Raw genomic sequence first — 288,358 nt, forward strand, 5'->3', positions numbered from 1 at the left:
GGGATCAGGGCGAATTAGGGCACCAAAGTTCAGGACCAAGAGTACTAAAACCAGGAGAACCAGGGAGAGGAGAAAAAGAAAGGTCAGGAATAGGCACATGAGGACAAGAATGATCACAGCCTTGAGGTCCAGGCTACAAGGCTAGGGACAGGATGGTAAGGATAATGATGAACAGGATGGCTAGGTCAAGGAGGACCAGAGAAAGGAGGACCATGATCAATTTGTGGAGAAGCATGAGGACAAGGATCAGGAAGACAAAGGTGAGGAAAAGTAGGAAAAGATTACAAGACTAGGAGCATGAGGATTATGGCCAAGAGGATGAGGGGATCAGAACAAGCAAGGAAGATGGGGTGGTCAGTACCAAGGATATCAGAAGGACAGCGGTCAGGAGGACCAGAGGAAACAGGATTAAAATGATCATTACCAAGTGGTCCTTGCCTGGGTGTGCTGGGGGACCATGACCAATGGACCAGGCCCAGAGTATCACATAGAGCAGCAAGACCATGACCTAGGGGTAGCAGGACCAAGTTGAAGGAGAGCAGGAGGAACACAAGCCGTGGCCGGGAAGAATAAGGGTCCAGACTATTCAATGTAGTATCAGAATGGCTTTGAGGGTAAAGCACATGACTAGAAGGACCAGGATGATCCATTCCAGGAAGAGAAGGCTTAAGAGTGCAAGTCCTAAAAAGACCACAACACAAGAGGTCACGTAGACCGAGGTAAGCAGTAGCACCAGGAACTGATGTACTAGGAGCAAGAGACAGAGGGTGGGCTGGATCAGAAGAACCAGATCAAGCAGATGAGGGGCTGGAGGACCAGCAAGAAAGAGGAAGAACAAGGAGAATGGTATATGGAGGGACCAAGATGGTCAGGACCAGACCCAAGAGGATTAGGTATACAAAGAACCAAAAAAGAAGACCAGAAACAAATGGATCAGGGCTAGTGAGCACTGTGGGGACCATAAATAGGAAGACCATTGCTAAGCAAACCAGACTGAAGGTGAGGAAGACTAGGAGAACATGACCTGGGGAAACAGGAGGAGAGTGCCAAAGACCCAGAGCCAGCAGGACAAGAGTCAAGAGGACCAAGTCAAGCATGATCAGTGGGACCACAATCAAGGTGAAAAGGAATTTCAAAACACATTGGCCCAGGAGCATCTGTATCCGGCATACCAGAACAAGGAGAATCAGGATGAGGAGGAAAATGAAGACCAGGACAAGGAGGGTCACGATGACCAAGTCAGGTGGCTAAGAACAGGATAACCTGACTAAGGAGGATCATGACTAATTGTTCAAGTTAATACAAAACAAGTATGGGAAAGAGCAGAAGGGACGGACTACAAGAATCATGGCACTCTGAAGGTCAAATTCAGGTGGACTATGGCCATTAGGACCAGGCACCAGATTGGGAGGATTAGGTGAACTAGAGGGATTAGAATGAGCAGGACCAGCAAAAGGGCTAGAATGACCAAAGGTGTTAGAAACCAGGGGACTGGGACATGAAGTACCATGCCGAGCAAGAGGACCAGGAACTGGGGTATGAGTACCAGGCTGGTGAGGATTAGGGAGACCATGATAACTATAGCCATAAGGACCAATGCAACGAGACGAGGGACAAAATGACCAGGCTCAGTCCAAGAAGACCTAATATGGAGAGAAAACCTGTTGATGCAGTACCAGGTGGACCATGAGGGCAGGAACTAGGGGAAGGAGAACAGGATGTCCTAAACTAGGAGGACTAGGAGTGCCAGACCTAAGAGAACCATGAGAATAGGGCTAGGTGAACACATACCCAGAAGACCATCAGGATAAGAATCAGTGGGACCAGGTTCAGGAGGCATTTGAAGGGCTCATACAAGGATGGGCCAGGAGTCGAGCCAGAAATACTAGGGTCAGGAAGTACTAGAACCAAGATAACCAGATTCAGGAAACCAGTACTAAGATGAGGACAGCTATTTGGACCAGGCCTGGGTGAGGATCAGTAGGACCACACCAACCCAACATAGGATGACTTGGAACAGAAGCATGACGTGGACTAACACCAGAATGAACAGAACGATGAAGACTATGAGTAGTAGGATATCTCCTTTGTAAAAGGTTTTTATTTATGCTTCTTATGCCTTCGACTCTTAGAACCCCCCACCTTTTTTAGCACACATATAGTACTGATAAGTGTTTGCTGACAAAACAGAGCAGGCAAAGTGAATAAAAACCCAGGACCCAATTCACAGAACTAACTTAAGACAAAATCCTAAACTTACTACCATTTTGGTATTCACAGAAGGCACTCACTCATTTTAGTATTCACAGAGGGCACTTACTCATCAATGAGTAAGTGCCTTTTGTGAATACCAAAATGAGTAAGTGCCTTCTGTGAATTCCACAATGAGTAAATTATTGTAAGTTTAGGATTTTGTCTTAAGTTAGTTCTGTGAATCGGGCCCCCTGAACTGAGGCACTCCAACCTCTTAGTGATAGCAAACGTTGGATGATACAGTGGTCTGAGAGTGGATCTGAGGGCAGAGGGATATGAACTAGGCAGTGGGGTCGAAAGGTGATTACTGAAAAGGAGTGTGGTCTGTGAAGGATGGTTGACATCAGCAAAAATGTTTAGTGGCTAACTAAGGGAGTCAAAGGGCTATGGAAATCAGAAAAGGGAGCTCAGGATCATAAGAAGGCTTCATGAGCAGAAGAGATTGTGAGGGAGGCTCCAGATAGATCATCTCAGAATGTTCAAAGAGAGATTCTGAGTAATAACAGACTCTGATTACCATATGTGATAGCACTGGAACCAAGGCCAACAGTGATAACTTTAGCACCCGATAAGTGGTCAGTGAAACTCTGTGGACTAGATGAAGAGTTATGGAGATACATATGTGGCAGAAATGTTTGAAAGTAGAGTGTGTGGTCACATGATCAAATGATGTTTTCATTTCACAGGCCCCTGATGAAGGGTTTTTCTGAACAAACCCGAAATGCATTGGGCATGATGTAACATTACGAAGTATTCATGAGTACAATGAATGACTAAACTTATTTATACAACAAAAAAGTATAAAGTTTCCAATTAATAAAGAAATTGTGGATTCAACAATCTATTAGAATCATCAATTTACGTGAATCAATCAATCCAAATCTTATAATGTAAGAAGAAACCACATTGGTTTCACGTTAAAGGAGCACGCCCTTTGTGATCATGTCACCACACACTCTACTTATATCGTAAGGCACTGAAAGACACAGTGTTACAAGGACAGCGCCACAACAAGAACTGTTCAAATTTTCAGCATAAACTTTAGGAGTGCACGGAGATAACAAATATAACTTCATAGAAATGTTTGAAAGGCCAGAAAAGAAGCAGTGAATGTCAAGAAAGGTAGAGAAGTAAGTGTGAATCCAAGACCTTTACGCTAACATTCCATGCATGTGCCTGTCCAGCAGATATGTAGCAAGTGTGTATTGACCAGCTTTAGAGACCTTTTCGCCTCAAAACCGCCAAACTACCTCCCTAGGGACACTCCGACTCTGATAACTCTGTCAGTGCAACAACAACATACAAGAACTGCCAAGCGTAAATTAAACAAGCTGCAAAGAACAACTGCCCACAACGAAAATGACCATAAACTTTTGAAGGAGGACGTCACGGCTGCGCAGAAAGCCTATAGGAAGGAACGCTTCACCCTAAAGAAATTGGAGGAAGACCAGCATTGGGTAACAGCCTTTGAGATTATAAAATCTAAAGACCAAAGAAAATTCTGGAATTGGGTCAATAAGGCCAGCAAAACCATCAAACCACCTACCGCAACTAACATCTCCCCCGCAGATTGGGAAACTTACGTTAAAATGCTCTACACAGCTCCACATGGCCAGATTACTAATAGCCCGGCCTTTCTTGATCAACCAGTCAACCAGGATGAAATCACCACCCTCGTCAATACACTAACGAACTACATAACCGGAATAATAAAGAAAATGCGCTCGGGTGGCGTCCCTGGACCCAACGGAATTCCGACCGAAGTTTTTAAAGCCTCTGCTTGAAAATGGGCCCGGATACTGACACCCCTCTTCGAGGTCTGAATACTGGGTGGCCCCATTCCGGGCGTCTTGGCAAGGATCGTTTCTTGTCGCCTTTCATAAGAAAGGATTGCGCTCTAACCCCGATAACTATCGGATGATAGCTCTATTAGACGTGGACGGGAAGGCATATGCCAGCATTCTTCTAACTGCACTTACTACGTGGGCGGAAACCAACAACCTAGTTACCTTCTCTCAAACCGGTTTCCAAAGAGGCTGCCACATTGAAGACAACTTGATATGCATTGCTCATCTGATGGAATCCACCTTAGCCGTAAAAGGTAAAACCTTATACCTTGGTTTTATCGATTTCCGAAAAGCCTTTGACAGTGTAAGTGGGCCAAAATTATGGGAAAAACTTGCAAGATGGGGCATTCCACAGTCGTTACTTAAAGCATTAATCGCTTTACATACTGACACCTGGGTCAAAGTGCGAGTTACATCGAGTTGGTCGACCTTCAGTAAAATCTATACCACCAGAGGTTTAAAACAAGGGTGTACCCTTGCACCAATGCTTTTCAATCTGTACCTCGCAGACCTTCCCGAATGGTTGTCACGCACTCGTGCTTTCCCTCCAGGAATAGAGTCAAGAAAGATCCAAACTCTTCAATATGCAGACGACACCATTCTGCTAGATCAAACCCAGGTTAGTCTCCAGAGACTGTTCGACTCCCTCGCCCAGTACTGCAATACGAACATGCTTGAGATAAACGTGACAAAAACCAAAGCAATGATAATATCTCCTGGTAAAACAAGAAAAAAACACATGGTTCTCGAAGGGAAAAGATTGGAAACTGTCACTGCCTATAAGTATTTGGGGGTGTGGATCGACCACAAAGGGAGACCCTCTGTGCATACAACCGAAATGCAGGCAGTTGCCCGTAGTCTGGAAGGGGCCTTTATAAGAACGAAAAGTGCTCTGCACTCTCAAAACCTAGTACCATTAATAAAACTGATTGCCGCAAAATTACTCCCCACTCTCTCATTTGGTGCAATATTATTCAAGGACAAAATGAATAATTGGATGGACAGAGCACAATCGTCTTGTTACCATAGGGTGTTTCGGCTGCCAAACTCAACTGCCCACGCCCAAATTCGGAAAGAATTTTCGTTGTCCTCCCAGAGGTGGATAATGAGTGCACGGTACATCAACTATTGTTTAAAAACAAAGCATGCTAGCCCCCACTCCTTAAAGAGCTGTCTATGGTTAGTCTTCAGCAACCACAAAACACAGTGGAACAAATATCTGACATCATGTTTAGAAACCCTCAAAGAAAAGGACATATGGTCATCCCCATTGCCCATTGCGGCAATAAAAAAAACTTCTAACCAAACAAGCAAAAATTCTATCAAGCGGCCACGATGAGCAACGGGTCGCCCAGCTCTTTCATGGCCCCTGGGCCTCTAAATTATACACCCAGAAAACTCTTCTGTTATATCTGGCAGCTCCTATGAAAGTATACATAAAACTTCAATTAATGTGATTCCGCTTTGGTTTAATCCCGCTGAAGGCATACAAATTTGGCCAGGGGTATAGGAAAGAGGCATCGCCTCAATGCCGCTTTAGCAAGCAGGAGGAGGAAAATCTTATCCACATACCGTGCATTTGCCAAAAACTCCGAGCCCAAAGAAACTTCTGGTTGTGTCCCATTTGGCTTCTTCTTAACATCAGGACCTGCCAGGAAGCACTCATCGCTTGCATGAGGGGAGACTCTCCGCAGTTGGCGGCTCGATTTGTTAAGTTTATTTTAGAAATTAATTCCCTTAATTCGTTTTCTGACCCAGCTTGAGTTTTTTCATCTCCCGTTGACATTATTGCACGTTTTTTTCATTAATTAATATTTTTTCTGTTTTTTAAGTGTTCAGTGAATTTTTTCACCCTCAATACGTAACGGTCATTCTAGAGTGTGTATATTGCAATAATTTTAATTAATTGCACAATAAAAACGTACTTACTTACTTACCAGCAAGTGTGTAGTAGTAAGTCTCCTTGCATGGTGAAAGTTTAAGTACATGCATCAGTGGGATGCTTTTTGCATGATGTGATGGAAAGTAGATACAGGTTTGCTGGATAATGGACGTCTATTACCTGTATCACTATGGATTGAGGGTGGAGACCCAGAACTGAAAAGAGGGACAATGGATCAAAGGCTGCCCACAGAACTTCTTTGAGGCCCTCATTCTTCCTGAGTGAAGACATAGGGTTGATGGTAGAACTGGGGGGTAATTCTGAGATTTCTCTTATTAAATATGACAATGTTTCTAAGCAGTGATTGCCTGGTGTCTGTGCCTGATAGGTTCCATGCTTTATTTTCCTTTTTTTTATATTCTTGCTTGGTGCCAGCACTATTGCCACTGCTGTGAGAGCCATAACCTTGCATCCAGGCTGTGTCTTAGCTAAAGCCAGAAAAAGACATTTAAAAGAGAACTACTCCAAAATAGTTCTGAAGACCTTCACAGTGAATCCATATCCCTTGTCTGGAAAAGTAGTATACAAGTGGAGCTGTGATCAGATTGAACTGTAGGTCACAAGAATGGAGGTAACAATGAATCTCTGTTATTCAAGGTCTTATTTCTTACAATATTTGTTAATAAGGTCAATGTATAAAATATTTCTGTGAGCTTCTTTTCTTGTGCGCCTTTGATGCCTATATGTCCTTCTCTGATTGACTGGGAAAATGAATTCATATTCCAATGACATCCGTTCAATTAATTATTGTCATATTCCTTTGCTCATGGCTACTCAACAGAGTACTTTCTCTGATGGACTCACAGAGTAGGGGCCCTTACAGGAAGGATTTTACACCATCCATCCTATTTTGGGTAAAACCTGCCCATAAGGGACATGAACAAAAATAATGACCCTAGCACCCTGGGAAAAAACTTCCAGTGTATAGTGGCCATTAGTTTTTTTTCTTTTCAAAAAACTAAAAAACTTCGACTTTGAGAAATTTTTTTTTAAAAACAAAACTCTTTTGAACAGTTTGCGGGCCAACCATCATGTCTGATGGCACAGTTCATCAAATCTTTCTCGCATTGACAGGACCCTTCATAAAAGCAGAGAGATGTCAACAGGGCCGGTGGACAACTTTGATTTTGGAGGGTCAAGATCCCTCAAGATTGCAAAGGTATTGACCTCCATCATACCAACGAAGTTAACACTGTCCCGCAAACTCTAAATCTGGCTCATAGTGTTTCAGCCTACTGTCATGAGATTTGACTGACGTTTCTAAATTGTACTGTGTTAGTGATTTGAAAAGGAGCTGTGTGCAATTGTTTCTACTTTGATTTACCATGCCTCTGACTTGAACGGCATTCAGGTAATTGTTATCAACTCAGAATTGAAAAATGTAAGCTTTATACTTTCCTCAATATTCAACCACACAATTTTACCATCTTGAAAAAGCTCCTACCTTCAATCCCTTACAAAGGACCAAAAACAGAGCCAAGTAGAATTCATATCATTACTTTGTTGGATGCTGATGGCAAGATATTTGCCAGGCACCTCTTATCATACCTGTTTAAAATAATTCCAATTAGTCAGACCAGTTTTTGACCTAATTGCTCCAAAGTGTAAAGTATGCTTGTATTAGGGTCCTGGCCACTCACTCACTAGAAATAAAAAGAAATAATCTGTCCATGTGCTTTGTGGACTTCCCACCAACTTTGACAATGTTATCAGACACAAGCTTTGGTCAAAACTCTGTCAATGGTGGTAGATTGTGAACTTTCACTTCTCTTAATAGAGCTTCATATGAATACCTGTAAACAAGGGGAATTAACTAAGGGTAAAGGTCTCATATCAAAATGTTTTACCTATAGCTGCCTTAAATAGGAATAAATCGTCACCTCTCTTCTGTCGACCACTATATTGCTGACTTAACCCCAATTGTTAACCAAGACAATGGTGACAACCCACATTTGGACAGCAAATGATTTCTCACTTAATTTATGCAGACAATCTTATTTAAAAATCTACCACTCAGAGTGATCTCTGACAAAGACAATTAAAACACCTATGAGAATATATCTGGGAAAAATCGTGGAAATTGATTATCAACTATAATATACAAAGAATAATGTCATTTTGAAATTCAAAATCCGGATAACTCTGCACATTGAACAAGGTAATAGAGATAGTTACAGAATACACCAACCTATGATTTACAGTGCTTTCAAATTAAATTGGTCTTCATATAAAGAACTGACAAAAAACAGGCTGATGACATCTCGATCAATTGCACACATTGCTGTCTTTATTTGAAGAGGAGGTAATTGGCCTTACACTCACTGTTTTGAGCATGAAAATCTTCCCTGTTCTTTAATAAGGAGCAATCGGTTTAAAATAATCAAATTATAGAGACTTTAATAGCCACTTTGGTTAAAATTGTTTGAAAAACCTTCGACATAAGCTCATCAATACCTCATGCCCCATCAGATTAGAATTGGGTCTTAATCATTTAGTTGTTTTTAATCAAATCAATGTAATTAGTTATGTGATTGTTATAAAGCTCCACTGACAAAATTGCAGTGTCTAATCAAAAAAGACTTTAATATATATCCTAGAATTAGGGTTGTAGTCACAGAACCAGAGCTAAAGTCCATACTAGAAAATTGCAGTTTGGCTCCAATATCTGCCCTAGGGTTGGTTCCAAAGCTGGTAAGAAAAGAACTATGAAATACATATTCTACAACACAGAAAAAAATAAAGGAATTTGTGTTACATGATTAACACAACAGAATGCAAGCCTAGCTACATTTCAATATATGTGTTTGGACTAAAAGGAATTTTAAAGTCTTAGGGAGTGATTTGGTAACATTTTGCGCTGTTTTTGAGTCTTAAAAGCAACGCAAGCCAGCACAATGTTTCTTTTATTATTGGCTTTCCAGTGTAAAACTTGTTTTGTTCTGGAAATTGACTAAAAGTAATGCAAAGTAGTAGAAGGCACTGCTTTGCATTACGTAGCGTCAAGGGGGTGTTACAAGGGCGTTCCCAATCAATCACCCATACTTTTTTACTCAAAACCTTACCCTATCTACCATAAATGTGAGACAGGATTTTTAATTAAAAAATAACACCTTTTGAAACCAGGCATTAAAAGGAGAAATGTATTAATTTCTCCTTTTTTCCGAATGCAATGTACAATACGAATGCAAAGTAGGAAAAGTTTTAAAAGTTGTCTAGGCATAGTATTTTGCACTGGATGCAAACCTTTACAGAACAAAACCTATGTTAGACTCTTGCACACACCCTTGCACTATGGAACAAGGGTGTGTGTGTGGTGCATGGCAGCAAAATTCTGCGCCGGTTCTAGTGAGAAGGGAGAAGAAAGCCATATCTCTGTTAAAATGGCACTCTCATGCTCCCTCCCTATCATGCAACACAGTGCAGCATTTTTTAATGCTGCACTGCATTGGGTGACAGTTTAGTAAATCTGCACCTTAGACTGCTAAACAATTTCCTTTTACAGTTAGTTGTTAGGAACCTGGTCAAATCTTCCAAATAAAAATAGGAATTGCCACTTTAGCAATCTCCTCTGAAAATAGCATTGGAAGAGTAAACAGCTTCAACTAGTCTTGTAAAGGTTCTAATCACACTTATCATTAGCCAACTCTGCAGTTAATCATAAAGGAACAAAAGCAGTTGTAGACCATGAGCTAGCTTAATAAAAGGCATTCCAAGTGCTGAATCTTGGCCCATGGTGTAATGGTGGGGGGGGGGGGGGGCATTCGGTGCTATGCATTTTCAAAATAACTTGGAAATGTTCAAAAATGTCGGATATTTAGTTAATGCTTGCATCTAAGCCTAGCACTAAGGGCCTCATTTTGCAAAATCACAGGGTTTGTGACCACAAAAGTGGTTATCATTATGTACAAAACCCCTTTTATGACTTGGAAAATTCATTCCACCTCCCCTTTCCAAATCCAGAAAGGACTTTTCTGATCATTTATGACTGCAATTGTTGTTGCAAACCATTGATGAGCAACCAACACCTGATTTGGGGTACCACTAATTTACAAAGGGAATGGGGGTCCCCTTAGGTACCTTTTCCCTTTAAGAATCATGTTGGTATCCTCATGGGGGAGAAGGTTTTTTTTTTACCACTGGTTCTTTTAAGGAACAGAAACTGCTCTGAAAGAAAAATCTTTTCCGGAATTCAGTAATAGGAATGATGCTGTGCAGTCCCTTGTAGGCCACCATCCCTTTGATTACAGCCATAGTGAGTCACAAATAGGCACCTGCCTAATGAATACTAACTGGGTACATTGTCCAGCAACCCCCTGCAATTGAGCATTTTGTGAACGGACCACAGAGTATATAGGTCGGTTTGCAAAATGCTATTCTATTCACAAGTGAACTAATAATACATCCTGTTAAAATCTGCCTAAGACATCTTGACACAAACTCTCAGCTGTTTAGACAAGAGCCAGGTAAATAGTGACATTCATCTGCTATTCACAGCTACTGGCCAAGTTGTGCATACTGTCTGCTATTTATCCAGCCACCAGGTGTATAATGAAGTTTCTTTTCTAGTACGTAATTTCTGCCTTTAGATACAAGCCAGGGAAATAATCAAATTGATTATCTACTTTCCAGGCTACCTGTTTAATAGTATTACATTTCTGTTATTTAACCAGCAGCCATGTGGAAATTGGGTTTATTTCCTATTTGCATGGCGGCTGGTCAAATTGGACATAATGTCTGCGGTATTGCCAGCACATGGGTAATGAGTGAAGTTTTTTGTTTGTTTGACTGCTGGCCAAATATTATATAACTTGTGCTATTCATTCAGTGGCCAGATAAATAGTGAAGCTTCCTTGTTATTTGCACAGCTGCATGCCACACAGTGCTGAATGTCTACTTTTTAGCTGGCTGCTGGGTAAAGAATAACGTTTTTCTGCTGTTTGCTATGTGGCCGGCCAAACAGCGCTGAATTATCATTATTTAGCCAGGGTCCAGGTAAATGGTGAAGTTTCTCTGATATTTTCAAGGCTCCCTATCAAATAGTAATTAATTTCCACTATCTAGCCAGCTACCAAGTAAATAACTAAGAAAACTCACTATTTATCTGGCGGCCGGCTAAATACCTGTCTGCATTTTTATTTATCTGTACTTTCTCAAACTGTTAATATTATCAAAATGTATAAAAAGTTGCGGCGATCCAAAGTAAGCTTCATGGAACCCAGGGGACTTGGACCCTATGGTAATAAACACTAATCTGCATGGGCTACATAATTTAACTTGGTTTACACAGTAAGTAAACAACTTACAGTTGGAGAGGAAATGCAAACATGGCAGAAGTGATGAGTAGAATGATGCTGGCTTGAGTCTCATTAAAGAATGAGTCCGCAAGGGGTGGATGGGGTTGGGATCCCCATTGCCTTGTAAATGGTGGAAGTCCTCTCTTCTGTGCCAACAGTTTCAAGTATGAGAAGCGCTGTGGATATAGAGAGTGAGGCACTGTTCTGTGGAATGAAGGGCTATGGGAAGGATGAGTCAACACTAGCCTTCTAACCAAGATTATATGATTGATTTGAAGAAGCAGCTTGGAACATCTGGCAATAAAAGAAAAAAACAACTCCTCACAGAGATTTTGTAGTTCTGTGTGATATTAATTGGAAACAGAAACGTATAGAGAGCTTAGGGTAGATGATTACTATGCAATGAAAAGAAAACAGCAGCGACAACTACAGTCTAACGAGACTTAAATACTCTCAGAAGAAACTTGATCTTATTTATAAAGAAATGAGTAGATTGGTCTGCAAAATAAAAAAACTTTAAATGGGTGGCACAGGGAAATTGGAGAAAGGATTGTGTAAATAAAGAAAGATATGGGGAGTAATGAAAGATCAAGGAACTCTCCAGGAATCCTCTCTTAAATCAAGGACCGACTGAAATTAACACTTACAAAACAGTCTTTGACAGAACAACTAGAAGGTTTTTAGCACTACAGAGGAGATCTTAGCCTCTTTACCGCCTGCCTTGATATTATGCTGTGGTATTTTTTATATGAATTTTACGGGGTTCATTGTTTTTCTTATAACAAATCAACCACTTGCACATAACTATTTGTACACAACTATTTATGTTTAGTTTATATGGGGAATGTCTTATTAAGGGCAGATGTGGTCACTAGAACACAGCCCTAGGGTCATCTAATATCATTAGGACATAACGTTTTTGTTTGTTGTGTTGTTACCATTACCACCATCGAGATGAAATAATACAAGGGCTGGGACACCAGTTCTGAAGTCACTTTCTTGTTTTTGTATGTGAGGTATGTTCAATGTACATGTGATATACTGGTACATTTAGTGTAATATGCAACATTAAAACATTTTTTTTTAAAGTACGTCTTTTTTGCAAAAAATATACATTTTTATCTTTAAAAATAAGACTACAGAGAAGAGGATCACAGTTAGAATGACATCCAGTGATGTAAAACTTTCCATTTAATGAAATGCCAAACAAACTTGATAACAATTTCTCTGCAGTTTTAAATGCAGGACTGCAAGTGGCTCAGCAGAATGACCACTTCTCCTATAATGTAACCCTGTTTCTGCTTGCAACAAGTGAATTAAATTTAGGATGACCCAATGTCAGAAAAGCGTGCCATTTAAGACTGACGGGTAGTGTTACTAGACCATTTTTGGTGTGCAGTAGAGTAATTTGAGAACTTCTCCTAATATTATCCCTACTTCCAGAGAGGTTTGAACAGATGTTTTTTATCATTTTATTGATAATTGTTTTATCCTGAAGCTGAGCTTTATTGCTTAGTAAGTGACTGGATGCTTATAAATATGTTCATTCATTTTTCACTCATACATTTAAATAGGCAGTAGATGGTGTTTATTTGGAGGAACATGCCAGACGTGATGATAATTAGGGATGATGTGGAGATACTGCACTAATCATCTGGGAAAAGCTGCAGATTCACTGGAGAAATGTGTGAACCTTGGACAGATGTAATATTAGGGCCGCTAATTTAATTGATTTGTTAATGAGTAGCAGTCATTTCATTATTAAATGCTTTTCTTCTGGTTCTTTCCTTTGGGAGGAAGCCACGCATTGTGATTACTTTGACTATCACAAGGACATGGTTTGTCCAAAAGTGGGATTGAGTGGCTTGGGAGGCTGTGTAGATCTGACACTGAGGAATGGAGACAACAATTGAAAAGGTATTGATTAGGAGGAGCATCGTAATTTTAGCGAGAGGATCACAAAAAAGGGGTTTTCTAGCAAGAGTGTGGGCAATAGGGTTAATGGGTGACAGGAGTAACGTTTCGACTGATGTTTCTTTGGATTAGTAATGGAAGATGGAAGCCTTTAACACTTTCACATGTGGTGTGAATAGTTTACTGAAGCATAAAAACAGGACAGGCATAGTACTATTTTTGCAAAGATATAATACAGACATTATTTGTCTAGGGGAAACATATTCCGTTAAGACTCAGCTGGAAAAATGTAACCAGTCTTGGATAACACTGGCTGCTAGAGGTGCCAGAGAAAATGAGAAATAATTTTGCACTGGCTGCTCATTATTGCCTAATTGTGTTGGTATTTATTCCTTATAGGAAGTGGAAATAGCCCTAGCTGAATTTTCAGCTGTGAGATAAGTTTATGTATGCATTTAAGCTTATATAGCGCTCAGCTACCCCCAACGGGGGTGTCCCGGCGCTTGCGGTTACAGTGGAAGGTGAGGGCAAGCTAGAGTTGTCGAGGCCTAGTTTGCTAAGGGAGGCTGAAGAGCCAAGTCTTCAAAGCCTTCCGGAAGATGAGTTCCGATTTGACTTTTCTGATGTGATCAGGCATGGAGTGGGTGGTGATAAAAATTAACAAGACTTTAACTGCTTTCCCACTTTGCCCACGTCCAGAGAGGTGGTTAGGGCTAATTTAATAGCACTTTGTCTCTAGTTTACTTAAGTGAAATACAAGAGAATGCTGGATAATATTTTTTATTAATCAATAAGACACAGGATCCGATTACGATGGCAGTCAGACAAGCATCAGACCGCCATAGTTCTGGGAACAGGACTGACCGACAGGTAATCGGTGGTCCCACCCACTAAATTAGGATCCAACCGCCAAGGAGTTGGTCAGAAACATTACTGCGGAAAAGGGCCGTAGTACAAGCTCCACTGCAAAGAGGCATGTTTACAAACATCCCTGCACCCTGTGTCAGGCACCATGCGCTGCCTGCCACACAATGCAGGGATGTACAGGGTGGACCTCAGGAGCCCCTTAGGGCCAATAGCAGAGGGCTACAGGGGACAGGGCCCTGCTACGGCCCCCCAAAAACCTTTCCTCCAGCCTTTTCATGTTGAAAGAACCGACGTGAAATGGCAGGTGGAAAGGTGGATCTTAATCCTCACGGAGGTGCCTAAAAAGGCACTGCCCCCATTGTGGGGAATGCAATCCTTCCGACTGTCCAACTGTCTGACAGCCTCCTTAAGCTCTCCTTGAGACCATCAGAAGATGTTGGTCAGTCCCTGGGGCAATGCGTCAGATTGACTGCATCGTAATGCAGCGATCTGTCTACAGTTAAAGATGTCAACAGGATTGACACCAAGGTACTGTCAGTGTCGGTCCCACTAACATCGTAATTGGCCCCTCAGTATTTTCTAAAACGGTTTACCAGCACTTCATGATGTAATTCCAGATGTAGAAACTGCACAGTGTGCAAAGTGTGGGACATTGGAAAGCAAGTTATCAAATGATCTGGAATAAGGTTACGTTATCCAGGGTTTGAGAAATGATTATAAAAAGGTAAATTAGAGTTTCAATGCTAAGAATACAGTAAGCTTTTGTTACAGATATTTTTAATTGAGTCCAAGGAGCTCAACACAAAATCTATTAGTTTCCTGCTGGTGTTCCACTGTCTTAAAGTGAAATATGAGGCACAGATAACACACTTTTTCTCATGTACGTCAGGTCAGAGGACATTTTTCGCTGCCATCAAAGCAGAGAACAGTGCATTGGGGAGAGGAGTTGGCCTAATGGCTAGGGCAGTCGACCTCCGAGCTGGGGAACCAGTTTCGAGTCTCGGCAGGGACGCACAACATCTTGTGATTCTGGGTAATTCACTTAATCTCCCCGTGTCTACCCAACATTTATGTGTCCTCATGTAACGCAACTGGTGCTCGTGTAAAGCGCTCTGATATCCAATACCTAAAACGCCATTAAAAAAATAAACAAATTATATCTTGAAAGACAATTTGACATGGATTACGTAGGTAAGCTTAGGCAGCCCTGACTGGATCAGATGGAAAACCAAAAAAAAGTCAGTCAACTAGCTACCATTAGCAGCTCTGTACAGGTTCACTGACACAACATCGATGTAAAAAATATTGATGTTAAAAATATCGACTAAAAAATATATACAACAAACATATCGACTCCTATAATTAAACAGGTCGAAGTCAATGTCAACAATCGATGTCAAAAATATTGACTCAAAAATGTTGATGTCAAAAATGTAGATGTATAAAATATCAACTTTTTATAAATGTAATATAAAATCGTATATATGAAATCAATTAAATATAATATTAACAAAATAAAATACATTTAATATACATTTTATTAAAATATAACAAAGAAATGTAATAAAAAAAGAAACACACACACATAATAATTTATATGTATATATGTACTTTAAACAAATATTAAACTATTATTTTTAGTTTATGTTAAAAGCTTAAAATAACATAAAAAATAAAAATATAAATTAATTATTTAAAATATAAAAAACTATAATCTATAATAAAACGTTTAACTATTGGAGAGAAAAAATGTACACTTACATTTCACAATACAATCCGTACAAAAGTAGGGTAAGTGTTGGATAGCAGAGGAATTAAACTTACTATGGATAGCAGAGAGGTAAACATTTGTATTCCCACTCCAGTGAGTGCAACAATAGGGAAAGTTCTGGATAGCAGAGGGCTCAAAATTACTAATCCCACTCCAGTGAGTGCAATAGTAGGGAAAGTGCAGTATAGCGGAGGGTTAGCATTACTATTCCAACTCCAGTGAGTGCAGCAATAGGGAAAGTGTTGGATAGCGGAGGGGTAAAATGTACTATCCCCACTTCAATGACCGCAACAGTAGGGAAAGTGTTGGATAGCGGAGGTGCAAAATGACTATTCCTACTCCAAAGAGTGCAACAGTAGGGATAGTGTTGGATAGCAAAGAGATAAAAACTACTATTCCCACTCCACCGAATGCAACAGTAGGAAAAGTATTGGATAGCGGAGGGATAAAAATGTTATTCCCACTCCAGTGAGTGCAACAGTAGGGAAAGAGTTGCATAGCGGAGGGGTAAAATAATAATACCACTCCAGTGAATGCAACAGTAGGGAAAGTGCTGGATAGCGGAGAGGTGAGAATTAGTTTTCCCACTCCAGTGAGCACAACATTAGGGAAAGTGTTGGATAGCGGAGAAACAAAAATTACTATTCACACTCAAACAGTTAATATATATATAAATATATATATATTACCTACTGGCGGTCGCCAGTAGGTATTTATAGTTAGGACTTTTTTCAATGCAAAATCTCAAAATTCTATTTGGAATAACTTTGGCGCCGGTTGACAAATCTGTCTCAAAATTTCCTCAAATTTGCTTTGTGGAGCTCCGGTCCTTCCTTGAAAGATTGGGGGGGATTCGTCAAGCGGGGTCTGAGATAAAAGGGGGGTCCCAAAACGTGTTTTCCCCATGTTAATTTCCATAGGGCGGTCGAACTCACTTTTAGCCCGAACGGCTGAATGGATTTCCACCAAACTTGGCAAAATTGTAGGGACTGGTAGCCCGATGTACCTTTGCTATGTCTCAAGATATGTGCTCCAGTGGATTTTGAGTAATTTAGGTTCAAAAAAATATATATATATCTATGGCCGCGTCCCGGTACGCGCACTGGGGAGCGCACCGGGCGCGCTAAGCGACTTGCACGCAGAAAGCTGATTGGCTCTCGGGTGTCTGTAAACATTCTAAACAGTCCGGAGCGGCCGCCATCTTGTGTCTTGGTAGGATCGAGACACATGAGGTGGCAAAAACAAAGGGGGAATTGACCATAAGGGGGCAGAGTAGACCCCCCCCTGACCCCCTAGGTTTGATGTGGGGGCTATTAAAGGGCCCCGCGGGGCAAAAAAGAAAATAATTTTTTTCGATTTTTGCGGGGGGAGCGCCCGGTACGCGCACCGGGGAGCGCACCAGGGAGCGTACCATGGGGAAAAAAGAATGACAGACTTTTCAAAAATTGTATGTTTATTAATTGTTCTTTTTTTATTTAAGTACCAACATGTAGGTACCAATGCAGAGTCTAAAATTTAATATACACCGTCTCCTTTGTAGATATCTTGCATATTGTTACAGAAGCTATTGTGGTATATGGAAATCATACAATAGTCTGTCAGGAAAGCAGAAACAACTTGGAGGCAGGAGATGATAAAGAGATGTTAAATACACATTGGAGATAATATAGTGGGAGAAAGGAAGTAACTATGAGCAAAATTACTATGTAGCATAAAAAAGTTGCACAGTATATTTTAAGTCTCACTTTATATTATATCTATTTTGGTACTATTTCATAATTTACATATAAAAAAGAATAATGTCTCAAACAATTTTTAATTTTTAAATAAAAATGTATTGCTGTGATTTTTCAAAATCTAAAAGTATTTCCAACATTAATTTGTCAGGTATGTCCTCATTTGGATTCCATGATTCAATTTCTTCTACACAATTAAGTGAGTCTTGGTCCAGAGACTGATCCAAAAATTCTGATTCATCAATGTCTTCCTTAGGATTGTTTTCCAAATCAATTTCAAATGAAATATTAATTTTATTGTGTTCTCCTTCCATTTTCTTGCTGTAAATTGCATAACAAATAAATATATCAGTAGAGATAGGGCACTGTTGGGTTTAAGTTCAGACAGGTACTTGTGAGTTTTTAACAGTGAAGTTATCTTTGGGCAGTGTATGGTATGAGGTAGGAAGTAGAAATATAAGAAAAGTGTATGTGTAGAAGCCTAATATAATTCATAATTATACCAGAGAAGCCTAATTCAATCTATAACTATAACAGAGAAGCCTATCTCAATCTGTAATTATAACAGAGGGACAGTAAATAACTGTCATTAAACATTTTTACAAATGAACTTAAAGTGCCCCTTCACAAATTTATAACTTTCCTTACAGAAAGGTGATGAAGATAAATGAGTAAATCTTTTAAAGATGTATCTCAGGTAGTTGTAGTCAAAATGGCTGTGTTTCCCTCTCATTTTTCATTTATATTCATGTACATAACCAATCAAATGTTGGGAAAAAAAAGTAGGAAATGAAAGTAACATTTTAATTGGTTGTAAATTCCAACACTTTCATATGTGTTTTTGTCATGTAATTTACCTCAGGATATTTAGACAGGGCTACAGCCCAAATGGCTGAATGGAATACTATCAAATGTGGGATAATGGTAGGGAGTGGTATATAGCAGGGTCTATGCTATATTTGGTGAAAGTCTGTCCAGTAGTTTTTATGTAATTTTGTTTCTCACATTTTTTTTCGGAGCGCTCACCGGTGCGCGCCCCGGTACGCGTACCGGGAGTGCTACGGGGGTCCGCCATTTTGTGTTTCGGTTGAATTGAGACACAAGATGGAGGACAAACAACGTTGGGAATGGGTAAAAAGGGGCACAGTAGACACCCCCTGACCCTCTAGGTTTTCTGAGGGGAGTTTAGGAGGGGCATATATGCCCAAAAAAAAATTGTACAATTTCGCGGGGGGAGCGCCCGGTACGCGCACCAGGAAGCGTACCGGGGAGCGTACTCTGGTAAAAAATTGTGAAAAAAGTTAGAGAAAGATAATCATTTTGAGTGATCAGAGGTAGGGTAGCTCTGAAAAGAGCGTTTGGGTTCTGTGGCTGATTTAGGTACCTACAAGTAGGTTCCAATGCACAGTCTTAAATTCAGGAGGAATATTCTATTCCCGTCATCTGAGAAGTGCACACCATCTGCTCTGTAGATATCTTGCATGTTGAAAAGCAAGTTATTGTTGTATATTGAACCCATTCCATAGTCTCTCATGTAAGCAGAAACAGATTTATTCACATGTTCTCGTGCTTTCTCAATTTGTGGACAAAATTGGTTGGACCAGTTCCATTTCTGTCTTTGGCATTTATTGGAATATACCAAGGCAGTTTGTGGAAAAAGTGGCATCAAATGATCAAAGGTGCCCTTTAAAAGCATTTCCAGACCAACCCCAGTCAAAGTGCCCAAGTCATTTCCACCACAGTGCACTCTTAGGAGGTCAGGGTTTGGCAGATGCAAAAAGGTTTTCACCAATGGTATCAATTGGTGACATCTCAATCCTCTCTGGCCAATCCACTTGATTTCCACATTTGATAAATCAAGGTTGTGAAAAATTCTGCTAGCTGCATACCTTTGAGCCCAGTGGATGTAGCTATGTCCAATAATCCACACAGAATACATGATGAAAGAAGGTTCTGGTGCAGTCAGATGAAGTGTGGGAATGAAATGGCAGTTGGAATAGTAGCAGTTTACAAAAAAATAATTGTGGAGTTTCACTGGTCTTGACTCACAAGCAATGATTGGTGGATTCAAATAGTTGAAAAGTAAAAGTTAGGGTGCATGGTTGTGTTTTGTGAAAGAAGCAATTTGAATGGTTAAGAAAAAGTCAATTAAAGAAACATTTCATTGGAAAAGCTGGTGTATTGAGAGGTCAAACATCCTTGCTTAGTTCATTTGAAACATTGTAGAATAAACATTTGAACCTGAGAGTTCAGTAAGGAGGGAGTTGCTATGGTAGCAGATAGAAAGGGCTGAGGGGTGAAGGGTGTTGGTTTGAAATTAGTGAGGGAAGAGTTTTGATTGGTTGAAATGAGGCATATCTGAGTAGAATTAGAGATTTTCTGTGGGCAATCATGATTGCAATGTCTGGAGTGCATACCTTTTGCTCTGCTAAAGAAAAATTGGTGTGTGTGTCTGACATTGTTCTCTATCTCCCAAAGCATTTGTAAAGGTAAGAAATTATTCATTTAATTTAGATAGAGACTTGTATGCTCTATGGAGAAGATTTGGAAGTAGATTGTTTTTTTTAATGTTGTTCTGTGTCATGTTTTGTGATAATGCTTGGTTAAAACATTTTAATGCCTAGAGGAATTGTATTTTTAGAAATAGTGAATTTTCAGTAGTGAAATTGAATGCTTGTACATAGGACCTGTGCTGTGTTTCTAAAATGTTATTTAAAAAACGATTTAGGGGTAAATGCATGCTTTTTATATTTTTGAGAATGACTTATTAGTGCTTGCCTCAATAAATAAATATATTTGAACCTTTTACGATGATGTCACCTGTACTACCTCAGATTAGGATGCAGATTGAGTTTCTTTCTGGTTGGTTTGTGTCATGTTTTTGGATAATGCTAGGTAAATAGGTTTTGCAGCATAGGGGAATTGCATTATGTATAATTGAGAAGTTTCTCTAGTGACATGGAATGCTTGTACATAGGACCTGTGCTGTGTTTCTAAAATGGTATTTTAAAAACGATTTTGGTGTAATTGAATGCCTTTTATCTTTTTGAGAAGGAATTGTTAGTGTTTGCCTCATTAAATAAATATATTTGAACCTTTTACAATGATATCATCTGCAATACCTCAGATGAGGATGCAGATTGAGTTTCTTTCTGGTTGGTTTGTGTCATGTTTTTGGATTATGCTTGGTAAATAGGTTTTGCAGCATAGGGGAATTGCATTATGTTAAATTGTGAAGTTTCTCTAGTGACATGGAATGCTTGTACATAGGACCTGAGCTATGTTTCTAAAATGTTATTCAAAAAACGATTTTGGGGGCAAATCAATGGTATTTACATTTGGGCCTTATTTATGATTGCCTTGTGCCACCGGTGCGTCACTTTTAACATGGGAAAAAAGTGACGCACCGGTGGCGCAAGGCCTTCATAAATAAGGCCCTGAGTTTCTTTGCTGTTGGTTTGTGTCTTGCTTTTTGATAATGCTTGCTATCAACATTTGCAAGATAGAGGATTTGTATTTTGTGAAACAGTGAGGTTTCAGTAGTGAAATTGAATGCTTGTACATAGGACCTGCGCTGTGTTTCTAAAATGTTATTCCAAAAACGATTTTAGGGGCAAATTAATGATATTTACATTTGGGCCTTATTTATGATCGCCTTGTGCCGCCGGAGCGTCACTTTTAACATGGGAAAAAAGTGACGCACCGGTGGCGCAAGGCCTTCATAAATAAGGCCCTGAGTTTCTTTGCTGTTGGTTTGTGTCTTGCTTTTTGATAATGCTTGCTATCAACATTTGCAAGATAGAGGATTTGTATTTTGTGAAACAGTGAGGTTTCAGTAGTGAAATTGAATGCTTGTACATAGGACCTGCGCTGTGTTTCTAAAATGTTATTTAAAAAACGATTTTGGGGGCAAATCAATGGTATTTACATTTGGGCCTTATTTATGATTTCTTTGTGCCGCCGGTGCATCAAGTTTAACATGGGAAAAAAGTGACGCACCAGTGGCGCAAGGCCTTCATAAATAAGGCCCTGAGTTTCTTTGCTGTTGGTTTGTGTCTTGCTTTTTGATAATGCTTGCTATCAACATTTGCAAGATAGAGGATTTGTATTTTGTGAAACAGTGAGGGTTCAGTAGTGAAATTGAATGCTTGTACATAGGACCTGCGCTGTGTTTCTAAAATGTTATTCAAAAAACGATTTTGGGGGCAAATCAATGGTATTTACATTTGGGCCTTATTTATGATTGCTTTGTGCCGCCGGTGCGTTACTTTTAACATGGGGAAAAAGTGACGCACCGGTGGTGCAAGGCCTTCATAAATAAGGCCCTGAGTTTCTTTGCTGTTGGTTTGTGTCTTGCTTTTTGATAATGCTTGCAATCAACATTTGCAAGATAGAGGATTTTTCAAACACAGCACAGGTCATATGTACAAGCATTCCAGGTCACTAGTAACACTTCTCAATTTTACATACTACAATTCCTCTATGCAGCAAAATCGTTTTACCAAGCATTATCAAAAAACATGACACAAACCAACAAGAAAGAAGCTCAATCTGTTTCCTAATCTGAGGTAATGCAGATTACATCATTCTAAAAGGTTCAAATATATTTATTTAATGAGGAAGACACTATTAATTCCTTATGAAAAATATAAAAGCCATTCAATTACCCCAAAGTCGTTTTTAAAATTACATTTTAGAAACACAGCACAGGTCCTACGTACAAACATTCAATTTCACTACTGAAAATTCACTATTTCACAAAATACAATATCTCTATGTAACAAAATGTTTAAACCAAGCATTATCCAAAAATATGACTAATCTGAGGAAACATAGATGACATGATTGTGAAATGTGCTAATATATTTTTTGAATCATGCAGATACTATCTAATCAACCTTTTTCTTTGTAATATTCTAGCCTTGAGTTACTCCCTATTATACCTTTTGTCTGTTTTATACCGTCTCTCTTTCTCTTTCTGACTTTTTTTTCTCTCTTCCTGTTACACCCTCTGTCTGACCTACTTCTTGTAACATCCTGTCTCTGATTTACTTCCTCTTAAACCCTCTCTGAAACTTACTCTCTGTCTCTTCCTTTGCAGGCTTTCTCAGTTTTAGTCTCTTTTACAACCTTTTCTCTTCTAACACCCTCTCTCTGTGTTACTTCCTGTTACACACTCTCTCTGTTTTACACCCTGTTACATCATTTTTCTGACTTACTCCCTTTTTTTACTTACTTCCTCTCCCTATTACATCCTTTTTCTGTCTTTCAACATATTATACACTCTCTTTGTCTTAGTCCTTTTGTATGTTTTACTCCCTCTACCTGTTTCTTTGTCTGAGTCTCTCTGTGTTTTTGTGTTACTCCCTCTGGCTGTTTTTCTTTGTCTTACTCCTAGTTATATAGTTGCTGTGGTATTAACTTAGATATCTTGCAAATTAGTGTTTATATCGTTTGCTTATTGTCATTGCTTTGTTGTTTGCTAATAGTGGTCTATAATGTGTTATTTTTTTCTTTACCACAGATTGAAATCAACATTTGAAAAGTAAGCAAAAATGCCGTCAAGGAAGAGGAGAAGAAAAAATACCATACGGAATACAACAAAATCAGCAACGGAATTAAAGGAATCCTCTACAACAAGTACTTAAAAAAACACCAAAAAAGCTCCTGGTAAGACAACTAAGTATTTTTTTCGCAACATATGTAGAATAAAAACAAATGTTAACGGTAATGTGAAGATCCAGAAGGAGAGAGCAAATTTGAAAAGGAAGGAGAGGCCCTCAAAAAATGTCTCTACTGGATCAGGAGAGAAGAGTATGGATAGCAATAGAAGGCAAAATGTATTTAGGGACATTCGTAGACGAATGTTTCGCAATAGGGTAGTTTTAAATTTGCTAAAAAATGAAAAGAAAGGTAAACAGAGAGCTGCTTTTTACAAGAAAAAGAAAAGTGTAGAGAAGATTGTTGATCAGGCTTTTGAAGTTAAGAAAATATTATTTATTTTTGTAATTAATAGAATTAGGATACTTAACAAGGCAATTGATGTTTTCAAATCGAACAGTAGATGGAAAAGAATAATTAATAGGACTAATTTTTGTGAAGTATTTTCTGGAGAATGGATGCATAGTTCAAGTTCTGAGCCATTTTTTAATGAGGAGAGTTACTTTCAGGAAAATGATTTGGTGCATGCAGTTGACACCAGTGGTCGAGCATATGAGGTGAAAGATGGTTGTCCGATGGAAAAAGAGAAACTTGTGTCTAGAGATGCAGTAGAGGTGTTAGCAGATGAAGTTTTAGGGAGACTTACTAAGGAACCAGTGTATACATGGAAGTGCAGTAGTATTTGTAGTGTGCGACAGGATTCAATCGATTTGCTTCGACATTTCTTACGTACATATGGTAAGAAAAGTGTAAAACAGAAAGTGAAGATCTTGCAAGAGTTAGATCCTTGCAGAGTGAGAAAAAACACAGGTTTGCATGGGCATTCACTGGCTTGTCTTTCTAGAAAAGTATGTCAGAGTGTTTTTCACCATTTTAGGATGTTAGCAGTGCATCATAATAAGGTGAGGAAATTAGTGAGGAGGTTGTATTATGCAAAAAGTCCAGCACTTAAGCTTACACAGTTAAACAGTGCTCTTTTGCATGGATCTGAAGTAGATGTGAAGACTATTTGTGAAGAAATTGAGTTTTGTTATTTTGGGAACAAAGAGGACAGTGTAGAAATGGATATAGTAATGGATGGTAATGTGGAAGACAATGTACAGATTTCAAGTATAGAAAAGTTTGACGAGGAAATTACCAAGTTTAAGGTGAAATCAAGTGGAAGGCCTAATTTAACTTGTGTGTGTTGTCGACGGACTCATTATAAGATTCAGACTAGGTTAGTTGATTTATATGCAAAATGTGAATTGGAAAATAATAGTGAATGGAAGGATTTTGTAAGTTATTTGTTGGTGCAGAATTCTTTTGATTTGAGTTTTGATCAACGTATTTGTACTTATTGTTTTAAAAAATTAAATGAAAATAGAATGCCAGCTAGAGCTGTTCATAATAATCTTCAGTTGATAGATATTCCTACTGAATTGATGGATTTAAATACTTATGAATCAATTTTGATTCAATGTGTCCATCCTTTTCAAGCTAGTGTTCGCATGGAGCCTAAGATAGGGAAATTACCTCCAACAGATTTAAAAAAAGGATTAAAGGGAAGAGTTGTTTATTTGCCTCTAGATGTCAAGAAAAATATTGATACAATTGGTGTAGAAAGAATAGAAGAGGATCCTCTGGTTATTCTAGTTAATGGGGTTCCAACAAAGAGCAAGATTTAGTGGATGTTAGGAAAGTCAAAAAGGCAACGTTGTATTTGGTCAAAGACAATGAGTACCATAAAGATGTAAGTGTTGGAGTAGAGGAAACAGCTACAGAAGAAGACAGTGATTGTTCAGTTGGCCAAATTGAAAAAGTTGATGTGTCTAGAAGTGAAGAAATATATGAACATTATACTGTTCATCCTTTGCATTCCAAAGAAGTAATGGGGAATGCAATTGATTTGTTTCAAATGAAAGCAGCAAAAGGAAGTCCTATTAGTGTATGGGAAGAAAGTTTGGAAGCTCGTTGTTTTCCACAGTTATTTCCAACAGGTCGAGGTAAACGATATGATGATCGACCAGTTCAAATTCCTGCAGCTGAATACCGGACTTTAAGATTATATGCTGAAGATCCAAGGTTTCGGCAATGCATTCCGTATTTGTTTCATCTACTGTATGAAAGTGATTTGTCTGGGCTTTCTTATGCAGTTAATCATATACTGAAAAGTGGAGCTCATCTGCAAAATGTTTCGGCGAGGGACTTTATGGAGAAAGTCAATCTGCAAGACAGTATTTTGGAATCTCAGCTAATCAATCTCATGGCATGTCAGCGTGGAACAAACGAATATTGGTTCCGTTGTCATGGGGAATTGAAATGTATGCTAAGAAACTTAGGAATTCCTACATGGTTCCTCACTCTTAGCTGTGCTGAGTATGCATGGGATGACTCACTTTAATTTCTACGAGAGGCAAATGGAAACATACAAAATATAGAATTGAAAACACCTGGAGAACTGTGTTCTTTGGATCCAGTGAATGTTTGCAGATATTTTAATCATAGATTTGAAGCTATGATGTCTTTTATTACCAACAAAAAAAATCCTCCCCTTGGTGAGGTTTTGGATTTCTTTTGGAGGAAGGAATATCAAGCGAGAGTTGCTCCTCACATACATATGTTGTTATGGATTAAAGATGCACCGAAATTTGGAACTGATTCGGATGATACAGTGATGAGTTTCATTGAAGAATGCTCAACATGTGCTGTTCCAAAAACTACTGAAGAAAACAGTTTAAGGCAACAAGTTTTACGTTTTCAATCTCATCATTGTGGAAAGTACTGTCGTGGAAAATTTAAAAACAAGAAGAAATTCTACACAAAATGTCGTTTCGCGTTTCCACGACCAGTGATTTCTAAAGGAAGAGTAAATAATTTGATGTCTTCTCTGCGATATACTGTGACAAGGAAATCACCAAAAAATACATACAATTTAAAAAGAAACGAAGAGTCCAAGTACATCAACGACTACAACCCAGTGATTTTATACTTGTGGAATGCTAACATGGATATTCAGTTCGTTGCTGACAACTCTATTGCTGTGGCTCGATATGTGCTGTCTTACATCACAAAAAAAGAAAAGACTGAACTGAAGGAAATGTGGGAAGAGATTTCACATGAAAAGAGTATAAGTAAAAAATTATAAAGTTTCATTCCGAAGATGTTGTCGCATCGAGTAATTGGAGCATATGAATGTTCTGATCGGTTATCATCAGCAAGCCTCTATGCCAAATCAAGAACAATCATTTGGGTGAATCTAGGTCTTGCTGCAACACGAAACCGAGTTTTGAAATCTGTACAAGAAATTGAATATTTGGCGGAAAAAGAACCAAACAGTACAGATATTTTGAAGACAAACATGTTGGATACATACTATCCAAATAGAAGTACTCACCTTGAGAACACTTGTTTGTATGAGGTTCTGCAAAACTACAGTTATAAGAGGAACATCACAGAAGATATCAATAATGGAAAATATGCTGTCATTGGGTATGAAGGATGCCTAGTGAAGCAGAGAAAAGGCCATTTGATTAATCATCGAAAATTGAGTTGCGAATCTCCAGACAAAAGAGAATTTTACTATTTAGCTCTTTTGCAACTCTTTAAGCCATGGCGTACAGAAGAGGAACTACTTGGAGTTTTTCTCTGTTATGAAGACTCTTTTAATGCAACCAAGGATACCATAGAATGTCCTGTTTTTCCAAATTATCTGCAAATGTTGAACGAAGAAATAGAGAAAGAAACCACAATTGCTGAAGAGATTGCTAGAGACAGTTCTCAAGACAGTCAGAGTTCTACTTCATTGAGTCAGGATCCACTAGGAGGACCAATTATTAAAAATGAAGCTGCAACTGCCATGGATGAGGTGGAAAGAGCTATGGAACAAGCTCAAGAGGATGTAGTTAACTTAGAAGATTTGGTAAAGCAACTAAACATTGAGCAGAAAATGATATATGACGAAGTCACAGAACAGATAGAACATGGATTCAGACATGACAAAAAAGAGTGCTCATGTACATCATTTAAGCCTGTCCGACTGTACGTAAGTGGAGAAACGGGAAAGGGAAAAAGTTTTCTGATTAAAGCCATTGCAACTTATTTGCAGAAAAGGACAAATCACCGCTGTCTTGTGTTGTAACCGCTCCAACTAGACTGGCAGCACATAACATTAAAGGGATTACTCTACATCGTTTACTGATGCTGCCAGTTGAGCATGATAATAAATTGCATTACAACAAGCTATCTGGAGATGCGTGTTCTGAAGTTTCCAGAGTCCTGAAGAAAATGAAACTTCTTATCATTGATGAAGTAAGCATGGTCTCAAATCTGATGCTTGCTTTTGTGCATTTGAGAATGCAAGAAATTCTTAGAACAGAGTATGATGTGTTATTTGGAGGAAAACACATTATTGTTTTTGGAGATCTACTGCAGTTGACTCCAGTAAAAGGACAACCAGTGTTTAAAATGCTCACGCATGAAGATACCAGGAAGTCGCTTGGAAGCATTGGAAACGTTAATATATGGTTACATTTTAAATATGCAGAACTGCTTCAAAATATGCGACAGGCAAAGGATGAAGATTATAAAAATATTCTACAAGATGTAAGAATAGGAAAAGTAAGTGAGCTTGGGAAAGAAGCTTTACTTGCTCGATTAATTTCAAATTTGTATCCAAATGAAAACATTCTTCCAGAGAATATTTTTTAAAAAATTACTGGGAAGAAATCTGTGATATGTTTGATGCCAACTCTGCAAGAATGTTCCATCTTCAACAACAAAATGTTAAAGTTAGAAAATGAAGAGATTGTGAAACTGGAAGCAATAGATAAAATAGAGCATAAGGGTGCAACAATTGTTTTGTCAGAAAATTTGAAAACAAAATTGGATTCATTAGAGAAGAGTATATCTAAAACAGCTGGTTTTGAAAAGACTCTCAATGTGTGTTTAAATTGTCGTATCATTTTGAGAAGGAATTTAAATGTTGAAAGAGGTCTGGTAAATGGAGCAATGGGTCATGTTGTTGAATTTGTGAATTATAGAAATAGAGATGGAATTGAATTTTTAAAAATTAAATTTGATGGCATTGAGCAAGTACAACAAATCAGTCGTTGTTCTGCTGGATTTTTGCTTGGAAAAGACTTATATGTTCGCCGAAAACAGTTTCCTGTTTGTTTGGCATATGCGGTGACAATTCATAAATCTTAAGGTTTAAGTGTAGATAGTGCTTTGGTGAACATTGGAAGTTCTGTGTTTAAAGAGGGTATGGCATATGTGGCATTATCACGAGTCAGAACTTTATCAGGATTGTACTTGATTGAGTGTGATGAGACAAAAATTTGTGCAGATCTAGATTGTGTTAAATAATACAATAGGTTAAGAAGAGAGTATGCTCCACATTTGCCTCAATATCCTCTGTTTGAAAAACGTGTGGTAGGCCGAAAAAGAAGAAATGAAAATAATTGCAGTGAGGTAGTAGCAAAAAGACAAAAAGTAGATGAAACTGTAATTGTAAGCAGAAAGAAAAAGCATTCTGTTCAAGATGTTGTTGGATTTCAATTTGAAAACAGTTCTGGTGTCAACTGCTATGCTAATGTAGTGGTTAATGTTGTTTTTTTTCTTAAAACTTTACAAGAACAGATTGTTGAAAATCGGGATCAAAGATTCTGCGGTTTATTGAATTCTGTGTTTCAGAAATGTAGTAGTGATAGAGCAAAAATAGAAAGTGTAACAGAAATTCGAAATATTTTAGACATGTGTTCTGGTCAAGATAAATTTTCACAGAACATTCAGCAGGATTGTCAGGAATTTTTTATGAATATGTTTGGTGTTTTGGAAGATGAAGGAGTAGATGTAGAAAATCTTTTTAGCCTTTCTTATCAATGGCAGCATGATTGCCACAATTGTAGTTTATCAAGTACTACTAGAATAGACACTGAAAGATTTATATATTTGACTTTACCAGACTGCAAATCAGTGTCATTTAATAATCTAGTAAAAGCAGCTGATCATAATATGGTGTGTACCCAATGTAAATGTCCAATGCTGTTCACATTATTTATACAAACTTATGGTCAGTATGTCATTTTAGTTTTCCAACGATGTAGACCTGATGGAACTAAATGGACAAATTGTATCAAAAATTGTGTGGCTTCTCAGTTATCAATTTCAGGAAGAACATTTAGAACTGTAGCTATTATTTATCATGACGGTCCTTCGACAACATCAGGACATTATACATGCTACTTAAAATGTCAAAAAGGTTGGAGTTACTGCAATGATTCTCATTTGACTTATAAACAACGTTTGCCTTTTGACTTAAAAAATTCTTACCTAGTGTTTTTAGAACCAAAGTTTTAGTAAAGGTAATTGGCCTTTAAAGATGGGAGCAGTTAATAAAAGGTAATTAGTTAATTAGTCTAATGTTTAAAATTATTTATCTCATATAGGTACTGTAAGTGGATCTCATAGTAAGTGATATCAGTTTTATAGGAAAAGTTGAACATGAGTGATCAAAAAAGAGAATATGAATTTTTAAACATTGTGAAAATGTCAAATGAGCTTTTCTTTGAAAACTTTGGGTAAACGGTAATTTCAGAGTTCAATTAGAGAAAATTCAAAATATACTCATATATCTGACACTATTTGTCCGTAAGGAAAGTTCAAGGTATGAGTAATAAGTCATAACTTAACACAAGGAGGAAAATGAAAACGTTGAGAATTATTTCAGATGTTCTTAGATCTTTTTTCATAGAAAGTCGATGAAATGGAAGTTTTAGAGAACAGCAGAGTATTTTCCTACGAAAAAGACCTTCACTATCTACTATTTGGCCTCAAGGAAAAGTAAGTGAATCAAAGATTGGTGTACATATATGATTTGTAAGTTTATATGGGCTTTTTTAAACACAATCTTTTAGATTGTGTTTTTTTTCCCGCTGTTATATGATGAAGAGTTTGAACTCACTGTTTTAAGTGAAATTCAATATGTTCTGAGAACAGCAAAAATAAACAATGTAACATATTGTATAAGTCATTCTATAGTTTGCATTGTGTAATTTATATTGTATTACCATTGTCTCACACTCATTTTCCTTTTTCCGCCCTTATTCAGCTCTCTTTACTCACTTACACTGTCTTTCTTTCACTTTGTTTCATCGCTGTTCCTTTACTCCACTTCTTTCACAACTCCTCAATCCAATTTCAACTGTCTGCATTTCCTCTCTCCCTTGCACCACTTTTCAGCTTTCTCACATTCTCTCAGTACCACTGCTTTAGTTCTCTTCCCCTCTCTTTCCTTCTTTTGCTCCTTTACTCTTTTTCTTTTCTTCACTCATTGTACTGCACTTTACTCAGTCCTTCTCTTTTTCTTTCTGTGTACTTACTTCCTTACTCATTTTTCCTCTATTGTTCTATATCAACCTCATTCCTTTCATCCCTTCACTCTGTGACTCCCCTTCACTCACTCTCAGTCATCTTCAATTCCTCTTTCTTGTAAATAGATACTCATTTAGACTCCTTTCCCTTTCACTCATTTTCCTTTTACTTACTTCTCTTTCCTGATTTCGTTTTGGTATGTCACATTCTTTTAGTATCTTACTTACCTTCAGTAATTTGTTCTCCTTCTATTTCTTTTTCCCTCTTTTTTGTCTTTCTACATTACTTTATTTACGTTTCTGTAACCTTCACTCTTGCTTTATTTCTTATTACACTTTTTTGATTTTTTACCTCTTGACCTGTTTCTTCTATTTTAAAATATATATTTTACTAATTATTATTTTTTTCTTTTGTCTTTCACAGATATAAAGTGTAGTTTAAACATGCAAGTAAGTTTTCATTAATTATATGGTAAGTGTGACTACAAAATGTAGTTAGTCTTCACCCTTTGCTTTAACCTCACTACTTTTCTCACACCCTACTTCACCTCTGTTTCCTTACTCTGCGTCCCTCACTTATTTTTATCCTCCATGTTTATTTCCCTTTTCCTTACTTTCCTAACACATTTAACTTCTTTCAGTCTTCCTGCTCACCCACACTCCCACACTTTCCTCTCTTTTCTGGTTCACTCAGTCCCTTTCTATCCTTCCTTCCTTTACCCTCTCTGTTCTTTCTCTCTGTCACTCCCCATATCTTACCCTTATTCACTTTTATCCACTCTCTTTCACTTCTCTTTACTTACACTCACTGCTCTTTTCTTTCCCTCCATTACCGCTGTTCCTTTTCTCTGGTTGCGTCACTACCCGTCATTCCCCATCCTTTACTTTCCTTCCTTTTACTTTCATCACCCGTTCACATTCTCCCAGAACCTCTGCCATAGTCTTCTTCTTCTTTCTTCTCTTCTTTTGCTCCTTTATTCATTTTCCTTTTCTCAGTTACTTCCACTTATACATTTTCTCTGTTTTACTATTTAATACACAGTCCCTCTGTGTTCTTCCTTCTAGCTCTCTTTCTCTTTACACCACTATCTCTGTCCCCTTTGCTCATGCTCACTCCTTCATTACTTTTTTTTTCTTTTTTTTTTGGGTACGCTCCCGGGACGCGCCCCGGTACGCGCACCGGGCCGCGCACCGGGAGCCCTCCAGGATGAAACATAAAAAAACATTAATATACTTTAAAAAAAGGTATTATATTAATATACATATATATTCACTGAAAAAACCATAGGTTTCACACCAGTTATAGTTAGGAATTAGCATTTAAAAAAACCTATTAAATTTGCTGAAAAAAACATAGGTTTCACACCAGTTATAGTTAGCTGGAAATTTTACTGACATAAAACCATTGAAATTCCACGTTATAGTTAGTTGGACTCACTATAACTTGCGCGTGTAATGCACTGCTGATGACGTCACATATTACATCACTCATGACATGGTCAGTGACATCACTCATGACATCACTGATGACACCATCCTTGTGACAGAGTGACAGACCTCCTTTCACTGTAACCCTTGAAACACATATTCAAAAATAGAAACTAAAATTTTCAAAAAAGTGGAGATACCCATACCAGTTACAACAACCAATTCAGTAATTCCACCATTTATATACACATCCACTAATTCACCAACAGTTCAATATAGTCACTCATACATATACTCACTCATCATATGTAGTGATACACCTATACATCCTGTAGCACACTGACAGTCATCCAAAAGTTACTCACACACATAATCACACATGCAAATAAACTATTGATCATCCATTTATTTGCATAAACAGCTATACACACACTACCACCTTACTTCTAAGGAAACTTACACATACTCACTCTCTTAAACAATCACTTATAGGAACACATACTTATTTAAACAAGAATTCTTTCAATCTCTCACTCTCACATGTACTCACTTATATACATCAATACTCACATATACTAGATTAAAACACATGTAGTTACTGATAAAGACACTAGTGAGAGTTATTCACTCACTAACACACATATATACACACTCATCCACCCATACAGTCCTGCACATTTGCTGTCTTCAAAACACATACAAACAGTGAGTCAGTCATTTATGCATCTATGTGCTAAGTAACACCCCCACCAAACCATACAGACACTCATACTGATACTAAAAAAAATCTAATAACCCATATACACACACATGTAGCTACTCACCAACCCATGCAGCCACTTATACACAAAGTGAAACACTGATACAAACATTTAAATATTTAAACAATACTCGCTAATATATGGATTCACTAAGATACACTTAATAAGCCAGTTAGCCAATCAATTTGTTTTTTAAAACATCCATCAAGACACTTATTTAAACATGTATTCTTCCATCGACCTTTACATATACATATATAAAACATATTTATTTTTCAGAAAGGCACACATGCACTGGATGGTGTCATCAGTGATGTCATGACATGGTCAGTGACATCACTCATGACATCACTGATGACACCATCCTTGTGACAGAGTGGCACACCTCCTTTCACTGTAACCCTTGAAACACATATTGAAAAATAAAAACTAACATTTTTAAAAAAGTGGACATGCCTATACCAGTTACAACAACCAATTCAGTAATTCCACCATTTATATACACATCCACTCATTCACCAACACTTCTATATAGTCACTCATACATATACTCCCTCATCATATGTAGTGAGACACCTATACATCCGTTAACACACCGACAGTCTTCCAAAAGTTGCTCACACACATACTCACACATGCAAATAAACTATTGAACATCCATTTATTTGCATATACAGCTATACATACACTACCACCTTACTTCTAAAGAAACTTACACATACTTACTCTCTTAAACAATCACTTATAGAAACACATACTTATTAAAAGTAAGTAGTAGAGTGATTAGTAAAGAGCAGTAGATAGTGAGTAGTAGAGAGTAGTAAAGAGTGAGTAGTAGAGAGTAGTAGAGAGTGAGTAGTAGAGAGTGAGTAGTAGAGAGTGAATAGCAGAGAGAGAGAATAGTAGAGAGTAGTAGAGAGTGAGTAGTAGAGTGAGTAGTAGAGACTAGTAGAGAGAGAGTAGTAGAGAGTGAGTAGTAGAGAGTAGTAGAGAGTGAGTAGTAGAGTGAGTAGTAGAGAGTGAGTAGTAGAGAGAGAGTAGTAGAGAGTGAGTAGTAGAGAGTAGTAGAGAGTGAGAAGTAGAGAGTGAGTAGTAGAGAGTAGTAGAGAGTGAATAGTAAAGAGTGAGTAGTAGAGAAAGAGTAGTAGAGAGTGAGTAGTAGAGAGTAGTAGATAGTGAGTAGTAGGAAGTGAGTAGTAGAGAGAGAATAGTAGAGAGTAGTAGAGTAGTAGAGAATGAGTAGTAGAGAGTGAGTATTTGAGAGTAGTGGAGTAGGAGAGAGTAAGTAGTAGAGAGTAGTGGAGAATATTCCAAAGTTTGGCACAGCACCACTTGCACAATAAGTCCAATCAAATCATATCACTTAGAGTCCTTATTGAAGCGCTGAATCTTGGTGTATATTCAAATGCTTTTATTTTCCTTAAGTTTATGTACCACAGCCAGCCGAAACGTTTTGTTCTGTACAACAGAACTTCTTCAGGGCGTTCTTATTTCCTTCAAGTTATGTCGGTATCCTGTTGTCATATAACTAGATATTTCTTTCAAATGTTAGACGAGACGTAAGTACATTCTTATTCAAAGTGATTAGGTATCAATTTTACCCACACAATTCGGGCAGACTTGAGTAATTTATAGCATCCTCAAAGTCAGTCTTTCAAAAATTCCAAAGTATAGGACATGATAATCCAAATTCAAATGTTTCTCAAGAAAAGTCATTTTCAATCGTTCGGAATATCGGTGTTTGGGCAGATATGACCCAGGGACCCCCAGTATGCAAGGGGAATTAGTCCCCCTCTGCAAACACGCCAGTGGCCTGCGTTGCAGAGAGGTGTAAAAAGGGGCATAGCCTCATTACACCTCTGTGCAATGCAGCCCCCTGGCGCATACTGGAGGTTCCAGGTGGGCTAGTTGGCCCCCAGGGACCCCTAGTATGAAAGGGGAATTAGTTCCCCCTCTTCAAACATGCATGGGGCTGCGTTGCAGAGAGGTATAAAAAAGGGTGTGGCCTCATTACACCTCTCTGCAGTGCAGCCCCCTGGCACATACTGGAGGCTCCTGGAGGGCTAGTTGGCCCCCAGGGACCTCCAGTATGCAAGGGGAATTAGTTCCCCCTCTGCAAACGCGGCAGGGGGCTGCGTTGCAGAGAGGTGTAACGAGGGGCATAGCCTCATTACACCTCTGCAATGCAGCCCCCTGGGGCATACTGGAGGTTCCAGGTGGGCTAGTTGGCCCCCAGGGGCCCCCAGTATGCAAGGGGAATTAGTTCCCCCTCTTCAAACATGCACGGGGGCTGCGTTGCAGAGAGGTGTAAAAAGGGGCGTGGCTTCATTACACCTCTCTGCAATGCAGTCCCCTGGCGCATACTGGAGATTCCTGGTGGGCTTTCAGGTCTGATATAGTTAGGAATTAGCAATAAAAAAAACTTTGAAATTCACTGAAAAAAACATAGGTTTCAGGCCTTATATAGTTAGGAATTAGCATTTAAAAAACCTATGAAATTTACTGAAAAAACTATAGGTTTCACACCAGTTATAGTTAGGAATTAGCATTTAAAAAACCTATTAAATTCACTGAAAAAACCATAGGTTTGACACCAGTTATAGTTAGCTGGAAATTTTACTGACATAAAACCATTGAAATTCCCATGTTATAGTTAGTTGGACTCACTATAACTTGCGCGCCTGCAATGCACTGCTGATGACGTCACAAATTACATCACTCATGACATGGTCAGTGGCATCACTCATGATATCACTGATGACACCATCCTTGTGACAGAGTGACAGACCTCCTTTCAGTGTAATGTAACCCTTGAAACACATATTCAAAAATAGAAACTAACATTTTCAAAAAAATAAAGATACCCATACCAGTTACAGCAACCAATTCAGTAATACCACCATCTAAATACACATCCACTCATTCACCAACAGTTCTATATAGTCACTCATACATATATTCACTCATCATATGTAGTGAAACACCTATACATCCTGTTACACACCGACAGTCATCCAAAAGTTACTCACACACATAATCACACATGCAAATATCTATTGAACATCCATTTATTTGCTTATACAGCTATACACACACTACCACCTTACTTCTAAGGAAACTTACACATACTTACTCTCTTAAACAATCACTTATAGAAACACATACTTATTTAAACAAGAACTCTTTCAATCTCTCACTCTCACATATACTCACTTATATACATCAATACTCACATATACTAGATTAAAACATATGTAGTTACTGATAAAGACACTAGTGAGACAGTCATTCACTCACTAACACACACATATACACACTCCTCCTCCCATACAGTCCTGCACATATGCTGTCTTCAAAACACATACAAACAGTGAGTCAGTCATTGATGCATCTATGTGCTAAGTAACACCCCCACCAAACCATACAGACACTCATAGTGATACAAAAAAATCTAATAACCCATATACACACACATGTAGCTACTCACCAATCCATGCAGCCACTTATACACAAAGTGAAACACTGATACAAACATTTAAATATTTAAACAATACTCGCTAATATATGTATTCACTAAGATACACTTAATAAGCCAGTTAACCAATCAATTTTTTTTTTAAAACATCCATTAAGACACTTATTTAAACATTTATTCTTCCATCGACCTTTACATATATATATATAAAATATATTTATTTTTCAGAAAAACACACATTCACTGGATGGTGTCATCAGTGATGTCATGAGTGATGTCACTGACTATGTCATGAGTGATGTAATATGTGACGTCATCAGCAGTGCATTGCACACTCATACAACGCCTCAGCAACGTCGGAATACAAGGAAAAGCTTTGGACTGGATCATCTCGCTCCTCGCCGGGAGAACCCAGAGAGTCCGCCTCCCCCCATTCATTTCAAAGGCACCGAAGTCATCTGCGGAGTACCACAAGGATCATCACTCAGTCCCACCCTCTTCAACGTCTACATGAGTCCCCTTGCATCCATCGCGCGACAACACAACCTCAACATCATCTCCTACGCAGACGACACCCAGCTGATCCTCTCCCTCACCAAAGACCCCAACACTGCCAAAACCAATCTACACGAAGGAATGAAAGAAGTAGCCGAATGGATGAAGAACAGCCGATTAAAACTAAACTCGGACAAAACGGAAGTCCTCATCCTAGGATCATCTCCCTCTGCCTGGGACAACTCGTGGTGGCCACCGGCCCTGGGTACAGCACCCAGACCTACAGACCACGCACGTAACCTGGGCTTCATCCTAGACTCCTCCCTCTCGATGACCAAATAAGTCAGCGCCGTCTCATCTTCATGCTTCAACGTCCTTCGCATGCTCAAAAAAATCTTCCGTTGGATCCCCACCGAAACAAGAAAGACTGTCACTCACGCACTGGTCACTAGCTGACTGGACTACGGAAACACCCTCTACGCCGGAACCACAGCCAAACTACAGAAAAAACTCCAACGCATCCAAAACGCCTCAGCCAGACTCATATTGGACATTCCCGCCAAGCTCACATAACCGGTCACCTGAAAGACCTCCACTGGCTCCCAGTCAACAAGAGAATAACGTTCCGTCTCCTCACCCACGCACACAAGGCCCTCTACGACTTAGGACCTGAATGCCTCAACACATGACTATCATTCTACACACCCACCCGCCAACTGCGATCATCCAAACAAGCACTCGCCGCAGTTCCGCGCATCCATAGATCCACCATGGGAGGGAGATCCTTCTCCTACTTAGCGGCCAAAACCTGGAATTCTCTCCCCACCCACCTCCGCCTTACACAGAACCACCTTTCCTTCAGAAAGCAACTAAAAACCTGGCTATTCGATAAGTAATACACACTCCTTCCCCCCAAGCGCCTTGAGACCCTCTGGGTGAGTAGTGCGCTATACAAATGTCAGAACTTGAACTTGAACTATAACGTGGGAATTTCAATGGTTTTATGTCAGTAAAATTTCCAGCTAACTATAACTGGTGTCAAACCTATGGTTTTTTCAGTGAATATATAAATATATATATATATATATATATATATATAAAAACACAAGATTGTCTATCAATTGATAGTTAACATCATAATAATTGTTTCCAACATTAACGAATATTGCTTTTATTTGTTTGTTGCAATTTTGTTTGAGTTTAATTTACCATTCTAAAATGGCGCTCATGATTTGCATTATGATCCGTTTTCTATGTTGATTATCATTGCCTTTATGAATTTCCGCCTTGCCGTCGCCAGCTGACACTGACGAAGGCAAGTGCTGAAACGCGTCTGTTTTTTATTTCTGTGCAATAAACCTTAGCGGGTTTTACCTACTACGAGTGCTGTTTCAGTCTTTTTGACTGCGGAGCTTTAATATATACATATATATATATTGATTCTCACCCAGCACAGCAGCCGCTGTGCGAATGCACTCCAATCCAGCCTCTCACAATATCTAAACAGAGAAGCGCGTGTGCTCAAATTAAACTTTTATTCATTTCGGTTCCAGCATTTTGTCAACGGAATCACGAAACCCCCAACGCGTTTCGGCAAAAACACTCGCCTTGTCGCCCGTGAGCAAGGCGAGTGTTTTCGCCGAAACGCGTTGGGTGTCTCGTGATTCCGTTGACAACATGCTGGAACCGAAGTGAATAAAAGTTTAATTTGAGCACACGCGCTTCTCTGTTTGGATATTGTGAGAGGCTGGATTGGAGTGCATTCGCACAGCGGCTGCTGTGCTGGGTGAGAATCAATACTTTCCAGGGCAACCTCTATACCTGGTTTTTGCACCGCAGTTTTGGGTCCCGGTGAAATGGAGGAAGGAACTTTGGATATATATATATATATATATATTTATATTTATATATATATATATATATATATATATATATATATATATATATATATATATATATATATATATATATATATATATATATATATATATATATATACTCCAACACTCCTCACCATCGACAGAAGAACAAAGGACACAGCAGGGATTTCAAAAGGCTGTTTATTTGGAGATTTCGTCTTTCGGCAGACCGGTTTCAGCAACAGCTTTCATCAGTGCCAGCAGTCCAAATAATGCGTTCTCTCACTCGAACTTCTTAAATTATGGCCCCACCTTCCCAGTGGAATGAGGCTCACCTGCGCTGGATTGTTTTATTTTTTTTTTATTTTTTTTTATTGCAGAATTAGAAACAAGACCTCATAATAGGCCAACTAGTACACTTACGGCATCACAAATGTTCGAGGTGACATAGGAATAGTACACAGCCATTCAGCCCACATCCCGGAGGCTGGGCGGTGCGCCAAGTCTTCCGTTTTCAAGAAGGTGCCTCAGTGTTCGCCCTTCCTGGGCGTCCGGTCAGCTTCACCATTTAGTATCTGCTTTTACCCCCTTAAAACCCACCCTCCATGCACCATCAAGCAGACACAGATTTCTCATGGGGACACCCTCAACAGCTCTTACCCGCACCAATGCAGTCCCACCCCTAGCATTCCAGAGATCTCCTCCTGGATCCCCCTAGTAGTACTTCCCGGGTGCCTGCCTGCGTTCGTCGGGAGCCCCTTTCGTCGTGGACCAGCCCTCAGTCCTATCTGTCAGTTCTCTTAAACTATGTCACAGTGCTTAACTACCTCTCTTGAAACGCCCCCCCCTCCCCTCGACCCCCCCTCAACTGCTGCTGATGCGGGCTCTCATACTCCGTACTAACGCTGGAGCACGCCACCTATCAGGAGTTACTTGCAATGACTTAACCTACATGGAGCCCTGCGCAATCATTGCTCTCCCTCTTCATCCTCTATCATGTAGTCACGTAACGCCTGTACCACCATCTCCTAGGCTCTCGCCATTTCCAAGCATTTCTCGTTGCCAGTCCTAGGAGTTTGTCGCATCCTGATAATACTTTCACAGCCTGACCATTTCAACAGCTCATTCATCCATCTCCTCACTGATGGGCCTTCTTTGGACTTCCAGTCCCAAGTTATCTCTCTCTGAGCCAACATGAGTCCCAGGTCAATAAATTTACTCGTGATTTTCGTCTTCTTAGTATGAGGGAACCAGAGCAGCAGACATGCCGCCATGTCGAAGTCCACTTCCCTGTCTGTTACCGCATTCAGCAGTTTCCCCACTTCCGGCCAGTACGCCCCTAGTTTCGGGCATCCCCACAACAGGTATCCAGATCAACCTCGGGCACCAAGCATCTCGGGCACATTGCGTCAAGCACTTGGAAGTACCGTTTTATCCTCTCCAGGGTCAGGTACGCCCTATGTATAATGAAGAAATGCACCTGCTGAAATCGTGCATTCCTCGTACCCTTCCACGTCCGTCGCAGCACATGGCTCCAGACAGTGTCCGGTATGGGCTTGCCTATGCTGTCCTCCCATCGCGACTTCAGTGTTAGCAGTGGTACCAATCCCTCATTCAACATTCTAGTGTGGAGGCAAGTCACCGCTTTAACAGTGCCCACGGCCATCACCACATATTGGCATGCCATGGTCACTTCCGGCTCGGCCAGCCCTCCCCTCCAATGCCTCTGTATCGCCGCCACCACTGCTGCGTGCAGTAGAAAAGTCCCGTCTGGTAGGCCAAATTGCTCCTGTAACGTCTGATAGGTGACCAACGTCCCATCGATGTACAGATCCCCCACCATCTGTAAGCCAAATTCCTCCCATTCCAATAGCTGGGATCAATCGCCCCCATGCGGCAGCGCGGTCAGCATCCCCAACGGTATCACCTGCGCTGGATTGTTCTCTGCGCTGCGCAAATGGCGAGGACTAGCAGTCCCACATGGCAGAATGTGGATGTCCAGTGCATGTGGGAGAACGCTGATTTTGACACTAGCCTTTTGTCCCCTTCTCTCGACCATAAACCTCACAAGCACCAGGGTTGGGGGCGCAGAAACCAGTGACAGCATCCCGTCAAGCGTTTTTGACCCACTGTGCCACAGCAGCTTCCTGGTGCTTTGTAGGTAAAATGGTGGGTCACAGGTAATCCGATACCTCAGTTAACTTCAATGATTGTTCCCATGTTCCTGTGACCGCTTCTCACTGAGAGGGTCCTTTGTGCGCACCACAGGCAGCGCGCATTAAATAAACTCCAACACTTCTCACCATCGGCAGAAGAACAAAGGACACAGCAGGGATTTCAAAAGGCTGTTTATTTGGAGATTTCGTCTTTCGGCAGACCGGTTTCAGCAGCAGCTTTCATCAGTGCCAGCAGTCCAAATAATGCGTTCTCTCACTCGAACTTCTTAAATTATGGCCCCACCTTCCCAGTGGAATGAGGCTCACCTGCGCTGGATTGTTTTATGTTTTTTTAATTTATTTTTATTGCAGAATTAGAAACAAGACCTCATAATAGGCCAACTAGTACACTTACGGCATCACAAATGTTCGAGGTGACATAGGAATAGTACACAGCCATTCAGCCCACATCCCGGAGGCTGGGCGGTGCGCCAAGTCTTCCGTTTTCAAGAAGGTGCCTCAGTGTTCGCCCTTCCTGGGCGTCAAGTCAGCTTCACCATTTAGTATCTGCTTTTACCCCCTTAAAACCCACCCTCCATGCACCATCAAGCAGACACAGATTTCTCATGGGGACACCGTCAACAGCTCTTACCCGCACCAATGCAGTCCCACCCCTAGCATTCCAGAGATCTCCTCCTGGATCCCCCTAGTAGTACTTCCCAGGTGCCTGCCTGCGTTCGTCGGGAGCCCCTTTCGTCGTGGACCAGCCCTCAGTCCTATCTGTCAGTTCTCTTAAACTATGTCACAGTGCTTAACTACCTCTCTTGAAACGCCCCCCCCTCCCCTCGACCCCCCCCTCAACTGCTGCTGATGCGGGCTCTCATACTCCGTACTAACGCTGGAGCACGCCACCTATCAGGAGTTACTTGCAATGACTTAACCTACATGGAGCCCTGCGCAATCATTGCTCTCCCTCTTCATCCTCTATCATGTAGTCACGTAACGCCTGTACCACCATTTCCCAGGCTCTCGCCATTTCCAAGCATTTCTCGTTGCCAGTCCTAGGAGTTTGTCGCATCCTGATAATACTTTCACGGCCTGACCATTTCTACAGCTCATTCATCCATCTCCTCACTGATGGGCCTTCTTTGGGCTTCCAGTGCCAAGTTATCTCTCTCTGGGCCAACATGAGTCCCAGGTCAATAAATTTACTCGTGATTTTCGTCTTCTTAGTATGAGGGAACCAGAGCAGCAGACATGCCGCCATGTCGAAGTCCACTTCCCTGTCTGTTACCGCATTCAGCAGTTCCCCCACTTCCGGCCAACACGCCCCTAGTTTCGGGCATCCCCACAACAGGTGATCCAGATCAACCTCGGGCACCAAGCATCTCGGGCACATTGCGTCAAGCACTTGGAAGTACCGTTTTATCCTCTCCGGGGTCAGGTACGCCCTATGTATAATGAAGAAATGCACCTGGTGAAATCGTGCATTCCTCGTACCCTTCCACGTCCGTCGCAGCACATGGCTCCAGAAAGTGTCCGGTATGGGCTTGCCTATGCTGTCCTCCCATCGCGACTTCAGTGTTAGCAGTGGTACCAATCCCTCATTCAGCATTCTAGTGTGGAGGCAAGTCACCGCTTTAACAGTGCCCACGGCCATCACCACATATTGGCATGCCATGGTCACTTCCGGCTCGGCCAGCCCTCCCCTCCAATGCCTCTGTATCGCCGCCACCACTGCTGCGTGCAGTAGAAAAGTCCCGTCTGGTAGGCCAAATTGCTCCTGTAACGTCTGATAGGTGACCAACGTCCCATCGATGTACAGATCCCCCACCATCTGTAAGCCCAATTCCTCCCATTCCAATAGCTGGGACCAATCGCCCCCATGCGGCAGCGCCGTCAGCATCCCCAACGGTATCACCTGCGCTGGATTGTTCTCTGCGCTGCGCAAATGGCGAGGACTACCAGTCCCGCAAGGCAGCATGTGGATGTCCAGTGCATGTGGGAGAACGCTGATTTTGACACTAGCCTTTTGTCCCCTTCTCTCGACCATAAACCTCACAAGCACCTGGGTTGGGGGCGCAGAAACCAGTGACAGCATCCCGCCAAGCGTTTTTGACCCACTGTGCCACAGCAGCTTCCTGGTGCTTTGTAGGTAAAATGGTGGGTCACAGGTAATCCGATACCTCGGTTAACTTCAATGATTGTTCCCATGTTCCTGTGACCGCTTCTCACTGAGAGGGTCCTTGGTGCGCACCACAGGCAGCGCGCATTAAATAAACTCCAACACTTCTCACCATCGGCAGAAGAACAAAGGACACAGCAGGGATTTCAAAAGGCTGTTTATTTGGAGATTTCGTCTTTCGGCAGACCGGTTTCAGCAACAGCTTTCATCAGTGCCAGCAGTCCAAATAATGCGTTCTCTCACTCGAACTTCTTAAATTATGGCCCCACCTTCCCAGTGGAATGAGGCTCACCTGCTCTGGATTGTTTTATGTTTTTTTAATTTATTTTTATTGCAGAATTAGAAACAAGACCTCATAATAGGCCAACTAGTACACTTACGGCATCACAAATGTTCGAGGTGACATAGGAATAGTACACAGCCATTCAGCCCACATCCCGGAGGCTGGGCGGTGCGCCAAGTCTTCCGTTTTCAAGAAGGTGCCTCAGTGTTCGCCCTTCCTGGGCGTCAAGTCAGCTTCACCATTTAGTATCTGCTTTTACCCCCTTAAAACCCACCCTCCATGCACCATCAAGCAGACACAGATTTCTCATGGGGACACCTTCAACAGCTCTTACCCGCACCAATGCAGTCCCACCCCTAGCATTCCAGAGATCTCCTCCTGGATCCCCCTAGTAGTACTTCCCGGGTGCCTGCCTGCGTTCGTCGGGAGCCCCTTTCGTCGTGGACCAGCCCTCAGTCCTATCTGTCAGTTCTCTTAAACTATGTCACAGTGCTTAACTACCTCTCTTGAAACGCCCCCCCCTCCCCTCGACCCCCCCCTCAACTGCTGCTGATGCGGACTCTCATACTCCGTACTAACGCTGGAGCACGCCACCTATCAGGAGTTACTTGCAATGACTTAACCTACATGGAGCCCTGCGCAATCATTGCTCTCCCTCTTCATCCTCTATCATGTAGTCACGTAACGCCTGTACCACCATCTCCCAGGCTCTCGCCATTTCCAAGCATTTCTCGTTGCCAGTCCTAGGAGTTTGTCGCATCCTGATAATACTTTCACGGCCTGACCATTTCAACAGCTCATTCATCCATCTCCTCACTGATGGGCCTTCTTTGGACTTCCAGTGCCAAGTTATCTCTCTCTGGGCCAACATGAGTCCCAGGTCAATAAATTTACTCGTGATTTTCGTCTTCTTAGTATGAGGGAACCAGAGCAGCAGACATGCCGCCATGTCGAAGTCCACTTCCCTGTCTGTTACCGCATTCAGCAGTTCCCCCACTTCCGGCCAACACGCCCCTAGTTTCGGGCATCCCCACAACAGGTGATCCAGATCAACCTCGGGCACCAAGCATCTCGGGCACATTGCGTCAAGCACTTGGAAGTACCGTTTTATCCTCTCCGGGGTCAGGTACGCCCTATGTATAATGAAGAAATGCACCTGGTGAAATCGTGCATTCCTCGTACCCTTCCACGTCCGTCGCAGCACATGGCTCCAGACAGTGTCCGGTATGGGCTTGCCTAAGCTGTCCTCCCATCGCGACTTCAGTGTTAGCAGTGGTACCAATCCCTCATTCAGCATTCTAGTGTGGAGGCAAGTCACCGCTTTAACAGTGCCCATGGCCATCACCACATATTGGCATGCCATGGTCACTTCCGGCTCGGCCAGCCCTCCCCTCCAATGCCTCTGTATCGCCGCCACCACTGCTGCGTGCAGTAGAAAAGTCCCGTCTGGTAGGCCAAATTGCTCCTGTAACGTCTGATAGGTGACCAACGTCCCATCGATGTACAGATCCCCCACCATCTGTAAGCCCAATTCCTCCCATTCCAATAGCTGGGACCAATCGCCCCCATGCGGCAGCGCGGTCAGCATCCCCAACGGTATCACCTGCGCTGGATTGTTCTCTGTGCTGCGCAAATGGCGAGGACTACCAGTCCCGCAAGGCAGCATGTGGATGTCCAGTGCATGTGGGAGAACGCTGATTTTGACACTAGCCTTTTGTCCCCTTCTCTCGACCATAAACCTCACAAGCACCTGGGTTGGGGGCGCAGAAACCAGTGACAGCATCCCGTCAAGCGTTTTTGACCCACTGTGCCACAGCAGCTTCCTGGTGCTTTGTAGGTAAAATGGTGGGTCACAGGTAATCCGATACCTCGGTTAACTTCAATGATTGTTCCCATGTTCCTGTGACCGCTTCTCACTGAGAGGGTCCTTTGTGCGCACCACAGGCAGCGCGCATTAAATAAACTCCAACACTTCTCACCATCGGCAGAAGAACAAAGGACACAGCAGAGATTTCAAAAGGCTGTTTATTTGGAGAGTTCGTCTTTCGGCAGACCAGTTTGAGCAACAACTTTCATCAGTGCCAGCTGTCCAAATAATGCGTTCTCTCACTCAAACTTCTTAAATTATGGCTCCACCTTCCCAGTGGAATGAGGCTCACCTGCGCTGGATATATGTTTAAAAAAATAAAAAATCATAATAATAAATAAACAATATTGATTGAGTCTGATGTGTGATGGACTCTCAGAACATACATCATATGTACGATTTCAGTACGTTTTTAAACAAACTGAGAGACTGTGAATGGCAAAATGATTATCTGTTAATAGCACTAGACGTCACATCATTATATACAAGCATTAGACATGTTGACGGCACCAGGGCATTGAAACATTATCTGTGAAACCAGACTGTGTCACAGCACAGTAAGATGGTGATAGAAATGGTTAAATATTGTTTAGCAAACAATGTGTTCATGTTCCTTAACCTGCAATATCAACAAATACGAGGAGTAGCCATGGGGGCCAGCATCTCCCCTAGGTATGCCTGCTTACACATGGGCTAGAGGGAGGAACTGGTACTCACAACTGAATATAGTGAATGCATACAAAACAACATCATATTTGGCTTTGTTTTATAGATGATCTGTTCGTTATTTGGAAAGGCACACACAGGGAAGCACAGGAGTTCATCAATTTAATCAATGAGAACACACTAAACGTACATTTTACTTCCACAATACGCGAAACCACAATCAATGTCTCAGATACCAAGGTGTGCATTCAAAATAACAGAATAGAGACTAAATTGTATCACAAAGAAACAGCAGGCAATTCAACTTTACATGCCAGCAGTGCCCACCCAAGACATTTAATAAACAGTATCCTCTATGGGGAAATGCTGAGATTGAGGAGGGTTAATAGCAACCAAGAATCTCTCAAAGAGGCACAAGAAGAAAGCAAAGTCAGATTCCTAGCAAGGGGATATTCACTCAAAACTATTAAAGGGTCCATAGCTAAATCGATGATTCCAGATAGATTAGAACTGTTTAATAGCAAACCAGTGAAACAAATGAATGAATGAATGAATGAATTGGGGATTTATATAGCGCAACTAAGCCCAAAGGCATCAAGGCTCTAGAAGATGGTGCAGAAGTTTGTGCTGAGGGAAGAGTGGATAGGCTATACGTAGGCTTTCAGGAAGAGCCAGGTCTTCAGTGCTTTGCGAAAGAGCGCAAGAGAGGCAAGTCCCTTGAGGTCATCTGGAAGCGAATTCCACAATTTGGGTGCAAGGGAGCAGAAAGCCCTTCCTCCCCATCTGGCCTTAGAGACTCGGGGGACGTCAAGCAGTTTTTTATTGGTGGAGCAGAGAGTCCTCCCAGGAGCATAGTAAGACACAAGGGACTGGATGTCTTCAGGTCCCGTTCCATGCAAGACACAGTGCGTGAGACAAAGGACCTTGAAGTTGATCCTGGCCTGCATGGGGAACCAATGCAGATCCTTCCTAATGTGGAGCCCGAGGAAAACTTAGGGGCATCTGCAACGAACCGGGCGGCTGCGTTCTGCACTACCTGCAAGCGCTGGATCAAACCTTTATTAGAGCCCAGATACAGCGCATTGCAGTAGTCCAGCCTCGATGATATAAGAGCCACCGCCACTTCTTTCCGGGCTTCGAAAGAAAGATAGTGGGTGATCTTTCTCAAGATCCTTAAGGCTCCACAGCAGGTTGACACCGTCCTGTTGACTTGTTTGTCAAAAGAGAGGGTCGTGTCCAGGATAACACCCAGGTTGCGGGCCGAGGATGAGGGCATGGGGCTGGCACCGAGAGCAGAGGGTCACCAGTCCAGTGACCAGATATCCTGCCTGCTTCCAAAGATAAGGACCTCAGATTTCTCCCCATTCAGCTTGAGGAAATTCCTAACCATCCAACCTGCGACAGCCTCCATACAGTTCCTAAAATTTTGGTCCGTAGCATCGACTGACTGTGAAAGGGAGACCATGTTCTGACTGTCGTCTGCATAGGAAAGAACTTCCAGCCCAAACGACCTCACAAGCCTGGCGAGTGGGGTCACGTAGATGTTAAAGAGCGTGGGGCTCAAGGAGGAGCCCTGGGGGACCCCACACTGCACAGGCTTGACAGAGGAGAGGAAGTCGCCAAGTTCGACCCTTTGCACCCGCTGATCGAGGAAAGATGTCAAGAGGCTGGACGCAGGTCCATCGACTCCCAGCTCACTGAGGCAGGTAGCCTGAATGGAGGGGGGACAGGGTGTCAGTTAGGTCGAGCAGTACCGGCAAGGTGGTCTGGCCACTGTCTACCTTAGTGCGGATGTTATTGACGACCACTGTGAGGGCCAACTCAGTACTATGCGCCCTCCGAAAACCATGCTGGGAGGGATCTAAAAAACTGGAGCTATCCAGGAAGATAATCAGATGGCAATTGAGGTGGGCCTCAAGCATCTTAGCCGGGGCAGGGAGAAGGGAAATGGGGCGGAAGTTCTTCAAAATCCCTGGATCTAAGGTTGCCTTCTTCAGAAGGGGCGAGATTATGGCCATTTTTCAGGATGAGGAGTAAACACCTTCGGAAATAACCAGATTCATAACCTCCAACAAAGGGGGCAGCATTACGTCCCTACATTCCTTGACGATTCTCAAAGGGCAGGGATCCAGAGGGGATCCGGATTTAAGCTTGTCAGGGAGCACATTGAGTTGATCCAGAGTGAGAAGGGGGAACTTGGATAGGATATTGCCGGATGTATGGGCCTGTACTTCCTGGAGATGAGTGACCGACGGGGGGGGGGACCTCTTGGTCAAGATTGAGGGCATCCAGAACTGTGTAGATGTCCATGATCTGGGTGTGAAAAAAGGTAGAAATCTGATCACACAGTTCTTGAGTAGCTACTATGGGATCGGGTGACTGGAGGAGGGATAGGGAGTCCACAATTTTAAACAATTCCCTAGGGGAGCTAAGTGAGGCAGTCAGCTTAGCGAAGTACGCTTTCTTTTCTGCCAACACCGCAGATTTATATCCCTTAAGCAAAGATTTATGTTTATCTTTCTCACTTGGGTCGTAATGTGATCTCCAGAGTCTTTATTGTTTCCTGCACCCCTGTCTGAGCAATCTAAGGGATCTGAGAACCAGGGGGCAGAGGGCCGTTTCCTGGCAGAATAGTATTGTTTGACCGGTGCAAGGATATCCACGGCGCTTGCAAAGGTGTTTGACAGGACAGTGGCAGCTGCTTCGGCATCCCTCCCAAGGCAGGGCTTAAGATTATACAACAGAGGGGCAAGAGTATCATTATTCATCCCCCGGAAGTTCCTCCTCGATTCTCATTTATTGTGATCCACCTCGGGTGTAACCTGGTGGAGAGGCACAAACTCAAGGGGGATGGCCAGATGGTCTGACCAGGACAGGGGGAAGGGAGAGCCTATTTCTAGTCTAGAGTCATTGGTGAAGACCCCATCCAGGGTATGTCCGGCTGAGTGGGTGGCACTCCCTACGCCCTGAAGCAATCCACAGGAGGCTAGGGAGTCTAGCAAATGGACGGTATCAGAGGAATTTGAGTTTTCCAGATGGAAGTTGAGGTCCCCAAGGCTAGTCATATTGGGTCTGTCAATATATGGTTCAAAGATTTTAAGGAGATCTTGGCTGAAGGCAGACCTAGGGCCCGGGGGTCTGTAGGCCAAAATCCGGGTGAAGGACAACGAGGGGGAATGGTTAAGTGCAAAATACATGGCCTGGAAAGAGTCCAGCATAGAGGGAAGGGGCTCGATCCAACATCTAATAGAGGTTTTGTGCAAAATGACCAGTCCTCCCCCCCTGCGGCCTATTCTGTCCATTCTTGCCAGGGCGTATACCTCTGGGATCGCGTTTATTAGATCAGGCCCTGTGGAGTCAGAGGCCCATGTCTCGGTAATGAAGGCCCATGAGGGCTTTCTATCCGAGATTAATTCCCTGAATGACAAATTATTTTTGACTAGTGAGTGTGCGTTAATAATAAACCTGGTGTCCTTAGTAAGGTGAGGAGTTCCTGCTTTATAGGGTGGAACCCGCTTGTTGGAGAGGCCAAAATGGTCTGATACCTCCCTCTCTCTGTGCAGCGGTACTCAGGGGCATAGATAAACTTTTCCGGGGCAGATGTGTGATGACAGGGCTGCCAGGTGGGTTTTAGGGACAGAAGGTCACATAACAAGTATAAGGGACTGGCAGGGGCTTGAAGAAGAGTAGGACCAGAGACAGTCCCACTGGCCCCTGGCACTTCCTCAGCGCTGATGGGCGCAGACGAGCTGGACTCTGGCGTGACTCCGGCGCAGATACGGCGCGTCCGCTGACAGCGTCCGCTGTGCGGAGGCATGGCCGTCTCCTAAAGTACTGTCCCTCTAATGCAGTGTGATGCCTCCCAACCCAAAATGATTCAGAAAAGGGGGTGGTGATGAACAGAGGGTCTGAATTAAGCAGACCACTCTTACCCAGTCCAAAGATCAGGGCTTGATCCATCACTGTTATGTATCTCACTGCACCATCCAGCTCAGAACCTGGCTATATGCAAATCAGTCTGTCCCTGGCCCAGTGCATCATGGGAACAGGGCAGACTAAACTATCAAGCGAATTCTTCACCAGAAAGGAGACAAGCTACCGGGGACCGGTTTCTGGCATTTCAGCCATCTTCGGCCCGGCTTGCTAGAAGCCTGATGGTGCAGTGAGAAAGGGACTCATGTCTGAGTGTACCCTGCCACACCTATAGTGGCCAAAAACGATTCAGAAAAGGGGGTGGTGATGAACAGAGTGTCTGAATTAAGCAGACCACTCTTACCCAGTCCAAAGATCAGGGCTTGATCCATCACCGTTATTTATCTCACTGCACCATCCCAGCTCAGAAACTGGCTATATGCAAATCAGTCTGTCCCTGGCCCAGTGCATCATGGGAACAGGGCTCCTTTCTGGTGAAGAATTGGCTTGGTAGTTTGGTTTGCCCTGTTCCCATCATGCACTGGGACAGGAACAGACTAATTTGCATATAGCCAGGTTCTGAACTGGGATGGTGCAGTGAGCTAAAAAACGGTGTTGGATCTAGCCCTGATCTCTTGACTGGGTGAGAGTATTCTGCTTATTTCAGAAACTCTGTCCATCACCACCCCTTGTTGTTATATATCCCAACCCAAAATGGCCGCTGCCGAAATTCACAGCCCGAGACCGAGGGACTCAGCACTGGACTCGGCTGAGTGCCGCCCGGAATGCGGGGAAAGTGAGTGGTTAGGTAAGTTAAAACTGCCAGAATAAAAGCAGAGTGCAAGGAAAGATTTTCACAGTGAGTTAAAAAAAAAGGAGGAAGCGCTGCGTTAAAATCCGTGACACAACCACAGCGTTAGCACACGTAAGTCTGGCAATTCACACAGCACAACAGCAGCCTCCCGGCTTCCGCCTCAGGAGGAGAACAAACAACTAAATCAGCGAGAATCAGCGAGAACAACAGGCATCACAGGTTACTCAAATTGAATCCAGAACTGATGATTTTAGGATAATCATGGAATATAGCAGACAACATGAAGAATTACAAAGTATTATCACACTTAATTGGCCATTGGTTTTGGGTGATCCAGTAATAGGAAATACGTTGTAACAAAAGGTTGCCATTACACCCAGAAGGACAACCTCTATGAGAGATAAACTGGTAAAAACTAGCCCTGACTTGACTGACTGGGGAAAACATGGCGGCCAGCTAGCGGGCGGGTCGCAGGAGTCCGGAACCCAGAGGAGCATACTTTTCGAATTTAGGTGAAACTATGCAACGTAATAGTAGAAAATAGGAGAGGGAAAAAAAGCAGATTATGGAGGAGTAATGTTAAACTGAGTTACACCCGGTGGGCTCTCCTAAGGTAAACACTTTTGAAGAGGTAACCGGCAGCTCAGGGCTATGATGATGGCGTCTGCCTGAGTTTCTTGCAACGCGCCGTGGAATCTGCCTTGCTGGTATAGTAGGTCGAATGTAGAGACAGTGCAGGGGACAACAAGGAGAAATATAGTGAGAAAAATATTAACTTTACCTGGTTGCCCTACGAGCAGCTTTCTTTCCCCCGGGCGGCATCTCTTTTCAAAGCGGCAGTACGGGGGGGGGGGGGTAAGCCATTGATGTGTGCTGCGCTGAGGATCCACAGAGGAAGATGCACCGCCTCCCGAATCTCCTTCCGGGGAGGGGGGTTGGAAACAGGCAGAGTAGCACCAGCACGAGTTCCCCAGAGTCTAGTCTTCGGATAGAAGACCAAACAGGGATAAAGAGAGCTGCAACTGCAAGTAAACCTGTTCTTACATCTCCTGCTCCTGCTCCCGCATTCATCATAAGTCAGAACAAACACGCTACACTTGTGAATAAGGTAGGGGTTTTGGGTTGTATCTCCCCTAGTGATTCCCCTCGCGCCATTCACCTTGATTTGAGTTGCATGAGTTCTAAATCTAATAGAGGAAGAAGAATTGGGTTGGTGAGTGCTTAGGAGGGTCCAGGTTTGCCAGGTACACGCTGAGGAGTGCTCAAGCGGCCAATCTTGAGGTAGTAGAAGCAGTGGTAGCCTCATGTAAAGCAGATTCCAGAACGGAAGTAGAAGGAGTACAGGGGATAAGAGGCAACCAAAAATCAGCTAAGACAACAAGGGAACGGGTGGTCAAGTGAACAGAGACAGGGACAACAGCACAGAATAAATCAATAAACAACAGATCAAGTGTTGAGCGTAAAATTTAGGTTACACCCTCATTAAGAACTTACTTTAAAATTCTACTGAAGACTATTATTCGAAGTGACAGCCTTCATCCAAGGATGGATCAGTGTCCACTTGAAAGTAGGGATAATTTGATATCTCAGCCCTCTGCCTCTTCCTCTCCCTCTGTCTCTACCTCTGCCCCTACTACTGTTTCCAATCAAGCCCCAAGTATGGGAGATTGGTCCAATGATGTTTCTCCAAATCGCTATCAGGTTTTGACCATAGAATCTGCTCCCGATGAGGATCTCCTAGGCTCGGGCCTGGCTAACTACCCTGTAACTCATGCTGAAGAGGATACAGCTATCAAGCCAACCAGTACAGAGCAGTGTTCCCCTCTAGAAACTCTTGCCAAAGATGATATGTCTATTGTTAATCTCCTCACAACTCTCACGACAGAAATAAAAAATGATTTCGAAATCTCAGAGGGTAACCAGAAAGACATCAGAGTTGTTTGTGACAATTTGGAGAAAAAATGTGATGACCTAAGTTCAAGATCTGTGATCCTGAAAGGGGAAGTAAAGATTCTTAAAGAAACAGTAGAGGGTAATGCAGCTGAACTAGAGGTCCTACAAAGAGAGACAGAGAACAACAGGAGAGGCTAGAAAGGTTAGAACATTTTCAGAGAAGAAATATTCTGAAGTTTTTGAAGATACCAGAAGGTAAATAATGGTATATTTCTCGACGTACTCCCTTAAGGAGAAGATTGTGTCTCGTGCCCTGTGAAAAAAGGAGATGGAAATAGATTGAGTTAAGTTTGAAATTAGATCTGATATCTCGAGCGAAACTTCTTTTTTTTTTTATTTATATATTTTTATTTACAGTTTTACATCCATTCCCTCCCCCCCCAATCCCCCAAACATACATGGTGGACAGGTAAACATATAAACATACGCACATTAACATCATGAGCATTGTTTTTCCTTTTTGTTTAACACAACAATACTTAAGCCAAACTAATAACAAAATGGTATATACATTGCAGCCTTGCGAGTATATTTTAAATTAACTTTGTGAGTCCCGCCATTGTGTAAAAGGGTTCCATATTTTCATACCTTTCCGTTTGTAAATGGCTATCTCAATATTATGCACCGCTAATAGCCTAGCTAGCCACTGTTGGAAAGAGGGTGCTAACATTTCGAGCCAAGCAGAGGCTAGGCATAGCCGAAAGACAGCCATTGCTACAAATATGAACTCGTGGCCAATTCCAAGGTTGTCAGGATCGTCTGCCCCAAGTACCATTGCCTCATTTGACAGAGTAACCTCTCTATGGAGAACAGCTGATAAGAACCTCTCTATGTCTTGTATTAAGGGAATTAACCCAGGGCGTGAGGCAAAGATATGTATGGAATTGGCTTCAGATAGGTTACATCTCGGGCAGCAGGTCCCTTTGCCGGTTCCCCATTTTGCAATCTTGTCAGGTGTGTAGTAGAGAAAGAAACAAGTTTTATAAAATTGTGCTTGAAGTTTAGTGGAAATAAGGATAGTCTGAGCTAACTGGCATGTATATAAAAAGCCTTCGTTTGAAATCCCAAGTTTGCTTTGCCATTTTAATGATGTTTTATCTAGGTCATCTGGGAATATGGCCAGCAATAGCGCGTAAACTCCTCCTATAGTGTGATTTTTAGAGTGTATGATCATCTCTACTAGGGTAGATTCTTCCCCCAGTGTCCTAGCCCCCGGCTTATGAGTTAAAAAATCCCTGATTTGGAGATATTTAAAGAAATCCCGCCAGTCTAAACTGTATTTATCCCTCAGAGCTTCAAAAGATTTAATCCCCTGTATTGTAAACATATCCCCTAATTGTGTTATTCCTAATCTGTGCCATTTATTTACACAACTATAATGAAGAACATTAGTGGAAGAATTGGATTATTCAATATTGGAGTGTACTGTGTAATTAGTCCTATTCCAAATTTTTTCCTTACGGCCTTCCATACTTTAAAACAACTATAGAGAGTTTTAAATTTGACCTTCTTATGATAGCTGTCATGCATATGCCTCTATAGATAGCCATAGCTAGAATTTCCCACAAGCAACTGGAAAATCGATACTGTATTTTCTTCTGTGTTATCCCCCTCTTGTAGTAATTCCTTACTATACAGTAATACACATGACCAGTAGTATCTTCTTAGATTAGGAAGAGCTAGCCCGCCTCTATTTTTAGGAAGGGTGAGATATTTATATGCCCGTCGAGGTTGTGCATACGCCCATATAAAGATTGAAAATGTACGTTCCATTGTGGTAAGCCACTGATTAGAAAATTCCAGGCAAATTGCCCTGAATAGAAAAAATATTTTTGGAAAAAAACACCATTTTATTGCGTTTTCCCTTCCAATGATGGATAGATGAAGATTATCTAGGCTTCGTAAATCCTTATGCATTGCGTTCAACATTGGCTTAACATTAATATCCACAACTTCCTCCAATTTTGATGAAATGGTGACCCCAGGTACGTTGCTCCCTTCACCACTCTAGGATCATTCATCACAATTTTTTGATTTAAAACAATTTGTGTCTTCCCCTGATTAAGTGCATAACCAGAGACTAGTCCAAATTCCGTTGCCTCTGCCTCAATGGTCAATATTGCACCTGCCGGATCTGGGGTAACTATAGCAATATCGTCAGCATATGCTAATGTTTTTGTAGCATGCCCCTGTAGTATAATAGGTGATATGTTGTCGTTTTTTCCCAGGTAACGAATAAACGAATCTATATATATTGCAAAGAGCAATGGTGAGCAAGGGCAGCCCTGGCGAGTTCCTCTGCATATGGGGATTTCCTTAGTTGATCTTCCATTAATGGACACTAGGGCCCTAGGATTAACATACATCTTTTGTGTAGCCTGTATAAACCCTGTTCGGAATCCAATCTTTGCCTTCGCTTTCCAGAGAAACTGCCAGGAGACCCTATCAAAAGCCTTCTCTGCATCCAGAAGAATTAGGGCCATAGGGTCTCCTGCAGTTTCTGTTCCATCAAAAAGCGCGATAACCCTCTGGATATGATCTACTGTTGACCTCCCGGGGACAAAACCATGTTGACTACTGGCAACTACTTTATGTATTATTGGTGCTACTCGGTTTGCCAAAATTTTAGAGTATATTTTGGAGTCGGCGTTTATAAGAGTTATGGGGCGGTATGACCCAAAGAGTTCAGGAGGCTTCCCTTTTTTGGTGAAGATCACGATTTTGGCCCTGGACCAGGAGCTAGGTGGTTCACCCCCAGAGAAAATATGGGTAATCAAGTCATTTAATATATGCTTGATTTGATCTAAAAATGTGCTATAAAACTCTGAGAGGATACTATCAAGTCCTGTTGCCTTCCCTTTCGGGAGGCTCTTAACCGCCGTTAGCATCTCCTCCACACTCGGAGTTTCCTCCAACGCCTGCTGCTCGTTATCCTCAAAGCTACCGCCTTCACAGTTCTTTAGATACCTTTCCATTTCTGCTATATCCCTACTGCCATCTTCCAAATATAGTTCTGTATAAAACCTCCAAAAGGCTTCCTTGATTGATTCTGGATCTTTTAATTGTCCTGCCACTGGATCTATAATCTCCCTAATTAGGTTAACATTAGTCTGTTGCCGCATTCGCACCGCCAGTTGGTGACCCACTAAATCACTAACTTCGTAAACTAATTCCTTTTGTGCAGTGGCTTTCCGTATTGCTTTATCTGTGAAAATATTAGTAATTTCTGCTTAGCAACTGCAACTTGGGCTAAGATGTCTGAGATATCCCCATTTAAGTCCCCCTTACTGGTGACGCTAACAAGACCTACTTCTGCTATCATGAGTGCATCCTGTACCCTCCGTATCTTCTCCTTCTCTTGCTTATTCGATCTAAGTAAAAAAAGCATGGTCTCACCCTGAATCCCAGCTTTTAAAGCGTCCCACACAATTTCTATTGAGGTGCTGTTAATGTTCTCTGCTATAAATTTGGGAATCCAATCTTTCATATGAAGACAATATTGGGAGTCATTCAGTAGTGCTTTTTCAAATGTCCAAAGTGTTGGTTCTTTTTTAACCAAACTAGTAGTTAGCGTACAGAAAAGGGGATTATGGTCAAATAGTACACGGGGCATTTTCTCGATTTGACATTCCTTAATAAGTGTGTTTGACAGAAAGATATAATCTATTCTGGTGTGTGTACGGTGTGAATTTGAGTAATAAGTGTAGCCTAAATCACTGCTATTAGTGTTGGAAGTCTGCCAGCTGTCCACAAGCCCATGTGCAAAACACAGATTCTTGAGAGCGCGAAATACCTTCGGTTTTCGTCCTTTGTAAACCCAATCATCCTTCAAAGACCAATCGGTCGGGAGATTTATGTTAAAATCTCCACAGACCAGGAGCGGAAGAGGCCAGTGTAAAAGTTCATTAGAAACCTCATTAATGACCCCAGGATCGTCTGAATTACTCCCGTATATAGCACCAATTGTCAATTTTTGGCCTGTTTGATAGTTGCATTCGGTGATAGCCCAGCGGCCAAACTTATCAGTTTTGGATTTACTTAAAACATACCCATTCCCTTTAGCCAAGATAGCAACCCCCCGTTTCTTAACCCCTTGGGAGGTAGCACACACCAATTTGTACCCCAGTGTATTTAATATCTGGTTCTATGAACCTTCGATATGCGTCTCTTGAATGCATACAATATTTGCTCCCCAATTTTGTAAGCCAATTGCAACTGTTTGTCTTTTTTAAGATTGTGCAGGCCACATATGTTTAAAGATAATATTTTTATCCCAGCCATACTGATAATGAGAGTATCAAGGCTGTTCACCCACTCCTTCAAATTTCATATGAACCCTGCGTGTGTTTCCCTATTCTTTTTTGGCATAGACTTTGGCCACCTGTCCGTCACCCCCATTCTCAACCCACCACCCCAGAGCCCAGAAACCCACCCCCAACCAATACCCCACCCCCCTTACCATCCAATGAGGCTTCCCGGGTACCTTAGTACCTAGGTGTAGGCGTCTGTGTGAACTGAGCGCCTCAGCAAACCCAGTGGCCTGGCCCTGTATGCATGAGTTGTGCGAGTAGTGTTAGTTATATGAATAAATATTTCAACATACTTTAATACATACTCTAATATTATATCAAGATGCGGATTGTTACTTTTGATATTCTCCCCCCATTTTATCCCTACTTATTATTCCATATATGTTCAAGCTGTTAGACTGCTAGGTTTGCTGCTAATTAGCATTATTTAATGCAATCAAGAGCGAAACTTCTAATAGGCAATGACAGCTAGGCAAGAGAATTGAACCTCTTAGGAAGCTTGGTACGCCTTTGCAGCTAAACTTTCCAGCAATGATAAAGATAATGCTTAACAACAAGATGCACTCTTTCTGTTTCGTTGAAGAAGTGGATAGGTTCTTGGAGGCTTTGCAGACAGGTTCCCTGTAAGGAGCATATTTCTTTAAAAAAAAATTAGTGACTCTTTGCATAGCTTCATTTTAACTCTGCTTTTCTTTCCTTCTCTTTTTTAGTTATAGTGTTTTGTTTGAATGTACATCTGTTGCAACTCTGGGGGAAGGGTTCCCATAGGGCTTCCTGTGTTGGAAAGTCAGGGCAGAGTTTTCCTGGGGGGTGGGAGGTCTTCGTGTAGTGGGGCACAGGGTGGGGAGCATCGGGGGAAAAAAATAAAAAAAATCCTCATTTGCCATATTAATATTTGAGTTTCAAGCCAGCATGAAATCTCCAGATTTTGTCCAAGAAAGTAGTTAATGAGATAAGAATAATTTCTTGGAATGTGTACGGGTTGTGGGTTAGGGCAAGACGAGAAAGAATACTGCAGTATTTGAGGGACTGTCGGGCACAAATTATTCTTTTGCAGGAGACCCACTTGACAGAGTCAAGACCTTTTTAAAGTAAAAAAATGGATCTCCAGTTCACTTGTAACAAAGCAAGTGGTGGTAACTAAGGGGGTTGCAATTTTGATAAAAAAGGGTTAGAGATTTACGGACATAAATATACTTTAGTCTGCTATTAAGGCCCAAATCAAGATGATGCAGGTCCCCTTGAAGATTTATATGCAGAGTTAAACTTTCCTGATCCGGTCATCATGGCAGAGGATTTTAATACTGTGATTGATCATAAGTTGGATAGATCATTAAACAGTAGAGCAGCAGCGAATCCAAAAATATCAGCACTGGTACACCATATGATTAAACAATTGGGCCTGTGTGATATTTGGCGACAGAGAGTGGGCCCCTGTAGAAATTATACATTCCATAATAAGAAATACAGGCATCATTCCAGGATCAATTATTTTCAAATTGATAATAGGTTAAAGGACCTGGTTTTAGATATCGAACATATAGGTGTACACCTTTCAGATCATTCAGCTATAGTGCTATGTATAAACCCGGGCCAGGAAAGACCTCAGTCTAGAAGGACATTGGATCGTTCTATCTTGCTTGACCCACAGTCTATTAGTATATTGAAATTAGAGACAGTGGAATTTTTTGATAATAATAGGGGCTCCTCTTCACGAGGAATAGCCTGGGACTACTACAAGGCCTTTCTGAGAGGCAGACTAGGCTCTCTGGCAGCAGAGGTAAGGGGGGTGGGGTATTGGTTGGGGGTGGGTTTCTGGGCTCTGGGGTGGTGGGTTGAGAATGGGGGTGACGGACAGGTGGCCAAAGTCTATGACAAAAAAGAATAGGGAAACACACGCAGGGTTCATATGAAATTTGAAGGAGTGGGTGAACAGCCTTGATACTCTCATTATCAGTATGGCTGGGATAAAAATATTATCTTTAAACATATGTGGCCTGCACAATCTTAAAAAAGACAAACAGTTGCAATTGGCTTACAAAATTGGGGAGCAAATATTGTATGCATCAATGGAGAAGACTAGCCATCTGAACGAAGAGATTAGCACAGGGGAACTACTGAAAGTAATAGGTGAGGGGAAGAAAGGAAAGGCCCCAGGACCTGATGGTCTCTCTCACAAAGTTTATAGGGCCCTGGCAGATACCCTGGTACCAATTCTGCTACACATGTTTAATGCCATCTTAATGTCTAGTGTGGGTTTACCGGATTCTTGGAAAGAGGCCACCATAGCTTTAATCTTGAAACCTTGAAATCCCCCAAAAATTGTGATTCATATAGGCCAGTGTCACTTTTGAATTGCAACTATAAGCTACTTGCAAAGATTATAGCAGAAAGGCTAAATTGCGTTATTCCCTTGGTTGTGCATGAAGATCAAAAGGGCTTTATCCAAGGGAGAAGGCTTAAAGAATTGACATTCAATCTTATTGGGGCAATAGATCTGGCCACCACATATAGTCTCCCTTTGGCGGTAATGGCACTGGATGTTGCCAAAGCTTTCGACCATGTTAATTGGGTCTTTTTAAAAACAGTAGTCAAGTCAAGTCAAGTCAAAAGATCTTTATTCGGAATAAAAACATCCATAAAAGTACATGCAATTGCAATTTCAAAACAATACAGTACAATAATGTGACAGCTGGCATAAGACATAAACCAGTCAATCAATTCCACAATAACACACAGAATGTCCCTCCTTGCTAAAAACAACATTGTATACAATTAAAAATATTTTTTAAAACAAATAAAAATGGATGAAAAAATAGCAGCAACATTAATGGGTCCACTTCAACAGTGTGCAAAAATGCAGAATGTGCAAAAAGAGTTATAAAGTGCATAAAAAAGTGCAATGTGCGAATGTTATACATCAATATGTAAAGTGGCTCGTGATCGAACAGCAGCTTTAAGAAAACAGCTCACTCTAAATATTACTTCATCTGAGCCCAGTAGTAAAAAGGTCCTCAGTGCTATTCTAAAATTAGTCAACTTACATTTTCTGCAATAAGGCATTAAGTAATGAGCGGAAAACAATTTATAGAAATCGCAGAAAAACAAAAAGTGCATAAGACTCTGTTTCATATTTGGATTACAAGGACAATACATAGTTTCCAGATGTTTGTTGTAACCCAGGGGGAAGTTTAAAAGATTTACTATACTCCCATCTCGAAAGCGAAACAGTAGGCTCCTGTTCCATCTGCCAAGGTGTAAACGTAAGTACCTGTGTGGAGGGCCTGGGTGGTTAATTTGGGGTTCAAAATAGCCCATGTATTTTGTAACGGTGCGCTTTGACAGGTTCTTCCTTTCCCGCTCCTCTCTATACAGATGGTATAATGCCCTATGAATAATAGTCTTATGTGAGCGATTTATTAAACTGGGTGAGATAAACAAATAACCATGTCCTACGCTATCAAGGCATTCTTTTACAGCTTTTAACCATGGTATACAGTGTGCCCTATCACATTTAAAACAGTCCAAGATTATATCACGGGTCAAAATGGCAGCCAGGTTAATCCATATCTTTAGCCCGAAGAGTGCTGGTCTAGATCTTACAATCTTCTATATATGAGATGTTTAATTCACTATGGCATATATAGTGTGGGGAACAAATAACCCCACCCAGCACCTTCCGACAGAACCTATTTTCTTCGGTCTGGATATGGATACAGTTTGTATAACCCCAAACCTCAGCGCCATAGGTACCAGTTGGGATGCATTGGGTTTGATAGATCTTTACTAGTGGTGTAATCACATCAGCGTGGTTGGGTTGTCGTAGAGAAGTGACACAGTTTATCGCTTTACCCAACTTGTTCCTTGCGTAGGAAACGTGTGGTTGCCATGAACCAGTATTAGAAAATAGCAACCCCAGATAGGGGAAAGTGCAAGTTCTTTTCAAAACATTTGACCCTGACTTAATCTCAACAATTTTATATTTTTTGGGGCCACAGCTCATAATGAGAGATTTTTTGAAATTAGTGGTCAAGCCTAGGTCTGCCATAAAACGGACAAAGCCTGAGATTAAAGTGCGAAGTGCCTTTGGTGTGTGGCCCATTAGGACCGCATCATCAGCGTAAAGGAGGGTGGGTATGGGGACCCCATTCACATGGGGTACATCTTTTGTTAAAGTACTCAGCGAGCAGCTCAAATCGTTAATATAAAGAATAAAAAGCAGGGGGGCCAGCACACACCCCTGTCTGACCCCCCTGCCAATGCTGATGTTGTCGGAAACTTCGCCAGATTGGTTAATGCGCACACGTGCCCTTAGATCACTATGTAAAAAAGCTAAAAAGTGGACCAAATAATCATCCAAACCATAATTAAGGAGGGTGGACCATAAACGAGAACGGTTAACAAAATCAAATGCAGAACTTAAGTCCATGAAACCAAAATATAGGGGGGATTTTTTAGCGATGTTATATTTTGCCATAATCAAACTCAAGTTCAAACATTGTTCCACCATGCCCACATTGCTGTGAAAACCAAGCTGGCTGGGATGTAAAATCTTGCTCTCATCTGCCCAGGTTCTAATCCTTTTAAAGATGACCCTGCCCAGGACTTTCAAGGTATTATCGATTAACGATATAGGGCGGTAGCACCCGGGATCCAGCCTGTCGCCTTTTTTAAAAATAGGCACGATAGTACTACAAGACCATGTTTCGGGGATGTATTCATTTGTTAGGTTATTGAAGACGTTACATAACAGTGGGGCCCAAAAGTTAAGTTCGCACTTTAATTGATCAATTGAGAGCCCATCGGGACCAGGCGCTTTGTTGCCTGCGCTTTCAGTAATGGCATCCTCGACCTCAGACACAGAGATGTTGAGGGGGCTTAAGGGGAGGGAGGTTACAGCGGGGTTGTCAGGTGTAGCGTAAATTTTAGCAAAGTGATCAACCCACGCAGATCCGGTGATATTACAATTGATTGCTGTTAAATTCGAACCTATGGATCTTAGGTTCTTTACCTCCCTCCAAAACCCAGTAGTATCTTTTAATTCGGCCATGCGTACAAGGGAATCCCAGTGGGTCTTAACCAATTCATTAGTTCTAATACGTAGGGTAGATTTATACTCTGCTCTGAGTAGCCTTATTTGAGGAATGTCCCTGGGTTCAGATTTTAGTGCAGCCCTTAGCTTTCTGTTTGCTCTAGAGCAAGAGGCATCGAACCATCTAGGTATTTCCTCAGATTTCCTCAAGGCAGGTCTAGAAATCTCAATTTTTATTGCGGAGCAGAGTCCACTAAATGATTTAATTACATTACCCCCACAGTCATCAATGGTGAGGCAATTGTCAATCAAAGCTGGATGTTTTTTAATAACCATTGCCAGGACTCCCCTGTTATCCACGCCCCTCCAAATTACCCTCAGTTTATCCGTTGAAACTTCCAAGTTTCTTGCACCTATTTCATTTTGTGAACACTTACCCCCCGGAAGTAGTAGTTGAATTATAATAGGATAATGATCACTATGTACTTTGCACACTACCTCAGCCTTAATTAAAACATTAGCAAAGGAAGGTGAAACAAATACATAATCAATCGTAGTACCGCTCCCATGACCAATAAAAGTGGGAAACCGGGCAGCACTCATTTCGGTGCCGGCATGCTCCATGCAATTTACGAGTTCTCTAGTTGCAAGGAGATTCGACAGTTCTGTACCTCTTCTACAGGGGGGGGTTCTAAAGTGTATATGTGCATTGAAATCCCCTCCTAGACAGATACCGTCAAATTTCCCGTATTTCTGTTGTCCTCTTAGTATATGTCAATGCCATAAAACTTGGGCAGTTAGTTTGAAGTGTATCGACTTTGGCTTCAGCAGATATTTTGACCCAAATAGAGAGACCCCCACTTGGACGGCCTAGAGGGGGGGACAAAACAGTCCTGTTATGACAGCTGTACCCCTCAAATAACAGGTCATCCGTGCACCAGGTTTCTTGAAACATTAACACATCATGACATTTAACCCAGTCCTTCCAAGGTTTGATTTCCATCTTTGCCTTCAGGCCGGCAATGTTCCAACTAAGGATTAACAAATTTTTATCGGGCCTCAAGCAAAGGTCCTGGTCAGTTCCTTGGGTGAATACTGTTGTTTTATTCACCTGTTGTTCACATGGTGTTTCAAACAGAAAGGTTTCGGGTAATAACGAGGGTGCCTCAGATGATGTTTCCACTGTATGGTCAAGGCCCGGGTACACAGAGACTGGTTCTTCAGCAGTGGATGGCAGTCAATCCAGAGTGCCCAGGTCACGAAGTATTGAGAACCTGTTTTGCAATGGGAATACAGGTGGTAGCTGCATCATTCTATGTGGGGGTCGATAAAAGTAACTTAGCGGTAAAGGGGTCACCACAGTAGATGGGCCATGTTGGACAAAGTTTTTGTTTAACAGAAATTTCACAGTGCCAGGGTTCCTGAAATCGACTATAATACAGTCCCCATTAATGTTTTTAAAAAGAGGACCAACCCAGGTTACTCGGCGTGTAGATATAATTTCTTTGGAAATGTCGTAACCGACCCCCTTATGCTTAGTTAGCCAGTCAATACATTTATTGTGCAGTTGAACCCACGATTCTCCTTGCCCTTCCCTAAGGGGTGGAATGCCTGCCAGAACCAAGACATAAGGACATGCCTCAGGTGGGAGATGTAAGGCAGGGCCTTGATGTTTGAAAGGCCTAGTGTCCTCATGTGGGGTCTTATTCTGGCGCTGGCTGGAGTTTGAGGAGGCCTTCTGCTTCGTCATGCCTATAGCAGAATTACATTTATGATTGTTCTAGGGACACTGGTGACAGTGGAGGGCAGGGAAGACAGAGGGGTGGATGATGTACTTGAGGAAACGGGGGGATTGCTTTCCCTTGTACTTGCGTCCGGCACAGATGTTATAGTCGTGGGCGGACTGATGGCAGCCTGTGATTCCTTAACCCCATTTGTTGTGGGCAAAATACAGTTTTTTGTATAGTCGCCACTAGTGAGGGCACGGGTGGTAGATTCCAGGTCTTTTAGCAGACGTTCACCTCTTATCTTGTCCAGGCACGCCGTGCCTTTTCTCTTGGCATCATCATTTTTGATTACATTTTCCAGTCTGTCAAGTCTCTTAAAAATATTATTAAATTGTCTGATCATTTGACCTTTGAGTTGTTTAAAAATTGTATCCGCAATGGTCTCAATAAGATTCCCTTTGATTTAGAGTGGGGACTATTTTCCTTGGGGAATTCTGTCTGAGTGGAAATAGTCGTTGAATTTAAACCATCATTTATAACAACGGCATCACCCAGATGAGGTTGGTCCGGCAGGGATACTGTATGTTGTTTTTGTTTCTTCCCCCTGGTCCACATACTTTGTGGTGTTGGTTGATTAGTGCTCCTGGGGGGCTGCTTCCTTTTGTTATGTGTAGATTTTACTGGGCCCCTTTTTCGCTTGGCTCCTGTATTCTCGGTGATCTCAGTGTACTCAGTGGTTGGCAATAATGAGGCAGGATCCGGAGCTGCGACTGGGACTGTATAAATGGTAGTGTTTCCGTATTCAAGGACAATGGGCAAACTGACAGCAGATTGTGGTTTTACCACAATAACTTCAGGAAATATATGCGTATTACCATTTGAACTACCTGTTGTACTTAGTTGGTTAGTGGTAAGCGAACCCATGGAAAGCCTCCTCTCAGTTTCGGCAATCTCATTGAAAGCAGTATCTATTAGTGTCTCAAAAGACGTTATAAGAGATGCAGAGGTTTCAGCGTCCTGGGTGACTAGATCTGTGGTGTTGCTTGTAACATTACGTTTGCCCATTTTTACAGCCAAAGAAAGCTCACCTTTAAAGGGGGACGTTAGATGGGTGGCCCGCCCGACCACTGATGACCTCTGAGGGCCTCAGAGGGCCCGCCCTTTGCCCGGGCTTTGCCCCGGGCGCTCCCGCGACGCGGGGGATGGCAGTGATTTTATTGCGCCTCCGGGCGCTCCGATGACGGCGTCAGGGTGCGCCGCCGCAGGTGGTGCTGGGAAGGCGAGTCCTCCGCTCGGCGGCCGCTCGAGTGGAAGAGCGGCGGCGGGAGGACTCGCGGTGCTGTGCACAGGGCGCTGGTCAGGGTGAAGCAGGAGCTGACGCTGTCACAGACCCCAGGGATGCCGGTTGCAGAAAGACCCCGCTTCCGCCGGTGATGGCAGTGATTTTATTGTGCCTCCGGGCGCTCCGATGACGGCGTCAGGGTGCGCCGCCGCAGGTGGTGCTGGGAAGGCGAGTCCTCCGCTCGGCGGCCGCTCGAGTGGAAGAGCAGCGGCGGGAGGACTTGCGGTGCTGTGCACAGGGCGCTGGTCAGGGTGAAGCAGGAGCTGACGCTGTCACAGACCCCAGGGATGCCGGTTGCAGAAAGAGTAGTCAAATCTCTTAACTTGGGCCCGAATATATGTAAAGTGCTGGAGGGTATATATGTTGCGCCTCTTACTAGGGTTTTAGTTAATGGAGCCCTGACAGAAACAGTTCAGATATCAAGAGGAACAAGACAGGGCTGTCCTTTGTCCCCCCTTTTATTCGATCTGTATATAGAGCCACTAGCCAGACAGTTAAGGGCACAGCTTTCCAAACATTTCATGTTGGTGACACACCTTTTTGTGAAAAAATGTTCAGGGACACGGTAACGCGAGCGAGCCCAAACCACCTAAGGAGAGTCGGGCCCCACACCCCACACTCTTACACCCCACACACACACACCCACAACCCCATACACACATACCACACACACCCCCACACACACACACAACCCCAAACATACCCACACAACCCCACACACACACACACAACCCCCCCCACACACACACAACCCCCCACACAAACAACCCCACACACACACACACAACCCCACACACACACACAACCCCACACACAAACCCCCCATACACACACACACACAACCCCCAACACACACACACACACACATACAACCCCCCCACACACACAACCCCACACACACAACCTCCCCACACACAACCCCACACAAACCCCCCCACACACACAACCCCACACACCCACCCCCACACACACCCACACACAACACCACACACAAAAAAATGAAAGTGTCCATCTGTAACACAACTGGTGCTCATGTAAAGCGCTCTGATACCTTTGGCTCTAGTTAGCTCAACAAAACAAGTTTGGCAAAAGCTGTGGTAAAGCGTAAAGGATGTTTTCTACCATTATTTATCAATGCAATTGCTTTCTTAGAATTACTCCACTTGGCTACACTGATGGTCGATTGGTCCCTAAACTACATTCACTTAAGAATCGCATGTTTGAGTACTTTGAAGCTCTGGAACAATGTGTGATTGGATATCTTTTTCTACTTTAACTACCTAAAATGCCTCCCTTGAAGAAAGCGTTAAGCTTCCACTACCTGGCTTCAATTTTACTATTTTCACAAATACCGCCCTCAGTGCAAGATCGTTAATATGGGCACACTTGTAAATATGTACTTCACTTCACCAAAAACAAAAGGGTCACAGTATGAAAGTGGAAATGGTGTCTCTGAAATGTACTGACGAACAGCAAAATGTAATGAAGGACATGGATCGAGTTAATTATGTATGAACTAGATGGCCAACGCAACGATAAAGAAACAAATATTTCCTCTACCTTAAAACATCGCTTCATTTGGTGGGATACAGGGGTGAACACTTACTATCCTTGTTATCTCAGTTAGTACCATCTTTGCTGTCCGTGGCCCGTTAAGCATAACTGCGTGTTTGTGTCTGTAAAGCATTAACAGGAAAACATTCTACAAAAAACTATATTTATGGAAGGTCACAAGATCCTTTCTGGACGGGAGTCGCATTTCCTGTTTTACATGCAGCATGCAAAACAGGAAGAGAGACCCCAGTCCAGACACCGACCTTCATGCAGGTGATCGCGCTGCCACTAAAAAACGAACATATGGATTTGGACTCGCCTGACTCCGAGTCTCACAGTGACACTGCCACTTACTTGAGAGGCTTGCAGTAGGCCGCGCGCTCAGGGCCATGAGCAGCGCTATAGCACTTCCGGGGGGTGGGGAGTGCTACAGCGTCATCGCGCGACACACCTACGTATGGGTCGCGACACAGTAACGTGTTGCGTCATAAATTTTGGAAAGCTGTGGTTTAGGGGTTATGCTGGATTTCGGCCTTTCAATTATAATGGTTGGAGCAAAAAGATTGGTCTATATGCAGACAATATCTTGGTCTTTACTAGTGAGATTCATAGTGCACTTGAGGCTGTTTTAACAACTACTACTGATTTTGTGAAAATCTCAGGGTATAAGATTAATAAAGAAAAAAACGAGATTATGACTTGGAATCTCACAGCAGATTGAATAAGATTCACTAAGGAGATGGGCTAACTAGGGGTTAGGATTACACAGGATATCGCTAAGCTCACGGAAGTACATTTTGAGAGAGTTAAGAAGGAAGTGGCCATCCTGTTGAAGAACTGGGCGCATTTCTCTCTGACCCTGTTTGGTCGGGTTAATCTTATAAAAATAGTAATCTTGCCAAAGTTTAGGTGCTTATTCGAGTCTATTCCTCTCCCCTTCTCTAAAGCTTGTTTTTTGAAACTTTAGGGCCAGATTAGCTCCTTCATCTGGGCTTCTACGGGGCCAAGAATTTCTTGGAAGAAGTTGAGAAGGAGGTTGGAAAAAGGTGGCCTAGCGTTACCCGATCTGCTGCTGTACTCCTGGGGCCTCATTTATGAAAAGTGACGCATCGCTGCGTGAAAACAGTGATGCGTCACTTTTCACTGCGCACTCCTTGCGACACCAATGATGCGTCATATTTAATGTATGACGCATCATGTCGCAAGGACTTACAGATAAGTCAGTATTTCTGACGTATCTGTAAGCGCAAAAGTGACGCATTGCTAGAGTGTGTCACAAAAGTGACGCAACTCCAGCAATGCATCCTTTCACATGAGGAAAACCCCATGTGAAAGGGCTTGCGTCAGTCTTATGCCTGCTGTAAGGCAGGCGCAAGATTTTGACGCAACAGCATCCTAAAAGTGACGCAGTGAAATCTCATAGATTTCACTACGTCACTATTACGAGGCTTTTTGCGGGGGAACGCCCCTCTGCATACATTATACCTGACGCAGGTATAATGTGGCGCAGGGGTTTAAAAAGTGACGCATCTACCTAGATGCGTCACTTTTTAAATATGGCGCAACAAGGCGCATATTTTACGCCGCTGGTGCGTCACAAAAAGTGACGCACCGGCGGTGCAAAACTGACGCATGGCCTCATAAATAAGGGCCCTGGTCTTTTATGTAAAAAAATGGAAGAATGCTTCTGCTTACACCATCCAATTCAGAAGTAGGCAGGCTGTTCGAGGTCCAGTTGAGAAGCCACAACTTAACAGAAGGAGGTTTTAGGTTTAAGTATGCGGACCCAAAGTACTTTAAAAAAGTAAGGTTAAAAATCTTAAGAGGCATGGCTGAGACATGGTATAGAGTGAGGAGAACTGTGAAGTTGCCATATTTCATCCATTATGCTCCTATCTGGGATTCTCCGGGGTCCCCTGAATGGGCCAAAGATGCATTGTCCTCACCCTTGAGGATGCGGGCATAGCAGTAAGGAATCACCTCCTACACCATAATCAACTGATTTCTTGGGAGGAATGCAACCAGATATCAGATCAAAGAATATCAAGATTTAAATATCTTCAGATCCTGAGCTGGTTTCAAACTCCTAGAACAAAGATTGGAGGTTATAACGAATTTGAGGAAAAAGTAATCTCCAGGCAGTCTCCAGTCAAGGAAATCACACTTTGGTACTGGTTTAAGGTGGACATGGAGGATGGGAACTTCAACCTCCCAGATGAACTTCGGGGCAGATGCTTGCTGTCAACTACACTTGAAGATCAATGGCAAGTATCTATGCATACTTTATACAAGATAGTAAAACCTGCATACCTTAGAAGGAACCATCTCTTCATTGTTCACAGGGCCTATTGGTCTCCCCGGAGGTTATCGAAGTTTGGTTGAGGAGGAGATGTGGCGTGCCCAGAGTGTGGCACTATGAAGGAAGATGATCTCCAATTGCTTTTACTTTGTCCAAAGATCTAGCCCTTTTGGGTGACAGTGAGTAAAGCACTATCTGATTCTTTGACAATTCAAGTTGAGGTAAGCGCTTCACTAGTTATTTTTGGGTTGATGGACTCTGAAAGTGTAAGAAATAAGAATCATCTAAATTTGGTATTTTATACAATTTTATTGGCCCGCAGAGAGATTTGTAAATTGTGGGTATCACCGATTCCACCAAGTTATGAAGACTGGGTATCTTTTGTCAAAAATGTGGCAAAGTTAGATAGTACAATTAAGGGCCGCAGCAGGCAGGAATTTTAGCACCTGTTTTGAATTAGTAAAAATATTGTTATATTAGACCAGGGATCCTATGATTAAGCATTTTTCCGCCTTAGCCTATAGCACCTTTTTCCATGGTGGTAGATAGCTCTCCACCGGGTATAGATGTGTACGGGGTTTAGCAGAGAGTGAGCTATCGATCCAGGGTGCTCCACAGCTACCCCATCGTCTGTAACTCATGTCAGCAAATGAGCTTATGGACATTTTGGCTGATGATAAAAGCAAAATGGTACGACAGAGGCAAAATGAGGACAACATAAAAAAAAAATATTTGGCTTTGTTTTCTAGACAATCAAACACACTAAACTTACATTTTACTGCCACAATGAGCGAAACCACAATCAATGTTTTAAATACCAAGGTGTGCATTCAAAATAACAGAATAGACACTAAATTGTATCACAAAGAAACCGTGGGCAATTCAACTTTACATGCCATCAATGCCCACCCAAGACATTTAATAAACAGTATTTCCTATGGGGAAATGATGAGATTGAGGAGGGTTAATAGCAACCAAAAATGTCTCAAAGAGGCACAAGAAGAAAGCAAATTCGGATTCCTAGCAAGGGGATATTCACTCAAAACTATCGAAGGGGGCATAGCTAAATCGATGATTCCAGATAGATTAAAACTGATTAATAACAAACCAGTGAAACAAATAAATCAGCGAGAACAACATGCATCACAGGTCACTCAAATTGAATCCAGAACTGATGATTTTAGGATAATCATGGAATATAGCAGACAACATAAAGAATTACGAAGTATTTTCACACGTAATTGGCCATTGGTTTTGGGTGATCCAGTGATAGGAAATACGTTGTCACAAAAGGTTGCCATTACACACAGAAGGACAACCTCTATGAGAGATAAACTGGAAAAATTAGTCCTGACTTGATTGAAAGCTGTAGCTGGCTAACGTCTCATGAGGGTTTTTTCAGATGCAAGACGTGCAAAGCATGTCTACAAGGGATAAATAAGATGACATACACAACCCCATTCAGCCCCATGGAGAATAAAATTAGCAAACTCCTAACATGTAAAACTGAGTATTTGATTTATGTTTTAGTGTGTCCTTGTGGGCTACAATACATAGGAAGTACAAAACTTCAAGCTCATAAACGAATACTTCAGCACATTAGAGAGATTACAAACCAAGATGACACTTACCCACTTGCAAGACATTTTAAGGAGTATCACAATTCAAGGAGATAAGATTTAAAATACTTTCTTGTAGACTCTATCCCTCCCAGCAGAAGAGGAGGAAATAGGGAGGCCAAGTTACACAGACTTGAGACTAAATATATCCTTGAAATGAATTCTAAATATCCAGGGGGGCTGAACACAGCAGAAGATATGTACACCTGTCTCTAGGAGTACAAAAAACAACTGTTTCACTGGTATACTCAAGTCAGAAGGATTTTTATGTATTTTATATCTGATGCATTATGTTATTTATATATTTATATATTTAATATTTAAACATATGTATCATAATCTACATAAAATAAGCTGTAACAACAAATCAAAAAGAGATCACAAAACATACAGGATGAAAGTAAACGGATTTAACTGTGTGTACGTTTACCTATTTAGAATTGGGGTCTAAATGTATTGATACCATAACTCTGGCAGATTTGATGGTTTACTGAGAGTTACCAGCTAGCAATATATTATGACTGACATAATATCAGCAGGTACAATGAATATTACAATTGTACAAAAGGATAAAATATTTAATTTTTTAGTAGTCAACCACTGACTTTTTTTGCACATTTTGCACCTTTGGTCTGAAAATAGGAACTATCCTAAGAGCAGATCGTAGAAAAACAGCTGATGCATAGCAATAAAGGCATGTTGCATATTACAAAAAACGTTTTGCATATATTCAATTTTAATATTAATGTATTTTACATAATTATCCACAAATTTGACAGTAGGACATTGTGATGAAATCAATGCCTGTCCGAAAATAATTACAACTGCACAACACGGATTTATGCAGCTATTTTAGATGGATTCATTTTATGAGATCATTTTTCTATCAATTATGTATATTTATATATGGATATCTGTGAAACAGATGATGATGTCTTCAGTCTAAATGGAGACAAAACCTTAATGCAAAAGATGTATTAATGCAACAAACGGACATATACGAAGTGGAAAACAGTTTTAAAAATATATCTTTTATGTCTATATCTGGGTACATTCTCTGCACAAATGACAAAGCACTCTGACACTTTAAAAAAGAAAAAATTGAACCACAATGATGTCAAGTGATCAAGACTCTTGAGGAGTTGAAACGCGTTATGGCGACATCGAAATAAATATTTAAAGTACAGCACTTACTTTGCGGTCTGTTTCCGTGTGAGGTGGGGAGGAATCTTGAAAGCCAGCGGAGAATCTGACATATATATAGAAATCAGAAATCAGAAAATGCTTTATTTGATTTTAGTAGATTAATAAAATCATAAAAGCGACAGTTAGGAAAAACAAGTTCATACAAAAATAGATTTTAAAAAACATTCCATACAAAGAGAAAAGAAAAACTAAAATTACATCATGATCATTACCTTTTTGCATTTTTTCATTTAAAATAACAAGCAGGTTATAATTTTCTGCTTATTCAGAATACTCTTTAAAAAGCCAGTCATAATTCCAGTACAATATCCATTATCCAGTAGCTGTAAGAATAAAAAAGTTGGGCCGCATTGCCGGCATGCACCCTGCATCAGATAAGGCGCAATCCATTTTGCATGTTCCCTAGAGTAGAATTTACAAAACAGGACCACACGCATAGTTGTTTGCAGAGAACGATTATCGCATGGGCAGTGGACAAGATCCCTAGACCAGTCATTTATGGATGGAAAGGTTACCAAGCTATGAAAGCTCTCGAACCTAAACCTGGTCAAAACATATCTATTGAAACCCCCTAAACAATAAAGCAGGTAAGGTTGGATAGAATAACTTTCCACGGTCATTTGGTGCCGAAGCACAGATTTTTTGTTAATTTCCACTTCTAATCTGAGCAACTCAAAATGATTCAAGCATAGCAAAGTCAAAGTCAAAGCAAGCTTTATTCGATTTCATGTAAAATCATAAAAGCACATATTATAGACAAAACAATGTCAGCCTATACAATCAAAAAATTCAGTATACAGATAGTTGATTTACAATCAGATGCTTAGGTCATTTTGTGTTAACATTTTTCAAGACAACAATAAATCTAAAAATCTAAAAAGACAGTATTAGATAAAAACAATATATGTTAGTTAATAAGCCTCACATTGTGTTCCGAAATGTGATCACCAATTTTAAGAAGCTGGTTACTGCAAGGATGACATAATCTTCTTCAAGTTTTTGCAGCTTAGTATAAGCTGCAAGACAGGTTCGAATCCCTCAGGTAATAAAAAGGCCCTTCGTGGTGCATGATAAAATTTACAAAACAAGACACAATGTATATTTGATTGGTAAGAACGATCATCGCAGGGGCAAACAAGATTGTCCATTGACCACTTGTTGGTTAGAGGAAATGTGATTAGTTGAAAAAAGGTGAGTAGCCTGAAGCGGGTAAGCAACATGCGGGCGTACGGGCTTGCTACTACAACAAGATACTTTTGGAGCCCCTTGTAAGCAGTAATTTGCTGGTATCTGAGAAAAGTCATTTTCCCTTTTTCAAGTTCCCACCTAACACCAACTAAGTGGTCCGAGACCATCTTTTTCAGAGAGCCTCTCGGCACCGTCTACAAACTGGCCGGCCTATCGAAAAATTCTGGATGTCCTATCTCAATTAACATACTTCTGACATAGGTGAGCCATGTAAAATTGGAGACCCCATCCAGAGATAAGCAGTCGTTAATTAAGTCTCTGTTTAGGGCGGTCTCATTAGTAATCCAGACCTTATGCCAGAGTAGTATGGGGAGATCCTAATAGTATCTGAAAGGTAGGAAAGACCTATTTCTATGTGTGTCATATATGTAGAAGACGTTTTCGGGAGTCCCAGTAGATAGCAGATAAACTGGTTTTCACAGGTTTATAAGACCTATGCATTTTTGGTCCCCCACACGCCCGCTCCGTATGATGCTACAGAGACACATTTGGCTTTATAAATATAGATCAGCTCTTTTACTGGTTTCCCCCCTAATTTGAATGCAAAATTTCTTAAGGCTCCCATGGAATGTGTAAAGGCTAATTGCCTGGCGTGCACTGCTACATGCCAATTTGCCCTCCTGTCAAAGTTCACACCTAAGTAGGAGAACCTATCCGTGGATTCAATTCTCCTGCCTTCAAGGTAAATTGGGCATGGCACCCTCTTTGTCCCCTTCCCACAGGACATTGTGTAGGTTTTTGCAATTTTAATTTTTAGGCCTCTAACCCTCATAAAGTCAGCAAATTTGTCCACGATCTTCTGCAGTCCTAATCTTGTACGCAACATTAATGCCGCATTGTCCGCATATAGCAGTATCGGTGTGGGAGTCCCGCCAATAGTTGGATAATCATGATGCAGATCCCTAAGATGGTGTCCTACTGAGTTTATATATAGGGTAAATAATAGGGGTGCCAAGATGCACCCCTGTCTTACCCCCTCTTTATACTGATTTTGTCCGAGCACTCCCCCCTCCATCCATACCATACCTTGCCTCAGCTCCTCTGTAGAGTTCCTTAATAAAAAGAATGAGGTGGCTATCCACACCCATGTCGCTCAACGTTCTCCACATAAACTCATGATCAACACAATCAAACGCCGAACTTAAATCAATAAAAGTGATAAAAAGGTTCCTGCTCTTTGCCTGAGTATATTTTGCATTCAGGAGGGCTAAGTTTAAACATTGCTCAACAGTCCCTTTACCTGTCCTGAATCCATACTGCACATTAGATATAATATGGTTCTCCTCCCCCCAGGTTTGAATCCTATTCAGGATAATACGACCTGTCACCTTCATCAAGGCGTCCAACAGGGAAATTGGGCGGTAGCATGCAGGATCGTTCCGATCGCCTTTTTTGAAGATCGGCACCACAATGGCGTCAGTCCAGGAGGGTAGAAAACCACATTGATTGGCTTTATTTAGAACATTTGTTATCAGGGGTGCCCAGAGATCCAGTTCAGCATTATAGCCGTCAATCGGGACCCCATACGGCTCGGGGGCTTTCCTGATGAACTAATCTTTATTGCTTTAGTGACCTTCTGACAGCTAAAGGTTATAGGTAATGGAAAAGAACAAGGGTGATTTCTAGCCGGAGAGCTGGCAGTCCTGATGTTATCTGACTGCTCTCCTTCATGTGGGGAAACTTTATCATACAATTGTGAGAAATGAGTCACCCAGGTATCCCCGGTTATGGCGATGCCTATCATATCTCCCTCTTTGTTTTGAAAGTAAGGCGTATTAATCACTTTCCAGAAAGCTGTGTTATCTCTTTTTTGGGAAGCTTGTTTTAGAGCCTCCCATGCCTCTTTCTTCAAACTGGCTTTTCTCTCCTTAATTATATCCTTATAGGACTTCCTGGCTTGCCTAATTGTTCCAGGGTTTCTCGGTTTAGCCTGTAATGCTTTTTTAAGGATTGAAAGTGCCTTAGTACACTTACTATCAAACCACCCTTGGGCGTTGCTCGGCTCAGCCCGAAATTCTCTGGTCAATAGGGTCTTTATAGTATCTTGTATTTGCAAGAAAGAGGCCATTACCTTTTCTGGATCCTCATCTGGTGCCAAACAGATAGAAATGTCCTCCATGCAGGCCTTAACTAATTTTTCCAGGAAGCACAGTGGCTCCACCTTATTTCATTTGATGGTATAGCCGTTTTTTGACGCCAATCTGATCTCTGTTGGATATGGAGTGGCGGCCCCTATTATGCAGGTATGCCTTTTAATTTCTAAACCAAAAGATAGGGGATAGTGGTCACTGAGCGGGGACGGACCGGTTTCCCACGATACGACCAGCCCCGCATGGGCAGCAGTAATTAATGTAAAGTCGATCGTGGAGCCGCTCCTGCCGACGCTTCCATTGAAGGTCGGCAGGAATGGTATGCTCGGGCTACATGTCTCATTTATGAAGGACAAGTTAAAATAAAAAAGGATGTTATTAAGAGCATTAAACCAAGTTTCATATGGTTAAAATGGGTGGGGCTGTCTTCACCATGCTCTGCTAGGCCGCACATGCCTGTCGAGCAATGGGGACATATCATGCAGTTAAAATCTCCCACCCATATCATGTCCTTTTCTCCTGCTATCCGTTCACTTAAGGTGATTAAGCTCGAGCACAGTTTACTCATCATTGCCTCTATCATCAGAGAGGGTATATTGTTATAAAAATTTACTATGATGATGTTTTTTAAATGTCCCCACCTAAGCAGGAGTATCTGGTAAAAATCTGTGGACAAAAACTTAAATACTTTCACGCCCCCAGTTGTGGACACATATGAGCATAAGCCCCCCCTGTTACGACCCTGAACACTTGACACCGCTGGGGTATGAAAAGTTTGGGAGCCTAATATATGTCTTTCCTCAATAGACCATATTTCCTGAAGACAAAAAATACTGTGTTCGGTAACAAGGTCTAGCCACTGTTTTTGAGTCACTTTACCTGATAGACCAGCAATGTTCCAGGAAAGGAGGGTAGATATATTATCCCTCTGTTTTGTGCCTTTGTTCTCTAGGGGCAAGTCTACTCTGGCTCCAGTGGTCACCAAAGGGGTCTTATCGAAAGGGGTCTTATCAGGCCGGGATACCCAAACAGTGTCAGTAATCATCGATATATCAGATGTTGTTGTCAGCCTAATTTCTTGACTACTTGTAGTGGCTTCCTTCACAGGAAGGACATTTATCCTCTTTCGGACACCTTCCATCTCCCGAGACGCATACCTCGGTGGCTGATTTGGGAACCTAAGATGCCAATCAATGGGTGCTGATGGATTCTCCACCTTTATTGATCTTGTAAGTCAGTCTAGTTCATCCAAACCAGAGAAAACGCTATGCCGGTTGGTCAGAGGGATTGACCAATGAGGAGTGTACAGGCCTTGTCGTGTCCTGGGTCCCCAATGGGTGAAGGGCCTATCTACGTGCCCATGAACAGGATAATTCGGTCTTTGATGATTAATTATCATAGGAAAGGGAGTGTAGGTAGAATATTTGGGTTTGGAGGGAAAGATAGGAAAACCACGTTGGTGTAACAACGGCTCAGGATAAAAACAGGTCAAGGCTCATGCTGCTATACCACTACCTCCATGCTCTTGATACTAGTCTACAATGTGTGCTACCGCCCTGCAGTCTCTGAAGTTAATTACAATTATGTCAACATTGATGTCTTTAGGTCTTGGTCCCACCCACGCAAGTCTTCGCACATGTACTATAGCCCCATCTATGTTACCGGGGAGTGGTCTGTTATGCCTGAGCCAATAAATTACCTTATTTTCTAGCTCAATATAACCTTCCCTCTTCCCGTCTTTAAGTTCTGGTACCCCTGTAAGTACTATGACATATGGGGCAACCTCAGGAGGCAAGTCGATATGGCTTCCTATCCTTTTTAATTCCTTATCGGGGGGTAAGCCTTGTCCGGGTTTGAATCTTTAAGTGGTATTGGTTGAGGTTGGGATGTTTTACTATTTTGACCTCTACCCCTCATCTCTTTCAATGTTACAGCTGTTTTCTCAGCGTTCTTACTGGAGTTTTTTGGCCTGGATAATATATCACCGTTGGTCCTTAATCCCAGAGGCAGTTGAGTCAGCCAACTTCGTCTTACTAGGGGTTTTAAGACGAGATGGAGTATCCCCCTTGGTGGAAATCGTGATAGGTTTCTCCCCTCCATTTACAGTGTTCTGCCTATGGGCTGCCAATCCTTTTAACAGTCTAGTGTTTGACGTTGTTTCTTTCACTAGGGTGTTTAACCTGATCATTCAACCTTTTTACCCTTTCAAATAGTGGGAGGAGTAATGATCTAACGAGATGTTCTTTGTTCTGGATCGTGCATAATTGTTGTTGTTGCCCCGTATTATCAGTTTGTATTTGGGAGCAGTTTTTATTGCCCTGGAAGATTGATTCAGGGGGAGGTAAGTCTTTCTGACAGTCAGGAGTAATTTTATCTGGAATTGTTTTATCAAGGAGCGATCTTATAGCTATTCTGGGTACCTTAGTTCTCCTGCCCCGATGAGAAAGACCCTCCTCTTACTCTTCTGTGATACTTCTTTCCCTAGCACTATTTGTGGGGTTTTACTCTTTTTACTCACAGGGGTAGGGTTGGGCAGTTTTAACAGAGAAGATTTTTCCGGGGAAAAATCTATTGAAGGGTCTAGATCGACAATAGTATGTTCCGACCTCAAGGTTGACACTTGGGGTGGGGATTGCGATCTATCCTATAGTAAAAAAGGGATACTATTGTCTGCCATGGAAGTATTCCCTATGCTCTGTGTACTGTTTACAATGGGGGGAGTGGGCGATATTATTGGGCCTAATGAAGAACGCTTATTATGTTGCAGGAACTCCAAGGACAAACGCCTCTCTACAATAGAGATTTTGTGTTCCAGGTTGGAAACAGCCTTAGTAAAATAATCGTCCAAGTTTCTCTCATACCCTTCCCCTCGTGCAGTTTCTTCCCCCTTCCCAGTTTGGTAGACATTTTGTAATAGTTCTAGCGTAAATGTCACAAAACAGAAAACCCTAGATTGGGTATTACATCCGATACCTGCGTTTTCTTAATCAATAACCCCCTTACTATGTTAGTAGTCATGAAAGTCATGGCTGGAAAAACCAAGAGGGGTGGCCCAGCCCAGCCTTCTCTGGGCTTGGACGGGCATAGACGGGCCTGCCCTTGGCCCGGGCTTCGCCCGGCACTGCCCGCGTGCGTCCCGTGTATCGCGGAGGCCAGCTTAGCTAAGTAAGAGAGGATGGTGGGCGGGAAGAGGGCCAGCTGCGTGCAATCAGGTCCCGCGCTGTACTCTGGTCCTCGCAGTCCCGCACTAGTTGTAGGCTGCTTAGCTTTGCCCCCAATCGGTGTTTTAAAATTCCTCAGCGGTATCCAGGTACAATCCCAGCAATGTCCGGTTGTTCAAAGATGAAAGCGACCTCTGTGCCCGTTTCAAATGGCTGCGAGCCGCTCCCGCGGAGCGGGGGCCGCGAGCCGTATTAAGCTTGCAGGGAGGTGGTGGGCGGGGAGAGGGCCAGCTGCGTGCAATCAGGCCCGCGCTGTAGTCTGGGCCTCGCAGTCCTGCACTAGTCGTAGGCTGCTTAGCTTTGCCCCCAATCAGTGTTTTAAAATTCCTCAGCGGTATCCAGGTACAATCCCAGCAATGTCCGGTTGTTCAAAGATGAAAGCGACCTCTGTGCCCGTGTCAAACGGCTGCGAGCGGCACAGCATTTTCAGGTCTTTTCTGGATATGGAGCAAATGGACTGGCTTATCATAATATTCTGATCGATTCAGATCATTAAATGAGTTTCTGACGTAGTTTAACCTGGGAATATTTCTAGCATGGTCCAGGGCCATTAGGTCTTTAATAATTTCACGATTTAAGCCTAATGTAGGCGAGGTCCAGACGCTATGCCAGAGTAAGATAAGTTGTGTTTTAATACCGTCAGTGATATGCTCGATTCCCAATACACTATGACAATTTAAAACAGATGTACTCTGGGGACCAACAAGAATAAACCTTAAAAAAGCATTTTTTACAACTTTTAAAGAAGCTACGTTGTAAAAACCCTAAAAACCCACCCCATAGATTGCAATACTTTTGCCTTTTGCTAGGTAGATTTTTATTAGGATCCCCAGGGGCCTTTTTCCCAGTTTTAATGCGAAATTCATTACCGCCGCTGTCGAGCGCTTAAACAGAAGGGTCCTACTCTTGACCGCTGGTCCCCAGGAGCCTGAGTCCTCAAGGAGTATACCAAGGAACGAGAATGTTCTGGTGGTTTCAATTCTATCACCACCCGCTACTAGGCTTCTACATTTGATTTCCCCCTTCCCACACGTCCTCTCAAAAGTTTTCTTTGCATTGAGTTTTAGACCCCAATTGGCCATGAACTCAATGTAAGTGGAAAGAGCTCTCTGTAAACCTAACTTGGTTCTCATCATTAGCACTGCGTCCTCCGCGTAGAGAAGGGAGACAATCTGCTTGCTGTTAAGTCTCTGTGAGTCTCTTATATTGCCCCCAGTTCCTCCTCCAAAGTGTTGGTATATAAGGAGAAGAGGATCGGGGCCAATACACAGCCTTGCCTAACACCCTTCTCCACGCGGAACTGCTTGGTGCACTCAACCTTGAGGCCATGTCTCACCTTTGCAGAAGCCCCCATATATAATTGTCACAAAAATTGCACAATCGAGGGTTCTACCCTTATATCCTCTAAGATTTTCCATAGCTTACGATGGTCCACACAATCAAAGGTGGCAGTAAGGTCGATAAATACCGCATGAGTGTATTTCCCCTGAATTAAAATAAAGTTTAAAACCTTTTCAATAGTGCCCATCCCCTCCCTAAAACCATACTGTACCGGGCTCAGAATGTTATTATCTTCCGCCCATGTCTGAAGTTTGTTTAACACTGCCCTTCCTGCAATTTTCATGAATGAATCTAGGAGAGATATAGGTCTATAGCACGCTGGGTTCTCCCGGTCCCCTTTTTTAAAAATAGGTATAATAACTGATTCGGACCAGGATTTTATAAATCCCTTTGCACAGCATGCCTCGAGAACTCGTGTTAAAAGCTGGGCCCAAAGTTCAGTAGTGGATTTATACAGATCAATGGAGATCCCATCGGGGCCCGTGGCTTTACTTCCTTTACTCGCATTTATGGCCACCAGCACTTCCCCGAGGGAGAACTCGATATCAATCAGTGGAAAAGTCAGTTGATCACCCTGAAGGTCTAGGGTGTCGACTTGACTTAAAGGATCTTGATCCATGAGTTTTCATCTAGCGCAACTTCTACCCTCGCATTCACACAGTTAACAAAAAATAGAATAGCAGTCTCTGCGCTATGAGGCCTCATAGAGATTATCGCAAGTCTGCTCCTTAATTTCTTTTTTGCATTCTTTCCTGGCAAGGTAGTAGGCCTTCCTACAGGCTCCAATTTTCTCACCTTCCCTCTCTGGGTTACAAAGTACGGCCTTAAGAAGGGAAAACGTTTTGGTTTATTGACCATCAAGCCAACCATTGCTCCTATTTAGGGGCATCTTGCTGGGGATACTCAAAATATTTTGTATAACCTGTGTAATATGCAGAAACGCATTCAAGGTGTCAGCATGGGAGGTGTCTTCTTTTAGACATACTAAAATCGGATGTAAGGCCTTAGAAATTATTTTTATGCTCATCACCGCTGGGTCTTTCTTGCCCCACCTCAAGGAATATCCATTTTGGTGGGCCAACGCAATGTCTTGGGTCCACGCCAAACTTTCTACAGTAGAGGGGGCGTTGTTATCAGGTAGCATTATGTTCATACTTAGTGGCAGGTGATCACAAACGACAATTAGGAGGAATCATATATTTCACCATCCTGTTAGCATATCGACTCAGAATGATAATAAAGTCAATCACTGACTTAAAACCCCGTCCTATGAATGTAGGGCCAAAATCCACGGTTGGGAAACACATCATATTAGCAAACCCGAGGTCAAACATGGCCATAATCTCATTAAAGTTTTCACCTCTGTCTGTATGTACAAAGTGGTTAGTATGGCCATTTTCCTCTGAATCATTGTCCCCATTCCCACAGTCATTCCGAGTACAAATACTGGTGTTAAAATCCCCACCCCATATCGTGATCACATCTCTCCCTTTAGGGGTAATCCGGCTACTTAAATCATCGGTGAGATTTTTTATAACATCTGCAAATTTTGCCTTATCTATCTTGTTATAGAAATTTACAACCAGCACCTTAGCATGCAAAAGCAAATAAATAATAACAATTTGGTAATAAGCAGTGCTTTTTAACATTTTGATATTCTGTACCCTCAACATGTTGGAAATATATACACAAATTCCCCCTTTATGTCTCCCATGTGCTGAGCGCAATGCAGGAATATGAAATGTCTTGTAACCATCCAAATGTATCTAATTTCTTAACCATGTCTCCTGGAGACAAAGGATATCAAAATTTGGAATAAAATCAACCCAGACTTCATTAGTAACCTTCATCTCGAGGCCACAAATGTTCCAGAAGACTACTCTGGCAGCCCAAAGTATTAAATCTGCTTGAGTTTCTAAGCCGTGCACTTTTTCTCCCTGACCCTTAAGTTCTACCAACTGTGATTCAGAGTCCATATAATATTCAAATTCAATGGGAGGAATAGGAGCTTCACTAAGTGCACAGCATTCTGGTTCAGTCGAGATAGTTATTAAGGTTACTATTGGGGATAGGTCACCCTTTCTCTGGGGTTCTGGCATTAATTTTGCACACGTCGGATCACAGGGAACCCGAAGAGGAACCTTAGTGTGTACACTAGCACATGCCCATCGGTCTTTGTAATATGCCCTTTTCAGATCCCCCCAGAATCAATTCAGATACGAAACTGCCCATGGGGTGATGTTTACCATGATGTCAATCCACGTCCTCGAGATATTGCAAGGGGCCAAACCTGTTTATTTACTTCTAAGTTATAGGTTAAGTTGTTGTTAGGATACCAGAACTCCATGATGTCACCTGTGGGTTTCCATGTACTGAGCATTCCTCCCCAGTGTTCCCTGTTTGGCAGTTGCAGCTGCTGTGTCTCCCCTTCATGCTGGACGGCTCTCTTCTCCTGAATAAACCTCCTAACTACAGTTCCTGCCTCCGCCTCATCTTTACATATATGTTACCATGAAAGAGAGAGCACATTCCTGGCATGCTTGGCCGATAAAAGAAACCCGGGGGAAGAACATTGATTCCATATGCTCTCAGTTAATTTGCACTAAAGCAAATGAAAATTTTGCGAACCAAAGCTGGAGAACTCAGGGACAAAGCCACACAATCCCCATTTAAGGCTTTCCTGCTGGGACCAACCCACGAGACGGGTCTCACCATCTTAAATGTGTCAAACATCTACTACTTCAAAGCAGCCCTAAGACCCAGGTGGTGTATGGTTTTGTTCAGCAGTGTAACCCAGGATTCTTTATCTCGCTCGATTGTCAGAGGGGCGTTTGCTAGAACTAGGGTGTAAGAGGCCACCGCGGGGGAGGTTTAAAATAATGAGGTCTGAGAGGGCCTCTTGGATGGAAGATCCTAAAAGCCATTGCTGGAGATGTGCATTCGGACGAGGTAACACCCCCGACTTTCTTACCTACACAATCTTCCTCCCCTCTGCCTCCCACGTTGTTTAACCCTAAGCCCCTAGGAGAAGGACTTTTCGCTCTATTTATATTTTCCTTTCGATTGCTTTGTTTGCTACATCCCTTTGTATCAATACAGGGGGACTGCCTACAGGATTTATCACCTTCCTCCTCTTTGCCTATCGCGGTCAATCTAGAGGCAACTTCAGTTAATTTGCCCATAATTAAGGCTTGGCCTGTTTCAATGTGGTCTAGTCTTTTCTCTAAAGGACCAATAAAAGCCTTGATGAAGATAATTAATTCTGCGAACAAGCTCTTAATTTCCGGAAGAGTATTATTGTGTTGACCCTTTTAGTTACTAATACTTTTTGCATTGTTAACCCGTTTTTTAACTTTGTTGTTCCCTAGATCATCCTTGCTTTGGCCCGTTTTGGGTGCGGGGACATTAGGGGGTATAACGGTTTTGTGGACCAAAGGTGGAAGGCTAGTGGGGGGAACTTTCTTCTTCTTGATGCAGGTTCTTTTAGGTGGTGGAAATGAGGCAGTGTCTGGATCATCTGACAAGATCTCATCTCCTCCAATAAGAACACAGTCGTTTGTTGATTCAATAATCACCTTAGAGGTGTTGTTTGACCCATCAGACACTTCATAAGGAGAGTTTAAAACCCTGCTGGTTTCAACTGAAGCCAGTGACTCCTTATCCTTAGTCAGGGCCTCCTCTAAGCTAGCGATCTGTTTTTCAATGGCCCCCACTGCCCCTGTCAGATAATTCATTAAAGACATGTTGGTTGCATTAGGCTTATTTGTCCGCTGACCAGGATTTAAATTATGCCTCTTCCCCATCCTTTAACTCAACAAGAAACCCTGTCGCACGCACAAGAGTCAATAAAGTTGCAGAGCAACAGTCAACGAAGTCTTTTACCACAGTTTGTAGCTTCTGATGATATTGTCCCCTGGGTGATCTGGAAGCAAGGGACGTGGCCCAGCCCAGCCTCTTCTGGGCTGTGATGGGCAAGTGCGGGCCCGCCCTTGGCCCACGCTGCGGGAGGCTCCAGTGATTTTTAAGGGCCCGGTGATTGCCTGCCTCAGCTCCTCGCGCTCCTCACGTGAGACCACACTGCCCGCTGGGGGATGTAGTTCCTGGCAGACGGCAGGCCTGCGTTCCAGAGCGAAGAAGGAATGCGGGTTCCAATGTTGGCAGGGTAGATCTCCAGCAGGGCGGCAAGCAAGAAAAATGGACCAGCAGGGCAACAGCAACAGTGATACACCCAGGTAAGTGGATATATAGATAGATAGATAGATAGATAGATAGATAGATAGATAGATAGATAGATAGATAGATAGATAGATAGATAGATAGATAGATAGATAGCAGATAGATAGATAGATGGATAGATAGATAGATAGATAGATAGATAGATAGATAGATAGATAGATAGATAGATAGATAGATAGATAGATAATTTTTAAATCATAAAAATAAATAAACAATATTTAAAAAATCACAAATCAAAAATATTAAACATATAAAAAGAACACATAATATAATATTAATTACATTTACCAAAAACAAATATTACGTAAAATAAAATTATAAATTGGCAGCCTCAGCTCCTCGCGCTCCTCACGTGAGACCGCGCTGCCCTCTGGGGGATGTAGTTCCCGGCAGACGGCGGTCCTGCGATTCGGAGCGAAGAAGGAATGCGGGATCCAATGTTGGCAGGGTAGATCTCCAGCAGGGCAGCAAGCAAGAAAAACGGACTAGCAGGGCAACAGTGATACACCCAGGTAAGGGTATATATATATATATAGATAGATAGATAGATAGATAGATAGATAGATAGATAGATAGATAGATAGATAGATAGATAGATAGATAGATAGATAGATAGATATTTTTAAATCATAAAAATTATTAAACAATATTTAAAAAATCACAAATCAAAATTATTAAACATATACAAAGAACACATAATATAATATTAATTACATTTACCAAAAACAAATATTACGTAAAATAAAATTATAAATACATTTTTAAAAACATCTTTTAAAGTAGAAAATATTTACAAACAAAAAAATTATTTAAAACAAAAATGTATTTGTTTTATTTCCTATCCTATAACACCACACTATTAACAAAACACTTCAACATTTTTATTGCATTTGTTTCCATAATTACCATAATAAATAACCAATTAAAAAGATGTTATGAATAAAAAACGAATAAACATGAATTGACTACATACAATTTAACACTATAATATCCACAACACGCACCTAATTTAAACTATAAAATAATGAAACACAATTAAAACTTTTTTTCAATAAAAAACTGTTACTATTAACAGCTAATAATTAAATAATTAAAATGTATTTAATACCCACACTTCACCCCTCTAAAAGTAAAAACAACACACAAACAAGCCTTTGCAATGCAATAGGTCTCACATTTACGCGAGTTTGAGCTATTGGCATTGTAAATGACAATGCCTTTTATTTATGTTTCGTTTTTAAAACATAAATGAAAGGCATTGTCATTTGCAATGTCAATGGCTTAATCTCACATTAATGCAACACCTAATGCATTGCAAATGCTTGTTAATATAAGTCTCCAAAAGGGGTCAATTTTCAGTGGATGCAGCTCGGCCAGTACATGAAAATGCAGAGGAGCTAGTGGAACAAAAAATGTATCATGAAATAAGAGCTACATTATCTCCAATTTGTATTATTTTACCAGGAGATGGGCTTACTGCACTGATTCAAGTACAAACAAACTGTGGGAATGCAGTGCAGTGTGGCAGCTTCAAAAAAGCTGTGGGATAAACTAGTACAGGTAGTAAACCGAGCCATAAATATGCCAGTTTGACAAGCAACCCTTCCCCTTACTCATCCTACTTTTGGCTGGACCATGCTAAAGATACTTACCAAAACAGATGAAGACTAGTTACTTAACTTCCTGGATCAATTGACATGCTGGGAGAGCGTGCGTATTATGTGAGATCACAGGATAGCAATAATGCCCAGTGACAAGGCAATCTACCTGTAAAATATTGCCCCTCTTCAACATAACAAAGTGGATGGCGCACTCGCGAGGCTGGTACTTTCAACTTCCAGAGTGTTTGGTAATCAGGTACTCCTATAATGCGTATCTACTGAATACAGCATGATCAGTTCTACATGTGCGTTATCTACTGAATACAGCAATGGTAATGTGCTAGTATTTCAAGTTGTGTGGCACTGAAGCAGAAGCTAAAAAAAACACCTCTTATAAATCCAACAACACTGCTCAACAGCATTTGCTTGCTGTAATTGACTCCGTACTGCAGATGGATCACACAAAGTTACAAAGAGGCAAGATGGAGCCTGCACACAGCGACTGCTGCACCTGAAGTCGTGGAGCCGGAACCGTGAAAAAGAGTTCTCCTAGCAACCTATCAACAATGGAAGTGGAAGGAAACAGTACTATACTGGTGCACCTTAGCCTAAAAGGTAAATGACGTGTGACCAAAGCAAACAAGTGAGGAGGCAGCAAAGAAGACCGACTGTAGCCGGAGCCAATGGTAAATAGCAGGTGGGGGAAAAGTCGGATTATTGATGACGGCAGGTCTTTCGGAGAACGCATGCGCACTGATGCTCAGCCTAAAAATAAAAATATCAAATATTTAACATTAATTAACAACTATATATTAATTAATTAAGCACAAATTACTTGCAACCCTTTACTCCTATTAACACCACAACACAAACCTAAAACTAAATATACAATTACCATAATTAATTAAATAATTGAAATTAATGAATTAACGACTAATTATTAATTCATGAATTAAAAGTAAATTACTTTCCACCCTTAACACCAATAAACACCACAACACACACCTAAAATTAATTACCCAACTACCACAATTAATTATCAATTAATTAATTAAAATTAATTTAACCAATTATTAATTCATAAATTAAAAATAAATTGCTTCCCACCCTTTACACCTATAAACACCACAAAGCACACCTAAAATCAATTAAACAGCTACCAAAATGAATTACCAATTAATTAATTAAAATGAATTAACAACCCATTAAATTAAAAATAAATTACTTCCCACCCTTCACACCTACAAACACCACAACACACACGTAAAATATTTACAGAATTTCCATAATTAATGACCAATTAATTAATTCAAATTAATTAACAACCAAATATTAATTAATTAATAATACATTACTTTACACATTTAACTCAATAGCATCTCAGTTAAACAAATATGAATAAATAAAAAATAATTAATACATTCAATATACTTCAATTACTTCCACCCTAAACCCACAGCATGCTACAGAACTAAAAATGCAAATTTCTAATTAAAAACAAATTATTAACTACTATATTAAAAGTATAAGCAATTCTTGTTGGCTGTGTATGCCCAGACGTGGGTCCCTTGCTCACTTTGCCACTGGATTCAAGCTAGCTTGACTGATGATTGGTGTTACTCCGAAACCAGTCCCAGGATGCTTGTTTCCGCTCCAGGTCTAGGGAAGACCTGGCTTGGTAGTTCTGGCTGGACTGTTCCCTTGAGGCACAGGTTTAAGACTGATTTGCATATAGCTGGGGTGGCAAAGTGAGCTAAAGAACGATGATGGATTCAACCCAGATCTGTGACTGAGGGTGAGTGTCTGAAAAGTTCAGAGCTCTGTTCATCATCTCCTTGTGTTTGCTTTGTTAGCCCTAGGTTGGCAAGTTATTCCCAGACATGGGTCCTTTGCTCACTTTGCCACTGGATTCAAGCTAGCCTGGCTGATGAGGGGTGCTGCCCTGAAACCAGTTCCAGGATGCTTATTTCCGGTCCAGGAAAGACCTGGCGTTGCAGTTCGGGATGGACTGTTCCCATGAGGCACAGGGTCAAGACTGATTTGCATATAGCTGGGTCTGAACTGGGGTGGCGCAGTGAGCTAAAGATCGATGATGGATTCAGCCCAGATCTGTGACTGGAGGTGAGTGTCTGAAAGGTTGCAACGCTTCGTCTATTATCTTTTTGTGTTTGCTTTGTTTGCCCTAAGTTGGCAGAGTATGCCCAGATGTGGGTCCCTTGCTCAATTTGCCACTGGATTCAAAACTAGCCTGGCAGATGAGGAGTGCTATCCTGAAACCGGTGCCAGGATGCTTGTTTCTGGTCCAGGGAAGATTTGACTTCACAGTTTGGGCTGGACTGTTCCCATGAGGCACAGGGTCAAGACTGATTTGCATATAGCTGGGTCTGAACTGTGGTGGCAAAGTGAGCTAAAGAATGATGATGGATTCAACCCAGATCTGTGACTGGGGGTGAGTGTCTGAAAAGTTTCAGCATCCATCCATCATCTCTTTGTGTTTGCTTTGGATCTCAATACAACAGCAAAATTTGCATTCTTTAAAGTTCACCCTGGGATTAATACCAAATACTTGGGTTTTGGGATTAGGCAGCTGCCGTCAATATGACCATGAATTCCTGAACACCGTTTATTGACAAAAGATAGGCGTTTTAGCACACTGTTCTCTTCCAGAAAAAAAGAACATTTGAACATGCGCATATTGCAACTTTGTCGGGTATCGAATGTCAAAGCTATTGAGAGAGCGGCTAAAGCCTTGATGTGAGCTCTGACTGAGATCCTTTAACCGAAAAAATATGACTCTTAATAGTTCTATGGCTTTCTGTGAAGAACGTCTTGCTCAACTTTGGTAGCAAGGTTCAAGCTCCAAGGCGTGTTTAAAATAAATGCAAGTGCTGCATGTTGAACAACGAACAAAAATAACAATTCAGTTAATAGTATCAAATATTTCAAAGTACCCAGACCAAGAAAGTTTAAAAGAAGGGAATTCAATAAGTACAATGCTACATAAATTACATAGTTCTAATGTAGGGATGACAATATTTGCAAATTTGAATTCATACCCTACATGTTACAAATCAGCTTTGTCTAGAAATGAAATTGATATTTTCTCAAGACATCCAGAGGGAAGGATGCATTTGTTTTGGCACTGTTAGCAGAAAAATGGCCTCAGAGTACTTGCTTGGGGGAATTTCAATGATTTATGTAATTGTGTATTGAACAGAAAAGCTTTTGCTCACTTACCAGCATAAATTGCTATATAAACTTTACCTCAGTAAAATGTTCTGACTTTCAGGATTTTTCACAATTCAATTTCAGGCCCACCCCAAAATGTGCATTTCCAAGTTGTTATAAACACGTATATGCAGCAGGAAGTGGTCTTTCTCTCTCCCTTTCTCTGACTCTCTCTCTTTTTAATCTCTCCCTCCTTTTTATCGATCTCTCTCTTTCTCCCTCACTTTTTTAATTTTCTCTCTCTCATTTTTCCTCTTTCTTTTTCTCTCTCTTATCCACAAAAGAGCTATCACCTCCTGCAGTTATATAGGAAAGTTCTAGAGGGGCAGGTCAAAGAAATAACAGGCTGAACTGGTCAGAGATTCTACAGGCAAGCATTTCATTCTTCTTTCCCAAGACCTTAAGCATGCTCCAAATACAGGAGAGAAGTTACATAGGCCAAATGTCATGGCTGTGGCAGGCGTGAGGGAGGGATGGATCAGGGGTACACATAGACACAGAATGACTGGGAAGTGAATGCCTGCTGTACTACAATTCTCAGACTGGAGGAAGGGAAAGAATTACTTGTGGAGATAAATACTCGCTTCCTTCACTATTGCTCTCATCACCTTACCATCTACTCACTGGAAGTTATCCTCGTGGAGGTTCTACAAATGTCAACACAAATAACGATCTGAATCTAAGCTACCTCCACTATACTGTTCTACCACCTCCTTTTCTCTGATGTCATAACATCATATGACAAGCTATAGGACTACATCGTTCCACATCTCAAGATCTTTAGAAGCTGCCTTTACCGACTGACCTTTTATATCCACGCCACACCTAACTGTGAGTCCTGGACTCTTTGAAACTCTAACAATAGACGGTCACCTGAAGAAGGCTCAAGAGCCGAAACACGCGTAGTGGTATCTACCGCTTTGCCTTCATCACTTTATATATGTTTCATGTCTATTGATTTTGTATTTTCTCTTTTGTATTTTTTAATTCAAGACTATATAAAATTTAAACACATAATCACTTATAAAAACTATATATACAAAAAACAGTAAAAAACAAAAGAAAAATAGTCAACAATAATAAACAATAAAGCTCTATCAGAAATTATTTTGCTCATTGGTTTCTGTACACAAGTGGACTTAATATACTGTTTCATTCTAGGTTTTTATTTACAAAAAAACGTAAATTGTATTATCTAATCAATGTCTGTCACTTTGCTATAGACCTTTCCTAACTCAGGATCAAGTGTCTTTCCATCATCCCCGCTGGGCATTCTTGAAGGTTAGAGGCATATCTGTCTGCCATTCCTGACAGAACAACAAGCCCACTTTGTTTACCAGCCTGGATGATGGGACCCAATATAACGCTGATGTCAGTTCTAGAGACTCTAAACACTTTACAGATTGAGGTTCAGGCCTTAGGAGCAGAAAACCAGGATTTGCGCAAAGAGCTAGGGACTATGTTCAGGAAAGTTGTGGGTTTGTCAAGGAGAGAAAAAACGGAGAGTAGCAGAAGGCCCTACATTCGATAATGGACTCTGCCGCCGCCCCTGCATGCAGAAGATGTCTCTTCTGAATATCTTCCTTCACAGGCACACAAAGGGAGTACTCCTAACCCCGTGTTTTATAATGCTAACCTTGCATTCCCACAAGACGATGGCACAGATGCCCCTATCAATGTAATTCAGCAGCCTCACATACCTCTTGCTCTACCTGAACGGTTCTTTTGGGACCCAAAGAAATTTGGCAGTTTCTTAAACCAGTGCCGATTACACTTCCTTTGTAAGCCTAGGGTATTCCATAATGACCTAACCAAGACAGCCTTTGTGATGTTGTATCTGGGGGAAATGCTGGCAAGTTGGTTTATTCCATTGAACGGCAGAAACGCTACCATTCTGTATCACTTTACAGCATTCTGCAACGAGATGCGGAAACTAGTCGACCGAAGATCTCATCACCTTTCTCTGGACAGAGAGCTGATCTCTTTGAAACAAGGAACACAGGACTTATTAACTTACAGAACCACCTTCAACCGGCTTGTGATTGAAACTGACTGGCCTGCGGATAAGCGAACCTCTTTGTTTTACCAGGAATTACGGGGAGAGTTGAAGGACTTACTAGCCCAATCTCAAAGAGTTCGATCCGCAAAGCATGCGACTTCATGGGACCGACGACTCTTGCACCGTCCTCCAGAGCCAATGCCTGCTGACATCAACAACACTGCCTCTTTGAAGATCATCACATGGTCCACAACACCCTTCATTTCCAAGATGCTATTTGCGGATTTTTCCGACACCATGGTGTTGAGACAAAAGATCATGTTGGAAATATCGACTTGCAAAAATATTGAGATATTGCTGTCAAGAATATCGATTCTAAGATCAGTAATATCGATTTTTAAAATATCTAAGTTATTAATATTGATTACAAAAGTATTGTTGTTCATAATATTGTATTTTTAAATTATTGTTACGTATTTTAGTATGCAATTTTAATGTATATGCTGTTATATTTTTGTATAATTATTGTTTATGTTTTTTAATGTATTGGTAAAAATGTTAGTAGGTATTTAATTTAATGTAAGTCATTTTTGTCATGTTTAGTACCATAGCAGGTTGTGGGTGTTTAGGGGCACAGGGTGGAAAGAAAATTAATTAAAATAAATTAATGATTTAAGTTTTTATTAACAATTCATTATGTTAAGAATGTAATTAACTGTTTTAAATGTAAATGTTATGTGTGGGTGATGGGGTTTATAGCATTGTAGGGTGGGAAGTAATTTCATTGTAACTATTTACTAAGTGTTAAATAATATTAATTATTAATTGATCATAAATTATGTTTATAGTATTTTTGTAATATACTTTTTGTGTGTGTGCTGTGAGTTTTATAGGGTACAGGGTGGAAAGTAATTACATTTTAATTAATTAATAATTAATTATTTAATAATTAATTATGTTAATTGTGTAAATATTTTTTTCTTTTAGGTATGGTTTGTGGGGTTTATAGGGGTGCAGGGTGGGAAGTAAATTAGGGCCTGATTACGATGGTGGTGGGACCATCACCGTCAGGCCGTTGGTGATGGTCCCACCGCCATCCAGCCCATTGTGTCCGACCGCTTCATTAGGATGCAAGAGGTCGGATCTCAGCAGGCAGGGGCAAAGACTATTGTGTCCAACAGGATTAAGGATCCCGTCAATGAGGCGGTCTGACTCCTATTCCCTACAATGGGGCTGTAGTGATTAGGATGTTCTGTCCGCAGGCTCTTTGATGGCAGGCAGTGACACTGGGGGCCCCTGGCCCTCCTCTTTAGGCCCTGGGGGGTACCTGTGGTGCCCCCTCAACATCCCTGCACCATCTGGCAGTCACTACATGGGGCCTGCCACATAGTGCAAGGATGTTTAAAATGTGTATATTTTTTACTGCAGCGTGTGCTGCAATATAACGTATACACACTGCGACCCCCTTGATGGTGGTCGCATTCTAATGTGGGCATCAGGACTGCTGACTTCTAGTCTGGTGGTCCTGCTTCTGCCATGATGCCAGTCGGATAAAAGTCCGACTGGCATCGTAATGAGGCCCTAAATTCTAAGTAATTATTATTCATATTTTTATATAATAAGGATTATTTAACTTTTGTGTAATAACCTTTCTTTTAACTAAAATTTTAGGTGTGGGTTTGGAGTTTGTTGGGTTAAATGGTAGCAAGTAAATGACATTTTAATTAGGTTAGAATAAATTTTTAATTGATAGTAATTATTAAAAATTAATATGTAACATGTTAATTGTATAAGTAACTTTTTATTGAATTTTAGGAGTGTGTTGTGTATTGTGTGGGGGTATATTGTGGAAAGCAAATTATTTTTATTTGTTAATGATTATTTTGTTGTTAAATATAAATGTTAATAGTATAAATAATTAGCTTTTAAAGTTAAGGTTTAGGAGCAGCTTGTACGTTTTGTAGGGGTATATGGTTGGCGGTCACAAAAATAAAAATTATTTTATAAATGCTTTTTTTGTTAAATAATTTTAAAAGAAACATATTTTTGATAGGAATATCTGTTGCTAAGCTAACTTTCGACATTTTAGATTTTCGTTTATTTTCCACCTGATCCACAATGTTTGTTGTAGTCTCTTTTGGAAGGGACTGCTTAAACTTAAAATAAGCACAGAGCAAGTGCGTGATTTTAACTTTTGAGCCCACTACCCTTGCACGAGTCGATGCCGGAGTAGTTTCCAGGATTTGAGGTGGCGAACCCAGCTTATTAGATTTTTTATTATTTTGAATCACTGCGATGGTGGGTTACTGGGAAAGTTCTGTGGCTACTGCAAGGCTTACTTGCAAGTTCCTGGTACTTAAACAGTATCTTACCCCTCTGTTTAGCGAAGAATCATGAATTAGCTCCAATAGGCTATCAGTAACTTTCCCCAAATTCTTTTCTTTGTTTCTCTGAGCGGAGCCCGAAGAGTTGCCTAATCCGTTTCATTTACCCTGTGTGACTTCCCACTACCTCTCTGACCTGTTTGAGGTGTTCGCCCCCTCCTGAATGATCTCTCTCCTCTGCTTGCCATGTAGGGACCTGCTACCGTCGCCGCACTGCTCTCCCAGCTACTGGTGCTCCTGTTGCTGGGGCTGATCTTTGCCTTTTCCTGGAAGGGAACTCGGGCAGCTGCTTTCCTGCTCGCCTGCAGAACTGTTCCTGCCTGTGCTCACACAGTGTTTCCGATGCTCCAGCAACTGGAGACTGCACACTGGCGGATCCACACTGTATCCCGCTCTGGGCTGCTGAAGAATATGAAGGTCCCTTTGATGCTACTGCAGAGCCAAGGGACATGCTCAGAACGTCATGGGAAACCCTCTAACTGTACTTTTAGTGCTCTGCACTACACATGTCTTTTGCCTACAGAGCTCGTAAGCTTCCTACTGGACTTCCTATGCAGCCGCCATGTTCTCCTCCGCCAATAGGTGTTTCCTATGCCCTCATTAGACACTGTCTCATCAGTCTTATGAGGGTGATGTGGGGTACTTTGCTAAGGCACTGGATAGTTGGGTGAAGGGTAGTTTGGATAACACATGTGAGGGGCTGTGTAGTTTGGATGCTGTAGAGCATGTGTTCAGTCCCTGTTTTCCAGAGTTATGCGTGTTCTGGGACCCCAGAGAGTTTCACTGGAGGCAGACCTTTTAGTGGAGTCCAGAGGGCCTGAAGAAGCATCTGGAGGTTATACTTCAGGGAGTGGCTCAGGTTATCCCCTCACCAAGGGAGCGGGGGTTGCATTAGCCCAGATAGGTCCCAGGGGAGGGGTATAGGGTCCCAAGTGCCTTCTCAGAAGAGGAGAGGTAGGGGTGGGTAAAGGCCCAAAACATATTCCCAGAACCTGGACGGATCCCTGGGGGAGAATCAGGAGGGCTGCCTAGACTGTAACAGGGTCACCCACTGAGGGGGATCCCCTAGTGTCAGGAGAGCTGAGGGGCGACTGTCACTAGTGTCTCTCCAGTTCTGATGTCTGACAGCCACTCCAGAGAAGAGGTTGCAATAGTCCATTGAAAGGGGTGAGAGGGGGAGATAGTCCCCAGTGGGAGGACCAGTGGGAGAGGGGTTGCCAGTTCCGATGGCAGAGCACCCCCCAACTAACCCTGGTGAGGCCACTTCTGGACTCGGGGTCTTCATTCACTGTCAGATAGACAGAGGACTGCAGATCTGCACCATTGCCCACCAAAGGTGGAGCATCTGCTGCTGCGGTCTGGTCTCTGGGGACGTGCTGGACCCTGCTTGTCGTTTGCTGTGTGCCTGCCTTCTGGCCTCTGCATCATGTGTAATGGGGGATGCAACAACAGGGTACTCCTTCCTCTGCTTCTGATGGGCCTGGATGGGAGTGGAGGTATGGGGGAACTCCACCGCAGAGACATCTGTTTTACGTTCCTTCGACAACATCAGCCTCAGTGCAGCCAGGGGTGATGTATGCCTGTCCTTGATGGAGCTAGTGTCTATGGGATAAGCCTTGTCCCTTGGATGCGCCTTGGCCGTAGGAGGAGTCTTATCTCTCGACTTTCCCTGTTCCCTGGACGGTACCCTGTCCCTGGCTGCAGACTTGTCCTTTGTAGTGTACCTGTCTCTAGAAGCGACCTTGTCCTTGGGAGTGTCCCTGCTCTTGGGGGATGCCCCTTCCTCTGTAGTGTGCCTGTCCCTGGGAGTGTCCCTGCTCTTGGGAGTCGCCCCTTCCTTAGTAGTGGCTCAATGGTGTGGTGTGGCTCAATGGTTAGAGGCGTCAGACCCGGAAGCTGAGATCGGCCCGGGACCAGGGTTCGATTCCCAACGCGGCAGGGTCTTGGGTCAAAATGTCCGCGGGCCTGATAATTCTCACCTCAGCACCTACTCTAACCTTGGGTTCCACTCTGTAACTCTGGGCAATAGCTTGCTTAATCTTCACAACGGCCCCTTCAACGCAGGGGATGCCTGGTCTCACCTTGGGGGTGCCCAGAAGGGACCATCTCACAGGGAAAGCCAGGACGGGTTCCCCAGCGGTATACAGCGCCGGGACGCCCGCGGTGTGGGCAGCTGTTCGCTTTACAAGCATACAACATTTACATTTAGTGTCCTAATCCTTGGGCATGTCCCTGCTCTTTTGAGGTGGCTTTGCCTTTGTAGTGTCCTTGTCCCTGCTCTTGGGAGTTGCCCCTTCCTTAGTATTGTCCTTGTCCTTTGGAGTGTCCCTGTTCTTTTGATGTGCCTTTGCCTTTGTAATGTGCCTTTGCCCTGCTCTTGGGAGTCTCCCCTTCCTTAGTATTGTCCTTGTCCCTGGGAATGTCCCTGCTCTTTTGAGGTGGCTTTGCCGTTGTAGTGGCCTAGTCCCTGCTCTTGGGAGTCGCCCCTTCCTTAGTAGTGTCATTGTGCTTGGGAGTGTCCCTGCCACTTTGAGGTGGCTTTGCCTTTGTAGTGTCCTTGTCCAAGGGAGTGTTCCTTGACTTGGGAGGTTCCCTTTCCTTGGGAATTGCTTTTTGTGTGGGATGCCTGTGTAGCATGTGAAGCCATTTCCCCCGACACCCCTAGGGGATCCTGTGTGTGAACTCCAGTGTAGCTCACGTCGTCTTTGGTAACAGATGTTCCTGTCCTAGGGGATGGTGTCTGTGCCCTCCGTGCCCTGCCGTGCTGCCTGTGGCTGCTTCTAGTGCAATAACCTGTAAAAGAGTCCTGGTCAGAAAATTCACTCCCCCCTGAGACATCAAGTGGTGGAGATGGGGGAACAGAAGTAGCACCCTGTCTATGTGACTGTACAATGCCAGAAGACACAGTGTTTGCCAATGACTGAACTGTAATGTGTAGACCAGCAACATCGCCATGCATCCCCTCCATGAATGCCACCACTTGCCCCAACTTCCTATTGTGGTCTTGGAATTCATTGATCATGTTGGTCTGCCCTACACACAGCTGTCGCAGCAGATCAACAGCCTCTAAACAAAGTACACTTTGTGTCACCGGGGCAGGGGCAGCGGTGCCTGCACCGAAGGCCACTCTGCTCCCCCTACTTCTGTGTGCACGAGCAGTACTTGGTTCATGGGGACAGGCCATGTGGCTGGGGGCCATTTTGAGTGCTGCTACAGGCCCTGGCCAATACTCTGGGAGGGAAGGGGCCATTTTGAATGCAGGCAGTGTTCTGAGGTCTGCAACCATTTTGCCTAGCTTTCAACCTTTATGCCCAGGGGTACTGAGTGGTGCATAGGACTAGTCTTTCTGTGGGGTGTCTTGAATTTAAACATCATGGAGGGCTTGGGATTGTGCTGATTTTTCTGTGATTTTCGTTTTTTTGGGCTGTTGTTGTGGCCTTTTCACCAGGGCTAGTGAGTGGTGCATGTGCCTAGTCTTTCTGTGGGGTGTCTTGAATTTAAACATCATGGAGGGCATGGGATTGTGCTGATTTTTCTGTGTGTTTTTGGGGTGTATAACTGAACTGATGTACCTCTGTCTTCCATTGCTTTTAGGTTCACAAAACTCAAGAGAACCACCAGTGCCAGGAAGAAGTCCTGCAGCGGTGTGTGTGTGCAGCATAACGTCACGCGACGTCACGTCTGGCCAAAGACAACTCTGCAACTCGTGCAACTGCGGCCTGCTGTTCTGACCTGCTCTGAAGAAGATGGCCCCAAAATAAGTTCCCCGTAGCTCCTCTAGCAAGAAAGTTGCCAGTAAGGAGCAGAAGAAGCAAGTTACCAAGGAGGCTGGTGTGCCGCCCGCCACGTTTTTTGGGAGTAAAAAAAAAAAGTACGCCTGCAACAGCAGCGGAATCTGCTGGGGACCATGCTGGGAGCAGCACCCCCGCTCCATTGGGCTCAGTGCCGCCACCACCACCACCACCACGCAAACTTAAGTCCAAGCCCTTGAGTGCTGCAGAGGCACTTAGTCTAGTTGTTCAATCACCATCGACCAGTGATGTTGGCTCATCGCAAGAAAGTAGCAGCAATGTCCCTGAATCAACACAGGTTGTTGTAACTCATCTGACGAGTGTTGAACAACCACAGCCGCAACAACAACCACATGTGCAAGTACAAGCCCAAGTACATGTGGAAGGAGAGGCAGCGCAAGGAGATGCGCAAGCAGAGGTGCATGGAGGGTCACAAGTGCCCACAATAGTTGTTCCTCCCGAAGTAGGGGCACATCAGGAAATCGACAATCAAGCCGAGGTATCATTTGAGGAAGCCACTCCTCCTGATGATCATTCATTGTCTTCCACATCCCTAGCAAGGAAAAGATCAAGGGGGGTGTCTACATCTTCTTCAAGCCCACCTCCTTCTGATGATATGGATGAAAATTGGGAACCACCACGGCCGTCTGAGAGTGAGGCACACCATGATCTGACAAAGGTACTTAAGCGTAAAAGGAAGGTCATCGAAAAACTCATAGTTATGGAGTGTGATGAGGCTCAACAAGAAGTGGCGGATACTGCTGCTGATGAAGGCTCTCACGACGACGACCCAGTCATCATAAAGGTCACTGCAGCCCCAGCGGACATGCAGCAAACAGACATTTTGACCCTAGCCCGAGAAGCTGCTGAGCGTGATGATGATGTCGTGGTAAATTAAAATTACCTATGCTTAATTTCTATGCGGTAAAGTTCAATAAGAATAACTCAGTCAAATAAATGAGAGGCAGAGTCCGTGGCATCTGAGGTTATAAGGGTTGTATTCCTTAAAAAGGAATTGGTTCGAACCAGGTATCATGTTCCATCACCACGAGCGTTCAGGAAGGGAATGGACATGGACATGTACAATGCTTTATTAACAGAATAGCATATATATAGTCAATGCATACAGTGGTGATGAATGCAGAAGGCGTAACAGCTGAGAGAAACGAGATAAGAACACACATGCGTAACAGACGGCGTGCACAAGGGCGTACACGGAGGTGTGTGCTAGAAACGTCATAGAGAAGTGTCACAGGTGGGTGGATCCATAGAAGAATCCTGCAGAGTCAGCAGAAATATATGGCAGAGATGCGCGCGCAGCAGCATGACGTGTGAATGACGTGGAACTGGAGGGTGAAGGGGACTTGACATTTGCGCTATACAGGGAGACAGAAGTCTGGCGTGTCAGAACAACCTAATCCCAAATCATATCTGGTATCTTGTGTTTGAGGAACTGTATTATCTAGAAGGAAAGGTCTCTCGGGCAGAGGCTATTCTATACTGACTGCTAGTGCGTGCATATGCGACTACGTGTCTACGTGTAAAGCAAGGGGCCATGGGCCTACCATGGTAACGGGAGCTATGAATTACTTGCATGGAGACAGAAAGGCCGGGCCCTTTGCTCTGCAGCTGAGAAGGATGTTTACCTAAACTACTAGACAGGAATGTTTTTTCGAGTAGCGGAGCAGATAACTTGAAGGCTGAATACTGTTTTGGCAGGCAAGCAGGCCGAGCCAGGCACCGCTAGCCGCGCAGGGAGTAAGACAAAGGTCAGGGATACAGATGCAGGTCCAGGCTGCAGCTTCCAGAGGCAGAAGGCAGAAAGGGCTTGATGGCATGAATCAGGGCCTAACTCGCCAGAGCCAGGAAAACGTGAAAAGTGCACCATGTAAAGACGGTGGCAAGGCATACTTAGGAACTGAATATTCGACCCATTCATGGTGGGTCTGAAAGAGGACATGTTAACGTTGGACGCAAATGTATTTGCGTCTTCATAGCTGGTTGTGGAGGGAACATACATGTACTTGAAGCACGTACATGGAGCCGTTGGGGTCTTACGTTAGGGGACACAATTGACCATAAAAATTTATATTACCTCATTCCCTCCTTGTCCCCTACGGACCCTTCATGATATATCGATCCTCATTAATCTATCAATCTGTTCATGTAACATCATTTGCTCTTCTTTCTTCTTACGGTATTTTGAACGTGGACTTGAATGAGGAATACATGATGTGGCGCACAAGCCGCAAATCGCTGGCCCACATTGTAAACATAGGCAACAACTGAACACTATGAGAAGGGCTATTCCGAGGAAGGATAGGACCTTCCATCCCCAGGCTGATAGCACGCTCCAGAACCAACCGGACCAAGTCCAGGTGCCTGGATTCTGGTGTATCTGACTTGCAATCTTGTGAAGACGGGTTATGGCTCTATATACTGATGGCGCGTTTTCTGGAATGAAAACACAGCAACTCGATCCGATGACTCTACAAGCTCTACCCCTATCGGCCAGGATGACGTCAAGGACAAGACGATTTTGAAGAACAACAATCCGCATAGCAGACTGCTCCTCCGTTAAGTTACCTAGGGCGGAAGTAGTTTCATTCACTACTGCTTCGAGGGTTCTGGTTAATCTACGTATCAGTTTACTATTAAAGACAGCACCTAAGTAGGGAAAGAAACCTTTATTGAAGTCTGTGTATTGCTCCCATGCCGTTTCAGTGTAGTCGACAATCGGGAGATCTCTCTTGGGTCTAATGTGTACTAGATGGGAGTCCCTATGATAATCAGGAGGGGCTAGGAAAACAGGTGGCAGAAGGAATGCAATGTAACAGGTGCCATCCCAATCTAAAGGTAAACGTATATATGCTGTATGACCACAAACGAAATAGGAATGACGGGAAGCCTTGAATGTAGACTTGCCTTTATCACTGAATTCAATCACAGTAGTACATGTGCTATGACCTAGGTGTACTGAACCATTCTTTCTGACACATAATTCACCTTTGACTGGTAATACGGACATAGCGGGCAAGACTGGTTCGGTTTCGGACTCAACATTCAGAATCATGTGGTTAAGTGTGAAGTTACCTAATCCATATACTTCGTTTTCTAGATCAGTCCCTGTCCTTTGGGGAAGACCCTCCTTGTCAGGGAAACATACTTTATGCAAAACGGTGTTCATGTTTCCCCATACCCAGTTGTCCTGGTAAACTACAGAATTGGAGTCTAAAGAGTTCATTAAACTAAACCATGCACCACAGGTACCATTGTGTGTGAACGGGTACGGAAAAAGGGGCAGAACTCCCTTGAACTTCTGATAGGGAGGGAGTCGGCCACATATCCAACAATTAGTAGCATTGCTGGTCTAATGGGAATGATGTAACATACTAATGAATGTATTGTTGCGCAGCGCAAGTCGGTAAGACAACTCATGCGGGGGCAGTTCACTGAAATTGTGCTCGACAGTGTCATTTGGAGAAGAATGTGCACGTTTGAAAATAGGAAAATATACATGAAGCAGTATACTTGCAGCAATAATCATAAGACTCAGAAAAAAACATAATCAATAGTGTCACAATACAGTGACTACGAAGTGATTTACAATATTCACGTTTCTTGAGCTGTTTCTGTCTATCTCTCTCTCTATTGGGGTCTAGGGGATACATGTCAGAAACTTGTCTAACCGATTCACCTAGGGGAGGACTTCAACAATTAAACTGTCTGACTTGCTAGACCTCAACTTTAATTTATACTCCAGAGAAGAAGTTTTCTCTACCAGGGGGAGTTTTGAGTCAGTCTGTGGAGGAGGGCAGGGCTGGGAGTCTAAGTCTGGCGGCAGTCCATGGCATTTTTTAACATGACTCGAGTGAAGCCAGCCCTTACGGCCCTCCACCTTAATCGCAGTCCTTGTAGTCAATAGTACTAGCTTCGGCGCCTGCCAACGGGGCTCCAGCGGACTTCTCCTGTCGAAGTTCCTCACGAACACCAGGTCCCCCGGAACAACCTCATGTGGCTTCACCTCGGTGTTGTCGGGAAAGGCTGCAGCAACCTGTGAACGACATGATTGTAGTGCAGACATCAAGGAAGCAAGGTAATCTGTCAGCATGTTACAGTCAACATCAGTAATTTTTCTCGGCAGAGGCGTCCCCCACATATTCGGTGGCCTACCAAAGACCACCTCGTACGGGGATAGCCCTGTTCTAGAGTGTGCGACCATTCTCATATAAAAGAGTGCAACTGGTAAAGCTACTATCCAGTCGACGCCTTTCTCTCTACAGATCTTGGCAAGACGAATTTTCAGAGTCTGATTATGACGTTCCACGAGACCTGCTGCCTCGGGATGTCGGACACAGTGGAATTTCCATTGATAGCCTAGCAGGAGTGATACCTGCTTCATAAGCTCGGACGAGAATGGCTGACCGTTATCTGAGTATACGATACGGGGCAAACCATACCTGGGGAAGAATTCACGAACCAGCTGCTTGGCAGTGGTCGGAGCAGTGTAATCTGGGACTGGATATGCTTCTGTCCAACGGGAGAGTGCACATACAACTACGAGGACATATTTGAATCCTCGACAACGTTCTATCTGGATATAATCCACCTGGAGGACTTCAAAAGGATGATCGGGAGGATGAAAACCACCTTGCTCTACGGGAATGCTTTTACCTGGGTTGAACTGACAACAGATCATGCAAGTACGCACTTTCTGTTTGGCTGCTGCTCGTAAATGTTTATTGAACCAAAGGTTTTGAATACTGTCTAACATGGCTTTTTCTCCTAAATGTGCAGGACTGTGTACTGTGTTAATGATGACTTGAACCATAGAGTCGGGGAGAAACCATGTAGATTTTCCCTTCGTCATCCATCCCTGTTCTGTCTGGATCCCTCCTAGTTCAGTCCATTTCTTGATTTCGTCTGGTGTAGCATGTGTCTGTATGTCAATTACATCTAGGGCGGGATCCTTAACTGTCATGCAATGTGTCGGTGTCGGGACTATTGTCTTTGTCAGATCAGTTGTGTGAGTCTGAGTCTGAGCTGTATGTTTGGCTGTTCGGTCTGCCAGGTCGTTACCCTGGGAAATGATATCTGTGACTATCGTATGTGCCTTGCACTTCATAATGGATATCGCTGTAGGCAGATGTATTGCGTCTAACAGAGCTTGAATGAGGGGACCGTGCTGGATCTTGGCACCGTGAGAAGTCAAAAAACCTCTTTCTCGCCAGAGTACTCCGAAGTCGTGTACAACTCCGAATGCATAACGTGAGTCTGTGTATATGTTAACTCTCTTGTTCTGTGCTCGAATACAGGCTTGTGTCAGAGCGATGAGCTCTGCTGCTTGAGCTGACAGGGTGTCAATACAATTTGTTTCTATGACTTCAGTTTCTGTCGTGACTGCATATGCGGCCGCTAACTCTCCTGTACTTGTTCTCATACATGAACCATCCACATAAAGTGTCAGGTCTGGATCTGGCAATGCGGTGTCTGTCAAATCTTGTCTGGGTTTCGTCGTGATGGTAATGACTTCAATACAATCATGTGCCAATGGATCTGTCTCACTTAATGGCAGAAGTGTAGCAGGATTCAATGTATTACAACGTCTGATTTCTACGTGTGGCTGAAACAATGTCAATTCATAACCTGTCAGTCGTGCTATAGTCAAGTGCTGAGTCTGTGTTCGGTTTAAAAGAACTTCCACGGAGTGTGGAACCTGTACTGTCAATTGATGTCCTAACACTATGGAATCGCTTTGTCTGATTGCTAGGGCTGTCGCTGCTACTGATTTCAAGCACGCAGGCAGCGCCTGGGCTACGGGATCCAATGTAATAGAAAAATAAGCACACGGTTTGTGTGAACCTGCTTGATCTTGGGTGAGTACTGACAATGCAGTACCTTCGCGTTCTGTGACAAAAAGTGTAAAAGGCTTGCTGTAACATGGTGTCGCTAAAACTGGTGCTTGACATAAGGCTTTCTTTAAGTCGTCAAAAGCTTGTGTATGTTCCTGAGTCCAAGGGAGGACAGTCGGTGTCGCTGCCTCCTGGGTTGTCAACTGTATGAGTGGCTTCGGTAGAAATGCATACTGAGGGATCCATTGTCTACAGTAAGAAGTGAGGCCTATAAAGGCTCGTACCTTCTTTTGTGTCTTGGGTTGTGACATGTTTACGATTAACTGGATACGGTCAGGTGTTAGCTGTCTCCCCCCTTTGGACAGCAAGTGCCCAAGGTAAACCACTTGCTGAACACAGAATTGCAGCTTCGAAGGAGACACCTTGTGTCCCTTGTCAGCCAAGAAATGCAAAACCGTCAGTGATGCTTGCTCACATTCAGGTTCACTTCGGGCGGTTATCAATAGATCATCGACATACTGAAGTAGGGCAGTGTCGTCAGTCATGTGAATACTGTCAAGTTGTCTTTTCAGTGCTTGGCTATAGATGCTGGGGCTTTCTGTGAATCCTTGAGGTGCGCGTGCAAATTTGAAGCTTCGGCCATTTAAACAGAATCCGAAGAGATATTGGCTTTCCGGATCAATGGGGACACTAAAGAAGGCGTTCTTCAGATCAATTACAGTAAAGAACGTTGCCTCGGAATCAATAGCTGTCAGTAGTGAGGAGATATCTGGGACCACAGGATACTGTGGTACAATGCATTTATTTAATTCGCGTAAATCGATCACTAATCGATAAACTGGGGGGGCATTTGGGTCAGTACGTTTAAGAATTGGAATGATAGGGGAATTACATAAATTTGAGTCGGTTTCTACAACCACTCCTTGTGCAATGAGCTCGTCAATGATTTTCAGCAAAGCCACTACAGCATCTGGGGGTAACTTGTATTGTCGGATTCGTGGTAATACCACTCCTGGCCTGAGTGTGACTCGATATGGTGTAATGTGCATACAACCTACATCAGTGGGGCCTTGTGCCCATAAATGTGCAGGAACATTTTGTAATCTGGGATCAATATCTCTCAACACATAGTGACCCTTGAAGTCACGCAAAAACAGTCTTACTCCTTCCGGAGAACAACATATCACAGCTCCTAGAGCTTTCAGTGTCTTGATACCTAACAAGTTTTCTGGACATGATTTCGTTAATAACAAATCTGTAGTGCGAGACAACGGACCAACTAAAAGAGGTACTGGTTTCGATACTTCATTTACAATAGGTTTGCCTGAAAATCCAAGGGAAACATTCTGGGAGCCTGAGAGGGGTGCCCCTGGAACCTCGTCGTGACTTATTGTCGTCCTGCTTGCCCCTGTATCAATCAAAAACTTTCTATCTTTTCCTAACACTTGGCTATGAACGTAAGGACCCTCTTGATCTACAGGAACCTCAATAAGAGGCAAGCCAACTTCCCTCTCTAGGCTGTTTCATGTGTATCGCTGATAATCGGGATAATCAGTTTGGGCATACTGGTACATCTGCTGCGTTGCATGTTGTGTTGCGGCAATCGGTTGTGGCTGTGGTACCGCTACGGTCTGTACTGTCTGTTGTGGAGCCTGCATAGGCTGGATATTCTGTGGTACTTGTTGTTGGACCGGGTCCTGTCTAGGTTGACGCGGTCTTTCTTTAGTTTTACCTGTAGCTATATTGTGTTTCAAAACTGCACAGTCGTTTATATAGTGACCTGGCTGTTTACAATAGTTGCATGTCCCTTTAACAGGAGCTGCTGAATTATTGGACTGTGTCATGCCCTTTTTCTGACCGTCAGCTGGAACTGACTGAGCTACTAACATTTTCATTTTCGTGTCTTTCATACGTCTTTGTTCGTGATCATGTTCTTCTCTAATTCTGTTCAGGTGGTACTGTAACATTTGTAACATTTGGGAAGGCGTGTTTGCTTGCCAGGTGCTCTCGACTTTCAGTACACGATTCTTAACTTGGGGCAGGGAATTTTCGACTAATTTGGATACAAAAAGGTGTGGATATGACTCGCTACTTGCTTTCAGGCCACTATTAATAATGAAACATTTCTCAAATCGGGAATAAAAATCACTAGTGTCTTCATCGGGTTTCTGTTTGCAGGCTGAGATTGCATCCCAGTCCTCCTTTTTCGTCGCTAATAAACGTGGCAATACTTCTACTAACAATCCTGGTAATGCTTTAGTTTTATCCCCAAGCCCTAGGCCTGGGGTTCGAGTATTTTCTTCGTTCTCTAATGCAGCCCAATCAATCTTTTGCTCTCCCACCTCCCATTCTTTTTCTTTGAGTTTCTCGTAAATACCGGCAGGCAATAATACTTTCAATATTTTCATAATGTCGGGATAGGTATAATCACCCATGAGTAACATGTCTTTTATTTCACGGTGGAAACCTGCAGGGTCTTTGTCGTGACTGGGCACTAGTTTCTTCATTTCCAATAATTCCATTTTAGTTATGGCGTGTACACAAACACACGTCTAAAGGTATTATCAGCATTTCTGACTGGATGCACTTCTCGCAAGGGATTCTGTCTGTCTATGTAAAACATTTTTCTTTCTGGGGGTGGAGCTGAAACAAACTGTGGATTCAGGAAAGCACTATATCTGTGTCGATGTTCTAGAATTACCTTAATTAAATCGGTACCCAGGCCTCTCCATTTATTCATGAGTAACTCTATTAGTATATCAGGTAAGGGACCTGGATCAGAATGTTGGCTCTTATACAATATAAGGAGGTGTTGTATCATATACATACTAGCTAGTCGCTGTTCGTCTGGGGAAAGATTCAAAAAGGTCTGCGCTAATGCGTCATCACTATATTTATCAGAATTGTCAGCCCATTGTACTGCTGACCTGGCTAATTCTGGTTCATCCATGGAATCGAGTACATGGTACCCCATTCGTTCTTGAAGTATTTTATCGGTAGCCTGAAATAAATGTTCAGGAGTCTTCGGGTTTGACATAGCGGAGTGAAAAAGTCTCTTGCTTTCTGGGCGTATCGGTTTATTAAAGGATCTACCCTTTCCTACATATGCTATCGTTCCTCTATCTTCTGGCTCTTCCTCCCCTGAGGATTTATTCGTGTCTGATTCGTCTGATTCTGCTTCCCTTTCTGCTTTCTCTTTTGCATGAAATACTACTATTTCTTTACGAATTTTCCTGTACATGGTCGCTATACATGCCTTTCTATCATGTTTTCCCTCTGAAATATTCTGACCCCACGTAGTTAGTACCTCCATCTCTTCTTTATTTACACCAGGCTGGTCTCGTTCTCTTATGAAACAGTTTATGAGGAATCTTAATAGTATACTTTGAAGGTCTACTTTCTGATGTGCCATAGCCTCGTGAATACATTCCTGACCCTCCCCTGTCTGAACAAAATGATATATCCTATCTAGGTAATCTTGCATTCCTGGAAATAAGACCAAAAAGTTTGCAGCACGTCTTATACGTATTGAGGCTAATATCATGCAATCGTCTTTGCCTGGTACTGGGTCATATCTACAGTATGTAAGAAGCTCTTTAAGCTTTTCTATTGTGGCTGGTTTCGGAGTACGTTCCATTGCTAGTTCTCTAGTAGTTAATCGGTGTGTTGGTGGCGGGGTATGATAACCCCCTGATGCACCTCCTAAGGCGGAGGCTTGAGCATGATCTGTCTGTAGGGTCGTGTCAGACCCGAAAGGATTAAGCGGATTAATAGGGTTAATGGGGGATGCAGGAAGTGGTGGAGGAGTGGTCTGTCGTTGGGGAAGGTTATTAGTGGGTGGTATAGGTACAGGTGGAACATTGGTGTATGCGGGTGCTACATCGTCTAAATAAGAAGAAAGGAAAATCTCTGCTGCGGTCTTGTGACATAATTTAGTCGGAGCCAATGGAGGGGGCAGATCTTTTGGTACTTCCGGGGTCGCCTTGGGCAGGCCCTCGGCCAGGACTGGATACAATCCTGTCATAATAGCATTTCTACGTCTATTGTGTTGTTCTATTCTAACTCGTTCTCCTTCTTCTAGTAGTTCTTTTTCTTTGGCTTTTTCAGAATCCTCTTTACTTCTTTCTGCTTTTCTGAGTGCTTTCTCTGTGCGTCTATGCGATTCTTTACGCCATAATTCAATGGCATCTTTCTGTGACTGTCTGGCTTTCTTTTTTCATAATGCTTCTTCTACTCTCAAGATGCACTCGGCATCCCATGTGCCTGTAACGGGCCATCTCTGATTCTCTGCTAGATCTTTGGTGTAGTCCACCCACAAGTCGAGATATAATACAGCATCTAAGCCGTGCTTGTGGTACATAAAATATCCTGGAGTGTCCCTGGGTGGTATGGGAACAGCTTCCTCGAGTATTCCTTTCCTAGTTCCTATCTGTTTTAGTTTAGAAAACAGCAGCATTTTGAGCCGTGGTACTTGATACTTGATACTTACTCGGATTTGGACACCACTAATACAATAAACACAGTAATGAAAATCAAACAATCACTCATACCACGACATTTAAAACACATTGAAACATTTCGGAAAACGAACAATAACTTGATAGCGGAATACTGGATATACTGCTAAACAGTACAGATACACAGCTAAACAGTGCAGACCGGGTCTGTGTACCCAAACCCGTCTTGACCGGACACAAATTAATGCACCCGTCTAGATGCGTCCCCAGCAACGGTACTCACCGGGAAGCACGGAACGGAAGGCCTCGGAAACTCGACACTGGACTGGACTGGACTGGACTCGACTAGATTCGTGACGTAGGTACTTCGGAACTTCGGAACTGGTGGGCCTCTGAACACCTCGGACCTTGCTCTCTCAGCTAGGCTCTGGTCGGGATCCTCCGCACTCCTCACCGCCTCGTCTGGGTGTCGATCGCAGCCTCAGTCACCTCCGTTGGCCTGAGGGAGATACAGGAAATCCTGCGGGTACGCGTAGTTGTCCTTCACGGCTGTGGCAGGGGACCAGGCCTGCAACGCACCGCCGGCGCGTAAGGTGGGGGAGAGGTCCCTATTCGGGCGCCAATTTTGTGGTAAATTAAAATTACCTATGCTTAATTTCTATGCGGTAAAGTTCAATAAGAATAACTCAGTCAAATAAATGAGAGGCAGAGTCCGTGGCATCTGAGGTTATAAGGGTTTTATTCCTTAAAAAGGAATTGGTTCGAACCAGGTATCATGTTCCATCACCACGAGGGTTCAGGAAGGGAATGGACATGGACATGTACAATGCTTTATTAACAGAATATCATATATATAGTCAATGCATACAGTGGTGATGAATGCAGAAGGCGTAACAGCTGAGAGAAACGAGATAAGAACACACATGCGTAACAGAAGGCGTGCACAAGGGCGTACACGGAGGTGTGTGCTAGAAACGTCATAGAGAAGTGTCACAGGTGGGTGGATCCATAGAAGAATCCTGCAGAGTCAGCAGAAATATATGGCAGAGATGCGCGCGCAGCAGCATGACGTGTGAATGACGTGGAACTGGAGGGTGAAGGGGACTTGACATTTGCGCTCTACAGGGAGACAGAAGTCTGGCGTGTCAGAACAACCTAATCCCAAATCATATCTGGTATCTTGTGTTTGAGGAACTGTATTATCTAGAAGGAAAGGTCTCTCGGGCAGAGGCTATTCTATACTGACTGCTAGTGCGTGCATATGCGACTACGTGTCTACGTGTAAAGCAAGGGGCCATGGGCCTACCATGGTAACGGGAGCTATGAATTACTTGCATGGAGACAGAAAGGCCAGGCCCTTTGCTCTGCAGCTGAGAAGGATGTTTACCTAAACTACTAGACAGGAATGTTTTTTCGAGGAGCGGAGCAGATAACTTGAAGGCTGAATACTGTTTTGGCAGGCAAGCAGGCCGAGCCAGGCACCGCTAGCAGCGCAGGGAGTAAGACAAAGGTCAGGGATACAGATGCAGGTCCAGGCTGCAGCTTCCAGAGGCAGAAGGCAGAAAGGGCTCGATGGCATGAATCAGGGCCTAACTCGCCAGAGCCAGGAAAATGTGAAAAGTGCACCATGTAAAGACGGTGGCAAGGCATACTTAGGAACTGAATATTCGACCCATTCATGGTGGGTCTGAAAGAGGACATGTTAACGTTGGACGCAAATGTATTTGCGTCTTCATAGCTGGTTGTGGAGGGAACATACATGTACTTGAAGCACGTACATGGAGCCGTTGGGGTCTTACGTTAGGGGACACAATTGACCATAAAAATTTATATTACCTCAATGTCGACGAGGAGGCAATGGAAACACAACAATCATTGGAGTTAAGTAGTACACCAACACGTACCGCTTCCATATTTCTTCCTCACCTGAAGGGACCTCCATCCACCTTGAACTCAATTAGTGGTGGTGCAAGTGCACACCGTACTAAAGTTCGGCAATCCACATCCTCCAATTCATCTGGCATTAGCAGCATGACCACCGCCACCAGTATCGCCGCCTCCTCCGGCCCCCACAGACAATTCAAGTCCCCAGCTTGGGACTTCTTTAGTGTTTGCCCAAAAAGGGAAAACTTCGCCATTTGTAGCATTTGTAAGGTTGCAGTTAGTCGTGGTAAGTTTGGTACCAACTATGGTACCGGAGGCCAGAGAGGTCATCTTAAGAGACAGCACGCTGTCCAATGGTTTGCGCGCCTACAGGCGATCAAGGAAGCCCGAATTGCACGTAATGAAAACGTTTATTTTTCATCTGATGATGACGAGGAGGAAGAAGACGTGTCAAACACTTCACTTACACCCAGTACCCCTGTCAGCAGCACACCCCATGTGAGCCACACTAAGAGTGTGGGAGAGAGTGAGACACCAATGCGAAAAAGTTCATCAGCGAGCATAACTGGGTCGAAGAAATCATCATCATCATCCCGTAAATGCTTGGTCCAGGGCAACATTAAAAAGATGTTGTTTATCAATCAATCAATCAATCATTGCATTTATATAGCGCACTACTTACCCAGAGGGTCTCAAGGCGCTGGGGGGGATCTGCTACTGCTCGAACAACCAGGTCTTGAGTTGCTTCCTGAAGGCGAGGTGGTCCTGGGTCAGGCGGAGGTGGGTGGGGAGGGAGTTCCATGTCTTGGCGGCGAGGTAGGAGAAGGACCGTCCCCCTGTGGTGGCTCTACGGATGCGGGGGACGGCGGCGAGGGCGTGGCTGGTCGATCGAAGCTGGCATTTGGGAGCGTAGAAGTTGAGGCGGCTGTTGAGGTATCCTGGGCCTTGGCTGTGTAGGGCTTTGTGTGCGTGGGTGAGGAGACGGAAGGTGATTCTCTTGTTGACCGGGAGCCAATGCAGATCTCTCAGGTGTCCGGAGATGTGGCTGCGACGGGGGATGTCCAGGATGAGTTGTGCTGAGGCGTTCTGGATCCGCTGAAGTCTCTTCTGGAGTTTGGCGGTGGTTCCGGCGTAGAGGGTGTTGCCGTAGTCCAGACGGCTGGTGACGAGGGCCTGGGTGACCGTCTTCCTGGTCTCGGTGGGGATCCACCGGAAGATCTTACGTAGCATGCGCAGGATGTTGAAGCACGACGAGGAGACGGCGTTGACTTGTCTGGTCATGGAGAGGGAGGAGTCCAGGATGAAGCCCAGGTTGCGTGCGTGGTCTGTTGGTTTGGGTGCGCTGCCTAGGGCGGGGGGCCACCAGGAGTCGTCCCAAGCGGCGGGTGAGGATCCCAGGATGAGGACTTCCGTCTTATCTGAGTTCAGTTTCAGGCGGCTGTTCTTCATCCATTCGGCTACCTCTTTCATCCCTTCGTGAAGGTTGGCTCTGGCGGTGGCGGGGTCGTTGGTAAGGGAGAGGATCAGCTGGGTGTCGTCGGCATAGGAGATGATATTGAGGTGGTGCTGATGTGCGATATCTGCGAGGGGACTCATGTAGATGTTGAAGAGGGTTGGACTAAGCGAGGAGCCTTGAGGGACGCCGCAGATGACTTCGGTGGCTTCAGATCTGAACGGAGGGAGGCGGACTCTCTGTGTCCTTCCGGCGAGGAAGGAGATGATCCACCCCAGTGCCTTCTCCTGGACTCCGACGTTGCTGAGGCGTTGTACTAGGGTACGATGGCAGACAGTGTCGAAGGCCGCGGAGAGGTCGAGGAGGATGAGGGCCGCTGTTTCTCCATTGTTGAGCAGCGCTCGGATGTCATCGGTGACTGCGATCAGGGCGGTCTCGGTGCTGTGGTTGGCCCGGAAACCAGACTGCGAGGGGTCGAGGGATCCGTTCGTCTCGAGGAAGGCGGCCAGCTGCTTGTTGACGGTCTTCTCGATGACTTTAGCAGGTAACGGAAGCAGCGAGATGGGGCGGTAGTTTTTGAGGTCGGTCGGGTCAGCCGATGGCTTCTTGAGTAGAGCGCTGAGTTCGGCGTGCTTCCAGCTCTCCGGGAAGGTAGCGGTGTCGAAGGAGGTGTTGATGATGTCCCGCAGGTGGGGTGCGATGACAGCGTCGGCCTTGTTGAAGACGTGGTGAGGGCAGGGGTTGGTCGGAGATCCGGAGTGGATGGAGTTCATCGTGCGGATGGTGTCTTCGGTGCTGATTGGAGTCCAGGCGTGGAGGTTGGTGGTGGGGGGTGGTGGTTCGGTCGTGGTGTTCGTCGGTTGAGTGCTGAAGCTGTTGTGTATGTCCGCGATCTTGTTGTGGAAGTAGGAGGCGAGGGAGTTGCAGAGGTCTTGCGAAGGGGTGATGTCGTTGTTTCCGGCGTTGGGGTTGGAGAGCTCTTCGACGATGTTGAAGAGTTCTTTGCTGTTGTGTGCGTTGTTGTCCAGTCGTTCCTTGAATGCAGTTTTCTTGGTGGCGCGGATGAGTTGATGGTGTTTTCGGGTGGCGAGCTTGAGGGCAGTCATGTTGTCCGGTGTTGGGTCTCTGCGCCAGGTTCTCTCGAGGGCTCGGCAGTTCTTCTTGGAGCTCTTGAGTTCGTCGGTGAACCATGGGGCTTTCTTGCTGCCGGGTCTGCTGGGCGGGGTCCTCAGGGGGCGAGCTCATCTGCGCAGTCGCTGATCCACTTCGTGAGGTTGGTGGCTGCCTGGCTAGGGTTCGTTGTGCTGGTGGGAGGGTTCATGCTCAGGGAGGACGCGAGCTGGTCTGCTGTGATCTTGTTCCAGTTCCTGCGTGCAGCCTGTTGCTGGTGGTGGTGGATCGTGGTCCTTGCGAAGCTGAAGTGGACGCAGCTGTGGTCCGTCCAGTGGAGTCCGGTGGCGTGGCTGAAGGCGATGTCCTTGCTGGATGAGAAGACGGGGTTGAGTGTGTGTCCGGCGTAGTGGGTGGGGGTGGTCACCAGTTGCTTGAGTCCCAGGTTGGCGAGGTTGTCCAGCAGGGTGGTGGTGTTGCAGTCGTTGTTGTTCTCCAGGTGGAAGTTGAGGTCCCCTAGGAGGATGTAGTCAGCGGAGCAGAGGGCGTGTGGGCTGATGAAGTCGGCGATGTCTTCGCTGAATTGTGTGCGTTGTCCAGGGGGTCTGTAGATGAGGGTGCCTCTGAGGGTGGTCTTGGGGTTGATGTGGACTTGGAAGTGCAGGTGCTCGGCGGTTGCGAGGGTGTCATCGGTGTTGGTCGTGATGCGGATGGTGTTCCTGTGGACGATGGCGATGCCTCCTCCGGTGTGGTTGATGCGGTCCCTTCGGATGATCTTGTAGCCGTCTGGGATGGCGATGGCAATGTCAGGCGCTGAGGAGGCGTTCATCCAGGTTTCCGTGAAGAAGGCGACGTCTGGGGCTGTGGTGTCGAGCAGGTTCCAGACCTCGATGGCGTGCCTGTGAATGGAGCGGGTGTTGAGCAGGATGCATTTCAGGTGGCTGCTGCTGTTGCTCGTCTTGGTTGGTTTAGTTGTAGAGCAGGTCCGGATGCAGGTGAACTTGCAGGAGTTGCAGCAGAAGGGTCCGTGGGTGCGTCTCGGGGTGGCTCGGTAGCAGCCCGGGACTCGGCCGGTGTTGAGTGCGTTGAGGGTGGCGGCGTCGTACGTCCGGCGGGTGGGCTGGGGTCTGCGGGGGCCAGGGGTCCTGGCGCTGGGCGCGGTCCAGGCGCAGACGGGCGCAGATGGGCTTACCTTTGGCGCACCTTCGGCGCTCAGTCGGTGCTCCCGCTGCGCGGTCGCTCTGGGGACGTCATAAGAGGGAGCCGGGAGGGAGGGTCTGCGGGGGGGCGCGGGAGCGGGAGCCAATCGGCTGGCGGGGGCGGGGCCTCGGGCTGGGGCGGCGGGAAAATCTGGCGCGGTCCTCGGGTGGCTGGGGTGGCGGGAGGCAGGGGGCTCGGCGGCCCTCGGTGGCTGGGGTGGCGAGAGGCAGGGGGCTCGGCGGCCCTTGGTGGCTGGGGTGGCGGGAGGCAGGGGGCTCGGCGGCCCTCGGTGGCCTGGGTGACGAGAGGCAGGGGGCTCAGCGGCGCTCGGTGGCTGGGGTGGCGGGAGGCCCAGGAGCGTGTGGGTGACCAGGCCGGGAGGCGCAGTGGTCACTCCAGAAGCGCAATATGAACGCAACCACCCACTGACGCGTCTGTATAACACTAAGCTGGCTAAAATGCTAGCTCTGGACCTTCTCCCTTTTTCTTTTGTAGAAGGGGTTGGTTTTCTAGAATTAGTGGCAGCGCTCTGCCCTAAATGGAAGGTTCCTAGCCGGTTCTATTTTGCCAGAGTTGCGGTTCCAGCACTACATGAAGAATTGCTGGAGGTGATTGGGGCAGGTTTGCAGAAGAGTGGTGTTCACACTATACATCTGACAACAGACATGTGGACCAGTGGCGCAGGCGCTGATTACATGTGCATCACTGCACACTGGGTCTCTTTTTCAGGGGTTAAAGCAAAGCTAAACGCAGGTGTTGACCCGGACCAAGTTTTTAAAGCTGCTCGGAAACATGCAACACTAGTTATGTTTGGTTTGGAGAAACGTCACACAGCACAAAACATTTTGGATGGGTTTAACACAAAGGTCCTTCACTGGCTGTCCCCAAAAAAACGCCAGATTGGTTATGTTTCCACGAATAATGGCGCCAATGTAGTTAAGGCCATGGAGCTGGGTCACTATTTCAGAGTGCCGTGTTTGGCGCACTGTATAAACCTGGTTGTTAAAAAATTTCTTGAGTGATAAAGACAGTCCAGCGTACAAGGTAGTGGACACCTGCCGAAAAATGTGCAACCAATTCAGCCATTCTTTTAAGGCCCGGAGCCTGCTACATGAACGTCGAATGCCAGTGAAAGCACTCATCCAGGAGGTGGCAACACGTTGGAACTCAACCTTCTACATGCTTGAGCGTCTGTATGAGCAGTATACGGTACTCGATCACTATTTCTTAAAACAGGGTACAGCTCAGAAGGACCTGAGGATGGGTGCGGCGCAATGGGACATAGTTTTGTCCTTTTGAGGTCTTCACGCGTGCAGTCAGCAAGGAGGACTGTAATTTGGGAAAAGCTATCCCATTGTTGTACATGCTGAAGCACCAACTGAAGGAGGTGTCTTCTGTGTTTCAAAAAAATGAAAAAACCAAGACCCTTTTGTTTTGGCGGAGAAATTATTAGAGCGCCTACAAGGTGATGAACGTCTTAAAATGATCCACTCAGACCAGCATTACATTTGTGCTACTATTCTGGATCCACGCTACAAAAAGGTGCTGGCAGGCCGAACATTCTTTCCTTTTGCTGATGAAGATGTTACAAAGTACAAATGTTGGCTAGCCTTGTCAGCCAAGAGGTTTGAAAGAGAACGGCAGAAAATTGAAGGAAAAGGCAGTACATCAGCATCAGCATCAGCAGGCCATCCCCAGTCAAAACAATCCACTTCTGCACCTGTGGCTGTGGCACAAGTGACCTCTCAGCCTGTTAAAGACACCGGCAACCGGATCATCTGCACCAGACACAACAGTAACATTGGATGCTGAAGAGGATTGGCTAACTCGGCTTGGGTTTGGTTCTCAAAAGGTCACAGCAAAAGCTAAGCAAAGTGGAGGAACCTTGGAGGACCTTGAGTCGATGTTGCAGGACTATCTGAATGACTCAACAGAGGTCTATGTTAATGCTGACCCATTGGCGTATTGGCATGGGAAAAAAGAATTGTGGCCACAGCTCTCCAACCTGGCTTTAAGCTACTTGTCTTGCCCACTCGCAAGCGTGTCTTCTGAATGTGTTTTCAGTGCTGCTGGTGGCATTGTAACTCCCAAACGGAGCCGCCTCTCGCCCAAAAATGTGGAGAGGTTAACAATGATCAAGATGAATCAGCACCTCATACCACCAGATTACAAAGTACGAGAAAGCACGCCGGATGAAGACGAGGTGGACAGCAACGTAGATGAGGGAATTTCTTCTCTGTTAGGTGGCACTGAGCTCACCCTGCCTGAATTCGCAGAGTATGATGACGAAGCCTTATTCTTATTCCTGGACACTGACACCGTGCCCTGAAAATGAGACAATGAATCAATACCTTTCTTTTTCGTCCTTATTCACTTTTATTCCTGTGTGTCTGTCTTTCTTTGTTGTGCACAGTAAATATAATTCAAACTTTAATCACCTAATCACAAAAACAAGCCCATCAGCAGAACTGTCTTCACTTGTTTGCTTATTGATTTGAAGGTGCCGCAGTCTGCATTCCTCAGGTTCACAAGTTCAGAAGAACATGCTCCTCTATCCTCCTCCTCCAGACTCCTACTTCCATCAAAGCAGAGGGCTGGATTACGCCCAATGAAGAAAGACTCAGCACTTGTGGGGGTGTTCTACTTCTTTGCGGGTGAGTTGACGGCTCTGGGGCCATTGCTGCGAAGCTCTAATACCGGATAAAAGTGGTTTGGACCAAATCGGAGGCGGACATTTTTTTGTGTTTTTGCTGACTTGCTTGCCTTTGAGGTGGTCTTTGGGGGGTTCCCGGTGTTTGTGGGTGAGTTTTGGGGTCTGGAAGCGCTGCTGGGACAGTCTAATCTTGATTGCATTTGGTTTTCAGGAAATCCGTGGTCGAAAACTGGAGTTATGGCCTAGCTGCACAGCGTGTTTGGACCGAAGGCCGAGAAATATTGTAAGTATGAGATTTTCCTTTTTGGCTGTTTGGGGGTGTTGTGCTTTTTGGTGGGTGGGTTGGCGGGTCTTGGGGCATTCCTGGGAAGGTCTAATACCGGATAGAAGGGGTTGGGACAAAATCCACGCTGAATTTGTTTTTGCTATTTCTGACATTTTGCTCAATGTAGTGTTTTTGGGGGCCTGTTTGGGGGGCTTCCTGGTGTTTGTGGGTGGGTTTCGGGGTCTGGGAGCACTGCTGGCTACGGATACTTTAGCTTGCAAGAGGTTTGAAGCAAATCCATGGTGGCAGAGGGGAGTTAGGGCCTAGCTGCAGAGCGCACGCGGTGTGATTTGGGAAATTGGCAAAAAAATGACTAAGTCCCCATTTTTGTACTTTTGCTTTTTGGCTGTTTGGGGGTCTTCTACTAGTTTAATCCTGGGTTGACGGCTCTGGGGCCATTGCTGGGAAGCTCTAATACCGGATAAAAGTGGTTTGGACCAAATCGGAGGGCGAAATATTGTTGTGTTTTTGCTGACTTGCTTGTCTTTGAGGTGCTCTTTGGGGGGGTTCCGGGTGTTTGTGGGTGAGTTTTGGGGTCTGGGAGCACTGCTGGGACAGTCTAATCTTGATTGCATTTGCTTTTCAGGAAATCTGTGGTGGAAAACGGGAGTTATGGCCTAGCTGCACAGCGCGTTTGCCCGAAGGCCGAGAAATATTGTAAGTATGAGATTTTCCTTTTTGGCTGTTTGGGGGTGTTGTGCTTTTTGGCGGGTGGGTTGGCGGGTCTTGGGGCATTCCTCGGAAGGTCTAATACCGGATAGAAGTGGTTGGGACAAAATCCACGCTGAATTTGTTTTTGCTATTTCTGACATTTTGCTCAATGTAGCATTTTCAGGGGCCTGTTTGGGGGGCTTCCTGGTGTTTGTGGGTGGGTTTCGGGGTCTGGGAGCACTGCTGGCTATGGATACTTTAGTTTGCAAGAGGTTTGAAGCAAATCCATGGTGGCAGAGGGGAGTTAGGGCCTAGCTGCAGAGCGTGCGCGGAGTGATTTGGGAAATTGGCAAAAAAATGACTAAGTCCCCATTTTTGTACTTTTGCTTTTTGGCTGTTTGGGGGTCTTCTACTAGTTTTCTCCTGGGTTGACGGCTCTGGGGCCATTGCTGGGAAGCTCTAATACCGGATAAAAGTGGTTTGGACCAAATAGGAGGCGGAATTTTTTTGTGTTTTTGCTGACTTGCTTGCCTTTGAGGTGCTCTTTGGGGGGGTTCTGGGTGTTTTTATGGGTGAGTTTTGGGGTCTGGGAGCACTGCTGGGACAGTCTAATCTTGATTGCATTTGTTTTTCAGGAAATCCGTGGTGGAAAACGTGAGTTATGGCCTAGCTGCACAGCGCGTTTGGACCGAAGGCCGAGAAATATTGTAAGTATGAGATTTTCCATTTTGGCTGTTTGGGGGTGTTGTGCTTTTTGGCGGGTGGGTTGGCGGGTCTTGGGGCATTCCTGGGAAGGTCTAATACCGGATAGAAGTGGTTGGGACAAAATCCACGCTGAATTTGTTTTTGCTATTTCTGACATTTTGCTCAATGTAGCGTTTTCGGGGGCCTGTTTGGGGGGCTTCCTGGTGTTTGTGGGTGGGTTTCGGGGTCTGGGAGCGCTGCTGACTATGGATACTTTAGTTTGCAAGAGGTTTGAAGCAAATCCATGGTGGCAGAGGGGAGTTAGGGCCTAGCTGCAGAGCGCGCGCGGAGTGATTTGGGAAATTGGCAAAAAATGACTAAGTCCCCATTTTTGTACTTTTGCTTTTTGGCTGTTTGGGGGTCTTCTACTAGTTTTCTGCTGGGTTGACGGCTCTGGGGCCATTGCTGGGAAGCTCTAATACCGGATAAAAGTGGTTTGGACCAAATAGGAGGCGGAATTTTTTTTGTGTTTTTGCTGACTTGCTTGCCTTTGAGCTGCTCTTTGGGGGGGTTCTGGGTGTTTTTATGGGTGAGTTTTGGGGTCTGGGAGCACTGCTGGGACAGTCTAATCTTGATTGCATTTGCTTTTCAGGAAATCCGTGGTGGAAAACGGGAGTTATGGCCTAGCTGCACAGCGCGTTTGGACCGAAGGCCGAGAAATATTGTAAGTATGAGATTTTCCTTTTTGGCTGTTTGGGGGTGTTGTGCTTTTTGGCGGGTGGGTTGGCGGGTCTTGGGGCATTCCTGGGAAGGTCTAATACCGGATAGAAGTGGTTGGGATAATCGGGATAATCAGTTTGGGCATACTGGTACATCTGCTGCGTTGCATGTTGTGTTGCGGCAATCGGTTGTGGCTGTGGTACCGCTACGGTCTGTACTGTCTGTTGTGGAGCCTGCATAGGCTGGATATTCTGTGGTACTTGTTGTTGGACCGGGTCCTGTCTAGGTTGACGCGGTCTTTCTTTAGTTTTACCTGTAGCTATATTGTGTTTCAAAACTGCACAGTCGTTTATATAGTGACCTGGCTGTTTACAATAGTTGCATGTCCCTTTAACAGGAGCTGCTGAATTATTGGACTGTGTCATGCCCTTTTTCTGACCGTCAGCTGGAACTGACTGAGCTACTAACATTTTCATTTTCGTGTCTTTCATACGTCTTTGTTCGTGATCATGTTCTTCTCTAATTCTGTTCAGGTGGTACTGTAACATTTGTAACATTTGGGAAGGCGTGTTTGCTTGCCAGGTGCTCTCGACTTTCAGTACACGATTCTTAACTTGGGGCAGGGAATTTTCGACTAATTTGGATACAAAAAGGTGTGGATATGACTCGCTACTTGCTTTCAGGCCACTATTAATAATGAAACATTTCTCAAATCGGGAATAAAAATCACTAGTGTCTTCATCGGGTTTCTGTTTGCAGGCTGAGATTGCATCCCAGTCCTCCTTTTTCGTCGCTAATAAACGTGGCAATACTTCTACTAACAATCCTGGTAATGCTTTAGTTTTATCCCCAAGCCCTAGGCCTGGGGTTCGAGTATTTTCTTCGTTCTCTAATGCAGCCCAATCAATCTTTTGCTCTCCCACCTCCCATTCTTTTTCTTTGAGTTTCTCGTAAATACCGGCAGGCAATAATACTTTCAATATTTTCATAATGTCGGGATAGGTATAATCACCCATGAGTAACATGTCTTTTATTTCACGGTGGAAACCTGCAGGGTCTTTGTCGTGACTGGGCACTAGTTTCTTCATTTCCAATAATTCCATTTTAGTTATGGCGTGTACACAAACACACGTCTAAAGGTATTATCAGCATTTCTGACTGGATGCACTTCTCGCAAGGGATTCTGTCTGTCTATGTAAAACATTTTTCTTTCTGGGGGTGGAGCTGAAACAAACTGTGGATTCAGGAAAGCACTATATCTGTGTCGATGTTCTAGAATTACCTTAATTAAATCGGTACCCAGGCCTCTCCATCGCCGTCTGGGATGGCGATGGCAATGTCAGGCGCTGAGGAGGCGTTCATCCAGGTTTCCGTGAAGAAGGCGACGTCTGGGGCTGTGGTGTCGAGCAGGTTCCAGACCTCGATGGCGTGCCTGTGAATGGAGCGGGTGTTGAGCAGGATGCATTTCAGGTGGCTGCTGCTGTTGCTCGTCTTGGTTGGTTTAGTTGTAGAGCAGGTCCGGATGCAGGTGAACTTGCAGGAGTTGCAGCAGAAGGGTCCGTGGGTGCGTCTCGGGGTGGCTCGGTAGCAGCCCGGGACTCGGCCGGTGTTGAGTGCGTTGAGGGTGGCGGCGTCGTACGTCCGGCGGGTGGGCTGGGGTCTGCGGGGGCCAGGGGTCCTGGCGCTGGGCGCGGTCCAGGCGCAGACGGGCGCAGATGGGCTTACCTTTGGCGCACCTTCGGCGCTCAGTCGGTGCTCCCGCTGCGCGGTCGCTCTGGGGACGTCATAAGAGGGAGCCGGGAGGGAGGGTCTGCGGGGGGGCGCGGGAGCGGGAGCCAATCGGCTGGCGGGGGCGGGGCCTCGGGCTGGGGCGGCGGGAAAATCTGGCGCGGTCCTCGGGTGGCTGGGGTGGCGGGAGGCAGGGGGCTCGGCGGCCCTCGGTGGCTGGGGTGGCGAGAGGCAGGGGGCTCGGCGGCCCTTGGTGGCTGGGGTGGCGGGAGGCAGGGGGCTCGGCGGCCCTCGGTGGCCTGGGTGACGAGAGGCAGGGGGCTCAGCGGCGCTCGGTGGCTGGGGTGGCGGGAGGCCCAGGAGCGTGTGGGTGACCAGGCCGGGAGGCGCAGTGGTCACTCCAGAAGCGCAATATGAACGCAACCACCCACTGACGCGTCTGTATAACACTAAGCTGGCTAAAATGCTAGCTCTGGACCTTCTCCCTTTTTCTTTTGTAGAAGGGGTTGGTTTTCTAGAATTAGTGGCAGCGCTCTGCCCTAAATGGAAGGTTCCTAGCCGGTTCTATTTTGCCAGAGTTGCGGTTCCAGCACTACATGAAGAATTGCTGGAGGTGATTGGGGCAGGTTTGCAGAAGAGTGGTGTTCACACTATACATCTGACAACAGACATGTGGACCAGTGGCGCAGGCGCTGATTACATGTGCATCACTGCACACTGGGTCTCTTTTTCAGGGGTTAAAGCAAAGCTAAACGCAGGTGTTGACCCGGACCAAGTTTTTAAAGCTGCTCGGAAACATGCAACACTAGTTATGTTTGGTTTGGAGAAACGTCACACAGCACAAAACATTTTGGATGGGTTTAACACAAAGGTCCTTCACTGGCTGTCCCCAAAAAAACGCCAGATTGGTTATGTTTCCACGAATAATGGCGCCAATGTAGTTAAGGCCATGGAGCTGGGTCACTATTTTAGAGTGCCGTGTTTGGCGCACTGTATAAACCTGGTTGTTAAAAAATTTCTTGAGTGATAAAGACAGTCCAGCGTACAAGGTAGTGGACACCTGCCGAAAAATGTGCAACCAATTCAGCCATTCTTTTAAGGCCCGGAGCCTGCTACATGAACGTCGAATGCCAGTGAAAGCACTCATCCAGGAGGTGGCAACACGTTGGAACTCAACCTTCTACATGCTTGAGCGTCTGTATGAGCAGTATACGGTACTCGATCACTATTTCTTAAAACAGGGTACAGCTCAGAAGGACCTGAGGATGGGTGCGGCGCAATGGGACATAGTTTTGTCCTTTTGAGGTCTTCACGCGTGCAGTCAGCAAGGAGGACTGTAATTTGGGAAAAGCTATCCCATTGTTGTACATGCTGAAGCACCAACTGAAGGAGGTGTCTTCTGTGTTTCAAAAAAATGAAAAAACCAAGACCCTTTTGTTTTGGCGGAGAAATTATTAGAGCGCCTACAAGGTGATGAACGTCTTAAAATGATCCACTCAGACCAGCATTACATTTGTGCTACTATTCTGGATCCACGCTACAAAAAGGTGCTGGCAGGCCGAACATTCTTTCCTTTTGCTGATGAAGATGTTACAAAGTACAAATGTTGGCTAGCCTTGTCAGCCAAGAGGTTTGAAAGAGAACGGCAGAAAATTGAAGGAAAAGGCAGTACATCAGCATCAGCATCAGCAGGCCATCCCCAGTCAAAACAATCCACTTCTGCACCTGTGGCTGTGGCACAAGTGACCTCTCAGCCTGTTAAAGACACCGGCAACCGGATCATCTGCACCAGACACAACAGTAACATTGGATGCTGAAGAGGATTGGCTAACTCGGCTTGGGTTTGGTTCTCAAAAGGTCACAGCAAAAGCTAAGCAAAGTGGAGGAACCTTGGAGGACCTTGAGTCGATGTTGCAGGACTATCTGAATGACTCAACAGAGGTCTATGTTAATGCTGACCCATTGGCGTATTGGCATGGGAAAAAAGAATTGTGGCCACAGCTCTCCAACCTGGCTTTAAGCTACTTGTCTTGCCCACTCGCAAGCGTGTCTTCTGAATGTGTTTTCAGTGCTGCTGGTGGCATTGTAACTCCCAAACGGAGCCGCCTCTCGCCCAAAAATGTGGAGAGGTTAACAATGATCAAGATGAATCAGCACCTCATACCACCAGATTACAAAGTACGAGAAAGCACGCCGGATGAAGACGAGGTGGACAGCAACGTAGATGAGGGAATTTCTTCTCTGTTAGGTGGCACTGAGCTCACCCTGCCTGAATTCGCAGAGTATGATGACGAAGCCTTATTCTTATTCCTGGACACTGACACCGTGCCCTGAAAATGAGACAATGAATCAATACCTTTCTTTTTCGTCCTTATTCACTTTTATTCCTGTGTGTCTGTCTTTCTTTGTTGTGCACAGTAAATATAATTCAAACTTTAATCACCTAATCACAAAAACAAGCCCATCAGCAGAACTGTCTTCACTTGTTTGCTTATTGATTTGAAGGTGCCGCAGTCTGCATTCCTCAGGTTCACAAGTTCAGAAGAACATGCTCCTCTATCCTCCTCCTCCAGACTCCTACTTCCATCAAAGCAGAGGGCTGGATTACGCCCAATGAAGAAAGACTCAGCACTTGTGGGGGTGTTCTACTTCTTTGCGGGTGAGTTGACGGCTCTGGGGCCATTGCTGCGAAGCTCTAATACCGGATAAAAGTGGTTTGGACCAAATCGGAGGCGGACATTTTTTTGTGTTTTTGCTGACTTGCTTGCTTTTGAGGTGGTCTTTGGGGGGTTCCCGGTGTTTGTGGGTGAGTTTTGGGGTCTGGAAGCGCTGCTGGGACAGTCTAATCTTGATTGCATTTGGTTTTCAGGAAATCCGTGGTCGAAAACTGGAGTTATGGCCTAGCTGCACAGCGTGTTTGGACCGAAGGCCGAGAAATATTGTAAGTATGAGATTTTCCTTTTTGGCTGTTTGGGGGTGTTGTGCTTTTTGGTGGGTGGGTTGGCGGGTCTTGGGGCATTCCTGGGAAGGTCTAATACCGGATAGAAGGGGTTGGGACAAAATCCACGCTGAATTTGTTTTTGCTATTTCTGACATTTTGCTCAATGTAGTGTTTTTGGGGGCCTGTTTGGGGGGCTTCCTGGTGTTTGTGGGTGGGTTTCGGGGTCTGGGAGCACTGCTGGCTACGGATACTTTAGCTTGCAAGAGGTTTGAAGCAAATCCATGGTGGCAGAGGGGAGTTAGGGCCTAGCTGCAGAGCGCACGCGGTGTGATTTGGGAAATTGGCAAAAAAATGACTAAGTCCCCATTTTTGTACTTTTGCTTTTTGGCTGTTTGGGGGTCTTCTACTAGTTTAATCCTGGGTTGACGGCTCTGGGGCCATTGCTGGGAAGCTCTAATACCGGATAAAAGTGGTTTGGACCAAATCGGAGGGCGAAATATTGTTGTGTTTTTGCTGACTTGCTTGTCTTTGAGGTGCTCTTTGGGGGGGTTCCGGGTGTTTGTGGGTGAGTTTTGGGGTCTGGGAGCACTGCTGGGACAGTCTAATCTTGATTGCATTTGCTTTTCAGGAAATCTGTGGTGGAAAACGGGAGTTATGGCCTAGCTGCACAGCGCGTTTGCCCGAAGGCCGAGAAATATTGTAAGTATGAGATTTTCCTTTTTGGCTGTTTGGGGGTGTTGTGCTTTTTGGCGGGTGGGTTGGCGGGTCTTGGGGCATTCCTCGGAAGGTCTAATACCGGATAGAAGTGGTTGGGACAAAATCCACGCTGAATTTGTTTTTGCTATTTCTGACATTTTGCTCAATGTAGCATTTTCAGGGGCCTGTTTGGGGGGCTTCCTGGTGTTTGTGGGTGGGTTTCGGGGTCTGGGAGCACTGCTGGCTATGGATACTTTAGTTTGCAAGAGGTTTGAAGCAAATCCATGGTGGCAGAGGGGAGTTAGGGCCTAGCTGCAGAGCGTGCGCGGAGTGATTTGGGAAATTGGCAAAAAAATGACTAAGTCCCCATTTTTGTACTTTTGCTTTTTGGCTGTTTGGGGGTCTTCTACTAGTTTTCTCCTGGGTTGACGGCTCTGGGGCCATTGCTGGGAAGCTCTAATACCGGATAAAAGTGGTTTGGACCAAATAGGAGGCGGAATTTTTTTTGTGTTTTTGCTGACTTGCTTGCCTTTGAGGTGCTCTTTGGGGGGGTTCTGGGTGTTTTTATGGGTGAGTTTTGGGGTCTGGGAGCACTGCTGGGACAGTCTAATCTTGATTGCATTTGCTTTTCAGGAAATCCGTGGTGGAAAACGTGAGTTATGGCCTAGCTGCACAGCGCGTTTGGACCGAAGGCCGAGAAATATTGTAAGTATGAGATTTTCCATTTTGGCTGTTTGGGGGTGTTGTGCTTTTTGGCGGGTGGGTTGGCGGGTCTTGGGGCATTCCTGGGAAGGTCTAATACCGGATAGAAGTGGTTGGGACAAAATCCACGCTGAATTTGTTTTTGCTATTTCTGACATTTTGCTCAATGTAGCGTTTTCGGGGGCCTGTTTGGGGGGCTTCCTGGTGTTTGTGGGTGGGTTTCGGGGTCTGGGAGCACTGCTGACTATGGATACTTTAGTTTGCAAGAGGTTTGAAGCAAATCCATGGTGGCAGAGGGGAGTTAGGGCCTAGCTGCAGAGCGCGCGCGGAGTGATTTGGGAAATTGGCAAAAAATGACTAAGTCCCCATTTTTGTACTTTTGCTTTTTGGCTGTTTGGGGGTCTTCTACTAGTTTTCTGCTGGGTTGACGGCTCTGGGGCCATTGCTGGGAAGCTCTAATACCGGATAAAAGTGGTTTGGACCAAATAGGAGGCGGAATTTTTTTTGTGTTTTTGCTGACTTGCTTGCCTTTGAGCTGCTCTTTGGGGGGGTTCTGGGTGTTTTTATGGGTGAGTTTTGGGGTCTGGGAGCACTGCTGGGACAGTCTAATCTTGATTGCATTTGCTTTTCAGGAAATCCGTGGTGGAAAACGGGAGTTATGGCCTAGCTGCACAGCGCGTTTGGACCGAAGGCCGAGAAATATTGTAAGTATGAGATTTTCCTTTTTGGCTGTTTGGGGGTGTTGTGCTTTTTGGCGGGTGGGTTGGCGGGTCTTGGGGCATTCCTGGGAAGGTCTAATACCGGATAGAAGTGGTTGGGACAAAATCCACGCTGAATTTGTTTTTGCTATTTCTGACATTTTGCTCAATGTAGCATTTTCAGGGGCCTGTTTGGGGGGCTTCCTGGTGTTTGTGGGTGGGTTTCGGGGTCTGGGAGCACTGCTGGCTATGGATACTTTAGTTTGCAAGAGGTTTGAAGCAAATCCATGGTGGCAGAGGGGAGTTAGGGCCTAGCTGCAGAGCGCGCGCGGAGTGATTTGGGAAATTGGCAAAAAAATGACTAAGTCCCCATTTTTTCCTTTTGCTTTTTGGTTGTTTGGGGGTCTTCTACTAGTTTTCTCCTGGGTTGACGGCTCTGGGGCCATTGCTGGGAAGCTCCAATTCCGGATAAAAGTGGTTTGGACCAAATCGGAGGCGGAATTTTTTTGTGTTTTTGCTGACTTGCTTGCCTTTGAGGTGCTCTTTGGGGGGGTTCCGGGTGTTTGTGGGTGAGTTTTGGGGTCTGGGAGCACTGCTGGGACAGTCTAATCTTGATTGCATTTGCTTTTCAGGAAATCCGTGGTGGAAAACGGGAGTTACGGCCTAGCTGCACAGCGCGTTTGGACCGAAGGCCGAGAAATATTGTAAGTATGAGATTTTCCTTTTTGGCTGTTTGGGGGTGTTGTGCTTTTTGGCAGGTGGGTTGGCGGGTCTTGGGGCATTCCTGGGAAGGTCTAATACCGGATAGAAGTGGTTGGGACAAAATCCATAAGGAAAAGCCTTTTGGCACTTTTTGTAACTTAGGGTTCGTTAGGGTTAGCCCTAGCAGCAGGATTGCATGTGTTTCGGGGTGTTCTAGATTTTTGCAACTGAGTTCTGGGGTCTAAGAGCACTCGTGAGAATGTGTAATTTTGGTTGCAAGTCATTTGAAGAAAATCCATGGTGGGAAAGGGGGGATTTGGCATAGTTAAAGAAAGCCTTTGCCACTATTCTTAACGTAGGGCTCGTTAGGGTTAGCAGTACTTCTATTGCATGTGTTTGGGTGGGGGGGTTTTCGAGTCTTGGAGCGATGCTGGCTATGTATACTTTTGCTTGCTTGCAAGTGGTTTGAATACAATCCACGGTGGGTAAGGGGGTATTTGGGCCTACTTTTACCTTCAAAGTACGTTTTGTCACCAGTTTTCTGCTAGGCCTCGTTTTTTGAGATCTGATTGGGGGTCTTATACATTTATGCGACTAGCTTTAGTAAGGGTCTGGGTGGGAGAACTGCTGGGAAGGTCTAATTTTGTTCTAAAACACAGTGTACAGTACACCTAGCTTGAGGGGAAAGATCCGCTAAATTAATTTGCCCATACTTATTTATCCTTCAAAAGGTGACTCAGACAGAGAACGCACTTTCAAAACTATTGTACTGTCTATTAGGAAAATCAAAGTGTGACTTTTTGCACTACACAGCGTACATACCTTATATTTATTTATCAGTGGTGTTGTAATATTATATCACTTCCTGTTTTTCGTTCAATAATTACAGGCTGGGTTTCAGTCTGTGCAATGGGGAAAAAAGGATGGAGTCAGGCTTCCCATTAGCGAGCCGCAATTCAGCATCCGCCAGGCAGGCAGTGGACAGGGTGTCTTCTGGTCACCAACATTGATGGACGAAGCGTCAGCTGGAATGGAGGAGTGCCGCTACTAAGAGGAATTGTTTGCTGCATGCAACTTACTTACCAAATTCAACAGGACAACTACAACAATACAGATACAGTATCCATTCTTTTCTTCTATGAGTGTGTGTGACTGCATTTCTTGGATCTCTCTCTGCTTCTAAATTGATCCCTACAGCCATTCTATAGGTTTTACTTCGGCTATTTTTTAAACCTAATTTAATGTAGCTCTGTACTGTCGCATTCTGTCATTCACGGTTGTCGAAAGTACTACTTACTTTTCAGTAACAATGCATTCAGTAGTGCATGCACTTCCTTTATGTCACGTAAAAGATTTATGGTTAGCTTTGTACCCAAAAATTTCTTTATGTTCAATTATTGTTTGTACATGCTGTGCTTTTTTTTTTCTCTCAACAAAACCTACCCAAAAAGAAACCCCCATTCCCATCCATTTTACAAACCCTAACCCTCTTCCCCCGGGCTGTGTGGTTTTGCTTGATGTGTGACTAAATGACATCAATAATTCCACACACTTACTGGGGAGGATAAGGTCATAGCAACAGGCTGGTGAAGGAATCCGAGGATATATTCTAGACTTACTCAGCTTCAGTACTATTTCTTGTAGTAGTAGCCAATGTCAAAAATCCAACACAAGTACAAGTTATACTATCAATACTTTACCATTTGTTAGGCTACATTGTGGCACTGTTCTAGTGTACTGTCACCTGCTATATTCTCTATCGTACCGTTGTAATGCTACAGTAAGGACAAACCAGGTTTCATTTTCTTTTTTTCCATAGGCATGCAACTGCCACTGTGTCACACCACTAGTACCACCGCAATGAGGAGGAAATTTCATCCGCTCTGGATTGCCAACCTTAATCGCCATTTCCTGTGGAGCCAGCCCTGGGCCTAGCCCTACTTTCAAACACAAATTACAGGTAAGATAAGCGTTTGGCTGGAGGTAGTATAATGGAGTATTAGGAGAGACGAGAGATTGACGGTAGTACTACTAAAGTCCTAGGACTATTCAGGAAAACAAACTTACTGTTAAACCCCCACCCACCAGACTCAAAAGCAGTAAAAAACAGGTATGGTCAGATAAAGTTTTAAAAAGTATATTTTTATAGCCCTAACAAAATAATCTCCCACAAGACCCTGCCTAACCCCAACGATTGTCCTTCAAAAGTCCCAAAAAAAAACAACTCCCAATTCCCACCCCCCAAAAGTCTCTAAAAAAGGGGCAAGGGACACTACGGCAGGGTGCTGTTGACTTTAGCGGCCAGGGCATCATGCTCCTTGCGGAGGGTGGCATGGTCGAAGCGGAGGCCATCCACCAAGTTCTTATAGCTTAGGACCTCCTGCTCCAGGTAGGACACTCTGAGGCATAAGCGGCGCCGACGTGCCTTGCAAATCCTGTGGGGGGCAGCTGCAGTCTTTGCTGTTCGGCGGTGGCGTTTGGCTTTGGTAGCCCGGCTCCGTACCGCTGGAGCACTGCGCTGGCTGCCAGCCCGTGGGGGCACGGAGGAGGATGCAGCTGTCCCAGTGGATGTTGTTGTAGTAGGGGAAGACTGCGTCTGCTCCTCCTCCAGGGCCACCAGCCGCCGATATTCAGCGACAGTGGCATCCAGCCTCCGTTGCCGGGCCATTCGAGCCAGCTCCCTCCTCCTTGATGGTCTGTTGGATTTGGAAGGAGCAACTATATGAAGAAAGAAAGACATAGTCTGTAACCAATGCTCCTTAAGATTAACACAAAATGATTGAGCAGAAAGTTCTGTCACAGTACAAGTAGCAAATTGAAAGCACAGTACATAACTATTGAGGACAGTATCTATGTAACCTCCGACTTCTTCATCCTTGCTCTAACATTAATGGGAGTTTAAGGAACAAATTCTATGAGCACTATGGACTTCCATTACAGTCGACTAAGACAGTACACCAGTCTTATTCTTCTTCTTCTCTCTTGTTTAGGAAAATTGGTACGTTATCTTATGCAAGCCAGCATAATGCCAGCGCAGTGAACTTGCACCCGAGAAAAACAGACGCACACCATGATGAGTGAGACAGACTTGCGTTACTGTACCGGTCCAGTACATGCAGGTGGTGAAGCTCTTACTTTTCTATTACGGGTGGCACTGAGAATACTCTGTTAAAAGGGCTACTGCTTAATTAATTTAGTTTTCACCCTATAGAGCAAATGAGTATTAGAAAAGGAAAATGAAGAAGCTAAATAATCTGATTATCTATCACTTCACATGGGATGTATTTGATGACATATGGGATGACTTTAGGTGCTTTGCTTATTATTGAGTGAACAGTGATACACCCACACATGAATGACGTACTACTACTAAACTAAAGTTATTAAGAGAGGTAGGGAGTGTCCACCGTAATAACCGGATATATGCTGTGCTTGCAGTTGCAATACAAACTACTGCTACTATTCATGGTAGTATTTGGACAAAATTACAACTTCTTTTCCTTGCCTTTCCAACACTGGAACGGACGTGCGGGTGCGGTGTTACATGCTCTTCAAAGTAACACTTAGTTCATCCAGTGACCGTCTACTCTCTCTAGATACACATATGCTTTCTAAGAGTCAGATAGTACCATGATCCATGCATCCATCCATTCAAAGTATATGCACACATACAGTTTCTGTTTCACCCACCCAGGCTGTTCTCCTTCCACCCATCCTTGCTTCATCATTCACCCAGCCATGCACCATACCATATTCTTTCCTTCCCAGCCACCTCGGGGACCAAGCAAACACATATCATTCTCCTTTGCCAGTCATCATTACATTTCTCGTCCTTCCACACTTACTTACACCCTTCTTTCGCTTTTCGTTCATCCCATCCATCAAGTTCATCTCAGATCTGATTGGGATTCTTCTCGCCAAAAACTTTACAGCTAAGTCGAAGTACATTTAGAGGAGGCTACTACCTGGTTGATTTATAATACACCCGTGCAGAAAGCACACTCTGCAGTGTTCAATCTCAATAAGTAAGGAATATATAGCTTACCTCTGCCCGCCACCACCGTGTTATCCCTCACAGAATTGTACGGCACATCCACCGCCTCCTCCCCAGAGTTGTTCCCCTCGTCCAATGCCACCACCTCCACGCTGGCCCCGCCTCCAGATGTTCCACCTACAAAGTACATTTAATAATGTTAGAATACACCACTCACTACTATATAATATTTGGTCTAGGAGGAAGAAAGAAATGTGAAAAAAGCAGAATACAATGTAATAATTTGTGACTGTCTACTCTAAAGTAAAAATGTCCCTTTTTCCAGGGAAGGCTGTTGTCTTGCTGCACTTTTTGGCACAACTGATGAATGTTTGCTTTTTATTTTTAACACGCACCACTTTTTCTCCTAACAGACAGAAGCTTGACTTCTAAGAACACGAGCAGGATCAAGTTCAAACCAGGTGAGAGCTCGGCTCGACCACAAGAAATGTGTCCAATTAATCGTCAGCACTAAGCACTTTTCCATTTTTGGGTAAACGTTTACTTTTATGACAAACTTGATTTTAATAAATGTTTTTACTTTTAATAAAGCTTTTAAACTTAAATAGGCTCTGTGGTTTTTGGTCCTCCAGACTAGAGTGGATGAGCTAAAGGTTTTGGAATTTTTGCAAGCATGAGTTTGTGCCTCTGACATCATTGGGGATCAATCATCGGTGACTTTGGGAGCTAAATGACTCTGCCACACTATCTAGTCAGTAAGGAGATTGGGGGTTCAACTACAAAGTCTGTTATCACTGAGGTATGTGGAAAGTCTAACAGCACCTATTATAATTGATAAGCTAAGCAATGCATTATTTAGTGTCCATAGTTCTGTTTGTGCAGATTTGTCCCTGCAACAGTAGTAGAATGGATTGCCCTACTATCCAAACCAAAAGTAAAGTAGTATCTTATTCTTTCTTGGTGGTCATTCACCTTTTTAGGGCTCGTAGCGAACACAGCGCGTCAGCGCTGTGTCTCCGCTAGAGATCTTTTGTTAGCGACTGTGCTTCCCAGGAGACAGTTTCGGCCACGCGCATCCTTCGAGCCGATTTGTAACTGGAACGCGCGCTGTGGCCAGGCGCTGTCTCCTGGGAAGCGCAAGCACCACACACGCATGCGCATACACACACACAAGCGCCCATGCACGCACGCACATACATACATACATACAGAGACACCCCCCCCTGACGCATACACACACACGCACACACACAAGTGCACCGAGGCCCCCCTCCCCCGCCGTCACCGTCGCATACACACACGAGCATACACACATACACGCACACACACACACACACAAGTGCACCAAGCCCCTCCAGCCTTTTGAAACTTACCCGGGCAATGTCAGGGACTCTTCTCTCAGCACGCGGCGCCCAACCTCCTGCAAGCGCGGCCCGGGTCTCCACACCGCTCACAGGAGCCCCGGGCCGCGAGACGCATCAACTCCGCCTGCCTCCTCTTCCGGTCTGGACGTGGCCCCGCCCCCGTCTCAGGCGACCGTGCCTGACTTCCGGGGCGGCCTCCGTGAGCAAAACTCATCACAAATATTTACAAAGACCCTAATCTATGGCATTTAAAAACGAAACATCTTGCAATCAAGGACTATTGTTTTTTACATTAAAAATTAATTACTTTGCCAGAAAAGATGTCGAAACTATTTAGCACATGCTTGATTATTTTTCTATTGGGACATGCCCTGCTGTCCTTTTCAAACTCTTGACCATATAGTGGTAATCCTGAACTGTACTATTTAGACAGTAATAAATTATTGCTCATAAAAGCGTAATACATCAGTCATGAGAACACACCGTAGGCACTGCAAATACTTGTCTCAGCAGATATGTAAATTCTTCCTGGAATAAATCCTGCACAATTTTAACGTTGAGAAATAGGCGCTGTGTTTATGACGAAACGAGTGGTTGAATGATGCGCAGAGTGCTGTTATCATTGTTTCTTCCAATTGATTGTATTTGTGTGTGGCACTCCCATGAGGTGCATAAGCCATGCAGCCCTCTGAGACTTTCCCTCAACTGGAAAAGATCATCACCAACTTAGTGTTGAAAAAAGTTTATCCTTCCATGCAAATATGGAGGTGACCTTGAATGACCTGAAAGCACTGAATTCATTCACAAACCATAGTAAGCCCACACCTCTGCACGTCGAACTGCTGCTCTATGTGGGAGAGTTTTCAGAATTCTAATGTGCTTTACTCCCATTAGAGCTCTGCATTGAGAAAGGCTGCAACCTGAGCAAATGTTCCCTGTTGGGGAAACTCCTTTACCATGAGCAAAACATTTTGCCTGTGGAGAAACCCATTCCCTCGCAGCCGCACAAAGTCTGCAGAAATTCAGTTTCTTTGCCCTCCCTAGAAATGAATTCATGCCCGCTCTTTGGGACCAATCTGACAATTTCCAAGGTCCCAAGGGGTTTGCCAGTAGCCACAACCTCACAAGTTTGTGGGTGTTTATGTATCCTCATTGCAAACCATGGCTTGATCCGCGGACTCCAAACCCTCACTTAGGGTTTACCACTGTATAATTGCACTTGGCGAGGCTTTTGTTAGCGACTGTGCTTCCCAGGAGACAGTTTCGGCCACGCGCATCCTTCGAGCCGATTTGTAACTGGAACGCGCGCTGTGGCCAGGCGCTGTCTCCTGGGAAGCGCAAGCACCACACACGCATGCACATACACACACACAAGCGCCCATGCACGCACGCACATACATACATACATACAGAGACACCCCCCCTGACACATACACACGCACACACACAAGTGCACCGAGGCCCCCCCTCCCCCTCCCCCGCCGTCACCGTCGCATACACACACGAGCATACACGCATACACGCACATCACACACAAACATAGCCATGCACTGATACACACCCCCCAATTCAATTCAAATGTTCCTTATTCGGCCAAGATAATGATCATAAAAGCACAAAAATGCAGAAAAATCATTACAAAATACAGTATGAAAAAACTATGCCAAGCAAAACAAAAAACTCTAACTTAAATACTACGAGACCTATTGCATTGCAAATGCTTGTTATTGTTGGCAATTGTCAAAGCATAAACATTTAGGAGACTTGAAAGGACATTATGGACAATCCCAGAGGACTGCACTCAGTGCATAGAGCTATTGCTGACTAGAATGGGAGTCCAATGGAATTGCCAAATGTGCAATCTTAGTTAGCTACACAGACAGACTAATAAGAATAATCTAGTAATACCACAGGGAGTCATAGTCGAGGCAGGATAAGAATTTAGATCCAGTCTACAAGAAGATCAAAGACGATTTAGAAAAAATCGAATGAGGAACGCTAGGAAAAAATAAGTACTCTATATTAAAATTAAAACTTACTGGGGCCAGCAAAGGAGCCCTCACCTGCCCGATCCTGGCCTGCATCCTGAACAGCACCCTCCTCCTCCTCCTTCTGTGTCCTCTTGCCGCTGGGGGGAGCTGATGTACAACATGAAAGAAAGAAAGACCAGAAAACATGGATGATATTTGTCAAGCAAATCAAACATTTCAAAAGAACAATAACAAAATATTTTGGCGAAATAGCAAATAGACAACTATTCCACAGGATATATTATTGACCGATCTCATGTGGTCTACTACGTTATTAGTATTGCTTGATTTGCGGACCGTCGAATTGGAAACTTCTTATGTAACTCACTAAACAAAGTACTAAAAAGGTTTTCCTAGGATTGGCAGGCAACAGTCCGCAGCACGCGAAGTGACAGACAAAGTCCATCGTGATTGCAGATCAGCGACAACACTAAAGTTTCCTACTACATTAACCAGTCATTAAAATACTCAAACTATCAATCCACCACCACTATTTCTTCTTATCGCCATGTGTACAAAGGAAGGACTGGACTTGAGTCTGTAGGGGCTGATTTAGAAGCCCCTTGCGGCTCTTTTGCTCCATTGTTGCGTGACTTTTGTGACGCAGCGGCAGAACAAAAGAGGCGCAATGGTGCGGCGTATATTAACAACGTGACGCATATGGGAGATGCATCACGTTGTAAAGCCCTGTGCCATCGGGGGGCGTTCCAGCGCAAAGGAGGGCGTTCCTGCGCATGAACGCATCCTAAAAGTGGCTGAGGGAAATCTACAAGATTTCAATCACTCACTTTAACAACAATGATGCGTGACTCAAACCCTGCGCCTGCTTGAAGCAGACGTACGGCTTGACGCAGCATTGGGGAGATAGGGCACCCCAGAGCATTGATGGAGCTGCGCCATCGTTGCGACGCAACTCCAGCAATGCGCCGCCTTTACGACACAGATGCGTAATGCTTTGGTGACGTTTTGGGTCCATGGTGCGCCGCATTGTAATACGGCGCACCATGGGTGGTGGTGGCGTGGCGCACAATTACTGGCGCATCCCTGCTACTTTCCAGGGATGCGCCCGTAATTAAAAATCTTAACTTTAGGGGCAGATTTATGTTAAATGGCGCATCCCCAGGGATGCGCCAGTTAACGTGCGCCACAGCTCCGCCACCCATGGTGCGCCGCATTTATATTGTAATCAAAACAGGTGATGGACCGAATGTGGATCAATGTCACACATTCATCCCAGTCCAAAGATCTGGGCCCAAATCCATCGTTTTTTTGCACTCCACACCACCCTGGGTTAGACAATGGCGATATGCAAATCAGCTCTGACCCTGTGCCCCATGGGAACAGTCCAGTCCGAACTACAAAAGCCATGTCCTTCCCAGAACAGAATCAAGCATCCGAGGACCGGACTGGTTTCAAGGTAACACCTCTCATCAGCCCGGCTAGCTTGACTCCAGTGGTGTGGAGTGCCTGGGACCCACGTCTGAGCATCCCCAGCGCACTTATGGCGGAATTTGCAAACAAAACAGGTGATGGACCGAATGTGGATCAATGTCACACATTCATCCCAGTCCAAAGATCTGGGCCCAAATCCATCGTTTTATTGCACTCCACACCACCCTGGGTTAGACAATGGCGATATGCAAATCAGCTCTGACCCTGTGCCCCATGGGAACAGTCCAGTCCGAACTACAAAAGCCATGTCCTTCCCAGAACGGAATCAAGCATCCGAGGACCGGACCGGTTTCGAGGTAACACCTCTCATCAGCCCGGCCAGCTTGACTCCAGTGGTGTGGAGTGCCTGGGACCCACGTCTGAGCATCCCCAGCGCACTTATGGCGGAATTTGCAAACAAAACAGGTGATGGACCGAATGTGGATCAATGTCACACATTCATCCCAGTCCAAAGATCTGGGCCCAAATCCATTGTTTTTTTGCACTCCACACCACCCTGGGTTAGACAATGGCGATATGCAAATCAGCTCTGACCCTGTGCCCCATGGGAACAGTCCAGTCCGAACTACAAAAGCCATGTCCTTCCCAGAACGTAATCAAGCATCCGAGGACCGGACCGGTTTCGAGGTAACACCTCTCATCAGCCCGGCTAGCTTGACTCCAGTGGTGTGGATTGCCTGGAACCCACGTCTGAGCATCCCCAGCGCACTTATGGCGGAATTTGCAAACAAAACAGGTGATGGACCGAATGTGGATCAATGTCACACATTCATCCCAGTCCAAAGATCTGGGCCCAAATCCATCGTTTTTTTGCACTCCACACCACCCTGGGTTATCCAATGGCGATATGCAAATCAGCTCTGACCCTGTGCCCCATGGGAACAGTCCAGTCCGAACTACAAAAGCCATGTCCTTCCCAGAACTGAATCAAGCATCCGAGGACCGGACCGGTTTCGAGGTAACACCTCTCATCAGCCCGGCTAGCTTGACTCCAGTGGTGTGGAGTGCCTGGGACCCACGTCTGAGCATCCCCAGCGCACTTATGGCGGAATTTGCAAACAAAACAGGTGATGGACCGAATGTGGATCAATGTCACACATTCATCCCAGTCCAAAGATCTGGGCCCAAATCCATCGTTTTTTTGCACTCCACACCACCCTGGGTTAGACAATGGCGATATGCAAATCAGCTCTGACCCTGTGCCCCATGGGAACAGTCCAGTCCAAACTACAAAAGCCATGTCCTTCCCAGAACGGAATCAAGCATCCGAGGACCGGACCGGTTTCGAGGTAACACCTCTCATCAGCCCGGCTAGCTTGACTCCAGTGGTGTGGAGTGCCTGGGACCCACGTCTGAGCATCCCCAGCGCACTTATGGCGGAATTTGCAAACAAAACAGGTGATGGACCGAATGTGGATCAATGTCACACATTCATCCCAGTCCAAAGATCTGGGCCTAAATCCATCATTTTTTTGCACTCCACACCACCCTGGGTTAGACAATGGCGATATGCAAATCAGCTCTGACCCTGTGCCCCATGGGAACAGTCCAGTCCGAACTACAAAAGCCATGTCCATCCCAGAACGGAATCAAGCATCTGAGGACCGGACCGGTTTTGAGGTAACACCTCTCATCAGCCCGGCTAGCTTGACTCCAGTGGTGTGGAGTGCCTGGGACCCACGTCTGAGCATCCCCAGCGCACTTATGGTGGAATTTGCAAACAAAACAGGTGATGGACCGAATGTGGATCAATGTCACACATTCATCCCAGTCCAAAGATATGGGCCCAAATCCATTGTTTTATTGCACTCCACACCACCCTGGGTTAGACAATGGCGATATGCAAATCAGCTCTGACCCTGTGCCCCATGGGAACAGTCCAGTCCGAACTACAAAAGCCATGTCCTTCCCAGAACGGAATCAAGCATCCGAGGACCGGACCGGTTTCGAGGTAACACCTCTCATCAGCCCGGCCAGCTTGACTCCAGTGGTGTGGAGTGCCTGGGACCCACGTCTGAGCATCCCCAGCGCACTTATGGCGGAATTTGCAAACAAAACAGGTGATGGACCGAATGTGGATCAATGTCACACATTCATCCCAGTCCAAAGATCTGGGCCCAAATCCATCGTTTTTTTGCACGCCACACCACCCTGGGTTAGACAATGGCGATATGCAAATCAGCTCTGACCCTGTGCCCCATGGGAACAGTCCAGTCCAAACTACAAAAGCCATGTCCTTCCCAGAACGGAATCAAGCATCCGAGGACCGGACCGGTTTCGAGGTAACACCTCTCATCAGCCCGGCTAGCTTGACTCCAGTGGTGTGGAGTGCCTGGGACCCACGTCTGAGCATCCCCAGCGCACTTATGGCGGAATTTGCAAACAAAACAGGTGATGGACCGAATGTGGATCAATGTCACACATTCATCCCAGTCCAAAGATCTGGGCCCAAATCCATCATTTTTTTGCACTCCACACCACCCTGGGTTAGACAATGGCGATATGCAAATCAGCTCTGACCCTGTGCCCCATGGGAACAGTCCAGTCCGAACTACAAAAGCCATGTCCTTCCCAGAACGGAATCAAGCATCTGAGGACCGGACCGGTTTTGAGGTAACACCTCTCATCAGCCCGGCTAGCTTGACTCCAGTGGTGTGGAGTGCCTGGGACCCACGTCTGAGCATCCCCAGCGCACTTATGGTGGAATTTGCAAACAAAACAGGTGATGGACCGAATGTGGATCAATGTCACACATTCATCCCAGTCCAAAGATATGGGCCCAAATCCATCGTTTTTTTGCACTCCACACCACCCTGGGTTAGACAATGGCGATATGCAAATCAGCTCTGACCCTGTGCCCCAAGGGAACAGTCCAGTCCGAACTACAAAAGCCATGTCCTTCCCAGAACGGAATCAAGCATCCGAGGACCGGACCGGTTTCGAGTTAACACCTCTCATCCGCCCGGCTAGCTTGACTCCAGTGGTGTGGAGTGCCTGGGACCCACGTCTGACCATCCCCAGCGCACTTATGGTAGAATTTGCAAACAAAACAGGTGATGGACCGAATGTGGATCAATGTCACACATTCATCCCAGTCAAAAGATCTGGGCCTAAATCCATCGTTTTTTTGCACTCCACACCACCCTGGGTTAGACAATGGCGATATGCAAATCAGCTCTGACCCTGTGCCCCATGGGAACAGTCCAGTCCGAACTACAAAAGCCATGTCCTTCCCAGAACGGAAACAAGCATCCGAGGACCGGACCGGTTTCGAGATAACACCTCTCATCAGCCCGGCTAGCTTGACTCCAGTGGTGTGGAGTGCCTGGGACCCACGTCTGAGCATCCCCAGCGCACTTATGGCGGAATTTCCAAACAAAACAGGTGATGGACCGAATGTGGATCAATGTCACACATTCATCCCAGCCCAAAGATCTGGGCCCAAATCCATCGTTTTTTTGCACTCCACACCACCCTGGGTTAGACAATGGTGATATGCAAATCAGCTCTGACCCTGTGCCCCATGGGAACAGTCCAGTCCGAACTACAAAAGCCATGTCCTTCCCAGAACGGAATCAAGCATCCGAGGACCGGACCGGTTTCGAGGTAACACCTCTCATCAGCCCGGCTAGCTTGACTCCAGAGGTGTGGAGTGCCTGGGACCCACGTCTGAGCATCCCCAGCGCACTTATGACGGAATTTGCAAACAAAACAGGTGATGGACCGAATGTGGATCAATGTCACACATTCATCCCAGTCCGAAGATCTGGGCCCAAATCCATCGTTTTTTTGCACTCCACACCACCCTGGGTTAGACAATGGCGATATGCAAATCAGCTCTGACCCTGTGCCCCATGGGAACAGTCCAGTCGAAGTACAAAAGCCATGTCCTTCCCAGAACGGAATCAAGCATCCGAGGACCGGACCGGTTTCGAGGTAACACCTCTCATCAGCCCGGCTAGCTTGACTCCAGTGGTGTGGAGTGCCTGGGACCCACGTCTGAGCATCCCCAGCGCACTTAGGGCGGAATTTGCAAACAAAACAAGTGATGGACCGAATGTGGATCAATGTCACACATTCATCCCAGTCCAAAGATCTGGGCCCAAATCCATCGTTTTTTTGCACTCCACACCACCCTGGGTTAGACAATGGCGATATGCAAATCAGCTCTGACCCTGTGCCCCAATGGGAACAGTCCAGTCTGAACTACAAAAGCCATGTCCTTCCCAGAACGGAATCAAGCATCCGAGGACCGGACCGGTTTCGAGGTAACACCTCTCATCAGCCCGGCTAGCTTGACTCCAGAGGTGTGGAGTGCCTGGGACCCACGTCTGAGCATCCCCAGCGCACTTATGACGGAATTTGCAAACAAAACAGGTGATGGACCGAATGTGGATCAATGTCACACATTCATCCCAGTCCGAAGATCTGCGCCCAAATCCATCGTTTTTTTGCACTCCACACCACCCTGGGTTAGACAATGGCGATATGCAAATCAGCTCTGACCCTGTGCCCCATGGGAACAGTCCAGTCCGAACTACAAAAGCCATGTCCTTCCCAGAACGGAATCAAGCATCCGAGGACCGGACCGGTTTCGAGGTAACACCTCTCATCAGCCCGGCTAGCTTGACTCCAGTGGTGTGGAGTGCCTGGGACCCACGTCTGAGCATCCCCAGCGCACTTATGGCGGAATTTGCAAACAAAACAGGTGATGGACCGAATGTGGATCAATGTCACACATTCATCCCAGTCCAAAGATCTGGGCCAAAATCCATCGTTTTTTTGCACTCCACACCACCCTGGGTTAGACAATGGCGATATGCAAATCAGCTCTGACCCTGTGCCCCATGGGAACAGTCCAGTCCGAACTACAAAAGCCATGTCCTTCCCAGAACGGAATCAAGCATCCGAGGACCGGACCGGTTTCGAGGTAACACCTCTCATCAGCCCGGCTAGCTTGACTCCAGTGGTGTGGAGTGCCTGGGACCCACGTCTGAGCATCCCCAGCGCACTTATGGCGGAATTTGCAAAAAAAACAAGTGATGGACCGAATGTGGATCAATGTCACACATTCATCCCAGTCCAAAGATCTGGGCCCAAATCCATCATTTTATTGCACTCCATACCACCCTGGGTTAGACAATGGCGATATGCAAATCAGCTCTGACCCTGTGCCCCATGGGAACAGTCCAGTCCGAACTACAAAAGCCATGTCCTTCCCAGAACGGAATCAAGCATCCGAGGACCGGACCGGTTTCGAGGTAACACCTCTCATCAGCCCGGCTAGCTTGACTCCAGTGGTGTGGAGTGCCTGGGACCCACGTCTGAGCATCCCCAGCGCACTTATGGCGGAATTTGCAAACAAAACAGGTGAAGGACCGCCATTGTCTAACCCAGGGTGGTGTGGAGTGGAAAAAAACGATGGATTTGGGCCCAGATCTTTGGACTGGGGTGAATGTGTGACATTGATCCACATTCTGTCCATCACTTGTTTTGTTTGCAAATTCCGCCATAAGTGCGCTGGGAATGCTCAGACATGGGTCCCAGGCACTCCACACCACTGGAGTCAAGCTACCCGGGCTGATGAGAGGTGTTACCTCGAAACCGGTCCGGTCCTCGGATGCTTGATTCCGTTCTGGGAAGGACATGGCTTTTGTAGTTCGGACTGGACTGTTCCCATGGGGCACAGGGTCAGAGCTGATTTGCATATCGCCATTGTCTAACCCAGGGTGGTGTGGAGTGCAAAAAAACGATGGATTTGGGCCCAGATCTTTGGACTGGTGTGAATGTGTGACATTGATCCACATTCTGTCCATCACTTGTTTTGTTTGCAAATTCCGCCATAGGTGCGCTGGGGATGCTCAGACGTGGGTCCCAGGCACTCCACACCACTGGAGTCAAGCTAGCCGGGCTGATGAGAGGTGTTACCTCGAAACCGGTCCGGTCCTCGGATGCTTGATTCCGTTCTGCGAAGGACATGGCTTTTGTAGTTCGGACTGGACTGTTCCCATGGGGCACAGGGTCAGAGCTGATTTGCATATCGCCATTGTCTAACCCAGGGTGGTGTGGAGTGCAAAAAAACGATGGATTTGGGCCCAGATCTTTGGACTGGGGTGAATGTGTGACATTGATCCACATTTTGTCCATCACTTGTTTTGTTTGCATTTATAATGCGACGCACCATGGTGCAAAAACGGCACAGATGTGTGACGCATCTGTGCCGGAAATGTGGTGCATTGCTGGAGTTGCGTCGCAAGAGCGATGCAGCTCCAGCAAGGTTCGGGGGTGCCCCATCTACACAAGGCTGCGTCAAGACCTACGCCTGCTTCAAGCAGGCGCAGGGTTTTGACACAGCATTGCCCTGAATGTGACTGAGTGAAATCTCATGGATTTCACTCAGCCACTTTCGGGAGGCGTTCCTGCGCAGGAACGCCCCCCCTGCGCAGGAACGCCACCTTATGGCGCAGTGCTTTACAACATGACGCATCTCCTAGATGCGTCACGTTTAAATAGGGCGCATTGTTTGCGCCGCAGTTGCGTCAAATAAAGTGACGCAATTGCGGCACAAAGAGGCGCAACGGCCTCATAAATCTGCCCCTTAGTGTCTAGCATTAAGCAGTTCTTTAAACTACACTCATACATAATTTCACAGGCCAATGAAATGAACACAAAATCGGAAACAAATAAGCATAGTACCAACACTACTGAGAAGTAGAGCAGTGCACCTGAAATGCACAGAAGATTTTGAAATATAATTTACCTACAATGTAATCAGCAGCATTATTGCTCTTGGTAAAAAACAAAAATTTGCAAGATAATAACACACAGAGCAGGAGAAAACAGAGTAGTAAAGAAATAGCTACTACTACTCACCAAGCCCGGGGATCTCAAGGCCAAGCAGGTCGAGCAGATCGCGTTCACGGTCCAGGACATCCGTCCAGCGGTGGGTGGCCTGGTTGTAGGTGCCCCGGACCCGAGAGTGGTGGCACATGGCCCGTCACACCTTCTCCCACCGCTTCCGGCGCTCCCGGATCCCGTACCCGGTACCAATCCTGCCGCCTGCCATGATGGTCCTGGGGAGGCGGCGCTGAACATAAAAAATGAGTGCGGCCACCTCCTCCGGGCTGAAGATCTCCCGGGGTGCGACTGTCTCACCCCGCAAACGCCCGCACGGGAGCCGGGCACGGGGTGCGGTACCCTTCCCCTTCTCGGGATGCTTCCCGGCTCCCTTCACCATGGTCTGGGTGGAAAGGAAGCTAAATAATAAAGAAAATAGAATAGGGAAGAGAAGAAAAGAAAAGAGTTTAAAAAAGTAGTTTAAAATTGACCAAAAGTAGCAGTAAACACAAAAATATAGGGCTAGAAAAATAGAGGGATAGATAATAAGTAAAATAGATCAAAAAAAACTTCAAACAAGCAAAGGATGGCAGAGATTTAGAGAGGATACAAAAGCATGCCCAGAACCATAGCAATGAATGAGAAACAAGATGGCCGCGCCCGTTCACGACCGCGCGGGTAAGTTCGAGCGATATTTTCCTCGCGAACACACGCAAAATTGTACTAGGGAGCCGCACACTTTGCGAGATTACACTTCGCGGCCGGAAATGAAAATACGTCATGCAAACAAGATGGCCGGACCCTTGAACAACCGCGAGGGTAACTTCGCGCCTTGCGCTACAAGCGGCTCGCTAAAACGCACAAAACCTTGCGAACTAACACGCCGCAAAAACATAAATCGCATATTCGTACGAATTTGCGGCTTCCGAATCCAATCTCGCGCAAGTTCGTGCCCCGCGAATCCCGCAAAATTGCAGAAAAACGAGTTTTGCAAAACTGAAAGCACTCAGCAGGTGCAAGAGTTCAACCTCATCATTAGTAACCATTCCCTGTAGTGCTTCCTGGCTGGGGCCCCTCCAGAGTTCAGTTGCTAGCTGCAACAATTGTATGACCCTGCTCTGACCCTCACAGCAGGCTCATAGAATAGCTACAAGTAGGCCACAAAGGTCCTGGAAAAAAAAATTGCACTGAAACAGAAAACAAAGTACTGATAAGGAAGCAGGTGCCAGACCTGGAATTTTAAAACAGTGACACATTAATAAACCAACCCCAAATTAATTCATGTCCGTTGAAGCAGGGCAGGTGTGCTTGCTTTTCCCCCCCATAATCTACAGTGATGATATACCAGAGGGTGGCATTGATGTAACAGAGGGTGGCATGGGTGAAACAGAGGGTGGCAGTGGTGAAACAGAGGGTGCTGGGAACCTGTGATGATGAACCAGACGTAGAAACAACATAGTCGCGACCGTTGCGAGCCGACAAGTAAGTTTGCGATTGCGAACTGGTACCAAACCCTCGCGAACTGGCAGAAACCCTTGCGAACACAAAAAAAAAATCTGCAAATTCGTGAGAATTCGCGGATTTTGCAAGTTGCGGGTTCGCAAATTCGCAAAATTCGCGAACGCCAGATTCGCAAAATTCGCCCATGCTTAGGTGGGGGTACACATGCATTCTGTGTATGCGTACGTGTGTTGCCTCGTGTGTGACCATGCATGTAATGTGAGGATGCTCACCATTGTAGGTGTGGTCATTGGTGCATGAAGACTTGGAGTGTGTGTTGCATTATCGTATTGTGTGTGCACGTGCATGTGTGTCTGTGATGACGCTTGTCCACATCTGGGTCCTTGGGCATGCCTTGTTGGCAGTTCTTTTGACATGTGAGTTTGTTACATTGTAAATGTTGGCACACATCATGTTGTTAGTGGCTGCACATTGTTGTTATGCTACTCTGTATTGTAGGTAATTTCAGACATGTCACACATATGACAATTGTCGACAACATTTCTCATTTTGATTGTGTTGGCCTACATGTGATAGAGTTGCATAGCTATGCGTTGTTGGTAAATTGACATCTACTACATCTACTCCCATGCAGGAGGGCTCCAAATGTGCACCGCCCATACACTGTGCTGGAGGACATGGTTGACAAGGAGGTGATCAGAAAATGCCGGCTTGATCGACGTAGATTGCTGGAGCTTGTAGACCAATTGTCTCCTCATCTGCAGCCACGAAGAACATATCCTGGTTCCATTACACCCACAGCAAAGGTGATGGCGGCACTTCACTCCTTTGCAACTGGCACCTTCCAGTACACAGTTGGACATGCAGGGGGGATGTCACAGTCCATGTTCAGCATGGTACTGTGGGATGTTCTCAAAGCCATGATGATTTACAAGGATGATTACATCCATTTTCCACAGGCGGCAGAGTTGGCAGCAGTGCAAAGCAGACTTCTATGCACTGGGCCAGATACCACACGTAGTGGGTTCCATTGATGGCACCCATATCGGTCTCATTCCACCCTGGGCATGTGAGCCTGTATATCGCCATCGGAAGCACTTTCACTCGCTCAACGTGCAGGTGGTGTGCCTGGCCGACAACATCATATCCCATGTGTGTGCCAGATTTCCAGGCTCCGCACATGACTCTCACATCATGCGGAGCAGCATTGTCCCCCAACTGATGGCAAATCTGCGTCCAGAACGTGCGTGGCTTGTTAGTGAGTATGCTGTGGGGATAGTTGTGTTTTCTGTGTGGCATGGGGTACCCACCAATCCTGGTTGTGATATTTGTGTCTGTCATCCCTGAGGTTCCGTGACGATTTGAACCCGTGTTTTGAAGTTTGTCGGAAATACACAATATTGGTATCAGCGAACCGCAAATGATCCATTTAGTATATCCTGGTGTTTTCGCTACGCTACGAGCAAGAGCACTCCTTTTATAAACACATTTCTGATCTACCCACGGCATCCATCTTAGATCATGGCCGCCATTTTGTGTTTCTTGCCCTCACATACGCAATAACCTCTGATCATTTCATTTCGATTAAGGACACATAGTCTTAGCCGGAGATTCACCAGCGATCACACTCGGCAACTCTGGGCATTAGCTTGCCTCATCTTCACTAACGGCCCCACCAGACCGCCGGGGATGCCTGGTCTCACCCTGGAGATACCCATTAAGGGACCATCTCTCAGGGAAGCCAGGAAGGGTTTCGCAGCGGTCAAAGCGCCTTGGGACCCTACGGGTAAGTAGTGCGCTATATAAATGCCTATACATTTACATTTACATTTCATGACACGTGCACCTTAAACCAGATCACGCTGTAGCTGCATGACTCGACAAAGGCTGCCTCCTCTGCCCGAGGCCAGTCCTGCCAAACTGGTCTTCGTGTCCATTGTCCTGATCATGATTAGGCGGCCGAAGCCGGTAACCTTGCCCATTTACAACCCACAAACATCCCTTATCCCACTTTTCTATCTTCCACACCTGGCTCTGTTTCTTTCTTTCTGAATCTTTATTAGGGGGAGGTAACAAACTTTACGATGAGGCGGTCCGGGTCCTGAATACAATATTGACAAGGAATTGTGACGAACTAGTGGGAACCCCTCTTCGTAGATGTTTTGTATCAGATTTTATCAACGGTTCCTGTGCACGCCAAATATTTATTGTCTATGACACAAAGGTTTTGGGAATGTACCAACATGTGAAGAATTCGCCTAAAGGCCAAAAACTAGTATATAAGGAGCAACCCGCTTTGTACAATTTGAACAGGCTCCTAGTTACTGCCCATGTGTAGTATCTGTGACTTCTGTGTCCCTGCAGTAATAAACCTTTGGTCTTTGACGCCACCATCGAGAAGCCCGTGTTTCTGTTCATTTGTGCACCAAGGCAGGTGGAACTCCGGGGTCTTTGGGTGTTGTTCCCTGACACCTCTGGACGGAACCAAAAAGTCCAGAACTCCAATTGGCGCCCAACGTGGGGCGACGTCATTCGGTACCGGTCCAAAAGCCTGAAAGTTCGAGAAGCTTCGTGTGAAGATTCCTGAGGGAGGCGCCCCACTTCATCGATCCCGGCATATCGCAAAAGTGGCCCGAAGTTCTCTTCCACGAGGGTTTCCCGTTCAGGAAGACTGCAGTGGGCCGTTGCCTTGACCGTCGCCCTGTCTTGGACCCGAGGTGCAGTCCTTAGTACGGCGAAACGTGACGGGTTTCTCCTTGGTGACGTCTTCAGTGACTCAGTTAAGTATTTAGTGATAGCTAGCTGGTTACTTTGTGAGGATTGTTAAAATCCTTGATCGGTTCTTGGTTTGGTTTGGTTTTGTAAGATTATCACTGGTCGTTCTAGTTACGATAATCTACTTGGTTTAGTTTGGGTATCGATACATCAGTTCGTTTTGGTAGGCCTAAGTTCTTGGTTCGAGTGCACATATTTGTTCCGTGTTGTGTTTGTTTTGTGTTCCGGACTGAAAATGGTAAGTCGGAAAATATTGTCTTGTTTTAGTTGCAACAGTGATTCACGATTGGAGGACTCATGTCTGGTTCCTCCGATTGGGACTCCCCTATATGATTTATATTGTAAACATGGCGTGGGTCCTATATCTTATAATGAGGTATGGGTCCGTTACTGTAAGAAAGATGGTGTCCTTAGTTGGCCACTGCATGGTAGTTTTGAACCCGAGATTCTCGACAACTTAGAAGCGAAATTGTTTAGGAAGAAAGCCCGGCCGGCAATGTTTGATTCTTTCCGTTACTGGCGAAAAGAATCCAAACAGAGAGAAATGAAAAGGTTGAAGAAAGAACAGAAAGAGCAAGAGGAGTTGACTCTAGAGCAAGTGGCTAAACAGTTGCAGGCTAACGATTGTGAGAAGGCCATAGATGTAGCAATTAGAGAGCATAACTTAGCGATTGACAAGTGCTATCCTGCCTTGCCATCGAAAATGGCTAAGATACTGGAGGATTCCGAAAACGATCCTCTGTTATCTTATCTGTTACGGTCACCTCCACCGTACGCACAAGGTGCTACGGCTCCACTTGTCCCGAATGTTCAATTGCCGGTTGCTGGACAACCTGGTGTTCCTGCTCCTGTCCCCCAGAATCAAGCTCCCGTACCTCCTGTGATGAATGTGAATGTTCCTACAGCTCCTCCTCTTCCTACACTGCCAGCCTCTATACCTACATCTGTACCTACTATTCCACAAACTATTTTTCTCGATACTCCTACTGTTCCGTTATCTATTCCTACCTCTACTGCGTTCTCTACGTCTGCGAGTGTACTAACTCCACTTTCTGTTCGTCGAAGAATCACTGATTCTGTTACTAATATACTGTCTCCTTTATATAAAACTTTAATTAAGACTCCTACTCCTGATTCAGTTCAGAGACGTAGTCAGCTTCCAAGTACTGAGGAACGGGGAATTTTAGATTCCACGGCTCTCAGATGGATTTCGAAGAGTAGAAGATATAGTACGAGAGATGTGTTAGACACATTTATGCAGTGGGGGGAACCAACACAACGGTACGTCTTTGATGAGATGTGCTCGTTGTTGCGTGAAGAAATAGAAGAAGATGATGTTGAATCAGATTTGGAAGATTTAATTAAAATTCAAAAAGAATTTGCTGCTGGAATGATAGTGGGTGAGAATATAAAAGAAGCGATGGAACTTATTTTAAGTTTTAGGAATGATCCATCTCTTCGTTCACCCAGAGACTTAGAAAAAGGTAAAATGAAGCTAAGTCGCCAATATCCTATGAGGGAGGTTCCTCCAATCTGGCGCGAAGCAATACAACGTGATGATAATGCTGGTATTGCAGCTGCTCCAGCGCAGTTCCAACGAGTGTGGATACACATTCCATGGAAGCGAGCTGAGGTGTTAGCGGTGAAACAGGCCTTGCCAGATCCACGTAAGAATCCTGCTGGATATTACAAGGAGTTAACACAGACAGTTGAGGCTTGTATAATGAACCTAGCCGACATCGATATGTTGTTTGGTAATGTAGTTCCACAACCAGTGTGGGCTAAAATTCGTAGAGAGGATCATCAAGCTGCTTTAGGTGGTGATTGGGCAGCTATCACTGCAGCAGATGGTCAGCAAATAGGTGGCGCGAAACTCGAACCTCTAATTGCTAATCTTCCAGGTAGAATAATTGATCTAATGAAGACTCTGATGCCAGCATTGCGTGTAAATTGGGACAAGCTGTCAGCATGCAGGCAGAAGAAAGACGAAAGTGTCTCCGACTTCTTCACGAGGTTTGAAGAGACTTTTGTAGATCATAGTGGTCAAGACATGAGTACAGAAGGAGGGCAAAGACTGTTTGTCGATAAATTTGTGCATAATTTGCTACCTGAATTATGTAATAAATTAAAAGACTCAGAAAGTGCGTGGGCTGTATCTACGACAGCGCAAATACTTGCGACTGCACAGTACTACGAAAATAGGGATAAAGAGGAAAAGGAAAAATCAGAGAAGAAAACTAAAGATTTAAAAACTAAAGTTCTTTTGCAACAGGCGTATCCGCCTCGCACAAATCAATCTAATACGCAGCAAAGTTCGTACCAAAGGACAGATTATAGCTCATCAAGACCTCAATACCAGTGGAACCAGTGTGCATACTGTAAGAAAGAGGGTCACTATAAAAATGAATGTCCGATCTTAGCGCAAAATAATGCAGCAGCAGCTCAGAGAGGTCGTGGTGGTTTTGTGCAGAATTCTAGAGGTCGAGGACGAGGTGCTATGCCTCCACAAACGAATGATCGTCCCTCCAATCACTTTGATCAACGAAATGGACAATCTACTCAGCAAAACAGATCTCAACAGTATCTTGTTGAGGACTATAATGAAGTAGATGAGGGTTTTCAGCAAAATGGGTACTAGGACAGCCATGGACAGAGAGAGGGAGTAGTATCAGTTCCAGTGGATCAGAGTGGGCCTTATGTCGCAGTAGCAACATCAGGTGTAGTCGAACCGTTTCTGTTGGATACTGGTGCCGCAAAAAGTTCTATCATTCATGCGAAACTCCCTGGCGCACCTTTGTCCGGCTCAACAAATGTTTCCGTAGGTTTTTCAGGCGCCCCTGTTTACAACCCGATATCTGGTCCTTTGTCTATTTCTGTTGGACCGTGCCAATTGAAAGCACCCCTGATTTTGACGACAGGTTGTAATGAAAATCTGCTTGGTTTAGATTTGTTAAAACAACTATATGCGACATTGTACTGTTCTCCGGAAGGAGTACAGCTTACATTGGGTAAAAATATCACTTCTCCGATGTACTTGTCAATGGATGCACTCCCGCCAGAGCTACGCTCACTCCCTGATTCTCTTTGGGCGACTGGTCCTAATGATGTAGGTCTCCTAGAAATACCACCGTATGTAGTGACTTTGAAAGCGAATGTAAAATTTCCAAGAATTCCTCAATATAAAATATCTAGTGAAGGAGAGCGTGCACTTCTATTGATTGTGCAAGATTTGATTAAGAAAGATGTGATTGAAGAAACTAGAGGAAATGTCTGTAACAGTCCTGTATTGCCGATTCTGAAAAGAACTGATCCCACAAAACCTCCAGTGTATAGGTTTGTCATAGACCTTAGAGAAGTTAATAAGATTGTAGTCCCGCAGTTTCCTGTAGTGCCAGACATTACTGCCTTGTTAACATTGATTCCTGCTACAGCCACATGGTTCTCAGTTATTGACTTAAAGAATGCCTTTTTCAGCATTCCGATAGCAGAAGAAAGCAGGGATATTTTCGGCTTCTGTCTAGGAGGTCGCAGTTTCAGATTTAAACGCGCTCCACAAGGCTATTGTGAGAGTCCATCCATTTATAGCCAAGCATTAAAAAGCCAGTTAGATTCTTTTGTCCTTCCTCCAGGTTCTGCCCTAGTACAGTACGTAGACGATCTTTTAGTGGCTGCCGATGACAAGGAAACTTGCAAAGCAGCTACAATTTCCCTATTGCATCATTTGTCTAATTTGAATCACAAGGTGTCTCCTTCCAAAATGCAATATTGCTGCCAAGAAGTGACCTACTTAGGTCATCTCTTGTCAAAGGAGGGAAGGAAGTTGACCCCAGAAAGAATAAAAGCAATTACACAGATGAGTGTTCCACGCACACAGAGAGAGGTACGTGCCTTTCTAGGTATTACCTCTTACTGTAGGCAGTGGATCCCAAATTTTTCTCTTTTAGCGAAACCATTGGTAGCTTTGACTGGGAAAAATGTTCCGAGTCCAGTGCCATGGTCTAATGAATGTCAAGAGAGTTTTTCTGAATTACGAAAAGCTTTGTGTTCAGCTCCTGTATTGGGTACACCTGATTACAGTAAGCCATTCACGCTCTACGTTCACGAGAGAGAAGGTTGCGCGTTGAGTGTTCTGACACAGAAGTTTGGTGATAAACAACGCCCTTGTGCGTATTTTTCATCAACATTAGATCCGGTAGCCAGAGCGTTGCCTAGTTGTTTGAGAGCTACAGCGGCAGCTGCGGCTTCCATTCGACAATCTGCTGGTTTGGTGATGAACAACATGCTAGTGGTCATGGTTCCTCATGCAGTGGATACACTCATGAACCGAACGAAGACACAACACCTTACTAGTGCGAGATTATCTGGTTACGAGCTGACATTACTAGCGAGTCATATTCAGATCAAAAGATGTAATGTATTGAATCCAGCAACACTGTTGCCGACTGATCAAGAGTCGAGTGATTCCGAGCCACATGATTGCTGTTTCAAAACGGAGGAAGAGACAAAAGGACGCATTGACTTGAAAGATACTCCGTTATCTGATCCAGATGGTACGCTGTATGTGGACGGGTCATGTTTTAAATTGGAGAATGGTGATGTGACTGCTGCTTATGCAGTAACGACTTTGAAGACGATTGTGGAGACTGCAAGAGTGAGTCAGAATTCTGCCCAAGCTGCAGAATTAATAGCTCTAACGAGAGCGTGTGTTTTAGCTGAGGGAAAGAGAGTGAATGTGTTTACAGATAGTCAGTACGCATTTGGCGTGGCCCATAGTTTTGGCCGGTTGTGGAGAGAAAGAGGTTTCATTACGTCTCATGGGACTAAGATCCAACATGGTCAGCTAGTTAATGACTTGTTGGAATCTCTAACCTTGCCGACTGAAGTTGCGATTGTGAAGTGCAGTGCTCATAAAGCAATCACGGATGATGTTGGTCGTGGGAATGCTTTTGCTGATGAAATTGCTAAACAGACAGCTAGAGACACGATGAGCAGAATGTATGTTGCTACGTCTGCAAGATGGATTGCTGAGTTTGGAATGTGTGAGGATACTATGGAAAGTGTGAAAGAGATTCAGAAAGAAGCAACTGAGGAAGAGAAACGTGTATGGAGAGAAAGTACGGGCAAGTTGGACTCGAATGGATGTTGGATTGATTTGACAGAACAGCAGCGTTGGATGTTGCCCGATGCGTATGTGCTTGCAGTAGTGACGATGGCGCATGGAGTTGCGCATATAAGTACTAAAGGGATCTGTAAAATGTTAGCTCCGGTCTGGAAGAATGAGGGAATCAGTAAGTGTGCAGAGAGAGTGGTGAAAAATTGTATGGTGTGCTTGATGCATAATCCTGGCAAGGGAACTCCAACCCCAGCTGGTCATTTCGCTCCTCCTTCCTGCCCCTTTGAAGTGATTCAGTTAGACTTCATTCACATGGAGCGCTGCAATAATTTGAAGTATGTCCTGGTGGTAGTTTGTGCTTTTTCCAGGTGGATCGAAGCATATCCACTAAAGGACAACACTGCCCTATCAACTGCCAAAATTCTTCTCAAAGAATTTTTCCCTAGATTTGGAATGCCACGGATTGTATGGTCAGATAACGGAAGTGAGTTTATAGGGAAAGTTATGCAGAGTGTGTGTGCCGGCCTAGGACTGAAACAGAAATTTCACAGTGCAAACCATCCCCAGTCTGCTGGTTTAGTGGAGGGTTACAATGGCACCCTCAAGCTGAAAATAGCTAAAATACAAGCATCCACAGGTTTAGCTTGGCCAGACGCACTTCCTTTGGCCTTGTTATCAACGAGAGCAACGGTACATTCTAGAATAGGGCTTAGTCCGTACGAAATAGTCTTTGGTCGCCCGGCAAATATCTGGGGTGTGCCAAGGCCTAAAGAATTTTGCTCCATAGAATACCCTATGTTGATAGACTACCTTTACGACTTGACTGCTAAATTGAGTCTTATTCATCAACAGGTTTTCGATGCTTTGCCAAAACCTCCGGAGAGTCCAGGGCATCAGCTGAAACCGGGAGACTTCGTTGTCATCAAGAACTTCGCGAGGACGAAGAACCTTCAGCCGAGATTTGTGGGGCCTTTCCAAATCTTACTGGCAACGAGGACAGCAGTTCGTGTAGCTGGCCGCAAGCACTGGGTACACGCATCACATGTTAAGCGTGTCCCTTTGCCGCTCCCTTACGACGACTGGGTGAAGAAGGGAATTGGTGCCTCCGAATCTGAAAGCACACCGAAGTTCATCTCTTTCAGCGATGCCGAATTGATAACTGACGCTTCAAAACCTGACTCTCCTCCTGAAAAGACTCCTTTGAACACTGAACATTTGTCTCCAGCATCAGAAGAAACTTTGCTACCTGCGAACTTAAACACTGAAACAGCTGCTAGTGATACACTATTTTCCGATCAGACAGTACCAGCGAAGCAGAAATATAACTTAAGAAGCCGTAAAATGGACAAATAAAGCAGGCAACTGCATATTGTGATTTTGATATATTGAACTTTTGCCTTCAGCCAGGAAGTTTGCTATTGTTTATTATTTTTTAAATTGCCTTGCCGTCTGGGTAGCCGTAGGGTCGTGGCTGTGTACCTAGTTTGAATCTGCAGGGGTCTGACACAAGGTCGATCTTTCTGTTGGTTCTGGGAACTCCCAGGGCTGATAGAGGCTTTTTCATCTACGTACACATCATCAGTGGTCGCGAGCGGATTGTAGAAGATGGAGCTTCCTGCGCTGCAACGAGAAAATGTGATTTATGTTCGCAGAAACAGACTTAATAGAATTCTTCATAGCAAATGCTTTTTGATGCAATGTGCCATTACATTCTTGATTATTTTAGCAACATTGGTGAGTGGAATCGTCTTTAGTATAAATTTGATTTTTGTGCCAGTTACTACAGTACCTCCCCTTATTCCTGCCACTTCTACTGTTTCTTCTATACACTCTTTTCACTCGTTTCCGGAACATGAGCAAGCCCGACGCTCAGAATTCACCAACAACACTTTTGTACAGCTCTTGCACCAACACCAACTGGTAGTTAACACTACAAACTGCTGGGTGTGTGGCTTGATACCCCACACTATGGATAAAGGTATTCCCTATCTGGTTTTGCCTTTCAGCTACAATGGATCATTTCAGGCCCTCCAAACCATCTTTGCTTATGCCCTTGAAACCTATCCTCCACGTCCACCACGTTCCACTAAATATAACTCTGCCAACAAAGCCTTAGTCCAGGGAATTATTGACATGGTCAAGGACGTCAATAATACTCCATCTTACCCTAGAGACGAATTGCGAGTATATTTAAGTTGGAATACTTCAGAGTATCGCCTTAGTTTAGGAGAAAGCAAGCGTAAAAGCTCAACTCCAATCTGGGTCGTACCTCACCGAGGTCAGGTCTGTTTGCAAGGTAATGGGAGAAATCCGAAAGCTCAGCTAGGGAGGAGTGAGTGCGTAGAGACTTATGTGTTTCCGGCTAACTCTTCCCCTGCCTTTCTTACTGCTAGGGGTACCTACTTCATTTGTCGAGACAGAGCTTATACATGGTTGCCTGCCGACTTTTCAGGATCATGTTATATTGCTCGATTGTTGCCTCCGACATACACTGCTTCATCTGATTACCACAGAACCAGAATAGCAAGAGGTGTCTTCAGCAAGGAAGATACCGCTGGTCAGGAAGCTGGAGACTTCTTCAAAGGCTTCCTTCCGTTCTGGGGGCCTATGGCCAATAGTAGAAACATACGTCAGCTAACACGGGTAGTTGAATCTACTATTACCGAAACTGCTGGTGCCCTTAGCAACTTGACAGCTGAGCTTCAGGCGGATAGGCTCATGACGTTGCAGAACCGTATGGTTCTAGACGTTATACTTGCAGATCGAGGTGGGGTATGCAGAATGATCCAATCGAGCTGCTGTGTCTTTATTCCTAATAATGCTCCAACAGTCTACGAGGCGATCTCTAAGCTACACAAGATTTCCGACTCCATACATGTAGACAAGGGAAACTGGTCCTTCATGGAGTGGTTTTGGACTCTGATATCAGTGTGGGGATGGAAGATCCTGATGGTCATTGGTGTCATCTTAGTATTCCTATTCTCATGTTGTCTGATTATCCAGTGTGGTCCTGCTCTGTGTAGTCTTTGTGCTGCAACTTGTTTTAGGAAACCACCTGCGTTTGGAGAAAAGACACGAGAAAGGATGATGATACAACAGCATGTCACTGACCTGATGAGCATAGAATTAGATTCTGACATAGACTGAGTAATTGCCTATGTAAGGGCAAAAGGAGGGTCTGAGGTTCCGTGACGATTTGAACCCGTGTTTTGAAGTTTGTCGGAAATACACAATATTGGTATCAGCGAACCGCAAATGATCCATTTAGTATATCCTGGTGTTTTCGCTACGCTACGAGCAAGAGCACTCCTTTTATAAACACATTTCTGATCTACCCACGGCATCCATCTTAGATCATGGCCGCCATTTTGTGTTTCTTGCCCTCACATACGCAATAACCTCTGATCATTTCATTTCGATTAAGGACACATAGTCTTAGCCGGAGATTCACCTCTTTCATGACACGTGCACCTTAAACCAGATCACGCTGTAGCTGCATGACTCGACAAAGGCTGCCTCCTCTGCCCGAGGCCAGTCCTGCCAAACTGGTCTTCATGTCCATTGTCCTGATCATGATTAGGCGGCCGAAGCCGGTAACCTTGCCCATTTACAACCCACAAACATCCCTTATCCCACTTTTCTATCTTCCACACCTGGCTCTGTTTCTTTCTTTCTGAATCTTTATTAGGGGGAGGTAACAAACTTTACGATGAGGCGGTCCGGGTCCTGAATACAATATTGACAAGGAATTGTGACGAACTAGTGGGAACCCCTCTTCGTAGATGTTTTGTATCAGATTTTATCAACGGTTCCTGTGCACGCCAAATATTTATTGTCTATGACACAAAGGTTTTGGGAATGTACCAACATGTGAAGAATTCGCCTAAAGGCCAAAAACTAGTATATAAGGAGCAACCCGCTTTGTACAATTTGAACAGGCTCCTAGTTACTGCCCGTGTGTAGTATCTGTGACTTCTGTGTCCCTGCAGTAATAAACCTTTGGTCTTTGACGCCACCATCGAGAAGCCCGTGTTTCTGTTCATTTGTGCACCAAGGCAGGTGGAACTCCGGGGTCTTTGGGTGTTGTTCCCTGACACCTCTGGACGGAACCAAAAAGTCCAGAACTCCATCCCCCCACATAGGCGACTCTGCGTACCCAAACCGGCCGTGGCTGCTGAGTCCCATACGTACTCCAACTACAGCTGGTGAAATGCGATACAATGATGCCCATGGAAGGACATGTAGAGTGGTGGAACGTATTTTTGGACTGCTAAAGTCTAGGTTTCGCTGCCTGGATAAAACCGGAGGGGCCCTGCCTTACTCACCAGGCAAAGTATGCAGGATCGTGATTGCCTGCTGCATGCTCCACAACCTGGCCTTGCGCAATGACATTGAACTGATCTTGGACCAACAAGTTCCTCGGCCTCCCATTCCACCCATGTCGACTGATGAGGATAGTGGTGAGGAAGAAGGTGTGGACCAGAGGTGTCAGCTCATTGATCGCTATTTTCCTTGAATGTGAGTAACTACCTCTTGTGCAGGTTGACAATGCGTGATGTATGTTTGTTGGTGGTGTGTGGATGTGGAGTTTCAGAGCTGGCTGTTCTGGTATGTTATGTTTGCATGTGTGTGTGGTATTTTTTGTGTACATGCAAAGCTCCATGATGTGTGTCCTCTCATCCACTGAATTGGTGATGAGTGTGATTTGTGGGATGTTGCAGTACAGTGTGTTGTGATGGGTGTGAATCAGTTTCCTGACGTGTGTTTGTTGTCTCTAATTTTCCCTAGGTCACTCCCACAGAGGCATGATTCTCACCGACATAGATCCCTGCACCTGGTAACGTCCGATTCTGTGACAATCATGTGATTAAAACATGGAGGCAACACATCATTGAGTGTTTAAGTGAAATTTATTTACAGGTTGTGAATTGATGCTGGTGGATATTTACAAGTAAGTGTTGGGTGGGGGAGTATGAGTTGAAGGCCATGGTAGATGAAAAGACTGTGGTGACACCACATTGGGTGATGTCCAGCTAGTCCAGCAGACCTGTGCCAATACTTGGCGCTGTGGGACAGGATAGTTGGCGGGTGAATGGCAGGCTCAGGCAAGGTAAAAGTTATTGGCGGCCCCTCTTTGAGTGGGTAGATGGTGCATCCCCACTGCTCTCACCTACTTCCAGCCTCGGACGGCCCCTCCGTCTTGGAGCCGGAGCGAAAACAGCTGGGGGGGCAGGTTGGTCAGGGGCCACATCCGTGTCCATGGGCTCAGGTGGCGGTGGTGTTGGTGACAGTGGCGGCTGCGCACTTGGGTGAGGGGGGGGTGGTGTGGTGCGGGATAACCAGTCCCTCCAACAGTGCTGTTTGCTGGCCCATGAGGTTCACTATTTGCCCTATGTGGCTATCAATGGACCGCAACAGATTACTGTTCTCTACTGAGTCCTGGTGGGCACGATCGGCCTGTGCATGCCCCCGCTCATAGGAGGCCTGGACTCTGGCTAGGGCTTCCAGTGTTTCTGGGCCAGGATGGGGTGGGTGTCCTTCCCCACCTTGCAGGTGAGAAGCACTCCTGGTTGTGAGATGTGCCCTCGGCTCTGTCCTTTCCCATCCACTCTCCCTGCTTGGCTGGGATGTAGATGGTACAGTTTATCAAAAGGGATAGGACACTTGTGACCACTTTTTCCAAGAGATGAATTGAAAAGCCCTCATAAACGCTGCGTATCTCGAGGAGCGGTATATCTTATTCTCCGCCCCACGCAAGCGTTATGGCAACAGTCATTGGGCTTATTCAGTCAGTATCTTGCCAGCCTCACCCGAGGCAATCTCTGGTTTTTTGTGGCAGTATCCAGAGAAAAAGGGGGTACCCCACTGAAGCTGAATGATAAGTAAAATAGTGTGCAAGTGATTATAAGTTTTATTCGGATCACTTGACCACTAATTAAAAATTAATTGGTATGCTCTGGGGATAATTAGGAATCCTTAGCATAAGTCATTTGGACAAAAAATAACGTCAACATGTTTCTGCTCTATCGGCCCGAGGGTCTAAGAGCTTTCGTCAGGACATATAAACAGAAATACACACAGTGAATACAGGGCTAATGTCACTATTTGTGACTTAGAAGGGTCTCTACTATTTGATAGTCTTACCCATGAAGGTTTTCAATTTACACCTTAGGTAATGATTTACCGGGTTTCAGCAGGAGGTCGCAGGCCGCTCTGGAAGCGTGTTCCGCGTCTTGTGCTGGCTCTGCCTCCTGGACCATCTCTGGGATGTAGATTGCCCTGCGTCGTGCGATGGGTCAGGCAGGGTGGCACAGGCAGGAGTGGTGGTACTGGTGGTGGTGGTGGTGGCTGCACAGCTCACTATGGCAGGTTGTGCTGGAGTGATACAGGCCAAGGTTGTGGAGGCAGTGTTGTCCTGTGAGCCTGATGGCCCTGGGAGTCTGCTTTGGCACGCTTCGGAGCTGGCAATGGGATCTTCCCCAGAGAGTCCGTGCTGTAAGTGGGGCGACTGTTGCAGGCAGTTGCTGGTTTCGCCAGTCAAGTTGTGATCACCTGAGGGACATGATTTTCACGATCAATGCTGTGGACATGACATGTTTTGTTTTTTTCCAACATTACATATCTATCACTGACCTCTCACTCACCCCACCCACCTCTCAGCACCCTCCCTGTGGACATGGGGGCCTGTTGGGAGTCGTAGTGCTGGTCTCTCACACACCCCACCCACCACCACGCTCCCTGTGGACATGGGGGCCTGTTGGGAGTTGTAGTGCTGGTCTCTCACACACCCCACCCACCTCTCAACACACCCCTGTTGACATGGGGCAGGGTGGCACAGGCAGGAGTGGTGGTACTGGTGATGGTGGTGGTGGTGGCTGCACAGCTCACTATGGCAGGTGTTGCTGGAGTGACACAGGCAAAGGTTATGGAGGCAGGGATGTCCTGTGAGCCTGATGGCCCTGAGAGTCTGCTTTGGCCCGCTTCGTCCTCCACACCGGAGCTGGCAATGGGATCGTCCCCAGAGAGTCCGTGCTGTGAGCATGGGGCGACTGTTGCAGGCGGTTGCTGGTTTCGGCACTCAAGTTGTGATCACCTGAGGGACAAGATTTTCATGATCAATGCTGTGGACATGACATGTTTTTTTCCCAACATTACATATCACTGACCTCTCACTCACCCCACCCACCTCTCAGCACCCTCCCTGTGGACATGGGGGCCTGTTTGGAGTCATAGTGCTGGTCTCTTGCACACCCCACCCACCACCACCCTCCCTGTGGACATGGGGGCCTGTTGGGAGTCATAGTGCTGGTCTCTCACACACCCTACCCACCTCTCAACACACCCCACCACCCTCCCTGTGGACATGGCGGCCTGTTGTGAGTCGTAGTGCTGGTCTCTCATACACCCCACACACCACCACCCTCCCTGTGGACATGGGGGCATGTTGGGAGTCGTAGTGCTGGTCTCTCACACACCCCACCCACCACCACCCTCCCTGTGGACATGGGGGCCTGTTGGGAGTCATAGTGCTGGTATCTCACACACCCCACCCACCTCTCAACACACCCCTGTCGACATGGGACAGGGTGGCACAGGCAGGAGTGGTGGTACTGGTGGTGGTGGTGGTGGTGGTGGAGTGGCTGCACAGCTCACTATGGCAGGTGTTGCTGGAGTGACACAGGTCAAGGTTGTGGAGGCCGGGATGTCCTGTGAGCCTGATGGCCCTGGTAGTCTGCTTTGGCCTGCTTCGTCCTTCGCACCGGAGCCGGCAATGGGATCGTCCCCAGAGAGTCCGTGCTGTAAGTGGGGCGACTGTTGCAGGCAGTTGCTGGTTTCGCCAGTCAAGTTGTGATCACCTGAGGGACATGATTTTCATGATCAATGCTGTGGACATGACATGTTTTGTTTTTTTCCAATATGACATATCTATCACTGACCTCTCACTCACCCCACCCACCTCCCAGCACCCTCCCTGTGGACATGGGGGCCTGTTGGGAGTCGTAGTGCTGGTCTCTCACACACCCCACCCACCACCACGCTCCCTGTGGACATGGGGGCCTGTTGAGAGTCGTAGTGCTGGTCTCTCACACACCCCACCCACCTCTCAACACACCCCACCACCCTCCCTGTCGACATGGGGGCCTGTTGGGAGTCGTAGTGCTGGTCTATCACACACCCCACCCACCACCACCCTCCCTGTGGACATGGGGGCCTACTGGGAGTCGTAGTGCTGGTCTCTCACACACCCCACCCACCTCTCAACACACCCCACCACCCTCCCTGTGGACATGGGTGCCTGTTGTGAGTCGTAGTGCTGGTCTCTCACACACCCCACCCACCACCACCTTCCCTGTGGACATGGGGGCCTGTTGGGAGTCATTCACATTTTGGGGAGTATGTGGCCCACATGCATGGGTTGGGGCCTGGGAGATGTGTCTTCTCAGTTGTGTAAGGCAGACCATGTCGGTGTGATAGTGGTGCTTGGTTTGTACTTACCAGCCTCTTCTCCCTCATCGATTCCTTCCAGGCTCTCTGGGTGCAGTATGCCCAGCACCTTTTCCTCCCATTCTGCATACGGTATGAGCTCCGGAGGTGTGCCGCCGCCAGTGTGGTATGCCCGCAGGTGGTTTTTTGCACGGATGCATTTGACCCTTGTTTTGAGGTCGTGCCACCGCCTCTGGACATCGTACTTTGTTCGTGGCACTGTCCCTGACGCATTCACCCGACTGACTATCCTGTCCCACATATGGTTTTTGCTTGCCACGGTGGTCTGCTGGACTAGTGTGCCGAAAAGGTGGGGTTCAACACGGATGATTTCATCCACCATGACCTTCAACTCTGTGTCAGTGAATTTAGGATTTTTCTTTGGTGCCATGGTGTGTGCTGTTCAAGGTGTGGGTGGAGTGGGTTGGGATGTGCAGGTGTGTGGTGTGTAGGAATGGTGTGGTGGGTGTTTGTGTGGTGGGTGTGTTTGTGTGCAGGTTGTATGTGTCAATTTTGTGTCTGCTGTTCGTTGTATTCAGCCTCTTGCTTGCAGCTATGCTGTGATGCAAAGGATTGTGGTAGTGGGCGGGAATCATTTTATACTATGTGTCGTGGTTGTGTCCCAATGGTTGTTGCCAGTCAGGTGCTAGGTGGGTGTGTTGACTTGTGTGGATTTTTAGGTGCTTGGGGTGGGTGTCATTGTGGCTTGTGATTGGTCTGGGTGTTTCAGGTGGGTGGGTGCCCTGTTTAGTGTGTTTTATATTTACTACAGTCAGCCATTTTGAAATTGGTTTGACGGTAGGGATGGTGTTCGTGTTGTCCTTCCGCTGGGATGCTCCGTTTATCGTTGCATTGTTTCCGCTGCGGTCGTGGATGGAGGTGAGTTCCATAGGACTGGCGGCGTTATCCTAATCGCGGGCACGGAGCTTCCGCAGGTATTGCGGTGGCTGTGCCTGTTCCCGCGGTCATGTTCAGCCGCAGCAGACAGTGTTTCTTAGGTTCCGTCCGCTTGCGGCGGTCTCAGGTGTATTCCGTCCGCCGCGGACGGAGTTTGATGTGGTCCGTCCGCCGCGGTCGGAGTTTCGTGACATTATTATCCTAATCGCAACGGCGGTTTATCCGCGGAGCGGTCGGGAGTATCTTGGCCGCAACCTTGGCGGACGGAACCCGTTTCCGTCCGCGATCCTAATCGGCTCCTAAGTTCGAAAATGTAGAGTAAAATGTAATAAATAAAATGACACCAAACAAATTCAATTCAATCAGAAGGTCTGGAGTTTTTTTTTAATTTTTGTACAAAATAGTACCTAATGGATCAAAGCGCCCTCCATGGGTATCTTGCTGCAGAAGACCAAGATAATGTCAACAGTTAAGGCCAACTGCGATGGAGTGCTTGCCAGATACACAAGGTGGATTGGCCCCAAATTGGGCCCAGTCTCAGCTTACCTTCAGACTCAGAACAACTTTTGAAGAAAGGTGAGAACGTAGAATTCAGCGTGGCAAGACAGAAGGTGATGTCCAAGGATGGGGGGTCATCATCTTTAAGAAGCCAAAGGATTTTACCTTCGAACTTAGACTCTTTTTTTGTAGTCGAAAATCTCCTGCCGGATGAAGCTAATGGCTGTAGACAACAAGGGCTCCACCTAGCCAGATACCTTCACTGAGATGTCCTACTCTACAGGATTTGCTTTAGTGGAGAAAAGCGTTGCAGGAGCCACAGTGAATTCAGGCTAAGCGGCAATGCACCTTTGGCAGATCAGCTGACAGGTAGGTCCCAGTCTTCTGTATGTTCGCAGGGCAGTCTTTGGTGAAACATTTTATAAGTCCTCAGTTTTAGAGTTAGGCTGGCATCTACAAACAAGAATGAGCCCCAACCCGAATGGAATTGGATTGTTTTATTATGAAATGTTGTTGTTCAAATCTTTTATGGCAAAAGAACGCCGAAATAAAGAAATAATGAATGAATAATGAATGCTCTACTCATTATTAATATCTGTGTAAAATGTCTATTTTGGTGTATGGAAGCAAAATCTTTTGTTTGTGGCATCATTTTGTGCAACTGATTCAAATCTTTGAATCGAAAATATTACCTAGAGCACCTGCTTTGATTCTCAGTAGACACCCTTCCACAGAGGGCAGGTGTTGCTGAATTTATATTAACTTCCAGTAATTTCTGTGAGATATTTATCTGTAGAATTTCTATAGTTAAAAGCAGATCTCTCTCAGCCCATATATCCCTTTGTAGTTGGGCCAAACCAAAGTAATGACATGCCACTTCTGTAAATGCATAATACCTTGTCAAAAGGCAACAGACTTTTTACCCCTTTGCACTGACCACTGAGGAACAATGCTTAGGGAGCAGGTATGTCCGCACAGTGTGAACTCCGCTTTTAACGTGAAAAAAAGGCAAAGTGGTTTTACAGGCATAAATGAAAGATCCTGGTCGGGGTTAGATGGGGTTGGATAGAGGCAGCAGTTAAAGATGAGTTTTTGTATGTGAGTTTGTGTGGCCTGTGTGAATTGTTCTGTGTATCTATTTGGGTGGGTGGTTGAGGGCATACTCTGTGCAGGGGGATCTGGAAGCGATTGAAGTTTTGTATTTCTGAGTGGGTCATATCCGACCACCACCAGCATGGGAGGGGGACCGGCAGAGTCCCACAGCACTTTACCCCATAGTGCACCATAGAGCACACCGAGCGCCGTGAGGGAAATGGCAAGCAGGACCCAGACCACAATCCCCAGGTGCCCCGGTGGCAGAGGCGCACCTGGGACGTCACTGCCTGCGCCAGGAGGCGCCTACAAACATCGGAGCACCGACAGCTCTTTGGGGGTCATATACAACCAGCACCAGCACGAGAGGGGGACCGGCAGAGTCCCACAGCACTTTACCCCATAGTACACCATAGAGCACACCGAGCGCCGTGAGGGAAACGGCACGCAGGACCCAGACCACAATCCCCAGGTGCCCCGGTGGCAGAGGCGCACCTGGGACGTCACTGCCTGCGCCAGGAGGCACCTACAAACATCAGCAAAGCCTGGGCAAAGGGCGGGCCCTCTACGGCCCTCTACGGCCCTCAGAGGCCAGAGGAGGACGTGACGGGCCACCCCACCTGACTTTTTCCAAGGAGGAGGTATAGAGACGCTTTTTACTATTTGACTTGCACTGTACTGCGTATTGTTGCTTTTTGGAGTTTTGCTTATTAATCATGTCCATCTGGGAGGAGCTCAATGCCCTGTGTGGCACCAAGTATGTCCCGGATGCATCACCCCCCCCCCCTATTATGGGCAGTGACTTTGACAATTGAAACGGCACTCCGCGGGACTTGCCTCTACCCTTAAATAAAGACCAAACTCAAGCCAATGCACTGCCCCGGGGTCTTAATATTAAAAGGAAGCATGATGGGGAAAATGTCAATGAGAACCAACCTAAAATTCACCAGCCTTACATCATCCCCCTCTAACCCAATCACATTAATGGTGGATAAGGCTGTGGATAGAATAGATGACCCTGTATCGTCCCTCCAACTGACTTTACTGGATCAGTTCGAGCAATTGTTAATATCTGCCATATCACCTCTGGTTATAAAAATTCATGACCTGGGGGACAGGCTGACCAGCATTGAAAAAATACTTAAAAGGAATTCTCCACCAACCAATAAAATAGCAATACCTATTTGCACTAATCCTCCCATCAACCCCGAAAAGTCTAGGCCCATTACATGTAAGAATGCCCAAACTCAATTACCCCCTCTTAATACACCTACCTCAACTGGCCCTAAAGTAACATTAAAACCCGCGTTAATAACTCACACAGTGGCTAGAGCCGCTCTAGAAAGAACGCCACACATTGATTTACCTCCCGAAGCCGCCTCATATGTGACTGTCCTCTCTGGGGTCCCCGCACTCAGCCAGGGGAAACACGAAACTCATCAGGACCTGCTAAATAAGGTTATTTTTTGGCTACAGAACAACAGACCTTTGCCACCTGATCTAGATGGTGGAATCCTGAGCGTCAGGAGGGTGGGGTGGCTAGGTACGCTGGCCAAAGACACCTTGGGGGACCTGGTGTTAATTAAATTTTAGAATAGGAACATTGTCCCCTACTTACGATTTTGCCAGCCCAAAGAAGGAGATGGCCCCATTTGCGTTTGGGACTTGCATGATTTCTACCCGAGCTTCCTACACATTCCGTTACTAAGATCAACTGCAAAGAAATACAACTCCTGGAGAAGGGGATCTTGTGCACCTCGCGCCACTAACCCTTTAGCCTCTAATAGATTCGAACCTCTGTTTACAAATTGAATTTTGGGAGAACCAACTACAAAGAGGCAACTCACGAGTTTTAGCTCAATTGACACGGTAGTATGTACCTAGTAAGTAAACTGCTGACATAGGTTTGTCTGATGTTCTTCCCCTGAACCTTAAGCTTTTTTGTGGCACTGTATGCATGACCCTTTTTGTTTTTTAGAGATGTCCTACTTGATAATGAAATGTTTTACATTGATTAGCTGATCCGTCACACCTATTTAATCCTGTTTTAATAGTTGATACTAACCTTGTAATGAAATGTTAAGGTATTTATTTATGTATTGTTGCTGCTTTTATGATTTTTAAACTAAAATCGAATAAAGCTAATCTGATCTGAGTGGGTCCATTTATGTGGGTGGATGCATGTGTGTGCAGATACACAAATATTTCTACAGACTTCATGATAGAACTTCACTATCACACCACCCTAGCACCTATACTCAGAGGGGCTTATTTATGAGAGGCCTGAGCTGTCAGAGCGTCACCTTTTTTGATGACGCAAAGCTACTCTGTGCTGCTTTGAATGGTGTCCTAGATATGGAGTAAAACAAAGCAGCGCAAGTCACTGTCTTGCCTTACTCAGTGGCAAAGGGACGTTCCAAAGCTGCTGCTGTTGGTTTTCCCATGCAGCACTTTATGGATTTTGCTGCTGCCTCAGATTTACAAAAACATGTAAACCTGGGGCAGTGGCAAAGCCTTTTACCTCCCCAGAGCATGCATAATGATGAGAAATATTTTTACCTCCCCCCGCATTTTTCCTCTTTCCTTTTGTTCCGATTCTGACATAGAAAGAGGAGCATGCTTCTTAGGGTGTTGGAGCACATTCCTGCCTGCAACAAAGGAGCCCTTACACAATGGTACAATGGTATCTACTTTGGCGCTAGGAAGCAATTTGTGCACCAGCATAGGGTGAAAGGACAGGAATGCAACATATTTCATAAATACAGTGCATTCCTGTCCTTTCACGTTGGCTTAGGGCTGCACAGCAAAATGACATGCAGCGCTGCCCTGTGCCAATTCCTCATAAATGAGGCCCAGAGTGTACTGTAGCGAGGCACTATCCAGGCAGAGAGCACTTCTCTTAAGCCTGACAAATCCAGGAACTGCTTATCTAGCTCTTTCTCTTTCTACTGTACTCAGGATGATGCTTTATTTTCTGTATTCAAACCATAATCGAGTTTCAGTGGTTAACAAAATTCGATCGTATTTTTAATACAATCCTTAAATGATAGAGACTGCCTAAATCAATCAAAATTGTTACTTCAAGCTCATCTGGAATCTGTTGCACCAATGAAGCCAACAGCAAGTCAAAGTGAAAAAAGCAAGCACCTCCAGGGATGGTCCTCACCTGGTACTCATTTAAAAAGTGTTGGATGGCACCTAATCTTGTTGTTATTACTGTAGTTGAAGGGAACTCTAGAGGGAAGCTTTTCTGGTTATTGTGGCATAGATTCGTCTGAGCCACACAGGTGCTGCATAGGAAACCGGGTATGAAAAATATTGCTTCATAGCAACCAGCACCATGTCTGTGCCCTTTCCATGCCGGAGGACATGTGATATACTGCAGTGTTTGTATACCTCTGCAGCTATTCAGCATTCCCTGCATGTGCTGATGACAAAAAGGACTCTGTCATCACTCACCTGAACACCGAAACGACAAATTTGCCTAACACCAGCATTGGGAAAAAGTCCATAAAATGCTGATGTATTGAGTGCACTACACTACAGTGCATGCGCACGAAAAAAGCAAGCATGACACATTCCTCCTGGGATAAAACTGAAAATAAAAGCTTGTCTAGACATTTCTGCATGCACAAGGAAAAGGCATTACAGTGGTACTGTTTTGGAGAGTAGTATAAAGAGAAGGATGCAGGACACTTCTTCAAGTGTAGGCAAAGATATGGGTGTGTACCTTTTCAGCCTTTATTGGTTCCCTACTCGTTTTGCTGAGGAAAAAGACTCTGCCATCACTGATTTGGAAAATGAAACATCAAAGCAGTGTAGGGAAGTAGTCTGTAAAATTGTATTGACAAGCAAACTGCAGATCTGTAAATATAATTACTTTTTAGTCTCAAAAAGCACCCATTGCTGTATTAGTCTTTGGTGCTTAAGGGACCAACTTTGGGCTAATTACGATGAGAGTCGGATAGCCTCATACAACAGGTCGGAGGCTTTCTGAGTCTCATCGCGGTTTCAGTTTCAAACGTTGCATTACGATGCAGGCAGTCAAAAGTGAAACCGGTCGGTCATTCCAGCTGGATTCCGACAGGTTCAAGGAGCCCGATGGCCATATGGAGGTCTGCCGTAATCCCTATGGAGGGTGTATCCGCCGTAGGCATTAAGATGTCAGTTTTTGACAGGTTTTACATGTCAGGCTTTCTGACATGGAAAGCCTGTAATTAATCAACATTTGAGGCTGCTACGGGGTCCTGCTGCCCCCTTCAGCCTGCGGCCCCTGGTTGGGGGCCAAGGGGCACCTACGGTGCTCCCCTGTTAATCCCTGCACTGTGTGGCAGGCACCCTGCGGTGCCTGCCACACAGTGCAGGGATGAACAGATTCTCCCATTTGTCTATGGGAGCTTGTGCTATGGCCGTTTTACGGCCACAGCTCGAGCTCCCATAAACAAATGGGAGTATGCAAAAGCACCATGTGTGGTTGCATTGTATTCGAGGTATCGGGACCACATACCAGTGTTTAGTTTGTCCCGAGACCACAATGGTGTCAATCAATGAATGAATTAGGGCGTTTTGTATAGCGCACTACTCACCCATGAGGGTCTCTACGCGTCCCACCCAACATCGTAATTTGACCCTTTGTGTGTGGAAGCGTTCCTTGTGAAAGGGCTGCATGTCAACACTCTGAGTGAAATTAGCCAATGGTTTGAAGTGGGCTGAACCACTGCCCCATGATCTATGCTCTAGTGGGCGGAATTAAATTGTAAATGACATAATAGACCAATAGAAGAAGAAGGCTGGCTGAAAGGCCCTATATACATATCATTTTAGTAAAATCAGAAGGTCTTGTCTAACATAGACATAAAAAAAAGAAATTGGAATATGAGCTCTACCTTTAGACGACTTCCCACAGCACGGGTATAACTGTAGGAGTTAGCATTATCCACCTATTTATTTCAAAAGTAAGTATACTATTTAAACATGCTGTTTAAATGCCTTTTTCCTCCTCAGTCTCTCGTTTAGTAACTGATTTTAACACCTCATATCCTGGGGCTATTTTAGTTATTTTCCAGGACAGAGAATAGAGCCCGGTCTGGCGAGAGCTTCAGACTTTTTATTGTTGTTGACTTCTGTGAAAGCAGCTAATAAAATGGTTGGCTGCAATTATCTTCCACGTCCCTGTTAATGGATCCCCCTCTTGTGGAGCGTAAATCAGCCTTGAAATGGAAAAACACTAATCTGGAAGCCTAGGAGAAAGAAGCGCAGGCCTGCGTTTGTTTGCGAATCAGGAAAAACAGGAGGTTTCACAGATCATTGACGTGCTCCTCCGCTGCACAAGACATATTTTATTTTTTAAGGCAGAGTTCAGCGAGCAGTGTTGCTGTTCCTGCTTGCCACGACCACCTGAACTGTGAAGAGTTCCCATTTATTTATACCTGTGTTTAATTCATACCTCGTGTGCTTTTTAATTATACAGTGCTGCTGGAGTCTCCAGCAGAGGAAGTAATGTGCCGCGTTTATGTACTGACTGGCCTGATTACGGTCTCCACGGGATACACGTCGACTTCAATGGCTTGGGTGTAAAATCTAGTTTGGCGGAGAAAGCCTGTAGTAATTTTTCACTCCCTTGGAATCCCAGTGAATGCTTTTCTGCCTTTAAGGTGGCACAATTCTCTAGCGCCTATGGGTTTTTTGTGGGGGCTAGGCTGTATCTGGAGCAAGGCCTGCTCCCCTCACCACCTGTGAACTTTCGACAAAATGGCATTGTGATAAGTTAGACTCGCATCTTCGTCCTAATTGAAAGATGGAAGCATATGAAAGCATCTATTTACTATCAATTTGGGAAAGTATACCTCAGGGACCGGGTGAAACAATGTCCATGTATTTAATAAAAAATGTTGCCTAGGTCACAGTTATGTTAAGACATTGAGAATGATGCAGGTACGAATAGTTTTCTCGGTTTTAAATTTCACTCTCTTTTCACCGTCACTGTCGATCACAGATCACACCTGATGATCAAGCCTTGTCTTGACAGGTCGCCTTTTTTATAAGCCTGCCTAGAAACATCCATTTCACATTGGCATACTAACGAATTTATGTAAAATACATAAAGGGCCACATGCATCAACCTATTTAGGAAGTGCAAACGATGTGAATCGGTAAATTCGGCCGTTTGCGATTCCTAAATAGGTTTTTGGGATGCATCAAGCGTTTTGGGAAAAAACGCTATTTTTAGCGAATTCCAAAAATGCGATTGCTTTTAAGGAATCACAAATTTGCGATTCCTTAAAAGCAATGCATGATTACTTTTAAAATTGCGAATTCGCAACTAGGGGGTGCAAATTACCACAAGGGTGAACCTCGTGGTAATTTGCGAAAATGTATTAAAATGCTCAAAATGGCATTTTAAAACACTGTTATGTTACAGACACACATGTCCTTAGGACATGTGTGTGTGAAACATGCACTTCAAAATACATTTTAGGGGTGCCGGGGGGGGTCCTTTGGACCCCCCCTGCACTCATGGAATGCATTAACATTTTGCGAATCGCTATTTGAAATATGCAAAATGTCAATGCCTTCCCATTGATTCCTATGGGCCTTTTGGCCCATAGAAATCAATGGGAATTGCGAAATCGCAAATTAGAATTCGCATAATATTTGCGATTCGGTAAAAATTGTGATTTTTACCGAATTGCAAAAATTATGCGAATAAATTGATACATCCCGTTTTGCGATTCCTTATTTGCGATTCCCTAAAAATCGCAAATAAGGAATCGCAAAACCGGACTTTGATGCATGTGGCCGAAAATGCTGTGTATGGTTCGCAGGCTAGTGACTTCTACTGAAAGCAGTATTTCCTTTTTTTAAATGCTGTCAGAAATACAAAATTATGTGCAGCTGCAGTGTCATCAATCCAGTTTAAGAATAAGGTAAAAAAAGAATAAAACAGCCGGCATGATTTTTCCAGATTTGTTTCTTGGTTGGGGTTTGTGTATTGGTTAATTCCCCTGAACTGGAGTTTCATCTTTTTTGTTATTAGCGTGTTGTAACCCCTTGGCTGCTAAACCTTTACCCCGGATGCGAAGCCCCTTTTTTGGCTATTTGGGGTAGTTCAGACTCAAGCCTCAATAACTTTTTATCCAGATAAGGTATCCACGCCAAATTTGTGTCCTTTTTTCCCAATATAGTGCAGATTCTAAAGTTACCCAGGGTTTGTGGATTCCCCTGGAGGAGCGTGAGAAAATAGCCATAATATAGCTACATTTTGGGGGTTTGGGGTAAATTAGGAAAAAAGTGTTCCACAGGAAAGTTTTTATTGTTTTTCTAAATATGGCATCAATAAAAGATTTTCTGTGCTAAAATCACAATTTTCCAGGCTTTCAGAAACATGCAAAGCGGAATTAAAAAACCTATTTTCTTACATCAGTTTTGGCATTTTTCAAAGAGGTAGCCCATTTTTCCTAATGTTTATGTTTTCCACCGACTTCCAGTTTGTGCTGGGAGCAAGGGTGAAACCCAGGGAACATCCCAGAAACATATAGGTTTCTGAAAAGTACACAGAATTATGAGTTCAGCGAGGGATATTTTGTGTAGATCCCTCAAGGTTTTCCCAAGGAAACTAACTGTTGAAATAAAAATATATTGAAAATGAGTAGGGAAAAATGACCATTTGTGACAGCATTTTTATTTGTGACTTCCTTTCATAATGGGGAATTTATAAAAGCAATACACCATTATGTCCATTAGACCCTTCTTGTTGTAGGGATATAGAGGGGCATATCAACAACAAGTAGCGATAATCATCGCTAAACTAGCTTAGCGTGTCTTTCAATATCGCTGTATATCGCTGGTTCACATCGCCGTGTTAGCGGCGTATTAGCAACGGTTAGCACACAGACAATGTAATTTCCAGCGATACACGGCCAGAATCGGCATTAGCGTATGAAATCTGCCGAAGGATTCACAGCACTACTGAAATGCTTGCTGGTAGGAGAGTGTGGGCCTAACCAGGCAATCCACCTCCCATTATCAGTATTGCTAAGTCGATTTGAAAGGAGACGTTTAATAACAGCGATAACCACTGTTAGCGCAGTTTTTATATCGCTTTGCGGATCTGCGCAGGGTTGTAAATATCGTAAAACCGTGTACGCAAGTATTTACATGGAGTTGTGGGCAGGAATACTGACATGCAAAGTGGGGGGGGGGAAGCTGAAAACTCAAGGAAACTCGTGTTAGCGAGTCCTTGTAAATAGTGATTTACTGAAATCGCCGCTTTCCCGGTGCTATGTGCCGGAAAAGCGGCAATATGTTTGTTGATAATATGCCTCAGAGGGTTTGTAGTCTTTACAAGAACCGGAGGTACCCATAGTCAACTCCTGACCTGCACCTTACAATGGTTTTTCATTGTTTACCAGGTATAGAGCAATTGATATGGTAAAATAAATAGACTTCCATATGGGTATCTAGGAAACCAATGTATTTCTGAACTGGACAAAAGATACATAGCTTAAAAGCAGTGGTTATTTGTATGTCTTTGAATTTGAGGGTACCCACAGTAGCATGTGATTGAGAGGGCATTTTTCAAAATGCCTTTGATCTGACACATTGGCTCACATGTGGAAGCCTCAAATGCTGAGAAATACAATTGATAGTAACAAATGTTCCTACTATTCTGCCTTTCCTCATGTCTGCCGATAAAAATGGTACCTCACTCATGTGGCTATGCCTAGCATCTGTGATAGGAAAGGGCTCAGAACACAACATGGACACATCACATTTCTCCACTGAAACCTGAACCTTTTATTGCAATGAATCCAACTGTGGATTTGGGCCTAGCTCAGCTGGTATCTTGGGAACCCTAGAAAACCTGTACATATTTAAAAACTAGATACCTGGGGCAATCCAGGGGGTGGGACTTGTATGACTCCCACCAGATGTTCTTACCCAGAAACCCCAGCAAACATCAAACCTTGTCTGAAAATAGACGCTTTCCTCATATTTCTGTTATGAAAAGTTCTGAAATCTGCAGGGAGCAATGAATTTCCTTTAGCCTGCCATTTCCCCACGTCTCCCAATAAAAACAGTACCTCACTTGTGTGGGTGGGGCTAGTGACCACAACAGGAAAGGCACCAAAACACACTGGACACATCACATTTTCCCACTAACTTCTGACTCTTTTTTTGCAATGTGGCTAGCAAAGGATTTAGGGCACTAGCTAAGCCGGCACCTGAGGAACCCTAATAAGCCTTCCCATTTTTTAAAACTAGACACCCGGAGAAATTCAGGGTAGGGTGACTTGCATGACTCTGACCAGGTTTTCTTATCCAGAAGCCCTTACAACCCTCAAACATTTTTGCTAAATAAACACATTTTCTTCACATTTCTGTGATGGAAAGTTCTGGAATCTGCAGGGAGCAAAACAATTCCCTCCATCTACCATTCCCTCAAGTCTCACAATAAAAAGTGTTCCTTATTTGTGTGACTCAGCCTAGCACCCATGACAGGAACAAATCAAACCAAGGTCAATGAATCTCCCTTAGCAAGGACTCCCATTGATCGTGGCTTGATCTGTTCCTGTCATGAGCACAAGCCCCAGCCAAAAAAGTGGGGCAGAATTTTTATTGGGACAAGTAGGAGAATGGTAGGTGGTATAAAGTTTGCAGATTCCTTCAGATTCTGGAAAAAAACATCAAAGAAATGCAAGTAAAATGTGTACTTTTAGGCACATTTGGGGGTTTGTAGGGCATTGTGGGTAAGAAAATGTTGTGGGATCCACTAGAGGCACACCACCCTGTACTTCTTGGGGTGACTAGTTTTTAGAAATGTCTGGGTTTGGTAGGTTTCCCTGGGTGGCTGCCGAGCTCCGGCCCAAAAACCACAGCTACATCTTCTGATGATATTGCCACATAGCATCTTGGACCCTGCCCTTTTGCGGTGCTAGGCGCACCCACACAGATGAAGTGTCATTTTTATCAGGAAACATGTGGGTACTTTGAGTGGCAGGAAATTTGCAGCTCCCTGTGGATTCAAGTACTTTGAGTCACAGAAATAGGATGAACATGTGTGCTTTCTGCTTATATTTGAGGATCACACTGTATTCTGAGAAAGAAAACCTTGTGGGATCCATGCAAGAGACACCATCTTGGAGTCTCCCAGTGTCTAGTTTATGAGAATATCTGGTGTAGGTAGATTTTCACTAGAGACTATTTAGACCCTGTCAGAGAAAGACAGAAAAGGCAAATATTACTGCACCACATCTACTCAATTACACAAACATACTAGTTGGATTTGGCACGAGAGTGAATGAAAAGTTCAAAATGTAAATTTAATAATAAAAGATTTCATAACTGTTAGAAATGGGGGTCTCTAGTTGGCAGAGGTAGGTACCACTGTCCAAATAGGGACCCTTGCTTCTAGTCAGGGCAAGGAGATAACCCTCTAAGATAACCCCTGCTCACCCTCTAGGTAGCTTGGCACGAGCAGTCTAGGCTAACCAGAGGCAATGCGTAAAGTATTTGTACCAACACTCACAGTAACACAGTGAAAACACCACAAACTGACTCCACAACAGTTTAGAAAAATAAAGGTATTTAATCTAAACTACACAAGACCAAAACAACAAAAAATCCAACATACACAGTTCAAGAATATGGTTTCAAAAGAGTTCTTAAGGTTGTAATGTAAGTTCTTTAAGTTGCGATAAATTAATCCACAGATGCGTGAAAAGTTCACAGTTGCGTCACGTTTACTCACAGTACCTTTTAGTTGCAACAAAGTTCCAAAAGCAGAAGCTGGTGCGGTGGAAAACAAGCGATGCGTTGCTCCTGAGACCCTGGGGAGGCGATGCGACAGCCCCGGTGCAGCAGCGGGCGTGTTGCGACACATCCGGTCGGTATGGGGAGGAAGGTCACTTGTATGGATTCTGGATTCCGGTGCGTAGGTTCCGTAGGAAATTTGTTCTCGCAAAGGCACGATGCGACGATCTTGTAGGGGCTGCGACGATCTCCAGGGTGACGATGCGCGGTCCAGCGGCGATCCTCTCTCTCGCAGCTCCTCAATGCGATGGTTCTGCGACAATGCTCGGAGCGACATGATGCGGTCCGCAAGCAAGCGGTGTGGCGATCTCACCCAGCGACGACAGGCTCTGCGACGACACTCGCAGCGATGTTCGACTTTCCCGCACCGGTCTGGTGCGTCCCGCAAACGAAGGATGCGATGGCTCTGGCAGTGGCGTCAGGCACTGCGACGATCTCGACCTTCGTAGCAGGGGACACTTCTCGCACTGTTGGGGATGCGCTCCGCAAGCGAGCGATGCAACACTTTTCAATTGCAAAAGTCTCTCAAGTTTAGTTTCAAGCTTCCCAGCACAGGTACAACTTCCAGAGGCCCCACAACTGGATCAAGCACTCTAGGAAGGACAGAACTCTCTCAGCAGAGTTCAGGGAAGTTGGGGGTGAAGTCTGTTTGTTCCTGGGACTTCAGAACAGAGAGCCAGCTCTTCTCAGGCACTTGGAGATTCCTTCAAGACAGGGGACACAGCACAACAGCAAAGTCCTTTCCCTCTCCTTGGCAGCAAAGCAACAGGTCAGTCCAGCAGAGCAACATCAGGACAGTCTTCCTTCTTCAGATTCAGCTTTCTCCTTGGCAAAGGTTCCTTCTTGATTCCAGGATGATCTAATTTTCTGTTGTCAGGGGTCCTGTTCTTATACCCCTAAAAGTCTTTGTTCTCATTGTGCAAGTGGGCCCTGAGCCCAGTCTGAACCAGTATTGGGTGTCTCCTGAGTACTTTGTTTTCCTGGCTGCTCCTTCCTTTCAGAGTGAGGGGCAGAGTCGTCAGCCGCCCAGCAGGAGGTGGAGCCAGCCTTGTGGAAGGCAGGCACAGCCCTATTCAGGCCCAGGTTCTAACTCCTCCCACCACTCCAGTTGCAAATGCAGTCATTCAGCCTGGGGCTGACTCAGCCGGCCTCCTGGGGAATCCCCAGCCCCTGTCACTCGAAAACCAGATAGTCAATACACAAACAGGTCACGGCACACAGAAGGGTCAGACAGGATGCCCCTTTGCTGGGGCAGTTGTGCGCGGTACAAATAAAAATAACATAACATAATGTGGCATATTTGTATAGCGCGAACAGTGACCCGGAGGCATCCCGGCGCTTGTACTCCTACCACAAGGGAACCCCTCCTGGCTTTTCCTTGTGGGGTGTCCACTCCTGGACATCCCATGGTGAAACCAGACATCCCTTGTGCATCGGGGGCCTTTGTGGAGACTAAGCAAGCTATTGCCCAGAGTTGCAGTGTGGGACCCATGCTTAGAATCGGCACTGAGGCAAGAATATCCGGTCAGAGGAATTTAAGCCCGAAACCCGCTGAGGCAGGATTCGAACCCTGGTCCCTGGCCAGCGTTCTGCATCAAGGTCTGCCACTCTAAGCATTGAGCCACACTCCTCCATAACATAACATAACAAGAGAACAACAACTTTCTAAAAGTGCTGTTCTCAAACACTGGATTTAAAAACAACCTTTCCTAAAAGATGTGTTATTAAATTCTGAGTTCAGGGATACTAGATACTTATGTCCTATCTTGTTCCTATGGGAAGAAATGCTGGAAGCCACTGTAGCCAGCATCCCCCGTGGTAATCTATGGAGCAAGATAGCCTTACAATAGTGAAAAACGAAAATGGCTGTAATTCATTACCAGAGCATGTCACCTGCACCAGTACATGCTCTGCCTTTCACATACACTGCACCCTGCCCAGGGGGGTACCTTGGGCCTTCCATAGGGGTGACTGATGTGCACAAAAAGGGAAGGGTTAGGCCTGGTCAGTGGGTACACTGACCAGGAGGACATGGCAGTTTCTAAACTGCCCATAGGCACTGCAGTGGCAGGCCTGAGCCACCCTTTTAGAGCTACTCCTGTGGGTGGCACAATCAGTGCTGCAGGCCCACTAGTAGCATTTGTCATCACCAGCCCTGGCACACCCAGTGCACTTTACTAGGGACTTCATGGTGATACAAATATGCCAATCATGTATATCCAATCATGATAACAGTTTACATAGGGAGCACTTACACTCTGGCACTGATCAGTAGTGGCAGAGTGTCCAAAGCATCTAAACCAGCAAAAACGAAATCCAGCACAGCATCAAAAATACAGGAGGTAGAGGCAAAAAGATAGGGGAAAACCACGCCAAAGATGCCAGGTCTAACAATAACAATTAAAACATAGAAATCACTGTTAATAAGGTCATTTAAAGTTAGTACTACTGAACCAGTGACTCACAGGTCTTGAACTGTAAAGCCACAACAGGGCACCAACCACTTCAGGCCATTCCCACAACTTTCATGCAGCACACACACAAAACCAGTTACACCACGAGCCATGAGCCCAACATATTACAACACTCATAACAGCAAACTGCACCATTCAAGGGCCCATCACTTTAATATGCCCACAGAACTGGCACAGCAATGAAACCACCTGGCAGCTGGCTGAGTGTGTGGACTGGCATTTGGCTACTAATGTGTGTGTAGTGACCAGCAGCACTACGCTACACACACACACACACACACACACGCACACACACACACACACACACACACACACACACACAAACACATCACCAGCCAAATGCCAGTTCAAACACCACCAGTGAGACAGCAGCCGCACACACCACCAGACAGACTCAAGTTCAGAAACAGCAACTGGCAGCTGGCAGAATGTGTGGACTGGCAGCCAAATGCCTAAGACCACTCAGACATCTTCATGAAGCTCCACACCACTTTTATTTCTAAAACACTCCCACAATGAACAGATCACACACATAAATCAGAGGCAGGACAAAATATAACATCTAGGAAAAATAAAAACATCCAACTAAAAACAGCACATTTTTTTCAAAAAGAAAGAAACAACTGATTGGTAGAGTATCAAATACCAACTATGACTGCATACACAACAGGTGTAACTAAGCACATCAAACTACAGACAAACAGTTTCACTAAACAGAAAATATATAGCAATAAAGACCTCAGTCAGTTCCTCATCACTGTCATGGTTGCTGCCAATACTTCAGTTATGTATGGTACAATTTCAAACATGTAGGCACCCATAGGTCAGTATTAGAAGGACACTCTTGGCAGTACATACAACTCTACTTTCAAACTCCTCATCAGACACAGACTCTTAATCTCTAACAAGGAAGTCTTTTTTGGGTGTTGGAGGGATGTATGCAGGAAAGTCGTGATCTTTCAATATCACCACATTCTCCACCACTCCGACTTTAGGAACACTTGCCTGCTTAACTGCAACAAGGCTGCCTATTACAGATTGCTGAAACTGTTCAAAAGTCATCTTTGATTCTGGAAAACGATCTTTGAAGACAACATAGGCACTGAAAGATGTGAAATAAAATAGATGAACAGCCAACTTCTTGTAGCAGATATAGGACTTTCAAGCTGCATTGTAAGGCTCTTACCTGTAATCTACTCTATCTACACCTCCCATGTGCTTGTCGTGGTCTAGAATGCACACTGGTTTGTGCACTTTTGCAAACTGATTCCAAACAGTCACAGGTGCAGTACTTTCATTTTCAATAGTTGTGAGCATGTGGACATCTCTTCTGTCTGAATATTTCACAGCAAGAAGTTCATTACTAAACAAAGCACTGCTCTGTTCCCTATCAGGTTTTTTACACATAAACTTTTAAGGTAACCTTTATGGTTAGGGAGGATTGTGCCACATGCCACAATGCCTATCTGAACAATACTTTAAACAATTTCACACCTGTGTAGAAATTGTCCACATAAAAATAGTGACCTTTGTGAAAAAGTGCCCTGGCAAATTCCTCCACAATTTTCTCCCTGATTTAAAAAGTGGAAGGGCAACCAGGTGGGTCAATTGAAGAATCCCTACCAATGCACACCCTGAAGGTCTATACATATCCTGTGGCATTTTCACACAGTATATACTTGCTTAAAATCATAATGTGCTCTCTTTCTGGGAATGTATTGTCTGAAATCCAAATGGCACCTGAACAAGACCAGAGACTCATCAGCAGATATACCTTTCCCTGGACCATAGATCTCTCAGATACAATCTACTAAATAGTCAAGGAAAGGTTGAATATTGAAGAGACCATCACAATCAGGGTGATTTTGTGGCAATGCTCTAGCATTATCAAAATAATACAGCATCCACTTCAGAAGAAAATACTGATCTCCACTCATAATTGCTGCAAATATAGAAGTTGTCATCAAAGGACTAGTAGACCTATATAAAGACAATGATGGCTTCTTTATCAGTACTATCAGGAACGTTAAACCCCCTGAACTGCCTAATCTCAAGGAGATTTGTGGTAGTCCACCGAGTAAATCTGGATTAGGTCTTAAGAGTGGCACTGTTGTCCAGCTTGCTCATGCTGCACTACTGACATATCACTGTCCTCCTCTACAGGAGGAACTTCATCAGCACTAATAGTGAATTTATCATCAGATGATTCCCCTTTAACAGAAAATTCACTGCCAGAATCATCAACTTGGTCCTCTGCCTCAATGCAGAGTCTGTCTCAGAGCCATGTCTAAAGTCAGATTCATAAAGCAAATGTAAGACTTGGCATCATTGGCATGGTTTCCCCTGGCTTTTTTCCTCTACCTCCTATATTTTTGACAGTTTGCTGGATTTCGTTTTTTGCTGACTTCGATGCGTTGGGCACATAGCCACTGCAGATCACTGTCAAAGTGCAAGTACTTCCTGTTTACATTTCAGCTTGATTGGCTATCCATGATTGGCATATTTGATTTACTTGTAAGTCCCTAGTACAGTGCACTATGTGTGTGCCAAGGGCCTGTATATCAAATGCTATCAGTGGACCTGCAGCACAAATTGTGCCACCCACATGAGTAACCCTGTGAATGCATCTCAGACCTGCCACTGCAGTGATGCATGCATAGTTTTAAACTTCCACGTCAGCCTGGCTAGCCCCAACCTTCCCTTTTCTTACATGTAAGGCACCCTACAGGTAGGCCCAGGGTACCCCCCATGGGCAGGGTGCCGTGTATGTAAAGGGTAGGATATGTGCTGGTGTGTTTTACATGTCCTGATAGTGAAATACTGCCCATTTTGTTTTCACTATTAAAAAGCTATCTATCCCATAAGCTAACATGGGAGTTTCTTTGTAATATCTTACATGTTTAACTTTCCATTGAGACAAGATTAAAAAAATTGAGTTTAGTCTTTCTGAACTCAGAATTTAATAACACATCTTTTTAAACAGATGGTTTTTAAATTGTGTGTTGGAAAATGCCACTTTTACAAAGTAGGCATTTTCTTGTTGAACCATTCTGTGTGCATCTGCTGTTTTGTGTAATCACTGTCTGGTTTGGGAGTGACATGAGCTGGGGATGTGCATCCACAGTAGACAGCCACAAAGGGGGTGTTGAGGTGTGTCCTCCCTTTCCTGGGTGACTCATAGCGGGGCTGAATAAACCTTGGCTGCACCTCCTCTGGACATGCTATACCAGAGAAGACAGAACTGGTTTCGACTAGGCTCAGAGACCCTTGCCACAAAGAGAACAAAGAGAAAATGGGGTACAAGCATTGGACCTTAAATCCCAGAGAAGTAGATCACTTCTGGACTCAAGAGGAACCTCTGCAGAGGAGAAGAGCTGGAGAGCTGTAAGGAGGAGCCTGGAACTTTGCTGTGAACCTGCTTTGCAAAGAATCTCAAAGGGCCTTTTGGTGCTAGTCTCCTGTTCTGAAGTCTCAGGACGTCACCTGTACCCACCGACCAGCACCTGGACTCCTCTGTGGACTCTTGTATTCAAAAGGGTGCCAATTGCAGTTCCTGGGCCCTGAGAATTGTGTGGTTGGTGCTGCAAAGCAAGACAAACAACACGGATGCAGTCAGCGATGCCACCAGTGATGCAATGACTTTCACTGAGACTGGGACCACCCGTCATAAAGTGCACGATGCACGGCCCCACCTGCATCACAGCTTCAATGTCCTTCGATGCCTGTCAATGCCTGCAGTTATCGCCCTTCCAGACTCCATCACCAGAGCCCATATCTCGTTATCGCGGCGCTGATAACCGACAAGGGTGACTTCACAAACTCTTTGATATCGCATCACCTCACCAGAACCGATGCTTCACTGCCGACATCGACTAACTTCCTGTGTCCAGAATTCGAATCCTCACCTCCTCACGGACACAAAACCTCATCTCCCCCACGGCAACCAGGGAACCGGCTTCGCCTTGGCACCGACTCCTCACCTTCACAACGCCATGCATAGTCCATAGACTTCGTTTCCAAGGTACTGCTGTTTGGGGGTCAATGTGAATCTGTGCCCGATGCAGCGCACCTCACGGTCGGCACCATATTTTGGATTTATGCCTGTCATGACATCGCAATAGCCCCAGGTGGAGCTATTTGTTTCTACAAGTGCTATTTTTTTAAGTAACTGTTTTAAAAGTGATATCTTAATACATGCATGCTGGTTTTTTCTTGTTTTGGTCTTGTTTGGTTTAGATGAAGTCACTTCTATTTTCCTAACCTGCTGTGGTGTCCATTTGTGGTGTTTTCACTGTGTTACTGTGTGTTTGTGTGCAAATATTTTACATATTGCATTTGGGATAAGCCTGTCTGCTCATTCCAAGCTACCAAGTGGGTGAGCAGGGGTTATCTGAATTGGATAATCCCCTTAGCATAACTAGAAGGAAGGGTCCCCATTCGACAAAGGTGCATACCTCTGCCAACTAGCAAACTTACAACCTGCCGGGCGGTCCGCTTGCGGGCAGCCACAATGCTTACTTAGGGAACTAACACATCAAACAAGACAACAATAAACAATGCAGTGTCAAATTAGAACTGAACAAAGTCAGATGTAGCTCAACTATTTACTGGAAAAAACTTTCAATGCAATCCACACAATGAACCTGACACTCTAAAAAGATACTTTCCCCTTGCCACAGACAGCGAGAAAGAGGATCAACTGCACCTATTATGCACAGACACGGCAAGCTCCAAAGAAATCCAACTAGAAAGTCAAAACAAAAATAAATTTCACACGAGATAACACAACACAAATCTTGCACAAATCCAAACATGAATTTAAACAATAAAATCATGAGCTAATTATGCTACAATTATTACAAATGTTAAAGCAAAAGACATTCAAGAAGGGCAATGATATTCATTTGAACGGAAAATTACATAGAAATTTCCTTACCAAAAACATGCAACTGCATAAACTGCAGATCTACTAGTGCCAAAACTGCAAGCTGGAGTCACCACCAAGGAAATCAAAAGCTTTGCAATACAATATAGAGGAGAAATAAACATTAAGGTCACAAATGCAATTATGGCAAGTAAACAGTTAACATTATAAAACACTCTGAAGTCTGCCACTAGGGGCATATCAGCATCACAAACATCCAATCTGGTGCAAGTGAGTTGCAAAGCAAAGGCAAGAAATTGACACCCCAGAGGGGAATGACCCTTAACCCTCCCACCAGCCAAACACAAGTCAAACACACGCTCACACACACCACCATTCAAATGCCAGACACACACATTGCCAGCCAGAAACCAGTCCACATACACTATGAGTAAAGCCCGAGTTTAATCACACCATCAGCCAAATGCCAACCACAAACCAGTTCGCACACACCACCAGCCAAACACCAACTCTTGCACACATAGAAACATACTCTCTGGCGTATAGTGGTTTTCTGCTCCCCCTCCCATGGGCAGATTGACCCAAGAAAAGTCTGATGTCTCCAGGGAGAGAAGAAAACAAAGGGCATGTGTGGGTAATACTGAGGAGCATCTCTTGACCAAGGGGTTGCTCCACCAACATATATAAAAATATAATCTCTGGTATCTAGAGGCTGTTCACCCCAACCCCTCCCCTCCTTTCAGCTTTCAGGACAGATCAGCCTAAAAATGCCCCCTGGCTGGGGGCGAAGAACAGTCGAAACATGTCCCCAAAAACGGGGAGAAACCCTTTCCCAATGGACCGCTTCCCAGCATGCCCATTAAATAGAGTCCTTGGTGCCTAGTGGTTTTCTGCCCCACCCCATTTGTGGGTAGATTGGTCTAGAAAAATGGTTGACATGCTCTGAGGGCAGAGACAGCCAAAAGGAGTGGCCAACTATTTTTTGGACTGACCCTAGTCCAAGGGGTCACTCCTCGGCATGTAGATATTTGAAATCCCTGATCTCTAGTGCATTTCCACCCATTGGGGCTGATCGACCTAAAAAATTTGCAGATCTACCCCCTGGGGGGGGGGGGGGGAAACAAAGGAAAATAATGCCCCTGAGGGGAAGCGACCCTTGCCCAAAGACATATCCACCATAATCCCTGGTGTCTAGTGACTTGGCATTCTTTAATTTACATGGTCCATTGTTCATGTAAATGTGGAACTGGGCACTTTTGCATGCATGGGCGCTGATATTTAACAGAAGGATCTCAATAAACACACACAGCCCCTTCTGTAATACAGATTGTGCCAAACAAACACTAACAAAGGTCCACACTCTATGACACCTATGATTATGTAATCTCTGATGGTTAAAGGGATATTGAATCTGCCATTCAGCTCCATCCTGGTCATTCAAAAGAATTATGATTGTTAGACCTAATTTGCAGGATATGTTGACTTGTTTTTAACAAATAAATGACCATGAATTGCTTCGAAACATGCATATTTTGAGATAATTGTTTTCCCTCTTCTGTATGGAATGCATTGAGCAATTAGGGAGGCTTAAGAACTTCTTGTTGTGAAGGCAGTAGATCAGACTTACGAGCAGCACAGGAATCCAAATAAAGCGTGACAGGAAACCATAAATCCATACGTTTGATAGCCATGTTAGCCGGGAAAACAAAGGCAGTATCAAGTCTATGATTGTGGCAAACATTGAACCACCACGCCTTAAAAGACATTTTAGAAAAGTCTTTCCAGTTTACCGTTATCTGTTGGACTGCAGCAGCCAACAGCAAGTCAATAATTTGAGGTTTCAGTTCAACATCATCCCAACAGGGGTAAAGGCTTCCTAAGAAAATGTTAACATTAGAAAAAGGAATGCATGTATGATATATTACATTAATTTGAGTCCAAACCTGTAACCAAAAATCATGAACAAAGGTACATGAGAATAACATGTGAAATAATGTTGCCTGCAAGGATGAGCTAGACCAGCATGTATGAGAGGTATTCGGAAAACGTTTGTGAAGGGCAAAGGGTGTATAGAGAAGTCTGTTATAAATGAAAAACAAGGACTGCGTCAAAGTGGCTGCCCTTGATGATTTGCGGATTTTATTCCATATCTTATCCCATACTGAGATTGGCCAAGAGGTGGAGAAATCCTGCTCCCAGCATTCCTCTACTTTGGATTTAGGCCTAATAGAATCAGTGGCGTGAAGATATGCATAAATGGAAGAGGCCTTAGGATTAGTGCGTAAAAAAGAGTGAAATAAAGTGGTGGAATTAGGAGTAATGGGAGAGGAGGGTAGCCGTGACAGTCGAGTGTAGACTGCCATAGCAGCTTCTCTGAGCAGGTGATAGTTACGGGAGAAGGAGGCAGGTAAACCATAAAGGGAACGGAGAGTAGCAAAAGGTAAGAAAGAGGATTGAGAAAAGAGTTGGGAGATCCATAGCAACCCCTTGTGATGCCACGCCTTCCAAAAGAAGGGTTTGTTGCGAATAAGGAGGGTGGTATTATGCCAAATAGTAGAAGAGAGAAATTCAGCAAGCGTTAAGGGAGGAGGGTGGGAGGAAGAAAGGAGCAGTTTAGTAGTGAATTTGTGAATGGGGGTAGATATGGAAGAGGGTTTGCGTGAGAAGGAGAGATATTCAGAAAAAGAGAAGGGGGAGAGAAGAAGGCGTTCGAGTTTAGTCCAAAGAGGACATCGATCACTGGGATCTTGCAACCAGAAGGAAGATTGTCGTAACAGAAACGCCCTAAGATAAGCAGGAAAATCTAGGAAGTTAACTCCACCCTCTGCTTTAGGCCGAATCAGTCGAGCAAGGGACATTCTGGATTTTTTCTTATTCCAAAGAAAGGATGTCAAAATAGAGTTGATCCTTTTAAAAAATTTAGAGGGGATGGATACCGGAATGTTAGAAATGGTGTAGAGGACTATGGGAGATAACATCATTTTAATAGTATCAAGACGTCCCCACCAAGATAAATAAAGGGGGTGCCACTTGGAAGTTAAATCCACTAATTTTTTTGCGCATTTGGCTAAACAGAGGGAGACAGTGTCTGGAATGGAAGAAGTAATATGTAGGCCAAGGTATTTAATATGAGAGGATCTCCATGTAAAGTGTGAGGCGGCAAAGTCAGGTTTAAATGTAAATTTTGTCAGGGGTAGGATCTCACATTTATCATTATTAAGTTTATAACCCGATATTTGAGAATAGTCATGCACTTCAGCAAGGAAAGCGGGAATTGATTCAGTGGGATTAGAAATAAAAAGAAGGATGTCATCCGCATAGGCAGCCAGCTTAACCTGGGAGCCTGAAATTTGAAAGCCCTGTATATTAGGATTTTGCCGAAGTTTGGAGAGGAAGGGTTCTAAAGCTAAATTAAATAGAAAAGGAGATAAGGGGCACCCTTGACGGACACCTCTTTTCAGGTCAAAAAAGGAGGAGATTTGACCATTGGCACAGACTGCTGCACGCGGGTTTGAATAAAGTAAGGAAATCAAGGAGATAAATTTAGGACCAAAGCCAAACCATTGAAGTGTATGAAATAGATAAGTCCATTCAACCCTATCAAACGCCTTCTCAGCGTCCAGGGCGATAGCTGCGAGAGATTGATGCGAGTGACGAGATTGAGTTAAAACATTAAATAGTAATCTGGTGTTGTCAGTAATGAAACGACCCTTGATGAAGCCTGACTGTTCCTCACCCAAAAGATCAGGGAGAAGAAGGTCAAGACTTGCCGCAAGAGACTTTGCAAATATTTTGTAATCAATGTTAACCAAAGAAATTGGTCTATATTTTTTACAGTATTGAGGGTCCTTCCCCTCCTTGGATATCAGACAATTGTGTGCGTCAGAGAAGGAACCTGATGAGGCACCTGAGGTAAGGAAAGCATCAATAAGGGAGTGCAATTTTGGAATGAGAAGCTTCGAAAAATGGAGGAAAAATTCAACAGTGAAGCCATCTGGGCCAGGGGCCTTATCCTTTTGGAGACTTTGAAGTGCTGTGAGTAATTCCTGTTGGGAAATGCTAAACTCCAGGTGAGAGAGATCAAGGGGAAAATGAGATGGTTTCTGTATAGTGGAGAAAAAACGATCCAAAACTGAGATGAGGGCTGGGTTTCGGAAGTATATAAAGTGTGGTAAAAGGCAGAAAATTCGGCAAGAATATCTGCATCTTTATGTTTGAGAACAGAGTGTGTGTCATAGATTGATTCAATATTTAACTTGTTATGTTTTACTTTCAAATAGTTAGCTAAAATTTTCCCAGCCTTATTTTTGCCTCCATAGAATTTTGCACTCAATTTCAACAGATATAAAGACGCATCTTCCGTAGACTTCTTATTGAATTTCATTTTGGCATTAACCAGGGCTGTTAAACTGTCTTGTGAACGGGAAGTAAAATAGGAATGCTCCAATTTCTTAATATCTAGGAGAAGGTCTGTTGTAAGTTTACGGGCAGTCCTTCGCTTCTTTGCTATAAAGCCAATTATAAAATCTCTTGCCGCAGCCTTAAAGGCATCCCAAATGGTGTGTTCTGGAATGGATGGAGTATCATTAAGCAAGAAAAATTAATCTGAAAATGCAGTGAAAGAAGCGGTGAACTTGGGGTCTAGAAGAAGGGCGTTATTGAAGCGCCAATGTTTGGGTCCAACTGATTTGGGAATAAGGTCAAGCTGAACCAAAGTGAGGGCATGATCCGAAAGTAGATTCGGACCAATCTCTGCATGCGTAAGGGTTTGGACAATGTTGTGGGTAACAAAAATGTAATCAATTTGGGATTGGGAATGGTGACAAGGAGAGTAAAAGGTGAATTCCCGCGTATCTGGATTACACAGCCGCCAGGCATCAGTGAGCTTGTGTTGAGAGATAGCTTGGGAGAAAAGTTTATGGGATTTGTTGGGAATAAAATGGGCCTTAGAGTGTCTGTCCAAAAAGGGGTCAAGAGGCTGATTGCAATCTCCCGCTAGGATGAAATTATCATCAATAAATCTGGTGATATGGTGAGAGAAAGTATGCCAGAAGGTAGGATCACCAGTAGTAGGGGCATAGACATTCAAAAGTGAAATTGGAACATTCTTAATAGATAATTTAACATATGCCCAACGACCAGAATCATCTGATTCTTGAGCAAGCAATGAATGTGATAAATTCTTGTGACATAAAATAGCTACTCCATTACGTTTACCATCCCCCTGCCTTCTCAATTTATCACCTCAATGATATTTAATTTTAGGTTAGTTGACGGTGCCAGGATATAAATGTCTGTAAACTACACTTGAGAATGAATTCGCATTAGACTGGTGTATTTTGCTCTCAGTCTATACAAGCGTGTCCAGCTAGGTATAGAGTTTCATAATTTTTCTGAATAATATGTCAAGGGCATATTATGCCAATTAAATCGTTGCACTTTATAAAAAATCTGGCAAAACACAATTTGCAAATTGATAACTTCTTCAGGGACACATATTTGCATACATCAATCACTTACAGCATAAAGAAAGACAAGTGGATAATTGTGTATCCTTAAGCATTAATTGAACATGATAATAAAATTCAGATTCATCCTATTAAATTATTAATTCAAGTCGAGCATATATCATTCTTTGCAATATTGATGGACATGCATATAGTACACAGTAAGCTCCTTTACTAACAAAAGTGAACAGCAAGTTAATAGTTTCTGTCTCTATTATCTTGGTTACTACCCTGTTGCAAGAACATAGTTCAATGCACTAACAGAAATTAAAAATACAGGTAGATTGCAACCAGTCAATCCTCTAAGCAAAACTGTGCGGATGATATTTTATGGTCATGATTATTCCCTCAAGATGAGATCTGGGATACAGTGGAACTTTAAATGCTCTTTACTAAATTAATAAAACACTCAAAATAGTACTGAGAGACAGGGGAAAAGACTACAACATGTTAATTTGCAAAACCTAAGTCTAGTGCATAAAATATGAACGGTAACCACATAGAATTAGAAAATGAATGCAGTAATGTATGACATGGCCAGCGAATACAATATGAACATTCCTAACATGATTAGTACCGTCCTAGCAGCCTTAAAATCATATTGCTACCTCTAAGCTCTATTCTAAAATTCAGTGGAAGCAGTAAACAACAAGCTTATAAATCAAGATGGATCGAACAACATATCTTTCATAGCGAGAAATAGCTATAAAGTTATTCCCCATCACAGCCAGACTGAAGGCCCTTTTGTGTACCCTGTCCCTCCATGAATAAATACAGGGGCTTTTATAGCATCTGATAACCGATTTTTATCATATTTATACGTTTTGTGACAATAAGTCCGAACTAAAAAATAAATATGCACTGCGATAAATGCATCCTGTCAATTCACATGTTGACATTGTAGCCTCTAATGTAAGCGTCCATAATAACATGGCAGCAACCATAACATAAACAAATGTCAACCCAGATAAGGGGCAGACATGATGGTAACACTTCTGCGCATATCTAAACTACAAACTTTGTAAGAGAAAGGGGTAAAAGAGTCTGCAGGCAAGCACATTTTTTTTTTTAAAGATTTATAAATCGTACCGCTACCCAACAGGGTTTCTCAGTGCTGAGCAGGACAAGGACAACGTTTGTTGGGGATGAGAAACTAAACCTGACTATACAGAAAAGTCTTCAGCTTTTTACAAAAGGCTAAGAGAGACCGACAGATCCTGAGTTCCGCTATTTAGGTCCAAAGTAGGAGAAAGAGCGGCCTCCCATATGGGTCCACAGAACTCTGGGAACTGAGAAAAAGAAAGGCTGGCCGATCTCAGTTTGCGGGTGGGTTAGTCAGGCTTGGTAAGGCTTTGTTTGTACAAGGGGGACAAGCCATGCTGAGCTTGAAACATATAACAAAGGGCCTTGAACTCAATATGTTTGTTTACCTTTAGCCAGTGAAGTTGATGAAGCAGAGGGGAAACAGATGGCGTGACAAAAAATCGGATGGCCCACACTGTTTGAATGAGCTGCAGACGGCGGACAGAGGCCTTGCCTGCGCCCAAATACAGTATATTACCATATTTAAGTCTGGAGATCACCAAGGCCTGCAATACAGTTCTTTTGGCTGCAGGTGGAATTACTACTCATGAATAAGGGGACCCCTGATATTGATTAAAGGTAGAGAAGCAGGGGAGATAAATGCAGACAAAATATACAAACAGAAAACTCTACCTATGTACTTAAAATATGCTGTGCTACAACTGTTAATTTACCACTATGACGAGACCCAAATGACCATGTTCTTCACAACTAACAAGTTGATTGAAATTATTTTATTTTTTCACCTTAAACCAAGGGATGTATCGCGGATAAATATCATATCCTCGAGATTATAGAAAAAAACATAGAAAAAACATAAAGAAAACAGATCCCATTTCTCATCCACCACTCACAACATGCATACAAAATCATACTCAAACATCCTCACGCATACCGCATATAAGAGCATAGCAAATATATCTAGAAAGGTTCTAAAAGTTCAAGTTCCCATATAGCAATGACATGAAACAGATTTGACCAACACAAGTCTTCATCTTATTGCTTAGAACATCTGAAGGCTTAATTTGCAATATAATATTAAAGAAGAAGAAAATTTAACAATGAAGGGTAATTTTCAATTGTATTAATCAATTATCCAGAATAGATAAAGCAAAGCAGTTCATAGAGGGAACTCTTTCAAACGCCGAAGTTTCGGTGAGACACCCCTTCTCTGGGTATCACCTTCTTCAGGGCGCATATATGGATTTAAGAAAAAAGATTGGTGACGGGACCTGTCTGAAATAAGCACAACATATAAAAAATATATCAATTACATAAGCATATAATAATGATTAATACAATAAATGTAAACATTACGTAAATGCACACAGAGGTAATCTGTTTAATGGTTTCTAAAGAAAATGGTCAATAGCACAGAGGGTCAGACTTACATGAAACATAATAGTAATATAATTAAAGAACTGAGAGCAAATGCACACACGAAAAAATTAGAATAGGGTAATGAGGTGAAGGAAGATTAATAAGAGCGTACAGGTTTGATAGAGTGCCAGTAGCGAATGGAGTAGGAAGGTAATGAAAATCCCTCCAATTTAAGTCCCCTGCAGTCTCCTAACCAAAGAGTCAGAACAAGGATAAACAGGAAATAAATACTGAGAGAAAATACTGAAAAAAAATTAATAGTATGAAGAACCCTGGGAGACATCGCCCAAAACTTTATTATATAGGTCATCTGTGCATACCTGCAATGACAGGAATTAAGATCAATGTGAAAGAAAAATTCCTCTAAAACAGATGGAGCTGCTGCACACATTCAAGAAATGTACGACCTAAGTAAAAAACATAGTTTTATTTAAATGTCTAACTGCCCTCTATGTTCAGAACGCTAGAAGTGAGCTCTGCAATTCAGATACATAAGCGAATTACCAGGGACGTGCTATAGAGCTGAAATTTCTCTGTTACAAATAGGAAATAACGTAAAAGGTGCTTTCTGTCAAGGCTGGGATTCCGATATGGGTAAAATTATCTTCAGTCAGGAAGCTCCAAAAAGGGGCATCGTAGGAGCCTCTACAGTGTATAAGAAGGGAACAGTGAGTCTGCATGCAGTGGCCGGATATATAAAGGCATGCCAACAGACGCATACGTTAAGGGCAGATTTAAGAGGATAAGCCCCTCACATTGATGGGTAGATTCAAGCTTGAGGATACGATGAAATAAACTCGGCGAGTCACGCAATGCTCTTTTCTAATGGTCTCTGGAAGATGCAATAAAGAAGAGGAAAATAAAGTCAGTGAGTAATGCAGGCCGTCTAGTGAGGATTAATCGATGTGACTGATGCCACAAGTGTATTAAGATGCTCTGTCCATCACCACCCCCCTTTTCTGAATCGTTTTGTCCACCACAAGCGTGGAAGGGTATGCTCAGATGTGAGTCCCTTGCTCACTGCACCATCAGGATTCAAGCAAGCCGGGCCGAAGACGGCTGTAATGCCAGAAATCGGTCCCCGGAAGCTTGTTTCCTTTCCAGTAAAAGAATTGGCTTGGTAGTTTGGTCTGCCCTGTTCCCATGATGCACTGGGCCAGGGACAGACTAATTTGCAATGTAGCCAGGTTCTGAGCTGGGATGGTGCAGTGAGCTAAAAAACGGTGATGGATCAAGCCCTGATCTATTGACTGGGTACGAGTATTCTGCTTAATTCAGATGCTCTGTCCATCACCACCCCCCTTTTCTGAATCGTTTTGTCCACCACAAGCGTGGAAGGGTATGCTCACATGTGAGTCCCTTGCTCACTGCACCATCAGGATTCAAGCAAGCCGGGCCGAAGACGGCTGTAATGCCAGAAACCGGTCCCCGGAAGCTTGCTTCCTTTCCAGTAAAAGAATTGGCTTGGTAGTTTGGTCTGCCCTGTTCCCATGATGCACTGGGACAGGGACAGACTAATTTGCATGTAGCCAGGTTCTGAGCTGGGATGGTGCAGTGAGCTAAAAAACAGTGATGGATCAAGCCCTGATCTGTTGACTGGGTACGTGTATTCTGCTTAATTCAGATGCTCTGTCCATCACCACCCCCCTTTTCTGAACAAGTGTATTAAAAGGCTAAAAAACACGCCCACTCAGTGTAACCCAGAGATGTCTAATATGGAGAGTAAGTATGTAAAATGCTACAATGGCCTTTGCCGATAATGGATATCTAACCTTGAAATAGTGCCTTTTCAGTCCGAAGGTTATAGTTATAACAGCTCTCCCAGGTGATGTTCGCTATGATAAGTTAAGGATAAAACAAAAATAAGAATAACTAACTAGAATGAAAACAGCAAACTAACTGCTGTCGGATGTAATGATACAGTGAAGGCTGGTTGAGATGTTTACCTGAATCAAAAGAGTCACAGCATAACGGCAAGGCCCGGTTAAGCTGGGCTTTGTCTCCTGCGTTTAAATAGTCCAATGGCCGCATGCGTCAGTAACTAAACTGGCGTGTGATACGCCAAATCTATATGGTAATTGGAGTGGGTGTCGCTATCAATAGTGGTCGCTTGGAGGGCAACAGGCTCCGGGTAGCGCAGCCAGGATGAGATCACGAAAACGGACAAAAACATTTAAAGGTATAGTATCACATAGAGTTAAGGGGGATAAAGAAATACTACAAATCTAAAATAAGTAAAATATTTCAGAAAACGAGGCGAAATAATGTAGCAATGCCATATTACTAAGCATATATAAAAAGGAAAGAAAAAGCGGCTAACGTCAGTGAGGCCTGGCTCACATGACGATAGAACCAGACCGGGCAGTTACAAAGGGATGATCAAGTCTGAAAGGCTATCATAAAGATGAGGCAATACTCAAGAGCATGGCGAGCCCACCATGCTGGATGGTAAAATTGCAAGCTGATAATCACAGGTAGTAAGAAAAGACATACTGAATCCAGGTAAAAAGAAGCAATAAGAACAGCAATAGGAGGGTTCCCTCTTCTCGCAATGGGGAAAGTGCCATATACATATCTGCTAGATGATCGTATTTTCTCAATGCAGAGTTTTATTGAGTCCTTCATCTTTTGAGTCGAGTGAAAAAAATCCCCAAAACCTTGCACTTTTTGCGTATATTAGTCGTATCAGTACCTTTTTGTGGGTTTATCTTTTCCAAGATAGTCCACTGGATATCATCCTCCACATGTTTGGATTCAATCCAATGGTTAGCCAGAGCTGCAGTCTGTTTGTGGCGTCTGATGCTTGATTTATATTTGCCCATACATACCCTGCATTCTCAAGCTGTCTCGCCCACATATGCCAAATTGCAAGGGAACAGAATTACATAAATGCAGGTTGATGTCCTGCAGTTCGTCCTCCCTTTGAGATATACTGTACGGTTATCCATGTGAACTTGATCACTCACAATAGTATTGGCACATGCATGGCATGTCCCCCTTTGTGGTTGCCATTAATGGGTTGGTCTCCCACGATGGATCTTTGGGTGAATCTATCCTGCTCAAAGGTTTTTGCTCTGACCAACATATTCCTCAAGTTCTGGTTCCTTTTGAACCCCAAAAGTGGTTTATGTATTCGTGGTGCCTAGTTGTCCAAATTTAGCAAGAGCCATTGTGAATTCACATTTTGGCGAATTATATTGTCGATGAACGAGTGTTAGGTCACACAGACTAATTTGTCAGTCTGTTTGCGTTGTCTTGGTTAAAACATTGTGTCTCAATTGTAGTATCATGCTCTTTTTAGGGCATCCCTAATAAGTCTGTAGGGGTACCCTCTTTGAATGAATTTCCCCTTCATCACCTCAGCATGCGTCAAATAATCCTTGATGGTAGTGCAGTTTCTAAAGAGACGTAAAATCTGATTGAAAGGTATTCCATCCTTTTGGCTTGTAGGGTGAAAGCTGCTGAAGTGAAGAAGATTATTCCTGGATGTAGATTTGTATATAGAGACACCATCAATTTGGAATCCAGATGTTCCACCCATACATCCAAGAATTCAAGTCCATGTGTACTAGTACGTGCGATGAATGTGAGGTTAGTGTCTGCTGCATTGATCCACAGGATGAATTTGTCCAGGGTGTCTTGGTCGCCGTTCCAGATGAAAAACATATCATCTATAAACCGCGACCAGTGGCGGATATTTCATAAAAAGGGGCAAGCTTGTTGTAAATATTAAGCTGTTCCAAGTGTCCCATATAGAGGTATGCAACGCTTGGGGTGCATGCTGCCCCCATGCTTACTCCCTTTACCTGCTGATAGAAACTGCTTTTGAAAAAAAATAAATTCTTCGAGGACAATCTAGAAGGCTTTGGGTCAAAAATGCATTATCAAGTGTTGTTTCAGTTTCAATGATCCTACTAACCACTTTTAGTGCTTCTTTTTGTGGAATATTCGAATACAGGGATTCAACGTCCATGGTGACTAAAATCTCTTTTTCTTGGTTGAATTAAAGGCCCTCAATCTTAGAGATAAAGTGCCCGTATCTTTGACATAGGAGGAAAGGGCAGTCACCCTTAATCCAGAGTTAAGCGCAGGGTTCTCTGTGCTGTTGAGAATGCGGTAGAATGGGGAGAAATTTGCCAAAAAGAAGCCGAATATTTGACCCCCATGTTCACACATATCCCATTATTTAAGGGGTTCCCAAAACGCACAAAAAACAAGCTGAGCCACCCATGCGACCCATTGTCTCCACTATCGGGTCAACGACCGAACCTTTAACGAAATACATTGACTGCTTTTTACAACCATTTGCAACTGTCTTTTCCCCCTACGCCAAAGATATGGGCACTTTATCTCTAAGATTAAGGGCCTTCAATTCAACCAAGAGAAAGAAGTTTTAGTCACCATGGACATTGAGTCCATGTATTTGAATATTCCACAAAAAGAAGCACTAAAAGTGGTTAGTAGGATCATTGAAACTGAAACAACACTTGATAATGCTGAATTTTTGACCCAAAGCCTCGAGATTGTCCTCGAAGAATTTTTGGGGGAATTTGATGGCAGTTTCTATCAGCAGGTAGAGGGAGTAAGCATGGGGGCAGCACCCGCCCCAAGTGTTGCATGTCTCTATATGGGACATTTTGAACAGCTTAATATTTACAACGAGCTTGCCCCTTTTTATGAAAATATCCGCCACTGGTCGCGGTTTATACTTGATATTTTTTCATCTGGAATGGTGACCAAGACACCCTGGACGAATTCATCGTGTGGATCAATGCAGCAGACACTAACCTCACAGTCACCGCACACACTAGTACCCATCGACTTGAATTCCTGGATGTATGGGTGGAACATCTGGATTCCAAATTGATGGTGTCTCTATATACAAAACCTGCATTCAGGAATACCCTTCTTCACTTAAGCAGCTTTCATCCTACAAGCCAAAAGGATGGAATCCCTTTCCGTCAGTTTTTACGTCTTCATAGAAGCTGTACTACCATCAAGGATTATTTGACGCATGCTGAGGTGATGAAGGAGAACTTCATTCAAAGAGGTTAGCCCCCAGACTTATTAGGGACACCCTAAAAAGAGCACGTTACTACAATTGAGACAGAGTGTTTCAACCAAGACAACGCAAACAGACTGACATATTAGTCTGTGTGACTAAACACTCGTCCATTGACAATAAAATTCGCTAAATTGTGAATTCACAATGGCACTTGCGAAATTTGGACAACTAGACACCACGAATACCTAAACTACTTTTTGCATTCAAAAGGAACAAGAACTTGAGGAATATGTTGGTCAGAGGAAAAACCTTTGAGCAGGATAGATTCACCCAAAGACCCATCATAGGAGACCAACCCATTAATGGCAACCACAAATGGGGGACACGCCATGCATGTGCCAATGCTATTTGAGTGATCAAGTTTGCATAAACAACCTTACAGTATATCTCAAAGAGATGACGAACTGCAGGACATCAAACTGCATTTATGTAATCCTGTTCCCTTGCAATTTGGCATATGTGGGCGAGACAGCTTGAGAATGCAGGGTACGTATGGGCGAATATAAATCAAGCATCAGACGCCACAAACAGACTGCAGCTCTGGTTAACCATTGGATTGAATCCAAACATGTGGAGGATGATATCCAGTGGACTATCTTGGAAAAGATAAACCCACAAAAAGGTACTGATACTACTAATATACGCAAAAAGTGCAAGGTTTGGGGGATTTTTTTCACTCGACTCAAAAGATGAAGGACTCAATGAAATCCTGCCATGGGTAAATGCGATCATCTAGCAGATCTGTATATGACACTTTCCCCATTATGAGCAGAGTGAGCCCTCCTATTTCTCTTCTTACTGCTTCTTTTTCCGTTGGGTTCAGTATATCTTTTCTTACTACCTTTGATTACCACCTTGCAATTTTACCATCCAGCATGGCAGGCTCACCATGCTCTTGAATATTGCCTCTTCTTTATGATACCCTGTCATACTTGATCATCCCTTTGTAACTGCCCTGTTTGGTTCTATCACCATGTGAGCCAGATTTTTCTTTCCTGTTTATATATGCTTAGTAATATGGCATTGATATATTATTTCACTTTGCTTTCTAAAATCTTTTACTCATTTTAGATTTTTATTTTTTCTTTATCCCCCTTAACTCTATGTGATACTACATCTTTAAATGGTTTTGTCCGTTTTCGTGATCGCATCCCGGCTGTGCTACCCGGAGCCTGTTCTCCCTCCAAGCTACCACAATTGATAGCGACACCCACTCCAATTACCATTTGGATTTGGAATATCACACGCCAGTTTAGTTACTGACACATGCAGCCATTGAACTATTTAAACTCAGGAGACATAGCCCAGCTTAACTGGGCCGTTCACGATTCTGCAGTGGGACGCCTTACCGTTATGCCGTGACTCTTTTGATTCAGGTACACATCTCAACCAGCCTTCACGGTATCATTACATCCAACAGCAGTTAGTTCGCTGTTTTCATTCTAGTTAGTTATTCCTATTTTTGTTTTATCCTTAACTTCTCATAGCGACCATCACCTGGGAGAGCTGTTATAACTATCACCCTTCTCCATTATCGGCAAGGGCCATTGTAGCATTTTACGTACTAACTCTCCAATTTGGACATCTCTGGGTTACTCTGAGCGGGCACATCTTTTAGCCTTTTAACACACTTGGGGCATCAGTCACATTGATTAATCCGCACTAGATGGCCTGCATTACTCACTGAAATTATTTTCCTCTTCTTTATTGCATCTTCCAGAGACCATTAGAAAAGAGCATCGCGTGACTCGACATATTTATTTCATTGTATCCTCAAGCTTGAATCTACCCATCAAGGTGAGGGGCTTATCCTCTTAAATCTGCACTTAACGTATGCGTCTGTTGGCATGCCTTTATGTATCCGGCCACTGCATGCAGACTCACTGTTCCCTTCTTTTACACTGTAGAGGCTCCTACGATGCCCCTTTTTGGAGCTTCATGACTGAAGATAATTTTATGCATATCGGAATCCCAGCCTTGACAGAAAGCACCTTTTACGTTATTTCCTATTCACAACAGAGATATTCCAGCTCCATAGGACGTCCCCGGTAAGTCGCTTATGTACCTGACTTTCAGAGCCCACTTCTAGCGTTCTGAACATAGAGGGCAGTTAGACATTTAAATTAAATTATGTTTTTTCCTTAGTTCGTAAGTGCAGCTGCCCCATCTGTTTTAGAGGAATTTTTCTTTCACATTGCTCTCCATTCCTATCATCGCAGGTATGCACAGATGACCTATACAATAAAGTTTTGGGTGATGTCTATCAGGGTCCTTCATACTATTTATTTGTTTTCAGTATTTTCTCTCAGTATTTATTTCCTGTTTATCCTTTTTCTGACTCTTTGGTTAGGAGACTGCAGGGGGCTTAAAAGTAGGGGCATTTTCACTACCTTACTACTCTATTCAGCACTGGCACTCTATCAGACCTGTACCCTCTTATTCATCTTCCTTTACCTCATTACCCTATTCCAATTTTTGTGTGTGTGCATGTGCTCTCAGTTCTTTAATTATATCACTATTATATTTCATGTAAGTCTGACCCTCTGTACTATTGACCATTTTCTTTAGAAACCCTGAAACAGATTACTGTGTGCATTTACGTAATGTTTACATTTATTGTATTAATCATTATTTTATGCTTATGTAATTAATATATTTTTTATATGTTGTGCTTGTTTCAGACAGGTCTCGTCGCCAATCTTTTTTCCTAAATCCCTATATGCGCACTGAAGAAGGTGACACCCAGAGAAGGGGTGTCTCACCGAAACGCGTGCCGGCGCTTGAATGAGTTCCCTCTATGAACTGCTTCACTCTATCTATTCTGGATAATTGATTAATACACTTGAAAATTACCCTTCATTCTTGAATTTTCTTCATCTTTGATATTATATTGTAAATTAAGCCTTCAGATTTTCTAAGCAATTAGATGAAGATTTTTGTTGGTCAAATCCGTTTCATATCATTGCTATATGGGAACTTGAACTTTTAGCACATTTCTAGATATATTTGCTATGCACTTATATGCGGTATGAGTGAGTATGTTTGAGTATGATTTTGTATGCATGTTGTGAGTGGCGGATGAGAAATGGGATCTGTTTTCTTTATGTTTTTCCTATGTTTTTTCTATAATCTTGAGGATATGATATTTATCTGCGATACATCAATTGGTTGAACATGAAAAAATAAAATAAAATAAATTACATCAACTTGTTAGTTATGAAGAACATGGTCATTTGGGTCTATCCAGAGTGGTAAATTAAGAGTTGGCGCAGAGCATATTTTAAGTACATAGGTAGAGTTTTCTGTTCGCATATCTTGTCTGCAGGTGAAATTATCCAGAGGATTTTCTTTAACCACTTGAGGACCGCAAAGCAAGCTGAGTTAACTCCAGACACTTGGGCTCCAAAAAAAAGCTTATTATCAATGGTAAAACCCAAGTTCTTAACCTTCGGGACCGGAGCCGGTAAAGGTCCTAAAGAGGCAGGCCAATGGCTAGCTCCCCAGAGATCGGGATCGTTTCCCGGGATGAGGACCTTAGTCTTAGAGCCGTTCAGCTTTAGAGCATTTCGGGACATCCACTAGGAAATATTAAGCTTTCAAGCTGAAGTAGTGAAGGGTCCTGATGCTGAGCCGATGAAAGAGAGAAAATGATCTGCGTAAGATAGTCAACCCAGATTTTTCCGCAATGTCCACCGGAGGACGAACATAAATATTAAAAAGAAGAGGACTCAGGATTGAGCCCTGCGGTACTCCTGATGTTAAGGCTACAGAGTTTGATTGAGTGGAGTGTGAGATGACTTGGAAAGAGCTATCCTCTCAAAAAGAGATCAGCCACTGCAAGGCCACAACTACAATTCCCGAGGCTACAAGGCGATCCGCAAGATTGGATTGAGAGACTGTGTCGAAGGCTGCTCTCAAATCCAATAGGATGAGCACTGCTGTACAACCACAGTCAGGCTGCTGCCTGAGATCCTCTGTGACCCCAAGTAGAGCGGATTCGGTAGTATGACCAGGACGAAAAACTGACTGTGACGGATGGAATAATTTATGCAATGTCACATGTGAGGAGAGTTGAGAATTAACGTGTCTTTCCAGGACTTTGGAAAGGGTAGAAAGAAGCGATATGGGCCGGTAATTTGACCAACAGAGGGGTTCCAGGCCAGTCTTTGTCAGCAAAGGGAGCACGAGAGTGTGCTTCCAATTTCGGGACGCCTTCCCAAGATTTAGAGAGTAATTGAAAAGAGTAAGAATCACGCCAAGGGCAGACTCATCCAAAACTCTGAGCTTAATTGGAGGGAGAGGTTCAAGTGGGGAGCCGGACTTGATGGCTCCCAGCAGGCATAGCAGAGAAATCAAATCAAGTTGGAACCAAGTCTTAACTTGACAGGACTCAACAGATGAGAGGTCGGGGGCAGTATTGACCTGATCAGAGAGTTAAGTGTTAGGGAATATGAAGTTATCTTGAAAGGAGGAATCTGAATCAAGCTGGTGGTGAATAGACACAACTTTATTGTGGGAAAACAGCACAAGTTTGTTGCATTGATGTAGCGAAAGTGAAGGGGACAGCAAGAACGTACTTGATGAGGAGTGCTCTGTCACAACTTTAAATAGGGTTTTCTGGCAGTTTTGGGCAGTCATAATCTTATCTGTGTGAAAGGAAGCACACGTTGATCTGCATAGAGCATGGTATTTTTTCAGTGCCTCCAAATAGGCAGCCTTAGCCTCTGGTGCATAGTGCTTTCTCCACTGTCTCTCCAAAACTTTACAGTGTTCAAGTGCCCAAGTCTGAGAGAGTCGGTAAACCAAGGGGCAGGGAGAAGCACTCTAGATTGAGATTTGGTGGAGAGAGGAAGAGTAGAATCAATAGCCTTCGACAAACAATGATGTACAAAGGGCTGATCTGGGTTCAGTTGAGATGTAATAGAGGGAGTGGTATTCAAGAGCTGCTTATTAAGAGCCTTCATATCAAATTGAGACCAGTTCCACATTTATGGCATAACAGAAGGTCGATGCAAGGGGGCAGAGGAAGAAATTATAAAGAAAGGAACAGCAAAGTGGTCCGACCAACCGAGTTGAATAGGAGGGGTGGTGGACAATGTAAGGAGATTAGAAAAAATAGGATCCAGAAGAGGGCCCACTGAATGAGTGGGTAAGGAATTGATAAGTGAGAGGCTCAGGATCCTCAAATCATCCATGAGGGTTAGAGTTGATTTATTATTAGGATTGTCAAGATGGAAGTTTAAATCACCGAGCCCTGAGAAATTTGCCACCCGGAGAACAATGGGCGTTAGTGATTCGGCAAACGTGGAACCCCAATTATTAGATGGCCTAGGGGGCGAAGGATGAGAGCCCCAGAAAATGTAAATTTAGGGGAGAAAGGAATAGAAGAAAGCAGGGCTTCACAAGTAGGAAATGTGAGTGCCTCAATTTTACAATTATAAAAAAATTTAAACAAGGGCAATCCCACCACCAATTGTCTGTGGTGTGTTGATACCTAGCAGCTCAAAGTTCTTAGGAAGTGCCGCAACCACATCTGCAATTGACCCATCATGAAGCCAAGTCTCCGTTAAAAAAAAGACATCAGGATCCATGTCAATGAGGAAATGAAATAGTGTAGCAGGGTTTCCGTTCTCCCACAGAACTGTGCATAGAGATCTAGAACCTCAGTGAGTTAGGATGATCCAAAACTCATCTCAGTTTCAAAATACCCCTTACCTAGCTAGCTACAGTGTCTCATGGATCATTATGAAATGATCCATGTCTTAGACAAACCAGAACATGATCTTTAGAATACCTCAGGAATCGTGGAACACATGAACACTCTTTCGTTATATAATCATTTCAAACCAAAACTGAGAGTCAAAGAACACACGTGCAAGTTTGAAATATTTATTATTCAATGCAAGGTTCTCAAACGCAGTATCTTGTATAATACCAAAATGCATATTATAAAAATCAGAGTTAGCAGCATAGTCACTAATCCATAGTAAGCAAAAGGTGATAGCATGTTACAATGCAAAATCTATAGAAATCTAGATCACCTATATTTTGCGCACCCTATTTAGCATATTATATTATATCTAAGAAGGTCTCATTCGGGTTTTAGCAGGGCGAACCCATACCTCTAAATGTCAGTAGGAGTAGATCACATCAACAGCTACCAGCTCTCTTCATGCGCAGCACCAAGTGTCTGCGTTCATTCCCTGTAACTCTATCTTAAACCCGCGTAGAGCCCAAATGTTGGCATCAACATTATTTGTGTTATGTCTAATGTGGTGCAAGGATCAGGCCTCCCAGCAACCTTGTGTTAGGTTATTCTTAGAGTGTGCAGCTCTCAGTGTGCAGACAGTTGTACCAAGTGTACCAAGCAAAACTGATAGCATAGTAATAACATATTATTCTCAAATAAATCACATCACCGCTTCTAGGGTGAAAGCGACAACAACAAGTAGGTGCCGTGTGCAAAACTGAAGCCGAAGGAAAAATGGCTGTTTAGACATGTAATACACTCATGCTAACTTAACGCAATATATGTAACAAAGTATCCATATGACACCCCCCCAATGATCCGAGCACCGTCAAACATAAGGGAAAGGCAATACTAAATCAAATACATAAAATGAAAGCAAAGTTCAATAATCTTGAGCTAAAATAAGCTAAAAAAATATGTATGAATGAATATGTATGAATGCCTACAGTGGCCTCAAATATAAAAAAAGAAAAACAAAACTTTCGAATCAAAAGTTATCCGCCAGGTCTCCAAAATATGAAATGTAGGACCAGGTCGCATTAATTCAAATGTCTGTAAGAAAAAAACAAGGCACTTATCCGATATCCAAAGTCATGTGCCACATTAACGTCATTCTCAGCGACATCACATGATTGAACTCTCCATCATCTGAACACAGTTCATCCCTCCAATTCAGCAAGGGGAAAGTCATATTCCATAACAAAGCAATCCTCCCAGGCATCTCACGATTGGACAGTATATGCAAAGTAAGTTGCAACAGCCTCCAGTATGAAATCACTGCCATCATCCGAAAATAGTTCAGCAATCCAATTCAGCAATGGGAAAGAACATACGTGCTCCTCCAGCATCGGATCCTCCTGTAATGTCAGAGGACAACTCGGTGGGTTCACCAGAACGCTGTGTGTCAGAAAGGCATGCGCCGCTGCAGAGATCTCCCATTGACCCAGTACTCCATTTATCGCTGCCAAGGCCATAACTCTTTCACCAGAACAAATCAGCTCGTGAGCCACTACGGGACGCATTAGCTGATCAAAATCGAAGTCAGGAGCAGTCCTCAAGCATAAACACAAATCAATGGCCCAATCGAACTCGCAGCTCAGGCAGTGAAACACAGGTTGGACACACGTGAAGTCGGTGAACCGAAATGACAATCTATAAGCCGTGCTTAATGCTGCAAGCGGCAATGTTCCATAGTAATTGAGCATCCGATTACGGCACAGTGTCAGGAGGCATTGAACGGCTTCTTGCGCAGGATGGGCATCCATGTTTTATAAAGAAAAACAATAACAAAATGCCTGCAGCCACAGCCAGTAAGACAGGTAGTCCACCAAACAAACTTGAAAAAATAGAATGGAAAAACGTGGGAATGATACCAAAGATTTTCTCAAATGTAGTCACGAGGCCACTGCTAACCAATTTAAAAAAATGTGCGAGCCCAGTCGTGGAAGATGCATTAAAGATCTGGTGCACCAGCTCACAGAAATGAAACGGCAAGTCAGTATTTAAAAGTGCCTGCACCTCTGTGCGTGTGTTAGCTATGTGAAGGACATAATTTTCCCGGGCCGAACTCAGGGTCACTTGTTTTTGAGACAAAAGGGCCCTTATTCTGCTTAAACCATTGAACTTCGCTTTCAAGGTTGGTATCCGTGGCCAGATGGAGACATCTGAAGACCCATGCGTGGGTGGGTATAGAACGTTTTTGCAACACACCACACGCTCTGATACAGTTACCACATAAGCCACACCAATTAATAACCCACAACATACTTCGTTGTTTAAAAGCAAATAACTACCATTAGTCAATAATGTAAATGTGGGAACTACTGCTGGAACTGGCGTGCCTTTTAAAACACATGCTAAATTTGGCCGGTCCTGATTACAAGAACCGTGTAACTGAATGTGTCTGCATATTAAGGAATGGTCAGGTGACTGTGTGCATTCCTCACCATTAAGATTTACTTCTTTTCCATCCTTCAGACATCTGTATGTGTATGGTAACGACCATGCCTCATGGAGGAATGCATTGCCTAGTGGTTCATATCGTCCTATAGCAATATACCGCATACAATTAGTAAATTTGTATAAGGGAAAAGGTAATGTAATTAATCCATGAATAAGCCATGTAGCAGTAGTGGTTTCAGCAACAGAGAAAGGTAAGGATTCTAGCCTTTCAATATGTAACATAGAAAATGATGCATCACGCATTGAAAGCATGCGTTGCTTTTCAGTCAGATTAAAAGGGGCGAAAAGGGACGAAATGTTCAATGAGTTCCAGGGAACTCGACCAGACTTAAGTGTCTGTAGGGTCCATGCAAACTGCATTACAGAGCGTAATTGATTTTGACCATGGTATAACGTGGACACTTCATCATGCACAATATCAACAACAGAAGAAACAATATTATCCAACGTGTAAATTCTGGAAGAAAGCATGTTAATATTGTTATCGACCACCGCAAGCACTTTTTCCAAATTTGCTTGATCAATAGCTCTCAGGCGTTTAGCTGCCTCAATCTGTGAAAATTTCCAAATTTCATTGTGAACAGCATAAAGCCAGCGCTTAGACCTACCCTTAGCCGGGCCTTTTATAAAATCATTCAGCTCTATATTCTCATTCAACTGGGACAGATGTAGTTTAACTGCAGCCAAAGTGGAATGTTGTAACCAGTTCTGACACAATTTGCCCACTGTATAAGTAGTAACAGTGTGACCTGTTTCAAAACGGGGATCTGGCCTGATGTGTGTAAAACCTTCAGACAAACCCAAAAAACGACGTTGGCAAGAATCAGAGCTTCTTTGCCACAAAAGCCACCCCTCCGGATCAAAACTGGAAATATTAAAGGAGGAATTGTGCAAGAGTGCTTGTATCCCACTGATGGACAATGTAGTGAAATTATTCCAACCTGAATATTCTTCCAAATCAGGGATAGTAGGTGCATTCAATTTTTTAGATGTAGCCAATCCAAAGCATGTTGTTTGGGAAATGGTAGAATTTAAAAACAACATGTGATTCGGGATGAGACATGCACGATGCAAAGCCTCAGTGCCTTGTACCTGCCAATCTTTGGTACCCCAAACCGATTTAAGGTCAATAACCTCCTTCCATAACTCATAGCCATCTATAGCTAACCTGTCTAGAAAGGACTTTGAATACAATAATTTTGTATCGGTAAGTCTAACTTTGGACATGAATTTCTGTGTCACTTTAAAATAAAACGACTCAGGATGTGATTGATTAAAGTCTGTAAAATAAGAGTATTTACCCAGAAATGTACTAGAGCTCCCTTGTAAAGGAGCAGGGCAATGTTCCCACTGTGTGTAATTCACAGGAACCCTCCTGGAACTTGTTTTATGTAAGAAATGATTCCCATAATGTTGAAAACAAAACAAATCACCATAATTAACAGAATCTAAGTACAAATCCTCAGCATCAAAGGCCGCATAATATTTTAAATCAGAGAACAATGCTCCCTCGGCCTGAAGATCCCAATCATCAGAACGAATATTTTGTTTAATCACATCTCCCATGTTTACTCTAAGCACATTAGGAACATTAATAACTTCTGTGGGGCCATGTATCTGAAACCTAACCGCATCCCACACAATCCCATCAAGGACAGGCCAAGCAGTAATCTCTACTGTATTTAAGTCTCGTTTTAGTCTGTGTGCTGAATGTGAGGAGGAAAGAGGGGCCAATGTTCCATTAAGGTACCGAATTCCTGTTCTTTCTTTCACATAATGGCCATCGATCAGGCGGAAAAAATAAAACACAAAACCAATTGACATAAAAAGATAAAATGAAAATAGTATCAGCCAAACATATGTCCAAGGTGGAATTAAAAAATGTTTTTTAAATAACGTGGTATATTTTGCAATAGTCGATGGTTTCTTTGAAAGTTCCGAATCAGAGTCAAAAGAGAATCTGGACTGGTTAGCCAAACGAGCTTGTAAATCAGGCATAGATAAATCAGCAGGATCTGCATAGGTCAGCTCATCAATGTTAGTAACAGGAATAGTATTTAATAAAGGACTGGATATAGCAGGCATCTCGAGTGACACCTCCTGTTCTGCACCAGATGTAATAGCCAGCACAGAGTGCCTCACCATGGAAGGACAGGATACAGCCGGTGTCATGCTATGAAGAATCGGCCACCCTGTGTGCCTTGACATTGTCAATAGAAATAAATCTGTTTTCTTTACGACCTGGAAGTGGTGGTAATATGACTGTTCTTGTGCCCTTCACTCCAAGAACTCGAACCGGTGCTCGATATGAGGGACCAAACTCTTTCTTGTTATCGATCTTCTCACGAACCAGTTCTCCAACTCGGGGTAGCCAGCCAACTACCGGGATCTGCAACGCATCATCCGACATGGAGGGCAAGTGTTCCTTAGCAAGACTGTCCCTGGTCTTTTGTAGATCCTGTAAAACATTGCAATGTTCATCTACGTCAAAGGCCGTGGCCTGGGCCTGGCAGTCTAAACCATCGAGGTCAGGGACGTACATCTTGATACCAAAGAGCATTTCGTATGGGGTCCGCCCACCCAGAGACCTTCTAGGGAGATTATTAAGCGCACGCTGCACGTCATTGAGGTGGGCCAGCCAGTTTCTACCAGTGCCTATAACTCGGGCTGTCAAAGATTGCTTTAAGTCGCGGTTCATTCGTTCTAATACACTATTGCCCTCGGGCCTGTAGGGACTTGAAAACTTGACTTGGACTCCCAACGAAACCATAGCATCCTTGTACGCCTTAGAGGCGAAAGCCGGACCCTGGTCCGAATGGAAAGTACCACAGGCAAAAATTCCCACAAAGACACACAAATCCTTAATGACAGTCCGCGAATCAGCGCTTCGATGTGGCCATACCCACACAAAGCGTGTGCATGAGTCAACTGCTACTAAGATGTATTTAAACGCAGTATCAGAAGAAAAAGGACCGCAGTGATCCAAATAAACGCAACCAAGCGGTTTATTCGAGTTGTACAACTGTGTCTGAGGCGGACGCGCAGCAGTAGAAGGTTTAATCTGCTGGCAAATGTCACACATAAGGACATAATCGCGCGTCTGTTTGTACAGTCCCCGCCACCAGAACCTTTGTTGTAGCTGAGTTACAGTGGCTGAGACGCCCGCATGCGCAGACGCCACACCTTCATGAGCCGCTGTAATCAGAGAAGCCCTGCGATCCGAGTTGGGAACTAGACGTTCGCCAACTTCAGGAATTTTCACATAAGGAACCTTATCGGGACTTAAGTGGTATGAGTACTTCGAAGGGAACCCCGCAGGATATTTACCTCCCTTCTCCGTCACAGCAACAGCCGCCAAGATGTCATCATCTATTTTGCTTTTGGACCTTGTGACTGCTGCAACTAAGTACTTTGATACCGCAGACTTCGCTGCCTCATCAGCAAGCGAATTTCCAACAGCGTGGACCCCCACGCGCTGATGGCCGAGAGTATGAATCACAAACACGAGCGGCAGCTTCTCTTTAAGTTCCGCCACTCGGACCCAGATCATTTTATGTTTTATTGTGCTACCTTTGGAATCACGAAAATCATTCTGAATCCAAAAGAACAAGTTCTCATTGTAAGACTGGACACAGTAGTAAGAATCACTTACGATTAAAGTCGTCACACTAGGATCAGCGTACTCCAATGCGAGCATCAGAGCACGAAGCTCTGCTAATTGTGCGGTGCAGTCTCCTAGTGTTTGCGTGTGCACGACACTGGACTTGAACTCATCGTTCACCATGGCACCGACCACAATGGCGCAAGCGGAAACGTAGGCATGTTTAGAGCCATGCGCAACCTGCGCCGAACCATCAGTGTAAATGATACAATGGAAATCCTCCAACGGCCGCATCGCTAAAGGAGCCGGATGAACAAATTCATACTGTAAATACTCCTGCGACCGTAAAGCGGCGTCAAAAATAAACGTGACATCCTGGGATGTCAAGGATGTAGCCCACTGAATCCACTGAGGGTGCAAAGCTTTAGAATTTGGTACACTGGCTTTCGTGACTGCCTCCAAGGCAGGACACGGGGTAACAACCAACATGCGCTTTCCCTGCGACAGGGCACGTTCCTTAAGAATTGCCATCTGCACAGCCGTTAAAACTTTCTCCACAGTGGAAAAACGCAGTTCAGCCAAAGTGTACAAGTGTGACTTGTAAGCAATAGGTACTGTATCTCCTTCATTAAAAGTTAGGTACGTGAAACCCACCGCCCCAGGGATAATTCTTATCACCAGGTTGGTCTGGTTATCACGAGTCTGTAAGTAGTCAGAAGCGAGCAAATCAGCCTGCAAAGACTGCAGAATGTGTGAATGCTCAGGCAGCCAGCATGATTTGGAAAAAGATGGTTGTATCAAGGCATACAAAGGCTTGATACGCTGGGCATATTCCGGAATGTATGTCCTCCCGAAATTTAAAAAACCCAGCAAAGACTGTAATTTTTTCAGCGTTGTCGGAGAGCGCAACTGCGCGCACTTCTCCAGGAAGTGAGGAGCCAACCCCTTTCCTTCGTGGTTAAGTTCATAACCCAGAAACAACACTGTGTACTCCGCAATGTGTGATTTCGCAAAGTTAAACTTGTAACCCATGTCTGCAAAGTTACAAATTATGCTGTTTACTCGACACAGATGCTCCCAAAGTTCGTCGTCTGTGAGATAAATGTCATCCACATAAGAACAAGCAACTGGATCGAAGCTCTCCAAAAGAGAGACAATGCGGGCGGAAAACACTCCAGGACTATTCTTATAGCCCATTGGGAGTCGTTTAAACATTTTTTGTACACCGCCGCACGTAAAACTGGTCCATTGGGAACTTAGACCATCTAATCTGTGTGCATAAAAACCATTGGAAATGTCAAGCGTGGTTTTGAACCGTTTACGCTCAAGACTATTCACTAGGGCAGAGCCGTGAGTATTCTGTACTGCACAGTTACGGCAATGCGAGTTCAAATGCCGGTAATCCAAAACCAGACGATATGAGCCGTCCGGCTTGTTCACAGCAAAAAGGGGATTATTCATTGGTGACACGCACGTTTCAATTACACCTTGATATTCCAATTGTTCAAGGATAGCCGCGACAGAAGCTTTAGCTTCACGCCGTATGGGATACTGAGGTTGTGGCTGCGGCTGTGACCGTAAAGGAATCTCATGGCTAGGAGATAATTTATCCCAGCCACACTGATTTCGGTACACAGCCGGCGCAAGCGCCAGAGCCCACTCTTCTGCAAAAAGCAGCGCTTCCACTCTCGATACAGTGTGCGCGAAACTGGGGAGGATCACCTCCTCCCCTCGCGGAGCTGCGAGAACAAAAGGTGGGGGCCAATCAGCCTCAGAAAGTAAAATGTCATACGTAGACGAAAGATTTTCCCAAAATACCCCTTTTACAGTTCGCTGCATGTCACCTTCTATTAACAGTACAATTTCAAAAAGTCGTTCAGGGGGAGCAACATGTGTATCAGCCGTTTCAATCACAACATAAGTGTCAGTCGCTGTCACCTTCAACAGTGGACGGAGGGCCTCTCTCACTATGGTAATCTCCGCTGCGCTGTCCAGCAAGGTCAGAGCCCACGTCAGATTCCGAAGCCGCGTTCTCACTATCTGGGGCATATCGATGCGCCGTTAAGGCTGCGACCTTCTTCTTGGCAAACTGCGGTCTCTTGGGCGTAGAGTCGTCCCGCTGATCCCCTTCACTTCGCAGGCGGGGTTGACCACGTCCTGCCTGGCCACCCCTGCCCCTGCCGCCCCCTCCACCACCGGTTGACGGAGCCGATGAGTCCTGAAAGGAACGAGGAGAGCGTTGGTCAGAAGCCTGAAATCTTTCAGGCGATTTAATCGTCGCGCGATCGCGCAAATCATAAACTCTATCCGACTGCGCAGGCAGCGAAGGCGCAGGACTAGAAACCTGTGTCTGCTGTTGTTGTTGTTGCTGCTTACCCTGATTCTGCTTTTTCGGCCAATTTTGTTTTTTGGACTTGGGTTGTCCACCCGTTTCCGAAGACTGTCCCTGGGGCTGTTTCTTCTCCTTTTCAGAAAAAGCCTTTACACCCTTAGAAGTGCGGCCAACCATTTTATAAGCCGCCACAATAATTCTTGCTAACTGACGGGGTTTATCGGCATCGGGAACTAACGCCAGAGCATTGGCCACCTGAAAGTTCACTGCATCCCCCTTGACATTCGCAAGGATGAGTTCGCAAACCACAACAAAGGAGCCACTCAGACGCATACCCAATTCAACCACCGACTCCGGTCCGTGATCATCTTGAACACGTTTAAGGACCGCAGACAGGTTGGACACAGTCGGGGTGCCATAGCACCTCGAATAAACCGCTGCAAAAGTCTTACCCCATGTCTCACAGTCAACAAGTTCAGGGGCTAAATCTTTCGGTAAACTGAGCGTAAGAATCCGGTGTTTCTCACCAGGAGTCGTATTAGGAAACACAGCCTCCAGCTGGTCGAATTTCTCGGCAAGCCAGAAAGGAAAATCATCCTTATCCTGGGGCTTCTTGCCCATAACGGAATTCACCATGACAGGACTGATTTTCAAACCAGACTGTTCCGCTCGAAGCTGCGCACCTGCGGGGGCTGCGCCATGAACATTACGACCAATGTAATGAACAAGCACCCTAATCACTCCAACCGCGACTTCATGAAGACGCCGCAGGTCAGCCACATTACAAGTGGCGCGATTAGGGTGAGGAGTAAATCCACCCAAAGCGGGCCAATTTGTGCCCGGAATGGACAAAGGACCTAACCTCGGATTGGTTAAAGAATGGGGTAGGGCGCCACCAAACCAAACTCCGTGCTGCCAAACATCTATAGGTACTTCCAGTGCCCTGTACGGAGCATAAGCCACCGGTACAGCCGAGGCAGTGTATGAATGGAACACACCAGAATTAGCCTCCACTGCCGGAAATGTCACCCATGAATAAAACAATTCGTACGGGTATGCATGTTCCGCACTCACCACTAGAACCACAGCTAAGCCATCCACAGGGACATTATATGCCCGCAAGTGGTCACGAACCGCAATGGGGCTATGCTGTGGATGTCCACGGCCATGTTAGCACAGGAAGAGAAAAAAGACAAAGAACACTTTGTAGCACAACTGGGTAGTAAGTCAAAGAAACCGTTTTAGAAGAATTCAAGCTTGAAAAGACCTACTTTAAAAATAGGTAGGTTTTTCCGACACCCCCGTTTTCCGGAAACGGGAATGAAGGTGTTAAGGTTTGAATGATATACTACTCGAGTGTCATGATATAAGGCCAACAACGTACGGGCGCCATGTAGCAGGGTTTCCGTTCTCCCACAGAACTGTGCATAGAGATCTAGAACCTCAGTGAGTTAGGATGATCCAAAACTCATCTCAGTTTCAAAATACCCCTTACCTAGCTAGCTACAGTGTCTCATGGATCATTATGAAATGATCCATGTCTTAGACAAACCAGAACATGATCTTTAGAATACCTCAGGAATCGTGGAACACATGAACACTCTTTTGTTATATAATCATTTCAAACCAAAACTGAGAGTCAAAGAACACACGTGCAAGTTTGAAATATTTATTATTCAATGCAAGGTTCTCAAACGCAGTATCTTGTATAATACCAAAATGCATATTATAAAAATCAGAGTTAGCAGCATAGTCACTAATCCATAGTAAGCAAAAGGTGATAGCATGTTACAATGCAAAATCTATAGAAATCTATATCACCTATATTTTGCGCACCCTATTTAGCATATTTTATTATATCTAAGAAGGTCTCATTCGGGTTTTAGCAGGGCGGACCCATACCTCTAAATGTCAGTAGGAGTAGATCACATCAACAGCTACCAGCTCTCTTCATGCGCAGCACCAAGTGTCTGCGTTCATTCCCTGTAACTCTATCTTAAACCCGCGTAGAGCCCAAATGTTGGCATCAACATTATTTGTGTTATGTCTAATGTGGTGCGAGGATCAGGCCTCCCAGCAACCTTGTGTTAGGTTATTCTTAGAGTGTGCAGCTCTCAGTGTGCATACAGTTGTACCAAGTGTACCAAGCAAAACTGATAGCATAGTAATAACATATTATTCTCAAATAAATCACATCACCGCTTCTAGGGTGAAAGCGACAACAACAAGTAGGTGTCGTGTGCAAAACTGAAGCCGAAGGAAAAATGGCTGTTTAGACATGTAATACACTCATGCTAACTTAACGCAATATATGTAACAAAGTATCCATATGACAATAGGTGCAACGGATGCTTAGAAAGAGAGCGACAATTAAGACCAAAACAGCGAAAAACCTTGGGTGGACAAAGAACAGACTTGTCGCCCACTGGAGTGTGGAAGGCCTCCATACCAGAGGGAGGATGGGAGCCAGTCCGAGAGTAAGAGGGAAGAATATTCTCAAATTGGCAATGAGAGCAATGCCTAATGCATGTATCCGGACTGAGCAAGAACCTGACAGCAAGTGTTAGGGATGGGTTTAAGACTGCAAAGGGCCTGAGAAGAGTAGGTGAGACCGGTTGCAAAGGAAAATGGACAGGGGTTCTGGCCCCTGGCCCCAGCCGGACGCGGACGGACGCAGACGGGCTTGTCTTTGGCGCGCATTTGGTGCGCTAGCGGCTTGCCTGCTCCGTGCCCGCAGCGTGCGTCTGCCATGGTATGAATTTAAATAGTGTAATGACTGGAAGTGCCATGAATCGCTAACCTGACTGGTTCAAGGATGCCCTCCGCACAAACGGCATGCAGCCGCTGTGGAACGGGCAGAACGAGAAGAAACAACAGGGAGCGTGAACACAGTGCGCAAGAGGGCAAGAAACGTAAGTAGACACACTACACTTAAGATCCCCCAAGTTTTTCCCCAGCAGTCACCCCCAGAACTGTGCAATAAGTAGTGCAGTAAAAAAAATAGCATGCAGTCTAAAATACTTTAAAACACAAAAGAGGACAGTGGGCAAACCAAGCAACCAATCAGGCACCAATCCAATGCAACCACCAAATCAAAATATTCAAATGCAAAAGTGAATTCTTGTGTGCAGAATCTCCAAAAGTGCCCCCTGTCCAAGAGCACTCCTCTGTTACCAGGGTCAACCAAATCCAAACACAATTTGTAGATGCACCACTTAGCAGCAAAATTCAATAAAGTCCTTTGAATAATAATTCTCTAAGGATCCATACAGTCATTGTACACTGGTCAAGCTATTTTCTTTTCCTTTATTTAGTTCTTTGTAAAAGACAGACAGCCAACCCTTTTCGTCCTAGAAAAACAGGACTTCTTCAGGGCGATGTAGGAACTAAGTCGCGAATTGTGGCATGATAACCTTGACCAAAAGATGTGTTGTAACTAGGATGGTATTCAGACCCTTGTGTTCCGATAAGCAATTTATTTAACTCTTCTATCTGAGCCGATGTGTAGTCCAATCAAAGCGACAAATATAGGAACACTAGGTGGTCTTTCGTTTCATTAAGATCCTTCAGTAATTTTGTGACCTGGAGTGAAGCTTATGTGGTATGATAGCCACAGAAAACAGTGTCACCATGCAGTTGTTAGTCCCTAAGCCATTTCAAGAATGTAGCCAATGGCTTTTCTATCGGTTAATCCTGCGCCACATCGCAAGTGGTGTTCTCCTGCTGCCAAACCAGCACTTCGGGTCACAAAATTAACGAAGAATCTTAATGATACGAAAGACCGCCTAGTGTTCTCTTTGATTGGACTGTGCATCGGCTCTGATAGAAGAGTTAAATAAATTGCTTAACGGAACACAAGGGTCTGAATACCATCCTAGTTCCTACATCGCCCTGAAGAAGTCCTGTTTTTCTAGAACGAAACTCGTTGGCTATCTGCCTTTTACAAAGAACTAAATAAAGTAAAAGAAAATAACTTGACCAGTGTACAACAACTGTATGGATCCTTAGAGAATTATTATTCAAAGGACTTTATAGAATATTGCTCCTAAGTGGTGCATCGCCAAATTTTGTTTGGATAAAATACTTTAGTTAGCTAAAAAGGTTTAAAAACAGCAGATAGATTGCGCTGTAATAATTGCAGAGTAACCACAACTAACTCACTCATGTCAAACAAACAAGATTTAAATGGGCCCTGTCATCTTGTTCATGAAAACTCACATACGTCCCATGAATAAACAGTAATAATGATGATGCCCCTATTGCTGGCCATGCTATGAAGAATTTTACTATGATGTGTTTATACACTTGATCAATAGCCAATGTCTTTAGAATATCTGTTTCCAATCGGAGATGTGGTATAGAGTGGTACTTTACAAATATCATCTATTTTCACATGAAAGCCAACCAGTGTAGAGTTGTCACCCTCCAGCTCCTCAAGTAACAACTGAAGATACCGTGACTCTTGGACCAAGCATTTCTAGGTACAGGAATTCAGTAATACAAGAAGAAAAATACATTACCTTCAAGAACCTGGAAAAGACAAATTAAAATAAGCTTCTGGGCTGTGCTTGTGATTCCTCCTTCTCTTACCCTGATGGTCCTCCCAGCCAGCTATTTCACCTAACACTTTTTGGCCAATAGCATAATTCTCTGTAGTTACACTAGAGGACCTGCACTTCTGGAACACATGGTGTGGCTTTGTTGGTTACAGAACATTACTGTGGGCTTTGGGGATTGGCCTGAGAACCTAGTTGCTTTGTGATGAATTAAGTTTGCCATCCCGCTAAGCAATCTTGAGTTGTTTGACCACCTGAAGCATCCTGTATCATCAAACTCCCACCCCACTTGCATACAGTTGTCCAAGGCCCTTCAGATCTACTGGGCTCATCTCTTCACCTGGTCCGACTGCCAGCTGAACTACATCCTGCAAAAAGGGCCTGAATCGCAGCTTGATAGACTGGAGTTGGTGTTTGTCTACTAAGATGTGGAGAGGAGGATTTATCATTCTTCCTATTGTCACTGGACGGCATTTCATCCTTTTCCAAAAAGTAGGACTCCAGGTAGTGAGGGAGAGTGTAGATGTTGGGCCTGCTCCGCTCTTGGCCAAGTCTGCGGCTGGGGGTGGAGCATCACCAGTATGTAGCCGAGCCTCCCAGGTAGAAGAACACTTTGCCTTCTTGTTGATGCGTGTACGTTCGTCCACCCTTGAGTCACTCACCTTTCTGCTTCCTGGTTCACAGACGCTGTGTTCGCAGTTCTCGATAGGCTGCTGTTAATTGGCTCCTTTTCATTGGTTGTCGTGGGAGTTTGTTTCGGATTCCTGATGGTCGCCATTCTTGGAATTCCTGTCGAGATAATCAAGGACAAGAACATGTAAAGTACCTTTGTCTTCTAACAAAGGCAGTAACATGCTTAGTGCTAGTAATCTAAGAATTTTCAAGTGTATACTTATTTGACTATGTGCCTGATGGCTATTAGAGAACCCATTCTCTTCCCAGAGTAAAGTTGGCTGTAGCTATGGAGAAAGAAAGACAATAGCATGCTACTCCCTGAAATGCATTTCAATGCCTCAACAGGGATGGCAAGAGCTATATAAATACAAACCCTTCCCTCTTCTATCCCTCCTCTATCCTTTTCAATCCAAATAACAGACTAACATGTCCACCGCTCAAATTAATTTAATAATTCACTATACTAACTCACCACTAATCCTTTTTGGGTTCCGTAGTAGCGTGCTACTAACCAAAAAAACGCATTGACTCCTTGTCAGGTATAGTAAGCGCTATATAAATGCAATTACAATTACTATAGATTGGTTATCAGTTTCTACAGTAGCAATATAGCAGCTTAGTCAATACTCTGATACTGAAATAAACATGTCACTTTATATGGGAACGCATTATTACACAACCGGGCAATAATGTATTTGATAGGCCCCATTACTTGCATTTCTGTATTTTAATAAAACATGTATTGATTTTTAGAACCCTACATGTCTTTTATTTAAAACCCAAATGGCTTCAATTACAGCTTGCATGCTATTGATTGGTTTCTATGTACTAGTCATTTGCCATTCATGGTGGAATACAGTTGTGTAGCTTGCTCTAATAGAGCGTTTGAGACATAAGGACGCGACTGCAGTCCTGAAAACGTTCATGAAAATTAAGAGAATATTGGGAAGCATGCCAGGGGGGAAAAAGCATCAATCGTCATCAAATCAAAAAAACCTGCTCTGTATACCTCTGTATACCTACACAACCCCAACACCGCCAGCCTGCGTCTCCTCTCCGTGATGAACTCGAACCTGGCAAGGATCATGGTGTGTGAAATGTCGTAGAAAGGTTAGGGAGATGCTGGGACCAAACTCTCCGTCAGCCACAATCCTGGTGTCTATCAATATCAAAATAGCGACAATGTCTTTAATATATTTAATATATTTTACTGAGATTTGTGATGCCAAATTGCCATGTAACTAAGTTCCAATTTACTATTTTCACAGACTAATTGCTTTTATCAGCCACAGAACATGCTTTGTAAGAAATTATTCTCCCAGGTGAAGTGATGCAGTATCTATGGGAACCCAGCCCGGTCCTGCGTGATTCAGAATATTTACGATAATTGCTCTTTGTCCCTTGATCTCGGATTTCTTGTGTTTTATTAAAACGGTCGCATGTTTATTAAACGGCGTGCTGCTATTTGCTGATGGCACAGGTCTCGGCGAGCAAGAGGCTGCAGCTGGCGAGCACTTTGTCACTTAGCCCCTTTATGAAGTATCGCCCTCATTACCGCGGTTCAGTGCACAAACTGCTCTTGGGAGGCCGGCGATAATGGTGTGCACTAGTGAGGCGTACAGTGTAAACTACCCGGTTATTGATTTACTAAAGGAAACTCACACATCAGAGCAACCAAAAGAAGAAAAGAGGAAATCCAATAGCTGGAATCAACATATAAATAGTTACAAGATAATAAGACTATAAGAGGCATTTCGTCTGAACAGAAGTCGAAGATGCATGATAACTAGAAATCTAAATTAACCATTTTTTCTGGAGATATTTGGTACATGCTGTTCGCTCTTTTATCTGGAAACTCGTTTATTGTATACTACCGCCTTCGCTTCCATTTCATGTCAATATATTCTCACCTGGAAGGTTTGTGCGTTGGCAGGCCTGAACATTTCGGATATTTCCTCCAGTGCTTGTTAAATGCTGCTTATCGGCTGCCGTCTTAAGCATTGAGCCGAGGAAGCGTCACCTCACGCCATTTCCATGTTTAGAAAAGGATGTGTCCGAACAGTGTTCATACTCAATTCCAATAAAAAAGGGTGTCCATTTTATGGTGCTGTGTTTAGAATGATATAGATTCGTGTAAGAGTCAGCTATTTAATCTATAACAACGAATACAGTAGTTGTTTAGGTCTGGCGTTAGTGAAGACGCTCTGGGGTATATTCACAAGAATGTGTGATAACTACCGCAAGAGTAGCGTAACGCAACTTTCAACATCGCAGCCTATCGCGGGAAAATAACCCTGTGTCAGCGTGGGATTTCACAACATGGTGGTAGCATGCGATAGTCTGCCGAAACTGCAGACAATGTCAGCGATACAACCACCTCAATGGAGACAAAAACAAAAACCACAACACCAAAATACCTGCGATGGGCTAAAGCGCGATGAGGAAACCGGCGATAAGCAGCGCCAGGCCTGCAACACACACCTGGCAGGCGGGAAAAATTACCATAGAAGTAGAAAAAACACCCAAACACAAACTGACCAACACTGAAGCACCATGGAGGCAGCCGCAGCAGGCGCAGAGGACGAACGCAATCCCACAAGCACCCCGGACGACCAGCCCGGGACCTTGGGGACAGAGAAGGGCAAGAAGAAGCGGAAGGGGAATTTGAAGTTCAGTCCGCAGGTGAACAGGCTCATAGTCACGGAGGTGATGGAATACCATCAACAACTGTTCGTCACCCCCAATGTGTCATTGGGCACCAAAAATGGAATATGGCGGGACATCGTGGACAAAGTGAATGCCGCCGGAGAGCACAAGAGGACAATGAACGAGGTCAAGAGGTGATGGAATGACATCAAGCAGCGGACCAAGGAGAAACTCTCCACCAACCAGAAGGCAGCAATGCAGACTGGAGGTGGGGGCCCAGCGTCACAGCTCGTGCTGGATGACATGGAGGAGCTGGTGTCGACAGTGATCAGTGTGGCGACTGTGGCCGGAGTCTGGGGATCAGACACTGCTCGATAGGACACAATACAACCACAACAGGGAGAGTGACCACCAGGTACTGGGGGGATGAGTGGAGATGGCCACAATGGCACACATGCACAATCAAGCAGAGCACAGTGCACACCCACAATGACTCTGGGGCCTCACCCAGATCTACAGACTGTCACAATGTACAATACCATGCTGTCTTAATGTCAACATGTACCATGCGCCTAAATACATGTGGACACATTGTAGTGCACCATCTCCACTTCATATCGCAGGGGCACTGTCAACACCTCCTGCAGAGCACTCCCAGCCACTCTTCACTGATGATGAGGAGGACAACACCAGTATCGGCATCCAAGCCATTCAAGACCTCATTGATCTCATCCACCACTCACATCCAGGATCAGGCCAGGCTAGCTGCATCGAGGAGACCCCACCCACTACCCAAATCACCCAGCAGGAGGCACCCACAGCACCGGCACTCCCCCAAGACCCCCAGGAACAACAGGAACAACACATGGCCTTCCAACGCCGTGCGCTGGAGTGCAAGAGGGAGACTGCAGAGCAGGTGCTGTTGGGCTTCGGCAACATGGCAACCAAACTTGATGCCATCCTTGGGAGTGTAGCCCCACTCCATGGTCTCCAACAAGCCATGACTGACATCGCTGCAATCATGACGGGAAGAGAAGATCACCTGTCCACTCAGAGTGGCTCCAGCGATACCAGCCGTGAGCTGCACACATTCGTAGGTTCATGGAGGACATGGTACATATGGAGGCGGAAAGGATGGTAGCCACCGCGGCACATCAAGGTAATGTAGCTGGGATCTACCATGCCCTGCAGATCGTCATCATGGCATTGCTGCCACAAGGCGTGGCGATGTTGAATGCTGCTGCCCCCACACCATACACATCTCTGTCCCCTGTTGTGTCGATGCCTTCCTGTGCGGCAGGCCTAACCACTCCGGTACCTGATATTGCAGTGCCGCACAGTGTGGCTGACAATCTACCTCCAGAACCTGAGGTGTCATTGGCACACAGTGGTGCAGCCGGTACAGCAATACCCCAGGTGGGGCAGGGCACACATCCGGAGACGAGACTGTGGATGGGATTGTGATCAGAAAGCCTCAGTAGCATTCATTTTCGCCTCCTGGCCTGTTCCTGGTTGGTCCTGCATATGGCCTCATGACCTTCCACTGTCCACCGATTCACTCAGATGCACTCACCTTCGACAGCGACATGGACCGCCACATCCTGTTCGATGACCAATGACACGGCAACCAGACTGCGGACTGCACTCTCCTCTTCCGCCATACTTGTCTTCCATGGATGGACTCTGGCTGGCCCTCCAAGGGCCTAATGGTGTGGTGTATTTGACAGTGCCCTGGATCACTCCAGCTGCAGAACTGCACTGGATGTACAATAAATATCCAGTGATGCACTGCTGTGTCATGTATTTCATCATTTATGTATATATGTGTGGATAAATGTAGGGATATTGGTTCCCTTTGCATCAATTATGCTCATCCTGTGGGATGCCAGTCTGAGGGTGCTACATAGCGATGTGTGCATGGGTCCCGTGGACACCACAACAGGGACACACGCACCAGCCACTTCCTTGAACGGACATGGACTGAACCACGCCAGGTGCCCATGAGTCATTATTGCAAGCCCTGCGCTGAACCGTCGTACGGCATGCCAGACCACTCCGCCCACACTCCCAGGGGGGGCCACATTGCTACCCGTCACAGGGGTACTCGCTGGTGTTGTGCAGGTCACTTGTCTAGTTGTCAGCATGTCACAGGCACTCCTTGAGGACAGGTTTGCACGCACACCACACCCACCCAGAACAGACATCACAGGTCATGTGACTGCAAATATAAAGGGCCAATGACGTCACATACCACTCTGCCGGTGGTGACTGGATGATGGACCCGAGGCCTTGAGGCCGGCACGTGCCTACCACCACTTGGCACTGACTGGGGTTGAACAGAGTTTGTAGCACACGCTGCATTGCGTCCTGCAGGGGCCTACCACCCTGCCATGTGACACTGACTAAGGTTTAACAGGGTTTGTGGCACACTCTGCATTGTGGCCGGCACAGGCATCCCGCCACAATCTGGTGACTGGGGTTGAACAGGGTTTGAGGCACACGCTGCTTTGCGGCCGGCACAGTCACCCCGCCATGGGACGTGACTTAGGGTGCACTGAATCATTGGCACCTTGAGCTGCTGAGCGAGTGGGCAGGCTGCGATGATGGCCCATCCGGCGGTCCGGACTGCTCAGGATTAGTGTGCCTTGCTGGAACGCAGGGTAGGCTGCGCCACCAGGCTACACGGGCCTACTGCCATGTGGTATCGCTTCCGGGATGACCGATTTAGTGGCACCCATTGGGCTGAGTAGCTGTGCAGGCTACAATGTTTCCAGGTGCCCTGGTATGTCCCATCCCATGGTGTAATCAAGACCCAGCACCAAACGTGAGAATTAGTGGCCTTATCAGCGTGGCTGCATGGTGTGGAGGGTGCCATGTCAGAGGGCCCCAGGCTTGTGGCTTGCAGCGGCTCCAGGTGGGACCTGCAGTCTACATGCCGGGTGCGGAAGGTGAGCAGTGAGGCCCATGTGTGCATGGGCGGGCATGCTCCGATCGGTGGGGGGAAAGACTGGGATGCCTCTACCTGGGTGCGCATGGGTGGGTGGGTGATGTTATCTTGTGCAAGAGTGTGTACTGTGCCAGTCATGTCTCTGGACTTTGTTTCAGGTGATGGCTCTGTCTCAGATGTGTGACCTGGTGTACTGCTATACGTACCGGCAAGAGGTTGGAGACACACCGGTGGCAGCAGGTGAGCAGTGTGGCCTGGGTGCGCAGGGTCAGCTCTCTTTCTCCCTCCCAGTCTTAACTCTCTCTCTCTCTCTCTCTCTCTCTCTCTCTCCCTCTCTCTCTCTCTCTCTCTCTCTCTCTCCCCCTCTCTTCTCTCTCTATCTCTCCTTCGCTCTCTCTCAGTCCTTTGATGTGGGCAGGACACACCTTCTCATCATGTTTATTGTCTTGCAGGCTGTGACCTAAGGATTGTGTCGAGAGGAGCCACCATGTGTCTTCATTTGATTTCTGTGTTGATTTCAATGAAGTTTCATTGTTTTCTTCAAAAAGTGAATGTGTGAGGCTCATTTCTATAATGACACATGCATGTCACCAGTTGTGATTGTGCGACATCAGGCAGATTATTTCGTACATGTTTCAGTGTAGTTGATGTGGCTTGTCTTTGGTCGGGGTGCCAGAGAGGGGTGGTCCTGGGTGTGGTGTTGGTGGGTGTTGTGGCCCTCTTAGGTGTTCGTGCTGCATGTTCAGTTGCTCTATGGCATATGTTTGTCTTTTGGTGTGTATGTGGGCTGTGCTCCCTTTTGTGGTGCAGGCTGTGGTCCGACTTTACACCAGGTCAGGGCAGGTGTAAATTTCCTGCTGCTAACTTGCCATTCTGTGTGTTTTGTGTTCTTATCACTGGTCTGGCTGGTCACTGTGAATGTTGAGGTGTGTTGTTGTTGCGGGTGTTGTCACAGGAATGCCTACTCATTAACGTGGTTGCGGGGTTCCTCTGTGGCGATGTTTTTTGAAGCTGCTATCACGGTAAAACTGGTGCTGTGGGCTGTTGGCACCAGCTTGTGAATGGTGGGGTAAATTTATCACGACTTAGGCTCCGCAAAAGTGCAGTTAATTCGGCGATAGCTCCTTGTGAATATGCCCTTCTGTGTTTCACGGAAAATTCTTCGAAATACTAACAAACAGTGTCATTTACATTTTGTTTCCTCTCAGCATAAGATACAACAATTAAACTGTTAGTAAGAACAATGTTAATATAAAGAAGACATACAAATAAACGATTCAAATGACATAAAGCTTGAAAAAAGAATCCAATTAAAAAGAGTAAGATAAAGGTGTTCAATGTAAGAATAAGTGAAATCAGAAAAATTTGAACTTTTCAAGGAGGTCTCACCGGGCCCGAGTGCACTTTGTATAACTAAGGATTACAGCTTTTTCAGATCTGGTGTTAGAACTCCAAAGCTTTTTGAAGCAAAAATTCTTACAGTGAGAACAATCTGTCGACTGTATCCATGCAAGGCATTTAAGAACTTACAAATGTTGTGTCTGGAGGGCATTAGTGACATTTAAACATGTAATGTAACTCGCATTGACAAAGCTAATAGGTCTCTAAAAAGATAATAGGTCTCTAAAAGTTTGAGTTCTTTTTTTTTTTTTAGGAGTTTTATATAGCGCAAACTTGACCCGAAAATATCAGGTATCAGAGCACTTTACATGAGCACCAGTTGTGTTACAAAAGGACACTTCCATTTTTTGTTAGGTGAGGAGACTAAATGATTTGTTCAGAATCACAGGATGTTGTGCGTCTCTGCGGAGACTCAAACGTGGTTCCCCAGATCTGAGGTCGACCACCCTAACCCTTAGGCCACATCCTCTCGGCAACTTCAGAGACTTTGCCAAAGGAATTGATAACCCACCTTTCCCGGTCCTACATTTCTCACCCCTGCCCTAAACTTAGTCTGACATCGAAGTCAAACCGAGAACCAAAACTAAAAGATGAGTCCAGATCTTGTCAAAATAACAATTCACTTTAATGAACTTGCCCAAATCATTTTTAAGGGAATCCATTTGCTCCTTGTGCCAAAGGAAACAAAATCTCAATAAATTTGAGTTTATTCTGAACAATGTGTTTCCATCTTCTAACATATTGAGCCACTATACCTTTGCTACAATGCAAAATCCATTCATTGACTTACCTGAACTGCATTAACCTTGGACATATGCCCAATGAGTCTACATGGACATAGTGCAGCATGTACACAGAAAGTAACTTTCATTTGTCATCTTGATGGTGTTAATAACTCACAACACTAGCCAACTAAGACAATTCTTGATAAAACCATGTATGAGGAATGTATATACAGAATATTATTAATCTTGTGCTACATAACTACAATTACATTTTATGTATAATGATTCTCATCAAGCTGTTTGTGTTACCTGAATCCTGGTATCCCAAGCGAAACACCTAGCACTCATCTCCAAATAGCTTGCAGGGGATTAGGTCTGCCTTGATTTTCCAAATCATGTGTTCTAACCTTGCAAAAGTGTATTTAGCTAGTGCAGTATTTATGAAAGTACTCTCCACGTGCCCAAGATATTAGATGGCAGCTACTAAAACCAGGGAATATGGTTACTGGAGACGTTTATTTTAGCAGCTAACGTCAATGCATATTCTACATGCTCTGGTGAACTACTGAGGCGCAACTTGGCATCACAGGATAGGAAACAGTGACCCCAAATGTAATAAAAAGGGGGTAGTTGATCATTTAGTTTTATAGATCAGTTGTTCATATGGAGCACTTTTGGAAATTGCTGCAACCCAGTCGGATTGTGTAGGTAGTGCCTTCATTTTCCACATTGGAGGATACACAGTTTTGGCTGTACCAAGGCAGAATCAAGTCATCTCATTTCCAGAGATTAGCAAGTCCAGTATTGTCATGCATTGTGCAAAGTCACTTACTTTGATGATGGGGTAATATATATATACTTCTCTCTTTCAAAGTATGACTCACAGACCGCCAAAACAGCAAGCACAAAACAGACTAGAACCAGAGACCATGGAACATGTCACTGCCTCATTGACCACTGCGGCTGCATGATGTGGGTGCTAGGTTCACTATACAAAGTTTATAAGGAGACCAGTGCCAGCCTTGTAAGATCTGATGATGGGTGTGCCATCTGACGTTAATGAGTTGAATGTATGGATGAATGAATACATGGGTATTTACGCATGTCAAGGGCCACACGCTAGATCCGGTTTTTACTAATGACCAACAACTCAGGGTAGATAACCCTATTCCAGTGCCATGGACAGATTTTTTTTAATCCCAAGGTCCTGGAAGGCACCAACAGCAACCACTGATTGGCAAATCCAGAAGAGCAGAGATCGAGCATGGGCGAAACTCTTGTTAGAGGGATGGGCGACATCTTTATTACACTCTAAACCTTTAGGTGACGTTGACCCCAACATAGTGAATGAGTCATTCAACAAATGGATTGAATCATCTTTGGATAATTTCATTCCACAAACATTTAGGCAAAATAGGCCCAAGGAAAAACAGTCTCCATGGTTCTCCCCCTAGCTATGGGAACGTAAGTAAACATGTAAAAAGCTAGAGACAGGCTGGAGGAAAGACTATAGTTTAGAAAAAGAACAGAACTACAGAGCAGCTATAAAAAGCTATCAGGCAGAAAGAAAGAGAGCTCAATTACATTACTACCAGGAAAAAATTGTAGGGGCTGCTAACACCCCGAGGGAAATCTTCTGGATAGCAAAAAATCTGACAAAATCTAAACCACCTAAGCGACCTGTAGAATCCCCCCAACAACGCTGTACAGAACTTGCAGATTTTTTTAACAAAAAAATTCTAGATATTTACAATACCTCTCCCAATGCCTCTAACTTCGACATTCAGGACTTAGATGTGGAATCCCTGGGGGGTAGCCTTCCTTGGCTAGAAGAGATTCCCGCTTTGGACCTAGATACATTATACCAACAGTTTTCCAAAGTTAAATCAGGCTACCCCCTGGACGCTGCTCCTATGCACATGCTGCGCAAGTTGGGGGATATCAATTTACCTGTGCTATTAGAAGTACTAAACTCTTAACTAGCAATGGGCCAAGTTCCAAGGTTATGGAAGAATGCCAGGATACAAGCACTTCTAAAAAAAAAAAACAGCCTGAACCCTGATGTCTGGGGTAACTATTGGCTGGTCTCGCTCCTACCCATAGCTAGTAAAATCCTAGAGAAACATGTAATTAGGACCCTATCGGATTACTTAGAAAACCACTCGATTTTGCATCCATCCCAGAAGGGTTTTCAACCAGAGCATGGAACAGAAACGGCCCTATTGGCAGTAGTGGAGGAATCACAAAACATTTTGGATCAGGGAGGCACGGTGGCGGTCATCTTGCTTGACCTGAGCTCCGCTTTCGACATTGTCAACTACAGCATCCTCGTCGATAGATTAAAAAAGATCGGAGTTTCAGGTTCTTAACTGGATCATCCTTTTTGGATGACAGGTCATATCAGGTATTTGAGGGCAATCATACCTCAAAAAGAGTGCCACTTAAGTGCGGAGTGCCACAGGGCTCCTCACTGAGTCCCACCCTATTTAACATATATGTGAGGCCCCCAGCAGAGCTAAGCCTGCCATATGGAATCCATATTACAACGTATGCAGATGACACACAATTAGTCATGACATTAAGCCAACCAAAGAACGTGCCAGCTGATCTAGAATCCTGCTTAGGAACAGTGGCCACATGGATGGACCAGTCATGTCTCAAGCTTAATGGAGACAAAACTGAGCTAATGGTTCTGGGAAATGGCCACAGTGCCATGGCAAGCCTGATTTGGCCAAGCTGTTTGGGTCCGGCGCCAAAGCCCAAAGAAAAGATCAAGAGTTTGAGTGTTTGGCTGGATGGGTCGTTTAACTTTGACCACCAAGTACTACAATTAGCAGCGTCTTGTTATGGCACCATTAGGCAGATGCGAAAAATCCTTCCATTCCTTCCTGAATCAGCATGCAGGATCATAGTCCAGGCACTGGTGTTCTCCCAGCAGGATTATGGAAATTCACTTTACTTAGGGATTCCAAAGACCACAATAAGGAAATTACAAGTGGTACAGAACTGCGCAGCCAGGCTACTGTGCAACATCCCCAAATCACACTCGGCCAAGCTGGCCTTAAAAGAGCCTTACTGGCTACCAATCAAGGAACGCATAATGTATAAGTCATTATGTATAGCACATAAAACACTCTGGGGTAGGGGCCCAAAAATCAATCTTTCACTTATAGCTTTCCATCGCCCCTCGAGAAGTCTGCGCTCGGCGAATATGTTTCTGGCGACGGTGCCAAAAATCAAGAGAGCACGTGCTGGAGGCCGAATGTTTGCCTACAATGCTGCAAAGCTTTGGAATATGCTGCCCATTGATCTGCGATCAGTGACCCATAACCTAACGTTTCGGAAACATCTAAAAACATGGCTGTTCCAGACCTGGACGTAAACTGTGCTAGACTTCCTGCTGTCGTAAGCGCTGGGATGCCTAAGGGTAGCCATGCGCTCTATCAAATGTTAATTAATAATAATATATGTAGAAAAGGGTTCCAGCTACTTCTGGAACAAAGTGTCCTGGTGCTAAATTGGTCAAACTAAGGTCATATGGTTCTCAAAGACAATGAGGAAGAGCTTAGATTCTGTTGAGTAATAAAAGGCCATGAGTCTCTTTGTAAAGTTTCTAAAGTTTTGCTTTGAAAGCAGTAGGAATGGAAGAGAGTTCAAATTCTTTGCTGTCACCACTGCTAAAGAGCAGTCCCAAATTCTTGCTTCCTTGAACTCTGGAACTGTGACCTGACACACACATAGAGATCTCAGCTCTCTTGTAGGATATTGCCATGAAAACTGACTTGACATGTAAGATTGCATCTAAGTGTGAAGGTTTTATGACAAAGGCAGAATGCCTTAAATTGGTATCATCTTAGCCAGTGTAGTTTCACCAAATAATTGGAAATGGGCATAAGTTTTTTGGACTAAACACCATTGTTCCAAAGGAGCTGAAATCTGTGCAAGAGATACGTCGGTAACCACACATAAAGTAAATTACAATAATCAATCCTGGAAAGGATGAGTGTTTGGATCATGTCTTTTCTTTTTTTCCATTAGGTTGGGAAGGTAGGTTAAAGAGCATTTTCTTCATTTGTTCGATTCACAGGGTCATAGCTGGAAGTTTTTCCAATGTTGGTTGTGCTTAATGTGGAATTCCGCTCTTAGTTCAGAAAATAGTTTCAGAAAACTATCTGATAGGACCAGCTTGATACCCTGTATTGCATTAGAAGACCTAGCTAACCAGTGGAACAGGAGGGCCCCTAATAAGAAGTTCAGCCTCGGTCATAGAGTGACACTAAGATGTAGAAAGCCATTCAAACGTAGTGATGTTAGTGAGGATGACCAGATCTTCATCCTTCAGAGAACAGATAGATTCTCTTGACCCCTTATTAGCAAAACCTTTACTATGGCAAATAACAAAACATTGGTTCAAAACACCATTAGAAAACATAGTATTATATACAATCAAATATTCTGAAATAGATATAAAAGAAAGTGCAGCCAAATAGGTTTGATGTCGAAGGGGCAAAATGCCTGGGAGTCAGTGTAGGAATATTCAATCCTATATTACGCAGGGAAATTAGGGCAGTTTGTAGCATCATGGAAGATTTTTTTAAATTTTCTAAACTAGGCAACGTCCAACAGTCTATTGATATTTAGTGAGTTTTCCAAGGATTTCTCACAAATGCGGATCCCAGGGGTTAAACATTGGTCTAAAAGAGTGTGACATGCTTTTAAAAATGCTGGCCAGCAGCATAATAGATGAAGCATTGATTGTAGACTATAATCACAAAAGCTGCTAAATTGGCAATTGATTTATTTGGCCAATTTGGCCTATTTTCTTGAATCAGCAGAGCCATTAGTCTAAGGCATATTATGGTCCTTCTAATCTATTTAGATACTCTTTAAGATAAGGCTCAATCATTGTATTTTCGTAAGATGTAATAATTAGATGGGCATGGGGAGCATCTCCTATTTTCTCTATATCAGCTTTACGAAAGTTGGACATAACTTGTTGTTTTCAGAATAGACTTGATGAACGATGATATGACAGTGGATGCAAAAACTAACACTAAGCTGATCTTTAAATCATTCTCCACAGCTAGAAAGTATAACCCCCAAAGGTTATTCCACGCCTTTTAGATCTCCAATAAGGCCATTGTTGGAAATGGCCCTTTTTACAGGGTTACCCTAAACCTTTGCCTTCCTCCTCCTCTTTTTCTGCCCTTTTTAATGGCCTTAGGACTCTAAACACTTCAGTACTGCAAAAGTACATGTGATTTCACCTCTAAAAATGGTATAATTAGTTTACAACTGTTTGCCATATATGATTTACTTGTTAGTCCCTTGTAAAGTGGCATACCATATACTGACGGCCTGTAAACTAAATGCTACTAGTGGGCCTGCAACACTGACTGTGCCACTCACAGACCTGTCTCAGGCCTGCCACTGCAGGGCCTGTGTGTACAGTTCACTGCCACTTTGACTTGGAATTTAAAACCACTTGCCAAGCCTTAAACTCCCTTTTTATTGCACATTAGTCACAACTAAGAAAGGGCCTAGGTAGCCTACGTGCAGGGTGCAGAGTAAGTTAAAGGTAGGCCATGTACATTTAAGTGGCCCTTCCCATTCTGACTTCTTTTGTTTCAAGTAGGGACCATAGTGCGGCTTTTGGAGATTTTGTTTTTAGTTCATTTACCTTGACTTGTGGGGTGCCCCAGGGCTCCTCACTATCACCCACACTTTTTAATGTTTACGTTGCACCATTGGCAAAACTTATCAGATCTCGCAGCTTTACTGTCTTGTCATATGAAGATGACACTCAAATTGTAGTGTCTGTTTCATCGGATGCTGATGTGGCAACCACCAAATTCAAAGAGCATATGGTCGACATTGTCTCTTGGATACACAATCATTATTTAAAACTGAATTCCGAAAAGACAGAGGTATTTCTCTTTGGTTATGATCGCTCCTTTTGGAATACCTCCTGGTGTTCGTCATCACTTGGCAACCTCCCCTGTCCAGTTCCAAAAACAATGAATCTTGGAGTGTGGTTTAATGAACAGCTCTGCTTTTCAGACCAAGTAAATACGATCACATCTTCCTGCTTCCATCTCCTTAGGATCATGAGAAAGGTGCTTCTTTTCATTCCAGTGGATTTACAGAAGAAGGTTATTGTTGCATTAGTTCTATCTAGAATAGACTATTGAAACACCCTTTACCTGGGCCTACTAAAGAAGTGTCAGATTAAACTCCAGTCACTTCAGAATGTGGCTGCTCTTCTGATTTGCAGAATCCTCAAGTTCAGTTTAATCTCCAAGTGCATTCCTGATCTCCATTGATTACCAGTGACCAAGAGGGTTACAGTTGAAGCCCTTTGTAATGTACTGTTAATAAGGCTCTGTATAGTGCATGTCATGCATATTTTCAGCAGTTTTTCTCTTGACAAGTGCCCAATCGTAATCTAAGATTCAGCAGTGCTAAATTAGCCATGGTTCCCAAAATCAAAAAAACAAAATGGGGAAGAAGAAGCTTTTCTTTTCTGGCCTGCAGGTTGTGGAATTCTTTACCTATTGTCTTGATATCACAATCCAGTATATCATCTTTCAGAAAACTGTTACGGACATGTTTTTTTCTGTTCACCACTAGACTGAATACAGTCTTCTCCAGCAGGAACACATAGTGCTATGATGCCTCAGCATTTGCATGTTTTATAAAAATGTTACTTATTTACTTACAGGTCCTGCTAGGGGCAAACAGCTAACTTAGTTTTTCAACTGGGATATGACTCTTACTATAGGAAAGGCCTCACTCCTCACGTTGAAAAGACTGGTGGGCTAAACAAGCTAAGGCGAGGCGAGGCAAAGTCAAGCTGTGGGCACAACTATCAGACGAGTGTTGCAGGTTCAATGTATTCTATATGTTTATGTGTACGAGGCATATGAGCACAATATGAAAAATTAATGAAGTCTGTTTTAAAAAAAAAAACAGCTAACTTTGTTTTTCACTGCTGTGAGGCCTACTCATCTCATAGGCCAGCATTAGACATTTCTTGATACACTTTTAAGCTGTAATTCCTGATCAGACAGGAGTAGCTTACATATGTTTGGAATGGTAAAGATAAATCCTACTTACTGGTGAAGTTGGATTTCACATTACTGTTCTAGAAATATCATTTTTAGAAAGTGAACATTTCTCTGTAATTATTCCTCTTTGTGCCTGCTAGTCTGTCTTCAATGCATGTCTGGGTTGGGTGACAGATACACTTTGTGCATTCCCTCTAGACAGCCACAAGCACAGAAAGGTGAGGCTCATCTGCTTTCTGAGCACTCATCTGCATTCATCTGCATTCTGATGGGCATTCCTCGGCAGGGAGGAAGGGAGGGGCTGACACTTGCACGTCAATTGGTAGTGTTCTGTCCACACTGAAAAGCACTGATTTACCCCCTGCACCTAGCCTAGCAGACAGGACTGGGTTGAAAGGGATCATTGTGCCCTTCAGAGAGTTGCTTTTAAATCTCCACCTGCATCAAAGGCACTTTTGGTTATAAGTACTGGGTCTCTAACCCACTGAAATCAGACACTTCTGGAACTTGAACTGAACCTCTATCAAAAGTACTGCTGTGCTGCCTTAAGGGCTCAACTGGACTGCTATTCTAGAAGGACTGCATTTCTACTTGTTGTCCTGCTGTCTGACGTCCCTAACTCTGCTAAAGGAGAGCTGGACTCTGCCTGCCCTTCCGGTGATCTCCAAGGGCTTGGTGGCTTGCCTCCTGTTTTCTGAAGTCCTAGGGACCCAAAGACTACCTGCAATTCTGCTGGTGCTGCTGGACTCTGCCTTCCAATCGTCCGACCCTTTACCGAGGTGCCCTCTAAGTCCTGGGCCTCCGAAGTAGGCTCTTGCAGCTCTTTACACATCAACGTAGATGCAGCAGTGACTTTGCACTGAGTTGAACAGATGCATTGCATTCAACGCTGAAGCAGTGGCTGCACAACAACAGCGATTCTACAGTCAGCGCAGCTCAATGCTGACGGACAGCATGGTTTGACATTGATGCAGTGCCTGCATTGCAAAGGGATTTGACATCGAAGCTTCCATCAATGGTGTGGATCGACAGCACCGCTCGCCTCCATCCACGGATCGACAACAACACAGCACCTCTTCGGCTCCCTGCCTGAAGTCTTCAACATCAACACTTTGCTCCATCCAAGATACTTTGTTAGTGGGACATGTCTGTGTCCTGTAGCCAGCCTGACCTCGATCATGGTTGGACTGAAATTTGCATATACCCTGATACAGCACAAGTTAATGTAACCTTTTTTAGTGCTATTGATGTCTAAGCACAATTTTAGTATTTATTCTTAAACCCCTAGGCCCCGGCGGTAATTCCGCCACGGCGCTGGGGGGAAGGGGGTGGCGCGGCTCCGACATGCTCGTGACGGAACTACACCGTCATGAGCCACAGGCGAGCTGTGCTCATGACGGCGTGGTTCCTTCACGTCTCCGCCCACTCACTAATTCGCCTGCACAGGCGGGGAATCAGTGCCACGTTGGAGAAGCGGCCGCAGCATGACGGAACCACGCCGTCATGAGCACATGCCGCCCGTGGCTCATGACGGCGTGGTTCCGTCTTGAGCAGGGAAGGGGTTAAAAATTCATATCTCAACTTCTACTGATTGGATTTTTTCATTTTGGTCTCATGCTTAGATAAATATTCTCTAGTTCTCTAAACTTCTGTGAAGTCTTTTTTTGGTGTATTCATTGTGTTAATGCGTTTGTGTGTGTTGCACAAATACTTTACACATTCCTTGTTTAGATAAGCCTGACTGCTCTGTGCCAAATTACCAGAGGGTGAGCACAGGTTATCTTTTAATGTGTATCTAGCTTACCTTGACTAGAGTGGTGGTTCCTGCCTGGCCTGGGTGCTTACTTCAGCCAACCAGGAATCCCATTTCTAACAGCCTTCCTAAGGTTGTGAGTCAGCAGTAACGAGTGCATGATAATATTTGATGTGTGATGCCTTGTACTCCAGCTCTTTCCTGGTGAGGCCGAACTCCAGCCATAACAATGCCTGCCTTGTGCGCTTTGGTAGACAAAAAATTTGCCCATAGTCATCGCACTGTATTTTGTCTAGTGTGAGTGTCAGTTTCCTACAGTAAATTTGATGGCCATTGGAAACAATTATTGCCTTGGCTGATGGACTATGCAGGTGGCTGTCTAAGTTGCAGAGGGCAAATATCACTGTAGGTGCTCTTTTTTTTTAAGATACTGTTGATGTGCGTTGTGCTTGCTCTTGTCAGAAAACAATATTCTCAAGTAGTTATAATTTGATGAGTTATTTAACTTCACTTCTCCTAACCTCCATAGCTGATTCGATTTTTGTTTGTAGTTACCAAATATCATGACCTTTGTCAAGCATTTGTCAAGAATTTGTAAAAAGCAGTAAGCTTGTTACAAATATATAGGGTCAGCCAGTCAAGTGCTGGCTGCATTTCATTTCTGAAATCGGCTGCATAGTGAAGTACCAGGAGTCTGTAAGACACGATTTGTGGTGGTATCGTTTTAGTTTTTGATATAGCTTAACCCAAGTTCGCTGTATTAAAATTGAACATATTCAGTGCTAAAACACACCCCTGTTTCAGGCCACTGTTTGTTGGTATTTCTGATGTAACCATGTTTCCATTGTCAAGTTTAATGCGGGCTCATGTGTTGGAATTGAGGGAGATAATTGCATTCAGTAGGAAAGAGTAATCATTTTTGCCATAATATTTTCCTGTCCACGCTATCGAATGGGGCATAAAAATCAATAAAGCAAGAAAATAGTGGAGGGTTGAAGGACTTCGTGTTAAGTGGACCAAATAGGATAGGGTGAGCATGTTATGTGCAGTTGATGATTTTGACCTGAAGCTGGCTTGATAATAAGGAATTATGTTTTCTTCTGCATACCAGTCCTTGAGTTCCTGCAATAAAAAATTTGCGAACACTTTTGTTTCTATATCTAACAAGGCAATTAAACAATAAATCAATGAATTGGTGTTGGGTCCTTTTTTATGGTTCTGGTGTAAGACGGATCACCTCCAAGATTGTGGAATTTAAGTGGACTGGAAGAAGTGGTGATAAAGCGGGTTAGGATATTAATCCACATCCCGGTATCAGCCTTAAACACCAGCCCAGGCAGCCTATTCAGGCCCTGCACCCCATTCTCTCTAATTGTTTTTAAGACATTACAAACAGCTTCAGTACTAAACATGATCGCTTGTCGATCGTGACCGATATTCTGTACGATCTCTATATGCATTGTCTCTTCTGCCCAATTTAAAGTCTCCAGGGGACATTTGATTGATTTGTGGGGCGACTAGCTGACATAATTTGGAGGAGTTATTTTTGTTCATTATATAAGCCCTCAACATGTTTAACCCAAAATTCCATAGTAAACCCATTCCCCTTGCAAGGATTTACTATCTAATTTGTTTATGTGATGCCAAAATGTTGCCTTATTAAGTTTTTATGAGGACTAAGGAGGGAATGAACGTAAAGTATTTTTCCAAATGTTTAGTCTTGAAGGTCCATATTAACTTTTAATGCTGTTTTCTTAATGTAAGTGTAATTCAACCACAGACCCAATCCAACGGCTTCAAGGTATATCAGTGACTCTGAAAGAGGGGCAGTCAAAATATACTGCTCCCAGACACTCTCTTATACCCTTTATAAGGAGGTGATGCACTGTAATCCGCCCAAGTTAAAAGACACACCTGTTCTCCCCGACAGTACCACAGAACAACACAAATTGTGACCCAGAAAAAGTTGGTCGCAAGAGTCCACACATAGTGTTGGACTAAGATCTTAATAGAAAAAATGTGCGAGAAGCAAGAGACGCCTCACGGAAACACCACCAACGGGGTAACTGGCATGTAATTTCCAGACAAGCCCCTGTCTCATCATCGGTAGTCACTTGCTTCTCAAAAGAAATAAGAAGAAAGAAAAGAGGTGTCCAAAACAAACAACAAAAATTGTGACAAACAGTGGAGAGCAGAAGAATCTGCTGGTGACAAACACACACATAAACAAGTGCCTAAAAACACAGCACACAAGTCCCTTAACCAACTTTATTCATAGGGAGGTGATTATATGCTGTTTGTATTAAAAAGGCTGGTAGCTATTCATGCATACCATTACCTAATGCCAGTGCCGACATGTTTCACTGCTATAATGCCTTAAGCAGTTTCATCAGGGCTGCACTCATATGCTGCCACTCCACTTTTGGACATTAGTTCTGTTATGCATCGGAGTCAACCAAGTTATTCATACCCGCCGCTCCAGCATCAGAAAGGTAACAGGGTACTCCAATAGTCAGTTTTCCCCTTTCCTTAGTCTTAAGTTTTCGTCACGACACCAGGAAGACGCCTTTCCTCCGCCGGCGGAGGAAAGGCATCTTCCTGGTGCCCACAATAGTTGTTCCTCCCGAAGTAGGGGCACATCAGGAAATCGACATTCAAGCTGAGGTATCATTTGAGGAAGCCACTCCTCCTGATGATTCATTGTCTTCCAGATACCCAGCAAGGAAAAGATCAAGAATGGTGTCTACATCTTCTTCAAGCCCCCTTCCTTCTGATGATATGGATGAAAATTGGGAACCACCAGTGCCGTCTGAGAGTGAGGCACACCATGATCTGACAAAGGTAGCTAAGCGTAAAAGGAAGGTCCCCGAAAGTCTCATAGTTATGGAGTGTGATGATGACGCTGAACAAGAAGTGGCGTATACTCCTGCTGATGAAGACTCTCACGACGACGACGCAATCATCATAGACGTCACTCCAGCCTCAGCGGGCATGTAGCAAACAGACATTTTTACCCTATCCCGGAATGCTGCTGAGCGTGATGTTGGCGACCTGTCAATGGGACCACCACCAATGCAGCTAACTAGTAAACCACCACCTACAGCTTCCATATTTTCTCTCCAGAAGGGACCTCCATCTACCTCGACCTCCATTTCCTAAATTAGTGGTGCTGTAAGTGCACAACGTAGTAAATTTCGGCAACACACATCCTCCACTTCATCTGGCATTAGCATTCCCAGTATCGCCTCCTCCGCCCCCACAGACATTTGAAGTCCGCAGTTTGGGACTTCTTTAGTGTTAGCCCAACAAGGGAAAACATAGCCATTTGTACCATTTGTAAGGTTCGAGTTAGTCGTGGTAAGATTGGTACCAACTATGGTACCGGAGGCCAGAGAGGTCATCTTGAGAGACAGCACACTGTCAAATGGCATGCGCACCTAAGGGAGATCAAGGCAGCCCGTATTGCAAGTCAAAAAATTGTATCCGTTGATGTTTCATCTGATGATGACGATGAGGAAGAAGCGTCAAACATTTCTTCAGTTACACCCAGTACCTATGTCAGCAGCACACCCCCTGCAAGATATATGAGCCACACTAAGAGTGTGGGAGAGAATAAGACACCAATGCAAAAAAGTTCATCATCACTGAGCGTAACTGGGTTGAAGAAGTCATCATCATCCCGTAAAATGGTGCAGCCCACCATTAGAAGCATGTTGTTTTTAGAAGTGCCATTTGAACGCAACCACCCAATGGCGCATCTGTATAACACTAAGCTGGCTAAAATGCTAGCGCTGGACCTTCTCCCTTTTTCTTTTGTGGAAGGGGTTGGTTTTCTTGAAATGGTGGCAACGCTCTGCCCTAAACGGAAGGTTCCTAGTCGGTTCTATTTTGCCAGAGTTGCGGTTCCAGCACTACATGAAGATGTGCTGGAGGTGATTGGGGCAGCTTTGCAGAAGAGTGCTGTTCACACTATACATCTGACAACAGACATGTGGACCAGTTGCCAAGCTCTTGATTACATGTGCATCACTGCACACTGGGTCTCTTTTTCAGGGATTATAGCAAAGCTAAACGCAGGTCTTGACCCGGGCAAAGTTTATAAAGCTGCTCGGAAACATGCAACACTAGCCATGTTTGCCATGGAGAAAAATCATACAGGAGAAAACATTTTGCATGATATTAACACAAAGGTCTTTCAATGGCTGTCCCCAAGAAAACGCATGATTGGTTATGTTTCCACGGATAATGGCGCCAATGTAGTTAAGGCCATGGATAAGGGTGACCATTTCAGAGTGCCGTGTTTGGCGCACTGTATAAACCTGGTTGTTAAAAAATTCTTGAGTGAAGAAAGTCCAGTCTACGAGTTACTGACCACCTGCCGAAGAATGTGCACACATTTCAACCATTCTTTTAAGGCCCGGAAGCAGCTGAGGTGCCTGCAACATGAACGTAAAGTGCCAGTGAAAGCACTCATCCAGGAGGTGGTAACACGTTGGAACTCAACCTTCTACATGCTTGAGCGTTTGTATGAGCAGTATGCGGTAGTCGATCAGTATTTCTTTAAACTGGGTACACCTATGATAGACCTGAGGATACAGGTGGAGCAATGGGAGCTCGTTAAAAGCCTGACAGACATGCTCCATCCTTTTGAGGTCTTCAGGCGTGCAGTCAGCAGGGAAGACTGTAATTTGGGAAAAGCTATCCCATTGTTGCGCATGCTAGAGCACCAACTGAAGGCGATGTCTTCTACGTTTCAAAAAGATGGAAAGCAAGAAGCATTTGAGTTGGTGGAGAAGTTATTACAGCGCCTACTTCGCGATGAACGTCTTGAAAAGATCCACACAGAACAGCATTACATTTCTGCTACTATTCTGGATCCACGGTACAAAAAGGCAGTGACAGGCAGAGTATTCTTTCCTTTACATGACGCAAATGTTACAAAGTACAAACATTGGCTAGCTGTGTCAGCCACTCGGTTTGAAAGAGAACGGCAGGAAATTGAAGGAAAATGCAGTACATCAGCATCAGCAGGCCATCCGGAGTCAGAAAAATGCACTTCTGCATCTGTGGCTATGGCAGAAGTGAGTGATTTTCCCTCTCAGCCGTTAACGACACCAGCAACCGTATCATCTGCACCAGACATAACAGTAATATTGTGTGAAGATGAGGATTGGCTAACTCAGCTTGGGTCTGCTTCTCAAAAAGTCCCAGAAAAATGTAAGCGAAGTGGAGGAACCCTGGAGAACCTTGAGTTGATGGTGCATACCTATCTGAATGACTCAACAGAGGTCTATGCGTATTGGAATGGGAAAGAGATGTGTGGCCAGAGATCACCAACCTGGCTATAAATTACTTGTCTTGCCCACTCGCAAGCGTGTCTTCTGAACGTGTTTTCAGTGCTGCTGGTGGCATTGTAACTTCCAAAAGGACCCGCCTCTCACCCAAAACTGTGGAGAGGTTAGCAATGATCAAGATGAATCAGCACTTCATACCACCAGATTACAAAATACGAGAATGCACGCAGGAAGAAGACGAGGAGGACACCAACTTAGATGAGGGAAGTTCTTCTCTGTTAACTGACCTACTCCCGTCTGAATTCGCAGAGTTTGAGGACGAGCTCTTCTTCCCTGACACCGAGCCCTGAAAATGAGTCAATGAATCACTAACTTTCTTTTTCGTCCTTATTCACTTTTATTCCTGTGTGTCTGTCTTTCTTTGTTTTGCAAAATCTATGTAAAAAAAACTTTAATCACCTAATCACAAAAACAAGCCCATCAGCAGAACTGTCTTCACTTATTTGCTTATTGATTTGAAGGTGTCGCAGTCTGCATTCCTCAGGTTCACAAGTTCACAAGAACATGCTCCTCTATCCTCCTCCTCCAGACTCCTATTTCCCTCAAAGCAGATGACTGGATTACGCCCAATGAAGAAAGACTCTGCACTTGTGGGGGTGTTCTACTTCTTTGCGGGTGAGTTGATGGGTCTGGGGCATTGCTGTGAAGGTCTAAAAGTGGTTTGGAGAAAATCGGAGCTGAAAAAGTTTTTGCGCTTTTGCTCACTTGCCTGTCTTTGGGGGGCTTCCAGGTTTTTGTGGGTGGGTTTTGGGGTCTGGGAGCACTGCTGGCACAGTCTAATGTTGATTGCATTTGTTTTTCAGGAAATCCATGGTGGAAAAGGGGAGTTAGGGCCTAGCTGCACAGCGCATTTGGACAGAATTGAAGGTAGGCCCATTTTTGCTTTTTGCCTGTTTGAGGGTGTTCTGCTTTTTTGCGGGTGCCTGCAGGGGTCTGGGGGCATAGCTCAGAAGGTCTAATATCGGAATCAAGTGTTTTGGACCAAATCCATGGTGAAAAAGGTTTTGCGTTTTTGCTCACTTGCCTGCCTTTGGGGTGCTGTTTGGGGGGCTTCCAGGTTTTTGTGGGTGGGTTTTGGGGTCTGGGAGCACTGCTGGCACAGTCTAATGTTGATTGCATTTGTTTTTCAGAAAATCCTTGGTGGAAAAGGGAAGTTAGGGCCTAGCTGCACAGCACATTTGGACAAAATTGAAGGTAGGCCCATTTTTGCTTTTTGCCTGTTTGGGGGTGTTCTGCTTTTTTGCGGGTGGCTGCAGGGGTCTGGGGGCATAGCTCGGAAGGTCTAATATCGGAATCAAGTGTTTTGGACCAAATCCATGGGAAAAAGTGTTTGCGTTTTTGCTCACTTGCCTGTCTTTGGGGTGCTTCCAGGTTTTTGTGGGTGGGTTTTGGGGTTCTGAGCACTGCTGGCACAGTCTAATGTTGATTGCATTTGTTTTTCAGGAAATCCATTGTGGAAAAGAGGAGTTAGGGCCTAGCTGCACAGCGCATTTGGACAGAATTGAAGGTAGGCCCATTTTTGCTTTTTGCCTGTTTGGGGATGTTCTGCTTTTTTGCGGGTGGCTGCAGGGATCTGGGGGCATAACTCATAAGGTCTAATATCGGAATCAAGTGTTTTTGACCAAATTCATGGTGAAAAAGTTTTTGCGCTTTTGATCACTTGCCTGTCTTTGGGGTGCTGTTTGGGGGGCTTTTAGGTTGTTGGGGGTGGATTTTGGGGTCTGGGAGCACTGCTGGCACATTCTAATGTTGATTGCATTTGTTTTACAGGAAATCCATGGTGGAAAAGGGGAGTTGGGGCCTAGCTGCAGATCGCATTTGGACTGAATTCCAGGTAGGCCCAAAGTTTTCTAAGTGTGGCTTTTCCCGGGTTTTGCATTTTGGCTTGTTGGGGGTGTTAAACTTGTTTTCGCCTGGGATGACAGTTCTGGGCCCATTGCTGGGAAGGTCTAATACCCGAAAGAAAGTGTTTTGGAGACAATCCCTGGGAAAAAAGTTTTTGCATTTTCTGAGATTTCGCTCACTCTACGGTTTTCGGGGGGCTGTTTGTGGGGGTTCCTGGTGTTTGTGGGGGGGTTTGCGAGTCTTGGAGCAATGCTGGGTATGGATACTTTTGCTTGCTTGCAAGTGGTTTGAATACAATCCATGGTGGGTAAGGGGGGATTTGGGCCTACTTTACTTTCAAAGTACGTTTTGTCACCATTTTCTACTAGGCCTCGTTTTTTGAGATCTGATTGGGGGTCTTCTACATTTTTGCGACTGGGTTTAGTAAGGGTCTGGGAGCATTGCTGGGAAGGTCTAATTTTGTTCTAAAACACAGTTTACAGTACACCTAGCTTGAGGGGAAAGATCCGCTAAATTAATTTGCCCATACTTATTTATCCTTCAAAAGGAGACTCAGACAGAGTACGCACTTTCAAAAATATTGTACTGTCTATTAGGAAACTCAAAGTGTGACTTTTTGCACTACACAGCGTACATACCTTATATTTATTTGTCAGTGGTGTTCTAATATCACTTCCTGTTTTTCCATCAATAATTACGGGCCGGGGTTCAACCTGTGCAATGGGGAAAAAAAGGATGAAGTCAGGCTTCACATTAGCCAGCCGCAATTCAGCATCCGCAAGGCAGGCAGTGGAAAGGGTGTCTTCTGGTCACCAAGATTGATGGACGGAGCGTCAGATGGAATGGAGGAGTCCCGCTAATAAGAGGAATGGTTGGATGCATGCAACTTCCCAAATTCAACAGGACAACTACAACAACATACAGATACAGTATTCGTTCTTTTCTAATTATCTTTTAAGTAATGTTATTGCTGTGAACCTCTATGAGTGTGACTCTGCATTTCTTTGATCTCTGCTTCTAAATTCATCCCTACAGCCATTGTGTATGTTTTACTTCTGCTATTTTTCAAACCTAATTTAATGTACGAAGTGTTTCTCTGAGTGCAGAGATAGGCAAGTGAAAACGCATAATTATTACTGCAGCACTGAACTGTCGCATTGTTTCATTCACGGTTGTCGAAAGTACTACTTACTTTTCAGTAACCATGCATGCAGTAGTGCATGCACTTCCTTTTTGTCACTTAAAAGATTTGTGGATAGCTTTGTACCCAAAGATTTGTTTATCTTCAATTATTGTTTGTCCATGCTGTGCTTTTTTTTTCTTCTCTCAACAAAACTTTCCCAAAATTCCCCATTCCCATCCATTTTCCAAACCCTAACCCTCTTCCACCGGGCTGTGTGGTTTTGATTGATGTGTGACTAAATGACAGCAATAATTCCACACACTTGCTGGGGAGGATAAGGTCATAGCAACAGGCTGGTGAAGGAATCCGAAGATATATTCTTACTCAGCTTGACACAGACCCATGACTATTGGCAAATGAAAGCAGATTTTCATGTGCCCCATCAACTTGATTGATCACCAAGAACATCCTCCTCCTAGACGTGGCAAATGATTACGCTGCTGTGTCCTTCACCTTCAGTACTATTTCTTGTAGTAGTAGCCAATGTCAAAGAAATTCAACGCAAGTTGTAGTTATACTTTCAATACTTTACCATTTGTTAGGCTACATTGTGGCACTGCTCTAGTGTACTGTCACCTGCTATATTCTCTATCGTACCGTTCTAATGCTACGGTAAGGACAAACAAGGTTTCCTTTTCTTTTTTTTCATATGCTGCAACTGCCACTGTGTAACACCACTAGTACCACCGCAATTATGACATTTCATCCACCCAGGATTGCCAACCTTAATTGCCTTTTCCCGTGCAGCCAGCCCAGTGCCTAGCCCTATTTCCAAACACAAATTACTGGTAAGATAAGCGTTTGGGGGAGGTAGTATAATGGAGTATTAGGAGAGACGAGAGACTGACGGTAGTACTAGTAAAATCCTAGGACTATTGAATTCACTTACTCTGTGAGAGGCACTTAGTTTTGAAAACATTTGGGCAATTACTTACACAACTTGAATCAAGATGCCACTTAAGTTTCAGGAAAACAAACTTACTGTTAAACCCCCACCCACCAGCCTCAAAAGCAGTAAAAAAAAATGTATGCTAAGATAAAGTTTAAAGTATATTTATATCCCTAACATAAATAATCTCCCGCAAGACCCAACCCACCCCCACTCCCTAACCCCAACAAATGTCTGTGAAAAGTCCAAAAAACCCAACTCCTAATTCCCACCCCCAGAAGTCTTTAAAAAAGGGGCAAGGGACAGTCTCCTCCTACTGCTGGCTGCTGTTCACTTTTCGGGCCAGGTCGGCATGCTCCTTGCGGAGGGTCTCGAGCAGGGTTTTGGTGTTCAACAGCTCCTGCTCGAGGTAGGACACCCTGAGTGAAAGGCGGTGCAACCTTTTTTTGGTACTGCTGTGGGGGGTAGATGATTTTTTTGCTGCTCGGCGGTGGCGGCTGGCTGCGGTACCCCGGCTCTGTACCGCTGGAGACCTGCTGCGCTGACTGGGTGACCCAGGGAGCGTGGAGGAGGATGCAGCTGTCCCGGTCGATGTTGTGGTCGACTGCGTGTCCCCCTCCTCCTGGGCCACCAGCCGCCGATATTCGGCGACAGTCGCCTCCAGCCTCCGTTGCCGGGCCCTTTTAGCCAGCTCCTTCCGTTTTGGTTTGAAGGAGCATCTATATGAAGAAAGAAAGACATAGTCTGTAACCAATGCTCTTTAAGATTAACACAAAATGATTCAGCAGAAAGTTGTGTCACAGTAGAACTATCAACTTGAAAGCGGAGTACATAACTATTGTGGCCAGTCTCTATCTAACCTCCCACTTCTTCATCCTTGCTCTAACATTAGTGGGAGTTTAAGGAATCAATTCTACAAGCACTATGGACTCACTCCATTAGAGTCGACTATGACAGTACACCAGTCTTCTTCTTCTTCTTCTCTCTTGTTTAGCGAAATTGGTACGTTAACTTCTGAAAGCCGGCAAAATGCCAGCGCCGTCAACTTGCACCCGAGAAAAACAGACGCCCGCCATGATGAGTGAGACAGACTTGCGTTACTGTACCAGTCCAGTACATGCAGGTGGTGATGCTCTTACTTTTCTATTACGGATGGCACTGAGAATACTCTGTTACAAGGAATACTGCTTAATTAATTTAACTTTCACCCTACAGTGCCAATGAATACTAGAAAAGGAAAATGAAGAAGATAAATAATCTGATTATCTATCACTGCACATGGTATGTATTTGCTTACATATGGGATGACTTTAGTTGCTTTGCTTTTTATTGAGTTAACAGTGATACATCCACACATGAATGACCGAGTTCTACTAAACTTATTAACAGAGGTTGTGAGTGGCCATCGTAATAGCCAGATATATGCTGTGCTTGCAATACAAACTACTGCTACTATTCATGGTAGTATTCGGACAAAATTAAAACTTCTTTTCCTTGCCTTTCCTACACTGGGACGGACGTGCGGGTGCGGTGTTACATGCTCTTCAAAGTAACACTTAGTTCATCCAGTGACCGTCTACTCTCTCTAGATACACATATGCTATCTAAGAGTCAGATAGTACCATGACCCAGGCATCCATCCATTCAAACTATATGTCAATCATTCTTCTTCATGTCTCTCATCTGGACAAACCTTACGTTTTCTCATGGAAAAACAACCTTTTCATTTTATTTGGGAAACCGCAAGCCATACATCCGTGCTTGACTTGCATTTGAATTTCAACCAAAGGATATATTGTGCACACATACAGTTTCTGTTTCACCCACCCAGGCTGTTCTCCTTCCACCCATCCTTGCTTCATCCTTCACCCAGCTATGCATCACATTCCTTCCCAGCCACCTCGGGCACCAATCAAACACGTATCATTCTTATTTGTCAGTCATCATTACTTGTAACTTGTTCGTCCTTCCACACTTACTTACACCCTTCTTTCTCTTTTTGTTCATCCCATCCATCAAGTTCATCTCACATCTGATTTGGATTCTCGAAAAAAACTTCACCGCTGAGTTGAAGTAAATTTAGAGGAGTCTTCTACCTGGTTGTTCTAAATTTGAAAGTCTTCTTAACAGTACAGTAACTTAACTGTACAACATATATACTACACCCGTGCAGAGAGCACACTCTGCAGTCTGCAATCTCAATAAGTAAGGAATATAAGAGCTTACCACTGCCTGCCACTACCGTGGCAACCCTCACAGCAGTTTCCTCCGGCACTTGCACCGCCTCCTCCCCAGAAGTGTCCTCCTCCACCTCTGCGCTGGGCCCAGCACCAGATGTTCCACCTACAAAGTACATTTAAGAATGTTAGAAGTCATAGACATACACCACTCACTAGTATTTTGTCTAGGAATGAAGAAATGTGAATACAGAGACCAATCTAATAATTTGTGACTGTCTACTCTAAAGTAAAAATGTCCCTTTTTCCAGGGAAGGGTGTTGTCTTGCTGCACTTTTTGGCACAACTGATGAATGCTTGCTTTTTAACACGCACCATTTTTCTCATAACAGACAGAAGCTTCACTTCTAAGAACAAGAGCAAGATCAGATCATCATCACTAAGACGGAGTGACCAACGATTCAGCACCAAAAAGAAAAATGAAAGTTCAAACCTGGTGAGGGCTCGGCTCGCCCACAATAAATGTGTGAAATAAATCACTAAGCACTTTTCCATTTTCAATCAACCGTTTATGTTTTATGACAAGCTTGATTTTAATAAATGTTTTTACTTTAAATAAAGCTTTAAAACTTACATAGACTCTTTGGTTTTGGTCACGAGTGACTGAGCAAAAGGTTTTGCAATTTGCAAGCATGAGTCCGTGCCTCTGCCACTTCTGGACTCTGACTCCGTACTCTTGTCCTGCGTTGGATAATCATCATTGGGGATCAATCATCGATGAATTCGAGAGCTAAATTACTCTGCTACACTATCTAGTCAGTAAGGAGATTGGGGGTTCTTCAAAGTCTGTTATCACTGAGGTATGTGGAAAGTCTACCTGGGCCTATTATAATTGATAAACAATGCACTATTTAGTGTCCATTATTCTGTTTGAGCAGATTTGTCCCTGCAACAGTAGTAGTATGGATTGTCCTCCTATCGAAACCAAAAGTAAAGTAGTATCTTATTCTTTCTTGGTGGTCATTCACATTTTATTGTTGGGAATTGTCAAAGCATAAACATTTAGAAGACTTGAAAAGACATTATGGACAATCCCAGAGGACTGCACTCAGTGCATAGAGCTATTGCTGACTAGAACGGGAGTTTCGTTTAACACCTTTTGCCAAATGTGCAATCCTAGTTAGCTACACAGACAGACTAATAAGAATAATCTAGCAATACCACAGGGAGTCATAGTAGAGGCAGGATAAGAATTTAGATACAGTCTACAAGAAGATCAAATACGATTTAGAAAAAATCGAATGAGGAACGCTTGGAAAAAATAGGTACTCTATATTAAAATGAAAACTTACCGGGTCCAGCAAAAGAGCCCTCGCCTGACCGATCCTGGCCTTCTACAGCAGCAGCAGCTGATACCACCTCCTCCTCTGTCCTCTTGCCCCTGGGGGGAGCTGATGTACAACATGAAAGAAAGAAAGACCCGAAAACATGGATGATTGTTGTCAACCAAATCAAACATTTCAAAAGAACAATAACAAAATATTTGGGCGAAATAGCAAATTGACAACTATTCCACAGGATATATTGACCTATCTCATGCGGTCTACTACGATATATTAGTATTGCTTGATTTGTTGACCGTCGACTTGGAAAGTTATGTAACTCACTAAACAAACTATTAAAAAGGTTCGCCTTGGACTGGCAGGCAGCAGTCCGCAGCACGCGAAGTGACAGACAAACTCCATCATGATTGCAGATCAGTGACAACACTAAAAAGTTTCCTACTACATTAACCAGTCATTAAAATACTCAAACTATCATTCCACCACCACTATTTCTTCTTATTGCCAGGTGTACAAAGGATGGACTGGACTTGAGTTTGTAGGGGGCAGATTTACAAGCCCCTTGCGGCTCTTTTGCTCTGTTGTTGCGTGACTTTTGTGACGCAGCGGCAGAACAAAAGAGGCGCCATGGTGCGGCGTATATTAACAACGTGACGCATATGGGAGATGCATCATGTTGTAAAGCCCTGCGCCATCAGGGGGCGTTCCGGTGCAAGGGAGGGCGTTCCTGCGCAGGAACGCATCCTAAAAGTGGCTGAGGGAAATCTACAAGATTTCAATCAGTCACTTTTAGGACAATGAAGCGTCACTCAAACCCTGCACCTGCTTGAAGCAGACGTACGGCTTGATGCAGCATTGGGGAGATTGGGCACCCCAGAGCATTGCTAGAGCTGCGCCATCGTTGCGACGCAACTCCAGCAATGCCCCGCCTTTACGGCACAGATCCATAACGCTTTGGTGACGTTTTGGGCGGTGGCGTGGCGCACAATTACTGGTGCATCCCTCCTACTTTGAAGGGATGCGCCGGTAATTGCAAATCTGCCCCTTAGTGTCTAGCATTTCGCAATTCTGTAAACTGCACTCATACATAATTTCTCAGGCCAATGAAATGAACAAAAAATCGAAAACAAATAAGCATGGTAGCAACGCTACTGAGGAGGAAATCAGTGCACCTGAAATGCACAGAAGATTTTGAAATATAATTTACCTACAATGTAATCGGCAGCATTATTGCTCTTGGTAAAAAACAAAAATTTGCAATATAATAACACACAGAGCAGGAGAAAACAGAGTAGTGATGAAATAGTTACTACTACTCACCAAGCCCGGGGATCTTGACGCTGAGCAGGTCGAGCAGGTCACGTTCCCGGTCCAGGAGATCCGTCCAACGGTGGGTGGGCTGGTTGTAGGTGCGCCGGACCCGAGAGTGTTGATACATTGCCCGGCACACCTTCTCCCACCGCTTCCGGCGCTCCCGGAGCCCGGAGCCGCTTGCGATCTTGCCGCTTGCCGCGATGGTCCTGGGGATGCAGCGCTGTACATAGTACACTAGTGCGGCCACCTCCTCCACGCTAAAGATCTCCCGTGGCATCACTAGCTCCCCCCTCAAACGCCCGCATGGGAGCCGGGCACGGGGTGCGGGACCCTTCCCCTTCTCGGGCTGCTTCCTGGCTCCCTTTACCATGGTCTGGGCAGAAAGGAAGGTAAATAAGAAATAAGAAATAGAATAGGGAAGAAGAAAAGAAAAGAGTTTAAAAAAGTAGTTTAAAATTAACCAAAAGTAGCAGAAAACACAAAAATATAGAGCTAGAAAAATAGAGGGATAGATAATAAGTAAAATAGATTTAAAAAAACTTCAAACAAGCAAAGGATGGCAGAGATTGAGAGAGGATACAGAAAGCATGCCCAGAACCATAGCAATGAATGAAAAACAAGATGGCCGCGCCCGTTCACGACCGCAGGAGAAGTTCGTGCTAGATTTTCCCCGCGATCACACGCGAACTTGTACTAGCGAGCCGCACACTTTGCGAGATTACACATAGCGCCTGGAAACGGAAATACGTCACGTAAACAAGATGGCCGCGCCCATGTACGACCGCTAGGGTAACTTCGCGTTGTTGCGCTACAAGCTGCTTGCGAAAATGCAAAAAACCACGCGAACTAACATGCCACAAAAAAAATCGCATATTCGCACGAATCGCGGTTTCCGAATTCGATCTCACGCAAATTCGCCCCCGCGAATCCCGCAAAATTGCAGAAAAACGATTTTTGAAAAACTGAAAGCACTCAGCAGGTGCAAAAGTTCAAGCTCATCATTAGTAACCATTCCCTGTAGTGCTTCCTGAGGGCCCCCTCCAGAGTTCAGTTGCCTACTTGCAACTATTCTATGACCCTGCTCTGACCCTCACAGCAGGCTCAGAGAATAGCTACAAGTATGCCACAAAGGTCCTGTGCAATTACAGATACGGAAGCAGGTGCCAGACTGGAAGTTCAAATTCAGTGACACATTAATCACCCCCTTATTCATTCATGTCAGTTGAGGCAGGGCAGGTGTGCTAACGAATTTTGCAAAACTGAAAGCACTTAGCAGGTGCAAAAGTTCATGCTCATCATTAATCGGGAAGCACTTACAGCTAAGGAAGCAGGTGCCAGCTCAAATTCAGTGACACATTAATCAGCCCCAAATTAATTCATGTAAGTTGAGGCAGGGTAGGTGTGCTTTTCCCCCATAATCTACAGTGATGAACCAGAGGGTGGCAGTGATGTACCAGAGGGTGGCATGGGTGAACCAGAGGGTGGCAGTGGTGAAACAGAGGGTGCTGTGATGAACCAGACGTAGAAACAACATGGTCGCGACAGATGCGACCCAAGTAAGTTCGCGTTTGCGAACTGGTAAAAAACCCTCGCGAACTGGCTGAAACCCTTGCAAATACAAAAAAAATAAAAAAATCCGCAAATTCGCAAAAGTTCACGAATTTTGCAGATTGCGACTTCGTAAATACGCAAATTAGCGAATCACGAATTCGCAAAATTCGCCCATGCTTACTTCTAGGGATTTAGCATCCATGCCATTTAATGTGAAACTAAAAGGCTCTCCTAATGGGGAATCATATGTTGTCTGGGGAGTAGATGTGTTACTATTTACAAGAGATGCTTTGCATTTCTCAAGGTCCAGTTCATGGAGCACCTGTGCCATTGTTTCCGTAATTGCCCCATAACTACTCAAGTGTGTAACGTGTAGAAGGGGGGACAGGAAACAGCAAAAGGGAAATAGGGTAAATATTTGAGGACAGTACAATTATCTCTGGTTATCCTATTCTCTGGTCTCCTGGTTTCACTCCCTTAGACACTGCTATTGACAACAATGGGAGAGTTCTTTAGGGAAAACTAGGTTTTGCTGTCTACTCAGAGGTTGCACACGTTGTTTCCATGCCTTCTGATGTGAAACAGGGCCATAAATCTGCTTTATGTTTCAAGACGAATTGATGAATTGAAATAATATTTTCCCCAGTACCTCAGACTGAGCCGACCATTGAGAAATGTATAATCCTGGGTACCATGTGGTTTTTGTTGAGGTTGAAATGCCCTGTTCAATGGGAGGGCATTTGGGGACTGGCATGTCTCTTGGTGGGCCCTCTGTTTTCTGTCACATATTGGAGATTTTATTAATGAACTTCCATCTTTAGAATGGGAAGAAAGAGACAGGGGTTCCTCTTTTCGTTATGATCATTGGCTTTACTACCAGGTTTAGGGGGTGAACGTTGCCTTTCTTTTATAATACATTTTTGCTTTGTTGGGTGCAGCTACCTTCCCTATTTCAAATCCACAATGGACCCATTGTGAGCCTAATGGTCTAAGTCTCAGGTAGGTGGAGAAGTGTGGCTCAATGGTTAGAGCGGCAGACCCTTATGCAGAGGTCTGGCACGGACCAGGCTTCAATTCCCGCCTTGGCGGGTCTTGGGCTCAATTTCCCCGGACCTGATAATTCTCGCCTCAGTGTCTATTCTAATCATGGGTCCCACTCTGCAACTCTGGGCAATAGCTTGCTTAATCTCCACAACGGCTCCAACAGTGTTAGGATGCCTGGCTTCACCTTGGGGGTGCCCAGGAGTGGACACTTCACGGGGAAAGGCCAGGAAGGGTTCCACGGCGGTATGCGTACAGCGCCTTGAGACCCCTTCGGGGGTGATTTGTGCGCTATATAAGCACTACATTTACATTTACATTTAGACAAAGTGCATTCACACAAAGTGAGACAGGGAGCATGAGCACATCACCTTACAGAATGTATAAGCTGGGTGATCAGCCTTCTTTCCTTAAGATTTAATATTAAATGGTGCATGGTGTTGAGAGCTTGGTTTGAACTTTTATAATAATTTTACACACTCCAGCCCCTGTAGGTGCTGTTCAAACTTCCTATACTTTGCACCACTGCAACCCAGTCCCAAATAAGTTCACTGTAATTTGGGGTACTGCATTACAGGGAAAGTAGGCGTTTTGGGGGAAGCATGCCAGAGGAGAGTAAACTGGTCAGGCAGACTGAAGCAGGTAAGAAGACAGAGGAAATGCCAACAACTGGCACAGTTGCCGCACTGGGGAGGGCAAGTGCTTTGTGGGAGGCAGGCAACCATTTAGCGGGATGGCGCCCCTACACAAGTAAGCTGCAACGGCCTACTGCCAGCCGCTTCTACTCACTGTGGACACTTACCAGATCGGGCTCCCCTATGCTCAGCTGCATCGCTTTGCTCCACCGACTGCAAACCAAGTTTACAGTTTCAGTGTAGAGGCACAGGTTCTATCTGTTTTCCCAGTGTACGGTAGATGACGTGACCATTCAGCGCCCATCCTGAGCACAGCACTCTGTACACAGCTCACTGCCCCTGCTCACTGCTCCGACTCCTACAGCTTTGTAGTACCTAGTCTATTTGCATAGAAGTCCCAATGTGGAAACTGAGTATTCACTATTATGACCCCAGAACTTTTAATGTCTGTACTTCTGATGTTTATATGGAACCTGAAGCCCTCTCACATCATTCTGCAAATATTTTTCTAGAACCAAGGAATATGGAAATTCCAAGTCAGGGCTAAAGTGAAATTCCAACTGAGAAAGTTTCTGAGCCTAGTAATACAGTTCAGTATGAGGAAGACTTACTCCCTCCTCCCCGAAGTAGTATATACAAATATTTTAGACATGTTCAATCTTGGGGAATCTCTATCCAAAACACAGGTTTTGATAAAGTGTGCACCAGACAGTAAAAACAAGTGTGTAATCCTAAAAGGTGACAAATGCAAAAAAGAACCATTGATGGACAGAATGCAGAACAGTGTCATAGATTCACCCCAGTATAGAGACCAGGCCTACATCCATTGTTTTTTTGCTTCTGCTCACCATCCCATTCCAGTTTGGACCCAGCCATATGCAAATCAGTCTTGACCCTGCGCCCAATGGGAACAGTCCAGTACGAACTGCCAGGCCAGGTCCTCTCTGGACTGCAAACAAGCATCCTAGGACCGTTTTCGGGCTGTCAGCCCTCATCAGCCAGGATAGCTTGACTCCAGTGGCATAGGGACCCACGTCTGGGCATACCCGTCCCTCTCTGGGTGACAAATGCAAAAAGAACAATTAATGGACAGAATGCAGAACAGTTTCATACATTCACCCTAGTACAGAGATCCAGGCCTAAATCCATTGTTTTTTTTTGCTCGCCATGCCATTCCAGTTTGGACCCAGCAATATACAAATTAGTCTTGACCCTGCGCCCAATGGGAACAATCCAGACCGAACTGCCAGGCCAGGTCCCCCATGGACTGGAAACAAGCATCCTAGGACCAGTTTCCGTCTTTCAGCCCTCATCAGCTTGGAAAGCTTGACTCCAGTGGCATGGAGAGCAGGGGACCCACGTCTGAACACATCTGTCCCTCTCGGGGTGACAAATGCAAGAAGAACAATTGTTGGACAGAATGCAGAACAGTGTCATACATTCACCCCAGTACAGAGCTCTGGGCCTAAATCCATCGCTTTTTTGCTCACCATGCCATTCCTGTTTGGACCCAGCCATATGCAAATCAGCCTTGAACCTGCGCCCAATAGGAACAGTCCAGACCGAACTGCCAGGCCAGGTCCTCCTTGTACTGGAAACAAGCATCCTAGGACCGGTTTCAGGATTTCAGCCCTCATCAGCCAGGATAGCTTGACTCCAGTGGCATGGAGAGCATAGGTCCCACGTCTGGGCGTACCCTTCCCACTCTGGGTGACAAATGCAAAAAGAACAATTGATGGACAGAATGCAGAACAGTGTCATGCATTCACCCCAGTACAGAGATCTGGGCCTAAATCCATCATTTTTTTTGCTCACCATGCCATTCCAGTTTGGACCCAGATATATGCAAATCAGTCTTGATCCTGCGCCCAATGGAAACAGCCCACCCCGAACTGCCACTGGATTTAAGCGAGCCTGGCTGATGAAGGGTGTTACACAGAAACCGGTCCCACGATGCTTGTTTCCGGTTCAGGGAAGACCTGGTTTGGCAGTTCGGGCTGGGCTGTTCCCATGATGTACAGGGTCAAGACTGATTTGCATATAGCTGGGTCTGAACTGAGGTGGCAAAGCGAGCTAAAGAATGTTGATGAATTCAACCTGGATCTGTGACTGGGGGTGAGTGTCTGAAAAGTTTCAGTGCTCCGTCCATCATTTCCTTGTGTTTGCTTTGTTCACCCTTAGTTGGCAGGGTATCCACAACCCGGATGCCGACGGTAATGCCTGCACGGACCCGTGCAACCCGTTTCAGATATCTAAGTTGGAGATATACCCATCTCCATTTGTACCCACAAGGCGCTTGCGATTACCGCGCACACCATTGACCCCTCCTTTCGCACACTGTGCACTTGAGCCCTAATGAGCCACAGCCGCTTCACGCTGTGACAAAACACGTGTCGGCTTCATCTAATTTTGTCTACTACTTGCTACTTGGATGTACTGAACATTCATTCCACGATTAAATACCACATTTTCACCAAACGAATCAAATGTATCTTTTCGTTAACATTGCTCATAGTTAAGTCTCCACCTGGAGACAACTTGAATCTTTCGTGTGCACAGTATTTTGTTTATGCCCAGACGTAGGTCCTTGCTCACTTTGCCACTGGATTCAATCTAGCCTGGCTGAAGAAGGGTGTTACCCAGAAACAGGTCCCAGGATGCTTGTTTTTGGTTCAGGATAGACCTGGCTTGGCAGGTTGGGCCGGACTGTTCCCATGAGGCACAGGGTCAAGACTAATTTGCATATAGCTGGGTCTTAACTGAGGTTGCGAACTGAGCTAAAGAATGATGATGGATTCAACCCAGATCTGTGACTGGGGGTGAGTGTCTGAAAAGTTCAGCGCTTCGTCCATCATCTCCTTGTGTTTGCTAAATCCTAAAAGGTAACATGGCAAAAACATAAACATAAACTGTGATCCACCACCATTTTGTCCTATAATGGATTATTGATATTTCTTCCATTTTGTAAAGTGCAGCTTTATTGACTCAATCAGCACAGATAGATTATCTTTCCCCATATGGATTATATCACCACTCACTAGTATACTGAAGTATTTCAGTTTGCAGCATACTCACTTGACTGGTTAAGCCTGCAACAGATCTCTCAGTTGTGTGTTGTGTCATAGGTAACGTATCAATTTTATTCCAGTTTATCTTGTACCCTGAGATGGGCAAGAGCATAGAAATGATTTTCGTTAAAGCATGTAAGAAAATACCAGAGTCACATTTAGTCAGCTGTATTTAATAGGGTCACAGCCTCATTTTAATTTCTCTTACTTTCATTGTGACTCCTGAGGAACTCATAATCACTAACATGAAGAGCTTGAATTCCAGAAAAAAGAGTAGATGTCTGGTACTTCTGCTAATTGAAATCCTATCCATTAGGAAGCTATTAAAATTCATCATTGCCATGGGGGACTGATACAGTCTTCTGACCATGGATATAAAGTTCTTTCTAATGCCAGATCTTTTCCTTCAAGGAAACAGATAATCCTACTCTACTAAATTGAACGTCATTGTGGCATCTAGGGATAGAGCCATTGTGTCTTCTTTGTCCCACCTATTTTGACATAAAAGATTTAGAAGGTAGTCGCTTCATGACACAGATACATACCTTTGTATTAAAAGCCTACATACAAGGCTCATCTATGGAAAACATTTAAACAATCATTATGTTGAAAAGATAAAACATATCAGAACATGCACAGAATATTTTGATTGATGAGTTTTCAAGTGTTGTTCACACCTGCATATGTATATATTAGTACGAATGATGAGATGGATTTGGCATGTATGTGGTCTGCTTATTTTTAATGCTGGAATATAGAATATATCATTATTAATTAATAATTATTTTTGTACCTTTCCATTTCCATTTGTTCTTGTCTCTCTTGGCATAAAAGTGGTTCTGTTTATTATTATTGTTGAAGTTGCCCTAGGAATTTACATTATGTATTATTTCCCTGCCAAGAGGAACTTCCTATTAGTAGCAGTGGGCCTTTTATTTTTACACTTATAGTGAGGAGTCACCCAGAAGCCGTCTCTCCAGCTCATTCACTTGCTCGCCCTGGGGGGAGTACCACCAGTCAGTAAGCACCTGTAGATGGGAATCAGCATAGTACGACTGAATGTCGGCCGCAGCAATGCCCCCACAATAGGTAGATATGAAACAAGTCTGCAGCGCTATTCTAATTGTACCTTCGCTCCAAAGAAGCTCATTGAGCATAGTATTCAGCTGCCTGAGCCAGAGCTGTGGCATAATATAGGGGTGATTATGCAATTGATAAAGGAGCCAGGGAGAGAATTATTTTTAAAAAAATAGCCAAGCGACCGCACAAAGATAAGGGTAAGCCCGCCCATGACTTGAGTTCCTTTTTTACCCTGGCAAAGACTGTGTCAATAAGTCTTGATCTAGATATTTCTTGTCGGTCGGTCACAAACACCCCCAAGTATTTCATGCCTTCACAGGTCTGGGAGAGATCTGAAGCCCAGCTATAATCGGACTCGAGGCCGCGCAGAGGCCACAAGATGGATTTATTAATGTTCATGTATAGACCGGAGGTTTCGCCAAATATCCCCATAATCTGCAAAATGTGGGGTCCTGATCTTTAGGGGTCGGAAGGGAAAAAAAGAATATCATCAGCGTAGAGTGCCATTCTATCAGAGACCTCTGCTGACCACTCGAAGCCTCTGATTAGGGCATCCATGCATACCCAGGCCGCCAACAGCTTGATGCAGCGGAGATAAAGGACAGCCTTGGCGAGTGCCACAGGTGATGGGGAATGGGGTGGATACCCTGCCGGATATACGCACAGAGGCTATTAACCCATTATATAACATACAAATAAAGGATAGAAATCTGGGGCCAAAATTAAGATGTTGCAATAGAATAAATAGATATGTCCAACTGACCGAATCAAACATGCGGTCAATATCGGCCAATAAAAGACCCGCTGGGCCACCAAGACGGTCCACAGCAGCTATCACATTATGGGCTTGACGAATGTTATGCCTTGAGGCCTGATGTGGCATGAATCTGGCCTGATCCAGGTGAATAAAGTCAGGGAGGTGTGTCAGCAGTCTTTTAGCAAGCATCTTAGCTATAAGTTTTGCTTCAATGTTCAATGAAGATATTGGTCTGTAAGAAGCATGCAATTCCGTTGGGTGCCCTGATTTGTGAAACACAACTATTTCTGCATGCCGCCAGTCTGGGGGCATAAGTGTCATCTGTGCCGCCTCTTATATGGCTGTGAGTCAGTGTGGGCCTAGTAGAGTTGTATAGGTTTTATAAAAATCACATCCGGGCTTGGTGCTTTTCCCGGGTGTAAGTCTACTATAGCTTTGGTGAATACTTCTAATGTTAGTGGTGAGTCAAGTGAGTTGCGACCTTCATCAGAGAGAGCGTGCGGGGGAAGTTCTATAAAGAACTGGTCAATGACAGAGGCATACAGAGCCTCCAGTGCTGTATAAAGGGACTGGTAATAGTCTGCAAAACTATCTGTGAGTGCCTTTGGGTCAGTCACAACCGCCCCAGCAAAATCACGGATCCCCAGGAGTGGAACATGCACTTGTGCCTGTTGACAGAATTTATATAAAAGTCATCCAGACTTTTCGCCCCACTCATATATTCTACTCTGTGTAGCAAGCCATGCCACCCATGCCTCATCTATCAACATGCTATGGTATTGTTGCTCAAGTAGGTGCATCTATCGGCATGCCACAGCTCCGTCTGCACCTTGGGTCTGCTGCTCCATCTTCATAATTTGTGCTTCTAATTGAATTAGAGATTGTCTACGGGTTTTGCATGCTGCCGAGCAAAAGCTAGTATCTATACCACGTAATGTGGGCTTCATGGCCTCACAGAGCGTGCACACCGCGTATAGGAAGGTGGAATCTGACTATATGGTTACCTCCACTTTTTGCCTAGTGTTTTGCTGGTTTTCGACTTCGTTGGACTGGGATCCTGCTATTCAAGGCCCCAGTCTATCTGTTTTCTCTATACAAAATGGATTGCATGTTCTTTAGCTACATACCAGATTGGTTACTGGGTTACCCTTGTGAGTCCCTGTATATGGTACCTTAGGTACCAAGGGCATGGGCATCCCCTACCAGGGGCTGAAGCATGTATTATGCCACTCCTGGGAAGCCTTCCAAAATTACATCACAGCTCTGCACTTGCAGCCTGGGTAAGGTGGTGTAAGCACCCCTTACTTGGATATAGTATACCTATATCTACCTATATATATAGACACGTATGAACCTACAAGTCACTCCTATGGCAGGCCATGACAATCCTGGAGGCAGAGTGCTTGGTTTTGTGTGAGAGGGTGCCCTAGCATGAGCTGAGCCCCTCTGCAGCTTTCGGAAGGATCTCCTTATAGCTGTTCTATGATATAGCCATACCATATACTCTTAAGTGCATTATAATCCTCGTGTTAATGGTAACTTTGGTTTGGCTTTATCAAAACATGTTGTGTTTGGTGTCAAACACTTTGGAATACTACCCCCCCCCCCTGCCACAGGCACGAGTCTGACCTCCTGCTGCTGGACGAAACTCTGGCAAGGGAGGCCTGGACAATAGGTTTCCTGTCCAGGGAGGTGCCAGCACCTCCCCAGACAGGCTTAAGAGTATTGGGGCAGGGTGGGTTGCATTCAGTGAATGCTGTTCAGACACTGCCTGGGGCACACAAGGTGGGACCCTAGAGTTAGTCCATCCCCTAAACTTAGTGTAAGTATAGGAAGCCAGTTCCTAGGACTTTAGATTACCCCGGACAAAACTCTGAAACATAAATCTTGGACCTTTGACATTCAATATTGACTGGAAGACAGAAGAAATCTCCCTTGAGGTTAAGGAATGACCTCCCTGTTCAAACAGGCACCAAAGAAGCATCTTGCCGGTAGGCATTTTTGAGGCTCCCGCCGGATACCGAAGAATCTGTGACACAGGACATGGACTTCCAGACATCTCTGAAGCTGACACGAGTTCCCAGCTGAGCTGAGACCTGTAGCGGACACTAGAGATGTGGGGATGGAACTCCTGGACATCCTGCAAGTTTGCAGCTGTACCTACTTCCCGAAGTTTCCCAAAGTGGTCATTGGGGATTTTGAAGCCCCTGTCCCGAGCACTTTCTGCACCAAAGCTCAGAGGCCTACACTCCACGAGTGTTCCAAGGGCCCGCTCTATGCATTTCCGCTTCAAGCTCCTTCGTGATCTCTAGTCTGTTGGCTAGTGGGTCCCCACGAAGGAAATACTTTGTTTCTTGAGCTCTCCTGGTTGCTCCAGATGTGCTCTGACTCCCCTCCAAAGGGTGAGTCCCTCAGACCTTGCTGGCCTGCACCAAAGCCAATCTTGTCATCTTGCGTGGGTTGCTGTTGCCAAGGCTTGTTGGGTCCAATCCGGATACCAATGCTGTAGCACTCAACATTCTTAGTGGGATAGCTCAAATCCAGCTCCTGGTTGTCATTGATGCCTCCTGCTCCTCGTGGCTGACGAGTCAAGCTTCACCTCTTTCACCTTAACACCATCGCTGCTATCGATACTCCTCTCCTGTGCTGGGCCATAATGGAAATGGGTGTGGTCATGACGAGCTCAGCTCATCATGAGCACACGAGCAGTGTACCTCATGACGAGCTGAGCTCGTCATGAGCATCGAGGGGGTTAAAACACCCGACATCGGCTGGCATCTTCCTGTCACCATCCTGGTCACTGGCTAGTGACCCAGACTCTGTCCCCTCTGCTTTCAGGTTCTTCAGATCTCCGATCCCCCCTTAGACCCACCTGGACATTTTTCCTCTGGTCGCCTGCAGCAGTTCTTCGCAACTCTCCATTGGAATTGACAACAAATCCCAACACCTACAGATACCTATGCACCCGGCTTCCCTGGGTGAGGTAACACGAGTACTCTGGTGCTCCCGTGGGTCTTGACTCTCGAAGTGTCTAAGTCTAAAAGGGTTCCATCGTAGTTCCCCTCTAAGTGTCCTTAATTTTTATTTTATTTATTTTGAAAGTTTTATAGAGCGCGAACAAGATCCTTACGGATATCAGAGCGCTTTACACACAAATGGGATAAAAAGACAAAGGAGTAATAATTAAACAAGTCATTTTGTGCAAAGATGAGCAAATGGTTAACAATAGAAACAAGGTCAGGTAGCAACGGTGCATAGGTGGTCTGGCTGTACATAGTCATGGGAGGAAAAATAATGAGCTACGAGATTTCGTTAGGCAATATTCAGGTGAATTTTGCTAAGAGGAGCGATTTTACTTCTTTTGTGAAGAATGCCGTGGATGAGATAAGTCTGATTTCTGGAGAGAGGGATTCCAGATCCTGGGCGCCATCCCTGAGAAGGAGCGTTTATATGTTTTTTTCTTGTGGAATCTTTGAGGTTCCAAAAGAAGATTTTCTGCGCTTCATGTGACTCTTGAGCCACCCGAGATTGTCAGTTTCTGAGCGAGGTAACTGGGCAAGTTGTGATGTATAGCCTTGTGTGTCATGCATGCAATTTTCAGGTGTATTCTAGCTTCGTATGGCAGCCAGTTCAAGGATTTTAAGTCGGGAGAGATGTGTGAGCGTTTTTTTGAGCCCGTGATTAGTCTCGTTGCAGCATTAATAGAGGCTCTTAGGGGTGCGGTTGTCAAAATGGGAATGCCACAGAGGGCATCACTTCCATAATCCACTCGAGGGATAACTAGGGCTTGGACTGCAGTCCTGAAGTCATTGGCTGGGAGGAGGGGTTTCAGCTTCCGCAATGTGTTGATTTGGAAATTAGCTCTCTTCGTTGCATTGCTGATATGAAGTTGCATATTGAGATTGCAATTGAGGGTTACGCCTAAAGAGTTTGCTGAGTCCACAATAGTAGGTTGAACGTTGAGTGCAGTGAGATGATTAAGCCAGGTCTGAGTAATGGGGACTTTGGTGGGAGGTGCTATTAGGAGGAATTCAGTTTTTAGAGCTTTAAGTTTGAGATGATTCTCTGCCAGCCAAGTCTGTGTGTTCCTAAGCGTTGTGTTGAGTAGTTTGATGTCTTCAGGGGTGTGTATTTTAAGGTAGAGTTGGGTATAGTCTACGTACAAGTGAAATTGCACATTAGATGCTTGAAGCAGTGCCATGAGTGGTTCCATGATTAGATTGAACAATGTTGGGGATAGGGAGGATCCTTGTAGGACACCTAGTGTTACATGAATTGGGTGTGGACATAGTATTGTTCATCATGAATTTCTGAGTCCGGTTATGCAGAAAGGAGCTAAACCACTTGAGTCCTGTCCCTGATAGACCCATTCTGAGATTCAGCAGATCGAGTAAGTTCTCGTGTTTAACTGTATCAAAGGCTGATGAGAGGTAGGATGAGGAGGCAAGTACCGTTCTGATCGAGAGTTTGAAGCGTGTCATCAATTATGTATGTCATGGCTGATTCCGTACTGTGGCCTGCTCGGAGGCCTGATTGGTGTGAGTTGAGGAGGTCAAAGTGCTCAATGTGTTTTGTCAGTCTGAGGTGTACACATTTTTCTATTAGTTTAGCCAAGGTAGGGATATTGGTGATAGGGCAATAGTTGTTCAGCTCGGTGTGGTCTGCTGTGGGTTCCTTTTGTATGGGCGATACTTGTCCCACTTTGAGGGAGTCCGGTATGCATCCTTGTTGAAGTGAGCTATGAATGATTTTGGTCCAGAGCGGGAGAAGCAATGGGATAAAGTCCTTTACAGCGTTTGCGGGTAGAGGATCAGTGAGGGGATTGGAGGGCTTCAGAGTACTGAGAATCTTGCCTATAGATTCTTCTGAGTAAGTTTCGAATAATGACCACGAAGCATTGTTTTTTAGGGGCGTTTTGCTGTGGGGGCTAGAGTATTATTCTTATATCAGTGAGGAGATCTTTCCTGATGTTGTCTGTTTTTAGATTAAAGAAAGTAGAGAATTGTTCACAGGTCGGTAGTGTACTAGAAATGTTTTGTAGTCCTTGAGGTTCATCCTTGGATTGAGCTTTGATTAACCTGAACAGTTTTTTTTGTCGGTTTCTTGCTTGGTCAAGCTAGTGGCTAAAGAAAGCTGCTTTCGAGCGTTTGGTTTTCTAAAGTAAGCATTTCTGTTTTTCTTAAGTGTTTTGAGGTGCATAGCTGAAGGGACTGATCTCCAATTGCGTTCCGCCAGTCTCATAGCTCGTCTGTCTTAGTTAAGCAGCCCGTCGTACCATGGTTTAGAGTTTTTAGAGGAGACTCTCTTTAACTGAAGGGGGGCAACCTCGTTGAAAATAGAAGTCATCAACTTGAGGTAGTGGTCAGTGAGAACCTGTACGTCAGAGGCGCCGGTGGGAGGTAGGAGAACATTGTAACTGGGATAAGGTATAGAGTTGGGATTGAGTTTCTTCAAGTCTCTCTTCCCGACCTTTGGTCTGGTGGATTGAACCGGGTTAGATTTCACTTTTTCATTGATGAAGAATGTGATAATGTGGTGGTCAGACCAGTCACAGGGTTGGATTGACTCGAGTTGGATGGAGTTGTCTTTGGAAATTATTAGATCCAGGATAGAGCCTTTATCGTGTGTAGGGCTGTTGCAAATTTGGGTGAGGTCTAGAGCGCTGAGGAATTTTTTGAGACTATTGACCACCGAGTCGTTGTGATTGTTCCAGTGGAGGTTCAAATCACCAAGGAATGCTTGAGTGTGTAGTCGTTCAGAGTTTGTTGTGATCATGTCCATGAAGGGTTCAGTAAAGGTGAGGTTGTCCCCTGGTGGGTGGTAGATAATATGTAGGGAGCATACAGGATTACCTTCGCTGTTGATGTCAAGGCAGAAGTGTTCACAGGAGGAGAAAATAGGGGATATGGCTCTAATTACTGAGAGGTTGCTCCAGTGAATGCATGCGATTCTACCCCCTATCTTGCCACTCCTATCCAGTCTGATGATGTGGTAATTAGGGGGAACTAGAATGTCAATGACTGGTGAGGAAGATTCAGTTAACCAGGTGTCAGTGAGTATGGTCAGGTTGAGGAAATGTGCGATAATGAGGTCGGCAATGTCTGATGCGTGTCTAGGGGCCGATCTACAGTTCAAAAGTGTAAGCGAGGAGGAGGGGTCTGGAGTGAGCGTAACTTTTTTAGAATTATTGGCAACGATACATCTATCATTCTGTGTGGAAGACCTGTGAGGGTTGGGGTGGATAGTAGGGATGGGAAGGTATGTGGGGGCTATGTGGGTCGTGATTGCGAGATCATAGGAGTGCAGGAGGGAGCGTATGTCGTATGCCGAAAGTGGATTGATGCTTCGCAGAGGGCGGGTGGCAGAATTACGAGAGGGATTGAGGTCCAGTAAGGAGGATTCTGTTTGTATGAAAGTGGAGGGTGGGTGACAGGTTTGTTGGGTGAAAGGGTTCTGAGGGGTTGTGGGGTGCCTGGGTTGATTCGAGATCAACTCTTTGTAAGTATGAAGTTCGTCTTTAATTTGGAGAAGAGTGGACAAAATATTCTCCAAAGTGTTGTTTGAAACGGTAGTGGTGGTGGACCGAGGTATGAGTTTAGGAGGTTTGGCTCAGTTTGGTGTGAAATCTGATGAAGGCAAGGGAGGAGAAGGGGGGGGTGATGAGTAGAGTGTTGGGCACATCGTAGGCATGGATCTATAGGTAGTAGGAGTGGTTGGTGGTGGGAGAAGAGGTGTGGTAGGTGTGCTCAGGAGTGTAGTATGCTCTGGTGTAGTAATTGGTGGAAACGTATGAGAGGGTGTAGCATGTGTGATTAGAGGAGTTATAATTGCAGCTAAATGGGTAGTGGGTGTGTTAGGTAGGAGAAGGGGAGTGGGAGGAGTATTAGGGGGTGGGAAGTGTTCTGAAGGCGGGTTAGAGGGTGGTGGGACGATCATTGAGTGGTCGTGGTGTGGAGACATTTTGTTCACCACCTGGTGATCACAGGGCTGTTGACTGGGATGGAAAGGTTCACAGTTCGAGGTGACCAAGTGGAATAAGAAAGGTGCAGGGGAAGAGAGAGTTAAGGTGGGGGAGTTGTTAGAGGGGGAGTGGTCACTGATTGGAACCGGGGGGAAACAACTTCTATAGAGGGTGCATGAGTGGTTTAAGTACTGGCTTGGGGGAGGAAGAAAGTGTTGTTGTGAGGCAGGGCAGAGCTCAGGGGAAGGATGGTGATGGAGGAGGAGGGACTAGAGGTGGGGGTGGCTATGGACTTTGCGTGGGACCTAACAGATTGGGTAAAAAGTGAGTTTGTTGTTGCAGTCGTGCAAGTTGGAAGTATGTGGGGGTTAGGTGAAGAGAGGAGACATGTGTTGGAGGGTAGAGTAGAAAGGTTGAGGGAGGTGTCAGGCTCAGAGCTCCTTGATGGCATGGGGTAGGGGGTGGGAGGGTGGCATAAGGGTTAGGGGTTGCGGTGTCCGGAGAGCTAGGTGTAAAGGTAAGTTTGGTGGAAGTAGGTGGATTAGATACATGCTCTTTATTAATAGGGAAGATGTTATCAAATAGGTTAGGACTGCGGTCCGTGGACTGTATGAGAATAGTTCCGTTGTTGTAAATGGTGATGGTAGCAGTCGCTTGGAAGAGTTGTGATGGTGCAGTGTAGATCATTAGACCATGTGCGATTTTCCTCGTGGAGGAAATCGCGAGTAACGCTAAGAAGGCTTTCCTCCACTGAGCTCTACATTTAGTGAAGAAAATGATATCAGTGGTCGTGATCCAATTGTGTAGTGAGAAATATGGGTCAGCAAAGGGCGTTTCTGGGTGAGATTTTAAAAAGTTGTGTTTGAAGCATTTGACAGATTATTTAGTGAGTTTGGGGGGGTAAATGATTTTGTAGGTGTGAGTGCCTGTGGGTTCCATGCTGTGAGCTGCGGTGTAGGTGAGGAGAGTGTGTTGTGGTGTCTGTTGTGGTGTAGGCTAGAGAGTCAAAGAGTCAAAGCTGGCTGGGCTCAGTATTAAGTCAGGTCGAAAGTAATAGGGATGTGGAAGTGGTTGAGTCAGTCTGAAATATGGGCATTCTTAAATACCAGCAGGGATAGGTCGAGCCAAAAATTGGGGAGGGGAATGCACTGAGGTTCCGATCTAATGTGTGCAGGAGGTGAGGTCAGTAGCCAAAGAAGCTGAAGAAGCTGTGATTTAGGGACTAGTCAAAAATGGCAGACTCCTTAGGAGAGCTAAAGAATGGCTGTGTAGTCCTCTGTTTGTTTCCATGAATTAAGAGATAGAGTGTTGTCCTGTTTTGCTTTCTATCCTGGGGCTGAGGAGATAAGTCCTGTTTCAGTTTGGATGATTAGGTCATGAGGAAGAATTTGTTCGTTTCCCATTAAAAGTCAATGGCGATTCGCAGTTGTGTTTAGACACTGCACACGTCCCTCGTGGGTCTCCTGCGTCCCTACCGTGGGTGTTTCCTGGTTGCCCCAGCCGGTCTAAAGGCCCTAGGCCTGACTTCTATCCCTCATGTGGTTCTTATACAACTATTTTAGTATATGGTTTATGAGGCCCCTAGGGCAAAACGTATACTGTGCTGTTTACTGTGTGCTATTTAAAGTTCTTGTATTGTACTTTTGCCTCTAGCCTCATAAAGAGACTAGAGGGGTTGTGTTTAGAATAAATACATATATATTTGATATATACCTTGTGTGGTGTACTTTCATTTGATCATTCAAGAGATTATAGGCTGGTAAAACAAACTGCTTTACATTCCTTTGAAGACTTAGCCTGACGGCTGCTCTCCCCAACTACCACTTGGATAGCTTACTATAAGGTTCACTTTAAACCTACCATCAATAAGGGTTGTTTGGACTGGTGCAAGATGCCCACTAGAATAGTGGACATCACATGCCAGGCCAACTTCTCACACAGAGGTCACAGTGCCTTCATTATTGGAAAAGTATTCTGTAAGTGAATGATGTAACTGGGTGCGATATGTTGAATTGTGTAGATTCCATGTCGAGAGCCGCCACCTGAAAGGAGGCTGATCTGGACCTATTAAAAGCTGAATGGAAATAGGTGACGCCAGCTACAACACCCTACACAAGGCACTTTCCGCCCCTGGTAGGGGGCCACGCACGCTGCACTTTAGTGCTCAAGACCACATTGCCCAGAAGCCCTAGCGTCTGGAGGCGCGGTTGTCTTTCCCTTGGTGCCCAGTGGCGCATAAAACCAGTGAGGGGCTACCGTGGCACGGGACGCGCTTGGGTGTGCCTGGGCCACGCCCAGACGAAGCCCGAGCCAAGGGCGGGTCCATCTGCGCCCGTCAGGGCCAGGAAGAGTTGGGGCGGGGCCGTACCCCCTGTGCTTGTTTCTTTCCCACGGAAGCCTTGGAAAGTTGGAATGAGACTGATGGACAATAGCCATTGACTGGTATTGTACTTGTGGTATTTATTGTGATTTTTTATGTTTTGTAATGCCTAGGCGTAGTTGATCTGTTCCTTAGTTGGGCAAAGAAAGAAGAGGGAGAGGGAGATCACGCGGTTGTCTGGGCGGTGCACAAAGATTATTTGAAGTGTTGTGCCATGCTGAGCTCTGCAATTTTTCCTTTAAGTGAGGAGTTGCACTTCTCTCTATAACCATTTATAGTGAATTTAGTGAATTTTAAAGAAGATGGGGAAAAGGAAGAATCTTGATAAGGCCCAGGGTTTGGAAAATTCCAAAAGAAAGAAGTCGCTTGGGGCAGTCTGTCATGATACTATGTACAGAATTGAGTTAATATTAACAGAATGCCACGAAATTGTGGACCAGGCTCCACCAATTTCTCAAATCAATGTGAATAATGATGGTGATTCTGTATTAATACAGGTACAAAAAACCCAAGATCACGTAGTGCCAAAAGATAGTACCTTGGGGGAGTCCCGTACTAAATGTATCCCCCAAATGTTCCCCCAGGGGCAGAAAAGGAACAGAACAGCTCGGGATTCCCGACAATTGTCCCCAGAAAACGACCAAGATATACAAGCCCATAAAGGACAGGCAATTGGGGCACTAGATCTAGCCCAAACAATTACGGTGGAATGTCATAACCGATTTGAGTCACTATCCATGACAGATTCAGAGCCTCAGGGGTGGCCGTTACTGTGTCTGAACCCTTACAAAATACTCCTTCACTCGAACTAATGGCACTAAAACAAGTTATTGAGACCTTAAGAGATGAGGGTGCCGCACTTAGAAAGGAGGTCGCCTCCCTAACTGTAATGAAGACGGCACCATTCAGAAAAGATAATTGTTCTGGTCTGCCCAGAACCTCCCAATTGATGACATATTCGCAAATGGCTAACAGGAAGGAAAGGCCATCTGAGAGAGGAAGTGTGGAGGAATCAATTGTTGAGACTCAAAACATTAGCTCTAGCTCTATTACACAGCGCCAGAGAGGTTTCCCCAGGTGCCGCCCCTATAAGCCTCTTTATGCAGGGAACCCAAGAAATGCCCCGCCAGGTGTTTGTGTTAGGAGTAATTTAGGGGGAATGGATAGTAATAAATCAATATTAGATGGGAATATTGCATTGAGGTCGGTGAGAGATGGGATTTATACGAAGCAGAAAGATCACTGTGACGGCAATGTGATCTATATTACGAATGTACCAAAGCTTGCACAGGTGGTGACTGAAGACCACCATTCTGTAAAAAATAAGGTCACACACTGGTTAAGATCTTCCTGTCACTGCTGTTCTATAATCAGAGACAACTTTAAATACACTAGAGGTCTAACCAACCAGGGACAACAAGGGACATGATTGAGGTGGGGTTCTATGACAATGACATAGTTACTGGTCTGCTATCTATGGAGTCCCGCTCCATCCCCTTGGAAAATACATAAATTGCTATAAAATATAGACAGCCTAGGGGCTCCGAACAGGTATATTCAAGGGGCACTGCGGGAGACACCCGCTTAGGGGTGGATAGAGGTGAAATAGATGCAAAGTGACTACAATTGACCAACACAGGGGAAATGACAAACCTACCACTCTCCAAAACACTAATTACTAGCCAGAAGGGGGGTGAAAAGGTGGATAACCCAAGAACCCTAGCTGGATTAGACAATTTCACCAAAAACAAACGCCCTAGTATCAGAACTAGAAGGGTAATGGTTCCTCCAATCGCAGATAATCCACCAGCAGGTGGTTCAATCTATGGCCCTGATCTTGAAGGTGGGATAGTCCCGACCTCTGAGCTATGTATCATGGTGTGGAATGTGGCTGGGATTCAGAAATTGCAATCGGACCCTGATTGGTGTAGCTTTGTGGGCACTTTTGATGTTATTCTTTTTCAGGAAACATGGAGCCTGACTACCCGGCACAGGAGTGGCTACTCTGTATATGCGATTGAGGCAAAAAGGAAAAAACAAGGCAGACCTTATAGAGGCCTGGCAACCTGGGCAAAAACCACATTGGGGACTAAAATCAGGTTGTTAAAAGTTGATACACAGGACATTTTGGCACTGGAACTGACCTTATATTGAGGTTGGAAGGTTAGAATATTTAATGTTTACAACAGAGTAGATTGTGCAACTGGGGAAACAATTACTATGACCAAGTTAGATGGTGCTCTAACTAAATAATCGGATAGCACTCCTATTATAGTTGCAGGTGATTTCCACTGCACCTTTAAACCTTTCATTTATACCCCCGAGATCTCACTGAAGATTGGGATTGTTTATGGTCTATTCCCCCTTTAGATTTGCCAACAGTGAGGTGGTCAAAGAGAGGGGCACAGGTGCTTGCGTTAAATTTACAACATGAACTTAGAGCCACAAATGGTAGGACAAAATCTGACGCAAAAGAGGAGCATACTATTAACAGACCAGGTAAAACTAGAAGAATTGACTATTGCCTAATTACTCCAAACATATAGCCTCAACTATCGGATATGAAAGTGGTGAAAAGGACAGAAAGTGACCATCATGTTCTTGCCCTCACCCTATTAACAGAGGGCCCTTTGCAGTCAACCCACAGGGTACATCCCTATGTGGGTATACTTAATAACCCTTGAAGCAGCAGAAGGCCTGGACCCTTCTCAATCTGGGTTCAGGCCAAACCACAGCACCGAATCGGCCCTACTAGAAGTGACCAACAACATCAGGTTGACACTTGATGGTGGGGGGTCTATGATTCTGGTGCTGTTGGATTTGTCTGCTGCTTTCGATACGGTGTCTCATGAAGTGCTTCTCGACCGTCTGAGAGGTGTAGGGGTGGGAGGAACGGCCCTGTCTTGGGTAGAAAGCTTCCTTACCTGCCGCTCTCAAGAAGTCAGGCTGGGCTCCTATAAATCCATCTCTAGGGAGCTCACCAGGGGTGTGCCACAGGGCTCATGCCTAAGCCCCACATTATTTAATGTGTACGTGGCGCCCCTGGCCGACTTAGTGAGGCCATTTGGGTTTACCCCGATATCCTACGCTGATGACACCCAGCTACTGTTCCCCTTTAAAAATTTCTCACCTGCACTGCAAAAATCCTTTGCAGAAGGCATGAGGGCTCTGTCATGTTGGATGGCTGAGAATTGCCTACAATGCAATGTGGGCAAAACAGAGGTTTTATTGTTCGGGGAGGCAGCAACACTATGGTCTGGGAAGTGGTGGCCCACAGAATTAGGACCAGTTCCTGTCCCAAAGCAGACTGTCAAAAACTTGGGGGTGTTATTCGATCAAGCCCTGACTTTTAAACATCATGTCAACCAAGTGGCGGGCACCTGCTTTAGAGCCATCGGACTTTTGAAAAGGGTGTTTCCCTATATACCCGATGGTCACAGGAAAACTTTAGTCCAGGCACTAGTGATCAGTAGATTGGACTACTGTAATGGCCTTCTTTTGTCAACTAATGAAGGCCAATTAAACAAACTACAAGTAGTCCAAAATACGGCGGCGAGGTTAGTTCTCAATGTACCATCTAGAACTCCCTCCCGCCCCCTACTAGCCAAACTTCACTGGTTGCCAGTGCGGCAACGCACGAAGTTTAAAATTCTGTGTACCATTCATAGGTGTCTAATAGGAAAGGGACCCAAATGTTTGACTAAAGCTTTTCTACCCTATGTACCAGGCCGATCACTTCGATCGAGTAATCTTCATCTATTACAGGTCCCAAAAATAAAAAAATCTCACCAGGGAGGTCGTGCTCTGGCACATACAGGACCTGTCCTTTGGAACTCCCTTCCCATTCAACTGAAACTCATTACTAACCATTTATCCTTTCGCAAAAAACTTAAGACTCACCTTTTTTCTTCCAACTAATCAGTTTATGATTCACTATTTCTGTTTATGATCAGACATGGGTCAAATGCACTTGTTTCCATCATAAGCGCAGAGATATCCCTCCGGGGATCGAGTCAGGCGCTATACAAGCACATAAATAAATAAATAAACCCTGGGAGGCCAACTACGCTACCCTCACGAAGTTTATGTAGTTTGTGCTACTTCGCGCTATTCTAATTGCACGTGGCACAGTGCAAAATCACGTAGCGTAGTTGGCATTTTTTGCTCTCTCGCGGTCCTCAACATCAAGTTGGCGACCGCAAGTGAACAAAATGACATCCTGGTAAGACTTTTTCCTCGTTCGCGATCAGCAACATCAAGTTGGCGATCATGAACGAGGAAAATAAACCTCCCGGCGAGATTCTCAACGAGGGGAGGTCAGATTTCTTATTGCGAATGGTCGCGTATGCTCACGACCGCTAGCGATGAGAAACTACCAGTCCGTGTTGAGAAAGCTGCAGCTCGAGTAAAAATCTACTCGAGCGGCAGAAAATGGCAGCTCGCACTGTGCGAGATGCATGTTTTCAATGAGTGCACAGTGCGGACAAGCATCCGGCGCTGTGCAATCTGTGCAAACAGCGCACTACGCAGTTCGCATAGCGCTACGCGTATCTCACGTAGTGCGAAGTGCACTTCGTGTAGCTATGCGTAGCGCAACTACACAAACTACGCCCAGGATTAATACTTACCGTGGCAAATAATGAGAAAGCTTTAAAATGGACATGGGCGGAGAAACATCCAGAAGCCTTAGAAATGGTAAAGACAAAAGCAAGGCAGTTGATTAAGGATCTGAGCGGTCTTTGCCCTAATGAAGCCACTGCAACTTTGGGGCCCGCACCCAAGACCTTTTTTTAGCGGGATAAGGAGTTTACTGAGCCAACCATTAAAAACTAGGAGCAATGAGGGTCAATGTACTTGGGGGAATTAATAGAGTGGTCCATTAGAAATTTGTACATGTAGAGCTGGATATAAAAAGGCTATTGATAAAGCAAAAAAGAAGTGGGAAGACTCACTCGGAATCTTTGCATTTGGCCCTGTCGGAAAGTGACCCTAAAGGGTTCTGGAGACAAGTGGCATACTGGCTAAAAGGGGAAGGACCCACACTTGAGTATACTATGCAACCGGAGGAGTGGGTTGCGCATTTTGGTCCCCTTTATGGAGATGATTCTCATATAGCTAGTAATACATTAGTGGATATGGAACTCCCCAGGGGGTATGAAGAAGGAAACTTGGTTATTTCACTAGAGGAAACATTAATAGCAATATCCTCTTGTGTGTTGGCACGTGACCCTGGTACGGACAGAATCCCTAATGATTTGTACAAAGAAGACAAAATGTCTAACTAACAACTTAATATTGGCTGGTGCCCCCATTCCACCCTCTAGGCAGGTAGCCGAAATTGTGCCCATTTTTTAAAAAGGGGACAGATCTGTTCCATTGAATTACAGGCCTATCAGCCTTATCAATTCCCTTCAAAAAGAAATTTACAAGCAGGTCTTAGAAAGGGTTTAAAATTGAATAAGGGAAGCACAGATTCTAAGTGACTTTCAGGCAGGCTTTCGCTCCAAAATCAGTGTGTTAGGCTAGGTGTTTCGACTGCTTTGTATTTATTGGAAAGAAGTGGTTATAAAAGGTGGAAAGCTCTATGTGGCTTTTGTGGATCTGCGTACAGCATTTGATCTTTTCCCACGAAATAAATTATGGGGGGTGTTATTGGAGATGGGCGTCCCAAAAACATTTTAAACATTTTAATTCGATTGCACTCAGATAATTCTGCACAGGTGGGATGGGGTGTCAATAGCCAAGTAACTGAAACTTTTCCAGTCAAGCGAGGAGTGAGACAAGGATGTGTCCAGGCTCCAACACTTTTTACTCTTTTTATTAGTGGAGTAGTTGAGTTTTTAGATAAAGATGGCTGTGACTCCCCAAAAATAGGGTTAGGTAGAGTACCGGCACTGTTATTTGCAGACAATACTCTTTAAATTTCAAAATCACCTCATGGATTGCAGCAACTTTTTAAATGATTTTTTAAAGTTTTGTAAAGAAAGAGGGCTCAGTCTAAATGAGACCAAGACTAAATGTATTATCTTTGATAAAGGTCAAAGTGTAGCAAAGACCAGACCAATTTGGGCTGCTAGTGCTAAACTGGAGAAGGTTGAAGCCTTTGAATACTTTGGTATTCGTCTTACCCCTTCAATCAGCTGGAGCCCAGAGGTGGAAAAATCAAAACTCCAACTAATTCAACAATGTGTACACCTAATTAAGATACACAGGAGGACAGTATCCAGGCATATAGCCCACACTCTTCATATTTATGGGCCCGATTCACAGAATGAACTTAAGACTCAATCCTAAACTTACTACTGTTTTGGTATTCACAGATTGCACTTACTACTTTTGGTATTCACAGAATGAACTTACTACTTTTGGCATTCACAGAATGCACTTACTACTTTTTGGTATTCACAGAATGAACTTACTCATTTCGGTATTCACAGAAGTTAGGACTCCTAACTTTAGGACTCCTAAATGCCTTCTGTGAATACCGAAAGTCTTAAAATTAGGATTTTTCTCAATTTAGTAGTAGTAAAGTTAGGACTCCTAACTTTAGGACTCCTAAATGCCTTCTGTGAATACCGAAAGTCCTAAAATTAAAAATTTTCTCAATGTAGTAGTAGTAAAGTTAGGACTACTAACTTTAGGACGCCTAAATGCCTTCTGTGAATACCAAAAGTCTTGAAATCAGGATTTTTCTCAATTTAGTAGTAGTAAAGTTAGGAGTCCTAATCTTGCCAAGCATGCCTCTGATATTCCAGCTGACTATATAAAGCTACCCCGATGGGTAAACTATAGGCACTGTTGCCATTGTGTCGTGGCAAGGTGAGTGATGGTGTCGAGCATACCTGTACAAAAATATACTAAGCACCTGATCGACGCACAACAATAATCTGAAACAATGAAGCAACTCCAGCTATGAACATCAACCCTCCCCCAACCCAACCCACCCAATACCTCATAACAGTAGAAGTATCTGTCAAAGAGAGTAAAACCAGCCACTCTCAACGGGGAGTGGGGTGTAGACTCGCCAATGGATCCACATAGCCCTTCACTATCCGAAGTCCTATTGGGTTGTGAAGCGGTCCCAGTACAGTGCAAGTTCTCTATGTCGCTCCACAGTATGAACACTAGAAGTCACTGATATCATTTTTAGGAGGGCAGCACAGTTTCTACCTCCTGTTCTTTGTTTTTAGACCTCCATGTAGATCTGGATCTATGGCATCGCCGATCTTTAGGCTTGGGCTATGTGCGGCCCGGATCTCCAGTCGATGAATCAGAGTCTCTAGGTGGCGGAGAGTGTGCTTGACAGGTCGTCGTTGATCCATCCAGGCAAAGGCCTCCTCAGGGGTGTCAAAAAAAGATGGTATGAGAGTTAAAGACCACCTTTAGACGGGCTGGATATAACAACATGTGTTGGATTTTGAGATCTCGCAACCATGCCTTGATGGCGATGAATGAATAGAGTTGTTGTTGGACCATTTTATTGTAGTCCAGAAATATCATTATTCAGTGGGAATCAAATTTCAGATTTGTTTTGAGGCGGGCTGCAGTAGCACGTCACGGTCATGAAAATTTAAAAGTCTTGGGATTAGGGATGGTGGTCTGGCACCCTTCGGGGGGTTTTGACTGCAAGGCCCTATGGGCGCGTTCAATTATGAAGCACGTGAAAAGGAGGCCATCTGGGATCCATGAGGTAAGCCAATTTGTGAGAAATGTCCCTGCGTCGTTGCCTTCGCAGCTTTCCGGAAGACCCACGAAACGTAAATTGTTTCTGCGTGCACGTCTTTCACCATCCTCTACGCTCAAGGCCAGGCCCTTTTTTAGTTGCTCTGGGGACTTAACTGTATGTTGTAGTGTAATTACTGCATCCTCTACACCAGAGATCCTATTCTCAGCTCCAGTTATATGATCTACTGCATTGAGCAGGTCCGGGCAACGAAGAGTGACCTCCGTGCCCAAATGCTCCAAAGGAAGGAAACGTTTTGTTGCATACTATAAGGTTCAACATGTGACTTGCGGTGTGCCCTACCGGACGGCCAGGCAGCTCCAAGAAGTTACCGCTTTGCATTGTTTTCCCCCGGCTGTGGTGGTCAGGGGAGGGCCACGCCACGCAGCAAGCCGCACTAAACGCTAGTCTTGCCCCTTCCGCAGCTAGGGGCAAAGCTCCCTACCCCTACCGGAGGCCTTGCTTCCACTATCCAGTGACCCCCACCACAGGGTCAATCTAGGCACAACTGGGATGGCAGGGGCACACTTCACAGGCCCAAATAGCAGGCCCAGATAACAACAAGGGGGGGAGTACAGGTGTAATCCCATGCTCAGCAAGGCAGCAGGCCGGTAGGAGCACCTGGGGGCTAATCAGCCGGGTCAGGCCACATCAATGTCCACAGGGGTGTGTTCCAACCTTCCACAGGTATCAGCCAAGCTCCACATATAGTCACTCACCCTCGTTGTCGCCCCTATCCTTTGTACATGCAGTCAAGGCAGCGGGGGCGCGGATCTACTCCGCACCACCAGCAATCGGTAACGGAGGCCCAGTAAGGCCCAAGGCCGCTAGTAGAGGATCGCTCTCCCAAAGATATGCCGGCACAACGTGGATTCGGGCCCAGTATTCCAGTGGCCCTGTCTCCCGGTCAGTCAATCACCCACGTCAAGCCCGGATCCACACCGTCAGGTCAGGGCACTCCAACGACTCCACGCCGAGCCTGCAGATCTTGCAGGTCTCCGTTTCGCCCCAGTCACTGGCGCTTTGTTTCCTTGTGGTCCGATCTAACCGCTGATGCAGCTGCAGGTGGTGCTCACGCGGCAGCGCCACCCCTGGCCCGATCCTGCAATCTTTAGCCATGGGGACTTCTACGCTGGCTGCTCACCGCCCGTGCGACGACATTCCTGGATGTCGCAGTGAACAATACTCTACCCCTGTTCGGCCATGGTCAAATAGGCCAAAAGCATCCAGGGCCACGCCCTGAGCCCCCTGAATCAGATCGCCCGGTTCCTCTGACATCCACCACCACTTGGCCATCGCTACAGCCGCCAAAAGAGTTTGATGACAGGTAGGATATTTAAGAATATGAGTTTGGCCGACGGAGCTCACTCGAGTCCATCCACCATGCTAGGAGTCTTGGCTCCGTCCCCCAAGACTTTTATTATATATAAGGGGTTATGAATGCCATTTTTCCCAGAAAGAGGAACAATTCCAGATTAAAGGGAGGAGTTGCATATTTCCATAGGTACGGGGACAATGGTATTGGTTACTTTTTTAAGTGATTGACATAGAGGGAGGATAAGTTACTATTGCCCAGGAGCTCAGAGATGGCCTCTTCTGATACCAGTTCAAATGAAGACCGTACTTGCATAGTACTGTTTGCTTTGTGATATTTCAGCCTTGCTTCTCCATGCCAACATTTTCCAGTAACTTATCAATATTATCATGTAAAAAGTCATATATGTTATTGTGCAGATATTGTGTAGGCACTGTATAAATTGTTGCTGCTGGGGGCTGAACCAAGCATTTGTAGATTTCAGCACTTCTTTCGCAGGATTTTTTGCATCATTATGGACTAGTCCAAGCACACTTTTAGTCTTCATTAGGATACATTGGTTGCATAAAGGTGGCAATCATTAACTAAATATTGCAAATAGAGATATGTTAGTCTTGAACACAGCCTACACTTTTTTCATGAAACGCTCCCCCTTTCTCAAGGTTGTAAAGCAGTGTAAATTATAACTAAAACATATAAGGCCATATTCTCAAGGAGCTATCGCCGAGTTAATGGCACTTTATCACCCCATTCACAAGCTGGTGCTAACACCCCGTAGCACCAGTTTACCTGCGATAGCAGCCACAAAAAACATCGCCACAGAGGACCCCGCCAACTATCACTAATGAGATGCAGAGTAGGCATTCACGTGCCAAAAGCCGTGACAACACCACTCCGCAATATTCTCAACGACCAGCCTGATCGACGATAAGAGCCCAAAACATGCGATAAGGGGCGTTAGCAGCAGGTAACTAACACCTGCTTTGACCTGGTGCAAAGTCGGACCACAGCCAGCCCCACAAACAGGAGCCAAGGTCAGAGCCACATCTGAAGAACAACAGATGCCATGAAGCCACCGAACATGGGGGCCGGACACCCAAGAGGGCCACAACAGCCACCGCCACCACCCCCAGGACCCCCCTCCCCGGTTCCCCCCCTCCTGGACAGTGAAAGGCCACATCAACTACATGGAATCATGTACCAAATATTCTGCCTGATATCGCACAATCACATCTGGTTACATGCATGTGTCAAAACAAAATTGAGCATCACACATTCACCTTTGAAGCAACCCAAAAATGTGTTAAAACAAACACAGAGCAGAAATGAATACACATGGTGGCACCACTCGACACACTCCTGAAGACACAGCTTGCAAGACAAAAATCATGATGAAAAGGTGTGTCCTGCACACATCAATGGACAGAGAGAGAGAGGGAGAGAGAGATTGATGGACATAATGGAGGAGAGAAAGATAGGCGGAGAGAGAGAGGGAGAGAGAGATAGATGGACAGAGTGAGGGAGAGAGAGACAGACAGACAGTGTGGGGGAGAGAGACAGACAGACAGAGTGGGGGAGAGAGAGATAGACGGACAGAGAGGGGGAGAGAGACACAGATTACAGCAGAGAGGGACAGGGAGAGAGAGTGCTGACATTGCGCACCCAGGCCACACTGCATACTTGCACCATGTGCCGGTACGTAGTGCAGTTCACCAGGTCCCACATCTGATATAAATCCATCATCTGAAACAGAGTCAAGATACATTAATGGCACAGTACATACAATTGCACACAACATCATCACCTGTCCCCCCCTGTGCACCCAAGCAGCTGCACCCTAGCCCCTCCCACCGCCCATCGGTGCTTGCCCAGCCCTGCACACTCAGACCTCACTGCTCACTTTCTGTCACCAGCGTGTAGAAAAGAGGGCCCACCACGTGCACCCTCAACATCATGCAGCCCCACTCCGCAGGCCACCAGGTCTCACATTTGGTGCTGGGTCTTGATTTCTCCATGGAAGAGGACATATCAGTGCACCTGGCATCATCGCAGGCTGCACACCCGCTCAGCCTCATAGAGTGCCACTAACTCTGAGATCCTGGAGGTGACGCCACGTGGCGGTAGGCCTGCGATGCTCGCTGGCTCATGCCTACACTGCGGTCCAGCATGGCACATAAAACCTGAGCTGTCCGGACTGCTGGGACGGGGCATCAACGCAGGCTGCACACCTGCTCAGGACTTAAGGTGCCCCTACCATAGTGTACCGAAAGTCACCGTCCCGTGGCAGTGTGCCTGTGCCGGCCGCAGTGCATCCGTTGCCACCAGGTCTGTGCCCCGCAAGTCATGGACCCTCTATGATTGGGTATTGTGGTGCGGACGCCATCATGTCACCTCCGGGCCTGCAGGATGTAATGTCGCAGGCCCTGGGCCCCCATGCCTTCAAGTACACCATACAGATACACCCCGAGAGAGGTTGGAAATTGCCTCCAGCACATCCGGTGGGCCCTTTTTATTGGCAGGGTCATATGTCCTGTGACACGTGTGGTGGATGGGTATGGTGTGGGCGTATACCAGCCATGAGGGAATGCCCTGGTATGCTGACAACTAGACCTGTGAGTAGCAGTTCCCCACAGTGTAGTCCTGACACATGTAGCGTTGTTCTCCCCCCAGAGCGTAAGTGTCGTGGACTGACCTGCTGTATGCCAGTCCAGCGTGAGGGTTTGAACAATGACCCTGGGGCTCTGGGCATGGTGGAGTTCTGGACTTTTTGGTTCCGTCCAGAGGTGTCAGGGTACAACACCCAAAGACCCCGGAGTTCCACCTGCCTTGGTGCACAAATGAACAGAAACACGGGCTTCTCGATGGTGGCGTCAAAGACCAAAGGTTTATTACTGCAGGGACACAGAAGTCACAGAATCTACGCACGGGCAGAAACTAGGAGCCTGTTCGATTTGTACAAAGTGGGTTGCTCCTTATATACCAAAAATTGTGCTCTAGGCAAATATTTCACATGTCGGTACATTCCCAAACCTTTGTGTCTCTAAACAATAAATATTTGACGTTACACAGGAACCGTCGATAAAATCTGATACCAAACATCACGAAGAGGGGTTCCCACCAGTCCATCACAATCCCTTGTCAATATTGTATTCAAGAGCCGGACCGCCTCATCGTAAAGTTCGTTACCTCCCCCTAATAAAGGCCCAGAAGGAAAGGAGCAGAGCCAGGTGCAGAAGATAGAAAAGCGGGATAAGAGATGTTTGTGGGTTGTAAATGGGCAAGGCTACCGGCTTCGGCCGCCTAATCATGATCAGGTACAATGGACACGAAGACCAGTTTGGCAGGACTGGCCTCGGGCAGAGGAGGCAGTCTTTGTCGAGTCATGCAGCTACAGCGTGATCTGGTTTAAGGTGCACGTGTCATGTAAGAGGTGAATCTCCGGCTAAAGCTACGTGTCCTTAATCAAAGTGGAGTGAATGAAGTGATCAGAGGCTATTGCATATGTGAGGGCAAGGAAACACAAAATGGCGGCCACGATCTAAGATGGATGCCGTGTGTATATCAGAAATGTGTCAGTGGAAGGAGTGCTCTTGCTCGTAGCGTAGCGAAAACACTAGGATATACTAAATGGATCATTTGCGGTTCACTGATACCAATACTATGTATTTCCGACAAACTTGAAAACACGGGTTCAAGTCGTCACGGAACCGTCACGGAACCTCAGACCCTCCTTTTGCCCTTACATAGGCAATTACTCAATCTATGTCTGAATCTAGTTCTATGCTCATCAGGTCAGTGACATGCTGTTGTATCATCATCCTTTCTCGTGTCTTTTCTCCAAACGCAGGTGGTTTTCTGAGACAAGTCGTAGCACAAAGACTACACAGAGCAGGACCACACTGGATAATCAGACAACATGAGAATAGGAATACTAGGATGACACCAATGACCATTAGAACTTTCCATCCCCACGCTGAGATCAGAGTCCAAACCCACTCCATGAAGGACCAGTTTCCCTTGTCTACATGTATGGAGTCCGAAATCTTGTGCAACTTAGAGATCGCCTCGTAAACTGTTGGAGCATTATTAGGAATAAAGACACAGCAGCTCGATTGGATCATTCTGCATACCCCACCTCGATCTGCAAGTATAACATCTAGAACCATACGGTTCTGCAATGTCATGAGCCTATCCGCCTGAAGCTCAGCTGTCAGATTGCTAAGGGCACCAGCAGTTTCAGTAATAGTAGATTCAACTACCCGTGTTAGCTGACGTATGTTTCTACTATTGGCCATAGGCCCCCAGAACGGAAGGAAGCCTTTGAAGAAGTCTCCAGCTTCCTGACCAGCGGTATCTTCCTTGCTGAAAACACCTCTAGCTACTCTTGTTCTGTGGTAATCCGGTGAAGCAGTGTATGTCGGAGGCAACAATCGAGCAATGTAACATGATCCTGAGAAGTCGGCAGGCAACCATGTATAAGCTCTGTCTCGACAAATGAAGTAGGTACCCCTAGCAGTGAGGAAGGCAGGGGAAGAGTTAGCCGGAAACACATAAGTCTCTACGCACTCACTCCTCCCTAGCTGAGCTCTCGGATTTCTCCCATTACCTTGCAAACAGACCTGACCTCGGTGAGGTACGACCCAGATTGGAGTTGAGCTTTTACGCTTGCTTTCTCCTAAACTAAGGCGATACTCTGAAGTATTCCAACTTAAATATACTCGCAATTCGTCTCTAGGGTATGATGGAGTATTATTGACGTCCTTGACCATGTCAATAATTCCCTGGACTAAGGCTTTGTTGGCAGAGTTATATTTAGTGGAACGTGGTGGACGTGGAGGATAGGTTTCAAGGGCATAAGCAAAGATGGTTTGGAAGGCCTGAAATGATCCATTATAGCTGTAAGGCAAAACCAGATATGGAATACCTTTATCCATAGTGTGAGGTATCAAGCCACATACCCAGCAGTCTGTAGTGTTAACTACCAGTTGGTGTTGGTGCAAGAGCTGCACAAAAGTGTTGTTGGTGAATTCTGAGCGTCGAGCTTGCTCATGTTCCGGAAACGAGTGAAAAGAGTGTATAGAAGAAACAGTAGAAATAGCTGGATCAAGGGGAGGTACTGTAGAAACTGGCACAAAAATCAAATTTATGCTAAAGACAATTCCACCCACCAATGTTGTTAAAACAATCAAAAATGTAATGGCACATTGCATCAAGAAACATTTGCTGTGAAGAATTCTATTAAGTCTGTTTCTGCGAACGTAGATCACATTTTCTCGTTGTAGCGCAGGAAGTTCCATCTTCTACAATCCGCTCGCGACCACTGATGATGTGTACGTAGATGAAAATGCCTCTGTCAGCCCTGGGAGTTCCCAGAACTAACAGAAAGATCGACCTTGTGTCAGACCCCTGCAAATTCAAACTAGGCACACAGCCACGACCCTACGGCTACCCAGACGGCAAGGCAATTTTAAAAACAATAAACAATAGCAAACTTCCTGGCTGAAGGCAAAAGTTCAAAATATATATAAATATATCAAAATCACAGTATGCAGTTGCCTGCTTTATTAGTCCTTTTTATGGCTTCTAAGGTTGTATCTTTTCTTCGCTGGTACTGTCTGATCGGAAAATAGTGTATCACTAGCAGCTGTTGTAGAGTTTAAGTTCGCAGATAGCAAAGTTTCTTTTGATGCTGGAGACAAATGTTCAATGTTCAAAGCAGTCTTTTCAGGAGGAGAGTCACGTTTCAAAGTGTCAGTAATCAAATCGGCATCGCTGAAAGGGACAAATTTCGGAGTTATTTCAGATCCGGAGGCACCAATTCCCTTCTTCACCCAGTCGTCGTAGGGCAGCGGCAGTGGAACACGCTTTACGTGAGAAGCGTGGATCCAGTGCTTGCGACCAGCAACACGTACAGCTGTCCTCGTCGCCAGCAGGACCTGGAAGGGGCCGATGTAGCGAGGCTGAAGATTCTTTGTCCTCGCAAAATTTCTGACCACCACGTGGTCGCCGGGTTTCAGCTGATGCCCTGGACTCTCCGGAGGTTTTGGCAAAGCATCAAAGACCTGTTGATGAATAAGACTTAATTTAGCAGTCAAGTCGTAAAGGTAGTCTATCAACATAGGATATTCAATGGAGCAAAAGTGTTTAGGCCTCGGCACACCCCAGATATTTGCTGGGCGGCCAAACACAATCTCATATGGTGAAAGCCCTATTCTAGAATGCACTGTTGCTCTCGTTGATAACAAGGCCAAAGGAAGTGCGTCTGGCCAGGCTAAACCTGTGGATGCTTGTATTTTGGCTATTTTAAGCTTGAGAGTGCCATTGTAACCCTCGACTAAACCAGCAGACTGGGGATGGTTTGCACTATGGAATTTTTGTTTCAATCCTAGACCAGCACACACACTCTGCATAACTTTCCCTATAAACTCACTTCCGTTATCTGACCATACAATCCGTGGCATTCCGTACCTAGGGAAAAATTCTTTTAGAAGAATTTTGGTAGTTGATAGAGCAGTGTTGTCCTTTAGTGGGTATGCTTCTATCCACCTGGAAAAAGCACAAACTACCACCAGGACGTATTTTAAATTATTACAGCGTTCCATGTGAATGAAGTCTAACTGTATTACTTCAAAGGGACAGGAAGGAGGAGCAAAATGACCAGCTGGAGTTGGAGTTCCCTTGCCAGGATTATGCATCAAGCACACCATACAATTTTTCACCACTCTCTCTGCACACTTACTGATTCCCTCATTCTTCCAGACCGGAGCTAACATTTTACATATCCCTTTAGAACTTATGTGCGCCACTCCATGCGTCATCGTCACTACTGCAAGCACATATGCATCAGGCAACATCCAACGCTGCTGTTCTGTCAAATCAATCCAACATCCATTTGAGTCCAACTTGCCCGTACTTTCTCTCCATACACGTTTCTCTTCCTCAGTCGCTTCTTTCTGAATCTCTTTCACACTTTCCATAGTGTCCTCACACATTCCAGACTCAGCAATCCATCTTGCAGACGTAGCAACATACATTCTACTCATCATGTCTCTAGCTGTTTGTTTTAGCGGTTTCATCAGCAAAGGCATTCCCACGACCAACATCATCCGTGATTGCTTTATGAGCACTGCACTTCACAATCGCAACTTCAGTCGGTAAGGTTAGAGATTCCAACAAGTCGTTAACTAGCTGACCATGTTGAATCTTAGTCCCATGGGACGTAATGAAACCCCTTTCTCTCCACAACCGGCCAAAACTATGGGCCACGCCAAATGCGTACTGACTATCTGTAAACACATTCACTCTCTTTCCCTCAGCTAAAACACACGCTCTCGTAAGAGCTATTAATTCTGCTGCTTGGGCAGAATTCTGACTCACTCTTGCAGTCTCCACAATCGTCTTCAAAGTCGTTACCGCGTAGGCAGCAGTCACATCACCATTCTCCAATTTAAAACATGACCCGTCCACATACAGCGTACCATCCGGGTCGGATAGGGGAGTATCTTTTAAGTCGATGCGACCTTTTGTCTCTTCCTCCGTTTTGAAATAGCAGTCATGTGGCTCAGAATCACTCGACTCTTGATCAGTCGGCAACAATGTTGCTGGATTCAATACATTGCATCTTTTGATCTGAATATGACTCGCTAATAATGTCAGCTCGTAACCAGATAATCTCGCACTAGTAAGGTGTTGTGTCTTCGTTCGGTTCATGAGTGTATCCACTGCATGAGGAACCATGACCACTAGCATATTGTTCATCACCAAACCAGCAGATTGTCGAATGGAAGCTGCAGCTGCCGCTGTAGCCCTCAAACAACTAGGCAATGCTCTAGCTACCGGATCTAATGTTGATGAGAAATACGCACAAGGGCGTTGTTTATCACCAAATTTCTGTGTCAGAACACTCAACGCGCAACCTTCTCTTTCGTGAACGTAGAGCGTGAATGGCTTGCTATAATCAGGTGTACCCAATACAGGAGCTGAACACAGTGCTTTTCGTAACTCAATAAAACTCTCTTGACATTCATCAGACCATGGCACCGGACTCGGAACATTTTTCCCAGTCAAAGCTACCAATGGTTTCGCTAAAAGTGAAAAATTTGGAATCCACTGCCTACAGTAAGAGGTAATACCTAGAAAGGCACGTACTTCTCTCTGTGTGCGTGGAACACTCATCTGCGTAATTGCTTTTATTCTTTCTGGGGTCAACTTCCTTCCCTCCTTTGATAAGAGGTGACCTAGGTAGGTTACTTCTTGGCAACAATATTGCATTTTGGAAGGTGACACCTTGTGATTCAAATTAGACAAATGATGCAATAGTGAAATTGTAGCTGCTTTGCAAGTTTCCTTGTCATCGGCAGCCACCAAAAGATCGTCTACGTACTGTACTAGGGCAGAACCTGGAGGAAGGACAAAAGAATCTAGCTGACTTTTTAAAGCTTGACTGTAAATGGATGGACTTTCACAATAGCCTTGTGGAGCGCGTTTAAATCTGAAACTGCGACCTCCTAAACAGAAGCCGAAAATATCCCTACTTCCTTCAGCTATCGGAATGCTGAAAAAGGCATTCTTAAGGTCTATAACTGAGAACCACGTAGCTGTGGCAGGAATCAATGTTAACAAGGCAGTAATGTCTGGCACTACAGGAAACTGCGGAATTACAATCTTATTAACTTCTCTAAGGTCTATGACAAACCTATAAACTGGAGGCTTTGTAGGATCAGTTCGTTTCAAGATCGGCAATACAGGACTGTTACAGACATTTCCTCGAGTTTCTTCAACCACACCTTTCTTAATCAAATCTTGCACAATCAATAAGAGTGCACGCTCACCTTCACTCGATATTTTATATTGGGGAATTCTTGGAAATTTTACATTCGCTTTCAAAGTTACTACATACGGTGGAATTTCTAGTAGACCTACATCATTAGGACCAGTCGCCCAAAGAGAATCAGGGAGTGAACGTAGCTCCGGCGGGTGTGCGTCCATTGACAAGTACATCGGAGAGGTGAGTCTTTTACCCAAGGTAAGCTGTACTCCTTCCGGAGAACAGTACAATGTCGCATATAGTCGTTTTAACAAATCTAAACCAAGCAGATTTTCATTACAACTTGTCGTCAAAATCAGGGGTGCTTTCAATTGACACGGTCCAACAGAAATAGACAAAGGACCAGATATCGGGTTGTACACAGGGGCGCCTGAAAAACCTACGGAAACATTTGTTGAGCCAGACAAAGGTGCGCCAGGGAGTTTCGCATGTATGATAGAACTTTTCGCGGCACCAGTATCCAACAGAAACGGTTCGACTACACCTGATGTTGCTACTGCGACATAAGGCCCACTCTGATCCACTGGAACTGATACTACTCCCTCTCTCTTCATGGCTGTCCTAGTACCCATTTTGTTGGAATCCCTCATCAACTTCACAATAATCCTCAACAAGATATTGCTGAGATCTATTCTGTTGAGCTGACTGTACATTTCGTTGATCAAAGTGATTGGAGGGACGATCATTCGTTTGCAGAGGCATAGCACCTCGTCCTCGTCCTCTAGAATTCTGCGCATAACCACCACGACCTCTCTGAGCTGCTGCTGCATTATTTTGCGCTAAGATCGGACATTCATTTTTATAGTGACCCTCTTTCTTACAGTACGCGCATTGATTCCATTGATATTGAGGCCTTGATGTACTATAATCTGTCCTTTGATATGAGTTTTGCTGCGTATTAGTCTGATTCGCGCGAGGCGGATACGCCTGCTGCAAAAGAACTTTAGTTTTTAAATCTTTCGTTTTCTTCTCTGATTTCTCCTTCTCCTCTTTATCCCTATTTTCGTAGTACTGTGCAGTCGCAAGTATTTGCGCTGTCGTAGATACAGCCCACGCACTTTCTGAGTCTTTCAATTTATTGCATAATTCAGGTAACAAATTATGCACAAATTTATCGACAAAGAGTCTTTGCCCTCCTTCTGTGCTCATATCCTGACCACTATGATCTACAAAAGTCTCTTCGAACCTCGTGAAGAAGTCCGAGACGCTTTCGTCTTTCTTCTGTCTACACGCTGACAACTTGTCCCAATTAACACGCAATGCTGGCATCAGAGTCTTCATTAAATCAATTATTCTACCTGGCAGATTAGCAATCAAAGGTTCGGGTTTCGCACCACCTATTTGTTGAGCATCTGCTGCAGTGATAGCTGCCCAATCACCACCTAAAGCAGCCTGATGATCCTCTCTACGAATTTTAGCCCACACTGGTTGCGGAACTACATTACCAAACAACATATCAATGTCGGCTAAGTTCATTATACAAGCCTCAACTGTCTGCGTCAATTCCTTGTAATATCCGGCTGGATTCTTACGTGGATCTGGCAAGGCCTGTTTCACTGCTAACACTTCTGCTCGCTTCCATGGAATATGTATCCACACTCTTTGGAACTGTGCTGGAGCAGCTGCAATACCTGCATTATCATCACGTTGTACTGCTTCGCGCCAAATTGGAGGAACCTCCCTCATAGGATATTGGCGACTTGGCTTCACTTTACCTCTTTCTAAATCTCTCGGTGAACGAAGAGATGGATCATTCCTAAAACTTAAAATGAGTTCCATTGCTTGCTTTATATTCTCACCCACTATCATTCCAGCAGCAAACTCCTTTTGAACCCTAATTAAATCTTCCAAATCTGATTCGACATCGTCTTCTTCTATCTCTTCACGTAACAACGAGCACATCTCATCAAAGACGTACCGTTGCGTTGGCTCTCCCCATTGCATAAATGTCTCTAACACATCTCTCGTACTATATCTTCTACCCTTCGAAATCCATCTGAGAGCTGTGGAGTCTAAAACTCCCCGTTCCTCAGTACTTGGAAGCTGACTCCGTCTCTGAACAGAGTCAGGAGTAGGAGTCTTAATCAAGGTTTTATATATAGGAGACAGCATATTAGTAACAGAATCAGTGATTCTTCGACGAACAGAAAGTGGAGTTAGTACACTCGCAGACATAGAGAATGCAGTAGAGGTAGGAATAGATGACGAAACAGTAGGAGTATCGAGGAAAATAGTTTGAGGGACAGTAGGTACAGAGATAGGTATAGGAGCTGGCAGTGCAGGAAGAGGAGGAGCTGTAGGAACATTTACATTCACCACAGGAAGTATAGGAACTTGATTCTGAGGGACAGGAGCAGGAACACCAGGTTGTCCAGCAACCGGCAATTGAACATTCGGGATGAGTGGAGCCGTAGCACCTTGTGCATACGGTGGAGGTGACCGTAACAGATAAGATAGCAGAGGATCGTTTTCGGAATCCTCCAATATCTTAGCCATTTTCGATGGCAAGGCAGGATAGCACTTGTCAATCGCTAAGTTATGCTCTCTAATGGCTACATCTATGACCTTCTCACACTCGTTAGCCTGCAACTGTTTAGTCGCTTGCTCTAGAGTTAACTCTTCTTGTTCTTTTTGTTCTTTCTTCAACCTTTTCATTTCTCTCTGTTTGGATTCTTTCCGCCAATAACGAAAGGAGTCAAACATTGCCGGCCGGGCTTTCTTCCTAAACAATTTCGCTTCTAAATTGTCGAGAATCTCTTGTTCAAAACTACCATGCAGTGGCCAACTAAGGACACCATCCTTCTTACAATAGCGGACCCATATCTCATTATAAGTTATAGGACCCACACCATACTTACAGTATAAATCATATAGGGGAGTCCCAATCGGAGGAACCAGACAAGAGTCCTCTAATTGTGAGTCACTGTTGCAACTAAAACAAGACAACATTTTCCGACTTACCATTTTCAGTCCGGAACACAAAACAAACAAACACGAAACAAATTGTGCACTTGAACCAAGAACTTAGGCCTACCAAAAACGAACTGATGTATCGATACCCAAAACTAAACCAAATAGATTATCGTAATCTTACAAAACCAAACCAAACCAAGAACCGATCAAGGATTTTTAACAATCCTCACAAAAGTAACCAGCTAGCTATTACTAAATACTTAACTGAGGCACTGAAGACGTCACCAAGGAGAAACCCGTCACGTTTCGCCGTACTAAGGACTGCACCACTTCGGGTCCAAGACAGGGCGACGGTCAAGGCAACGGCCCACTGCAGCCGTCCTGAACGGGAACCCTCGTGGAAGAGAACTTCAGGGCCACTTTTGCGATATGCCGGGATCGATGAAGTGGGGCGCCTCCCTCAGGAATCTTCACACGAAGCTTCTCGAACTCTTCAGGCTTTTGGACCGGTACCGAATGACGTCGCCCCACGTTGGGCGCCAATTGGAGTTCTGGACTTTTTGGTTCCGTCCAGAGGTGTCAGGGTACAACACCCAAAGACCCCGGAGTTCCACCTGCCTTGGTGCACAAATGAACAGAAACACGGGCTTCTCGATGGTGGCGTCAAAGACCAAAGGTTTATTACTGCAGGGACACAGAAGTCACAGAATCTACGCACGGGCAGAAACTAGGAGCCTGTTCGATTTGTACAAAGTGGGTTGCTCCTTATATACCAAAAATTGTGCTCTAGGCAAATATTTCACATGTCGGTACATTCCCAAACCTTTGTGTCTCTAAACAATAAATATTTGACGTTACACAGGAACCGTCGATAAAATCTGATACCAAACATCACGAAGAGGGGTTCCCACCAGTCCATCACAATCCCTTGTCAATATTGTATTCAAGAGCCGGACCGCCTCATCGTAAAGTTCGTTACCTCCCCCTAATAAAGGCCCAGAAGGAAAGGAGCAGAGCCAGGTGCAGAAGATAGAAAAGCGGGATAAGAGATGTTTGTGGGTTGTAAATGGGCAAGGCTACCGGCTTCGGCCGCCTAATCATGATCAGGTACAATGGACACGAAGACCAGTTTGGCAGGACTGGCCTCGGGCAGAGGAGGCAGTCTTTGTCGAGTCATGCAGCTACAGCGTGATCTGGTTTAAGGTGCACGTGTCATGTAAGAGGTGAATCTCCGGCTAAAGCTACGTGTCCTTAATCAAAGTGGAGTGAATGAAGTGATCAGAGGCTATTGCATATGTGAGGGCAAGGAAACACAAAATGGCGGCCACGATCTAAGATGGATGCCGTGTGTATATCAGAAATGTGTCAGTGGAAGGAGTGCTCTTGCTCGTAGCGTAGCGAAAACACTAGGATATACTAAATGGATCATTTGCGGTTCACTGATACCAATACTATGTATTTCCGACAAACTTGAAAACACGGGTTCAAGTCGTCACGGAACCGTCACGGAACCTCAATGGCTCCGTACTGTGTTGGACAAGGAAGTAACTAATGCGTGTATCACTGTTGTTGCGTCGGCGCCACCCGAAAAACATTCAGCAATGTGTCACCTGTGACCCAAGTCCAACGACATGAGCCACATGGATGTAGGGGGAATTCACTGACCCTACATTCATCAATACTACCACACATGAAAGACCATTGACACAACGCATATGTGTGGTTATGAATGTTTAATGCACATTCAGTGGATTGTTGCTTTTGGAGCAGTACAGGGCCATGCAAACCCCTCTTTACAATGTTGGCCAATGGCGGGCCAGCCAGAGTCCTTCAGGGAATGACAAATCCAAAGGAAGAGGAGGAGTTCAGTCCACAGTCTGTTTGCTGTTTCATTGGCGATCAAACAGAATATGGCAGTCCATTACTAGGTCCAAGGTGAGAGTCGCAGAGTGTAACGGGGGACAGTGGAAGGTGATGATGCAGAGGTCAGAACCATGTTAAAACCGGCCATATAGCAGAGATGGATGCTACTGCGTCCTTCTTACCACGATGGCGCTTTCATCCGCCTCTTCGTTCTTTGCTGGGCCATATGCCTCACATGTGGGTCGTGCTGGTCTTTCTCCAGCTTTGCGCGGCAGTGACACCTCAGGAGCCGGAGGTGGAATGTTTGCCGCACTGTGGAAGTGAAACTTCGGGGTGCGGAGATGTGCATGTGGTGGTAGCAGAAGCATACATCAGTGCCAGGGCTTGTGGCAGCAATGCCATGAGGATGGTTTTGAGGTCATTGAGGAACCCAGCTACCACTCACTGGTGTGCCACCGTGGCAGCCGTTCTTTCCGTATTGGGCCGCTCCATGGTCTCCATGAGCCTCCGCATGTTTCCCACCTCCCGGGCGAGCTCGATAGTGCCACTCTGACTAACCAGTCGTTCTTGTCTCTGAGTAAGGACTTTGGGGATGTCAGCCATGGTTTGTTGGAGTGCATGGAGTGGACTGTGGGTGTCCGTTAGGGACTATGCGTGGTGCTGATGGGACTTAGACACCCACGTATGGCATCCAGTTTGTCTGCCATGCGGTCAAAGCCTACCCGCACTTGTTCGGCCAGCTGCACGTGGCATCCCAACACACGTCATTGGAAGGCCATGTGTTCTTCGTGGGGGTCCTGGGAGGAAAGAGGTGATGGTGTTCAGTGCAGGAGGTGGTGAGTCCTCTTTGCAGCTGGGCTGCCCTGCTCCTGTAGGTGGGCTGCTGAGGCTGTCAATGAACTCTTGGAGGGCTTCGGAGTCGAAGCTGTGGTGGTCCTCTTCGTCATCAAAGAAGAGAGGGTCGGGCTTCTCTGCAGGTGATGGTGTTCGCACCTCTACAATGTGAAGGGGAGATGCAGTTTAACAATTTTTCCCGCCTGACATGTGTGACTTGACGGCCTGTAGCTGGTTTTCGCTGATTTTTGTATCGCGATTGGCCTCATCGCAGATTTCTTTGCATTAACGCTTAGCATTTTTGCGGCCTGGTGTTGATTTTAACGCAGTCATTTGACACGTTATATGGAGACTATTGCATGGTTGAGAATGCTTGATTAACACAGCATGATTTTCCCGCGATAGACTGCGATGTTGGAAGTTGCGTTAAGTAAATTTTGCGATGGTTCCCACAAGCTCTTGAGAATATGCCCCATATTATATTGTTAATATGGATATTGATGTGTTTGTTGACAAAAATGAACTATCAACCTTATTAATAGAATCACCCGTTCTGAACTCCACAGATACCTCAACACACAAGTACATAGTGAGTCACGACCTGTGACCTAGGCCCAGGATTACTGAATGATGGTTCACAGGTGGGAGGGTGTATAGCTGGCGGGCAAACACTTGTGCAGGAAACTCTTGATCAATTCTACAGATAGGCATGGCAACATTACAATGGTCAGGGAAGATTGCTTAAATAAAACAAAGATGGCCAGTGGGGGAATGCGTTCCTAAAAACACCATAAAAACAGATGCCACATGAGTTAGGAACACTTAGCTAATTAGGGCCTAGTACACGATGTAAACAAACGCTGCCCAGTCCAGACATCTGGACACATTAATCTCTGGTCACACTGCCCACGCATGTTTATACCAACCTGTAATAACCTATTTTGCCAAATGCCTCTTGTCTTCTGTTTCTCAAGGAAATCCGATTCAAACAACGATATGATATGTATATGATACATGCTAGAATAAAAAATAAGTTGCCTAAAACATGAGTAGGGCTACATAGGAAACACATCTAAATGCATACTGGATTGTGTCATCTGTATGGCATGCAGAGATAGGTATATATCAGCCACAATGCTGAGCAAACAAATTAGAATTTTCATGTATATTTTTTTAGTTGAAGGAGGACACCAGTAAACTAATCTACGAGCAATGCCATTTCACAGTTGATTTTGCAGAATGATGGCCAGGGACTCCTGGCCCTCAATGTGTGTCCTTTAGTCATCTCTATGATCGCAAGTCATTGTTCTAAAATCGTTTTTCATAAGGTGCCTCTGAGCTACTCAACTTGTAGTTATGTCCTGAGCAGCAGGTGTCTCTATGGTGTATGTTATGCAGCTCTTCCTCAAGATCTTTGAGTTATTGAGTTAGGACTACTAACTTTAGGACGCCTAAATGCCTTCTGTGAATACCAAAAGTCTTGAAATCAGGATTTTTCTCAATTTAGTAGTAGTAAAGTTAGGAGTCCTAATCTTGCCAAGCATGCCTCTGATATTCCAGCTGACTATATAAAGCTACCCCGATGGGTAAACTATAGGCACTGTTGCCATTGTGTCGTGGCAAGGTGAGTGATGGTGTCGAGCATACCTGTACAAAAATATACTAAGCACCTGATCGACGCACAACAATAATCTGAAACAATGAAGCAACTCCAGCTATGAACATCAACCCTCCCCCAACCCAACCCACCCAATACCTCATAACAGTAGAAGTATCTGTCAAAGAGAGTAAAACCAGCCACTCTCAACGGGGAGTGGGGTGTAGACTCGCCAATGGATCCACATAGCCCTTCACTATCCGAAGTCCTATTGGGTTGTGAAGCGGTCCCAGTACAGTGCAAGTTCTCTATGTCGCTCCACAGTATGAACACTAGAAGTCACTGATATCATTTTTAGGAGGGCGGCACAGTTTCTACCTCCTGTTCTTTGTTTTTAGACCTCCATGTAGATCTGGATCTATGGCATCGCCGATCTTTAGGCTTGGGCTATGTGCGGCCCGGATCTCCAGTCGATGAATCAGAGTCTCTAGGTGGCGGAGAGTGTGCTTGACAGGTCGTCGTTGATCCATCCAGGCAAAGGCCTCCTCAGGGGTGTCAAAAAAAGATGGTATGAGAGTTAAAGACCACCTTTAGACGGGCTGGATATAACAACATGTGTTGGATTTTGAGATCTCGCAACCATGCCTTGATGGCGATGAATGAATAGAGTTGTTGTTGGACCATTTTATTGTAGTCCAGAAATATCATTATTCAGTGGGAATCAAATTTCAGATTTGTTTTTAGGCGGGCTGCAGTAGCACGTCACAGTCATGAAAATTTAAAAGTCTTGGGATTAGGGATGGTGGTCTGGCACCCTTCGGGGGGTTTTGACTGCAAGGCCCTATGGGCGCGTTCAATTATGAAGCACGTGAAAAGGAGGCCATCTGGGATCCATGAGGTAAGCCAATTTGTGAGAAATGTCCCTGCGTCGTTGCCTTCGCAGCTTTCCGGAAGACCCACGAAACGTAAATTGTTTCTGCGTGCACGTCTTTCACCATCCTCTACGCTCAAGGCCAGGCCCTTTTTTAGTTGCTCTGGGGACTTAACTGTATGTTGTAGTGTAATTACTGCATCCTCTACACCAGAGATCCTATTCTCAGCTCCAGTTATATGATCTACTGCATAGAGCAGGTCCGGGCTACGAAGAGTGACCTCCGTGCCCAAATGCTCCAAAGGAAGGAAACGTTTTGTTGCATACTATAAGGTTCAACATGTGACTTGTGGTGTGCCCTACCGGACGGCCAGGCAGCTCCAAGAAGTTACCGCTTTGCATTGTTTTCCCCCGGCTGTTGTGGTCAGGGGAGGGCCACGCCACGCAGCAAGCCGCACTAAACACTAGTCTTGCCCCTTCCGCAGCTAGGGGCAAAGCTCCCTACCCCTACCGGAGGCCTTGCTTCCACTATCCAGTGACCCCCACCACAGGTTCAATCTAGGCACAACTGGGATGGCAGGGGCACACTTCACAGGCCCAAATAGCAGGCCCAGATAACAACAAGGGGGGGAGTACAGGTGTAATCCCATGCTCAGCAAGGCAGCAGGCCGGTAGGAGCACCTGGGGGCTAATCAGCCGGGTCAGGCCACATCAATGTCCACAGGGGTGTGTTCCAACCTTCCACAGGTATCAGCCAAGCTCCACATATAGTCACTCACCCTCGTTGTCGCCCCTATCCTTTGTACATGCAGTCAAGGCAGCAGGGGCGCGGATCTACTCCGCACCACCAGCAATCGGTAACGGAGGCCCAGTAAGGCCCAAGGCCGCTAGTACAGGATCGCTCTCCCAAAGATATGCCGGCACAACGTGGATTCGGGCCCAGTATTCCAGTGGCCCTGTCTCCCGGTCAGTCAATCACCCACGTCAAGCCCGGATCCACACCGTCAGGTCAGGGCACTCCAACGACTCCACGGCGAGCCTGCAGATCTTGCAGGTCTCCGTTTCGCCCCAGTCACTGGCGCTTTGTTTCCTTGTGGTCCGATCTAACCGCTGATGCAGCTGCAGGTGGTGCTCACGCGGCAGCGCCACCCCTGGCCCGATCCTGCAATCTTTAGCCATGGGGACTTCTACGCTGGCTGCTCACCGCCCGTGCGACGACATTCCTGGATGTCGCAGTGAACAATACTCTACCCCTGTTCGGCCATGGTCAAATAGGCCAAAAGCATCCAGGGCCACGCCCTGAGCCCCCTGAATCAGATCGCCCGGTTCCTCTGACATCCACCACCACTTGGCCATCGCTACAGCCGCCAAAAGAGTTTGATGACAGGTAGGATATTTAAGAATATGAGTTTGGCCGACGGAGCTCACTCGAGTCCATCCACCATGCTAGGAGTCTTGGCTCCGTCCCCCAAGACTTTTATTATATATAAGGGGTTATGAATGCCATTTTTCCCAGAAAGAGGAACAATTCCAGATTAAAGGGAGGAGTTGCATATTTCCATAGGTACGGGGACAATGGTATTGGTTACTTTTTTAAGTGATTGACATAGAGGGAGGATAAGTTACTATTGCCCAGGAGCTCAGAGATGGCCTCTTCTGATACCAGTTCAAAAGAAGACCGTACTTGCATAGTACTGTTTGCTTTGTGATATTTCAGCCTTGCTTCTCCATGCCAACATTTTCCAGTAACTTATCAATATTATCATGTAAAAAGTCATATATGTTATTGTGCAGATATTGTGTAGGCACTGTATAAATTGTTGCTGCTGGGGGCTGAACCAAGCATTTGTAGATTTCAGCACTTCTTTCGCAGGATTTTTTGCATCATTATGGACTAGTCCAAGCACACTTTTAGTCTTCATTAGGATACATTGGTTGCATAAAGGTGACAATCATTAACTAAATATTGCAAATAGAGATATGTTAGTCTTGAACACAGCCTACACTTTTTTCATGAAACGCTCCCCCTTTCTCAAGGTTGTAAAGCAGTGTAAATTATAACTAAAACATATAAGGCCATATTCTCAAGGAGCTATCGCCGAGTTAATGGCACTTTATCACCCCATTCACAAGCTGGTGCTAACACCCCGTAGCACCAGTTTACCTGCGATAGCAGCCACAAAAAACATCGCCACAGAGGACCCCGCCAACTATCACTAATGAGATGCAGAGTAGGCATTCACGTGCCAAAAGCCGTGACAACACCACTCCGCAATATTCTCAACGACCAGCCTGATCGACGATAAGAGCCCAAAACATGCGATAAGGGGCGTTAGCAGCAGGTAACTAACACCTGCTTTGACCTGGTGCAAAGTCGGACCACAGCCAGCACCACAAACAGGAGCCAAGGTCAGAGCCACATCTGAAGAACAACAGATGCCATGAAGCCACCGAACATGGGGGCCGGACACCCAAGAGGGCCACAACAGCCACCACCACCACCCCCAGGACCCCCCTCCCCGGTTCCCCCCCTCCTGGACAGTG

This window comes from Lissotriton vulgaris, chromosome 3_1 (assembly GCF_964263255.1).
Source record: "Lissotriton vulgaris chromosome 3_1, aLisVul1.2, whole genome shotgun sequence".
Classification (NCBI taxonomy): domain Eukaryota; kingdom Metazoa; phylum Chordata; class Amphibia; order Caudata; family Salamandridae; genus Lissotriton; species Lissotriton vulgaris.